The sequence below is a fragment of the Cavia porcellus genome, unplaced genomic scaffold, assembly GCF_034190915.1.
Source record: "Cavia porcellus strain 051 isolate PalLab524CR breed Dunkin Hartley unplaced genomic scaffold, mCavPor4.1 scaffold_17, whole genome shotgun sequence".
Lineage (NCBI taxonomy): Eukaryota > Metazoa > Chordata > Mammalia > Rodentia > Caviidae > Cavia > Cavia porcellus.
The window spans coordinates 62,199,136-62,483,924 of record NW_026947500.1 but is presented as its reverse complement, the minus strand read 5'-3'; the positions used below and the strand labels follow the sequence as shown (position 1 = coordinate 62,483,924).

The following is a 284,789-nucleotide window of genomic DNA, read 5'->3' as shown; positions in this document are numbered from 1 at the left end:
AAGAGAGGAAAGTGAGGTGAACTAAGGGATATAACCACAGGTATGTTTGAGTTTGTAGGTTGGAAAACCACATAACTGAGCTTTTGTTGGATCATTGACCGAAACCGTCTCCAATTTTACTGTATGAATGTTCAGTTTATATGCTTTAAATGAGTGATATGGACAAGTGTTTCATGGAAGATAATATGTAACCTATTAACTGGTGATTTTGTACTGTATATATATTAAGAAGATATAGAAAACTAAGAAGACATAGAAAACTGCTGTACAAGGAGTTCTATCATGGTTACTGTGTTGTCTCTTGTTATCATCAATAGAATTGGCCACATCATCAGATAAAGTATAACGGAATATATCAGTACTTAACAGTATTAATAGAAATACAACTTTGTAGATAGTGTAGAACCACAAAAATATGTAGTAATCAAATCAGAATGGGTATCATAGTGAATCATTGTCATTTTCAGTATAGTTGTCTAAACTCTCTGACTTGATACTATGAACCTAACAGTTTTGAGTAAAATCTGTCAAGAACAAGCAGCAATCAAACAAATCAGATTTAACTTAGTTCAGTCATCGTATAACAGTGTAAGTTATACAGGGATCCAGATTAAGTTAATAGGAAATTAAAGATGATTACTGTGCTATATCCTGATAATTTTTGGATAGCTGTCTGTGCCCTCAGATCTAGTGCTTGTATACAAACTGGGATGGAATAAGTTCTGTCTAAGCAGTGTGGTATGAGTAATGTGGGTTTTAATTCCTGATACACTATTAGCAATATCTTCTGCTGTCTTTTTAAAGAGTATTCCTCCCCTTTCACTCCATCAGGGTGTACTGAGTATTTTTTGGTCTCTCCAACACACTCGGTTTTATATTGGGGTCAACCTGCTACTTACCTAAATGTTACCAAACTTTCTCACTCCTAGACTTGATCTCTAGTTGTATTTCTGTACTTATTAAAGCCTGTCTTTCCAACCTATTCATAAATACTGGTCCAGTTGCCCCCATTACTCTCTGGTTCCCTAACTCATAGGGTTCTGTTTTCTCATATTTGATTTTGGTTCATATACCCTTCTTCAGGTTAATTATATTTCTTTTAAAGAGCATCTCAGTGGATCCTACCACTTGATCTACTTTGCCTGCAACTCTCTTTTTTCCCTTAATTTAGTGTATCCAGGCCATCCATATTAGAAATTGTATCCAACCTTCTCTGCCTTATTTCTGTTGTGCTCTTTTTCCATCATTAGTTGTTTGTGTTCTTTGTTTTGCTTTTGCTCCATTCATTGGTGCCTCTCTGCCACTGTTCCTGAAATTCTGGTGCTCTTGTCTCTCTTTAGAATGTCCTGTAGTATTCTCTGTAAGGCTGTATTGTGGTTGCAAATTCCCCCGGTTTCTCTTAATCTTGAAAGCATCTTGTTTCTCTGTTAATTTCCAAGAACATTTTTCCCTGGTACATCAATCTTGGCTGGAGGTTATTTTCCTTCAGGACTTGGAATACTTTACTCTCCTCGATTTGGTAGGTTGTGCCAAATAGTCTGCTGTAATTCTGATGGGCTTTCCATTGTAGGTAATCTGTCTTGTATGTTTTAAACAACTGTTCCTGCCATTAGATTTAACATAATTGAAAAAAACAAAAGAGAGTAAACCCCAGCCAAAGAAAACAATGCAAATGATATGAATTCCAGACTGGCACCACTTCCTGGTGAGGCCTTGTTCTTTCCCACAGAAGTCCTCAAATAGCACAGACTCAAAAGAGAGAGGGTTGGGTCTGGCTTTTCCCACTGCAGCAACAGCCTTTCAAGGTCTTGGTATCCAGGTGGGGATCACCCTCTTGTGAGGCCTGGTTGTCTTCTCTTGCTGTCTTTAAATTGCGCTGATTCATAGAGAGAGGCTTGAGTCTGGCTGCCCCACTCCAGTATCAGTCCACACATGGTGCTGGTTTCCAAAACATTGTTTTCAATGAACTAATAAAAACTAGTATTATAATTAACTTATATATATATATATATATATATATGATCTTTGAACTGGCTTATTTTCTTCTTTCATTCATCCCAGTTCTTCTTTCTTTTTGAAGCTGCTTCTTTACCTCTCACCATGTGTACTGTACAATTTTATCTTATTTATGCTTTTTGTTTCTTATATTAGGAAGATGATATAATATTTACACATCTGAATCTGATTTCTTTCACTTATGAGTATGGTCTGAGTTTCCATCCATATACCTATAAAAACCTCAAGTTTATCCCTCTTTGTAGCTTAGTATATTGTCCTATATCAAAATACCATATTTTTAAAACCATTTCTTGTTTGATGGGCATTCATGTTGTTTCCAACATTTAGACATTATATATTGTGCTGTTATAAACATGGATATATAGTTATCTCTGTGGTATGATGATTTAAATCTCATAGTAAAATACCCAGAAGTGGAATAGCTGACTTGAATGGGACCTCCAAACCTAGTTTTTGAGGAGTTTCCACACTGATTTCTGCAGTGGTTTTAACTCCAACCATCAGTAGAGAAGATCTCCCTCTTCCCAAAAGGCCCACCAGACATTGTTACTGATTATTTCTTGATGATACACATTCTTACTGGGTGAGATAGACCCTCTCAGTGTAGTATTAATTTGCATGTCTCAAAAGACCAATAATGTTGAACATTTTCTCATGTGTTTATGTGTGATTTGTATTTTTTCATCTGAGTAATGTGTGTTCTCAGATTCTCATCTTTGGATTGGGTCTTTGATTTTGGGGGACCTTGCTTTTTCAATAATTTATATGATCTAGATAGAAATCATTTGTCTGAGGGGCAGTTGTCTAAAGATTTTTAAACAATTTTTGGGTGTACCTTTTCCCTCTGTTGGTGATTTATCTTGGTCTGTAAATAATTTTAATAAGATGAGATCTCAGTTTTTCATTCTTTGAAGAATTTTGTGGTTTGTTTATAAACTCCCTGCTCACCTGTATGTCTCCAAGTTTCTTTCTGATCTTTGTTGTGAGTGTGACTTCTAGGCTCCAGCCTAGAACTCTGGTGATGACAGGAGTGACATCTACTTTAGAAGGATGTGGAAGCAGCAGGTTCAATCACTGCCCTCAACCTTTTCCCCAGGTCCCTGACGCATCTGCTTCCCTCACAGGTCACATCTATCAGGGCCACTATTCAAGCTTCCCCTTGGCCTGGAGCACTCTCCCCACACGTAGCCTCACATTTGACTCTTGTTCAAAAGTCACCACTCAAGATGACCCTGCTCCCATTTCTGTCCTGTGCTGTATATTTTGTAGTCCTATTCTGTTACTAAGTGAGTTTCTCTTCCTGCCTTTCCCCTTCCAAAAGCAGCACCCTTTCTGAATCCCTCATCCTGGTTTCCCAACTTTCCAGAAGTGTGCCTGAAATGTAATAGGTGCTTAAGTAGTGACTGTTTTGGGAAGAAACAAGGCACATGATGATCAGTGAAGGACATATGGGAGGACAGGTTTTCATGTAGGTTCTTCCTTTGTTGAGGAGGAGAGAAGGTGTTGTTCCAGGCAGACTCCAATCCCAGGGTAGCTCGCCTCTTCCTTAGGGCCCAGGTAGTCGTTGCAGAGCCCAGTGTCTCCTTGCATGCACAGTATTGATCATCTGGGAAGGAGTATGGTGAGGATTCATGAGTACTGTAGTTGGCACCATGTTCTTGAGGCAGGGAGTTGTTCAGTCTGGAGTCATGCTTTCTGTGTTTGAAGATTTACAGCCCACATTATATCCCCGGGTCCCAATATTCACATTGGGATAATGATAGTGCATACCTCATGGTGCTTTTGCTGCGCAGAAGTGGACTAATCCCTAGAGTCCCTAGAGCAGACCTATGCAGTAGACAGCATTTTAGATGACTTGGCCAGGCCTTATTATGAACTGAGGTATTTGGTTCCATCCCATGCCATTTCTACAGCAGTGACACAGAGGTCTCATTACCATCCTTGTATATATCATAAAAGAGATTTCTGTAATGTTTAGGCAATATCTCATTTTAGAACCTGCTCCAGGTGACTGAGATGCTTTTGGTTAGAGCAGTGGTTAGGCTGGGATGTGAGTAAGTCAGGTTCAGTGAATCAGACACCTATGACCTATGCTAGCATTGCCTGAAAAGTCATTTCATTGTTTTGATCCTCAGTTTCCCATTCCAATCTGGTCTGCCTGAAGTATGCATTGATGGGTACAGTGCAATATGTCTTCTCAAAGAATACCATGTGAAAGCTTCAGGATTGTTTTCTATGTTGTGTCTACTATCACACTCAGTTTGCAGCCCTATGAAACCATCCTACATAAAAGGATTAAAATGAAATCATTTGATAAGTTGCAGCTAGTAGCAGTTGAATTCCACCTCTTGGTAGGAACATTTTTAACAAGAGCCTGAAACTTAAGTCAGAGGAAATTCTTGCCTGTCATGGGTCATCAGATGCAATCATGGGCTAGGTAGAGAATATAGCTGGTGCTGGGAAGGAAGTGCCCAGCCTGGATCTGGTTTTCCAGTTGTTGCTGGTTTCTAGGAGGGTGATTTCAGAGAAAAGTTCTGTTTTCAAATATTCAGTTTACAATCTGTAGAACTGTGGAGATTAATGTCTATGTTTGAGGATGCTGTGAACCACAGCACAGAAGGCCTACTGTGATTTTGGCAACAAGTAATTGCTCAACAAAATTTCCTTTCTTTCCACTCCATTTTTTTTTGCAACCTCAGATATGCATGTCCAAAAGTCTTCTGTTTGAAAGGTGATTACATCTTTGGTCCTATATTCCTCAGAATATTCAACTTTGGATGAGTTTAGTGCAGTTAGTTTCAATTGGGTTGCTGGGGCCTTAACCCAAAAAGATGTGTCCTTGTCTCCAAATCTTTCTTTGTCAGTTTGCTTTTTGATTGCCATTTCTGAACATCTTTCTTCAGTCAGCTCCTTCCATGCTGCGTTTCTGCCTAGCCAGTGGACCTGTAAATGAATCCATGAGACAGAATAAATCTGTCTTAATTTAACTTGCAGGTCATCAGTGCTTTTCATAAGCAATGAAGTGACTTATAGAGATTTTGGAACCAGAGAACTGGAATCATTGGTGTCACTGTTCCTAAGTATATGGTTTCAAAGCAATTTGGAAGTACTTTGTGGGAGGAATTTGGAAAGGATTGAAATTGTCAGGTAAAGAAGTCCTAGAATGTGGAAATACAGTAAATGGAGATATAGGAGAGAAAGGTAAAAGCCCAGGTGATTACAAATTTATTTCATCAAATGAGTCAGTCATGGTGGGAGTTGGAGCTGTGAAGAGTTGATGGAAACACAAGGGAGCAGTTGCATTTCTGCAAGTTTGTTTCACATGGGGCAATGACAAATTATTATATTTTGTATTTTAGTTGTACTGAGGTTTTGATGAATATATTGGGAACATCTAAAGAGAGCAACAAAAGAATAAAACTGTTCAACTGTCCATTTTGTTTGTGTTTACAGTTTGCTCCCTCAACAGACTCTCCCTTTTATTTACTCCCAAGTATTCCTTCACTCTCTAGTCCCATTGATGTATCCCTGAACTCCGCTCATCTATTTTTTGTCTCTGATACACTTTTCTTCCCATCCATTCTTGTTGCTGTCCACCCAGCCATATTAACACTCTTTAAGTCTGTTCATTTATGGAACAGATTTTCTTGGATATGCACTCTCAAAAATCCAATAAAGGAGAAATAGTCTGTCCTTCTTTTAAGACAGATGGTAAATATTGATTTCAAGTAAGACCTCAACAGTGTTAAAGATCACCACATGGTGTCCAATTGAAGGTTTTAATCAGAACTAAATTTTCAACATTATTATTGAATTTCTTCTATTTAAACACTGAAAGAAAACCTGATGACTCAAAAGTCAAAAACTGGATTTCGGCACACAGCAAGCTTCTGATTTATTTAATGTTGATTTTTCAGAGAGATGCTTGTTAAGCCTTGAAGTACTCCAGGTTGAGCTCAAACTTACAATATTCAGCCTCACACTAGTACTCGGATCACATGTGTATATCAACTTGAACAGAAATAAAACTTCATATACGTGGATTAACATGAATGTATGTGTCACAATATATGGCAGATAAATCATTTCTTGTCACATTATCTAAGAATTCTTTAAAATACTTGGATATAAAATGAAAAGAATGCTTATTTTATAAAGTATCTATATATATAGTTCAAAATGTGCATTATACACATTTCTACCTCACCATCAACAATAATTATTTAGGACACAAAGAAATACAAGTGTGGAAGTTGAGAATATTCTACTGCATATCTGCAAGATTTTTCTCAAAGTAGATTACAAATTCAATACGTTAGCATCATAAAATCAACAGTGTTTATACTTGAATTAAGCAGTCACTTGTTGGATCTTAAAAGCTATGTAAGATAGGACACTTAAAAGTAATGCAACTAATTGAAAAAGAGAATAGAAAGAAGACAATTATGCACACAACTACTAAAATGTACTATAATCAGCACATAGAAGACAAGATATAGCTTGAAATAAAATATTTAGAATATAATTCAATTGAAACAGATGAGGACTATAGTTTCTACTAAGGATCTAAATCGCATATAATAGAATACATTGTCTGACTTCACACATGGTTCAGTTTTGACTTCAAGATCACAAGTTTTAATAGACAACAAACACGTTTAATGATAAGAAGGCTCCTTTCTCACAGAAAGTATATTATTCTTGATCCCGGTAAGAGAATTTCTCTCTGGCCTTAACAAAATAATGTAACACTTAGGGACAAAGATGCATCCCAGCAGACCTGCAGCAGAGGCCAAGATGGAAAAGACCTCCATGGCCACCATCACCTTCCCCTTGCTGCTGTGGTACACGGGGAGGAAGGTGACCCACACACTGCAGAACACCAGCATGCTGAACGTCAGGAACTTGGCCTCATTGAAGGTGTCAGGCAGGTTCCTGGCCAGAAAAGCCACAGTGAAGCTGACCAGGGCCAAGGAGCCCAAGTATCCCAGGACACAGTAGAAGGCAGTGAGGGAGCCCTTGTTACACACAATGATGATGTGGCCATGTTCAGAGTGCGCATCTGTGTCAATGTAGGGTGGATTTGTCCCCATCCAGACTGCATAGAGAGTGAGTTGGATCAGGGAACAGATGGGGATGATGAAATTTGGTGTCCCTGATACCAGCAACCACCTCATCCTCTTGTCTGGAGCAGTGATTTTAAATGCAAGCACCACAGTAATGGTTTTGGCCAAGACCGTGGAAACAGCCACAGTGAATGCAACTGCAAATATGGTCTGCTGGAGGATGCAGGTAGCTGTGTTGGGATGGCCAATGAAGAGCAAGGAACAGAGGAAACAAGAGAGGAGAGAGATGAGCAGGGTGTAGCTGAGAGTCCTGTTGTTGGCCTTGACAATGGCAGTGTCTTGGTGCTTCACAAAGAGCCCAAGGACAGCAGCTGTGAGGGCAGTGAGACTCAGGGCAGTGCCAGCAAGAGCTTTTCCCAAAGGATCTTCATAAGCCAGAAAGGTCACAATTTTATGCAAGCATTGGTTTCTTTGAGTGTTGGCATATTGATGACCTAGACACTTTACACACTGTTCCATATCTAGAGAAAATTAAAATTGTCACTTGTCTTGGTTTCGTATCTTTTTTACAGTCCCATCCCCAGGAACTCTGTGGACTTGAACTAAATGGTGGCTTTTTGATATTTTTCTTGTTTTGTCTTTTCTTTCTCTTAATGTGGGATTGAACTCAGAAACTGCCATGAGATATATTTCTAATCCTTTTAAATTTTAGTATTTTGAGAATCAAATTTCCCCAAGTCATTATGTTGTCAATTGTATGTTTTGACTGAAAATCCTTTAGCTTCAGCCTCTCAGAAACCTGGATGCCAAGCATGTATCACCACACCTCATGCTTCCGTTGTATTACAAGTACAAAATTAAAGGATGGTATATAGAGAATAATTCCCAAGTAATAATTGCCTATTTGTTGTTTACTATCCTTTTAAATGTGGCATAACCATAAAACCCTCTTTGTACAAGTAATAAAGGATCAACCTTTATTCCTTACTTCCTTTATTTGATCTAACTGAAATCGTTATAAATGCTTCCCCAGATATTCAATTAACAATCGCATGCTAAGAAGCCAAAATAATTTACTGTGTTACAGGGAAATACATATGAGGACATATATTAAATGTGACTTGTTCCATTGTTGACCCTTTTCATCTATGTGTTTGCTGCAATCACTTTTAAATTTTCGTTTTCAAAAGGGTGTTTCAATAGTTGGATTTGCGTATCTTGCAAAACCATTACAGCTTATTTACTACATATTTAGTGATTTTGAAGTGCTGAAAAATCATTTTTCAAGATTTTACATATGAATACTTTATGATCAAGGTGTAGAAACATGTTTCTTTTTGTAATAGCCTTGTGTTGAATAACTAGGAAATTCAGCATAAATTTATTCATTGACATAAATTTTACAGTTAATTAATATCACTAGAAAATCTTACTATCAGGTTTCTCTATTTCTAAAACTTATTTTTGTTAGTTTTCTTCACTACATTAATCATGATGTTGAACATCATCCCTGCCACATTATGACCCAGAAAGTTCTAATCTCATTCTTGCTAATGCACCACAAATTGTAAAGTGTACTACAGGATAACATAACACTAAATTTGAGCAATTGTTAGAGACTTTTCTCCTACTTCTTAATTGGTAGGTAATATTCTCCTTTATCTTTCTTTCTAATATCAGAAGGTGTACAAAGCTCTTCCAACCTCAGTTAACTGAAGACATTTTTCCAAGCTCTTTGATCAATGTCTGAGTAAAGGTTTTTGATGAAATGTACTTAATTGTCCATTTCTGTTATTTTAAAATTGTGGTTTGAAGATATACCATCCTGTTTACCATGAGGTAGTGTTAGAATAAACTGAAGTTTGGATAAATACTTTGTGAAAGCTGGCCATCAAAATGTAAATTGCTGTCAGATGTCCAGTGGCTCCAACTTTGGTGAGTGTTACTTTAAGAAGAATTTCTCCTTGGCCACTATAGTTACTTAAACAACTGCAGTCTAGAAGTTGGAAAAGGACTGTTTTGCTGAATTCAAAGGATTAGGTTTTTGATCTACAAATTGTTCAACAATGTTGTGCTGCTGACCTAAAAATATGTCTTATCTGTTGATCAAGTCAGGCCCATTGTTAGTATGTCTGCAGTTAGGATTAGTTTTTCTTATTACTTGATTTAAAGCATATCTCTTAAGCACTTACTGATGCTTTTTACTAAATAATAGTTCTATTTGGGACAAATACGGTGTGATTTATCAAAGTCAAAATACGGAATGTTTTACCTTCACATTGTACTCCAAATGAGGTGTTTGGTGAGCAGTAGCAGGTCACTCATGACAAGAACACTTTGGACACTTATTAAAGCATGTTCAGACATTTCCTCCAATTTTCATGTCCTTTATTCTCTGTCATATTTCTGATTCCTCTACTACTTGTATGTTCTTGAAGCATACCATTGGCCTTTACAAAATAGTGTACAGGACCAAAAAACCCCATCCTTGACACCTTTTGCAATGAGTCACAAATTAGGATATTGTAAAATCTCTAAACCATATTCCTGCTCTAGTAACCATCAACTGATCCACTGGCTGGACTCTTATCTCAGCATGCACTACAGTCTTCCTGTGTTCTTTGTCCTCAGTTCCCTATACCTTATAAAGTTGGACCAGAGGTATTTCTGATTGTTACTCTGTGGATAAAACAGCCATTCAAACACTTTTTCCTCGGTTTAGTTTGAAGTAGGCCGTCATGTAGGCTTTTTCTACAAATTATTTGTGATCCTAACTGTCATGAATGTATGCTTGTATTTTTAGATTACATAGGTGATGAGAGGAACATTCTGCTTCTTTAGCATTATATTCTCAAATCTGTGACTGTGTCTCTAGCATTTGCTATGCAGTGGGGTACTCCAAGCACCAAGAGTAGATGCTGTTTCTGTTAAACATGTGCAGAGTTGAGAGTTGATGCTGAAAATTGTCATGTAACCCTTCTAAAACTGTAATTTTAAAATATCCAAAACCAAATTGATCTGCCTAAGTTTTCTGAGAAAAATTAAAGTAAATCAATTTATCCAGATGTAGCAGTACATAAGTGTTATTCCAGAGAATTAATGAACTCAGACAGGGCTTTCAAATTTTTGAGGCAGCCTGAGGCAAATTAGTGATACTCTGTCACAATATCAAATAACAGTATTTGGGAATATGGAGCATTGATAGAGCACAGTTTGGCTTAATAACCAGTAATGGAAAAAAGATTAAAAAGTATGTAATAAAAAGAAAATGAATTAGAGTGAATTTCAAAAGGAAAAATTCATATTCCAACCAGGTAATAGCACTGAATAAAACAAATCATTTGATAAGCGAAGGAAGAATCAGTGTCCTCTGTGTCATTGGTGTCTTCTATGAGATTTTTTCCCATTACCTGAAGGGGCAGAGTGAGTGTAAAGTGGATTGAGTATGTGTCCACAGGACATGCTCTTACCTGTTTCATTGGTGATCTCACTGTTTGCACAAGGGATGCAATCAAAACAGCAGGCAGCCTTTCCCTCTTGAGGGCTTTTTCTAAATCCAGGACTGCAACTCTGACTGCATACTGAGAGGGGAATCTAAGGCAAGAATGTATAGTGGTAATTTCTTAGAATTTTACTTACTTCAGAATTTTGAGAAAAAATTTTGTTTTCATAGCTACATAAACAAAACTATTGAGTCCTCATGCCAAGTTTGTCTCATAGTATGAAACACATACTTACAAAAATAAAGTAAATGCATTCATTTCCCACCCACTAGAAAACACATAAACAATCATTTTTAAAATTTAAATTTAAACATTTTATTTTGTTATTCAATGTCCATAGATGATTATTACTTGATGACAATTGAAAGCACAAAACCTTTGAGAGATTTAGCTCACTTATGCTAAAGGAAGTGCATCATGATTAGGTACAACGTACCTCTGTAACTCCTGTGGACCACTCTATCATATCTTCAGATAAAGTCATTTTTTGACCATGTGGAGCATGGGGAGAAAATGTTCCCACTTTAACTTTCAGTCTAAGGCCTTCTGGAAAATTCCAATAATTGAGAATGTCATACTCTGAATCCAGTTTCCTTCTGTTATTCAAATTCACTTGATCTCCAGCAGAATTGGAAAATTGGGTGTTCTTCAAAAAGGGATTCAGCTAAAAACACACAACATCCTATGTTAACAGGGCTCCAAGATACAAACAAAAATATGAATGCAAGGAAGGTCCTAAGTGTCACTAATTTCATTTATATAAAACTGTTTATGCGCTGGTATCAATTAAATTGGAACAGGTGAATGTTGAAGGACTAAAATGTACCATAGTCAGGAAACACCAGTCAATTTCAGAAAAATAATCTTTTTGCATTCCAATTCAAATAAGATGTACAGACGGGTTGGGGAAAAACATTAACTGTGAAACTGAAGCTTCTAAATTTCACAACTTGCAGCCTGCATTCAATCTTAATAGCTGAAAGTGTGCCCAGAAAATTCCTTCCCATGGGGAAGCTTTGGCACCTTCCTGTGAGATGGGGAAGGCTTCATCCAGAGTCCCACATCACTATAGGGCACCCTGGAAAGTCCCTGGAGGCCTATTCAGGCCTGCAGGTCCAAATGACCCCCTACTGGCCAGAGGTACCGTGCATGAGCCAATGGTGTGTGCAGCAATTTCCATCAACAGAGAAGTTTTGACACATTGCTGCAAGATGGGTAAAACCCAACAGTATCCCACATGACCAGAGGATTCACTCAAAGTTCTGTCAAAACATAAATGTTCCAGTCCAGTGACCCCTGAGTGGCCTGAAGCCACCTATACACCATGTGATGAGCTGAAATTGTGTGCAGCAATTTCTATTCCATTGGGAGGCTTTATCTCATTGCTCTGAGAATGACAAGGCCTTACTGAGGATTCAACATAGGTGAAGGATGCACTAGAAGGTCCCTCCACCCCTGTTTGGCCCCTTTCAGCAACACTTGAGTGGCCCCCAGCCACCTGCGCTACACCTTGCTATTCAAGAGGGCATGCAGTGATTTCCATTACACAGCAAAGCTTTGGCACATCATTCTGAGGCTGGTAAGGCCACATCTGGTGACACCAAGCATCTGGGAGCCACCTGATTACATCTGTCTAAAGACTTCCACTCAACCATTGAAATTCGCTGCAATAGGGATAGATATTCTCAACCAAGAAAGAAACTGACAGCTTGCTATCAGCTTCCCTAAGGGAACATAGGAATATGATAAAATGAAAAAGAAAAATGCAATTTCAAACCTTCAGCCCACCCCAATCAAGGGTAGGATACATGAACACAGAAGAAAAAGTAAGACACATACCTGAAACTCCTGAAATGATACGAACTAAAATAAAGAAAAATTGTAAACTACAAAAGAACTCAGACATGAAATAATCTGCTGGTAAAAGAAGAAACGATAAATATAATGAAGGAAATGCTTAACCACACATCTAAGAAAGATAAAAAATAGAGGAACAATGGAAAATGATGGAAACCTTGAGTGAACAATATAAGAAACAAACAGATTGCATGAAACAGACTCAAAGAGGTGTGCAGGAAACTTGAATCAAGTTTGGGCAACCCACCTCAATGAAAATGAAGATAGACCCTAAAGACAAGACTGCAGCTAGTGAACAGGAAAGGAAAGATCTTTTAAAAGTAACAAGGCTTCTGGAAATTACAATTCAACAACCGCAGGGTGATTCAAAGAAAAATGACACAAGATTGATAGGTATAAATGAAAAAGAAGGTGACCAAAGAAATGATACTGAGGCTATTTACAGAAGTAATAGCTGAAAATTTCCCAAACAAGAAAAAGGAAACTGAGATACAGATAAGCAAAGCATACAGAACTCCAAATAGCCATAGGCAAAATAAAAATACACCCAGACTTACAATAATGAACATCTCAGTAATCCAACCTAAGAATAGAGTATTGAAAGCTTGTATAAGAAGTAGGTCACCTATGAAAAAAGCTTATCAGAATCACAGCAGACTTCTAAACACAAACAATGAAGTCAAGAAAAGCATGGACTGAAGTATTTCAGATCCTAAAAGAAAATGACTTCCAACCCAGATTGATGTACCCTGAAAAACTGTCCTTCAAAATGGATGGAAAAATAGGATACTTCCATGACAAAGAACATCTGAAGAACTTCATGCCCACCAAACCAGCCCTGCAAAGAATACTGAAAGACATTCTAGATAGACATTTGAAAAAAACCACTAAACAAGACAAACAATTAAATAGAGTGGAAAGGTAAAGAATCAACAGGAAAATGTGATAATGTCAAAAAATACCAATACATATTTATATATCAGTTATAATCATTAGTGCAAGTGGTCTCAATTCACCAATTAAAAGAAACAGACTGGCAGAATGGATCAAGAGACACATCCAATAAGATGCTGTTGACAAGAAACCCATCTAACGGGGCTGGAGACTTAGCTCAGTGGCATAAGTGCCTGCCTTGCAAGCAGGCAGTTGTGAGTTTTACCCCAGTACCGATAAAAACAAAAACAAAAACAAACAAACAAACAAAAAGAAACCCATGTAACCAAAAGAGAAAATCATAGAACGAAATTGAAACAATGGAAAACAATACTCCATGCAACAAGAACCCAAAAAATGCAGGGGTAGCTATTCTGTTTACAGACAATGTGAACTTCAAGCCAAGAATGATCAGGAGAGATAAAGAAGGTCACTACATACTAGTTACAGAAAATATTCAAGAGGAAGATATAACAATCTTAAATATCTACGTATCAAATTCCAGAACACCAAGTTATACAAAACATATTAACAGAAATGAAAAATCAAATAAGCAATAACACAATTATAATGGGAGACTTTAGTATGTAATTGACACAAAGAAAGAGATCAACTAGACAGAAAACCAGCAAGAAATAAGAGAACATAATCACAACATTGAACAAGTGGACTTGTTGGACATAAAGAGTGTTCCAACCAATAACACCAAAATATACATTTTTCTCAGCAGCACATGGGACACTTCTTAAAACTGACCATATACTAGTCCACAAAACAAGCTTAAGTCAATGCAAAAGAATAGAAATTATGCCATGTATGTTTGATTCATAGCACAATGAAACTAGAAATTAATGGGTAAAAAATGGCAAAATCCTCACAATCAGTGGAAATTAAATAAGCACTCCTGACAAATCAGTGGATCACAGAGGAAATTAAATAAGAAGTTAAACAATATTGACAAGCAAATGAAAATACAAATACAACTTATCAGAACCTGTGGGATGCAAGGAAAGCAGTCCTCAGGGGAAAATTTATTGCAGTGAATTCCCACATCGGGAAAACCGATCAAACATAAATAACCTGACACTACATCTGAAATATCTAGCAAAACAAGAGCAAATCAAGCCTAAAGTCAAAAGAAGGGAGGAAATTATAAAGATCACACAGAAATCAGTGCTCTGATTTTACAAACTAAGAAAACAATGCAAAAAATCAGTTAATGAAAAAGCTTGCTCTTTGAAAGAATAAGCAAACTTCTAAGGCCCTAGCCAATTTTATTTTAAAAAGGAAGGAAAAAACCCAAATTCATGCAATAAGCAATGAAAAGGGTGAAATCACTACTGATCCTGTGGAATCAAAGATCATCAGTACCTACTTTGAATATCTCTAATCTCATAGGCTTGATAACACTGAAGAAATGGACACATTCCTAGAAACACGAATTTCCAAAGCTTGATCAAGAAGATGTAAAACTGCTAAATAACTGAATTTCAACTAATGATACTGAAAATGTAATCAGAAACATGCCAACAAGAAAAGCTCACGTCCAGATGGAATCACTGAGGAATTCTACAAGTAATTCAAAGAAGACGTAATGCCAACACTCCTCAAACTCTTCAAAGAAATTGAAAAGGAAACAATTCTCCCTAACTCATTTCAGGAAGCGAGTATTAATTTAACACTAAAACCAGAGTAAGACCCACCGCAAAAGAGAACTACAGGCCAATCTCCCTAATGAACATACATGCAAAAATTACCAATAAAATATTGGGAAACAGAGTGCAGCAAATAAAGAAGAATATACACCAAGACCAAGTGGGATTCATTCCAGGAATGCAGGGATATTTCAGCATATGCATATCCATAAATATAATTCATCATATCCATAGTCAAAAATAAGAATCACACGATCATTTCTATAAATGCAGAAAATGATTTTGATAAAGTTAAATACTCATTAATGGTAGAAGCCTTACAGACAATTGGAATAGATGGTGTTTACCTCAATATGATAAAGGCCATCTATGGCAAACCAACAACCAGTATCATATTAAACAGCCAAAATCTGAAAGTCTTTACTCTAAAATCAGGACAAAGACAAGGATGTCCAGTATCAGCACTCTTATTCAAGAGTGCTGAAAACACTAGCTAGAGCTGTTAGAGAAGAGAGAGAAATAAATGGACTAAGGATAAGAATGGAAGTTAAATTGTAATTATTTGCAGATCACCCCCGCAGGTAATCCCTTCTACATAGAAGACCCACAAAGCTCCACTGAAAGACTCATAGGCCTATTCAATAAATTAAATATGTAGCTGGATAAAAGTCAATACTCAAAAATCAATAGCATTCCTATGCACAAGAAACTCACTGAGTGAGTGTAAGAAAAGCCACACCCTTCATAATAGCATCCAAACAATGAAATACTTAGACTCAATCTAGCAAAAGAAGTAAAAGATCTATTCAAGGAACATTATAATACCCTGAAAAAGAATCTGAAGAGGATCTCAGAAAATGGAAGGACTTTCCTTATTCTTGGATAGGAAGATTAAATATTGTATAAATAACCATTTTCCCAAACTTGTAATACAGATTTAATGCAATTCCAATGAAAATACCACTAGCATACCTCATGGATCTAGAGAAATCATTTCTAAAATTCATCTGGAACCAGAAAAATCCTAGAACAACAAAGGTAATTCTGAGAAACCAGGGCAAGGGAGGAAACATCACAATCCCTGACCTGAAGTTATACTATAAAGCTGGTAAAATAAAATCTGAATGGTACTGGAGTAAAAACAGACCTGAAGATCAGTGGAATAGAGTAGAAGATACAATCACAAATACAAACACATTGAGTCACCTTATTTTTGATAAAGGGGCCAAACACATTCACTGGAAGTTAGATAGTCTCTTTAATAACTAGAACCATGCCTATCACCTAAAGTGAAAATTGATCAAGGATCTAAATATTAAAAGAGAAAATATATGTAGAAATCTTGAAGACACAGCGGTAGGTAGAAAATTCATGAACAAATATCAAACCACACAGGAACTACTTTCTAGAACCTATAACTGGGATCACATCTTATAAAGATTTTGCATGTTGAAAGAAATCTCTAACAGAGTAAAAAGGAAACCCATGAATTAAAAAGAATCTTAAGTCAACTGCCCATCAAAGTACTTCTGTTTAAAACATTAAAAAGTTTTAAAAAAATCAGGCTCCCAAAATTCAATCCAAAATTGGGCATCTGAGATGAAGATACAGTTCTCAGATGAGTAAATACTAATGGCAAAAGATGAATAAATACTAATGGCAAATAAATACATGAAAAAATGTTCAGCATCATTGGTCATTACAGAATCGCAAATTAAAACCACACTGAGATTCCATCTCACTCCAGAAAGAACACCCAGGGTGAAGAAAACTACCAACAACAAATGCTGGAGAGGCTGTGGGGAAAAAGGAACTCTTTTGCACTGTTGGTGGGAGTGTAGACTGGTGCAACCATTGTGGAGGTCAGTTTGGAGGCTCCTCAAAATGCTGGGATTGGAAGTCCCCTTTGATCCAGGTATTCCACTTATGGCCACATTCTGAGAATAACTGAAAACAACATATTACAGTGACAGATGTGCACCCATGTTTATAGCAGCACAACTTGTAATAGCCAGATCTTCAAAACAACTTAAATGCTCATCAACTGAGGAATGAGTAAAAGACATGGGGTATTAGCTTGTTTGTGACCCTTGAGGCTTCTGGGTGCACTGGAAGAGGTAGGTTTGTCTGAGGCACCAGCATCTGCCTCCCCATTCCGACTGTGCGTGGAGAACTGTGGAGTTCTAAGCAAGCATTGAGGTGCCCTTTACCTTGAGCCCAGCTTGTTTGAGACCTTGAGCCTTCTCAGTGCACTGGAAGTGATAGGCAGGTTTGAGGCGCCTGCATCTGCCTCCCAATTCTGGTTGTGCTTGGAGAACTGTGGAGTTCTAAGCAACCAGGCGGGTGCTACTTTCCCCAGAGTCCAGGTTGTTTGGGAGTGTGAAGTTCTAAACAAGCAGGTGAGTTCCACTGGATGCAGAGGCCTGGCAGGCTAAGACAACTGGTTGCCAGAGTCCCATGAGCTGTGGGCATAGAAGTAGTTTTCCAACAGCCCCTGAGGAAGCTTTCAAATAACACTTGAAACAGAGAAATATAGGAAAAAGACAAAATGAAAGATCAAATTACAATCTCAAACTTCCAGCCCAACCCAGGAAACCTTAGGAGCAATGTATATAGAAGAAAATATATGGCATAAACCTCAAATCTCGGACATAATAGATACTGAAATAAATGAGCAACTCTGGGAAACTTTAAATGGATTCAAATTAGAAATAATTTCCCAGGTAAAAGAAGAAATGATAAAAGAAATGAAAGAAATGCTGGATATATCTAAAAAAACACAGTTAAAAAATTGGAGGAAGTAAACAAAAAGATAGGATCCCTAGATGAGCAATATAAGAAACAAACAGAATACATAAAGCAGATGCACAGAGATATACAGGAAATCAAAAATTCCACTGAAAGCTTTAAAAACTACCTCAATGAAAGTGAAGATAGAATTTCAGACCCCAAAGACAGGATTGCAGGTAGTGAACATGAAAGGAAAAGTCTTTTATAAATAACAAAGAAATCAGAAATCACAATTCAACAACTGCAAGATGATGCAAAGAAAAATAACATAAGATTGATAAGGATTAATGAAAAAGAAGGGGATGACATAAAGATATCAAGACGATATTTAGCGAAATAATAGCTGGAAATTTCCCAAGCATGAGATTGAAAGATGACATCAGGTTCAGTGAAGCATATAGAACTCCAAATAGTCATAACCAAGATAAAACTACACCCAGACATATAATATTCACCATCCCAGAAACCCAACACAAGAACAGATTATTAAAAGCTATCAGAGAGAAATGACAGATCACTTATAAAGGAAAACCTATCAGAATCACAGCAGACTTCTCAGCACAAACAATAAAGTCGGGAAGAATATGGAGTGAAGTATTCCAGATTCTAAAGGAAGATGATTTTCAACCTAGAATGATGTACCCTGAAACACTATCTTTCAAAATCGATGGAGACATAAGATACTTCCATGACAAAGAACAGCTGAAGAACTTCATGATCACCAAGTCAACCCTGCAAAAAATATTGAAAGGCAATTTAGATACATTTAGGAAAGCAGATAATTAAACAGAACAAAAAGATAAAGATGCAACAGCAGAAAGATAACATGCCAACAATAAAGCAGCACATAACAGTTATAACCATTAATGTAAATGGTCTCAATGCACCAATTAAAGGAAAAAGACTGGCAGAATGGATCAAGAAACAAAATCCAACCATATGCTGTCTACAAGAAATCCATCTAACCCAGAAGAATACTCACACACTGAAAATTAAAGGATTGAAAACAATACTTCATGCAACAGGAATCCCCCCAAAAAGCATCAGTAGCCGTTCTGTTTTCAGACAATGTGAACTTTAAACCAATAATTATCAGAGGAGACAAAGAAGGTCACTACATACTCATTAGGTGAAAACTTCAACAGGAAGGGATAACTCTCTGAAATATGTATGCACCAAGTTCCAGAGAATCCTGTTATATAAAACAAGTATTAACAGAAATGAAAAATCAAATTATCAGTAACACAATTGTAAGAGGAGAATTGAACACACTATTGACACCAAAGGTCAGATCAACCAGACAGAAAGTCAGCAAAGAAATAACAGAACTGAATCACACATGTGAACAAGTGGACTTAACAGAGATATACAGAACGTTCCATCCAACAACATCAGAATACACATTCTTCTCAGCAGTACATGGGTCATTCTCTAAAATGGATTATATATTAGCTCAGAGAACATATTTAAATAAATGCAAAAGAGTTGAAATTAAGCATTGCATGTTTTTGGACCATAGCGCTATGAAGTTAGAAATTAACGATAAAAGATACTGCAAAAATCCCAGAAACACAGGGAAACCCAATAACACACTCATGAATAACCGATGGGTCACAGGGGAAACTATAGAAGAAATTAAACAATTCCTACTAGAAAATGAAAATAGTGATACAACTTACCAGAATCTGTGGGATGCAATGAAAGCCGTCCTCAGAGCAATCTTTATTGCACTGACTACCCACACCAGAAAAACCAAACAAGTATAAATAAGTAATCTGATGCTACACCTCAAACAGCTAGAAAAAGAAGAGCAGGTCATGCACAAAGCCAAAAGAAGAGAGGAAATTATTAATATTGGAGCACAAATCAATGCAATAGAGACTAAGAAAAGAATCAAAAGAATCAATGAATCAAAGAGTTGGTTCTTTGAAAGAATAAATAAAATTTATAAGCCCCTAGCCAATCTTATTTTAAAAAGGGCAAGAAAAGCTCAATACATGCAATAAGAAAAGAAAAAGTTGTAACCGCTACAGACTTTATAGAAATACAGAAGATCATCAACAACTACTTTGAAAACCTGTACTCTCGAAGGTTTCATAACACAGAAGAAGTAGACAGATTCATAGAAACATATGAAGTATTGAAGCTAGGTCAAGATGATATAAATCTACTGAATAACCCAATTTCTATTAATGAAATTGATAATGTAAATAAGTCCTTACCTACAAAGGAGAGCCCACGCCCAGATGGATTCACTGCAGAATTCTATAAGAAATACAAAGAATACCTAATGACAACACTCTTCAAACTCTTGAATGAAGTTGAAAGTGAAGCAATCCTTCCTGAATCATTCCTGGAAGCAAACATTACTCTAGTAACAAAACCTAAGGAAGACCCAACTAAAAACGAGATCTATATATCAATCTCCAAATAAACACAGATGCAAAATTCCTCAACAAGTTTTGGTAAATAGGTGGCAGAAAATCATCAAGATTATACACCATGAACAAGTGGGATTCATCCCAGGCATGCCGGGATGATTCAACATACGTAAATCAATGAATGTAACCCACCATATCAAAAAGCCAAAAGTAAGAATCACATGATCATTTCTATAGATGCACAAAAAGCTTTTGATAAGGTTCAACATTCATTCATGATAAGAACTTTACAGAAAATTGGAATAGATGGTCTTTGCCTCAGTATAATAAAGGTAATTATGACAAACCAACAGCCAGTATCATACTAAATGGCCAAAAATTGAAGGTCTTTTCTTTAAAACCAGGCACAAGCCAAGGATTTCCTTTATCACCGCTCCAATTTAATGTAATACTGGAAATACTAGCCAGATTAATTAGACAAGAAAGAGAAATAAAAGGAGTAAAGTTAGGAAAAGAAGAAGTTAAATTATCCTTTTTGCAGATGAAGTGACACCCTACATAGATGACCCCCTAAACTCCATTGAAAGACTCTTTGATACAACAAATGAATTTATTAATGTAGCTGAATACAAATTCAATACTCAAAATCCATAGCATTCCTATACACTAACAACAAAATCACAGAGAGAGAAATAAGTGAAGCGACACCCATCACACTTGCAAACAAAAAAACCAAATATTTAGGAATAACTCTTACAAAACCAGTGAAAGACCTATACAAGGAAAATTATAATACACAGAAAAAAGAAATTGAAGATGATCTCAGAAAATGGAAAGACATTCCTTTCTCATGGATAGGCAGAATAAATAATGTGAAAATGGCCATTCTCCCAAAACTCTTACACAGATTCAATGCAATACCAATAAATATACCAGCAACATACCTCATAGATCTAGAGAAATCACTCCTAAAATTCATCTGGAGTGAGAAGAGACCTAAAATAGCAAAGACATTTCTAAGTAACAAAGGCAAGGCAGGATACATCACAATCCCTGACTTGAATTTATACTACAAAGCAACTGTAGTAAAGTCAACACAGTACTGGAATCAAAACAGAGCTGAAGATCAGTTAAATAGATTAGACGATACAACCACAACTACAAACACACTCAACCACCTTATCTTTGATAAAGGGGCCAAACAGGATCCGTGTAAAAATGACAGTCTCTTCAATAAATGTTGCTAGAAATACTGGCTTTCCATAAGCCAAAAATAAGAACTAGACCCATGCCCATCATCATGTACTAAAGTACAATCTAAATGGATCAAAGATCTGAATATTAAAACAGAAACACTAAATCTATTGGAAAACAAATTGGGCAGAAACCTTGAAGTCATAGTGGTAGATAGAGAATTCATGAACAAGACTCAAACCGCACGGGAAATGCTTCCCAGAATCAAATTGGGACCACCTCCTATTAAAAAGTTTCTGCATGTCAAAAGAAATCTCCAGCATAGTGAAAAGAAAACCCACAAAATGGGAAACAATTTTAGTAATCTCTCTCTCAGAATGAGGACTTCTAAAACATATAAAGATTTAAAAAATATTAGCCTTCCAAAATTCAAAGATCCAATCCAAAAATGGGCATGTGAGATGAATACACACTTCTCAGATGAAGAAATACAAATGGCAGATAAATACATGACAAAAAGTTCGTCATCATTTGTCATTAGAGAAATGCAAATTAGAACTGCACCGATATTCCATCTCACTCCTGAAAGAGTGACCAGCATCAAGGAAACTGCCAACAACATATGCTGCTGAAGCTGTGAGGAAGAAGGAAATCTCTTGCATTTTTGGTGGGAGTGTAGACTGTTTCAACCATTGTGGAGGTCAGTCTGAAGATTTCTCAAATGCTGGGATTGGAAGTTCCATTTTTCCAGCTATTCCACTTCTAGGCATATTCCCAGAAGTACTGAAAGCATCATACCACAGTGATATATGTACACCTATGTTTACAGCAGCACAATTTGTAATTGCCAGATCTTGGAAGGAACACAAGTATCCATCAACGGAGGAATGGATAAAAAAGTTGTGATATTTTTATATAATAGTGTAGTACTCAGGTGTAAAGAAGGATCACATTGAGATATTTATAAATAAATGGACGCATCTTGAGACCATACTTATAAGTGAAATAAATCAAACTCACATGTATGAATACTGAATAGTTTCCCTATTATAAGAAATGATTCAAATATATAAAATATGTAGTATTCATGATCCCCATTATGTGGCTTTGAAGCCTTATATGGTTTTCACTCATTAATGTGAATGGCTTTATTCTGGGCTATTTGATGTTATTTCCTGTAATGAAATTAAGAGGTATTTTGAAGAAAACAAGACATCATAATAGCTAGTGCTGATTTAATATCATCTTGTTTTGAAGTCCCACCGAATTGTTGCTCTTCTGTCTCAGTTTTCTCATGTTGTATCTTACTGGATTTTATTATATGAGATACTATAAAGAAACATTTTATAGACAATGAGATAATATAGAAATCATTGTTAATTTTCCGTTAGTTGGTTCTAATAACCCTGTACTACTTTCATCCATTTGAATGGTTTCACACTGTCTTGATATGTTTGATGCTATAGTATATGAAGTTATATTTAATTTCAAGGAAAGAGAAACCAGAGTAACTGCTATTAAGTCGGGTTATCTTGTGGTGAAGCACTAGGTTGCTGAAATTGTCATGCCTTGACCTGCATTGTTATGTTGTTATGTTTTCTTTTATGTCAGTCTTCCCCTTATTCATAAAAAATTTATTTATTTTTTCAGTTAAGGGAATAAAATCAAAAAATTAGCAGGATATATTATAGTAACTTTTTGATTTCCTATTAACTTGATTTGAAGCCGTGTATTACTCCCACTATTTTGTTTTGACTGATCAGACTGTGTTCCGTTCTGTTTGATAGTATCAATTTTGAGGTTATAGCCAACTAGTTTGAAGGCACTAAGATTCACTATGATGCCCATTCTGGTTTGACTATTACATTCTTTTGAATTCTGGTAATGTTTTCAATGTTCAGGTTTTATTGGTGTTGTTCTGTACTGTTTTGTTCAATTTTATCTTACCTAATGATATAGGCAATTCTTTTTAAGGAAACAAGGGGCATTATGGTAACCATTGTTGATAACCTTGTGTTCTGCTTTTACATCATGTGCTATGTCTATCCTTTGTTTTGACTGACTGCTTTGTTTTGTCATATTTGGTCTTATTCTCTTACAAAAAAGTAATAAGAACGATGGGAGCTATAAAACCCAAACTGTGCAAATTTTGTTGTAGAAAACAGAGGAAAGTGCTCTAAATGATACAACTGCAAGTGTGTTTAGGTGTGTTAAGATAGATGATCATATTACTGAGTTTTTGTTGGATCATTGAACACACTGTTTGCAGTCTCAGTGTTTGAATGTTCACTTTGTATGCTTTAATCCTGTAATGTAAACAACTATTTCTAAGTTGACAATATGAAATCTATTAACTAGTGATTTCTTACCATTTTATTTGGTAATTGTGTATTACCTGTTCACTCATAATGTTTTGTTTTTTTTTCCCTCGTAAATAAAAAAAGATGTAATGTTTTTGTAAAAGGTAGTTCTACTCAGCTATAAGGAATTACCACATTGAGATAATTATAGGTAAATCTATGCAACTTGAGACCATATCCAGAAGTGAAATAAATCAAACTCACATGTGAAAATACAGTATTTTCACCCTAGTGTAAGAAATGTAAGACTACCCAAGATAAAAAATGTCCTATAAATACAGTGAAAGGATAAGAATGTGCTCAAAGGGGAAATAATACCTCAGGAAAAAGGAGGAAAAAGAAAAATGAGAAAAAGTAAAAATATCTAAATTTATATGAACACAAAGGATAACTAGGATAATTGTGCTATAAAATCTGTAAGTTCAGGGGACAAAACAGTTAATATTCATAAGACTGGAATAATTTTGCATGTTTGTGTCTGGTGATCTGACGAACTCTTGAGGATCACTAGGTAAAACAGCCACCTTTTTTTTTTGTTCCTACCACCTTGTTTGAAGGCTTATATTGTCATTGTTTTGGGCTCTTTTGTATTATTTATTTGTCTTTTTTGTTTCTTGTTTATCTAGTAATCTCCTTGTTTTGTTTTTCTCTCTAATACAAAAATGATAGGTATACATGTATAGTGTTATACATGCCTATAACTTCTCCTAAATGTTTACACAAATGGATTATATTATGCATGATGGAATGAGCAGCTCTTTTGAAGAACGAAACATTATGGTGTGAATTGCTGATTCCGTATCATCATGCTGTGAAATTGAGTAATGCATTTATTCTTTGTTCAGAGTTCTAATAGTCAATTTTGTGTTGTTTAATTTAAATATCCATGAAGGTATGGATAGCAATTGTGAAGAGAACAAGAGACATTATGTCAGCCATTGTTGCTTTTCCTATTGTCTGGTTTTGAAAGCCTGTATGCCTTCATCACTTTGTTATGATCAGTTTTATACCATTTTGTTTTGTATGAATTCATTGTGTTTGAAGATACAGACAACTATTTAGAAGAAAACAAGTGACATTTTGGTAGCCACTGTAGATCTACTGTTGTCTTGCTTTGAAATCTGTGTCACTTCCATTGTTTTCTTCTGATACTCTTGGTTCTGTTTTGTTATGTTTAGTTTTACCCTCTTTAAAGTAAAATTTCTCACAACTTCCATTTTCTATCTGACTATACAGTGTCTGACCCATGGAGTATACCTACAAAATGAGTTCATCAATAGCTGAAGAGTTGGCAGAAATAAATAAAATTTAATTACATGCATTGTCAAGTTTAACCCAGTATAGTTTGGTAAGATTTTTTGTTTTCTTACAAGGTATTCAAGACCCTCCACTTGCTAGGCAGTTGCTTGTGGTCCTAAGGTGAATCCCTTACAATAACCCAATTTAGATATCAGTATCTACAGGTTTCTCAGGTGTCCTTAAGAAAATCAAAGAACATGTTTACATGAATGTGGCATTGACATCTTTTAGATCAAGCCAATTAGCTTGCCTTTTGTTCGTCCTCCTTGCCAGTGGTTCTTGATGGAGAGTAATTTCAAGTCAACTCAAAAATACTTCTTTAGCAATAAGTGTGATACACAATGCCTTGTATTTTCTAGAAATTGTACTAAGATTGTTGGGTGAAGCACATGGAATAAGTGGAGAGAAGCACCTTGATGACACTGTATGTCATTCAGAGAAGACACCTTACCTGCCATGGGGAAAAAGTTTTCATTTGTCTATTTCTCATTGATGGCCCTTGTTCTTCTGCAAAAAGCATTGCATGGAGGGCATGGGCAACAGCATACACACCATTGTATATATTGTAGCTTCTGTCATTCATGGCTGTGTCAAAATTGTTTGAAGGCAACCAAGCTAGAGAGGCATTAGGTGTACAGTTCTCCAATGCACAGTCAGACTCAGAGAAGGAGCAGTGGAAATTCTTGTACCAGTACATAAAGAGATAAGTGTCTTCTGGGTATTTGAAAGGAGTGGCTTCCTGGACATAATTTGTAAAACCAGAAATCTCTTGAAAGTGGTGTGAAAAAACAAGAACCCCATGGAAAGAGTCAAGTATGAAATTTCTTCCATCCAGGTCTGCTTGCCATTGTGAGTTTGTCACCCAGATTTTCCATGTCATTAAGTTTTGCACTATGTTGTAGCTCACATCATTTAGACTACCAGTGTCATAGTAAATAACCACCACATTCACTGATGATGTATCTGCAGTCAGGATATCATGTTTCTGCATGACTGAGAAATATGACACAGTGATACTTGACACAATTTTCACAAAGGCTACACAGACTCTGTTCCTGTCCATCTCAGTTCTCACATCTGAGAGAAACTGAAGACCCTTATGGCCCTCTGTGGTGAGCAGGCCCACCCAGGTCCAGTGGAAATGAAGTATCAAGGACACCATGGCAAAGGCCAAAAATGTGTCCTTTTGAGCGACCTGATGGAGCAAAGGATACTGGCCACTCTCAGACAGTGTAGGATCAAAGGAACCAGTGTAAACCTAAAATAAAGAGAAAATTGGGTAATATACTGGTGTTGATGCAAAGCAACAGTATTTCTAAAGGGTACTGAGTATGCTGCACTAGTTTTAGGAGAAAAACCTGCTCCTCCCTTTTTTCTAAACATTTACCAGAACAGATTTTTTTAAAAAAATGAGTAAATCATTCAGATATCCAAGAAACATACTTTTCCTTCTTTTTTTCCATGTTTAATCCAAAAAATGATAAGGAAAAGAAGTTGTGTATAACCGAGGAAATCTCTATTTATAAACTCTGGTGCATTGTACCATTTGAAAGACACTACATGCAGTCATTTTTAAACCTTTATGCTCCTGGTAGCTGAAATTCCCTGTATATGTTTCCATGATTTCCTGTCCCAGGAACCCTCACCTGGGGAAATTTGTAGAGTTTCAGTAGTGGTCCTATCTGAGCTGACGTATCCCATGGATTTTCTGTCAATACTGCTACACATTTATTTTCTTTCCTACATGTGTAATTAGGTATCTCATGCTGTCCTGTGACCAACAGGAAGGAATTCTCTAGTATCCTCCAATGACTGTAAATGAAATTGTGGAACTCATAGCCCAGAGAAACATTGGGTAAAATATGAGGATTCCTGTTGATCTCTTCTACAGCAAAGGTGAAAGCCAGGTAGTTCTGGTAGTTGCTAGGTGTAAGCCTGCAAGGAGAACACACAGGTCCTTAGAGAAAAGTTTACATCCGATTGTCTTCCAATTCAGTACAGTATGATTTCTGACCCAAATGCTTGTGTTCTAACCACACATTCATATATTTATAACCTAAGTGTGAACATGGTGATATTAGTAGATTGATCTTTTGGAAGGCAGTTGTTATTAAATGAATCATGAGGGTGAATTTCTCATAAAGGGTCTTAGTAGCCTTACAAAATTTCCAGAAGAGTTGCTTCATTAATGTTATATTTGCTATATAGTTAACATGATCATGCTTCATAAATTCAGAATAAAATTTGTATATTTGAGCTATGCAGGTCTTTTGAAAATGTTATATTTTAAAAATAACCTTATAGTTTTCAAGGAGAAAAATAATATATTTATGAGTAACATATGGTATCCAGGACTAACAAGCATCCATTTCTGCTTAAAAGCTTCATTTTAGGTAAAAATATTTCCTTAATATTATTATTTAAGTGTATCCAAAACAAAATTGCTATTCAGTCTTATGCATGTGAAGAAATACTATTCTGATTATATATTAATCTGCTTGATTTAATGTTTGGGTAACGTAATATGTAGAGGCATTTTACACTGCACCTATCAATATAGAGAATTGAATGTGATAACTAAAGATAAAATTAAAGATAAAACTAAAATACTTTTAAGTCAATTCTTAGATTTGCTTAAGGAACAAAAGTGAGTCAGCACTGGTATAGAAATTCATGCTCTTTCAAGAGTTCACCACACAAGCATCCACCCTTCTCATGCTGAGAGATTCTGTTAATACAGCTGTAAAATTGCTACTGACACAGTGCAATCTCCTTTCACTGTTGTGGAATAAATCTTCTAAGAAGCTGTATATCAAGAGTGTTTTCATTGAAAAAGTTTCCAAAACAGAATTTATTTGTTAGCATCATTATTTCTTATTATTACCCTGGACTTTCTAAGTCACAGAATTTATATTCAGCAAGTTAGTAGAGAAAAAAAGAACTGAAGACAAAAGCCAACATTTTTATGGAAATGATTATTCATGTAAAAATAGAACAATATTCTAGTACATGCTCCAACTATATCTAAGTAAATGAGAATGAAAAAGAATTACAATATAAAACTGGTAAGTGAAACTCCTTTGTGATAAAGAAACATAGTGTAGCAAAAGCTTTAACAAAACTTACAGTAATACTTCTTTAAAAGCCCTAAATATATGGTAAAGAGATAAGAGCACTAAAAATAATATTTCACAAATTTTAATATTAAAAATTTCTATGAATGTTGTCATTAATAAATATTTAAAGATGTGATAATCTTATATGAATGACACATATTATACCACTACTATAAAATATTCAAAATCTGAAAAGTAGTGAAACTTTCAGAACACAAAAGGAGCATGGTATTTAGAGAAAAAGCAAGTCAAGATAGAGCTGTATCAGTGGAACAGATCATAAAAATAATCTGTTTATGTAACTTGCTCTGTATCTATCTCATTATCATCTATCATTTTAAATCACAAGATTGGTTTATAATTTCTCTATTAAATTATGGTATTGATAGCAAAAATAAACTAATGTGAAAACAAATTAAGTGAATACAAACATTTATTGCTAAATCAATTTTTTTTGGTCTTTTTCGCTTTTATCAGTACCAGATATCGAACTCACGACTGCCTGCTTGCAAGGCAGGCGCTTATGCCGCTGAGCTAAATCCTCACGCCCTGTTAAATAAATTGTAAGTTCTAAGTAATTAAAATGTAGGAGTAATAATCTCAACACAAATGTACTTTCAAAATTATAATTGAGATGCATTGCAAATAGGAAAAAGAAAACTGGGAGGTTTTACTTCCTAGCCTACAAAGTCATATCAGTTTCTGTTTAAGCATGATTTATGTAAAACCATTTACAACAACAAAAGCTTCGTAAATAATTTTAAAAATACCTAATCAAGAGTATTTTCTTTTCCTTAATATGTAAAATTGAAACTGGGAGGTTTTTCTTCCTAGCCTACAAAGTCATATCAGTTTCTGTTTAAGCATGATTTATGTAAAACCATTTACAACAACAAAAGCTTCGTAAATAATTTTAAAAATATCTAATCAAGAGTATTTTCTTTTCCTTAATATGTAAAATTGATTCTATAAATTAGAAGACCTTTCCTAAGACAAAAAAATTGATGAAGGGTAAGTCATAGAATAAAATATTTAAGACAATGCATACAATATAATCAATCCAGATGTTAATTAAAAACAAGGCTGTGTATAAAAATGCTGCCATTTCTTTTACCTCAACTTAGGACAAGTGTCCAGTGTAAAGGTTATGGAAATATTGCTTCCTTGAGTGGCTGTGTTAAAGTGCTTTTTATGTTGTTGTAGGATGTGGTTTGATAACATGTGTACAACAATATAAAATAGATAATTTGGAATACAGCCATTTTACTCTTGAACATTCTCTAGATTTAATCAGGGAGGATTCCTCTACACATCATATATCTATTATCCTCCTTAAATGAAAAGAGGAACTAATTGGAAAAGTTGGAATATTCAAAAAAGTGTGAGAATTGACATAATAGGTTGAAAGTATATAAATTTTGCATGTATAAGAATTAGCGTGAATTTATATAATATTATATTATATAGGACAAAAAGTTGATGCAAATATCAACAGAGATAAAATGATGCTACCTTGAATTTATTTATGTGCAGAAAAGACAAGAATAGATTATTAAATATTGTGACTACTGCATTTGCAATATGATCCTGCAAAATATTAAAATTAGATTCTTAAATATATGGTTGGTATAAAATATGTATCGATTAAATATGAGCATTTTTATTTTTACAAAACTTCTTTTATTTTTGATTTTATCAAGAATCAAAATAATCTTCTAAGTCCCTAAACTCTCATTCCTGGTAGATACATCAGCCTGAGCATAATAACTTAGAATTTCACATGTGTTCTTTTTCACCACAGACAGAGATTACAGCATATGGGTACAACTTAAAAGGTGACTGATCATCTGAGTGTATGAGGTGATTGTAAAGAACAGTAGATGAGTGGGGACCTTTTCGTCTCCTCCCAGGAATAGAAACAGAACCTAGATGCTTGAACTACTCTTGAAATCTGACAATGCTTTGTATTTGATCAGTTCCTCACTGTCCTCAGATGATGTCTGATCCTACTGGGATTTTTATAGTTCAAATCCTCAGGCAGCTTTAGCTATGCTCCCTGATTTCCTGCCTGCATCCTCCCAGTTAGCACTAGACACACATTAGCCCATCCACCTTTCAGAATCCACTTTCCTAAATGAACCACATTTCATTGGATTCTCTACTGAAGGTTATGTCCTGATCAAATCAAACCTTTTTAATCTTTTCAGTAAGTGGCATGAGTAAGTAATCCTTTCATAGGGTTTAGTTGATTTTTAGCAGAGTTCTCTGAGTAAAAACATCCAAATATTCTGATCTGTTTCTAACAAGAAACATTCAGTAGCAAGAACCAAAATGAAGCCTTCTACATTAAGCATATCAGTAATAACACACATTTTAGAAAAAAATGGAAGAAAAACACACTTTCAAGGTGTAATGAAATTCCCAAAATCAAGCTGACAGAGAAACTTCAGCAGAGGAAATCTTTGGGCCCAGGAGTTTGCTGGTAGCATAGTCTGCACAGTAAGTCCCTGTCTTGAAAACTTTGTAAACATTTGGAAAGTGTCTAGGAATAAAAATACCAGCAAACCTCTGGATGTTATAAGCTGTATGAAATAGGTAGAGATCCTATTTGCAAAGGGAAAAGGCCCACTTCCCTTATTCTACTGTCTCTGCTCAGGTTGTTGTCTTAAAAAGACTACAGTCACAGCTGGCTAATGTAAGGACCTGATGTCACAGCTATCAAATGCCTCTATCACCAAGAAAAAAACAATAAAACAAAGATCAATAAAATGGTTACACAGAAGAGAAAGCACAGAAAAAGTTACATCACCAGGTTGTAGAAACTTCCAGCCCTGAAATTCCAATTCCAGTACTGAGTAGTCTCTTCATCTGGTCTTCAGGGTTCTGATTGGGAAGGTCAGGGCAGAGTGTCCTCTCTACAGATGAGATCCTAAAATCCTCCTACCAGTGAAGGCCATTAAAATCCAGTTGAGACAAAAGTGACAGTAGCTTAACTTTGCATGACCAGAAACAGTCTGTAGCCTCCAAGGCCTGCTCATGCAACTGGTGGAACAAACATCTGTATCTTCTGGACAGTAAGAAAGAAACTTCTTGGGTGTTAACCAGGCTAACAGTGAGTTTCTGTTCATATCAGGTTGTGCAGCAAATATCCTAATGTTTAGCTTTTATAACATGGTTGTGACACTCCAGGGATGATCTTTCTGTATTTAATCTTAATCCTTCATGAGGACAGCTGCCAGAGGAACACTATTCAATAAAAACCTTCTATAAGACTCAATCTATTACTGTTCCAATGGCATCTCTTTTTTTCTCACAAAAGCACAAGTCATTTGCTAGAATTTTCTGATCCTTGTAAAAGCTGTCATGTAATTATATGCTTGGTGTGAGACCTGAATAGTGCACAGATACACGCATCCAACTGAGGAAGAATCACATTGACGGAGAAAAGTATTGCAGATGATTTATGCCTTGTTCTGGAATTAGGAATGCTGCGGATCCCTAAAGTGGTTTTTTTTTTTTTTTTTTTTTTTTTTGTTACCAAGGTTCAAACTCATGACCTCACACTTTCCAGGCAGGCACTTATGCCACTGAGCTATATCCCCACCCCCTAAAGTGTATTTTAAATAATTACTGAATATTCAGAAGAAATAGTTTCTACAAGCAGAAGGGGGAGAAATATGAGAAGACAATTTGTGAAAGTGTAAGGGATTTTTTCCATAGTTAGAGAAACACCAGCAAACCCTTCATTGTATTAGGGAATGTTTGGCAAAAGCCACTTAGCATTGAGTTCAATCCAAGGATTTCAGCTGTGATGAATAACATCACCTAATGTCATGCAGTACCATCTATGTAGGAGGAAGGACATGGACCATGGAATATGGTGGAGAGTGGGGTCCCTTTCAGGATCCAAGAGTCAGAACAATTTGCTATGAACACAAGAAACAAAAAGAACATTTTCTTCCTCATTCCAAAACATGTTTAAACAGAACAAGAAAAATAAATAGTCAGGCCTGTTGGACACATGTGCATAGCAGAACCGGATAACACCATAGAGGATATTGATGCATCAATGTGAAGATCCTTACATATTATCTATTCTAGTGTCCAGAAGAAAACAAATAAACAAAGATGCTTACTGAATAAAATAGAATTCTCGGGTTGGCTTTATATGAAAGATACCAGTATAGTAAATATAGAAATAGAGAGACAAAAAACATCCAATCACCACATCTCCATCCTTGTGCACACTGGTACTCCTTCGTAGAAGGCAGGCTTCATTGTCAAAAAAACACACTAAGATAGGAAGCTGCAGGGCAAGGAAGAAAATCATCGAAGGCAACATCTTACACATATATTCAATGCTTTAGACTGAGGTAAGAGGAAACATTCAATGCAGGGCAGGTATGTAAATATATTATGTGTCTGTACTTCAGCATGACATTGTGTCTGACTCAGGTTGACACTCTGATGCCCCAATTCCTGTCACCAGTGACTGCTCCATGTCCCTGGAGAAGTGTGCCACCATTGTCCCTTGGGCTCCACACCTGAGGGTGGTGTCCTAGAGAAAAATACCAGCCAGAGAGAATCCTTGAGTGTCACTTTTTTCACCTGGAGCCACCATGATGTAATTCAGTTCCAGTGATAGCAACACCCCAGGGACCCCCTCCTCCTGGGCAGGTTTGTTCCTAAGTCTTAGTCATTAAGTCAGTCATGCAGGTACCATTAGAGATTTGCTATTTGTTTGCATTAGAATGCTTAATTTTACTGTTCTGGTATTGTGCTTTACAAAGTGGAAGATTAATGAGTATCATACGACAGGCCCCTGATTAAGATTTTCAGCCACAGAACTTTCTCTGCAGAACTGTGTCCTCTGTGTACCAGCCACACACTGAAACTCACAGCCACACCCGCTCTTCACTGCTTGTGGTACAAATAATTGTACTACAGTCAAGAATCCAAGTTAGTTACTGGAGACCACTGAAGAAAGTTTAATACATTTTTGAATTGTGTAATTTCTCATACTTCCTTACTGCTTAATTTTTTCAAGTATCTTCTTTCCATGATTCAGTATATTTTAGTATTCCAAATGTAGTCTTACAAACTTGGCTTCCACCAGTATTTAGACTTTTATGAGAACATGCGTCCATGTTTTAAATATCTTTTTCCCTCAACTTCAAGCAGTGGAGCAATACTGAAAATGTATTTACCATCAGTCAAAATTTTGAGGAGTAAGGAAGTATAGAGAGCATTTACAGCCATGACACTCAGTGGTACTTTCAGAACAAGTAGATTACTATGAGTAATAGTGTATTTGTCCAATCCATTTTTTATTTGTCAAAATTTAAGTAACCAGTGCAAGGAATGAGCCTCAGTGTAAACTTAGACTTCAGCTATTGTATATTTATCAGTATTGTATTATACACTTGTAAACCCAATCAGACAATCTGTTAAACATGCAAGGAGTTATTGAGTTTTCAAAAAATAATGTTAAAAATTTAAAGTGTATAAATTTTGAGAGAATAATTTCCAATTTGCCAAATGTTGATCTCATGTTCTTATTAGCTTTGAAAACTAGCTATTTAAAAATATAATTAGGTTCTAAGAGCAAAATCATCAGAATTTCAAAAACTTTTAAGACACGATTAAAATTAATAAGTATATAATAACTGCAACATTTGATACATTTGAGAAATTTAGAAGTTGACTAAGTGACTCAACAATTGTGGTTTCTGGATGCAGATTTTCTTCCTGACTTTGCTGTTTTCCACTGCCCTAAAATGTTGCCCATTTGCCATGTGACATTCTGCCTTGGAGTTAGCTGATTGTGGACTGAAACCTTGACAAACTGTGACATAAATAAAGCTTTATTCCTTTAACTTTGAGTATTGGATATTTTTTCTTTTTTATTTATTTAAAGAGAAAAAAAGAAAGGAAATATAAAAACAAAGCAGTAAAAGGGTACAAATAATACAGAGTTTCAAGAAAAAAAATACATTAAGAAGTCACTAGTTAATAGTTTACATATTGACATCTTAGAAACAGTTGTCCAAATTACAAAATTAAAGCATATAATGTATACATTCATACAGTGAGATTTCAGACAGTTCTGTTCAATGGCCCAACAAAAGCTCAGTAATATGGTTTTCCATCCTACACACTCAAACATACATGCATTTACATCCCTTAGACCACGTTCCTTTCCTCTTTTTTTTTTACAATAACAATTACAGTTTTTGGTTTTTTTTACTCCCACAGTTCTTATTACTTTTTTTTTTTGAAGAGAATAAAACCTTATGTGAACAAACAAAACAGAGTCGGTTAGAACAGAAGGATGGGCATAGAACATGATGCATAAATAGAATATCAGGTGATCAAAAATTGGTACCATTGTGCCTCTTGCTATTTTAAAAAGAGTTGCCTATATCATCAGGTATAATAGAATTGATCAAAACAGTACAGAACAAGACCAATAAAACCTACACTGGAGACCTTACAGGACTTCCAAAGAAGATAATGCTGAAACCATAATGGGTATCAGAGTAAATCTTATTACCTTCAAAGTGGATGCCTGTACCCTCCAACTTGATACTATCAAACAAAATGGAATATAGTAAAAACACACATAACAAGATGGGGGGAGCCATACTGGGGTTAAAATCACGTTAATAGTTAAACCGAAAGTTACTATAATATATCTCACTATTTTGCATTTAGTTTTCCTTTAATTGAATAAAAAAAGAAAATATAGATTAATTTAAAAAAGGGTGGAGATTGAGATAAAAGTGGGCATTGTAACAGAACAACACAGGTCAGAACTGAACAATTTAAGCATCATTGTGTTACACTCCAGATAATCTAACATAATAGTAGTCACCATATTACATCTTTCCTTGACTTATTTGAGTATAAGTTTGTATACTATAGCATCAAGCATATCAAGACAGTGTGAAGTCATTCAAGAGAATGAAAGAATTACATACAGGGTATTAGAACCAGTTAACAGAAAATGAACAATGCTTTATGATCTCTTTGCCTATAAAAATTTTTGTTTATACTATCGCATATAGTAAAGATAGTATAGTAAGATACAACACATTAAAACCAGTGGAAACAGATGTACAACAGCTTGATGGGACTTCAAAACAAGATGTTATTAAATCAGCACTAGCTTTTATGAACAATCCAGGTTAAAACCATTGCAATTAATGAGTGAAAACATTATTTGGCTTCAAACCTACATGGTTGGGAATCATGATTACCACATACTTTTATGTATTCTTATCATTCCTTACACTAGGGAAAATATTCAGTATTCATACATGTGAGTTTGATTTATTTCACTTATGAGTGTGGTCTCAAGCTGCATCCATTGATTTATAAATATCTCAATGTGATCATTCTTTACAGCTGAGTTGGTACTGCATTTTATAAAAATACCACAACTTTTTTTTATCCATTCCTCAGTTGATGGACATTAGGTTGTTTCCAAGATCTGGCTATTATAAATTATGCTGCTATGAACATGGATGCACATGTATCACTGTGGTATGATGCCTTCAGTTCTGGGAATATGCCTAGAAGTAGTATAGCTGGGTCTTATGGGGCTTCCAGTCCTAGTTTTCTGAAAAATCTCCAGACTGACCTCCACAATAATTGCACTAGTCTGCACTCCCACCAACAGTGTAGGAGAGTTCCTTTTCCCCAACAGCCTCTCCAGCATTTGTTGTTGTTGGTTTTCTTGATCTTGGCCATTCTTTGAGGAGTGAGATGAAATCTCAGTGTGGTTTTAATTTGCATTTCTCTAATGACCAGTGATGGTGAACATTTTTTCATGTATTTATTTGCCGTTTGTATTTCTTCATCTGTAAATTGTTTATTCATCTCAGATGCCCATTTTTGGATTGGGTCTTTGAATATTGGGGGTCTTATTTTTTTAATTCTTTATATGTTTTAGACAGAAGTCCTTTGTCTGAGGGGCAGTTCATTAACATTTTTTTCCCACTTTGTGGGTTTTGTTTTCACTATGCTGGAGATTTCTTTTGATGTGCAGAATCTTTGTAATAAGAGGTGATACCAATTATTGACTCTGGGAAGTATTTCCCATGGGTTTGAGTCCTGTTCATGAATTCTCTACCTTTTTTATTTCTTCAAGGTTTTTACCCAATTTGTCTTCCAATAGATTTAGTGTTTCTGTTTTAATATTTAGATATTTGATCCATTTAAATTTTGTTTTAATACATGTTGATAAGCATGGGTCTAGTTTTAGTTTTTGGCATATGGAGGGCCCGTTTTTCCAACAGCATTTATTGAAGACTGTCATTCTTCCAGTGAAGATGTTTGGTCCCTTTATCAAAGATGAGGTGGTCGAGTGTGTTTGTAGTTGTAGTTGTATCTTCTGGTCTATTCCCCTGATCTTTGGCTCTTTTTTGGTCCCAGTACCATATTGATTTTACTGCAGTTGCCTTGTAGTATAATGTCAAGTCAGAGATTGTGATACTTCCTGCCTTGCCTTTGCTGCTTAGAACTGTCCTTGCTATTCTAGGTCTCTTCTCACTCCAGATGAATTTTAGGAGTGATTTCCCGAGGTCTATGGGGTATGTTGATGGTATTTTTTAAATCGGGATTGCATTGAATCTGTATAACAGTTTTGGGAGAATGGCCATTTTCACAATATTTATTCTTCCTATCCATGAGCAATGGATGTCTTTCCATTTTCTGAGATCATCTTTGATTTCATTTTTCAGTGTATTATAATTTTTCCTGTATAGGTCTTTCACTTTTTTCACGACAGTATTTCCTAAATATTTCATTTTTTTGGTTGGTAGTGTGCAGGGTGTGGCTTCTCTTATTTCTCTGTCAGTGATTTTGTTGTTTGTGTATAGGAAAGCTAATGATTTTTAAGTATTGATTTTATATTCAGCTATAAAGCTGAATTTATTTATCATATCGAAGTGTCTTTTAATGGAGTTTTGGAGGTCTTCTCTATAAAGTATTATGTCATTTGCAGATAATGATAATTTAACTTCTTGTTTTCCTACCTTTACCCCTTTTGTTTTTCTCTTGTATAATTTCTCTGGCTAGTTTTTCCAGTACTATGTTAAATAGGAGCAGTAATAAGGGACATCCTATCTTGTGCCTGATTTTAAAGTAGCGGTCTTCAATTATTGGGCATTCAGTATGATACAGCCTGTTGTTTTGTCATTGACAGCCTTTATTATTTTGTGGTAAGATGATCTATTCCAGTATTCTGCATGGTTCTTATCATAAATGAATGTTGGAACTTATCAAAAGCTTTTTCTGTCCCAAACCTAGCCATCGGTGTGCAGAGTTGGGGCTGGGCGGATCTGGGGAGCTGCATCAGCCTCCCCGTGTGTCTGGAGGACTGTGGATATTTCAACAAGCAGGAGAGGATCGCAGGTTCCAGAGGCACCACAGCCTGTGGTGAGTGCTCAGAGCACTCTGCCCAAAGACCAGACTGTTCGGGTCCCTCCAGGCTTCCGGGTGCAGTGAAGTGGGAAGGTGGGTTTGAGGCGTCTACATCTGCCTCCACATCCCGGAGAGCTTTAATTCCTCATCAAAGCTTAGAGAGCTGCGAAGCTTCCAACGGGCAGGTGGGCGCACAGTGTCCCTGAGGCCCAGCTTATCTGGAACTGCAGAGTTCTGAACAGGCAGAGAGAGCCATTGGTTCTACAGGCCCAGTGGCTTGGGCTAATGTGGTGCCAGAGTCTCAGTAGCTGCAAACATAGAAGGGGATTTCCAACAGATCCTGAGGAAGCTTTCAACTAACACTTGAAACACAGAAATATGGGAAAATGACAAAACGAAAGACCAAATTACAACCTCAAACCTCCAGCCCATCTCAAGAAACCCTAGGAGCCATGTATATAGAAGAAAATATATGCCATTCACCTCACGTATTGGACACAATAGCTACTGAAATTAACAAGCAACTCCAGGATCTTTAAAGAAATTCAAACTCGAAATAATCTCCCAGGTAAAAGAAGAAATGATAAAAGAAATGAAAGAGATTCTAAATATATCTGAAGAAAGCACAGTTAAAAAATTGGAGGAACTAAACAAAAAGATAGAATCCCTAGACGAGCAATAAAAGAAACAATAGAATACATAATGCAGATGCACAGAGATATATAGGAAATAAAAAACTCCACTGAAAGTTGTAAAAACCGCCTTAATGAAAGTGAAGATAGAATTTCAGACCTTGAAGACAGGATTGCAGCTAGTGAACAGGAAAGGAAAGATCTTTTAAAAATAACAAGGAATCAGGAAACAACAATTCAACAGCTGCAAGACGATGTAAAGAAAAATAACTTAAGAATGATAGGGATTAATGAAAAAGAAGGAGACAACATAAAGGATGTCAAGAGAATACTTAGAGAAGTAATAGCTGAAAATTTCCCACGCATGAGATCAGAAACCAACATGAGGATCAGTGAAGCATATAAAACTCCAAATAGTCATAACCAAAATAAAACTACACCCAGACATATAATAATCACCATGCCAGAAATCCATCACAAGAATAGATTATTCAAAGCTTCCACAGAGAAAAGACAGATCTCTTATAAAGGAAAACCTATCAGAATCACAGCAGAGTTCTCAGCACAAACAATAAAGTCAAGAAGAGCATGGAGTGAAGTATTCCAGATCCTAAAGCAAAATGATTTCCAAACCAGAGTAATGTATCGTGCAAAACTATCATTCAAAATTGATGGTGAAATATGATACTTCCATGAGAAAGAACAGCTGAAGAACTTCATGAACACCAAACCAACCCTACAAAAAATATTGAAAGACAGTTTAGATACACAAAGGGAAAAAAAAAACACTAAGCAAAGAAGATAATTAAACAGAACCGAAAGATAAAGAGGTAACAGCAGAGAGACAACATGTCAACAATAAACCAGCATTTAACAGTAATAACCATTAATGTAAATGGTCTCAATGCACCAATCAAAAGAAACAGACTAGCAGAATGGATCAAGAAACATAATCCAACCATATGCTGTTTAGAGGAAACCCATCTAACCCAGAAGGATACACACAGACTGAAAGTCAAAGGATGGAAAATAATACTTCATGCAGCAGGAATCCAAAAAAAGGCAGGAGTAGCCATTCTGTTTGCAGACAACATGAGCTTTAAACCAACAATGACCATAAAAGACAAACAAGGTCACTACCTACTCATAAGGGGAAAACTCCTAGAGGAAGAGATAACTATCTTAAATATATGTGCACCAAACTCCAAAGCACCCAGTTACATAAAATAACTATTAACAGAAATGAAAATTCAAATTATCAGTAAAACAATTGTAACAGGAGACTTTAATAGGCCATTGACACCAAGGGACAGATCAACCAGACAGAAAATGAGCAAAGAAATAACAGAACCAAATCACACCTGCGGACAAATGGATTTGATAGACATATACAGAATGTTCCACACAATAACATCAGAATACACATTCTTCTCAGCAGTACATGGATCATTCTCTAAAATAGACCATATATTAGCTCACAGAACATATTTAAACAAATGCAAAAGAGTTGAAATCATCCCTTGCATGTTATCGGATCATATCGTTCTGATATTAGAAATTAATGATAAAAGATACTGCAAAAATCCCGCAAACACATGGAAACTGAATAACACTCTCTTGAGTAATCAGTGGATCACAGAAGAAATTAAAGAAGAAATTAAACAATTCCTAAAAGAAAATGAAAATGCAGATACAACTTATCAGAATTTGTGGGATGCAATGAAATCCCTCCTCAGAGGAAAATTTATTGCACTGAGTTCCCACATCAGGAAATGAGAACGAATACAAATGAATAACTTGACGCTACACCTAAAACAGCTAGAAAAAGAAGAGCAAGTCAAGCCCAAAGCCAAAAGAAGAGAGGAAATTATAAAAATCAGAGCAGAAATCAATGCAACAGAGACTAAGAATACAACCCAAAGAATCAACGAATCAAAGAGTTGGTTCTTTCAAAGAATAAATAAAATCGATAAGCCCCTAGCCAACCTTATTAAAAAAAGGGAAAAAAAAGCTCAAATTCATGCAATAAGAAATGAAAAAGGTGAAATCACCACAGACCCAATAGAAATACAGAAGATCATCAACACCTAATTCGAAATCCTCTACCCTCAAAAGTTTGATAACACAGAACAAGTAGACAGATTCTTAGAAACATATGAAGTACCAAAGCTAGATCAAGAGGATGTAAAACTCTTGAATAACCCAATCTCTGTTAATGAAATTGAAAATGTAATTAAGTCCTTACCCACCAAGAAGAGCCCAGGCCCAGACGGATTCACTGCAGAATTCTACAAGAAATACAAAAAAGACCTAATGCCGACACTCCTCAAACTATTCAATGAAACTGAAAGGGAAGCAAACCTTCCTAAGTCATTCCTGGAAGCAAATATTACTCTAGTACCAAAACCTGAGAAAGACCCAACTAACAAAGAGAACTGTAGACCGATCTCACTAATGAACACAGATGCAAAAATCCTCAATAAAATATTGGCAAATAGGATGCAGCAAATCATCAAGAAGATTATACACCATGACCAAGTGGGATTCATCAAAGGAATTCAAGGATGGTTCAACATACGTAAATCAATAAATGTAATCCACCATATCAATAAAGCCAAAAATAAGAATCACATGATCATTTCTATAGATGCAGAAAAAGCCTTCATAAGGTCCAACATTTATTCATGATAAGGACTTTACAGAAATTGGAATTGATGGTCTTTACCTCAATATAATAAAGGCCATTTATGACAAACCAACAGCCAGCATCATACTAAATGGCCAAAAATTGAAAGCCTTTACTTTAAAATAAGGCACAAGACAAGCATGTCCTTTATCACCACTCCTATTTAATATAGTACTGGAAGTACTAGCCAGGGAAATTAGGCAAGAGAGAGAAATAAAAGGGGTAAAGATAGGAAAAGAAGAAGTTAAATTATCATTGTTTGCAGATGACATGATACTCTACATAGAAGACCCCCTGAACTCCATTGAAGGACTCTTAGATGCAATAAATAAATTCAGTAATGTGGCTGGATACAAAATCAATACTCAGAAATCAATAGCATTCCTATACACGAACAAGAAAATCACAGAGAGGGAAATAAGGGAAACCACACTCTTCACATTAGCAAGCAAAAAAAATGAAATATTTATGAATTACTCTTACAAAAGAAGTGAAAGACTTATACAGTGAAAATTATAATACACTGAAAAAAGAAATTGAAGATGATCTCAGAAAATGGAAAGACATCCCTTGCTCACGGAATGGAAGAACAAACGTTGTGAAAATGGCCATTCTCCCAAATCTGTTATACAGATTCAAAGCAATCCCAATAAAAATACTGTCAACATACTTTATAGTTGTAGGGAAATCACTCCTAAATTTCATCTGGAACCAGAAGAGACTTAGAATAGCAAAGGCAATTCTAAGCAGCAAAGAGAAAGCAGGAGGCATCACAATGCCTGACTTGAAGTTATACTACAAGGCAACAATGGTAAAATCAACATGGTGTTGGAATCAAAACAGAACCGAAGATCAATGGAATAGATTAGAAGATACAACCACAATTACAAACACACTCAACCACCTTATCTTTGATAAAGGAGCCTAGCAGGTTCACTGGAAGAAAGACAGTCTTTTAATAAATGGTGCTTTAGAAACTGGCTCTCCATTTGCCAAAAACTAAAGCTAGACTCATGTCTATCACCATGTACTAAATTAAAATCTAAATGGGTCAAAGATCTGAATATTAATACAGAAACACTAAATGTTTTGGAAGACAAATTGGGTAGAAACCTTGAAGACATAGGAGTAGGTAAAGAATTCATGAACAGGACTCAAACCGCACAGGAAATACTTTCCAGAATCAATAACTTGGACCACTTCTTATTGAAAAGTTTCTGCATGTCAAAAGAAATGTCCCGCATAATGAAAAGAAAACCTAAAGACTGGGAAAAGATTTTAGTGAACTCTCTCTCAAACAAGGGACACTTGTCTAAAGCATATAAAGTATTAAAAAAATTCAGACCCCCAAAATTCAAAGATCCAATCCAAAAATGTGCATCAGAGATGAATACACACCTCTCACATGAAGAAATGCAAATGGAAAAAAATACATGAAAAAATATTCATCATCATTGGTCATTAGAGAAATGCAAATTAAAACCACACTGAGATAATATTTCACTCCTGAAAGTATGGCCAGGATCAAGAAAACCAACAACATCAAATGCTGGAGAGGCTGTGGGGAAAAAGGAACTCTCCTACATTCTTGGTGGGAGTGTAGACCAGTGCAGCCTTTGTGGAGGTCAGTTTGGAGATTTCTCAATAAGCTGGGATTGGAAGTCCCATTTATTCCAGCTATTCCACTCTAGGCATATTTCCGGAAGAACTGAAAGCATCATACCACAGTGATATATGTGCACCTATGTTTATAGCAGCACAATTTGTTATCGCCAGTTCTTGGAAACAACCCAAGTGTCCATCAACTGAGGAATGGATAAATAAGTTGTGGTATTTCTACACAATGGAGTATTATACATCTATAAAGAAGGATCACATTGAGATCAATTTATTTTATCAATAAACGGGCGCAGCTTGAGACGATACTCATAAGTGCAATAAATCAATTTCGCATGTGTGAATACCGAATAGTTTCCCTAATGTAAGTAATGATTCAAATATATTAAAATATGTGGTAATTATGATTCCCCATTTTGTGGCCTTGAAGTCTTATAAAGTTTTCACTTATTAATTGAAAAGGCTTTATTCTGGGCTCCTTGATATGGAAATATTTGAAGCTATAGTATATGAAGTTTTATTTAAATATTTCAAGGAAAAAGACAGACACTATGGTAACTCCTATTAAGTCGGGTTATTTGGTGGTGAAGCAGTAGGTTGCTGAAACAGTCATGCTTTGGCCTGTATTGTTATATTGTTATGTCCTGTTTTATCTCAATCTCTCCCTTAGTCATTAAAAAAGTTATTTTGTTATTTCTTATGTTTGTTTTAATTAAGGGGAAAAATTAAAATTTAGCAGGGTATATAATAATAACTTTTTTGATTTCCTATTAACTTGTTTGGAAGTCCTGTAATACTCCCACTATCTTGTTTTGACTGACTAGACAGTGTTCCATTCTGTATGATAGTATCAGGTTTGAGGGTATAGGCAACTACTTTGAAGGCAATAAGATTCACTAAGATGCCCATTCTGGTTTGACTATTGTCTCCTTTGGAAGTCCTGTAATGTTTACAATGCTTAAGTTTTATTGGTATTGTTCTCTACTATTTTGTTCAACATATAATAACTAAGGAGATAGACAATTCTTTTTAAGGAAGCAAGAGACATTGTTGATAACCATTGTTGATAACCTTGTACTCTGTTTTACATCATGTGCTATGTCTCTCCTTGGTTTTGACTGACAGCTTTGTTTTGCCATATTTGACTTTATTCTCTCCCCCCCAAAATGTTATAAGAACTAAGGAGTAATAAAACACAAAATGTGTAGATTTTGTTGTAAAAAAGCGAGGGAAAAAAGAGCTCTAAATGTACAACAGCAAATGTGCTTAGGGGTGTTAAATAGCTGACCATATTAGTGTTTTTGGTTGGATCATTGAACACAACTGTTTGCAGTCTCACTGTTTGAATGTCCATTTTGTATGCTTTGATACTGTGCTTTGAGCAACTATCTCTAAGATGATAATATGTAATCTATTATCTCGTTATTTCTTGCTGTTTTATTTTCATAGTTCTGTATTACTTGTACCCTTACACCACTTTGGTTTGTTTTGTGTTTTTCTCTTTTTCCTTTTAAATAAAATTAAAAAAACAAAACAAAAGCTTTTTCTGCATCTATGGAAATGATCACATAATTCTTACTTTTGATTTTATTGATGTGGTGGATTACATTTATCAATTTACATATGTTGAACCATCCCTACATGCCTGGTTTGAATCCCACTTGGTGATGGTTTATAATCTTCTTGATGATTTGATGCATCCTATTTGCCAATATTGCATTGAGAATTTTTGCATCTGTGTTCATTAAGGAGACTGGTTGGTAGTTCTATTTTTCAGTTCTGTCTTTCCAGGTTTTGGTACTAGAGTAATACTTGCTTCCAGGAATGACTTTAGGACGATTGCTTCCCTTTCAATTTCATTGAAGAGTTTGAGGAGTGTTGGCATTAGTGTATTCCTTGTAGAATTCTGCAGTGAGTCCATCTGGGCCAGGGGTCTTCTTTGTAGTTAAGCATTAAACTATATTTTCCATTTTATTAATAGAAATTGGGTTATTCAGCAGTTTTACATCTTCTTGACTTAGCTTTGGTACTTCATATGCTTCTAGGAATCTTTGTATTTCTTCATTGTTATCAAACCTTTGAGAGTAGAGGTTTTTGAAATACTTGTTGATGATCTTCTGTATTTGTATAGAGTGTATGGGTTTCACCTTTTTCATTACTTATTGCATTAAATTTATTTTTTCTTCCCTTTTTAAAATAAGACTGGCTATGAACATATCAATTTTATATATCCTTTCAAAGAACCAACTCTTTGATTCATTGTTTCTTTGGATTGTTTTCTTAGTCTGTATGGCATTGATTTCTGTTCTGATTTTTATAATTTCCTCTCTTCTTTTGGCTTTGGGCTTGACTTGCTCTTCTTTTTTTAGATATTTGTGGTTTAACAACAGTTTATTTATTTGTATTCCTTCTGTTTTCCTGATGTGGGATCTCAGTGCAATAAATTTTCCTCTGAGGGCAGCTTTCATTGCATCCCACAGTTTCTGCTAAGTTGTATTTGTGTTTTCATTTGTTTGTAGATATTGTTTAATTTCTTCTTTAATTTCCTCTATGACCCATTGATTACTCAAGAGTGTGTTATTCAGTTTCATTATGTTTGTTCGATTTTTGCAGTATCTTTTATCATTAATTTCTAATTTCATAGCGCTATGATTCAATAACATGCAAGGGGTAATTTCAACTCTTTTGCATTTATTTACATATGTTCTGTGAGTTAATATATGGTCTATTTAAGAGAATGACAAATGTACTGCTAAGAAGAATGTGTATTCTGTTGTTGTTGGTTGGAATAGTCTGTATATGTCTATCAAGTCCATTTGTTCACAGGTGTGATTCAGTTCTTTTATTTCTTTCCTGATTTTCTATCTGGTTGATCTGTCCATTGGTGTCAATGATGTGCTAAGACTTCCTGTTACATTTTTTTTATTGCTAATTTTGTTTTGCATTTCTGTTAATACTTGTTTTATACACCTGGGTGCTCTGGAATTTGGTGCATAAATATTTAAGACAGTTATCTCTTCCCCTTGATGTTTTCCCCTAACCGGTATGTAGGGACCTTCTTTATCTCTTCTGATCATTATTGGTTTGAAGTTCACATTTTCTGCAAACACAATAGCTACCTCCGCTTTTATTTTGGTTTCCTTGTGCATGAAGTATTGTTTTCCATCCTTTGACTTTCAGTTTGTATCCTTTTGGGTTAGATGGGTTTCTTGTAGACAGTATATGGTTGGATTTTGTTTATTGATCCATTCTGCCAGTCTGTTTCTTATAATTACTGCATTGAGACAATTTACATTAATGGTTATAACTGTTATATGTTGGTTTCTTGTTGACATGTTCTTTCTGCTGTTGCGTCTTTATCTTTCTGTTCCATTTAATTGTCTGCTTGGTTTAGTGGTTTTGGTCTCAGTGTATCTAAACTGTCTTGCAGTATTCTTTGCAGGGTTGGATGGTGATCATGAAAATACCATCAACATACCTCATATATCTAGAGAAATCAATCCAAAATTCTTCTGCAAGCAGAAGAGATCTAGAAGAATAAAAGCAATTCTAAACAGCAAAGTCAAGGCAGGAGGCATCGCAATCCCTGACTTGATGTTATACTACAAAGCAAGTCAACAAAATCAACATGATACTGGAATAAAAACAGAACCAAGATCAGTGTAATAGATTAGAAGATACAACCACAACTACAAACACACTCAACCACCTTATCTTTGATAAAGGGGAGGAACATGTTTACTGTAAGAAGGACAGTCTCTTTAATAAATGCTGCTAGAAAAACTGGTTCTCCATATACCAAAAATGAAAACTAGACCCATGACTATCACCATGTACTAAATTAAAATCTGAATGGATCAAAGATCTGAATATTGATACATAAACACTAAATCTACTGGAAGACAAATTGGGTAAATCCTTGAAGACATATGGGTAGGTACACAATTCATGAACAGGACTCAAATCCCACGGGAAATGCTTTCCAGAATCAATAACTGGGACCAACTCTTATTTAAAAGTTCCTACATTTTAAAAGAAATCTCCAGCAAAGTGAAAAGAAAACCCACAAACTGGTAAAAATATTAGTGAACTGAACTATCCCTTATTATAAAGTTCCTACACATTAAAAGAAATCTCCAGCAAAGTGAAAAGAAAACCCACAAACTGGTAAACAATAGTGGTTAACTAAACTGTCCCTCAGACAAAGGACTTCTGTCTAAAACATATTAAGAATTAAAAAAATGAGACTCGCCAAATTGAAAGATCCAATCCAAAAGTGGGCATCTGAGCTGAATATACAATTCTCAGATGAAGAAATACAAATCACAAATAAATACATGAAAAAATATTCATCATCATTACTCATTAGAGAAATGAAAATTAAAACCACACTGATATTCCATCTCACTCCTGAAAGAATGGCCAGGATCAAAAAATCCACCAACAAATGCTGGAGAGGCTGTAGGTAAAATGAACTCTTCCGCACTGTTTGTGGGAGTGTAGACTGGTCCAACATTGTGGAGGTCAGTCTGGAGATTTCTCAAAAAGCTGGGATTGGAAGTCCCATTTGTTCCAGCTATTCCACTTCTAGGCATATTCCTAGAAGAACTGAAAACGTCATGCCACAGTGATATATGTGTGCACCTATGTTTACAGCAGCACAATTTGTAATATCCAGCTCTTGGAAACAACCTAAGTGTCCATCAACTGAGGATTGGATGAAAACATGTGGCATTTTATACAATGGAGTACTACTCTGCTATAAAGAAAGATCACATTGAGATATTTATAATTAAATGGTCACTGCTTGAGAGCAGACTCAAATGAGAAATAAATCAAACTCACATGTATAAATACCCAATAGTTTCCCTCGTGTAAGAAATAATAAGAATATATACAATATGTGGTAATCATGCTTCCCCGTTATATTGTTTTGAAGCCTTATAATGTTTTCATTCATTATTGGAATGGTTTTATTCTGAGTTGTTTGATTTTATTACCTGTGATGGTATGAACATTTATTTTGAGGCAAACAAGACATCATAATAGCTAGTGCTGATTTAACATCATACTGTTGTGAAGTCCCATTAAGCTTTTGTTCTTCTGTCTCCATTGGTTTTATCATATTGCATCTTAATGGATTTTATTTTATGTGACAGTATAAACAAAAATTTTATAGCCAAGGAGATACTATAGAAACCATTGTTCATTTTCTTAATAGCCTGTAATACCTTCATTCTCTTGAATGGTTTTACACTGTCTTGATATGTTTGATGCTATACTATATGAAGTTATACTCAAATATTTCAAGAAAAAGTCACTATGGTAACTACTGTTAGGTTGAGTTATCATGTGGTAAAATGCTATGTTGCTTAGATTTTTCTTTTCTGACCTGTGTGGTTATGTCCTCTTTTATATCAGCCTCCTTCTTTTTAATTTTTTAATTAAAATAAAAAAGCTCCAGATTCCTTCACACATAGTAAAAATCAAACAGAATAGAAACAATAAAACAAAGCAATAAATGCAATAAAGGACTTTAAAACAAGCCAATTGTAAATCCAAAATGGCCACAACAGTATGTCTTGCTATCTTTTTTTATTAAAGAAAGACAAAACAAAATGGAAAATATATAGAAATAGTACATACTTTCAAAGTAAAACGTAAACAACAATGAATCACTTGTTGATATTTACATATTGTCCTCTTAAAAATAATGTTCAAGATGCAAAAGTGGAACCTATAAATGGGAATTGAAATAGGGAGATGGCAAATAGCTGTGTTCAACTGTCTAATCAAAGCTTGGTAATGTGCCCATCAATCCTATACATTTAAAAATGTATGTATTCATCCATATCTTCATTTATGTTGAGATTAACTAAACTAATGCAGGCTGAAATCATTCTGGACAAAGATTAATAGAATTGCTGGATTTCACAGCATAACATTCTGGAATCATCACTGGGTACAGGAGTGCCTTATTCCTTTAAAACATTTGTTCATTTCATCAGGTGTCATCAGATCAGTTCTCATAAACTGTTTATAGGTTTTACACAAGCATGAGTCTTAACATGTATTTCTATCTTTTCTATATTAGAGGGAGAAACAGAACAAAGCAGGACAGAACAAAACATATTCCTATAGCCACCTAAAACTAAGAAGACATATAAATTAAGAAGACATAGAAAACTAAGAAGTCATGAAAAGTGCTGTACAAGGAGTTGTACCATGGTTACTGTGTTGTCTCTTGCTATCATCAATAGAATTGGCCACATCATCAGATAAAGTATAACTGGATATATGAGTACTTAACAATACAACTTTGTAGATAGTGTAGAACTACAAAAATAGGTAGTAATAAAATCAGAATGGGTATTATAGTGAATCACAGTCATTTTCATTATAGTTGTCTAAACTCTCTGACTTGATACTATGAACCTAACAGTTTTGAGTAAAATCTGTCAATAACAAGCAGCAATCAAACAAAGCAGATTTAATTAAGATCAGTCATGGTATAACAGTGTAAGTTATACAGGGATCCAGATTAAGTTAATAGGAAATTAAAGATGATTACTGTGCTATATCCTGATAATTATTGGATAGCTGTCTGTGCCCTGAGATCTAGTGCTTGTATACAAACTGGGATGGAATAAGTTCTATCTAAGCAGTATGGTACAAGTAATGTGAGTTTTAATTCCTGATACACTATTAGCAATATCTTCTTCTGTCTTTTTAAAGACTATTCCTCCCCTTTTACTACCTAAGGGTGTACTGAGTATTTTTGGGTCTCCCCAACACTCTGGGTTTTATAATGGGGTCAACCTGCTATTTACCTAAGTGTTACCAAACTTTCTCACTCCTAGACTTGATCTCTAGTTGTGTTTCTTTACTTACTAAAGCCTGTCTTTCCAATCTATGCATAAATACTGGTCCATTTGCCCCTATTACTCTCTGGTTACCTAACTCATAGAGTTCTGTTTTCTCATATTTGATTTTGGTCCATATACCCTTCTTCAGGTTAATTACATTTCCTTTAAAGAGCATCTCAGTGGATCCTACCACTTGATCTACTTTGCCTGCAACTCTCTTTTTTCCCTTAATTTATTGTATCAAGTCCATCTATATGAGAAATTGTATCCAACCTTCTCTGCCTTATTTCTGTTGTGCTCTATTTCCATCATTAGTTGTTTGTCTTCTTTATTTTGCTTTTTGCTCCATTCATTGGTGCCCCTCTGCCACTGTTCCTGAAATCCTGGTGCTTTTGTCTCTCTTTAGAATGTCCTGTAATATTCTCTGTAAGGTTGTATTGTGGTTGAGAATTCCCCCAGTTCCTCTTTATCTTGGAAGCATCTTGTTTCTTTGTTAATTTCCAAGGACATTTTTGCCCAGTACATCAATCTTGGCTGGAGCTTATTTTCTTTCAGGACTTGGAAAATTTGCTCTCCTTGATTTGATGGTTTGTGCCAAATAGTCTGCTGTAATTCTGATGGGCTTTCCATTGTAGGTAATCTGTCTTGTTATCTTTTAAAAAACTGTTCCTGCCATTAGATTTAACATAATTGAAAAAAACAAAAGAGAGTAAACCCCAGCCAAAGAAAACAATGCAAATTATATGAATTCCAGACTAGCACCACTTCCTGGTGAGGCCTTGTTCTTTCCCACAGAAGTCCTCAAATGGCACTGACTCAGAAATAGAGATGGTTGGGTCTGGCTTTTTCCACTGCAACAACAGCCTTTCAAGGTCCTTGTTTCCAGGCGGGGATCACCCCCTTTTGAGGCCTGGTTTTCTTCTCTTGCGGTCTGTTAATGGCGCTGACTCATAGAGAGAGGCTTGAGGCTGGGTGCCCCACTCCAGTATCAGTCCACACATGGTGCTGGTTTCCAAAACATTCTTTTCAATGAACGAATAAAAACTCATATTATAATTAACTTTTAACGGGCTTCTTTTCTTCTTTCATTCATCCCAGTTCTTCTTTCTTTTTGAAGCTGCTTATTTACCTCTCACAATGTGTACGGTACATTTGTATCTTATTCATGCTTTTAGTTTCTTATATTAGGAAGATGATATAATATTTACACATCTGAATCTGATTTCTTTCACTTATGAGTATGATCTGAGTTTACATCCATATACCTATAAAAGCCTCAAGTTTGTCCTTCTTTATAGCTTAGTATATTGTACTGTATAAAAATACCATATTTTTTAAACCATTCTTGTTTGATGGGCATTCATGTTGTTTCCAACCTTTAGCCATTATATATTGTGCTGTTATAAACATGGATATACATTTATCTCTGTGCTATGATGTTTTTAAATCTCGTAGTAAAATACCCAGAAGTGGAATAGCTGAGTTGAATGGGCCCTCCAAACCTAGATTTTGAGGAGTTTCCACACTGATTTCTGCAGTGGTTTTAACTCCCAGCATAAGTAGAGATGTGTTCCTTCTTCCCCAAAGGCCCACCAGTGATTGTTACTGATTATTTCTTGATGATACACATTCTTACTGGGTGAGATAGACCCTCTCAGTGTAGTATTAATTTGCGTTTCTCAAAAGACCAATGTTGAGCATTTTCTCATGTGTTTATTTGTGATTTGTATTTTTTCATCTGAGTAATGTGTGTTCTCAGATTCTCATCTTTGGACTTGGTCTTTGATTTTGGGGGAACTTACTTTTTTCAATAATTTATATGTTCTAGAAAGAAATCATTTTTCTGAGGGGCAGTTGTCTGAACATTTTTAACCATTTTTGGGTTATTTTTCCCTCTTTTGGTGATTTATTTTGTGTGTAAATAATTTTAATAAGATGAGATCTCAGTTTTTGATTCTTTGAAGAATTTTGTGTTTTGTTTATAAACTCTCTGCTCATCCCTATGTCTCCAAAGTTTCTTTCTGATCTTTGTTGTGAGTGTGACTTCTTGGCTCCAGCCTAGAACTCTTGTGATGACAGGAGTGACATCTACAAAAGAAGGATTGGGAAGCAGCAGGTTCAATCACTGCCCTCAACCTTTTCCGCAGGTCCCTGACTCATCTGCTTCCCTCACAGGTCACATCTATCAGGGCCACTATTCAAGGTGCCCCTTGATCTGGAGTACTCTCCCCACAGTTGACTCCTGTTCAAAAGTCACCATTCAAGATGGCCCTGCTCCCATTTCTGTCCTGTGCTGTGTATTTTGTAGTCCTATTCTGTTACTAAGTGAGTTTCTCTTCCTGTCTTTCCCCTTCCAAAAGCAGCACCATGTCTGAATCCCTCATCCTGGTTTCCCAACACCCCAGAAGTGTGCCTGAAATGTAATAAGTGCTTAAGTAGTGACTGTTTTGGGAAGAGACAAGGCACATGATGATCAGTCAAGGAGGTATGGGAGGACAGGTTTTCATGTAGGTTCTTCCTTTGTTGAGGACTAGAGAAGGTGTTGCTCCAGGCAGACTCCAATCCCAGGGTAGGTCACCTCTTCCTTACGGCCCAGGTCATGGCAGCAGTGCCCAGTGTCTCCTTGCATGCACAGTATTGATCATCTGGGAAGGAGTATGGTGAGGATTCATGAGGACTGTAGTGGACACCATGTTCTTGAGGCAGGGAGTTGTTCAGTCTGGAGTCATGCTTTCTATGATTTACAGCCCACATTATATCCCCGGGTCCCAATATCCACATTGGAATATTGACAGTGCATACCTCATGGTGCTTTTGTTGAGCAGAAATGGACTAATCCCTAGAGTTCCTAGAGCAGACCTGTGCAGTAGACAGCATTTTAGATGACTTGGCTATGTCTTATTATGAACTGAGGTTTTGGGTTCCATCCCATGCCATTTCTGCAGCATGACACAGATGTCTCATTACCATCATTGTATATATCATAATAGAGATTTCTGTAATATTTAGGACATAGATCATTTTAGAGCCTGCTCCAGGTGGCTGAGAAGCTCTTGATTAGAGCAGTGGTTAGGTTGGGATGTGAGTAAGTCAGCTTCAGTGAATGGGACACCTATGATCTATGCTAGCATTGCCTGAAAAGTCATTTCAGTTTTTGATCCTCAGTTTCCCATTCCAATCTGGTCTGCCTGAAGTATACATGGATGGGTACAGTGCAATATGTCTTCTCACAGAATACAATGTGAAGGCTTCAGGATTCTTTTCTACGTTGTGTCTACTATCACACTCAGTTTGCAGCCCTATGAAACCATCCTACATAAAAGGATTAAAATTAAATCATTTGATAAGTTGCAGCTATAGCAGTTGAATTCCACCTCTTGATAGGAACAGTTTTAACAAGAGCCTGAAACTTAAGTCAGAGGAAATCCTTGCCTGTCATGGGTCATCAGATGCAATCAGGGGCCAGGAAGAGAGTATAGCTGGGGCTGGGAAGGAACTGCCCAACCTGGATCTGGTTTTCCAGTTGTTGCTGGTTTCTAGGAAGGTGATTTCAGTGAAAAGTTCTGTTTTCAAATGTTCAATTTACAATCTGTAGAACTGTGGAGAGTAATGTCTATGTTTGAGGCTACTGTGATCCACAGCACAGAAGGCCTACTGTGATTTTGGCAACAAGTAATTGCTCAACAATATTTCCTTTCTTTCCACTCCATTGTTTTTTGCAACCTCAGATAGGCATGTCCAAAAGTCTTCTGTTTGAAAGGTGATTACATCTTTGGGTCCTCTATTCCTCAGAATGTTCAACTTTGGATGAGTTTAGTGCAGTTAGTTTCAATTGGGTTGCTGTGGACTTAACCCAAAAAGCTGTGTCCTTGTCTCCAAATCTTTCTTTGTCAATTTGCTTTTTGAGTGCCATTTTTGAACATCTTTTTTCAATCAGATCCTTCCATGCTACCTTTCTGCCTCAGAGGCAGTGGACCTGTAAATGAATCCATGAGACAGAATAAATCTGTCTTCCTTTAACTTCCAGGTCATCAGTGCTTTTCATAAACAATGAAGTGACTTATAGAAATTTTGGAAGCAGAGAACTGGAATCATTGCTGTCACTGTTTGGAAGCAATTTGGAAGTACTTTGTGGGAGGAATTTGGAAAGGATTGAAATTGTCAGGTAAAGAAGCCCTAGAATGTGGAAATGCAGTAAATGGAGATATAAGAGAGAAAGACAAAAGCCCAGGTGATTACAAATTTATTTCATTAAATGAGTCAGTCATGGCAGGAGTTGGAGCTGTGAAGAGTTGATGGAAAGGGAGCAGTTGCATTTCTGCAAGTTTGTTTCACATGGAGCAATGACAAATTATTATATTTTGTATTTTAGTTGTACTGAGGTTTTGATGAATATATTGGGAACATCTAAAGAGAGCAACAAAAGAATAAAACTGTTCAACTGTCCATTTTGTTTGTGTTTACAGTTTGTTCCCTCAACAGACTCTCCCTTTTATTTACTCCTGAATATTCCTTCACTCTCTAGTCCCACTGATGTACCCCTGAATTCCGCTCATCTATTTTTTGTCTCTGATACACTTTTCTTCCCATCCATTCTTGTTGCTGTCCACCCAGCCATATTAACACTCTTTAAGTCTGTTCATTTATGGAACAGATTTTCTTGGATATGCATTCTCAAAAATCCAATAAAGGAGAAATACTCTGTCCTTCTTTTAAAACAGATGGTAAATATTGATTTCAAGTAAGACCTCAACAGTGTCAAAGATCACCACATGGTGTCCAATTGAAGGTTTTAATCAGAACTAAATTTTCAACATTATTATTGAATTTCTTCTATTTAAACACTGAAAAGAAAACCTGGTGACTCAAAAGCCAAAAACTGGATTTCGGCACACAGCAAGCTTCTGATTTATTTAATGTTGATTTTCTGACAGATGCTTGTTAAGCCTTGAAGTACTCCAGGTTGAGCTCAAACTTACAATATTCAGCCTCACACTAGTGCCAGGATCACATGTGTATACCATCTTGAACAGAAATAAAACTTCATATACGTGGATTAACATGAATATACATGTCACAATACATGGCAGATAAATCATTTCTTGTCACATTATCTAAGAATTCTTTAAAATACTTGGATATAAAATGAAAAGAATGTTTATTTTATAAACTATCTATATATATAATTCAAAATGTACATTATACACATTTCTACCTCGCCATCAACAATAATTATTTAGGATACAAAGAAATACAAGTGTGGAAGTTGAAAACATTCTACTGCATATCTGCAAGATTTTTCTCAAAGTAGTTTACAAATTCAATACATTAGCATTAACCAGTCACTTGTTGGATCTTAAAAGCTATGTAAGATAGGACACTTAAAAGTAATGCAACTCATTGAAAAAGAGAATTGAAAGAAGACAATTATGCACACAACTACTAAAATATACTATATTCAGCCCCTAGAAGACAAGATATAGCTTGAAATAAAATATTTACAATATAATTCAATTGAAACAGATGAGGACTATAGTTTCTACTAAGGATCCAAATCGCATATAATAGAATACATTGTCTGACTTCACACATGGTTCAGTTTTGACTTCAAGATCACAAGTTATAAGAGAAAACAAACATGTTTAATGATAAGAAGTCTCCTTTCTCACAGAAAGTATATTATTCTTGATCCCGGTAAGAGAATTTCTCTCTGGCCTTAACAAAATAATGTAACACTTAGGGACAAAGATGCATCCCAGCAGACCTGCAGCAGAGGCCAAGATGGAAAAGACCTCCATGGCCACCATCACCTTCCCCTTGCTGCTGTGGTACACGGGGAGGAAGGTGACCCACACACTGCAGAACACCAGCATGCTGAATGTCAGGAACTTGGCCTCATTGAAGGTGTCAGGCAGGTTCCTGGCCAGAAAAGCCACAGTGAAGCTGAGCAGAGCCAAGGAGCCCAGGTATCCCAGGACACAGTAGAAAGCAGTGAGGGAGCCTTTGTTGCACACAATGATGATGTGGCCATGTTCAGAGTGCGCATCTGTGTCAATGTAGGGTGGATTTGTGCTCATCCAGACTGCATAGAGCGTGAGTTGAATCAGGGAACAGATGGGGATGATGAAATTTGGTGTCCCTGATACCAGGAACCGCCTAATTCTCTTGGCTGGAGCAGTGATTTTAAATGCAAGCACCACGGTAATGGTTTTGGCCAAGACCGTGGAAACAGCCACAGTGAATGCAACTGCAAATATGGTCTGCTGGAGGATGCAAGTGGCTGTGTTGGGTTGGCCAATGAAAAGCAAAGAACAGAGGAAACAAGAGAGGAGAGAGATGAGCAGGATGTAGCTGAGAGTCCTGTTGTTGGCCTTGACAATGGCAGTGTCTTGGTGCTTCACAAAGAGCCCAAGGACAGCAGCTGTGAGGGCAGTGAGACTCAGGGCAGTGCCAGCCAGAGCTTTTCCCAAAGGATCTTCATAAGCCAGAAAGGTCACAATTTTATGCAAGCATTGGTTTCTCTGAGTGTTGGCATATTGATGACCTAGACACTTTACACACTGTTCCATATCTAGAGAAAATTAAAATTGTCACTTGTCTTGGTTTCGTATCTTTTTTACAGTCCCATCCCCAGGAACTCGGTGGACTTGAACTAAATGGTGGCTTTTTGATATTTTTCTTGTTTTGTCTTTTCTTTCTCTTTCTTTTTCACAATGTGGGACTGAACTCAGAAACTGCCATGAGGTATAATTCTAATCCTTTTAAATTTTAGTATTTTGAGAAACAAAATTGATCTAACTGAAATCGTTATTCCCCAGATATTCAATTAACAATCTCATATTAGGAAGCCAACATTATTTACTGTGTTTCAGGAAAATACATATGCGGAAATATATTAAATGTGACTTGTTACATTGTTGACCCTTTACATCTATGTGTTTGCTGCAATCACTTTTACATTTTTATTTTCAAAAGGGTGTTTCAATAGTTGGATTTGGGTATCTTGCCAAACCATTACAGCTTATGTACTACATATTTAGTGATTTTGAAGCACTGAAAAATCATTTTTCAAGATTTTACATATGAATACTTTATGATCAAGGTGTAGAAACATGTTTCTTTTTGTAATAGCCTTGTGTTGAATAACTAGGAAATTCAGCATAAATTTATTCATTGACATAAATTTTACAGTTAACTAATATCACTAGAAAATCTTACTATCATGTTTCTCTATTTCTAAAACTTATTTTTGTTAGTTTTCTTCACTACATTAATCATGATGTTGAGCATCATCCCTGGCAGATTACGACCCAGAATTTTGTAATCTCATTCTTGCTAATGCACCACAAATTGTAAAGTGTACTATAGAATAACATAACACAAATTTTGAGCAACAGTTAGAGACTTTTCTCTTATTTCATAATTGGTAGGTAACGTTTTTCTTGATGTTTCTTTCTAATATCAAACGATGTACAAAGCGCCTCAAACCTCATTAACTGACGGCATTTTTTCAAGCTCTTTGATCAATGTCCGAGTAAAGGTTTTTGATGAAATGTACTTAATTGTCCATTTCTGTTATTTTAAAATTGTGGTTTGAAGATATACCATCCTGTTTACCATGAGGTAGTGTTAGAATAAACTGAAGTTAGGATAAATACATTGTGAAAGGTGGCCATCAAAATGTAAATTGCTGTCAAAAGTCCAGTGTCTCCAACTTTGGAGAGTGTTACTTTAAGAAGAATTTCTCCTTGGCCACTATAGTTACTTAAACAACTGCAGTCTAGAAGTTGGAAAAGGACTGTTTTGCTGAATTCAAAGCATTAGGTTTTTGATCTACAAATTGTTCAACAATGTTGTGCTGCTGACCTAAAAAATATGTCTTATCTGTTGATCAAGTCAGGCCCACAGAGCCTGCACTTGTTAGTATGTCTGCAGTTAGGATTAGTTTTTCTTATTACTTGATTTAACAAAGCATATCTCTTAAGCATTTACTGATGCTTTTTACTAAATCATAGTTCTATTTGGGACAAATACGGTGTGATTTATCCAAGTCAAAATACGGAGTGTTTTATCTTTACATTGTACTCCAAAGGAGGTGTTTGGTGAGCAGTAGCAGGTCACTCATGACAAGAACACTTTGGACACTTATTAAAGCATGTTCAGACATTTCCTCCAATTTTCATGTCCTTTATTCTCTGTCATATTTCTCATTCCTATACTACTTGTATGTTCTTGAAGCGTACCATTGGCCTTTACAAAATAGTGTACAGAACTTAAAAAACCCCGTCCTTGACACCTTTTGCAATGAGTCACAAATTAGGATATTGTAAAATCTCTAAATCATATTCCTGCTCTAGTAACCATCAACTGATCCACTGTCTAGACTCTTAACTCAGCATGCACTACAGTCTTCCTGTGTTCTTTGTCCTCAGTTCCCTACACCTTGTAAAGGTGGACCAGAGGTATTTCTGATTGTTGCTATCTGGATAAAAACAGCCATTCAAACACTTTTTCCTCGGTTTAGTTTGAAGTAGGCAGTCATGTAGGCTTTTTCTACAAATTATTTGTGATCCTTACCATCATGAATGTATGCTTGTATTTGTAGATTACATAGGTGTTGAGAGGAACATTCTGCTTCTTTAGCATTATATTCTCTAATCTGTGACTGTGTTCTAGCCTTTGCTATGCAGTGGGGTGCTCCAAGCACCAAGAGTAGATGCTGTTTCTGTTAAACATGTGCACAGTTGAGAGTTGATGCTGAAAATTGTCATTTAACCCTTCTAAAACTGTAATTTTAAAATATTCAAAACCAAATTGATCTGCCTAAGTTTTCTGAGAAAAATTAAAGTATCAGTTTAGCCAGATATAGCAGTACATAAGTGTTATTCCAGAGAATTAGTGAACTCAGACAGGGCTTTCAAATTTTGGGGGCAGCCTGAGGCTAATTAGTGATACTCTGTCACAATATCAAATAACAGTATTTGGGAATATGGAGCATTGATAGAGCACAGTTTGGCTTAATAACCAGTAATGGAAAAAAGATTAAAAAGTATGTAATAAAAAGAAAATGAATTAGAGTGAATTTCAAAAGGAAAAATTCGTTTTCCAACCATGTAATAGCACTGAGTAAAACAAATCATTTGATAAGCGAAGGAAGAATCAGTGTCCTCTGTGTCATTGGTGTCCTCTATGAGATTTTTTCCCATTACCTGAAGGGGCAGAGTGAGTGAAAAGTGGATTGAGTATGTGTCCACAGGACACGCTCCTACCTGTTTCATTGGTGATCTCACTGTTTGCACAAGGGATGCAATCAAAACAGCAGGCAGCCTTTCCCTCTTGAGGGCTTTTTCTAAATCCAGGACTGCAACTCTGACTGCATACTGAGAGGGGAATCTAAGGCAAGAATGTATAGTGGTAATTTCTTAGAATTTTACTTACTTCAGAATTTTGAGAAAAAATTTTATTTTCATAGCTACATAAACAAAACTATTGAATCCCCATGCCAAGTTTGTCTCATACTATGAAACACATACTTACAAAAATAAAGTAAATGCATTCATTTCCCACCCACTAGAAAACATATAAACAATCTTTTTTAAAATTTAAAAATTTAAAATTTTATTTTAAGTTATTCAATGTCCATAGATGATTATTACTTGATGACAATTGGAAGCACAAAACCTTTGAGAGCTTTAGCTCACTTTTGCTTAAAGAAGTGCATCATGATTAGGTCCAACGTACCTCTGTAACTCCTGTGGACCACTCTATAATATCTTCAGATAAAGTCATTTTTTGACCATGTGGAGCATGGGAAGAAAATGTTCCCACTTTAACTTTAAGTCTAAGGCCTTCTGGAAAATTCCAAAAATTGAGAATGTCATACTCTGAATCCAGTTTCCTTCTGTTATTCAAATTCACTTGATCTCCAGCAGAATTGGAAAATTGGGTGTTCTTCAAAAAGGGGTTCAACTAAAAACACACAAAATCCTATGTTAACAGGGCTCCAAGATAGAAACAAAAATAGGAATGCAAGGAAGGTCCTAAGTGTCACTAATTTCATTTACTTAGAACTGTTTAAGCAATCATATCAATTAAATTGGAACAGGGGAATGTTGAAGGACTAAAATGTACCATAGTCAGGAAACACCAGTCAATTTCAGAAAAATAATTTTTTTGCATTCCAATTCAAATAAGATGTACAGACAGGTTGGGGAAAAACATTAACTGTGAAACTGAAGCTTCTAAATTTCACAACTTGCAGCCTGCATTCAATCTTAATACCTGAAAGTGTGCCCAGAAAATTTCCTCCCATGTGGAAGCTTTGGCACCTTGCTCTGAGATGGGGAAGGCTTCATTCAGAGTACCACATCACTAGAGGTCACTGTGGAAAGTCCCTGGAGGCCTATTCGGGCCTGCAGTCCCAAATGACCCCCGACTGACCAGAGGTACCGTGCATGAGCCAATGGCGTGTGCAGCAATTTCCATCAACAGAGAAGTTTTGACACATTGCTGCAAGATGGGTAAAACCATGACAGTATCCCACATGACCAGAGGATGCACTCAAAGTTCTCTCAAAACATAAGTGGTCCAGTTTAGTGATCCCTGAGTGGCCTGCTGCCACCTATACTCCATGTGATTAGCTGAAATTGTGTGCAGCAATTTCTATTCCATTGGGAGGCTTTATCTTGTTGTTCTGAGAATGGCAAGGCCTTACTGAGGATTCAACATCAGTGAAGGATGCACTAGAAGGTCCCTCCACGCCTGTTTGGCCCCTTTCAGCAACACTTGAGTGGCCCCCAGCCACCTGCGCTACACCTTGCTATTCAAGAGAGCATTCAGTGATTTCCATTACACAGCAAAGCTTTGGCACATCATTTTGAGGCTGGTAAGGCCACACATGGTGACACCAAGCATCCAGGAGCCACCTGATTCAGTCTGTCTAAAGACTTCCACTCAACCATTGAAATTCCCTGCAATAGGGATAGATATTCTCAACCAAGAAAGAAACTGACAGCTTGCTATCAGCTTCCCTAAGGGAACATAGGAATATGATAAAATGAAAAAGAAAAATGCAATTTCAAACCTTCAGCCCACCCCAATCAAGGGTAGGATGCATGAACACAGAAGAAAAAGTAAGACACATACCTGAAACTCCTGAAATGATACGAACTAAAATAAAGAAAAATTGTAAACTACAAAAGAACTCAGACCTGAAATAATCTGCTGGTAAAAGAAGAAACGATAAGTATAATGAAAGAAATGCTTAACCACACATCTAAGAAACATAAAAAATAGAGGAACAATGGAAAATGATGGAAACCTTGAATGAACAATATAAGAAACAAACAGATTGCATGAAACAGACTCAAAGAGGTGTGCAGGAAACTTGAATCAAGTTTGGGCAACCCACCTCAATGAAAATGAAGATAAACCCTAAAGACAAGACTGCAGCTAGTGAACAGGAAAGGAAAGATCTTTTAAAAGTAACAAGGCTTCTGGAAATTACAATTCAACAACCGCAGGGTGATTCAAAGAAAAATGACACAAGATTGATAGGTATAAATGAAAAAGAAGGTGACCAAAGAAATAATACTGAGGGTATTTACAGCAGTAATAGCTGAAAATTTCCCAAACAAGAAAAAGGAAACTGAGGTACAGATAAGCAAAGCATACAGAACTCCAAATAGCCATAGTCAAAATAAAAATACACCTAGACTTACAATAATGAACATCTCAGAAATCCAACCTAAGAATAGAGTATTGAAAGCTTGTATAATAAGTAGATCACCTATAAAAAAAGCTTATCAGAATCACAGCAGACTTCTAAACACAAACAATTAAGTCAAGAAAAGCATGGATTGAAGTATTTCAGATGCTAAAAGAAAATGACTTGCAACCCAGATTGATGTACCCTGAAAAACTGTCCTTCAAAATGGATGGAAAAATAGGATACTTCCATGACAAAGAACATCTGAAGAACTTCATGCCCACCAAACCAGCCCTGCGAAGAATACTGAAAGTTGTTCTAAATAGACATATGAAAAAAACCACTAAACAAGACAAACAATTAAATAGAGTGGAAAGGTAAAGAATCAACAGGAAAATGTGATAATGTCAAAAAATACCAATACATATTTATATATCAGTTATAACCATTAGTGCAAGTGGTCTCAATTCACCAATTAAAAGAAACAGACTGGCAGAATGGATCAAGAAACACATCTAATAACCTGCTGTTGACAAGAAACCCATCTAACGGGGCTGGAGACTTAGCTCAGTGGCATAAGTGCCTGCCTTGCAAGCAGGCAGTTGTTAGTTTTATCCCCAGTACTGATAAAAACGAAAAAGACAAAAAAAAAAAAAAAAAAAAAAAAGAAACCATGTAACCAAAAGAGAAAATCGTAGAATGAAATTAAAACAATGGAAAACAATACTCCATGCTACAGGAATCCAAAAAATTCAGGGGTAGCTATTCTGTTTACAGACAATGTGAACTTCAAACCAAGAATGATCAGGAGAGATAAAGAAGGTCACTACATACTAGTTACAGAAAATATTCAAGAGGAAGAGATAACAATCTTAAATATCTACGTATCAAATTCCAGAACACCAAGTTATACAAAACATATTAACAGAAATGAAAAATCAAATAAGCAATAACACAATTATAATGGGAGATTTTAGTATTCAATGGGCACAAAGAAAGTGATCAACTAGATAGAAAACCTGCAAGAAATAAGAGAACAGAATCACAACAGTGAACAAATGGACTTGTTGGACATAAAGAGTGTTCCAACCAGTAACACCAAAATATACATTTTTCTCAGCAGCACATGGGATACTTCGTAAAACTGACCATATACTAGTCCACAAAACATGCTTAAGTAAATGCAAAAGAATAGAAATTATGCCATGTATATTTGATTCATAGCACAATGAAGCTAGAAATTAATGACCAAAAAATGATAAAATCCTCACAAATAGTGGAAATTAAATAAACACTCCTGACAAATCAGTGGATCACAGAGGAAATTAAAGAAGAAGTTAAACAATATTGACAAGCAAAGGAAAATACAAATACAACTTATCAGAACCTGTGTAATGCAACGAAAGCAGTCCTCAGAGGAAAATTTATTGCAGTGAATTCCCACATGAGGAAAACTGAACAAACATAAATAACCTGACACTACATCTCAAATATCTAGCAAAAGAAGAGCAAATCAAACCTAAAGTCCAAAGAAGGGAGAAAATTATAAAGATCACACAGAAATCAATGCTCTGATTTTACAAACTAAGAAAACAATGCAAAAAATCAGTTAATGATAAAGCTTACTCTTTGAAAGTATAAGCAAAATTATAAGGCCCTAGCCAATTTTATTTTAAAAAGGAAGGAAAAAACCCAAATTCATGCAATAAGCAATGAAAAGAGTGAAATCACTACCGACCCTGTGGAATCAAAGATCATCAGTACCTACTTTGAATATCTCTAATCTCATAGCCTTAGTAATACTGAAGAAATGGACACTTTCCGAGAAACACGAATTACCAAAGCTTGATCAAGAAGATGTAAAACTGCTAAATAACTCAATTTCAACTAATGATACTGAAAATGTAATCAGAAACATGCCAACAAGAAAAGCTCACGTCCAGATGGAATCACTGAGGAATTCTACAAGTAATTCAAAGAAGACGTAATGCCAACACTCCTCAAACTCTTCAAAGAAATTGAAAAGGAAACAATTTTCCCTAACTCATTTCAGGAAGTAAGTATTAATTTAACACTAAAACCAGAGTAAGACCCACCGCAAAAGAGAACTACAGGCCAATCTCCCTAATGAACATACATGCAAAAATTACCAATATAATATTGGCAAACAGAGTGCAGCAAATCAAGAAAAGTATACAGCAAGACCAAGTGAGATTCATTCCAGTAATGTAGGGATGGTTCAACATATGCATATCAATAAATATAATTCATCATATCAATAGTCAAAAATAAGAATCACACGATCATTTCTATAAATGCAGAAAATTATTTTGATAAAGTTAAGTACTCATTAATGGTAGAAGCCTTACAGATAATTGGAATAGATGGTGTTTACCTCAATATGATAAAGGCCATCTATGGCAAACCAACAACCAGTATCAAATTAAACAGCCAAAATCTGAAAGTCTTTACTCTAAAATCAGGACAAAGACAAGGATGTCCAGTATCAGCACTCCTATTCAAGAGTGCTGGAAACACTAGCTAGAGCTATTAGAGAAGACAGAGAAATAAACGGACTAAGGATAAGAACGGAAGTTAAATTGTAATTATTTGCAGATCACCCCCGCAGGTAATCCCTTCTACATAGAAGACCCACAAAGCTCCACTGAAAGACTTATAGGCATATTCAATAAGTTAAATATGTAGCTGGATAAAAGTCAATACTCAAAAATCAATAGCATTCCTATACACAAGAAACTCACTGAGTGAGTGTAAGAAATGCCACTCACTTCATAAGAGCATCCAAACAATGAAATACTTAAGACTCAATCTAGCAAAAGAAGTAAAAGATCCACTCAAGGAACATTGTAATACCCTAAAAAAGAATCTAAAGAGGATCTCAGAAAATGGAAGGACTTTCCTTGTTCTGGGATAGGAAGATTAAATATTGTATAAATAACCATTTTCCCAAAATTGTAATACAGATTTAATGCAATTCCAATGAAAATACCACTAGCATACCTCATAGATCTAGAGAAATCATTTCTAAAATTCATCTGGAACCAGAAAAATCCTAGAACAACAAAGATAATTCTGAGAAACAAAGGCAAGGGAGGAAACGTCACAATCCCTGACCTGAAGTTATACTATAAAGCTGGTAAATTAAAATCTGAATGGTACAGCAGTCAAAACAGACCTGAAGATCAGTGGAATAGAGTAGAAGATACAATCACAAATACAAACACATTGAGTCACCTTATTTTTGATAAAGGGGCCAAACACATTCACTGGAAGTTAGATAGTCTCTTTAATAACTAGAAACATGCCTATCACCTAAAGTGAAAATTGATCAAGTATCTAAATATTAAAAGAGAAAATATATGTAGAAATCTTGAAGACATAGGGGTAGGTAGCAAATTCATGAAGAAATATCAAAACCCACAGGAAATACTTTCTAGAACCTATAACTGGGATCACATCTTATAAAGATTTTGCATGTTGAAAGAAATCTCTAACAGAGTAAAAAGGAAACCCATGAATTAGAATGTTAAGTCAACTGCCCATCAAAGTACTTCTGTTTAAAACATTAAAAAGTTTTTAAAAAATCAGGCTCCCAAATTCAATCCAAAATTGGGCATCTGAGATGAACATACAGTTCTCAGATGAGTAAATACTAATGGCAAATAGATGAATAAATACTAATGGCAAATAAATACATGAAAACATGTTCAGCATCATTGGTCATTACAGAAATGCAAATTAAAACCACACTGAGATTCCATCTCACTCCAGAAAGAACACCCAGGGTGAAGAAAACTACCAACAAATGCTGGAGAGGCTGTGGGAAAAAGGAACTCTTTTGCACTGTTGGTGGGAGTATAGACTGGTGCAACCACTGTGGAGGTCAGTTTGGAGGCTCCTCAAAATGCTGGGATTGGAAGTCCCCTTTGACCCAGGTATTCCACTTAGGGCCACATTCTGAGAATAACTGAAAACAACATATTACAGTGACAGATGTGTACCCATGTTTATAGCAGCACAACTTGTAATAGCCAGATCTTCAAAACAACTTAAATGCTCATCAACTGAGGAATGAGTAAAAAACATGGGGTATTCAGCTTGTTTGTGACCCTTGAGGCTTCTGGGTGCACTGGAAGAGGTAGGTTTGTCTGAGGCACCAGCATCTGCCTCCCCATTCCGGCTGTGCATGGAGAACTGTGGAGTTCTAAGCAAGCATTCGGGTGCCCTTTACCTCAAGCCCAGCTTGTTTGAGACCCTCAAGCCTTCTCAGTGCACTGGAAGTGATAGGCAGGTTTGAGGCGCCTGCATCTGCCTCCCCATTTTGGCTGTGTTTGGAGAACTGTGGATTTCTAAGCAACCAGGCGGGTGCTACTTTCCCCAGAGTCCAGGTTTTTTGTGAGTGTGAAGTTCTAAACAAGCAGGTGAGTTCCACTGGATGCAGAGGCTTGGCAGGCTAAGACAACTAGTTGCCAGAGTCCCGTGAGCTGTGGGCATAGAAGTAGTTTTCCAACAGCCCCTGAGGAAGCTTTCAAATAACACTTGAAACAGAAATATAGGAAAAAGACAAAATGAAAGATCCAATTACAATCTCAAACTTCCAGCCCAACCCAAGAAACCTTAGGAGCAATGTATATAGAAGAAAATATATGGCATAAACCTCAAATCTCGGACATAATAGCTACTGAAATAAATGAGCAACTCTGGGAAACTTTAAATGGATTCAAATTAGAAATAATTTCCCAGGTAAAAGAAGAAATGATAAAAGAAATGAAAGAAATGCTGGATATATCTAAAAAAAACACAGTTAAAATATCGGAGAAACTAAACAAAAAGATAGGATCCCTAGATGAGCAATATAAGAAACAAAGAGAATACACAAAGCAGATGCAAAGAGATATACAGGAAATCAAAATTCCACTGAAAGCTTTAAAAACAACCTCAATGAAAGTGAAGACAGAATTTCAGACCCTGAAGACAGGATTGCAGCTAGTGAACATGAAAGGAAAAATCTTTTATAAATAACAAAGAAATCAGAAATCACAATTCAACAACTGCAAGATGATGCAAAGAAAAACAATGTAAGATTGATAAGGATTAATGAAAAAGAAGGGGATGACTTAAAGCATATCAAGACGATATTTAGCGAAGTAATAGCTGGAAATTTACCAAGCATGAGATTGAAAGATGACATCAGGTTCAGTGAAGCATATAGAACTCCAAATAGTCATAACCAAGATAAAACTACACCCAGACATATAATATTCACCATCCCAGAAATTCAACACAAGAACAGATTATTAAAAGCTGTCAGTGAGTAAAGACAGATCACTTATAAAGGAAAACCTATCAGAATCACTGCAGACTTCTCAGCACAAACAATAAAGTCGAGAAGAATATGGAGTGAAGTATTCCAGATCCTAAAGGAAAATGATTTCCAACCTAGAATGATGTACCCTGAAAAACTATCTTTCAAAATTGATGGAGACATAAGATACTTCCATGACAAAGAACAGCTGAACAACTTGATGATCACCAAGTCAACCCTGCAAAAAATATAGAAAGGCAATTTAGATACATTTAGGAAAGCAGATAATTAAACAGAACAGAAAGATAAAGATGCAACAGCAGAAAGATAACATGCCAACAATAAACCAGCACATAACAGTTATAACCATTAATGTAAATGGTCTCAATGCACCAATTAAAGGAAAAAGACTGGCAGAATGGATCAAGAAACAAAATCCAACCATATGCTGTCTACAAGAAATCCATCTAACCCAGGATACTCACACACTGAAAATTAAAGGATTGAAAACAATACTTCATGCAACAGGAATCCCCCCAAAAAGCATCAGTAGCCATTCTGTTTTCAGACAATGTGAACTTTAAACCAATAATTATCAGGGGAGACAAAGAAGGTCACTACATACTCATTAGGTGAAAACTTCAACAGGAAGGGATAACTCTCTGAAATATGTATGCACCAAGTTCCAGAGAATCCTGTTATATAAAACAAGTATTAACAGAAATGAAAAATCAAATTATCAGTAATGAAATTGTAAGAGGAGAACTGAACACACCGTTGACACCAAAGGACAGATCAACCAGACAGAAAGACAGCAAAGAAATAAAAGGACTGAATCACACATGTGAACAAGTGGACTTAACAGAGATATACAGAATTTTCCATCCAACAACATCAGAATACACATTCTTCTCAGCAGTACATGGGTCATTCTCTAAAATAGATTATATGTTAGCTCACAGAACATATTTAAATAAATGCAAAATAGTTGAAATTAAGCCTTGCATGTTTTTGGACCATAGCTCTATGAAGTTAGAAATTAACGATAAAAGATACTGCAAAAATCCCAGAAACACAGGGAAACCGAATAACACACTCATGAATAACCGATGGATCACAGGGGAAACTATAGAAGAAATTAAACAATTCCTACTAGAAAATGAAAATAGTGATACAACTTACCAGAATCTGTGGGAATCAATGAAAGCCGTCCTCAGAGCAATCTTTATCGTACTGACTACCCACACCAGAAAAACAAAACAAGTATAAATAAGTAATCTGATGCTACACCTCAAGCAGCTAGAAAAAGAAGTGCAGGTCATGCACAAAGCCAAAAGAAGAGAGGAAATTATTAAAATCAGAGCACAAATCAATGCAATAGAGACTAAGAAAAGAATCAAAAGAATCAATGAATCAAAGAGTTGGTTCTTTGAAAGAATAAATAAAATTTATAAGCCCCTAGCCAATCTTATTTTAAAAAGGGCAAGAAAAGCTCAATACATGCAATAAGAAAAGAAAAAGGTGTAAGCGCTACAGACTTTATAGAAATACAGAAGATCATCAACAACTATTTTGAAAACCTGTACTCTCGAAGGTTTGATAACACAGAAGTAGACAGATTCATAGAAACATATGAAGTATTGAAGCTAGGTCAAGATGATATAAATCTACTGAATAACCCAATTTCTATTAATGAAATTGATAATGTATTTAAGTCCTTACCTACAAAGGAGAGCCCAGTCCCAGATGAATTCGCTGCAGAATTCTTCAAGAAATACAAAGAATACCTAATGACAACACTCTTCAAACTCTTCAGTGAAATTGCAAGTGAAGCAATCGTTTCTAAATCATTCCTGGAAGCAAATATTACTGTAGTACAAAAACCTAAGAAAGACCCAACTAAAAAAGAGATCTATATATCAATCTCCAAATAAACACAGATGCAAAATTCCTCAACAAGTTTTGGTAAATAGGTGGCATCAAATCATCAAGATTATACACCATGAACAAGTGGGATTCATCCCAGGCATGCCGGGATGGTTCAACATACGTAAATCAATGAATGTAACCCACCATATCAATAAAGCCAAAAGTAAGAATCACATGATCATTTCTATAGATGCACAAAAAGCTTTTGATAAGGTCCAACATTCATTCATGATAAGAACTTTACAGAAAATTGGAACAGATGGTCTTTACCTCAGTATAATAAAGGTAATTATGACAAACCAACAGCCAGTATCATACTAAATGGCCAAAAAATTGAAGGTCTTTTCTTTAAAACCAGGCACAAGCCAAGGATTTCCTTTATCACCGCTCCAATTTAATGTAATACTGGAAATACTAGCCAGATTAATTAGACAAGAGAGAGAAATAAAAGGAGTAAAGTTAGGAAAAGAAGAAGTTAAATTATCCTTTTTTGCAGATGAAGTGACACCCTACATAGATGACCCCCTAAACTCCATTGAAAGACTCTTTGATACAACAAATGAATTTATTAATGTAGCTGAATACAAATTCAATACTCAAAATCAATAGCATTCCTATACACTAACAAGAAAATCGCAGAGAGAGAAATGAGTGAAGCCACACCCATCACACTAGCAAACAAAAAAACCAAATATTTAGGAATAAGTCTTACAAAACCAGTGAAAGACCTATGCAAGGAAAATTATAATACACAGAAAAAAGAAATTGAAGATGATCTCAGAAAATGGAAAGACATTCCTTTCTCATGGATAGGCAGAATAAATAATGTGAAAATGGCCATTCTCCCAAAACTCTTACACAGATTCAATGCAATACCAATAAATATACCAGCAACATACCTCATAGATCTAGAGAAATCACTCCTAAAATTCATCTGGAGTGAGAAGAGACCTAAAATAGCAAAGACATTTCTAAGTAACAAAGGCAAGGCAGGATACATCACAATCCCTGACTTGAATTTATACTACAAAGCAACTGTAGTAAAGTCAACACAGTACTGGAATCAAAACAGAGCTGAAGATCAATTAAACAGATTAGACGATACAACCACAACTACAAACACACTCAACCACCTTATCTTTGATAAAGGGGCCAAACAGGATCCGTGTAAAAATGACAGTCTCTTCAATAAATGTTGCTAGAAATAGTGGCTTTCCATAAGCCAAAAACAAGAACTAGACCCATGCCTATCATCATGTAGTAAAGTAAAATCTAAATGGATCAAAGATCTGAATATTAAAACAGAAACACTAAATCTATTGGAAAACAAATTGGGCAGAAACCTTGAAGTCATAGTGGTAGATAGAGAATTCATGAACAAGACTCAAACCGCATGGGAAATGCTTCCCAGAATCAAATTGGGACCACCTCCTATTAAAAAGTTTCTGCATGTCAAAAGAAATCTCCAGCATAGTGAAAAGAAAACCCACAAAATGGGAAACAATTTTAGAAATCTCTCCCTCAGAAAGAGGACTTCTAAAACATATAAAGATTTTAAAAATATTAGACTCCCAAAATTCAAAGATCCAATCCAAAAATGGGCATGTGAGATGAATACACACTTCTCAGATGAAGAAATACAAATGGCAAATAAATACATGACAAAAAGTTCGTCATCATTTGTCATTAGAGAAATGCAAATTAGAACTGCACCGATATTCCATCTCACTCCTGAAAGAATGACCAGCATCAAGGAAACTGCCAACAACATATGCTGCTGAAGCTGTGAGGAGAAAGGAAGTCTCTTGCACTTTTGGTGGGATTGTAGACTGTTGCAACCATTGTGGAGGTCAGTCTGAAGATTTCTCAAATGCTGGGATTGGAAGTTCCATCTTTCCAGCTATTCCACTTCTAGGCATATTCCCAGAAGTACTGAAAGCATCATACCACAGTGATATATGTACACCTGTGTTTATAGCAGCACAATTTGTAATTGCCAGATCTTGGTAGGAACCCAAGTATCCATCAACGGAGGAATGGATAAAAAAGTTGTGATATTTTTATATAATAGTGTAGTACTCAGGTGTAAAGAAGGATCACACTGAGATATTTATAAATAAATGGACACACCTTGAGACCATACTTATAAGTGAAATAAATCAAACTCACATGTATGAATACAGAATAGTTTCCCTATTATAAGAAATGATTCAAATATATAAAATATGTAGTAATCATGATCCCCATTATGTGGCTTTGAAGACTTATATAGTTTTCACTCATTAATGTGAATGGCTTTATTCTGGGCTATTTGATATTATTTCCTGTAATGAAATTAAGAGGTATTTTGAAGAAAACAAGACATGATAATAGCTAGTGCTGATTTAATATCATCTTGTTTTGAAGTCCCATCGAATTGGTGCTCTTCTGTCTCAGTTTTATCATGTTGTATCTTACTGGATTTTATTATATGAGATAGTATAAAGAAACATTGTTATAGACAAAGAGATAATATAGAAATCATTGTTCTTTTTCCGTTAGCTGGTTCTAATAACCCTGTACTACTTTCATCCATTTGAATGGTTTCACACTGTCTTGATATGTTTGATGCTATAGTATATGAAGTTATATTTAATTTCAAGGAAAGAGACACCAGATTAACTACTATTAAGTCGGGTTATCTTGTGGTGAAGCACTAGGTTGCTGAAATTGTCATGCTTTGACCTGCATTGTTATGTTGTTATGTTCTCTTTTATGTCAATCTTCCCCTTATTCATAAAAAAAATTTATTTTTTATTTTTTTTAGTTAAGGGAATAAAATCAAAAAAAATTAGCAGGATATATTATACTAACTTTTTGATTTCCTATTAACTTTATTTGAAGCCCTGTATTACTTCCACTATTTGGTTTTGCCTGATCAGACTCTGTTCCGTTCTGTTTGATAGTATCAATTTTGAGGTTATAGCCAACTAGTTTGAAGGCACTAAGATTCACTATGTTGCCCATTCTGGTTTGACTATTATATTCTTTTGAATTCTTGTAATGTTTTCAATGTTCAGGTTTTATTGGTGTTGTTCTGTACTGTTTTGTTCAATTTTATCTTACCTAATGATATAGGCAATTCTTTTTAAGGAAGCAAGAGGCATTATGGTAACCATTGTTGATAACCTTGTGTTCTGCTTTTACATCATGTGCTATGTCTATCCTTTGTTTTGACTGACTGCTTTGTTTTGTCATATTTGGTTTTATTCTCGTACAAAAAATAATAAGAATGATGGGAGTAATGAAACCCAAACTGTGCAAGTTTTGTTGTAGAAAACAGAGGAAAATAAAGGGTTCCAAATGATACAACTGCAAGTGTGTTTAGGTGTGTTAAGATAGATGATCATATTACTGAGTTTTTGTTGGATCATTGAACACAACTGTTTGCAGTCTCAGTGTTTGAATGTCCACTTTGTATGCTTTAATCCTGTAATGTAAACAACTATTTCTAAGATGAAATCTATTAGCTAGTGATTTCTTACCATTTTATTTGGTAAATGTGTATTACCGGTAACCTCATAATGTTTTGTTTTTTTTCACTTGTAAATAAAAAAAAAGATGTAATGTTTTTGTAAAATGTAGTTCTACTCGGATATAAGGAATTACCACATTGAGATAATTATAGGTAAATCTATGCAACTTGAGACCATATCCAGAAGTGAAATAAATCAAACTCACATGTGAAAATACTGTATTTTCACCCTAGTGTAAGAAATGTAAGAGTACCTAAGATAAAAAATGTCCTATAAATACAGTGAAAGGATAAGAATGTGCTCAAAGGGGAAATAATACCTCAGGAAAAAGGAGGAAAAAGAAAAATGAGGAAAAGTAAAAATATCTAAATTTGTATGAATACAAAGGATAACTAGGGTGATTGTGCTATAAAATCTGTAAGTACGAGGGGGAAAACAGTTAATATTCATAAGACGAATAATTTTGCATGTTTGTGTCTGGTGATCTGAGGAAATCTTGAGGATCACTAGGTAAAACAGCCACCTATTTTTTGTTCCTACCACCTTGTTTGAAGGCTTATGTTGTCATTGTTTTGGACTCTTTTGTATTATTTATTTGTTTTGTTTCTTGTTTTTCTAGTAATCTGCTTTATTTTGTTTTTCTCTCTAATAGAAAAAGGATAGGTATACATGTATAGTGTTATATATGCCTAGAACTTCTCCTAAATAGTTTTCACAAATGGATTATATTATGCATGATGAAATGAGCAGCTCTTTTGAAGAAAGAAACATCATGGTGTCAAATGCTGATTCCGTATCATCATGCTGTGAAATTGAGTAATGCATTTATTCTTTGTTCAGAGTTGCATTAGTCTATTTTGTGTTGTTTAATTTAAACATACATGAAGGTATGGATAGCTATTGTGAAATGAACAAGAGACATTATGTCAGCCATTGTTGCTTTTCCTATTGTCTGGTTTTGAAAGCCTGTATGCCTTCATCACTTTGTTATGATCAGTTTTATACCATTTTGTTTTGTATGAATTCATTGTGTTTGAAGATACAGACAACTACTTAGAAGAAAACAAGTGACATTTTGGTAGCCACTGTAGATCTACTGTTGTCTTGCTTTGAAATCTGTGTCACTTCCATTGTTTTCTTCTGATACTCTTGGTTCTGTTTTGTTATGTTTAGTTTTACCCTCTTTAAAGTAAAATTTCTCACAACTTCCATTTTCTATCTGACTATACAGTGTCTGACCCATGGAGTATACCTACAAAATGAGTTCATCAATAGCTGAAGAATTGGCAGAATTCAATAAAATTTAATTACATGCATTGTCAAGTTTAACCCAGAATAGTTTTGGCAAGATTTTTTGTTTTCTTACAAGGTATTCAAGACCATGTACTTGCTAGACAGTTGCTTATGATCCTAAGGTGAATCCCTCACACCAACCCAATTTAGGTTTGTAAGTATCTACAAGTTTCCCAGGTGTCCTTAAGAAAATCAAAGAACATTTTTACATGAATGTGGCATTGACATCTTTTAGATCAAGCCAATTAGATTGCTTTTTGTTTGTCCTCCTTGACAGTGGTTCTTGATGGAGAGTCATTTCAAGTCAACTGAAAAATACTACCTTAGCAATAAGTGTGATACACAATGCCTTGTATTTTCTAGAAATTGTACTAAGATTGTTTGATGAAGCACATGGAATAAGTGGAGAGAAGCACCTTGATGACACTGTATGCCATTCAGAGAAGACACATTACCTGCCATGGGGAAAACATCTTCATTTGTCTATTCCTCATTGATGGCCCTTGTTCTTCTGCAAAAAGCATTGCATGGAGGGCATGGGCAACCGCATACACACCATTGTATATATTGTAGCTCCTGTCACTCATGGTTGTGTCAAAACGATTTGAAGGCAACCAAGCTAGAGAGGCATTAGGTATACAGTTCTCCAAAGCACAGTCAGACTCAGAGAAGGAGCAGTGGAAATTGTTGTACCAGTACATAAAGAGATAAGTGTCTTCTGGGTACTTGAAAGGAGTGGCTTCCTGGACATGATTTTTGAAACCTGAAATCTCTTGATAGTGGTGTGAAAAAACAAGAACCCCATGGAAAGAGTCAAGTATGAAATTTCTTCCATCCAGGTCTGCTTGCCATTGTGAGTTTGTCACCCAGATTTTCCATGTCATTAAGTTTTGCACTATGTTGTAGCTCACATCATTTAGACTATCAGTGTCATAGTAAATAACCACCACATTCACTGATGATGTATCTGCAGTCAGGATATCATGTTTCTGCATGGCTGAGAAATATGACACAGTGGAACTTGCCACAATTTTCACAAAGGCTACACAGATTCTGTTCCTGTCCATCTCAGTTCTCACATCTGAGAGAAACTGAAGACCCTTATGGCCTTCTGTGATGAGCAGGCCCACCCAGGTCCAGTGGAAATGAAGCATCAAGGACACCATGGCAAAGGCCAAAAATGTGTCCTTTAGAGCGACCTGATGGAGCGAAGGATACTGGCCACTCTCAGACAGTGTAGGATCAAACAAACCATAGTAAACCTAAAGGAAAGATAAAGTTGGGTAATACACTGGTGTTGATGTAAAGCAACAGTATTTCTAAAGGGTATTGAGTATGCTGCACTAGTTTTAGGAGAAAAACCTGCTCCTCCCTTTTTTCTAAATATTTACCAGAACAGATTTTTTTTAAAAAATGAGTAAATCATTCAGATATCCAAGAAACATACTTTTCCTTCTTTTTTGCATGTTTAATCCAAAAAATGATAAGGAAAAGAAGTTGTGTATAACCGAGGAAATCTCTATTTATAAACTCTGGTGCATTGTACCTTTTGAAAGACACTACATGCAGTCATTTTTAAACCTTTATGCTCCTGGTAGCTGAAATTCCCTGTATATGTTTCCATGATTTCCTGTCCCAGCAATCCTCACCTGGGGAAATTTGTAGAGTTTCAGTAGTGGTCCTATCTGAGATGATGTATCCCATGGATTTTCTGTCAATACTGCTGCACATTTATTTTCTTTCTTATATGTGTAATTAGGTATCTCATGCTGTCCTGTGACCAACAGGAAGGAATTCTCTAGTATCCTCCAATGACTGTAAATGAAATTGTGGAATTCATAGCCCAGAGAAACATTAGGTAAAATATGAGGATTCCTGTTGATCTCTTCTACAGCAAAAGTGAAAGCCAGGTAGTTCTGGTAGTTGCTAGGTGTAAGCCTGCAAGGAGAACACATAGGTCCTTAGAGAAAAGTTTCCATCCATGATTGTCTTCCAATTCAGTACAGTATGATTTCTGATCCAAATGCTTGTGTTCTAACCACACATTCATATATTTATAACCTAAGTGTGAACATGGTGATATTAGTAGATTGACCTTTTGGAAGGCAGTTGTTATTAAATGAATCATGGGGGTGAATTTCTCATAAAGGGGCTTAGTAGCCTTACAAAATTTCCAGAAGAGTTGCTTCATTAATGTTATATTTGCTATATAGTTAACATTATCATGATACATAAATTCAGAATAAAATTTGTATATTTGAACTATGCAGGTCTTTTGAAAATGCTATATTTTTAAAATAACCTTATAGTTTCCAAGGAGAAAAATAATATATTTATGAGTAACATATGGTGTCCAGGACTAACAAGCATCCATTTCTGCTTAAAGCTTCATTTTAGGTAAAAATATTTCCTTAATATTATTATTTAAGTGTATCCAAAACAAAATTGCTATTCAGTCTTATGCATGTGAAGAAATACTATTCTGATGATATATTAATCTGCTTGATTTAATGTTTGGGTAACATAATATGTAGAGGCATTTTACACTGCACCTATCAATATAGAGAATTGAATGTGATAACTAAAGATAAAATTAAAGATAAAACTCAAATTCTTTTAAGTCAATTCTTAGATTTGCTTAAAGAACAAAAGTGAGTCAGCATTGGCATAGAAATTCATACTCTTTCAAGAGTTCACCACACAATCATCCACCCTTCTCCTGCTGAGAGATTTCTGTTAATACGGCTGTAAAATTGCTACTGACACAGTGCAATCTCCTTTCATTGTTGTGGAATAAATCTTCTAAAAAGCAGTATATCAAAAGTGTTTTCATTGAAAAGTTTCCAAAACAGAATTTATTTGTTAGCATCATAATTTCTTATTATTACTCTGGAATTTCTAAGTCACAGAATTTATATTCAGCAAGTTAGTAGAGAAAAAAAGAACTGAAGAGAAAAGCCAACATTTTTATGGAAATGATTATTCATGTAAAAAATAGAACAATATTGGAGTACATCCTCCAACTATATCTAAGTAAATGAGAATGAAAAAGAATTGCAATATAAAACTGGTAAGTGAAACTCCTATGTGATAAAGATACATAGTGTAGCAAAAGCTTCAACAAAACTTACAGTGAGACTTCTTTAAAAGCCCTAAAGTTATGGTAAAGACATAAGAGCACTAAAAATAATACTTCACAAATTTTAATATTAAAAATTTCTATCAATGTTGTCATTAATAAATATTTAAAGATGTGATATCTTATATGAATGGCACATATCACACAACTATTATAAAATATTCAAAATCTGAAAAGTAGTGAAACTTTCAGAACACAAAAGGAGCATGGTATTTAGAGAAAAAGCAAGTCAAGATAGAGCTGCATCAATGGAACAGATCATAAAAATAATCTGTTTATGTAACTTGCTCTGTATCTCATTATCATCTATCATTTTTAAGCACAAGAATGGTTTATAATTTCTCTATTAAATTATGGTATTGATAGCAAAAATAAACTAATGTGGAAACAATTTAAGTGAATACAAACATTTATTGTTAAATAAATTTTTTTGGACTTTTTCGTTTTTATGGATACCAGGGATCGAACTCATGACTGCCTGCTTGCAAGGCAGGCGCTTATGCCGCTGAGCTAAATCCTCATGCCCTGTTAAATAAATTTTAAGTACTAAGTAATTAAAATGTAGAAGTAATAATCTCAACACAAATGTACTTTCAAAATTATAATTGAGATGCATTGCAAATAGGAAAAAGAAAACTGGGAGGTTTTTTTTCCTAGCCTACAAAGTCATATCAATTTCTGTTTAAGCATGATTTATGTAAAACCATTTACAGCAACAAAAGCCTAGTAAATAATTTTAAAAATACCTAATCAAGAGTATTTTCTTTTCCTTAATATGTAAAAATGATTCTATAAATTAGAAGACTTATCCTAACACAAAAAATTGATGAAGGGTAAGTCATAAAATAAAATACTTAAGACAATGCATACAATATAATCAATCCAGATGTTAATTAAAAATAAGCCTGTGTATAAAAATGCTGCCATTTCTTTTACCTCAACTTAGGACAAGTGTCCAGTGTAAAGGTTATGGAAATATTGCTTCCTTGAGTGGCTGTGTTAAAGTGCTTATTATGTTATTGTAGGATGTGGTTTGATAACATGTGTACAACAACATAAAATAGATAATTTGGAATACAGCCATTTTACTCTTGAACATTCTCTAGATTTAATCAGGGAGGATTCCTCTACACATCATATTTCTATTATCTTCCTTAAATGAAAAGAGGAACTAATTGGAAAATTTGGAATATTCAAAAAAGTGTGAGAATTGACATGGTAGGTTGAAAGTATATAAATTTTGCATGTATAAGAATTAGCGGGAATTTATATAATATTATGCTATATAGGCCAAAAAGTTGATGCAAATATCAACAGAGATAAAATGATGCTACCTTGAATATATTTATGTGCAGAAAAGCCAAGAATAGAATATTAAATATTGTGACTACTGCATTTGCAATATGATCCTGCAAAATATTAAAATTAGATTCTTAAGTAAATGGTTGGTATAAAATATGTAACTTGATTAAATATGAGCATTTTTATTTTTACAAAACTTCTTTTCTTTTTGATTTTATCAAGAATCAAAATAATCTTTTAAGTCCCTAAACTCTCATTCCTGGTAGATAAATCAGCCTGAACATAATAACTCAGAATTTCACATGTGTTCTTTTTCACCACAGACAGAGATTACAGCATATGGGTACAACTTAAAAGCTGACTGATTATCTGAACGTATGAGGTGATTGTAAAAAACAATATATGAGTGGGGACATTTTCGTCTCCTCCCAGGAATAGAAACAGAACCTAGATGCTTGAACTACTCTTGAAATCTGACAATGCTTGCTATTTCATCAGTTCCTCACTGTCCTCAGATGATGTCTGATCCTACTGGGATTTTTATAGTTCAAATCCTCAGGCAGCTTTAGCTACACTCCCTGATTTCCTGCCTGCATCCTCCCGGTTAGCACTAGACACACATTAGCCCATCCACCTTTCAGAATCCACTTTCCTAAATGAACCACATTTCATTGGATTCTCTACTGAAGGTTATGTCTTGATCAAATAAAACCTTTTTAATCTTTTCAGTAAGTGGCATGAGTAAGTAATCCTTTCATAGGGTTTAGTTGATTTTTAGCAGAGTTCTCTGAGTAAAAACATCCAAATATTCTGATCTGTTTATAACAAGAAACATTCAGTAGCAAGAACCAAAATCAAGCCTTCTATATTAAGCATATCAGTAATAACACACATTTTAGAAAAAGATGGAAGAAAAACACACTTTCAAGGTGTAATGAAATTCATAAAATCAAGCTGATTGAGAAACTTCAGCAGAGGAAATCTTTGAGCCCAGGAGTTTACTGGTAGCATAGTCTGCACAGTAAGTCCCTGTCTTGAAAACTTTGTAAACATTTGGAAAGTGTCTAGGAATAAAAATGTAAGCAAACCTCTTGATGTTATAAGCAGTATGAAATAGGTAGAGATTCTATTTGCAAAGGGAAAAGGCCCACTTCCCTTATTCTACTGTCTCTGCTCAGGTTGTTGCCTTAAAAGACTACAGTCACAGCTGGCTAATATAGGGACCTGAAGTCACAGCTATCAAATGCCTCTATCACCAAGAAAAAACAATAAATCAAAGATCAATAAAATGGTTACACAGAAGAGAAAGCACAGAAAAAGTTACATCACCAGGTTGTAGAAACTTCCAGCCCTGAAATTCCAATTCCAGTACTGAGTAGTCTCTTCATCTGGTCTTCAGGGTTCTAATTGGGAAGGTCAGGGCAGAGTGTCCTCTCTACAGATGAGATCCTAAAATCCTCCTACCAGTGAAGGCCATTAAAATCCAGTTGAGACAAAAGTGGCAGTAGCTTAACTTTCATGACCAGAAACAGAGTCTGTAGCCTCCAAGGCCTGCTCACGCAACTGGTGGAACAAACATCTGTATCTTCTGGACAGTAAGAAAGAAATTTCTTGGGAGCTAACCAGGTTAACAGTGAGTTTCTGTGCATATCAGGTTGTGCAGCAAATATCCTAATGTTTAGCTTTTATAACATGGTTTTGACACTCCAGGGATGATCTTTCTGTATTTAATTTTAATCCTTCATGAGGACAGCTGCCAGAGGAACACTATTCAATAAAAATCTTCTATAAGACTCAATGTATTACTGTGCCAATGGCATCACTTTTTTTTTTCTCACAAAAGCACAAGTCATTTGCTAGAATTTTCTGATCCTTGTAAAAGCTGTCATGTAATTATATGCTTGGCATGAGACCTGAATAGTGCACAGATACATGCATCCAACTGAGGAAAAATCACATTGGCAGAGAAAAGTATCACAGATGATTTATGCCTTGTTCTGGACTTAGGAAAGCTGTGGATCCCTAAAGTGGTTTTTTTTTTGTTGTTATTGTTACCAAGGTTCAAACTCATGACCTCACACTTTCCAGGCAGGCACTTATGCCACAGAGCTACATGCCCACCCCGTAAAGTGTATTTTAAATAATTACTGAATATTCAGAAGAAATAGTTTCTCCAAGCAGAAGGGGGAAACATATGAGAAGACAATTTGTGAAAGTGTAAAGGATTTTTTGCATGGTTAGATAAATATCCGCAAACCCTTCATTGTATTAGGGAATGTTTGGCAATAGCCACTTAGCATTCAGTTCAATCCAAGGATTTCAGCTGTGATGAATAACATCACCTAATGTCATGCAGTACCATCTATGTAGGAGGAAGGACATGGACCATAGAATATGGTGGAGAGTGGGGTCCCTTTCAGGATCCAAGAGTCAGAACAATTTGCTATGAACACAAGAAACAAAAAGAACATTTTCTTCCTCATTCCAAAACATGTTTAAAATGAACAAGAAAAATAAATAGTCAGGCCTGTTGGACACATGTGCATAGCAGAACAGGATAACACCATAGAGGATATTGATGCATCAATGTGAAGATCCTTACATATTATCTATTCTAGTGTCCGGAAGAAAACAAATAAACAGAGATGCTTACTGGATGAAATAGAATTCTCGAGTTGGCTTTATATGAAAGATACCAGTATAGTAAACATAGAAATAGAGAGACAAAAAACATCCAATCACCACATCTCCATCCTTGTGCACACTGGTGCTCCTTCGTAGAAGGCAGGCTTCATTGTCAAAAAAACACACTAAGATAGGAAGCTGCAGGGCAAGGAAGAAAATCATCGAAGGCAACATCTTACACATATGTGCAATGTTTAGACTGAGTTAAGAGGAAACATTCAATGAAGGGCAGGTATGTAAGTATATTATGTGTCTGTACTTCAGCATGACATTGTGTCTGACTCAGGTTGACACTCTGATGCCCCAATTCCTGTCACCAGTGACTGCTCCATGTCCCTGGAGAAGTGTGCCACCATTGTCCCTTGGGCTCCACACCTGAGGGTGGTGTCCTAGAGAAAAATACCAGCCAGAGAGAATCCTTGAGTGTCACTTTTTTCACCTGGAGCCACCTGATGTAATTCAGTTCCAGTGATAGCAACACCCCTGGGACCATCTCCTCCTGGGCAGGTTTTTTCCTAAGTCTTAGTCATTAAGTCAGTCAGGCAGGTACCATTAGAGATTTGCTATTTGTTTGCATTAGAATATTTAATGTTACTGTTCTGGTATTGTACTTTACAAAGTGGAAGATTAACGAGTATCATACGACAGGCCCATGATTAAGATTTTCAGCCACAGAACTTTCTCTGCAGAACTGTGTCATCTGTGTACCAGCTACACACTGTAACTGACATCCACACCCGCTCTTCACTGCTTGTGGTACAAATAATTGTACTACAGTCAAAATCCAAGTTAGTTACTGGAGACCACTGAAGAAAGTATAATACATTTTTGAATTGTGTAATTTCTCATACTTCCTTACTGCTTAATTTTTTCAAGTATCTTCTTTCTATGATTCAGTATATTGTGGTGTTCCAAATGTAGTCTTACAAACTTGGCTTCCACCAGTATTTAGACTTTTATGAGAACATGCGTCCATGTTTTAAATTTCTTTTTCCCTCAACTTCAAGCAGTGGAGCAATACTGAAAATGACTTCTGTATTTACCATTAGTCAAATTTTTGAGGAGTAAGGAAGTATAGAGAGCATTTATAGCCATGACACTCAGTGGAACTTTCAGAACAAGTAGATTACTATGAGTAATAGTGTATTTGTCCAATCCATTTTGTATTTGTCAAAATTTAAATAACCAGTGCATGGAATGAGCCTCAGTGTAAACTTAAGCTTCAGCTATTGTACATTTATCGGTATTGTATTGTACACTTGTAAACCCAATCAGACAATCTGTTAAACATGCAAGGAGTTATTGATTTTTCAAAAAATAAAGTTAAAAATTTAAAGTGTATAAATTTTGAGAGAATAGTTTCCAATTTGCCAAATGTTGATCTCATGTTCTTATTAGCTTTGAAAAGTAGCTATTTAAAAATATAATTAGGTTCTAAGAGCAAAATCATCAGAATTTCAAAAACTTTTAAGACACAATTAAAATTAATGAGTATATAATAACTGCAACAGTTGATACATTTGAGAAATTTAGAAGTTGACTAAGTTACTCAACAGTTGTGGTTTCTGGATGTAGAGGTTCTTGCTGGCTTTGCTGTTTTCCACTGCCCTAAAATGTTGCCCATTTGCAATGTGACATTCTGCCTTGGAGTTAGCTGATTGTGGACTGAAACCTTGACAAACTGTGAGATAAATAAATCTTTCTTGCTTTAACTTTGAGTGTTGGATATTTTTCTTTTTTTATTTATTTAAAGAGAAAAAAAGAAAGGAAATATAAAAACAAAGCAGTAAAAGGGTACAAATAATACAGAGTTTCAAGAACAAAATATATTAAGAAGTCACTAGTTAATAGTTTACATATTGACATCTTAGAAACAGTTGTCCAAATTACAAAATTAAAGCATATAAAGTATACATTCATACAGTGAGATTTCAGACAGTTCTGTTCAATGGCCCAACAAAAGCTCAGTAATATGGTTTTCCATCCTACACACTCAAACATACATGCATTTACATCCCTTAGACCACGTTCCTTTCCTCTTTTTTTTACAATAATAATTACAGTTTTTGTTTTTTTTTTACTCCCACAGTTCTTATTACTTTTTTTTGAAGAGAATAAAACCTTATGTGAACAAACAAAACAGAGTCCTTTAGAACAGAAGGATGGGCATAGAACATGATGCATAAATAGAATATCAGGTGATCAAAAATTGGTACCATAGTGCCTCTTGCTATTTTAAAAAGAGTTGCCTATATCATCAGGTATAATAGAATTGATCAAAACAGTACAGAACAAGACCAATAAAACCTACACTGGAGACCTTACAGGACTTCCAAAGAAGATAATGCTGAAACCATAATGGGTATCAGAGTAAATCTTATTACCTTCAAAGTGGATGCCTGTACCCTCCAACTTGATACTATCAAACAAGATGGAATATAGTAAAAACACACATAACAAGATGGGGGGAGCCATACTGGGGTTAAAATCATGTTAATAGTTAAACCGAAAGTTACTATAATATATCTCACTATTTTGCATTTAGTTTTCCTCTAACTGAAAAAAAAAGAAAATATAGATTAATTTAAAAAAGGGTGGAGATTGAGATAAAAGTGGACATTGTAACAGAACAACACAGGTCAGAACTGAACAATTTAAGCATCATTGCGTTACACCCCAGATAATCTAACATAATAGTAGTCACCATATTACATCTTTCCTTGAATTATTTGAGCATAACTTTGTATAATATAGCATCAAGCATATCAAGACAGTGTGAAATCATTCAAGAGAATGAAAGAATTACATACAGGGTATTAGAACCCGTTAAAAGAAAATGAACAATGCTTTATGATCTCTTTGCCTATTAAAATTTTGTTTATACTATCGCATATAGTAAAGTATAGTAAGATACAACACATTAAAACCAGTGGAAACAGATGTACAACAGCTTGATGGGACTTCAAAACAAGATGTTATTAAATCAGCACTAGCTTTTATGAACAATCCAGGTTAAAACCATTGCAATTAATGAGTGAAAACATCATTTGGCTTCAAACCTACATGGTTGGGAATCATGATTACCACATACTTTTATGTATTCTTATCATTCCTTACACTAGGGAAAATATTCAGTATTCATACATGTGAGTTTGATTTATTTCACTTATGAGTATGGTCTCAAGCTGCATCCATTGATTTATAAATATCTCAATGTGATCATTCTTTACAGCTGAGTTGGTACTGCATTTTATAAAAATACCACAACTTTTTTTTATCCATTCCTCAGTTGATGGACATTAGGTTGTTTCCAAGATCTGGCTATTATAAATTATGCTGCTATGAACATGGGTGCCCATATATCACTGTGGTATGATGCCTTCAGTTCTGGGAATATGCCTAGAAGTAGTATAGCTGGGTCATATGGGGCTTCCAGTCCTAGATTTCTGAAAAATCTCCAGACTGACCTCCACAATAATTGCACTAGTCTGCACTCCCACCAACAGTGTAGGAGAGTTCCTTTTCCCCAACAGCCTCTCCAGCATTTGTTGTTGTTGGTTTTCTTGATCTTGGCCATTCTTTGAGGAGTGAGATGAAATCTCAGTGTGGTTTTAATTTGCATTTCTCTAATGACCAGTGATGGTGAACATTTTTTCATGTATTTATTTGCCGTTTGTATTTCTTCATCTGTAAATTGTTTATTCATCTCAGATGCCCATTTTTGGATTGGGTCTTTGAATATTGGGGGTCTTATTTTTTTAATTCTTTATATGTTTTAGACAGAAGTCCTTTGTCTGAGGGGCAGTTCATTAACATTTTTTTCCCACTTTGTGGGTTTTGTTTTCACTATGCTGGAGATTTCTTTTGATGTGCAGAATCTTTGTAATAAGAGGTGATACCAATTATTGACTCTGGGAAGTATTTCCCATGGGTTTGAGTCCTGTTCATGAATTCTCTACCTTTTTTATTTCTTCAAGGTTTTTACCCAATTTGTCCTCCAATAGATTTAGTGTTTCTGTTTTAATATTTATATATTTGATCCATTTAAATTTTGTTTTAATACATGTTGATAAGCATGGGTCTAGTTTTAGTTTTTGGCATATGGAGGGCCCGTTTTTCCAACAGCATTTATTGAAGACTGTCATTCTTCCAGTGAAGATGTTTGGTCCCTTTATCAAAGATGAGGTGGTTGAGTGTGTTTGTAGTTGTAGTTGTATCTTCTGGTCTATCCCCCTGATCTTTGGCTCTTTTTTGGTCCCAGTACCATGTTGATTTTACTGCAGTTGCCTTGTAGTATAATGTCAAGTCAGAGATTGTGATACTTCCTGCCTTGCCTTTGCTGCTTAGAACTGTCCTTGCTATTCTAGGTCTCTTCTCACTCCAGATGAATTTTAGGAGTGATTTCCCGAGGTCTATGGGGTATGTTGATGGTATTTTTTAAATCGGGATTGCATTGAATCTGTATAACAGTTTTGGGAGAATGGCCATTTTCACAATATTTATTCTTCCTATCCATGAGCAATGGATGTCTTTCCATTTTCTGAGATCATCTTTGATTTCATTTTTCAGTGTATTATAATTTTTCCTGTATAGGTCTTTCACTTTTTTCATGAGAGTATTTCCTAAATATTTCATTTTTTTGGTTGGTAGTGTGCAGGGTGTGGCTTCTCTTATTTCTCTGTCAGTGATTTTGTTGTTTGTGTATAGGAAAGCTAATGATTTTTAAGTATTGATTTTATATTCAGCTATAAATCTGAATTTATTTATCATATATAAGAGTATTTTAATGGAGTTTTGGAGGTCCTCTCTATAAAGTATTATGTCATTTGCAAATAATGATAATTTAACTTCTTGTTTTCCTACCTTTACCCCTTTTGTTTCTCTCTTGTATAATTGCTCTGGCTAGTTTTTCCAGTACTATGTTAAATAGGAGCAGTAATAAGGGACATCCTTGTCTTGTGCCTGATTTTAAAGTAGCGGTCTTCAATTATTGGGCATTCAGTATGATACAGCCTGTTGTTTTGTCATTGACAGCCTTTATTATATTGTGGTAAGACGATCTATTCCAGTATTCTGCATGGTTCTTATCATAAATGAATGTTGGACCTTATCAAAAGCTTTTTCTGTCCCAAACCTAGCCATCGGTGTGCAGAGGAGGGGCTGGGCGGATCTGGGGAGCTGCATCAGCCTCCCCGTGTGTCTGGAGGACTGTGGATATTTCAGCAAGCAGGAGAGGATCGCAGGTTCCAGATGCACCACAGCCTGTGGTGAGTGCTCAGAGCACTCTGCCCAAAGCCCAGACTGTTCGGGTCCCTCCAGGCTTCTGGGTGCAGTGAAGTGGGAAGGTGGGTTTGAGGCGTCTACATCTGCCTCCACATCCCGGCTGCGATTGGAGAGCTGTGGAGCTTTCAACGGGTAGGTGGGCGCACAGTGTCCCTGAGGCCCAGCTTATCTGGAACTGCAGAGTTTTGAACAGGCAGAGGAGAGCCATTGTTTTTGCAGGCCCAGTGGCTTGGGGTAATGTGGTGCCAGAGTCTCAGTAGCTGCAAACACAGAAGGGGATTTCCAACATATCCTGAGGAAGCTTTCAACTAACACTTGAAACACAGAAATATAGGAAAATGACAAAACGAAAGACCAAGTTACAACCTCAAACTTCAAGCCCATCTCAAGAAACCCTAGGAGCAATGTATATAGAAGAAAATATATGCCATTCACCTCAAGTATTGGACACAATAGCTACTGAAATTAACAAGCAACTCCAGGAACTTTAAAGAAATTCAAACTTGAAATTATCTCCCAGGTAAAAGAAGAAATGATAAAAGAAATGAAAGAGATTCTAAATATATCTAAAGAAAGCACAGTTAAAAAATTGGAGGAACTAAACAAAAAGATAGAATCCCTAGACGAGCAATAAATGAAACAAACAGAATACATAATGCAGATGCACAGAGATATATAGGAAATAAAAAACTCCACTGAAAGTTGTAAAAACTGCCTTAATGAAAGTGAAGATAGAATTTCAGACCTTGAAGACAGGATTGCAGCTAGTGAACAGGAAAGGAAAGATCTTTTAAAAATAACAAGGAATCAGGAAACAACAATTCAACAGCTGCAAGATGATGTAAAGAAAAATAACATAAAATGATAGGGATTAATGAAAAGGAAGGAGACAACATAAAGGATGTCAAGAGAATACTTAGAGAAGTAGTAGCTTCTCTAAGTAAATTTCCCACGCATGAGATCAGAAACTGACATGAGGATCAGTGAATCATATAGAACTCCAAATAGTCATAACCAAAATAAAACTACACCCAGACATATAATAATCACCATGCCAGAAATCCATCACAAGAATAGATTATTAAAACTGTCAGAGAGAAAAGACAGATCATTTATAAAGAAAAACCTATCAGAATCACAGTAGAGTTCTCAGCACAAACAATAAAGTCAAGAATAGCATGGAGTGAAGTATTCCAGATCCTAAAGCAAAATGATTTCCAAACCAGAGTGATGTACCGTGCAAAACTACCATTCAAAATTGATGGTGAAATACGATACTTCCATGACAAAGAACAGCTGAAGAACTTCATGAACGCCAAACCAACCCTGCAAAAAATATTGAAAGACAGTTTAGATACACAAAGAAAAAAACCACTAAGCAAAGCAGATAATTAAACAGAACAGAAAGATAAAGATGCAACAGCAGAGAGATAACGTGTCAACAATAAACCAGCATTTAACAGTAATAACCATTAATGTAAATGGTCTCAATCCACCAATCAAAAGAAACAGACTAGCAGAATGGATCAAGAAACATAATCCAACCATATGCTGTTTAGAGGAAACCCATCTAACCCAGAAGGATACTCACAGACTGAAAGTCAAAGGATGGAAAATAATACTTCATGCAGCAGGAATCCAAAAAAAGGTAGGAGTAGCCATTCTGTTTGCAGACAACATGAACTTTAAACCAACAATGACCATAAAGGACAAACAAGGTCACTACATACTCATAAGGTGAAAACTCCTAGAGGAAGAGATAACTATCTTAAATATATGTGCACCAAACTCCAAAGCACCCAGTTATATAAAACAACTATTAAGAGAAATGAAAACTCAAACTATCAGTAAAACAGTTGTAACAGGAGACCTTAATAGGCCATTGACACCAAGGGACAGATCAACCAGACAGAAAATCAGCAAAGAAATAACAGAACTGAATCACACCTGCGGACAAATGGATTTGATAGACATATACACAATGTTCCACCCAACAACATCAGAATCCACATTCTTCTCAGCAGTACATGGATCATTCTCTAAAATAGACCATATATTAGCTCACTGAACATATTTAAACAAATGCAAAAGAGTTGAAATCATCCCTTGCATGTTACCGGATCATATCGTTCTGATATTAGAAATTATTGATAAAAGATACTGCAAAAATCCCTCAAACACATGGAAACTGAATAACACACTCTTGAGTAATCAGTGGGTCACAGAAGAATTTAAACAATACCTAAAAGAAAATGAAAATGCAGACATAACATACCAGAATTCGTGGGATTCAATGAAAGCCGTCCTCAGAAGAAAATTTATTGCACTGAGTTCCCACATCAGGAAATGAGAACGAATACAAATGAATAACTTGATGCTACACCTCAAACAGCTGGAAAAAGAAGAGCAAGTCAAGCCCAAAGCCAAAAGAAGAGAGGAAATTATAAAAATCAGAGCAGTAATCAATGCAATAGAGACTAATAATACAACCCAAAGAATCAATGAATCAAAGAGTTGGTTCTTTAAAAGAATAAATAAAATCGATAAGCCCCTAGCCAACCTTATTGAAAATAGGGAAGAAAAAGCTCAAATTCATGCAATAAGAAATGAAAAAGGTGAAATCACCACAGACCCAATAGAAATACAGAAGATCATCAACACCTATTTCGAAAACCTCTACTCTCAAAGTTTGATAACACAGAAGAAATAGACAGATTCTTTTTTTTTATTTAAGAGGAAAAAGAGAAAAACACAAAACAAAACAAAGCAGACAGATTCTTAGAAACATATGAAGTACCAAAGCTAGATCAAGAGGATGTAAAACTCTTGAATAACCCAATCTCTGTTAATGAAATTGAGAATTTCATTAAGTCCTTACCTACAAAGAAGAGCCAAGGCCCAAACGGATTCACTGCAGAATTCTACAAGAAATACAAAAAAGACCTATTGCTGACACTCCTCAAACTATTCAATGAAACTTAAAGGGAAGCAAACCTTCCTAAGTCATTCCTAGAAGCAAATATTACTCTAGTACCAAAACCTGAGAAAGACCCAACTAAAAAAGAGAACTGTAGACCGATCTCACTAATGAACACAGATGCAAAAATCCTCAATAAAATATTGGCAAATAGGATGCAGCACATCATCAAGAAGATTATACACCATGCCCAAGTGGGATTAATCAAAGGAATGCAAGGATGTTTTAATATACGTAAATCAATAAATGTAATCCACCATATCAATAAAGCCAAAAATAAGAATCACATGATTATTTCTATAGATGCACAAAAAGCCTTCAATAAGGTCTAACATTTATTCATGAAAAGGACTTTACAGAAAATTGGAAGAGATGGTCTTTACCTCAATATAATAAAGGCCATTTGTGACAAACCAACAGCCAGCATCATACTAAATGGCCAAAAATTGAAAGCCTTTACTTTAAAATAAGGCACAAGACAAGGATGTTCTTTATCAACACTCCTATTTAATATAGTACTGGAAGTACTAGCCAGTGCAATTAGGCAAGAGAGAGAAATAAAAGGGGAAAAGATAGGAAAAAGAAAAAGTTAAATTATCATTGTTTGCAGATGACATGATACTCTACATAGAAGACCCCCTAAACTCCATTGAAAGACTCTTAGATACAATAAATAAATTCAGTAATGTGGCTGGATACAAAATCAATACTCAGAAATCAATAGCATTCCTATACATGAACAACAAAATCACTAATGGAAATAAGGGAAACCACACTCTTCACATTGGCAAGCAAACAAATTGAAATATTTATGAATTACTCTTATGAAATAAGTGAAAGACTTATACAGTGAAAATTATAATACACTGAAAAAAGAAATTGAAGATGATCTCAGAAAATTGAAACACATCCCTTGCTCATGAATTGGAAGAACAAGCGTTGTGAAAATGGCCATTCTCCCAAAACTGTTATACAGATTCAATGCAATCCCAATAAAAATACTGTCAACATACCTTATAGTTGTAGGGAAATCACTCCTAAATTTCATCTGGAACCAGAAGAGACTTAGAATAGCAAAGGCAATTCTAAGCAGCAAAGAAAAAGCAGGAGGCATCACAATGCCTCACTTGAAGTTATACTACAAAGCAACAGTAGTAAAATCAACATGGTACTGGAATCAAAACAGAGCTGAAGATCAATAGAATAGACTAGAACATGCAACCACAACGACAAACACACTCAACCACCTTATCTTTGATAAAGGAGCCAAGCAGGTTCACTAGAAGAACGACAGTCTCTTTAATTAATGGTGCTGGAAAAACTGGCTCTCCATTTGCCAAAAAATAAAGCTGTACTAAATTAAATTCTAAATGGGTCAAGATCTGAATATTAAAACAGAAACACTAAATCTATTGGAAGACAAATTGGGTGGAAACCTTGAAGACATAGGAGTAGGTAGAGAATTCATGAACAGGACTCAAACTGCATGGGAAATACTACCCAGAATCAATAACTGGGACCACTTCTTATTAAAAAGTTTCTGCATGTCAAAAGAAATCTCCAACATAGTGAAAAAAACCACAAACTGGAAAAAGATTTCAGTGAACTCTCTCTCAGACAAGGGACTCTTGTCTAAAACATATAACGAATTTAAAAAACTCAGACCCACAAAATCCAAAGATCCAATCCAAAAATGCATCTGAGATGAATAAGCACTTCTCAGATGAAGAAATACAAATGGCAAATAAATACACGATAAAATGTTCATCATCATTGGTCACTAGAGAAATGCAAATTAAAACCACACTGAGATAACATCTTACTCCTGAAAGAATGCCCAGGATCAAGAAAACAAACAACAACAAATGCAGGAGAGGCTGTGGGGAAAAAGGAACTCTCCTACACTGTTGGTGGGAGTGTAGACAGGTAAAACCTTTGTGGAGGTCAGTCTGGAGATTTCTCAAAAAGCTGGGATTGGAAGTCCCATTTATTACAGCTATTCCACTTCTAAGCATATTCCAAGAAGAACTGAAAGCATCATACCACAGTGATTTATGTGCACCTATGTTTATAGTAGCACAATTTGTAATCGCCAGTTCTTGGAAACAACCCAAATGTCCATCAACTGAGGAATGGATAAAAAAGTTGTGGTATTTCTTTACAATGGAGTATTACTCAGCTATAAGGAAGGATCACATTGAGATATTTATCAATAAATGGTCGCAGCTTGAGACCATACTCATAAGTGAAATAAATCAATCTTGCATGTATGAATACTGAATAGTTTCCCTAATGTAAATAATTATTCAAATATATAAAAATATGTGGTATTCATGATTCCCCATTATGTGGCTTGAAGCCTTATAAAGGTTTCACTTATTAATTGGAAAGGCTTTATTCTGGGCTTCTTGATTTGGAAATATTTGAAACGATATTACATGAAGCTTTATTCAAATATTTCAAGGAAAAAGACAGACACTATGGTAACTACTATTGAGTCGGGTTATTTGGTGGTGAAGCACTAGGTTGCTGAAACAGTCATGCTTTGACCGGTATTGTTATATTGTTATGTCCTTTTTTATCTCAATCTCTCCCTTATTCATTAAAAAAGTTATTTAGTTATTTCTTATGTTTGTTTTAATTAAGGGGAAAAATTAAAATTTAGCAGGATATATAATAATAACTTTGTTTGATTTCCTATTAACTTGTTTTGAAGTCCTGAAATACTCCCACTATCTTGTTTTGACTGACTAGACAGTGTTCCATTCTGTATGATAGTATCAGGTTTGAGGGTATAGGCAACTTCCTGAAGGCAATAAGACTCACTAAGATGCCCATTCTGGTTTGACTATTGTCTCCTTTGGAAGTCCTGTAATGTTTACAATGCTTGAGTTTTATTGGTATTATTCTCTACTGTTTTGTTCAACTTTATAATAACTAATGAGATAGACAATTCTTTTTAAGGAAACAAGAGACATTGTTGATAACCATTGTTGATAACCTTGTACTCTTTTTACATCATGTGCTATGTCTCTCCTTGGATTTGACTGACAGCTTTGTTTTGCCATATTTGACTTTATTCTCTCCCCCCCAAAATGTAATAAGAACTAAGGAGTAATAAAACACAAAATGTGTAAATTGTGTTGTAAAAAAGAGAGGGAAAAAAGAGCTCTAATGATACAACAGCAAGCGTGTTTAGCGGTGTTAAATAGCTGACCATATTAGTGTTTTTGGTTGGATCATTGAACACAACTGTTTGCAGTCTCACTGTTTGAATGTCCACTTTGTATGCTTTGATACTGTGATTTGAGCAACTATCTCTAAGATGATAATGTGTAATCTATTATCTGGTCATTTCTTACTGTTTTATTTTCATAGTTCTGTATTACTTGTACCCTTACACCGCTTTGGTTTGTTTTGTGTTTTTCTCTTTTTCCTTTTAAATAAAATTAAAAAAACAAAACAAAAGCTTTTTCTGCATCTATGGAAATGATCACATAATTCTTACTTTTGGTTTTATTGATGTGGTCGATTACATTTATCAATTTACATATGTTGAACCATCCCTACATGCCTGGTTTGAATCCCACTTGGTGATGGTTTATAATCTTCTTGATGATTTGCTGCATCCTATTTGCCAATATTATATTGAGAATTTTTGCATCTGTGTTCATTAAGGAGACTGGTTTGTAGTTCTATTTTTCAGTTCTGTCCTTCCAGGTTTTGGTACTAGAGTAATACTTGCTTCCAGGAATGACTTTAAGATGATTGCTTCCCTTTCAATTTTATTGAAGAGTTTGAGGAGTGTTGGCATTAGTGTATTCCTTGTAGAATTCTGCAGTTAGTCCATCTGGGCCAGCGGTCTTCTTTGTAGTTAAGCATTTAACTGTATTTTCCATTTTATTAATAGAAATTGGGTTACTCAGCAGTTTTACATCTTCTTGACTTAGCTTTGGTACTTCATATGCTTCTAGGAATCTTTGTATTTCTTCATTGTTATCAAACCTTTGAGAGTAGAGGTTTTTGAAATACTTGTTGATGATCTTCTGTATTTGTATAGAGTGTAGGGGTTTCACCTTTTTCATTACTTATTGCATTAAATTTATTTTTTCTTCCCTTTTTAAAATAAGACTGGCTATGAGCATATCAATTTTATATATTCTTTCAAAGAACCAACTCTTTGATTCATTGTTTCTTTGGATTGTTTTCTTAGTCTGTATTGCATTGATTTCTGTTCTGATTTTTATAATTTCCTCTCTTCTTTTGGCTTTGGGCTTGACTTGCTCTTCTTTTATTAGATATTTGTGGTTTAACAATAGTTTATTTATTTGTATTCCTTCTGTTTTCCTGATGTGGGATCTCAGTGCAATAAATTTTCCTCAGAGGATAGCTTTCATTGCATCCCACAGTTTCTGCTAAGTTGTATTTGTGTTTTCATTTGTTTGTAGATATTGTTTAATTTCTTCTTTAATTTCCTCTGTGACCCATTGATTACTCAATAGTGTGTTATTCAGTTTCATTATGTTTGTTCGATTTTTGCAGTATCTTTTATCATTAATTTCTAATTTCATAGCGGTATGATTCAATAACATGCAAGGGGTAATTTCAACTCTTTCGCATTTATTTACATATATTCTGTGAGTTAATGTATGGTCTATTTACGAGAATGACAAATGTACTGCTAAGAAGAATGTGTATTCTGTTGTTGTTGGTTGGAATAGTCTGTATATGTCTATCAAGTCCATTTGTTCACAGGTGTGATTCAGTTCTTTTATTTCTTTCCTGATTTTCTATCTGGTTGATCTGTCCATTGGTGTCAATGATGTGCTAAGACTTCCTGTTATAATTTTTTTATTGCTAATTTTGTTTTGCGTTTCTGTTAATACTTGTTTTATACACCTGAGTGCTCTGGAATTTGGTGCATAAATATTTAAGACAGTTATCTCTTCCCCTTGATGTTTTCCCCTAACCGGTATGTAGGGACCTTCTTTATCTCTTCTGATCATTATTGGTTTGAAGTTCACATTGTCTGCAAACACAATAGCTACCTCTGCTTTTATTTTAGTTTCCTGGTGCATGAAGTATTGTTTTCCATCCTTTGACTTTCAGTGTGTAACCTTTTGGGTTAGATGGGTTTCTTGTAGACAGTATATGGTTGGATTTTGTTTATTGATCCATTCTGCCAGTCTGTTTCTTGTAATTGCTGCATTAAGACCATTTACATTAATGGTTATAACTGTTATATGTTGATTTCTTGTTGACATGTTCTTTCTGCTGTTGCATCTTTATCATTTTGTTCCATTTAATTGTCTGCTTGGTTTAGTGGTTTTGTTCTAAGTGTATCTAAACTGTCTTGCAGTATTCTTTGCAGGGTTGTATGGTGATCATGAAAATACCATCTACATACCTCATATATCTAGAGAAATCAATCGAAAATTCTTCTGCAAGCAGAAGAGATCTAGAAGAAAAAATGCGATTCTAAACAGCAAAGTCAAGGCAGGAGGCATCACAATCCCTGTCTTGATGTTATACTACAAAGCAAGTCAACAAAATCAACATGATACTGGAATAAAAACAGAACCAAGATCAGTGTAATATATTAGAAGATACAACCACAACTACAAACACACTCAAACACCTTATCTTTGATAAAGGGGAGGAACATGTTTACTGTAAGAAGGACAGTCTCTTTAATAAATGCTGCTAGAAAAACTGGTTCTCCATATAACAAAAATGAAAACTAGACCCATGACTATCACCATGTACTAAATTAAAATCTAAATGGATCAAAGATCTGAATATTGATACATAAACACTAAATATATTGGAAGACAAATTGGGTAAATTCTTGAAGACGTATTGGTAGGTACAGAATTCATGAACAGGACTCAAATCCCATGGGAAATGCTTTCCAGAATTAATAACTGGGACCAACTCTTATTAAAAAGTTCCTACATGTTAAAAGAAATCTCCAGCAAAGTGAAAAGAAAACCCACAAACTGGTAAACAATATTAGTGAACTGAACTGTCCCTCAGACAAAGGACTTCTATCTAAAACATATAAAGAATTAAAAAAATGAGACTTGCCAAATTGAAAGATCCAATCCAAACGTGGGCATCTGAGCTGAATTTACAATTCTCAGATGAAGAAATACAAATCACAAATAAATACATGAAAAAATATTCATCATCATTACTCATTAGAGAAATGAAAATTAAAACCACACTGATATTCCATCTCACTCTTGAAAGAATGGCCAGGATCAAGAAATCCACCAACAAGAAATGCTGGAGAGGCTGTGGGTAAAATGAACTCTCCCGCACTGTTGGTGGGAGTGTAGACTGGTGCAACATTGTGGAGGTCAGTCTGGAGATTTCTCAAAAAGCTGAGATTGGAAGTCCCATTTGTTCCAGCTATTCCACTTCTAGGCATATTCCTAGAAGAACTGAAAACGTCATGCCACAGTGATATATGTGTGCACCTATGTTTACAGCAGCACAATTTGTAATATCCAGCTCTTGGAAACAACCTAAGTGTCCATCAACTGAGGAATGGATGAAAACATGTGGCATTTTATGCAATGGAGTACTACTCTGCTATAAAGAAAGATCACATTGAGGTATTTATAAATAAATGGTCACAGCTTGAGAGCAGACTCAAATGAGAAATAAATCAAACTCACATGTATAAATTCCCAATAGTTTCCCTCGTGTAAGAAATAATAAGAATATATAAAATATGTGGTAATCATGCTTCCCCGTTATATTGCTTTGAAGCCTTATAATGTTTTCATTCATTATTGGAATGGTTTTATTCTGAGTTGTTTGATTTCATTACCTGTGATGGTATGAACATTTATTTTGAGGCAAACAAGACATCATAATAGCTAGTGCTGATTTAACATCATACTGTTGTGATGTCCCATTAAGCTTTTGTTCTTCTGTCTCCATTGGTTTTATCATATGGCATCTTAATGGATTTTATTTTATATGACAGTATAAACAAAAATTTTATAGCCAAGGAGATACTATAGAAACCATTGTTCATTTTCTTAATAGCCTGTAATACCTTCATTCTCTTGAATGGTTTTACACTGTCTTGATATGTTTGATGCCATACTATATGAAGTTATACTCAAATATTTCAAGAAAAAGTCACTATGGTAACTACTGTTAGGTTGTGTTATCATGTGGTAAAACGCTATGTTGCTTAGATTTTTCTTTTCTTACCTGTGTGGTTACGACCTCTTTTATATCAGCCTCCTTCTTTTTTAATTTTTAATTAAAATAAAAAAGCTCCAGATTCCTTCACACATAGTAAAAATCAAACAGAATAGAAACAATAAAACAAAGCAATAAATGCAATAAAGGACTTTAAAACAAGCCAATTGGAAATCCAAAATGGCCACAAGAGTATGTCTTGCTATCTTTTTTTATTAAAGAAAGACAAAACAGAATGGAAAATATATAGAAATAGTACATACTTTCAAAGTAAAACGTAAACAACAATGAATCACTTGTTGATATTTACATATTGTCCTCTTACAAATAATTGTTCAAGATACAAAAGTGGAACATATAAATGGGAATTGAAATAGGGAGATGGCGAATAGCTCTGTTTAACTGTCTAATCAAAGCTTGGTAATGTGCCTATCAATCCTATACACTTAAAAATGTATGTATTTATCCATATCTTCATTTACGTTGAGATTAACTAAACTAATGCAGGCTGAAATCATTCTGGACAAAGATTAATAAAATCGCTGGATTTCACAGCATAACATTCTGGAATCATCACTGGGTACTGGAGTGCCTTATTATTCCTTCAAAACGTTTGTTCATCATTTGCCATCAGATCAGTTCTCATAAACTGTTTATAGGTTTTACACAAGCATGAGTCTTAACGTGTATTTCTATCTTTTCTATATTAGAGGGAGAAACAGAACAAAGCAGGACAGAACAAAACATATTCCTATAGCCACCTAAAGCTAAGAAGACATAGAAAACTAAGAAGTCATGAAAAGTGCTGTACAAGGAATTGTACCATGGTTACTGTGTTGTCTCTTGCTATCATCAATAGAATGGCCACATCATCAGATAAAGTATAACTGAATATATGAGTACTTAACAGTATTAATAGAAATACAACTTTGTAGATAGTGCAGAGCTACAAAAATAGGTAGTAATCAAATCAGAATGGGTATTGTAGTGAATCACTGTCATTTTCAGTATAGTTGTCTAAACTCTCTGACTTGATACTATGAACCTAACAGTTTTGAGTAAAATCTGTCAATAACAAGCAGCAATCAAACAAAAGCAGATTTAATTAAGATCAGTCATGGTATAACAGTGTAAGTTATACAGGGATCCAGATTAAGTTAATAGGAAGTTAAAGATGATTACTGTGCTATATCCTGATAATTTTTGGATAGCTGTTTGTGCCCTCAGATCTAGTGCTTGTATACAAACTGGGATGGAATAAGTTCTATCTAAGCAATGTGGTACAAGTAATGTGGGTTTTCATTCCTGATACACTATTTGCAATATCTTCTGCTGTCTTTTTAAAGACTATTCCTCCCCTTTCACTACCTCAGGGTGTACTGAGTATTTTTGGGTCTCCCCAACACTCTGGGTTTTATAATGGGGTCAACCTGCTATTTACCTAAGTGTTACCAAACTTTCTCACTCCTAGACTTGATCTCTAGTTGTGTTTCTTTACTTATTAAAGCCTGTTTTTCCAATCTATGCATAAATACTGGTCCATTTGTCCCTATTACTCTCTGGTTACCTAACTCATAGTTCTGTTTTCTCATATTTGATTTTGGTCCATATACCCTTCTTCAGGTTAATTACATTTCCTTTAAAGAGCATCTCAGTGGATCCTACCACTTGATCTACTTTGCATGCGACTCTCTTTTTTCCTTAATTTATTGTATTAAGGCCATCTATATTAGAAATTTTATCCAACCTTGTCTGCCTTGTTTCTGTTGTGCTCTTTTTCTTTATTTTGCTTTTTGCTCCATTCATTGGTGCCTCTCTGCCACTGTTCCTGAAATCCTGGTGCTTTTCTCTCTCTTTAGAGTGTCCTGTAGTATTCTCCGTAAGGTTGTATTGTGGTTGAGAATTCCCCCAGTTCCTCTTTATCTTGGAAGCATCTTGTTTCTCTGTTAATTTCCAAGGACATTTTTGCCCGGTACATCAATCTTGGCCAGAGCTTATTTTCTTTCAGGACTTGGAAAACTTGCTCTCCTTGATTTGATGGTTTGTGCCAAATAGTCTGCCTTAATTCTGATGGGTTTTCCATTGTAGGTAAGCTGTCTTGCTATCTTTTAAAGAACTGTTCCTGCCAATAGATTTAACATAATTGAAAAAAAAAGAGAGTAAACCCCAGCCAAAGAAAATGCAAATGATATGAATTCCAGACTGGCACCACTTCCTGGTGAGGCCTTGTTCTTTCCAACAGAAGTCCTCAAATGGTACTGACTCAAAAGAGAGAGGGTTGGGTCTGGCTTTTTCCACTGCAGCAACAGCCTTTCAAGGTCCTGGTTTCCAGGCGGGGATCACCCCCTTATGAGGCCTAGTTGTCTTCTCTTGCAGTCTGTGAATGGCGCTGATTCATAGAGAGAGGCTTGAGTCTGGCTGCCCCACTCCAGTATCAGTCCACACATGGTGCTGGTTTCCAAAACATTCTTTTCAATGAACGAATAAAAACTCATATTATAATTAACTTTTAACTGGCTTCTTTTCTTCTTTCATTCATCCCAGTTCTTCTTTCTTTTTGAAGCTGCTTCTTTACCTCTCACCATGTGTACTGTACATTTGTATCGTATTCATGCTTTTAGTTTCTTATATTAGGAAGATGATATAATATATACACATCTGAATCTGATTTCTTTCACTTATGAGTATGGTCTGAGTTTACATCCATACACCTATAAAAGCCTCAAGTTTATCCTTCTTTATAGCTTAGTATATTGTCCTGTATAAAAATACCATATTTTTAAAACCATTTCTTGTTTGATTGGCATTCATGTTGTTTCCAACCTTTAGCCATTATCTATTGTGCTGTTATAAACATGGATATACATTTAGCTCTGTGGTATGATGTTTTTAAATCTTGTAGTAAAATACCCAGAAGTGGAATAGCTGGGTTGAATGGGCCCTCCAAACCTAAATTTTGAGGAGTTTCCACACTGATTTCTGCTGGGTTTTTAACTCCCACCACCAGTAGAAATGTGTTCCTTCTTCCCAAAAGGCCCACCAGCGATTGTTACTGATTATTTCTTGATGATACACATTCTTACTGGGTGAGATAGACCCTCTCAGTGTAGTATTAATTTGCATTTCTCAAAAGACCAATAATGTTGAACATTTTCTCATGTGTTTATTTCTGGTTTGTATTTTTTCATCTGAGTAATGTGTGTTCTCAGATTCTCATCTTTGGATTGGGTCTTTGATTTTGGAGGACCTTACTTTTTTCAATAATTTTTATGTTCTAGATAGAAATCATTTGTCTGAGGGGCAGTTGTCTAAACATTTTTAACAATTTTTGGGTTATTTTTTGCTCTGTTGGTGATTTATTTTGTGTGTAAATAATTTTAATAAGATGAGATCTCAGTTTTTGATTCTTTGAGGAATTTTGTGTTTTGTTTATAAACTCTCTGCTCATCCCTATGTCTCCAAAGTTTCTTTCAGATCTTTGTTGTGAGTGTGAGTTCTAGGCTCCAGCCTAGAACCCTGGTGATGACAGGAGTGACATCTACAAAAGAATGATGGGAAGCAGCAGGTTCAATCACTGCCCTCAACCTTTTACGCATGTCCCTGACTCATCTGCTTCCCTCACAGGTCACATCTATCAGGGCCACTATTCAAGCTGCCCCTTGATCTGGAGCACTCTCCCCACAGGCATCCTCACAGTTGACTCCTGTTCAAAAGTCACCATTCAAGATGGCCCTGCTCCCATTTCTGTCCTGTGCTGTGTATTTTGTAGTCCTATTCTGTTACTAAGTGAGTTTCCCTTCCTGTATTTCCCCTTCCAAAAGCAGCACCATGTCTGAATCCCTCATCCTGGTTTCCCAACACCCCAGAAGTGTGCCTGAAATGTAATAGGTGCTTAAGTAGTGACTGTTTTGCGAAGAGACAAGGCACATGATGATCAATGAAGGAGGTATGGGAGGACAGGTTTTCATGTAGGTTCTTCCTCTGTTGAGGAGGAGAGAAAGTGTTGCTCCAGGAAGACTCCAATCCCAGGGTAGGTCACCTCTTCCTTAGGGCCCAGGCCCTGGCAGAAGAGCCCAGTGTCTCCTTGCATGCGCAGTATTGATCATCTGGGAAGGAGTATGGTGAGGATTCATGAGGACTGTAGTGGACACCATGTTCTTGAGGCAGGGATTTGTTCAGTCTGGAGTCATGCTTTCTTTGTTTGAAGATTTAAGCCCACATTATATCTCCGGGTCCCAGTATCCACATTGGGATAATGATAGTGCATACCTCATGGTGGTTTTGCTGAGCAGAAGTGGACTAATCCCTAGAGTCCCTAGAGCAAACCTGTGCTAGACAGCATTTTAGATGACTTGGCTATGCCTTATTATGAACTGAGGTTTTGGGTTCCATCCCATGCCATTTTTGCAGCATGACAGAGATGTTTCATTACCATCATTGTATATATCATAAAAGAGATTTCTGTAAAATTTAGGCCATAGATCATTTTAGAGCCTGCTCCAGGAGCCTGAGATGCTTTTGGTTAGAGCAGTGGTTAGGTTGGGATGTAAGTCAGCTTCAGTGAATGGGACACCTATGATCTATGCTAGCATTGCCTGAAAAGTCATTTCAGTTTTTGATCCTCAGTTTCCCATTCCAATCTGGTCTGCCCAAAGTATGCATGGATGGGTACAGTGCAATATGTCTTCTCACAGAATACCATGTGAAGGCTTCAGGACTCTTTTCTACATTGTGTCTACTATCACACTCCATTTGCAGCCCTATGAAACCATCCTACATAAAAGGATTAAAATTAAATCATTTGATAAATTGCAACTAGTAGCAGTTGAATTCCACCTCTTGATAGGAACAGTTTTAACAAGAGCCTGAACCTTAAGTCAGAGGAATTCCTTGCCAGTCATGGGTCATCAGATGGAACCATGGGTCAGGAAGAGAGTATAGCTGGGGCTGGGAAGGAACTGTTCAGCCTGGATTTTGCATCCCAGTTGTTGTTGGTTTCTAGAGGGTGATTTCAGTGAAAAATTCTGTTTTCAAATATTCAGTTTGCAGTCTGTAAAACTGTGGAGAACAATGTGTATGTCTGAGGCTGCTGTGAACCACAGCACAGAAGGCCTACTGGGATTTTGGCAAAAAGTAAGTGCTCAACAATGTTTCCTTTCCTTCCACTCCATTTTTCTGCAACCTGAGATAGGCATGTCCAAAAATCTTCTGTTTGAATGGTGATTACATCTTTGGTCCTCTATTACTGAGAATACTCAACTTTGGATGAGTTTAGTGCAGTTAGTTTCAATTGGGTTGCTGGGGACTTAACCCAAAAAGCTGTGTCCTTGTCTCCAAATCTTTCTTTGTCAGTTTGCATTCTGATTGCCATTTTTGAAAACCTTTCTTCAACCAGCTCCTTCTATGCTGCCTTTCTGCCTCAGAGCCAGTGGACCTGTAAATCAATCCGTGAGACAGTATAAATTTGTCTTCCTTTAACTTGCAGAATCAGTGCTTTTCATCAGCAATGAGGTGACTTACATAGATTTTGGAACCAGAGAACTGGAATCATTGCTGTCATTGTTCCTAAGTATATGGTTTGAAAGCATTTCGGAAGTACTTTGTGGGAGGAATTTGGAAAGGATTGAAATTATCAGGTAAAGAAGCCCTAGAATCTAGAAATATTGAAAATGGAGATATAGGAGAGAAAGCTGAAAGCACAGGTGATTACAAATTTATTTCATCAAGTGAGTCAGTCATGTTAGGAGCTGGGGCTGTGAAGAGTTGAGGGAAACACAAGGGAGCAGTTGTATTTCTGCAAGTTTGTTTCACTTGGGGCAATGACACATTATTATGTTTTGTATTTTAGTTGTACTGAGGTTTTGATGGAATATATTGGGAACATTTAAAGAGAGCAACAAAAGAATAAAACTGTTTAGCTCTCCATTTTGTTTGTGTTTATAGTTTGCTTCCTTACCAAACTCTCCATTTTGTGTATTCATTTTTTAAACTTTTATTTAAAAGGAAAAAGAGAAAGAACAAAACAAAACAAAGTGGTGTAAGGGTACAAGTAATACAGAACTACGAAAAAAAAAAAACAGAAAGAAATCACCAGTTAATAGATTACACATTATCGTCTTAGAGACAGTTGCTCAACTCATAGTATCAAAGCATACAAAGTGGATATTCAAAGAGTGAGACTGCAAACAATTGTGTTCAATGATCCAACCAAAAACAATAATATGGTCAGCTATTTAACATCCCTAAACACACTTGCTGTTGTATCTTTTAGAGCACTTTTTTTCCTTCTCTTTTCTACAACACAATTTACACATTTTGTGTTTTATTACTCCTTAGTTCTTATTACATTTTGGGGGGGGGAGAGAATAAAGTCAAATATGGCAAAACAAAGCTGTCAGTCAAGACCAAGGAGAGACAAAGCACATGAGGTAAAAACAGAGTACAAGTTTATCAACAATGGTTACCATAATGTCTGTTGTTTCCTTAAAAGGAATTGTCTATCTCATTAGGTATTATAAAGTTGAACAAAATAGTAGAAAACAAGACCAATAAAACTTAAGCATTGTAAACATTTCAGGACTTCCAAAGGAGACAATAGTCAAACCAGAATGGGCATCTTAGTGAATCTTATTGCCTTCAAAGTAGTTGCCTATACCCTCAAACTAGATGCTATCATACAGAATGGAACAGAGTCCAGTCAGTCAAAACAAGATTGTGGGAGTATTACAGGACTTCAAAACAAGTTAATAGGAAATCAAAGATGTTACTATTATATATCCTGCTAATTTTTTAATTTTTCCCCTTAATCAAAAAAACCATAAAAAATAACTAAATTTTTTTAATGAATAAGGGAGAGATTGAGATAAAACAGGACATTACAATATAACAATACAGGTCAAAGCATGACTGTTTGAGCAACCTAGTGCTTCACCACCAAATAACCCGACTCAATAGTAGTTACCATAGTGTCTGTCTTTTTCCTTGAAATATTTGAATAAAGCTTCATGTAATATCGTCTCAAATATTTCCAAATCAAGAAGCCCAGAATAAGGCCTTTCCAATTAATAAGTGAAGCCTTTATAAGGCTTCAAGCCACATAATGGGGAATCATGATTACCACATATTTTTATATATTTGAACAATTATTTACATTAGGGAAACTATTCGGTATTCATACATGCAAGATTGATTTATTTCACTTATGAGTATGGTCTCAAGCTGCGACCATTTATTGATAAATATCTCAACGTGATCCTTCCTTATAGCTGAGTAATACTCCATTGTAAAGAAATACCACAACTTTTTTATCCATTCCTCAGTTGATGGACATTTGGGTTGTTTCCAAGAACTGGCGATTACAAATTGTGCTACTATAAACATAGGTGCACATAAATCACTGTGGTATGATGCTTTCAGTTCTTCTTGGAATATGCTTAGAAGTGGAATAGCTGTAATAAATGGGACTTCCAATCCCAGCTTTTTGAGAAATCTCCAGACTGACCTCCACAAAGGTTTTACCTGTCTACACTCCCACCAACAGTGTAGGAGAGTTCCTTTTTCCCCACAGCCTCTTCAGCATTTGTTGTTGTTGGTTTTCTTGATCCTGGGCATTCTTTCAGGAGTGAGATGTTATCTCAGTGTGGTTTTAATTTGCATTTCTCTAATGACCAATGATGATGAACATTTTATCGTGTATTTATTTGCCATTTGTATTTCTTCATCTGAGAAGTGCTTATTCGTCTCAGATGCATTTTTGGATTGGATGTTTGAATTTTGTGGGTCTGAGTTTTTAAAATTCTTTATATGTTTTAGACAAGAGTCCCTTGTCTGAGAGAGAGTTCACTAAAATCTTTTTCCAATTTGTGGTTTTTTTTTTCACTATGTTGGAGATTTCTTTTGACATGCAGAAACTTTTTAATAAGAAGTGGTCCCAGTTATTGATTCTGGGTAGTATTTCCCATGCAGTTTGAGTCCTGTTTATGAATTCTCTACCTACTCCTATGTCTTCCAGGTTTCTACCCAATTTGTCTTCCAATAGATTTAGTGTTTCTGTTTTAATATTCAGATCTTGACCCATTTAGAATTTAATTTAGTACAGCTTTATTTTTTGGCAAATGGAGAGCCAGTTTTTCCAGCACCATTAATTAAAGAGACTGTTGTTCTTCCAGTGAACCTACTTGGCTCCTTTATCAAAGATAAGTGGTTGAGTGTGTTAGTAGTTGTGGTTGTATCTTCTAATCTATTCCATTGAACTTCAGCTCTGTTTTGATTCCTGTACCATGTTGATTTTACTACTGTTGCTTTGTAGTATAACTTCAAGTGAGGCATTGTGATGCCTCCTGCTTTGCCTATGCTGCTTAGAATTTCCTTTGCTATTCTAGGTGTCTTCTGGTTCCAGATGAATTTTAAGAGTGATTTCTCTAGATCTATAATTGATCTATAGTTGATGGTATTTTTATTGGGATTGCATTGAATCTGTATAACAGTTTTGGGAGAATGGCCATTTTCACAATGTTTGTTCTTCCTATCCACGAGAAAGGGATATCTTTCCATTTTCTGAGATCATCTTCAATTTCTTTTTTCAGTGTATTATAATTTTCCCTGTATATGTCTTTTGTAAGAGTACTTCCTAAATATTTCATTTTTTTTGCTTGCTAATGTGAAGAGTGTGGTTACTCTTAATTCCCTCTCTGTGATTTTGTTGTTCGCGGGCACCCACCTACTTGTTGGAAGCTGAACAGTTCTCCAAGTGCAGCCGGGATGGGGAGGTGGGTGTAGATGCCTCAACCACTTATCCACTTCACTGCACCCGAAATCCTGGAGGGTCACGCACACTCTGGGCTTTGGGCAGAGTAAGCTGAGCACTTACCACAGGCCGCAGGGCCTCTGGAACCTGCGATGCTCCCCTGCTTGCTGAGATATCCTCAGTCCTCCAGACACACGGGGAGGCTGATGTAGGTGCCCCCTATTGCTTGATTTCTTGACAGTAGGTGGTAGTATGTGTCCCGACGGGAGACGCGGCAGCAGGGCTGGCCTCTGCTCAGCTGTATGCGCACCTTCCAGTCCCCAGTGGTGGTACTATGGGTCCTGGATGGGAGAGGCAGCAGCAGGACCGGCCTCCGCTCTGCTGGACGCTCACCTTCCAGTCCCCAGGCGTGGTAGTATGGGCCCCGTGTGGGAGAGGCGGCAGCTGGGCTGGCCACAGTTCAGCTGGATGCACCCGTTCTGGTCCCCAGCAGTGGTAGTATGGGCCCTGGGCCGTTGAGGCGGCAGCAGGGCCAGCCTCTGCTCCTCTGCTAGGCTGGTCCCGCCACTGGCCATTGTATTTACTCCCTAATATTCCTTCACTCTCTAGTCCCACTGATGTACCCATGAACTCCGCTCCTCTGATGTTTGTCTCTGATATGCTTTTCTTCCCATCCATTCTTGTTGCTGTCCACCCATCCATATAAACATTCTTTAAGTTTGTTCATTTATGGAACAGATTTTCTTGCATAGGCATTCTCAAAAATCCAATAAAGGAGAAATACTCTGTCCTTCTTTTAAAACAGATGGTAAATATTGATTTCAAGTAACAACTCAACAGTGTCAAAGATCACCACATGGTGTCCAATTGAAGGTTTTAATCAGAACTAAATTTTCAACATTATTATTGAATTTCCTCTATTTAAACACTGAAAGAAAACCTGGTGACTCAAAAGCCAAAAACTGGATGTGGGCAGAAGAGTAAGCTTCTGATTTATTTAATGTTGATTTTCAGACAGATGCTTGTTAAGCCTTGAAGTACTCCAGGTTGAGCTCAAACTTACAATATTCAGCCTCTCACTAGTGCTAGGATCACATGTGTATACCATCTTGAACAGAAATAAAACTTCATATATGTGGATTAACATGAATATACATGTCACAACATATGGTAGATAAATCGTTTCTTGTCACATTATCTAAGAATTCTTTAAAATACTTGGATATATAATGAAAAGAATGCTTATTTTATGAAGTATCTATCTATATATATAATTCAAAATGTACATTATACACGTCTACCTCGCCATCAACAATAATTACTTAGGATGCAAGGAAATGCAAATGTGGAAGTTGAAAACATTCTACTGCATATCTGCAAGATTTTTCTCAAAGTAGTTTACAAATTCAATATGTTAGCATGATAAAATCATCATGTTTATACTTGAATTAACCAGTCACTTGTTGGATCTTAAAAGCTATGTAAGATAGGACATGTAAAAGTAATGCAACCAATTGAAAAAGAGAATTGAAAGAAGACAAATATACACACAACTACTAAAATGTACTATAATCAGCACATAGAAGACAGGATATAGCTTGAAATAAAATATTTAGAATATAATTCAATTGAAACGGATGAGGACTATACTTTCTACTGAGGATCTAAATGCATATAATAGAATACATTGTCTGACTTCACACATGGTTCAGTTTTGACTTCAAGACCACAAGTTATAATAGAAAACAAACATGTTTAATGATAAGAAGGCTCCTTTCTCACAGAAAGTATATTATTCTTGATCCCTGTAAGAGAATTTCTCTCTGGCCTTAACAAAATAATGTAACACTTAGGGACAAAGATGCATCCCAGCAGACCTGCAGCAGAGGCCAAGATGGAGAAGACCTCCATGGCCACCATCACCTTCCCCTTGCTGCTGTGGTACACGGGGAGGAAGGTGACCCACACACTGCAGAACAGCAGCATGCTGAACGTCAGGAACTTGGCCTCATTGAAGGTGTCAGGCAGGTTCCTGGCCAGAAAAGCCACAGTGAAGCTGAGCAGAGCCAGGGAGCCCAGGTATCCCAGGACACAGTAGAAAGCAGTGAGGGAGCCTTTGTTGCACACAATGATGATGTGGCCATGCTCAGAGTGTGCATCTGTGTCAATGTAGGGTGTATTTGTCCCCATCCAGACTGCACAGAGAGTGAGTTGGATCAGGGAACAGATGGGGATGATGAAATTTGGTGTCCCTGATACCAGCAACCGCCTCATCCTCTTGCCTGGAGCAGTGATTTTAAATGCAAGCACCACGGTAATGGTTTTGGCCAAGACCGTGGAAACAGCCACAGTGAATGCAAGTGCAAATGTGGTCTGCTGGAGGGTGCAGGTGGCTGTGTTGGGTTGGCCAATGAAGAGCAAAGAACAGAGGAAACAAGAGAGGAGAGAGATGAGCAGGGTGTAGCTGAGAGTCCTGTTGTTGGCCTTGACAATGGCAGTGTTTTGATGCTTCACAAAGAGCCCAAGTACAGCAGCTGTGAGGGCAGTGAGACTCAGGGCAGTGCCAGCCAGAGCTTTTCCCAAAGGATCTTCATAAGCCAGAAAGGTCACAGTTTTATGCAAGCATTGGTTTCTCTGAGTGTTGGCATATTGATGACCTAGACACTTTACACACTGTTCCATATCTAGAGAAAATTAAAATTGTTACTTGTCTTCGTTTTGTATTTTTTTTTTACAGTCCCATCCCCAGGAACTCAGTGGACTTGAACTAAATGGTGGCTTTTTGATATTTTTCTTGTTTTGTATTTTCTTTCTCTTTCTTTTTATACAGTGTGGGATTGAGCTCAGAAACTTCCATGAGGTATATTTATAATCCTTTTAAGTTTTTGTATTTTGAGAAGAAAATTTACTTAAGTCATTATGTTGTCAGTTTTATGTTCTAATCCTTTAGCTTCAGCCTGTCAGAAACCTGGATACCAAGCAAGTATCACCACACCTCATGCTTCTGTTGTATTACAAGCACAATATTAAAGGATGGTATATAGAGAATAATTCCCAAGTAATCCTATTTGTTGTTTACTATTATTTATAATGTGGCATAACCATAAAACACTCTTTGTAAAAGTAAAAAAGGATCAACCTTTATTACTTACTGCCCTTATTTGATCTAACTGAAATTGTTATAAATGCTTCCCCAGATATTCAATTAACAATCTCATATTAGGAAGCCAATATTATTTACTGTGTTCCAGGAATATGCATACTTGGAAATATATTAAATGTGACTTGTTCCATTGTTGACCCTTTACATCTATGTGTTTGCTGCAATCACTTTTACATTTTATTTTCAAAAGGGTGTTTCTATAGTTTGATTTGGGCATCTTGCCAAACCATTACAGCTTATGTACTACATATTTAGTGATTTTGAATTGCTGAAAAATCATTTTTTAAGATTTTACATATGAATACTTTATGATCAAGCGTAGAAACAGGTTTTTTTTTTGTAATAGCCTTGTGTTGAATAACTAGGAATTTCAGTATAAATTTATGCATTGACATAAATGTTACAGTTAACTAATATCACTAGAAAATCTTATTATCATGTTTCTCTATTTCTAATACATATTTTTGTTAGTTTTCTTCACTGCATTAATCATGACGTTGAGCATCATGGCTGGCACATTATGACCCAGAAAGTTCTAATCTCATTCTTGCTAATGCACTACAAATTGTAAAGTGTACTATAGGTTAACATAACACTAATTTTGAGGAATTGTTAGAGCGTTTTCTCCTACTTCTTAATTGGTAGGTAATATCTCCTTTATCTTTCTTTCTAATATCAGAAGGTGTACAAAGCTCTTCAAACCTCAGTTAACTGAAAACATTTTTTCAAGCTTTTTGATCAATGTTTGAGCAAAAGTTTTTGATGAAATGAACTTAATTGTCTATTTCTGTTATTTTAAAATTGTGGTTTGAAGAATTACCATCCTGTTTACCATGAGTTAGTGTTAGAATAAACTGAAGTTTGGATAAATACTTTGTGAAAGCTGGCCATCAAATCTAAATTGCTGTCAGATTTCCATTGGCTCCAACTTTGGTGAGTGTTACTTCAAGAACAATTTCATCCTTGGCCACTATACTTACTTAAACAACTGCAGTCTAGAAGTTGGAAAAGGACTGTTTTGCTGAATTCAAAGGATTAGGTTTTTGATCTACAAATTGTTCAACAATGTTGTGCTGCTGACCTAAAAAATATGTGTGAACTGTTGATCAAGTCAGGCCCACAAAGCCTGCACTTGTTAGTATGTCTGCAGTTAGGATTAGTTTTTATTATTACTTGATTTAACAAAGCATATCTCTTAAGTATTTACTGATGCTTTTTACTAAATCATAGTTCTATCTGGTACAAATACAGTATGATTTATCCAAGGCAAAATATGGAGTGTTTTATCTTCACATTGTACTCCAAATGAGGTGTTTGGTGAGCAGTAGCAGGTCACTCATGACAAGAACACTTTGGACACTTATTAAAGCATGTTAAGAAATTTCATGTCCTTTATTCTCTGTCATTTTTCTCATTCCTCTACTACTTGTATGTTCTTGAAGCGTACCATTGGCCTTTACAAAATAGTGTACAGGACTAAAAAAACACCCGTCCTTGACACCGTTTTCAATGTCACAAATTAGGATATTGTAAAATCTCTAAACCATATTCCTGCTCTAGTAACCATGAACTGATCCACTGTCTGGACTCTTAACTCAGCATGCACTACAGTCTTCCTGTGTTCTTTGTCCTCAGTTCCCTATACCTTATGAAGTTGGACCAGAGGGATTTATGATTGGTACTCTCTGGATAAAACATTCAACAGCCATTCAAACACTTTTTCCTTGGCTTAGTTTGAAGTAGGCAATCATGTAGGCTTTATTCTACAAATTATTTGTGATCCTAACCGTCATAAATGTATGAATGTATTTGTAGATTACATAGGTGTTGAGAGGAACATTCTGCTATTTTAGTATTATATTCTCAAATCTGTGACTATATTTCTAGTCTTTGCTATGCAGTGGGGTACTGGAAGCACCAAGAGTAAATGCTGTTTCTGTTAAACATGTGCAGAGTTGAGAGTCCATGCTGAAAATTGTCATTTAACCCTTCTAAAACTGTAATTTTAAAATATCCAAAATCAAATTGATCTGCCTAAGTTTTCTGAGAAAAATTAAAGTATCAGTTTAACCAGATGTAGCAGTACATAAGTGTTATTCCAGAGAATTAGTGAACTCAGACAGGGCTTTCAAATTTTTGGGGCAGCCTGAGGCAAATTAGTGATACTCTGTCACGTAATATCAAATAACAGTATTTGGGAATATGGAGCATTGATAGAGCACAGTTTGGTTTAATAACCAGTAGTGGAAAAAAGATGAAAAAGTATGTAATAAAAAGAAAATGAATTAGAGTGAATTTCAAAAGGAAAAATTCGTTTTCCAACCAGGTAATAGCACTGAATAAAACAAATCATTTGATAAGCGAAGGAAGAATCAGTGTCCTCTGTGTCATTGGTGTCCTCTATGAGATTTTTTTCCCATTACCTGAAGGGGCAGAGTGAGTGAAAAGTGGATTGAGTATGTGTCCACAGGACACGCTCCTACCTGTTTCATTGGTGATCTCACTGTTTGCACAAGGGATGCAATCAAAACAGCAGGCAGCCTTTCCCTCTTGAGGGCTTTTTCTAAATCCAGGACTGCAACTCTGACTGCATACTGAGAGGGGAATCTAAGGCAAGAATGTATAGTGGTAATTTCTTAGAATTTTACTTACTTCAGAATTTCGAGAAAAAATTTTATTTTCATAGCTACATAAACAAAACTATTGAATCCCCATGCCAAGTTTGTCTCATACTATGAAACACATACTTACAAAAATAAAGTAAATGCATTCATTTCCCACCCACTAGAAAACATATGAACAATCATTTTTAAAATTTAAAATTTAAAAATTTTATTTTAAGTTATTCAATGTCCACAGATGATTATTACTTGATGACAATTGGAAGCACAAAACCTTTGAGAGATTTAGCTCACTTGTGCTTAAGGAAGTGCATCATGATTAGGTCCAACGTACCTCTGTAACTCCTGTGGACCACTCTATCATATCTTCAGATAAAGTCATTTTTTGACCATGTGGAGCATGGGAAGAAAATGTTCCCACTTTAACTTTAAGTCTAAGGCCTTCTGGAAAATTCCAAAAATTGAGAATGTCATACTCTGAATCCAGTTTCCTTCTGTCATTCAAATTCACTTGATCTCCAGCAGAATTGGAAAATTGGGTGTTCTTCAAAAAGGGGTTCAGCTAAAAACACACAACATCCTATGTTAACATGGCTCCAAGATACAAACAAAAATATGAGTGCAAGGAAGGTTCTAAGTGTCACTAATTTCCCTTTACTCAGAACCGTTTAAGCAATCGTATCAATTAAATTGGAACAGGTGAATGTTGAAGGACTAAAATGTACCATAGTCAGGAAACACCAGTCAATTTCAGAAAAATAATTTTTTTGCATTCCAATTCAAATAAGATGTACAGACGGGTTGGAGAAAAACATTAACTGTGAAACTGAAGCTTCTAAATTTCACAACTTGCAGCCTGCATTCAATCTTAATAGCTGAAAGTGTGCCCAGAAAATTCCTATTCATGGGGAAGCTTTGGCACCTTGCTTTGAGATGGGGAAGGCTTCATCCAGAGTACCACATCACTAGAGGTCACCGTGGAAAGTCCCTGGAGGCCTATTTGGGCCTGCAGTCCCAAATGACCCCCGACTGGCCAGAGGTACTATGCATGAGTCAATGATGTGTGCAGCAATTTCCATCAACAGAGAAGTTTTGACACATTGCTGCATGATGGGTAAAACCCTGACAGTATGCCACATGACCAGAGGATGCACTCAAAGTTCTCTCAAAACATAAGTGGTCCAGTCCAGTGACCCCTGAGTGGCCTGCAGCCACCTATACTCCATGTGATGAGCTGAAATTGTGTGCAGCAATTTCTATTTCATTGGGAGGCTTTATCTTGTTGCTCTGAGAATGGCAAGGCCTTACTGAGGATTCAACATCAGTGAAGGATGCACTAGAAAGTCCCTCCATGCCTGTTTGGCCACATTCAGCAACACTTGAGTTGCCCCCAGCCACCTGCGCTACACCTTGTTATTCAAGAGGGCATGCAGTGATTTCCATTACACAGCAAAGCTTTGGCACATCTTTCTGAGGCTGGTAAGGCCACACCTGGTGACACCAAGCATCCGGGAGCCACCTGATTCTGTCTAAAGACTTCCACTCAACCATTGAAATTCCCTGCAATAGGGATAGATATTCTCAACCAAGAAAGAAACTGACAGCTTGCTATCAGCTTCCCTAAGGTAACATAGGAATATGATAAAATGAAAAAGAAAATGCAATTTCAAACCTTCAGCCCACCCCAATCAAGGGTAGGATGCATGAACACAGAAGAAAAAGTAAGACGTATACCTGAAACTCCTGAAATGATATGAACTAAAATAAAGAAAAATTGTAAACTACAAAAGAACTCAGACCTGAAATAATCTGCTGGTAAAAGAAGAAACGATAAATATAATGAAAGAAATGCTTAACCACACATCTAAGAAATATAAAAAATAGAGGAACAATGGAAAATGATGGAAACCTTGAATGAACAATACAATAAACAAACAGATTGCATGAAACAGACTCAAAGAGGTGTGCAGGAAACTTGAATCAAGTTTGGCCAACCCGCATCAATGAAAATGAAGATAGACACTAAAGACAAGACTGCAGCTAGTGAACAGGAAAGGAAAGATCTTTTACAAGTAACAAGGAATCTGGAAATTTCAATTCAACAACCGCAGGGTGTTTCAAAGAAAAATGACACAATATTGATAGGTATAAATGAAAAAGAAGGTGACCAAAGAAATGATACTGAGGCTATTTACAGAAGTAATAGTTGAAAATTTCCCAAACAAGAAAAAGGAAACTGAGATACAGATAAGCAAAGCATACAGAACTCCAAATAGCCGTAGAAAAATAAAAATACACCCAGACTTACAATAATGAACATCTCAGAAATCCAACCTAAGAATAGAGTATTGAAAGCTTGTATAAGAAGTAGATCACATATGAAAAAAGCTTATCATAATCACAGCAGACTTCTAAACACAAACAATTTAGTCAAGAAAAGCATGGATTGAAGTATTTCAGATCCTAAAAGAAAATGACTTCCAACCCAGATTGATGTACCCTGCAAAATTGTCCTTTAAAATGGATGGAAAAATAGGATACTTCCATGACAAAGAACATCTGAAGAACTTCATACCCACCAAACCAGCCCTGCAAAGAATACTGAAAGACATTCTAGATAGACATATGAAAAAACCACTAAACAAGACAAACAATTAAATAGAGTGGAAAGGTAAAGAATCAACAGGAAAATGTGAAATGTCCAAAAATACCAATACATATTTATATATCAGTTATAACCATAGGTGCAAGTGGTCTCAATTCACCAATTAAAAGAAACAGACTGGCAGAATGGATCAAGAGACACATCTAATAACCTGCTGTTGACAAGAAACCCATCTAACGGGGCTGGAGACTTAGCTCAGTGGCATAAGTGCCTGCCTTGCAAGCAGGCAGTTGGGAATTTTATCCCCAGTACCGATAAAAATGAAAAAGACAAAAAAAAAAAAGAAACCATGTAATCAAAAGAGAAAATCATAGAACGAAATTGAAATGATGGAAAACAATACTCCATGCAACAGGAGCCCAAAAAAAGCAGGGGTAGCTATTCTGTTTACAGACAATGTGAACTTTAAACCAAGAATGATCAGGAGAGATAAAGAAGGTCACTACATACTAGTTACAGAAAATCTTCAAGAGGAAGAGATAACAATCTTAAATATCTATGTATCAAATTCCAGAACACCAAGTTATACAAAACATATTAACAGAAATGAAAAATCAAATAAGCAATAACACAATTATAATGGGAGATTTTAGTATTTAATGGGCACAAAGAAAGTGATCAACTAGATAGAAAACCAGCAAGAAATAAGAGAACAGAATCACAACAGTGAACAAATGGGCTTGTTGGACATAATGAGTGTTCCAACCAGTAACACCAAAATATACATTTTTCTCAGCAGCACATGGGATACTTCGTAAAACTGACCATATACTAGTCCACAAAACATGCTTAAGTCAATGCAAAAGAATAGAAATTATGCCATGTATATTTGATTCATAGCACAATGAAGCTAGAAATTAATGGCCAAAAAATGAGAAAATCCTCACAATCAGTGGAAATTAAATAAACACTCCTGACAAATCAGTGGATCACAGAGGAAATTAAAGAAGTTAAACAATATTGACAAGCAAATGAAAATACAAATACAAACTTATCAGAACCTGTGGGATGCAACGAAAGCAGTCCTCAGAGGAAAATTTATTGCAGTGAATTCCCACATGAGGAAAACTGAACAAACATAAATAACCTGACACTACATCTCAAATATCTAGCAAAAGAAGAAGAAATCAAGCCTAAAGTCAAAAGAAGGGAGGAAAATATAAAGATCATACAGAAATCAATGCTCTCATTTTACAAACTAAGAAAACAATGCAAAAAATCAGTTAATGAAAAAGCTTGCTCTTTGAAAGAATAAGCAAACTTCTAAGGCCCTAGGCAATTTTATTTTAAAAAGGAAGGAAAAAACCCAAATTCATGCAATAAGCAATGAAAAGGGTGAAATCACTACCGACCCTGTGGAATCAAAGATCATCAGTACCTACTTTGAGTATCTCTAATCTCATAGCCTTGGTAATACTGAAGAAATGGACACATTCTTAGAAACACGAATTACCAAACTTGATCAAGAAGATGTAAAACTGCTAAATAACTCCATTTCAACTAATGATACTGAAAATGTAATCAGAAACATGCCAACAAGAAAAGCTCAGGTCCAGATGGAATCACTGAGGAATTCTACAATAATTCAAAGAAGACATAATGCAAACACTCTTCAAACTCTTCAAAGAAATTGAAAAGGAAAAAATTATCCCTAACTCATTTCAGGAAGCAAGTATTAATCTAACACTAAAAACCGAGTAAGACCCACCGCATAAGAGAACTACAGGCCAATCTCCCTAATGATCATACATGCAAAAATTACCAATAAAATATTGGCAAACAAAGTGCAGCAAATCAAGAAAAGTATACACCCAGACCAAGTGGGATTCATTCCAGTAATGCAGGGATGGTTCAACATATGCATATCAATAAATATAATTCATCATATCAATAGTCAAAAATAAGAATCACAAGATCATTTCTATAAATGCAGAAAATGATTTTGATAAAGTTAAATACTCATTAATGGTAGAAGCCTTACAGACAATTGGAATAGATGGTGTTTACCTCAATATGATAAAGGCCATCTATGGCAAACCAACAACCAGTATCATATTAAACAGCCAAAATCTGAAAGTCTTTACTCTAAAATCAGGAAAAAGACAAGGATGTCCAGTATCAGCACTCCTATTCAAGAGTGCTGGAAACACTAGTTAGAGCTATTAGAGGAGAGAAATAAATGGACTAATGATAAGAACGTAAGTTAAATTGTAATTATTTGCAGATCACCCCCGCAGGTAATCCCTTCTACATAGAAGAGCCACAAAGCTCCAATGAAAGACTCATAGGCATATTCAATAAATTAAATATGTAGCTGGATAAAAGTCAATACTCAAAAATCAATAGCATTCCTATACACAAGAAACTCACTGAGTGAGTGTAAGAAAAGCCACACCCTTCATAATAACATCCAAACAATGAAATACTTAGACTCAATGTAGCAAAAGAAGTAAAAGATCTATTCAAGGAACATTATAATACCCTGAAAAAAATCTAAAGAGGATCTCAGGAAATGGAAGGACTTTCCTTGTTCTTGGATAGGAAGATTAAATATTGTATAAATAACCATTTTCCCAAAATTGTAATACAGATTTAATGCAATTCCAATGAAAATACCACTAGCATACCTCATAGATTTAGAGAAATCATTTCGAAAATTCATCTGGAACCAGAAAAATCCTAGAACGACAAAGGTAATTCTGAGAAACAAAGGCAAGGGAGGAAACGTCACAATCCCTGACCTGAAGTTATACTATAAAGCTGGTAAATTAAAATCTGAATGGTACTGGAGTAAAAACAGACCTGAAGATCAGTAGAATAGAGTAGAAGATACAATCACAACTACAAACACATTGAGTCACCTTATTTTTGATAAAGGGGCCAAACACATTCACTGGAAGTTAGAAAGTCTCTTTAATAACTAGAACCATGCCTATCACCTAAAGTGAAAATGGATCATGGATCTAAATATTAAAAGAGAAAATATAGGTAGAAATCTTGAAGACATAGGGGTAGGTAGCAAATTCATGAAGAAATATCAAACCACACAGGAAATACTTTCTAGAATCTATAACTGGGATCACATCTTATAAAGATTTTGCATGTTGAAAGAAATCTCTAACAGAGTAAAAAGGAAACCCATGAATTAAAAAGAATCTTAAGTCAACTGCCCATCAAAGTACTTCTGTTTAAAACATTAAAAAGTTTTTTAAAAATCAGGCTCCCAAAATTCAATCCAAAATTGAGCATCTGAGATGAAGATACAGTTCTCAGTTGAGTAAATACTAATGGCAAATAGATGAATAAATACTAATGGCAAATAAATACATGAAAAAATGTTCAGCATCATTGGTCATTACAGAAACGCAAATTAAAACCACACTGAGATTCCATCTCACTCCAGAAAGAACACCCAGGGTGGAGAAAACTACCAACAACAAATGCTGGAGAGGCTGTGGGGAAAAAGAAACTCTTTTGCACTGTTGGTGGGAGTATAGACTGGTGCAACCACTGTGGAGGTCAGTTTGGAGGCTCCTCAAAATGCTGGGATTGGAAGTCCCCTTTGACCCAGGTATTCCACTTATGGCCACATTCTGAGAATAACTGAAAACAACATATTACAGTGACAGATGTGCACCCATGTTTATAGCAGCACAACTTGAAATAGCCAGATCTTCAAAACAGCTTAAATGCTCATCAACTGAGGAATGAGTAAAAAACATGGGGTATTCAGCTTGTTTGTGACACTTGAGGCTTCTGGGTGCACTGGAAGAGGTAGGTTTGTCTGAGGCACCAGCATCTTCCTCCCCATTCCGGCTGTGCATGGAGAACTGTGGAGTTCTAAGCAAACATTCGGGTGCCCTTTACCTCTAGCCCAGCTTGTTTGAGACCCTCGAGCCTTCTTGGTGCACTGGAAGTGATAGGCAGGTTTGAGGCGCCTGCATATGCCTCCCCATTCTGGCTGTGCTTGGAGAACTGTGGATTTCTAAGCAACCAGGTGGGTGCTACTTTCCCCAGAGTCCAGGTTGTTTGGGACTGTGAAGTTCTAAGCAAGCAGTTGAGTTCCACTGGATCCAGAGGCCTGGCAGGCTAAGAGAAGTGGGTGCCAGAGTCCCTTGAGCTGTGGGCATAGAAGTAGATTTCCAACAGCCCCTGAGGAAGCTTTCAAATAACACTTGAAACAGAGAAATATAGGAAAAAGACAAAATGAAAGATCAAATTACAATTTCAAACTTCCAGCCCAACCCAAGAAACCTTAGGAGCAATATATATAGAAGAAAATATATGACATAAACCTCAAATCTTGGACATAATAGCTACTGAAATAAACAAGCAACTCTGGGAAACTTTAAATGGATTCAAATTAGAAATAATTTTCCAGGTAAAAGAAGAAATGATAAAAGAAATGAAAGAAATGCTGGATATATCTAAAAAAACACGGTTAAAAATTGGAGGAACTAAACAAAAAGATAGGATCCCTGGATGAGCAATATAAGAAACAAACAGAATACATAAAGCAGATGCACAGAGATATACAGGAAATCAAAAATTCCACTGAAAGCTGTAAAAAATTCCTCAATGAAAGTGAAGATAGAATTTCAGACCCCGAAGACAGGATTGCAGCTAGTGAACATGAAAGGAAAAATCTTTTATAAATAACAAAGAAATCAGAAATCACAATTCAACAACTGCAAGATGATGCAAAGAAAAACAATGTAAGATTGATAAGGATTAATGAAAAAGAAGGGGATGACATAAAGGATATCAAGACAATATTTAGCGAAATAATAGCTGGAAATTTCGCAAGCATGAGATTGGAAGATGACATCAGGCTCAGTGAAGCATATAGAACTCCAAATAGTCATAACCAAGATAAAACTACACCCAGACATATAATATTCACCATCCCAGAAACCCAACACAAGAATAGATTATTAAAAGCTGTCAGTGAGAAAAGACAGATTACTTCTAAAGGAAAACCTGTCAGAATCACAGCAGACTTCTCAGCACAAACAATAAAGTCGAGAAGAATATGGAGTGAAGTATTCCAGATCCTAAAGGAAAATGATTTCCAACCTAGAATGATGTACCCTGAAAAACTATCTTTCAAAATCGATGGAGACATAAGATACTTCCATGACAAAGAACAGCTGAAGAACTTCATGATCACCAAGTCAACCCTGCAAAAAATATAGAAAGGCAATTTAGATACATTTAGGAAAGCAGATAATTAAACAGAACAGAAAGATAAAGATGCAACAGCAGAAAGATAACATGCCAACAATAAAGCAGCACATAACGGTTATAACCATTAATGTAAATGGTCTCAATGCACCAATTAAAGGAAAAAGACTGGCAGAATGGATCAAGAAACAAAATCCAACCATATGCTGTCTACAAGAAATCCATCTAACCCAGAAGTATACTCACACACTGAAAATTAAAGGATTGAAAACAATACTTCATGCAACAGGAATCCCCCCCAAAAGCATCAGTAGCCATACTGTTTTCAGACAATGTGAACTTTAAACCAATAATTATCAGAGGAGACAAAGAAGGTCACTACATACTCATTAGGTGAAAACTTCAACTGGATGGGATAACTCTCTGAAATATGTATGCACCAAGTTCCAGAGAATCCTGTTATATAAAACAAGTATTAACAGAAATGAAAAATCAAATTATCAGTAACGCAATTGTAAGAGGAGAACTGAACGCACCATTGACACCAAAGGACAGATCAACCAGACAGAAAGACAGCAAAGAAATAATAGGACTGAATCACACATGTGAACAAATGGACTTAACAGAGATATACAGAATGTTCCATCCAACAACGTCAGAATACACATTCTTCTCAGCAGTGCATGGGTCATTCTCTAAAATAGATTATATATTAGCTCAAAGAACATATTTAAATAAATGCAAAAGAGTTGAAATTAAGCCTTGCATGTTTTTGGGCCATAGCACTATGAAGTTAGAAATTAATGATAAAAGATACTGCAAAAATCCCACAAACACAGGGAAACCGAATAACACACTCATGAATAATCAATGGGTCACAGGGGAAACTACAGAAGAAATTAAACAATTCCTACTAGAAAATGAAAATAGTGATACAACTTACCAGAATCTGTGGGATGCAATGAAATCCGTCCTCAGAGCAATCTTTATTACACTGACTACCCACACCAGAAAAACAAAACAAGTACAAATAAGTAATCTGATGCTACACCTCAAACAGCTAGAAAAAGAAGAGCAGGTCATGCACAAAGCCAAAATAATAGAGGAAATTATTAATATTCAGAGCACAAATCAATGCAATAGAGACTAAGAAAAGAATCAAAAGAATCAATGAATCAAAGAGTTGGTTCTTTGAAAGAATAAATAAAATTGATAAGCCCCTAGCCAATCTTATTTTATTTTTTTTCCTTTGGGAGAGGTTTTGTTTGTTTTTTTTTTATTTTATTTAAGAAGAAAAAGAGAAAAACACAAAACAAAACAAAGTGGTGTAAGGTTACACATAATATAGAACTACAAAAAAAACATAACAGTAAGAAATCACCTATTAATAGATTACATATTATCATCTTGGAAATAGTTGCTCACATCACAGTATCAAAGAATACAAAGTAGACATTCAAACAGAGAGACTGCAAACAGCTGTGTTCAATGATCCAAAAACATTAATATAGTCAGCTATTTAACACCCCTAAACACACTTGCTGTTATGGAACAGAGTCTAATCAGTCAAAAAGAGATCGTGGGAGTATTACAGGACTTTAAAACAAGTTAATAGGAAATCAAAAAGAGTTACTATTATATATCTTAATTTTTAAAATTTTTCCCTTAATTAAAATAAACATAAGAAATAACTAAATAATTTTTTAAAGAATAGTAGTTACCATAGTGTCTGTCTTTTTCCTTGAAATATTTGGGTAAAACTTCATATACTATAGCTTCAAATATTTCCATATCAAGAAGCCCAGAATAAAGCCTTTCTAATTAATAAGTGAAAATTTTATAAGGCTTCAAGGCCACATAATGGGGAATCACGATTACCACATATTTTTATATATTTGAATCATTACTTACATTAGGGAAACTATCAAGTTTGAGGTTATAGGCAACTACTTTGAAGGCAATAAGATTCACTAAGATGCCCATTCTGGTTTGACTATTGTCTCCTTTGGAAGTCCTGTAATGTTTACAATGCCTAAGTTTTATTGGTCTTGTTCTCTACTGTTTTGTCCAACTTTATAATATCTAATGAGATAGACAATTCTTCTTAAGGAAACAAGAGACAATCTTATTTTAAAAAGGGCAGGAAAAGCTCAATACATGCAATAAGAAAAGAAAAAGGTGTAAGCGCTACAGACTTTATAGAAATACAGAAGATCATCAACAACTATTTTGAAAACCTGTACTCTTGAAGGTTTGATAACACAGAAGAAGTAGACAGATTCTTAGAAACATATGAAGTATTGAAGCTAGGTCAAGATGATATAAATCTACTGAATAAACCAATTTCTATTAATGAAATTGATAATGTAATTAAGTTCTTACCTACAAAGGAGAGCCCAGTCCCAGATGGATTCGCTGCAGAATTCTACAAGAAATACAAAGAATACCTAATGACAACACTCTTCAAACTCTTCAGTGAAATTGCAAGTGAAGCAATCCTTCCTAAATCCTTCCTGGAAGCAAACATTACTCTAGTACCAAAACGTAAGAAAGACCCAACTAAAAAAGAGATCTATATATCAATCTCCAAAGAAACACAGATGCAAAATTCCTCAACAAGTTTTGGTAAATAGGTGGCAGCAAATCATCAAGATTATACACCATGAACAAGTGGGATTCATCCCAGGCATGCCGGGATGGCTCAACATACGTAAATCAATGAATGTAACCCACCATATCAATAAAGCCAAAAGTAAGAATCACATGATCATTTCTATAGATGCACAAAAAGCTTTTGATAAGGTCCAACATTCATTCATGATAAGAACTTTACAGAAAATTGGAATAGATGGTCTTTACCTCAGTATAATAAAGGTTATTATGACAAACCAACAGCCAGTATCATACTAAATGGCCAAAAAATTGAAGGTCTTTTCTTTAAAACCAGGCACAAGCCAAGCACTTCCTTTATCACTGCTCCAATTTAATGTAGTACTGGAAATAGTAGCCAGATTAATTAGACAAGAGAGAGAAATAAAAGGAGTAAAGTTAGGAAAAGAAGAAGTTAAATTATCCTTTTTTGCAGATGAAGTGACACCCTACATAGATGACCCCCTAAACTCCATTGAAAGACTCTTTGATACAACAAATGAATTTATTAATGTATCTGAATACAAATTCAATACTCAAAATCAATAGCATTCCTATACACTAACAACAAAATTGCATACAGAGAAATAAGTGAAGCCACACCCATCACACTAGCAAACAAAAAAACCAAATATTTAGGAATAAGTCTTACAAAACAAGTGAAAGACCTATACAAGGAAAATTATAATACACAGAAAAAAGAAATTGAAGATGATCTCAGAAAATGGAAAGACATTCCTTTCTCATGGATAGGGAGAATAAATATTGTGAAAATGGCCATTCTCCCAAAACTCTTACACAGATTCAATGCAATACCAATAAATATACCAGCAACATACCTCATAGATCTAGAGAAATCACTCCTAAAATTCATCTGGAGTGAGAAGAGACCTAAAATAGCCAAGACATTTCTAAGTAACAAAGGCAAGGCAGGATACATCACAATCCCTGACTTGAATTTATACTACAAAGCAACTGTAGTAAAGTCAACACAGTACTGGAATCAAAACAGAGCTGAAGATCAGTTAAATAGATTAGACGATACAACCACAACTACAAACACACTCAACCACCTTATCTTTGATAAAGGAGCCAAACAGGATCCCTGGAAAAATGACAGTCTCTTTAATAAATGCTGCTAGAAATACTGGCTTTCCATAAGCCAAAAACAAGAACTAGACCAATGCCTATCATCATGTACTAAAGTAAAATCTAAATGTATCAAAGATCTGAATATTAAAACAGAAACACTAAATCTATTGGAAAACAAATTGGGCAGAAACCTTGAAGTCATAGTGGTAGATAGAGAATTCATGAACAAGACTCAAACCGCACGGGAAATGCTTCCCAGAATCAAATTGGGACCACCTCCTATTAAAAAGTTTCTGCATGTCAAAAGAAATCTCCAGCATAGTGAAAAAAAAACCCACAAAATGGGAAACAATTTTAGTAATCTCTCCCTCAGAAAGAGGACTTCTAAAACATATAAAGATTTAAAAAATATTAGGCTCCCAAAATTCAAAGATCCAATCCAAAAATGGGCATGTGAGATGAATACACACTTCTCCGATGAAGAAATACAAATGGCAGATAAATACATGACAAAAAGTTCATCATCATTTGTCATTAGAGAAATGCAAATTAGAATTGCACCGATATTCCATCTCACTCCTGAAAGAGTGACCAGCATCCAGGAAACTGCCAACAACATATGCTCTTGAAGCTGTGAGGAAAAAGGAAGTCTCTTGCACTTTTGGTGGGATTGTAGTCTGTTGCAACCATTGTCGAGGTCAGTCTGAAGATTTCTCAAATGCTGGGATTGGAAGTTCCATCTTTCCAGCTATTCCACTTTTAGGCATATTCCCAGAAGAACTGAAAGCATCATACCACAGTGATATATGTACACCTATGTTTATAGCAGCACAATTTGTAATTGCCAGATCTTGGAAGGACCCTAAGTATCCAACAACGGAGGAATGGATAAAAAAGTTGTGATATTTTTATATAATAGTGTAGTACTCAGGTGTAAAGAAGGATCACACTGAGATATTTATAAATAAATGGACACATCTTGAGACCATACTTATAAGTGAAATAAATCAAACTCACATGTATGAATACAGAATAGTTTCCCTATTATAAGAAATGATTCAAATATATAAAATATGTGGTAATCATGATCCCTATTATGTGGCTTTGAAGCCTTATATAGTTTTCACTCATTAATGTGAATGGCTTTATTCTGGGCTATGTGATATTATTTCCTGTAATGAAATTAATAGGTATTTTGAAGAAAACAAGACATCATAATAGCTAGTGCTGATTTAATATCATCTTGTTTTGAGGTCCCACCGAATTGTTGCTCTTCTGTCTCAGTTTTATCATGTTGTATCTTACTGGATTTTATTATATGAGATAGTATAAAGAAACATTTTTATAGACAAAGAGATAATATAGAAATCATTGTTCATTTTCCATTATCTGGTTCTAATAACCCTGTACTACTTTCATCCATTTGAATGGTTTCACACTGTCTTGATATGTTTGATGCTATAGTATATGAAGTTATATTTAATTTCAAGGAAAGAGACACTAGAGTAACTACTGTTAAGTCGGGTTATCTTGTGGTGAAGCACTAGGTTGCTGAAATTGTCATGCTTTGACCTGCATTGTTATGTTGTTATGTTCTCTTTTATGTCAATCTTCCCCTTATTCATAAAAAAAATTTATTTATTTTTTTAGTTAAGGGAATAAAATCAAAAAATTAGCAGGATATATTATGGTAACTTTTTGATTTCCTATTAACTTGATTTGAAGCCCTGTATTACTCCCACTATTTGTTTTTGACTGATCAGACTCTGTTCCATTCTGTTTGATAGTATCAATTTTGAGGTTATAGACAACTATTTTGAAGACACTAAGATTCACTATGATGCCCATTCTGGTTTGACTATTATATTCTTTTGAATTCTTGTGATGTTTTCAATGTTCAGGTTTTATTGGTGTTGTTCTGTACTGTTTTGTTCAATTTTATCTTACCTAATGATATAGGCAATTCTTTTTAAGGAAGCAAGAGGCATTATGGCAAACACTGTTGATAACCTTGTGTTCTGCTTTTACATCAAGTGCTGTGTCTATCCTTTGTTTTGACTGACTGATTTGTTTTGTCATATTTGGTTTTATTCTCTTACAAAAAAGTAATAAGAACGATGGGAGCAATAAAACCCAAACTGTGTAAATTTTGCTGTAGAAAACAGAGGAAAATAAAGTGCTCTAAATGATACAACTGCAAGTGTGTTTAGGTGTGTTAAGATAGATGATCATATTACTGAGTTTTTGTTGGATCATTGAATACAACTGTTTGCAGTCTCAGTGTTTGAATGTCCACGTTGTATGCTTTAATCCTGTAATGTAAACAACTATTTCTAAGTTGACAATATGAAATCTATTAACTAGTGATTTCTTACCATTTTATTTGGTAATTGTGTATTACCTGTAACCTCATAAAGTTTTGGTTTTTTTCCCTTGTAAATAAAAAAAGGTGATATTTTTGTAAAATGTAGTTCTACTGAGCTATAAGGAATTGCCACATTGAGATAATTATAGGTAAATCAATGGAACTTGAGATCATATCCACAAGTGAAATAAATCAAACTCACATGTGAAAATACTGTATTTTCACCCTAGTGTAAGAAATGTAAGAGTACCTAAGATAAAAAATGTCCTATAAATACAGTGAAAGGATAAGAATGTGCTCAAAGGGGAAATAATACCTCAGGAAAAAGGAGGAAAAAGAAAAATGAGGAAAAGTAAAAATATCTAAATTCATATGAACACAAAGGATAACTAGGATGACTGTGCTATAAAATATGTAAGTTCTAGGGTCAAAGCAGTTAATATTCATAAGACTGAAATAATTTTGCATGTTCGTGTCTGGTGATCTGAGGAACTCTTGAGGATCACTAGGTAAAACAGCCACCTTTTTTCTGTTCCTACCACCTTGTTTGAAGGCTTATATTGTCATTGTTTTGGGCTCTTTTGTATTATTTATTTGTCGTTTTTGTTTCTTGTTTTTGTAGTAATCTGCTTTGTTTTGTTTTTCTCTCTAATACAAAAAGGATAGGTATACATGTATAGTGTTATACATGCCTATAACTTCTCCTAAAAAGTTTACAGAAATGGATCATATTATACATGATGAAATGAGCAGCTCTTTTGAAGAAAGAAACATTATGGTGTGAATTGCTGATTCCGTATCATCATGCTGTGAAATTGAGTAATGCATTTATTCTTTGTTCAGAGTTCTAATAGTCAATTTTGTGTTGTTTAATTTAAACATCCATGAAGGTATGCAAAAGAATTGTGAAGAGAACAAGAGACATTATATCAGCCATTGTTGCTTTTCCTATTGTCTGGTTTTGAAAGCCTGTATGCCTTCATCACTTTGTTATGATCAGTTTTATACCATTTTGTTTTGTATGAATTCATTGTGTTTGAAGATACAGACAACTACTTAGAAGAAAACAAGTGATATTTTGGTAGCCACTGTAGATCTACTTTTGTCTTGCTTTGAAATCTGTGTCACTTCCATTGTTTTCTTCTGATACTCTTGGTTCTGTTTTGTTATGTTAAGTTTTACCCTCTTTAAAGTAAAAATTCTCACAACTTCCATTATCTATCTGACTATACAGTGTCTGACCCATAGGGTATACCTAAAAAATGAGTTCATCAATAGCTGAAGAGTTGGCAGAAATAAATAAAATTTAATTACATGCATTGTCAAGTCTAACCAAGTATAGTTTTGGTAAGATTTTTTGTTTTCTTATAAGGTATTCAAGACCCTGCATTTAGTAGACAGTTGCTTATGGTCCTAAGGTGAATCCCTCACACCAACCCAATTTAGATTTGTAAGTATCTACATGTTTCCCAGGTGTCCTTAAGAAAATCAAAGAACATTTTTACATGAATGTGGCATTGACATATTTTAGATCAAGCCAATTAGCTTGCCTTTTGTTCGTCCTCCTTGCCAGTGGTTCTTGATGGAGTGTAATTTCAAGTCAACTCAAAAATACTTCTTTAGCAATAAGTGTGATACACAATGCCTTGTATTTTCTAGAAATTGTACTAAGATTCTTGGGGGAAGCACATGGAATAAGTGGAGAGAAGCACCTTGATGACACTGTATGCCATTCAGAGAAGACACCTTACCTGCCACGGGGAAAACATCTTCATTTGTCTATTTCTCATTGATGGCCCTTGTTCTTCCACAAAAAGCATTGCATGGAGGGCATGGGCAACAGCATACACACCATTGTATATATTGTAGCTCCTGTCACTCATGGTTGTGTCAAAACGATTTGAAGGCAACCAAGCTAGAGAGGCATTAGGTATACAGTTCTCCAATGCACAATCAGACTCAGAGAAGGAGCAGTGGAAATTCTTGTACCAGTACATAAAGAGATAAGTGTCATCTGGGTATTTGAAAGGAGTGGCTTCCTGGACATAATTTTTGAAACCTGAAATCTCTTCATAGTGGTGTGAAAAAACAAGGACCCCATGGAAAGAGTCAAGTATGAAATTTCTTCCATCCAGGTCTGCTTGCCATTGTGAGTTTGTCACCCAGATTTTCCATGTCATTAAGTTTTGCACTATGTTGTAGCTCACATCATTTAGACTATCAGTGTCATAGTAAATAACCACCACATTCACTGATGATGTATCTGCAGTCAGGATATCATGTTTCTGCATGACTGAGAAATATGACACAGTGATACTTGCCACAATTTTCACAAAGGCTACACAGACTCTGTTCCTGTCCATCTCAGTTCTCACATCTGAGAGAAACTGAAAACCCTTATGGCCTTCTGTGGTGAGCAGGCCCACCCAGTTCCAGCGGAAATGAAGCATCAAGGACACCATGGCAAAGGCCAAAAATGTGTCCTTTTGAGCGACCTGATGGAGCGAAGGATACTGGCCACTCTCAGAGAGTGTAGGATCAAAGGAACCAGTGTAAACCTAAAATAAAGTGAAAATTGGGTAATATCCTGGTGTTGATGCAAAGCAATGGTATTTCTAAAGTGTACTGTGTATGCTGTACTAGTTTTAGGAGAAAAACCTGCTCCTCCCTTTTTTCTAAACATTTACCAGAAGAGATTTTTTTAAAAAATGAGTAAATCATTCAGATATCCAAGAAACATACTTTTCCATCTTTTTTGCATGTTTAATCCAAAAAATGATAAGGAAAAGAAGTTGTGTATAACTGAGGAAATCTCTATTTATTGACTCTGGTGCATTGTACCATTTGAAAGACAATAATGCAGTCATTTTTAAACCTTTATGCTCCTGGTAGCTGAAATTCCCTGCATATGTTTCCATGATTTCCTGTCCCAGCAACCCTCACCTGGGGAAATTTGTAGAGTTTCAGTAGTGGTCCTATCTGAGCTGACGTATCCCATGGATTTTCTGTCAATACTGCTGCACATTTACTTTCTTTCTTACACGTGTAATTAGGTATCTCATGCTGTCCTGTGACCAACAGGAAGGAATTCTCTAGTATCCTCCAATGACTGTAAATGAAATTGTGGAACTCATAGCCCAGAGAAACGTTGGGTAAAATGTGAGGATTCCTGTTGATCTCTTCTACAGCAAAAGTGAAAGCCAGGTAATTCTGGTAGTTGCTAGGTGTAAGCCTGCAAGGAGAACACAGAGGTCCTTAGAGAAAAGTTTCCATCCATGATTGTCTTTCAATTCAGTACTGTATGATTTCTAACCCGAATGCTTGTGTTCTAACCACACATTCATATATTTATAACCTAAGTGTGAACATGGTGATATTAGTAGATTGACCTTTTGGAAGGCAGTTGTTATTAAATGAATCATGAGGGTGAATTTCTCATAAAGGGGCTTAGTAGCCTTACAAAATTTCCAGAAGAGTTGCTTCATTAATGTTATATTTGCTATATAGTTAACATGATCATGCTACATAAATTCAGAATAAAATTTGTATATTTGAACTATGCAGGTCTTTTGAAAATGCTATATATTTAAAATAACCTTTTAGTTTCCAAGGAGAAAAATAATATATTTATGAGTAACATATGGTATCCAGGACTAACAAGCATCCATTTCTGCTTAAAAGCTTCATTTATGTAAAAATATTTCCTTAATATTATTATTTATGTGTATCCAAAACAAAATTGCTATTCAGTCTTATGCATGTTAAGAAATACTATTCTTATTATATATTAATCTGCTTGATTTAATGTTTGGGTAACATAATATGTAGAGGCATTTTACACTGCACCTATCAATATAGTGAATTGAATGTGATAACTAAAGATAAAATTAAAGATAAAACTCAAATTTTTTTTTTATTTAAGAGGAAAAAGAGAAAAACTCAAAACAAACCAAAGCGGTGTAAGGGTACACGTAATACAGAACTACAAAAAAACAAAACAAACAAACAAAAAAAACATAACAGTAAGAAATCACCTGTTAGTAGATTACATATTATCATCTTGAAAATAGTTCCTCAAACCACAGTATCAAAGAATACAATGTGGACATTCAAACAGGGAGACTGCAAACAGCTGTGTTCAATGATCCAAAAACGTTGATATAGTCAGCTATTTAACACCCCTAAACACACTTGCTGTTATATCCGTTAGAGCTCTTTTTCTTTTTTTTTCCCTCTCCTTTTTACAACAAAATTTACACATTTTGGATTTTATTACTCCTTAGTGCTTAATTCTTTTAAGTCAATTCTTAGATTTGCTTAAAGAACAAAAGTGAGTCAGCACTGGCATAGAAATTCATGCTCTTTCAAGAGTTCACCACACAATCATCCACCCTTCTCCTGCTGAGAGATTTCTGTTAATACAGCTGTAAAATTGCTACTGACACAGTGCAATCTCCTGTCATTGTTGTGGAATAAATCTTCTAAAAAGCTGTATATCAAGAGCGTTTTCATTGAAAATGTTTCCAAAACAATACTTATTTTTTAGCACCATAATTTCTTATTATTACTCTGTAATTTCTAAGTCACAGAATTTATATTCAGCAAGTTAGTAGAGAAAACAAGAACTGAAGAGAAAAGCCAACATTTTTATGGAAATGATTATTCATGTAAAAAATAGAACAATATTCTAGTACATCCTCCTACTATATCTGAGTAAATGAGAATGAAAAAGAATTACAATATAAAATTTGTAAGTGAAACTCCTTTGTGATAAAGATACATAGTGTAACAAAAGCTTTAACAATACTTACAGTAAGACTTCTTTAAAAGCCCTAAAGATATGGTAAAGAGATAAGAGCACTAAAAATAATATTTCACAAATTTTAATACTAAAAATTTCTATCAATGTCATTAATAAATATTTAAAGAAGTGATAATCTTATATGAATGGCACATATTACACAACTACTATAAAATATTCAAAATCTGAAAAATAGTGAAACTTTCAGAACACAAAAGGAGCACGGTATTTAGAGAAAAAGCAAGTCAAGATAGAGCTGCATCAATGGAACAGATCATAAAAATAATCTGTTTATGTAACTTGCTCTGTATGTATCTCATTATTATCTATCATTTTAAATCACAAGATTGGTTTATAATTTCTCTATTAAATTATGGTATTGATAGCAAAAATAAACCAATGTGAAAACAAATTAAGTGAATACAAACACTTATTGTTAAATCAATTTTTTTTGGTCTTTTTTGTTTTTATCGGTACCAGATATCGAACTCACGACAGCCTGCTTGCAAGGCAGGCGCTTATGCCGCTGAGCTAAATCCTCACACCCTGTTAAATAAATTTTAAGTACTAAGTAATTAAAATGTAGAAGTAATAATCTCAACACAAATGTACTTTCAAAATTATAATTGAGATGCATTGCAAATAGGAAAAAGAAAACTGGGAGGTTTTTTTCCTAGCCTACAAAGTCATATCAATTTCTGTTTAAGCATGATTTATGTAAAACCATTTACAACAACAAAAGCCTAGTAAATAATTTTTAAAAATACCTAATCAAGAGTATTTTCTTTTCCTTAATATGTAGAAATGATTCTATAAATTAGAAGACCTTTCCTAAGACAAAAAATTGATGAAGGGTAAGTCATAAAATAAAATACTTAAGACAATGCATACAATATAATCAATCCAGATGTTAATTAAAAATAAGCCTGTGTATAAAAATGCTGCCATTTCTTTTACCTCAACTTAGGACAAGTGTCCAGTGTAAAGGTTATGGAAATATTGCTTCCTTGAGTGGCTGTTTTAAAGTGCTTATTATGTTGTTGTAGGATGTGGTTTGATAACATGTGTACAACAATATAAAATAGATAATTAGGAATACAGCCATTTTACTCTTGAACATTCTCTAGATTTAATCAGGGAGGATTCCTCTACACATCATATATCTATTATCCTCCTTAAATGAAAAGAGGAACTAATTGGAAATGTTGGAATATTCAAAAAAGTGTGAGAATTGACATGGTAGGTTGAAAGTATATAAATTTTGCATGTATAAGAATTAGCGTGAATTTATATAATATTATGTTATATAGGACAAAAAGTTGATGCAAATATCAACAGAGGTAAAATGATGCTACCTTGAATATATTTATGTGCAGAAAACCCAAGAATAGAGTATTAAATATTGTGACTGCTGCATTTGCAATATGATCCTGCAAAATATTAAAATTAGATTCTTAAATATATGGTTGGTATAAAATATGTATCTTGATTAAATATGAGCAGTTTTATTTTTACAAAACTTCTTTTCTTTTTGATTTTATCAAGAATCAAAATAATCTTTTAAGTTCTAAACTCTCATTCCTGGTAGATATATCAGCCTGAGCATAATAACTCAGAATTTCACATGTGTTCTTTTTCACCACAGACAGAGATTATAGCATATGGGTACAACTTAAAAGCTGACTAATTATCTGAGCGTATGAGGTGATTGTAAAGAACAATAGATCAGTGGGGACTTTTTTGTTCATCTCCTCCCAAGAATAGAAACAGAACCTAGCTGCTTGAACTACTCTTGAAATCTGACAATGCTTGCTATTTGATCAGTTCCTCACTGTACTCAGATGATGTCTGATTCTACTGGGATTTTTATAGTTCAAATCCTCAGGCAGCTTTAGGTACGCTCCCTGTTTCCTGCCTGCATTCTCCTGGTTAGCACTAGACACACATTAGCCCATCCACCTTTTAGAATCCACTTTCCTAAATGAACCACATTTCATTGGATTCTCTACTGAAGGTTATGTCCTGATCAAATAAAACCTTTTTAATCTTTTCAGTAAGTGGCATGAGTAAGTAATCCTTTCATAGGGTTTATTCGAATTTTAGCAGAGTTCTCTGAGTAAAAACATCCAAATATTCTGATCTGTTTCTAACAAGAAACATTCAGTAGCAAGAATCAAAATCAAGCCTTCTATATTAAGCATATCAGTAATAACACACATTTTAGAAAAAGATGGAAGAAAAACACACTTTCAAGGTGTAATGAAATTCCTAAAATCAAGCTGATAGAGAAACTTCAGCAGAGGAAATCTTTGAGCCCAGGAGTTTGCTGGTATCATAGTCTGCACAGTAAGTCCCTGTCTTGAAAACTTTGTAAACATTTGGAAAGTGTCTAGGAATAAAAATACCAGCAGAACTCTGGATGTTATAAGCAGTATGAAATAGGTAGAGATCCTATTTGCAAAGGGAAAAGGCCCACTTCCCTTATTCTGCTGTCTCTGCTCAGGTTGTTGCCTTAAAAGATTACAGTCACAGCTGGCTAATATAGTGACCTGAAGTTACAGCTATCAAATGCCTCTATCACCAAGAAAAAAACAATACAACAAAGATCAATAAAATGGTTACACAGAAGAGAAAGCACAGAAAAAGTTACATCACCAGGTTGTAGAAACTTCCAGCCCTGAAATTCCAATTCCAGTACTGAGTAGTCTCTTCATCTGGTCTTCAGGGTTCTGATTGGGAAGGTCAGGGCAGAGTGTCCTCTCTACAGATGAGATCCTAAAATCCTCCTACCAGTGAAGGCCATTAAAATCCAGTTGAGACAAAAGTGGCAGTAGCTTAACTTTCATGACCAGAAACAGAGTCTGTAGCCTCCAAGGCCTGCTCATGCAACTGGTGGAACAAACATCTGTATCTTCTGGACAGTAAGAAAGAAACTTCTTGGGAGCTAACCAGGCTAACAGGGAGTTTCTGTGCATATCTGGTTGTGCAGCAAATATCACATTGGCAGAGAAAAGTATTGCAGATGATTTATGCCTCCTTCTGGATTTAGGAATGCTGCGGATCCCTAAAGTGGTTTTTTTGTTTTTTTTTTTTTTTTTTTGTTACCAAGGTTCAAACTCATGACCTCACATTTTCCAGGCAGGCACTTATGCCACAGAGCTATATCCCCAACCCTAAAGTGTATTTTAAATAATTACTGAATATTCAGAAGAAATAGTTTCTCCAAGCAGAAGGGGGAGAAATATGAGAAGACAATTTGTGAAAGTGTAAGGGTTTTTTTGCATAGTTAGAGAAACATCAGCAAACCCTTCATTGTATTAGGGAATGTTTGGCAAAAGCCGCTTAGCATTCAGTTCAATCCAAGGATTTCAGCTGTGATGAAGAACATCACCTAATGTCATGCAGTACCATCTATGTAGGAGGAAGGACATGGACCATAGAATATGGTGGAGAGTGGGGTCCCTTTCAGGATCCAAGAGTCAGAACAATTTGCTATGAACACAAGAAACAAAAAGAACATTTTCTTCCTCATTCCAAAATATGTTTAAAAAGAACAAGAAAAATAAATAGTCAGGCCTGTTGGACACATGTGCATAGCAGAACAGGATAACACCATAGAGGATATTGTTGCATCAATGTGAAGATCCTTACATATTATCTATTCTAGTGTCCAGAAGAAAACAAATAAACAAAGATGCTTACTGAATGAAATAGAATTCTCGAGTTGGCTTTATATGAAAGATACCAGTATAGTAAATATAGAAATAGAGAGACAAAAAACATCCAATCACCACATCTCCATCCTTGTGCACACTGGTGCTCCTTCGTAGAAGGCAGGCTTCATTGTCAAAAAAACACACTAAGATAGGAAGTTGCAGGGCTAGGAAGAAAATCATCGAAGGCAACATCTTACACATATATTCAATGCTTTAGACTGAGGTAAGAGGAAAAATTCAATGCAGGGCAGGTATGTAAATATATTATGTGTCTGTACTTCAGCATGACATTGTGTCTGACTCAGGTTGACACTCTGATGCCCCAATTCCTGTCACCAGTGACTGCTCCATGTCCCTGGAGAAGTTTGCCACCATTGGCCCTTGGGCTCCACACCTGAGGGTGGTGTCCTAGAGAAAAATACCAGCCAGAAGGCATCCTTGAGTGTCACTTTTTTCACCTGGAGCCATCATTATGTAATTCAGTTCCAGTGATAGCAACACCCCTGGGGCCCCCTCCTCCTGGGCAGGTTTGTTCCTAAGTCTTAGTCATTAAGTCAGTCAGGCAGGTACCATTAGAGATTTGCTATTTGTTTGCATTAGAATATTTAATGTTACTGTTCTGGTATTGTGCTTTACAAAGTGGAAGATTAACGAGTATCATACGACAGGCCCCTGATTAAGATTTTCAGCCAAAGAACTTTCTCTGCAGAACTGTGTTGTCTGTGTACCAGCTACACAATGTAACTGACAGCCACACCCACTCTTCACTGCTTGTGGTACAAATAATTGTACTACAGTCAAGAATCCCAAGTTAGTTACTGGAGACCACTGAAGAAAGTATAATACATTTTTGAATTGTGTAATTTCTCATACTTCCTTACTGCTTAATTTTTTCAAGTATCTTCTTTCCATGATTCAGTATTCTGTAGTATTCCAAATGTAGTCTTACAAACTTGGCTTCCACCAGTATTTAGGCTTTTATGAGAACATGCGTCCATGTTTTAAATTTCTTTTTCCCTCATCTTCAAGCAGCGGGGCAAAACTGAAAATGACTTCTGTATTTACCATCAGTCAAATTTTGAGGAGTAGGGAAGTATAGAGAGCATTTACAGCCATGACACTCAGTGGAACTTTCAGAACAAGTAGATTACTATGAGTAATAGTGTATTTGTCCAATCCATTTTGTATTTGTCAAAATTTAAGTAACCAGTGCAAGGAATGAGCCTCAGTGTAAACTTAGACTTCAGCTATTGTATATTTATCAGTATTGTATTATACACTTGTAAACCCAATCAGACAATCTGTTAAACATGCAAGGAGTTATTGATTTTTCAAAAAATAAGGTTCAAAATTTAGAGTGTATAAATTTTGAGAGAATAGTTTCCAATTTGTAAAATGTTGATCTCATGTTCTTATTAGCTTTGAAAAGTAGCTATTTAAAAATATAATTAGGTTCTAAGTACAAAATCATCAGAATTTCAAAAACTTTTAAGACATGATTAAAATTAATAAGTATATAATAACTACAACATTTGATACATTTGAGAAATTTAGAAGTTGACTAAGTGACTCAACAATTGTGGTTTCTGGATGCAGATTTTCTTCCTGACTTTGCTGTTTTCCACTGCCCTAAAATGTTGCCCATTTGCCATGTGACATTCTGCCTTGGAGTTAGCTGATTGTGGACTGAAACCTTGACAAACTGTGAGATAAATAAAGCTTTCTTCCTTTAACTTTGAGTGTTGGATATTTTTTCTTTTTTCATTTATTTAAAGAGAAAAAAAAGAAAGGAAATATAAAAACAAAGCAGTAAAAGGGTACAAATAATACAGAGTTTCAAGAAAAAAAATACATTAAGAAGTCACTAGTTAATAGTTTACATATTGACATCTTAAGAAACAGTTGTCCAAATTACAAAATTAAAGCATATAATGTATACATTCATACAGTGAGATTTCAGACAGTTCTGTTCAATGGTCCAACAAAAGCTCAGTAATATGGTTTTCCTTCCCACACACTCAAACATACATTCAGTTACATCCCTTAGACCACGTTCCTTTCCTCTTTTTTTTTTCACAATAACAATTGCACTTTTTGTTTTTTTTTTAATCCCATAGTTCTTATTACTTGTTTTTTTGAAGAGAATAAAACCTTACGTGACCAAACAAAACAGAGTCAGTTAGAACAGAAGGATGGGCATAGAACATGATGCATAAATAGAATATCAGGTGATCAAAAATTGGTACCATTGTGCCTCTTGCTATTTTAAAAAGAGTTGCCTATATCATCAGGTATAATAGAATTGATCAAAACAGTACAGAGCAAGACCAATAAAACCTACACTGGAGACCTTACAGGACTTCCAAAGAAAATAATGCTGAAACCATAATGGGTATCATAGTAGATCTTATTACCTTCAAAGTGGATGCCTGTACCCTCCAACTTGATACTATCAAACAAAATGGAATATAGTAAAAACACACATAACAAGATGTGGGGAGCCATACTGGGGTTAAAATCACGTTAATAGTTAAACCAAAAGTTACTATAATATATCCCACTATTTTTCATTTAGCTTTCCCGTAATTGAAAAAAAAAGGAGAATATAGATTAATTTAAAAAATGGTGGAGATTGAGATAAAAGAGGACATTGTAACAGAACAACACAGTTCAGAACTGAACAATTTAAGCATCATTGTGTTACACCCCAGATAATCTAGCATAATAGTAGTCACCTTATTGCCTCTTTCCTTGACTTATTTGAGTATAACTTGGTATGCTATAGCATCAAGCATATCAAGACTGTGAAGTCATTCAAGAGAATGAAAGAATTACATACAGCATATTAGAACCAGTTAACAGAAAACGAACAATGCTTTCTATATTATATCTTTGCCTACAAAAATTTTTGTTTATACTATCGCATATAGTAAAGTATAGTAAGACACAACACGTTAAAACCAGTGGAAACAGATATACAACAGCTTGATGGGACTTCAAAACAAGATGTTATTAAATCAGCACTAGCTTTTATGAGGTGTTGTTTTATTCAGAATAGGTATTTGTACTATCACTGATACTAAAATCGAACAATCCCGCTTAAAACCATTGCAATTAATGAGAGAAAACATTATTTGGCTTCAAACCTACATGGTTGGGAATCATGATTACCACATACTTTTATGTATTCTTATCATTCCTTACACTAGAGAAAATATTCGGTATTCATACATGTGAGTTTGATTTATTTCACTTCTGAGTGTGGTCTCAAGCTGTGTCCAGTTATTTATAAATATCTCAATGTGATCATTCTTTACAGCTGAGTAGTACTGCATTATATAAAATTATCACAACTTTTTTTTTATCCATTCCTCAGTTGATGGACATTAGGTTGTTTCCGAGATCTGGCTATTACAAATTGTGCTGCTATAAACATGGGTACACATATATCACTGTGGTATGATGCTTTCAGTTCTTCTGGGAATATGCCTAGAAGTAATATAGCTGGGTCATATGGGCCTTTCCAGTCCTAGTTTTCTGAGAAATCTCCAGACTGACCTCCACAATAATTGCACTAGTCTACACTCCCACCAACAGTGTAGGAGAGTTCCTTTTTTCCCACAGCCTCTCCAGCATTTGTTGTTGTTGGTTTTCTTGATCTTGGCCATTCTTTGAGGAGTGAGATGAAATCTCAGTGTGGTTTTAATTTGCATTTCTCTAATGACCAGTGATGGTGAACATTTTTTCATGTATTTATTTGCCGTTTGTATTTCTTCATCTGAGAATTGTTTATTCATCTCAGATGCCCATTTTTGGACTGGGTATTTGAATTTTGGGGGTCTGATTTTTTTAAATTCTTTATATGTTTTAGACAGAAATCCTTTGTCTGAGGGGCAGTTCACTAACATTTTTTCCCACTTTGTGGGTTTTGTTTTCACTATGATGGAGATTTCTTTTGACATGCAGAATCTTTTGTAATAAGAGGGGATCCCAATTATTGACTCTGGGAAGTATTTCCCATGGGTTTGAGTCCTGTTCATGAATTCTCTGCCTATTCCTATTTCTTCAAGGTTTTTACCCAATTTGTCCTCCAATAGATTTAGTGTTTCTGTTTTAATATTTAGATCCTTGATCCATTTAAATTTTGTTTTAATACATGTTGATAAGCATGGGTCTAGTTTTAGTTTTTGGCATATGGAGAGCCCGTTTTTCCAACAGCATTTATTGAAGACTGTCATTCTTCCAGTGAAGATGTTTGGTACCTTTATCAAAGATAAGGTGGTCGAGTGTGTTTGTAGTTGTAGTTATATCTTCTAGTCTATTCCACTGATCTTCGGCTGTGTTTTGGTCCCAGTACCATGTTGATTTTACTACAGTTGCCTTGTAGTATAATGTCAAGTCAGGGATTGTGATACTTCCTGGCTTGCCTGTGCTGCTTAGAACTCTCCTTGCTATTCTAGGTCTCTTCTCACTGCAGATGAATTTTAGAAGTGATTTCTCGAGTTCTATGGGGTATGCTGATGGTATTTTTTATTGGGATTGCATTGAATCTGTATAACAGTTTTGGGAGAATGGCCATTTTTACAATATTTATTCTTCCTATCCAAGAGTAATGGATGTCTTTCCATTTTCTGAGATCATATTTGCTTTCATTTTTCAGTGTATTATAATTTTCCCGGTATAGGTCTTTCACATTTTTCATGACAGTATTTCCTAAATATTTCATTTTTTTTTGGTTGGTAGTGTGCAGGTTGTGGCTTCTCTTATTTCTCTGTCGGTGATTTTGTTGTTTGTGTGTAGGAAAGCTAATGATTTTTAAGTATTGATTTTGTATTCAGCTATATAGCTGAATTTATGTATCATATCTAAGAGTCTTTAAATGGAATTTTAGGGGTCTTCTCTATAAAGTATTATGTCATTTGCAAATAATGATAATTTAACTTCCTGTTTTCCTACCTTTACCCCTTTTGTTTCTCTCTTTTTTTTCTTTTTTTTTTATTTAAGAGGAAAAAGAGAAAAACACAAAACAAAACAAAGCAGTGTAAGGTTACACATAATACAGAACTACAAAAAAAAAAACATAACAGTAAGAAATCACCTGTTACTAGATTACATAATATCATCTTGGAAATAGTTGCTCAAATCACAGTATCATTCTCTCTTGTATAATTTCTCTTGCTAGTTTTTCCAGTACTATATTAAATAGGAGCAAAATAAGGGACATTCTTGTCTTGTGCCTGATTTTAAAGTAGAGGTCTTCAATTATTTGGCTCTTAGTATGATACAGCCGGTTGTTTTGTCATCGACAGACTTTATTATATTGTGGTAAGACGATCTATTCCAGTATTCTGCATGGTTCTTATCATAAATGAATGTTGGACCTTATCAAAAGTTTTCTCTGTCCCGAACCTAGACATCATTGTGCAGAGGAGGGGCTGGGTGGATCTGGGGCACTGCATCAGCCTCCCCATATGTCTGGAGGACTGTGGATATCTCAGCAAGCAGGGGAGGATCACAGGTTCCAGAGGCACCACGGCCTGTGGTGAGTGTTCAGCACACTCTGCCCAAAGCCCAGACTGTTCGGGTCCCTCCAGGCTTCCGGGTGCAGTGAAGTGGAAAGGTGAGTTTGAGGCATCTACATCCACCTCCACATCCCAGCTGCGATTGGAGAGCTGTGGAGCCCCAACGGGCTGATGGGTGCACAGTGTCCCTGAGGCCCAGCTTATCTGGAACTGCAGAGTTCTGAACAGGCAGAGGAGGGCAATTGGTTCTGCAGGCCCAGTGGCTTGGGGTAATGGGATGCCCGACCCTCAGGAGCTGCAAACATAGAAGGGGATTTCCAACAGATCCTGAGGAAGCTTTCAAATAACACTTGAAACACAGAAATATAGGAAAATGACAATATAAAAGACCAAATTACAACCTCAAACCTCCATCCCATCTCAAGAAACCCTAGGAGCAATGTATATAAAAGAAAATATATGCCATTCACCTCAAATATCAGACACAATAGCTACTGAATTTAACAAGCAACTCCAGGAAGCTTTAAAGAAATTCAAACTTGAAATAATCTCCCAGGTAAAAGAAGAAATGATAAAAGAAATGAAACAGGTTCTGAATATATCTAAAGAAAACACAGATAAAAAATTGGAGGAACTAAACAAAAAGATAGAATCCCTAGATGAGCAATATAAGAAACAAACAGAATACATAATGCAGATGCACAGAGATATACAGGAAATAAAAAACTCCACTGAAAGTGGTAAAAACCACCTTAATGAAAGTGAAGATAGAATTTCAGACCTTGAAGACAGGATTTCAGCTAGGGAAAAGGAAAGGAAAGATCTTTTAAAAATAACAAGGAATCAGGAAACAGCAATTCAACAGCTGCAAGACGATGTAAAGAAAAATCACATAAGAATGATAGAGATTAGTGAAAAAGATGGAGACAACATAAAGGATGTCAAGAGGATATTTAGAGAAGTAATAGCTGAAAATTTCCCAAGCATGAGATCAGAAACCGACATGAGAATCAGTGAAGAATATCGAAATCCAAATAGTCATAACCAAAATGAAACTACACCCAGACATATAATAATCACCATCCCAGAAATCCAACACAAGAATAGATTATTAAAAGCTGTCAGAGAGAAAAGAAAGATCATTTATAAGGATAAACCTATCAGAGTTACAGCAGACTTCTCAGCACAAAACAATATAGTCAAGAAGTGCATGGAGTGAAGTATTCCAGATCCTAAAGCAAAATGATTTCCAACCTAGACTGATATATCTTGCAAAACTATCATTCAAAATTGATGGTGAAATATGATACTTCCATGACAAAGAACAGCCGAAGCATTCATGAACACCAAACCAACCCTGCAAAAAATATTGAAAGTCAGTTTAGATACACAAAGGAAAAAACCACTAAGCAAAGCAGATAATTAAATAGGACAGAAAGATAAAGATGCAACAGCAGACAGATAACATGCCAACAATAAACCAGCATTTAACAGTAATAACCATTAATGTAAATGGTCTCAATGCACCAATCAAAAGAAACAGACTAGCAGAATGGATCAAGAAACAAAATCCAACCATATTCATTTTACAAGAAACCCATTAACCCAGAAGGATACTCACAGACTGAAAGTCAAAGGATGGAAAACAATACTTCATGCAGCAGGAATCCAACAAAAGGCAGGAGTAGACATTCTGTTTGCAGACAATGTGAACTTTAAACCAACAATGACCATAAAGGGCAAAGAATGTCACTACATACTCGTAAGGGGAAAACTCCAAGAGGAAGAGATTACTATCTTAAATATATATGCACCAAACTCCAGAGCACCCAGTTATATAAAACAACTATTAACAGAAATGAAAACTCAAATTATCAGTAACACAATTGTAACAGGAGAGCTTAATATGCCATTGACACCAAGGGACAAATCAACCAGACAGAAAATCAGCAAAGAAATAACAGAACTGAATCACACCTGCGAACAAATGGATTTGATAGACATATACAGAATGTTCCACCCAACAAGATCAGAATACACATTCTTCTCAGCAGTACATGTATCATTCTCTATAACAGAACATATATTAGCTCACAGAACATATTTAAACAAATGCAAAGCAGTTAAAATCATCCCTTGCATGTTATCGAATCATAGCATTCTGAAATTAGAAATTAATGATAAAAGATACTGCAAAAAATCCTCAAACACATTGAAACTGAACAACACACTCTTGAGTATTCAGTGGTCACAGAAGAAATTAAAGAAGAAATTAAACAATACCTAAAAGAAAATGAAAATGCAGATACAACTTACTGGAATTTGTGGGATGCAATGAAAGCCGTCCTGAGAGGAAAATTTATTGCACTGAGTTCCCACATCAGGAAAACAGAACGAATACAAATAAATAACTTGATGCTACACCTCAAACAGCTAGAAAAAGAAGAGCAAGTCAAGCCCAAAGCCAAAAGAAGAGAGGAAATTATAAAAATCAGAGCAGAAATTAATGCAATAGACACTAAGAAAACAATCCAAAGAATCAACGAATCAAAGAGTTGGTTCTTTAAAAGAATAAACAAAATCGATAAGCCCCTCGGCAACCTTATTAAAAAAGGGAAGAAAAAGCTCAAATTCATGCAATAAGCAATGAAAAAGGTGAAATCACGACAGACCCAACAGAAATACAAAAGATCATCAACACCTATTTTGAGAACCTCTACTATCAAAAGTTTGATAACACAGAAGAAATAGACAGATTCTTACAAACATATGAAGTACCAAAGCTAGATCAAGAGGATGTAAAACAGTTGAATAACCCAATCTATGTTAATGAAATTGAAAATGTAATTAAGTCCTTACCTACAAAGAAGAGCTATGGCCCAGACGGAGTGACTGCACAATTCTACAAGAAATACAAAGAAGACGTAATGCCGACACTCCTCAGACTATTCAATGAAATTGAAAGGGAAGCAATCCTTCCTAAGTCATTCCTGGAAGCGAATTTTACACTAGAACCAAAACCTGAGAAAGACGGAACTAAAAAAGAGAACTATAGACCGATCTCCCTAATGAACACAGATGCAAAAATCCTCAGTAAAATATTGGCAAATAGGATGCAGCAAATCATCAAGAAGATTATACACAATGACCAAGTGGGATTCATTCCAGGAATGCAAAGATGGTTCAACATACGTAAATCAATAAATGTGGTCCACCATATCAATAAAGCCAAAGTAAGAATCACATGATCATTTCTATAGATGCAGAAAAAGCCTTCAATAAGTTCCAACATTCATTCATGATAAGAACTTTACAGAAAATTGGAATAGATGAACTTTACTTCAATATAATAAAGGCCATTTATGACAAACCAACAGCCAGCATCATACTAAATGGCCAAAAATTGAAAGCCTTTACTTTAAAATCAGGCACAAGACAAGGATGTCCTTTATCACCTCTCCTATTTAATATAGTACTGGAAGTACTAGCCAGACCAATTAGGCAAGAGAGAGAAATATAAGGGGTAAAGATAGGAAAAGAAGAACTTAAATTATCATTGTCTGCAGATGACATGATACTCTACATAGAAGACCCCCTAAACTCCATTGAAAGACTCTTAGATGCAATAAATAAATTCAGTAATGTGGCTGGATACAAAATCAATACTCAGAAATCAATAGCATTCCTATACATGAACAAGAAAATCACAGAAAGCGAAATAAGGGAAACCACACTCTTCACATTAGCAAACAAAAAAATGAAATGTTTAGGAATTACTCTTACAAAAGAAGTGAAAGACCTATACAGGGAAAATTATAATACACTAAAAAAGAAATTGAAGATGATCTCAGAAAATGGAAAGATATCCCTTTCTCGTGGATAGGAAGAACAAACATTTTGAAAATGGCCATTCTCCCAAAACTGTTATACAGATTCAATGCAATCCCAATAAAAATACCATCAACATACCTTATAGATCTAGAGAAATCTCTCCTAAATTTCATCTGGAACCAGAAGAGACCTAGAATCGCAAAGGCAATTCTAAGTAGCAAAGACAAAGCAGGAGGCATCACAATGCCTGACTTGAAGTTATACTACAAAGCAACAGTAGTAAAATCAACATGCTATTGGAATCAAAACAGAGCTGAAGATCAGTGGAATAGATTAGAAGATACAACCACCACTACAAACACACTCAACCACCTTATCTTTGATAAAGGAGCCAAGCAGGTTCATTGGAAGAATGACAGTCTCTTTTAATAAATGGTGCTGGAAAAACTGGCTCTCCATTTGCTGAAAACTAAAGCTACACCCATGTCTATCACCATGTACTAAATTAAAATCTAAATGGGTCCAAGATCTGAATATAAAAACAGAAACACTAAATCTATTGGAAGACAAATTGGGTAGAAACCTTGGAGACATAGGATTAGGTAAAGAATTCATGAACAGGACTCAAATCGCACAGGAAATACTTCCCAGAATCAATAACTGAGACCACTTCTTATTAAAAAGTTTCTGCATGTCAAAAGAAATCTCCAGCATAGTGAAATGAAAACCTACAAACTGGGAAAAGATTTTAGTGAACTCTCTCTCAGACAAGGGACTCTTGTCTAAAACATATAAAGAATTAAAAAAAACTCAGACCTCCAAAATTCAAAGATCCAATCCAAAAATGGGCATCTTAGATGAATACTCATTCTCAGATGAAGAAATGCAAATGGCAAATAAATACATGAAAAAATGTTCATGATCATTGGTCATTAGAGAAATGCAAATTAAAACCACACTGAGATACCCTATCACTCCTGAAAAAATGGCCAGGATCAAGAAAACCAACAACAACAAATGCAGGAGAGGCTGTGGGGAAAAAGGAACTCTCCTGCACTTTTGGTGGGAGTGCAGACTGGTATAGCCTTTGTGGAGGTCTGTCTGGAGATTTCTCAAAAAGTTGGGATTGGAAATCCCATTTATCCCAGCTATTCCACTTCTAGGCATATTCCCAGAAGAACTGAAAGCATCATACCACAGTGATATATGTGCACCTATGTTTATAGCAGCACAATTTGTAATCACCAGATCTTGGAAACAACCCAAGTGTCCATCAACTGAAGAATGGATAAAAAAGTTGTGGTATTTCTATGCAATGGAGTATTATTCAGCTATAAAGAAGGATCACATTGAGATATTTATCAATAAATGGGCACAGCTTGAGACCATACTCATAAGTGAAATAAATCAGTCTCGCATGTGTGAATACTGAATTGTTTCCCTAATGTAAGTCATGGTTCAAATATATAAAAATATGTGGTAATCATGATTCCCCATTATGTGGCCTTGAAGCCTTATAAAGTTTTCACTTATTAATTGGAAAGACTTTATTCTGGGCTTCTTGATATGGAAATATTTGAAGCTATAGTATATTAAGTTTTATCCAAATATTTCAAGGAAAAAGACAGAAACTACTGTAGCTACTATTGAGTCGCGTTATTTGGTGGTGAAGCACTAGGTTGCTCAAACAGTCATGCTTTGACCTGTATTGTTATATTGTAATGTCCTGTTTTATCTCAATCTCTCCCTTACTCTTTAAAAAAATTATTTAGTTATTTCTTATGTTTGTTTTAATTAAGGGGAAAAACTAAAAACATTAGTAGGATATATAATGGTAATTGTTTTTCATTTCCTATTAACTTGTTTTGAAGTCCTGTAATACTCCCACGATCTTGTTTTGCCTGATTAGACTCTGTTTCATTCTGTATGATAGTATCAAGTTTGAGAGTATAAGCAACTACTTTGAAGGCAATAAGATTCACTAAGATGCCCATTCTGGTTTGACTATTTTCTCCTCTGGATGTCCTGCAATGTTTACAATGCCTAAGTTTTATTGGTCTTGTTCTCTACTGTTTTGTTCAACTTTATAGTATCTAATGAGATAGACAATTCTTTTTAAGGAAACAAGAGACATCGTTGATAACCATTGTTGATAACCTTGTACTCTGTTTTACATCATGTGCTATGTTTATCCTTGGTTTTGACTGACAGCTTTGTTTTTCCATATTGACTTTATTCTCTCCCCCCCCCAAAAAATAATAAGAACTAAGGAGTAACAAAATCCAAAATGTGTAAATTTTGCTGTAAAAAAGAGAGGGGAAAAAAAAGAGCTCTAAGGGATATAATAGCAAGTGTGTTTAGGCGTGTTAAACAGCTGACTATATTAATGTTTTTGGATCATTGAACACAGCTGTTTGCAGTCTCTCTGTTTGAATGTCCACTTTGTATTCTTTGATACTGTGATTTGAGCAACTATTTCTAAGATGATAATATGTAATCTATTAACAGGTGATTTCTTACTGTTTTTTTTTTTTTTTGAGTTCTGTATTACATGTACCCTTACACCGCGTTGTTTTGTTTTGTGTTTTTCTTTTTTTCCTTATAAATAAAATTTTAATAAATGGAAGTCCCATTTATGACAGCTATTTCACTTCTAGGCATATTCCCAGAAGAACTGAAAGCATCATACCACAGTGATATATGTGCACCTATGTTTATAGCAGCACAATTTGTAATCACGAGATCTTGGAAACAACCCAAGTGTCCATCAACTGAGGAATGGATAAAAAAGTTGTGGTATTTCTATACAATGGAGTACTACTCAGCTATAAAGAAGGATCACATTGAGATCAATTTATTTTATCAATAAATGGGCGCAGCTTGAGACCATACTCATAAGTGAAAGAAATCAGTCTTGCATGTGTGAATACTGAATAGATTCCCTAATGTAAGTAATGATTCAAATATATAAAAATATGTGGTAATCATGTTTCCCCATTATGTGGCCTTGAAGCCTTATAAAGGTTTCACTTATTAATTGGAAAGTCTTTATTCTGGGCTTCTTGATATGGAAATATTTGAAGCTATAGTATATGAAGTTTTATTCAAATATTTCAAGGAAAAAGACAGACACTATGGTAACAACTATTGAGTCACGTTATTTGGTGGTGAAGCACTAGGTTGCTCAAACAGTCATGCTTTGACCTGTACTGTTATATTTTTATGTCCTGTTTTATCTCAATCTCTCTCTTATTCATTAAAAATTATTTAGTTATTTTTTATGTTTTTTTGATTAAGGAAAAAATTAAAAAATTAGCAGGATATATAATAGTAACATTTTTTATTTCCTATTAACTTGTTTTGAAGTCCTGTAATACTCCCACGATCTTGTTTTGACTGACTAGACTCTGTTCCATTCTGTATGATAGTATCAAGTTTGAGGGTATAGGCAACTACTTTGAAGGCAATAAGATTCACTGAGATGCCCATTCTGGTTTGACTATTGTCTCCTTTGGAAGTCATGTAATGTTTACAATGCTTAAGGTTTATTGGTCCTGTTTTCTACTGTTTTGTTCAACTTTATAATAACTAATGAGATAGATTATTCTTTTAAGGAAACAACAGACATTGTTGATAACCATTGTTGATAACCTTGTACTCTGTTTTACATCATGTGCTATGTCTATCCTTCGTTTTGACTGACAGCTTTGTTTTGCCATATTTGACTTTATTCTCTCCCCCCCCAACAAATGTAATAAGAACAAAGGGGTAATAAAACACAAAATGTGTGAATTATGTTGTAAAAAAGAGAGGGAAAATAAAAGAGCTCTAAAGGGTACAACAACAAGTGTGCTTAGGGGTGCTAAGTAGCTGACCATATTAGTGTTTTTGGTTGGATCATTGAACACAACTGTTTGCAGTCTCCCTGTTTGAATGTCCACTTTGTATTCTTTGATACTGTGATTTGAGCAACTATCTCTAAGATGATAATATGTAATCTATTAACTGGTGATTTCTTACTCTTTTTTTTTGTAGTTCTGTATTACTTGTACCCTTACACCGCTTTGGTTTGTTTTGTGTTTTTCTCTTTTTCCTTTTAAATAAAATTAAAAAAAAAACAAAACAAAAGCTTTTTCTGCATCTATGGAAACGATCACGTAATTCTTACTTTTGGTTTTATTGATGTGGTGGATTACATTTATCAATTTACATATGTTGAACCATCCGTACATGCCTGGGTTGAATCCCACTTGGTGATGGTGTATAATCTTCTTGATGATTTGCTGCATTCTATTTCCCAATATTATATTGAAAATTTTTGCCTCTGTGTTCATTAAGGAGACTGGTTTGTAGTTCTATTTTTCAGTTGGGTCCTTCTCAGGTTTTGGTACTAGAGTAATACTTGCTTCCAGGAATGACTTTAGGATGATTGCTTCCCTTTCAATTTTATTGAAGAGTTTGAGGAGTGTTGGCATTAGTGTATTCCTTGTAGAATTCTGCAGTGAATCCATCTGGGCCAGGGGTCTTCTTTGTAGTTAAGCGTATAACTATATTTTCCATTTTATTAATAGAAATTGGGTTATTCAGCAGCTTTACATCTTCTTGACTTAGCTTTGGTACTTCATATGCTTCTAGGAATCTTTGTATTTCTTCCGTGTTATCAAACCTTTGAGAGTAGAGGTTTTTGAAATAGTTGTTGATGATCTTCTGTATTTCCATAGAGTGTAGGGGTTTCACCTTTTGCATTTCTTATTGCATTAAATTTATTTTTTTCTTCCCGTTTTAAAATAAGACTGGCTATGAGCATATCAATTTTATATATTCTTTCAAAGAACCAATTCTTTGATTCATTGTTTCTTTGGATTGTTTTCTTAGTCTGTATTGCATTGATTTCTGTTCTGATTTTTATAATTTCCTCTCTTCTTTTGGCTTTGGGCTTGACTTGCTCTTTTTTTAGATATTTGTGATTTAGCAACAGTTTATTTATTTGTATTCCTTCTGTTTTCCTGATGTGGGATCTCAGTGCAATAAATTTTCCTCTGAGCATAGCTTTCATTGCGTCCCACAGTTTCTTGTAAGTTGTATTTGTGTTTTCATTTGTTTTTAGGTATTGATTAATTTCTTCTTTAATTTCCTCTGTGACCCATTGATTAATCAATAGTGTGTTATTCAGTTTCATTATGTTTGTTTGATTTTTGCGGTATCTTTTATCATTAATTTCTAATTTCATAGCGGTATGATTCAATAACACGCAAGGGGTAATTTCAACTCTTTTGCATTTATTTGCATATGTTCTGTGAGTTAATATATGGTCTATTTAAGAGACTGACAAACGTACTGCTAAGAAGAATGTGTATTCTGTTGTTGTTGGTTGGAATAGTCTGTATATGTCTATCAAGTCCATTTGTTCACAGGTGTGATTCAGTTCTTTTATTTCTTTCCTGATTTTCTATCTGGTTAATCTGTCCATTGGTGTCAATGATGTGCTAAGACTTCCTGTTATAATTTTTTTATTGCTAATTTTGTTTTGCATTTCTGTTAATACTTGTTTTATACAACTGGGTGCTCTGGAATTTGGTGCATAAATATTTAAGACAGTTATCTCTTCCCCTTGATGTTTTCCCGTAACCGGTATGTAGGGACCTTCTTTATCTCTTCTGATCATTATTGGTTTGAAGTTCACATTGTCTGCAAACACAATAGCTACCTCTGCTTTTATTTTGGTTTCCTGGTGCATGAAGTATTGTTTTCCATCCTTTGACTTTCAGTGTGTAACCTTTTGGGTTAGATGGGTTTCTTGTAGACAGTATATGGTTGGATTTTGTGTATTGATCCATTCTGCCAGTCTGTTTCTTGTAATTGCTGCATTGAGACAATTTACATTAGTGGTTATAACTGTTATATGTTGGTTTCTTGTTGACATGTTCTTCCTGCTGTTTCATCTTTATCTTTCTGTTCCATTTAATTGTCTGCTTTGTTTAGTGGTTTTGTTCTAAGTTTATCTAAACTGTCTTGCAGTATTCTTTCCAGGGCTGGATGGTGATCATGAAAATACCATCTACATACCTCATATATCTAGAGAAATCAATCCAAAATTCATCTGCAAGCAGAAGAAATCTAGAAGAAAAAAAGCGATTCTAAACAGCAAAGTCAAGGCAGGAGGCATCACAATCCCTGACTTGACGTTATACTACAAAGCAAGTCAACAAAATCAACATGATACTGGAATAAAAACAGAACCAAGATCAGTGTAATAGATTAGAAGATACAACCACAACTACAAACACACTCAAACACCTTATCTTTGATAAAGGGGAGGAACATGTTTACTGTAAGAAGGACAGTCTCTTTAATAAATGCTGCTAGAAAAACTGGTTCTCCATATACCAAAAATGAAAACTAGACCCATGACTATCACCATGTACTAAACTAAAATCTAAATGGATCAAAGATCTGAATATTGATACATAAACACTAAATCTATTCGAAGACAAATTGGTTAAATCCTTGAAGACATATGTGTAGGTACAGAATTCATGAACAGGACTCAAATCCCACGGGAAATGCTTTCCAGAATCAATAACTGGGACCACCTCTTATTAAAAAGTTCCTACATGTTAAAAGAAATCTCCAGCAAAGTGAAAGGAAAACCCACAAACTGGCAAAAAGTATTAGTGAACTGAACTGTCCCTTATTTAAAAGTTCCTACATGTTAAAAGAAATCTCCAGCAAAGTGAAAAGAAAACCCACAAACTGGTAAACAATATTAGTGAACTGAACTGTCCCTCAGACAAAGGACTTCTGTCTAAAACATATAAAGAATTAAAAAAATCAGACTCGCCAAATTGAAAGATCCAATCCAAACGTGGGCATCTGAGCTGAATATACAATTCTCAGATGAAGAAATACAAATCACAAATAAATACATGAAAAAATATTTATCATCATTACTCATTAGAGAAATGAAAATTAAAACCACCCTGATATTCCATCTCACTCTTGAAAGAATGGCCAGGATCAAGAAATCCACCAACAAGAAATGCTGGAGAGGCTGTGGGTAAAATGAACTCTCCCGCACTGTTGGTGGGAGTGTAGACTGGTCCAACATTGTGGAGGTCAGTCTGGAGATTTCTCAAAAAGCTGAGATTGGAAGTCCCATTTGTTCCAGCTATTCCACTAGAAGAACTGACAACGTCATGCCACAGTGATATATGTGTGCACCTATGTTTACAGCAGCACAATTTGTAATATCCAGCTCTTGGAAACAACCTAAGTGTCCATCAACTGAGGAATAGATGAAAACATGTGGCATTTTATACAATAGAGTACTACTCTGCTATAAAGAAAGATCACATTAAGATATTTATCAATAAATGGTCACAGCTTGAGAGCAGACTCAAATGAGAAATAAATCAAACTCACATGTATAAATTCCCAATAGTTTCCCTCGTGTAAGAAATAATAAGAATATATAAAATATGTGGTAATCATGCTTCCCTGTTATATTGCTTTGAAGCCTTATAATGTTTTCATTCATTATTGGAATGGTTTTATTCTGAGTTGTTTGATTTTATTACCTGTGATGGTATGAACATTTATTTTGAGGCAAACAAAACATCATAATAGCTAGTGCTGACTTAATATCATACTGTTGTGAAGTCCCATTAAGCTTTTGTTCTTCTGTCTCCATTGGTTTTATCATATTGCATCTTAATGGATTTTATTTTATGTGACAGTATAAACAAAAATTTTATAGCCAAGGAGATAATATAGAAACCATTGTTCATTTTCTGAATAGCCTGTAATACCTTCATTCTCTTGAATGGTTTTACACTGTGTTGATATGTTTGATGCTATACTATATGAAGTTATACTCAAATATTTCAAGAAAAAGTCACTATGGTAACTACTGTTAGGTTGAGTTATCATGTGGTAAAACGCTATGTTGCTTAGATTTTTCTTTTCTGACCTGTGTGGTTATTCTGGTGATTTTTTCTCTCTTTAGAATGTCCTGTAGTATTCTCTGTAAGGTTGGATAGGTGGTTGCGAATTCCCCCAGTTTCTCTTTATCTTGGAAGCATCTTGTTTCTCTGTTAACTTCCAAGGACATTTTTGCCCGGTACATCAATCTTGGCTGGAGCTTATTTTCTTTCAGGACTTGGAAAACTTTACTCTCCTTGATTTGATGGTTTGTGCCAAATACTCTGCTGTGCCAAAAGTCCTCTTTTATATCAGCCTCCTTCTTTTTTAATTTTTTAATTAAAATAAAAAAGCTCCAGATTCCTTCACACATAGTAAAAATCAAACAGAATAGAAACAATAAAACAAAGCAATAAATGCAACAAAGGACTTTAAAACAAGCCAATTGGAAATCCAAAATGGCCACAAGAGTATGTCTTGCTATCTTTTTTATTAAAGAAAGACAAAACAAAGTGGAAAATATATAGAAATAGTACATACTTTCAAAGTAAAAAGTAAACAACAATGAATCACTTGTTGATATTTACATATTGTCCCCTTACAAATAATTGTTCAAGATACAAAAGTGGAACATATAAATGGGAATTGAAATAGGGAGATGGCAAATAGCTCTGTTCAACTGTCTAATCAAAGCTTGGTAATGTGCCTATCAATCCTATACACTTAAAATGTATGTATTTATCCATATCTTCATTTATGTTGAGATTAACTAAACTAATGCAGGCCGAAATCGTTCTGTACAAAGATTAATAGAATTGCTGGATTTCACAGCATAACATTCTGGAATCATCACTGGGTACTGGAGTGCCTTATTATTCCTTCAAAACATTTGTTCATTTCATCAGGTGTCATCAGATCAGTTCTCATAAACTGTTTATAGGTTTTACACAAGCATGAGTCTTAACATGTATTTCTATCTTTTCTATATTAGAGGGAGAAACAGAACAAAGCAGGACAGAACAAAACATATTCCTATAGCTACCTAAAACTAAGAAGACATATAATTTAAGAAGACATAGAAAACTAAGAAGTCATGAAAAGTGCTGTACAAGGAGTTGTACCATGGTTACTGTGTTGTCTCTTGTTATCATCAATAGAATTGGCCACATCATCAGATAAAGTATAACTGAATGTATGAGTACTTAACAGTATTAATAGAAATACAACTTTGTAGATAGTGTAGAACTACAAAAATAGGTAGTAATCAAATCAGAATGGGTATTGTAGTGAATCACTGTCATTTTCAGTATAGTTGTCTAAACTCTCTGACTTGATACTATGAACCTAACAGTTTTGAGCAAAATCTGTCACTAACAAGCAGCAATCAAACAAATCAGATTTAACTAAGATCAGTCAGGGTATAACAGTGTGAGTTATACAGGGATCCAGATTAAGTAAATAGGAAATTTAAGATGATTACTGTGCTATATCCTGATAATTTTTGGATAGCTGTTTGTGCCCTCAGATCTAGTGCTTGTATACAAACTGGGATGAAATAAGTTCTATCTAAGCAGTGCAGTACGAGTAATGTGGGCTTCAATTCCTGATACACTATTAGCAATATCTTCTGCTGTCTTTTTAAAGACTGTTCCTCCCCTTTCACTACCTCAGAGTGTACTGAGTATTTTGGGGTCTCCCCAACACTCTGGGTTTTATAATGGGATCAACCTGCTATTTACCTAAGTGTTACCAAACTTTCTCACTCCTAGACTTGATCTCTAGTTGTGTTTCTTTACTTACTAAAGCCTGTCTTTCCAATCTATGACAAATACTGGTCCAGTTGCCCCTATTGCTCTCTGGTTACCTAACTCATAGAGTTCTGTTTTCTCATATTTGATTTTGGTCCATATACCCTTCTTCAGGTTAATTACATTTCCTTTAAAGAGCATCTCCGTGGATCCTACCACTTGATCTACTTTGCCTGCGACTCTCTTGTTTTTCCTTAATTTGTTGTATCAAGGCCATCTATATTAGAAATTGTATCCAACCTTGTCTGCCTCATTTCTGTTGTGCTCTTTTTCCATCATTAGTTGTTTTTCTTCTTTATTTTGCTTTTTGCTCCATTCATTGGTGCCTCTCTGCCACTGTTCCTGAAATCCTGGTGCTTTTCTCTCTCTTTAGAATGTCCTGTAGTATTCTCTGTAAGGTTGGATAGGTGGTTGTGAATTCCCCCAGTTCCTCTTTATCTTGGAAGCATCTTGTTTCTCTGTTAATTTCCAAGGACATTTTTGCCTGGTACATCAATCTTGGCTGGAGCTTATTTTCTTTCAGGACTTGGAAAACTTTACTCTCCTTGATTTGATGGTTTGTGCCAAATAGTCTGCTGTAATTCTGATGGGCTTTCCATTTTAGGTAATCTGTTAAAAAACTGTTCCTGCCATTAGATTTAACATAATTGAAAAAAACAAAAGAGAGTAAACCCCAGCCAAAGAAAACAATGCAAATGTTATGAATTCCAGACTGGCACCACTTCCTGGTGAGGCCTTGTTCTTTCCCACAGAAGTCCTCAAATGGCACTGACTCAAAAGAGAGAGGGTTGGGTCTGGCTTTTCCCACTGCAGCAACAGCCTTTCAAGGTCCTGGTTTCCAGGCGGGGATCACCCCCTTGTGAGGCCTGGTTGTCTTCTCTTGCGGTCTGTGAATGGGGCTGATTCACAGAGAGAGGTTTGAGTCTGGTTGCCCCACTCCAGTATCAGTCCACACATGGTGCTGTTTTCCAAAACATTCTTTTCAATGAACGAATAAAAACTCATATTATAATTAACTTTTAACTGGCTTCTTTTCTTCTTTCCTTCATCCCAGTTCTTCTTTCTTTTTGAAGCTGCTTCTTTACCTCTCACAATGTTTACTGTACATTTGTATCTTATTCATGCTTTTAGTTTCTTATATTAGGAAGATGATATAATATATACACATCTGAATCTGATTTCTTTCACTTATGAGTATGATCTGAGTTTACATCCATATACCTATAAAAGCCTCAAGTTTATCCTTCTTTATAGCCTAATATATTGTACTGTATAAAAATACCATATTTTTTAAACCATTTCTTGTTTGATTGGCATTCATGTTGTTTCCAACCTTTAGCCATTATCTATTGTGCTGTTATAAACATGGGTATTCATTTATCTCTGTGGTATGATGTTTTTAAATCTCATAATAACATACCCAGAAGTGGAATAGCTGAGTTGAATGGGCCCTCCAAACCTAGATTTTGAGGAGTTTCCACACTGATTTCTGCAGTGTTTTTAACTCCCACCATCAGTAGAGAATATCTCCTTCTTCCCAAAAGGCCCACCAGACATTGTTACTGATTATTTCTTGATGATACACATTCTTACTGGGTGAGATAGACCCTCTCAGTGTAGTATTAATTTGCATTTCTCAAAAGACCAATAATGTTGAACATTTTCTCATGTGTTTATTTCTGATTTGTATTTTTTCATCTGATTAATGTGTGTTCTCAGATTCTCATCTTTGGATTGGGTCTTTGATTTTGGGGGACCTTACTTTTTTGAATAATTTATATGTTCTAGATAGAAATCATTTGTCTGAGGGGGCAGTTGTCTAAACATTTTTAACAATTTTTGGGTTATTTTTTGCTCTGTTGGTGATTTATTTTGTTGTGTAAATAATTTTAATAAGATGAGATCTCAGTTTTTGATTCTTTGAAGAATTTTGTTTTGCTTACAAACTCTCTGCTCACCCCTATGTGTCCAAAGTTTCTTTCTGATCTTTATTGTGAGTGTGACTTCTTGGCTCCAGCCTAGAACTCTGGTGATGACAGGAGTGACATCTACAAGAGAAGGATGGGGAAGCAGCAGGTTCAATCACTACCCTCAACCTTTTCCCCAGGTCCCTGACGCATCTGCTTCCCTCACAGGTCACATCTATCAGGGCCACTATTCAAGCTTCCCCTTGATCTGGAGCACTCTCCCCATAGGCAGCCTCACAGTTGACTCCTGTTCAAAAGTCACCACTCAAGATGACCCTGCTCCCATTTCTGTCCTGTGCTGTGTATTTTGTAGTCCTATTCTGTTACTAGGTGAGTTTCTCTTCCTGTCTTTCCCCTTCCAAAAGCAGCACCATGTCTGAATCCCTCATCCTGGTTTCCCAACACCCCAGAAGTGTGCCTGAAATGCAATAGGTGCTTACGTAGTGACTGTTTTGCGAAGAGACAAGGCACATGATGATCAATGAAGGAGGTATGGGAGGACAGGTTTTCATGTAGGTTCTTCCTCTGTTGAGGAGGAGAGAAGGTGTTACTCCAGGCAGACTCCAATCCCAGGGTAGGTCACTTCTTCCTTAGGGCCCAGGCCCTGGCAGCAGAGCCCATTGTCTCCTTGCATGCACAGTATTGATCATCTGGGAAGGAGTATGGTGAGGATTCATGAGGACTGTAGTGGACACCATGTTCTTGAGGCAGGGATTTGTTCAGTCTGGAGTCATGCTTTCTGTGTTTGAAGATTTACAGCCCACATTATATCTCTGGGTCCCAGTATCCACATTGGGATAATGATAGTGCATACCTCATGGTGCTTTTGCTGAGCAGAAATGGACTAATCTCTAGAGTCCCTAGAGCAGACCTGGGCAATGGACAGCATTTTAGAACTTGGCTATGTCTTATTATGAACTGAGGTTTTGGGTTCCATCCCATGTCATTTCTGTAGCAATGACAGAGATGTCTCATTACCATCCTTGTATATATCATAAAAGAATTTTCTGTAATGTTTCGGCCATAGCTCATTTTAGAGCCTGCTCCAGGTGACTGAGATGCTTTTGCTTAGTGCAGTGGTTAGGTTGGGATGTCAGGAAGTCAACTGCAGTGAATGGGACACCTGTGACCTCTGCTGGCTCTGCCTGAAAAGTCATCTCATCCTCAGTTTCCCTTTCCAATCTGGTCTATGTGGAGTATGCATTGATGAGTACAGTGCAATATATCTTCTCACAGTATACCATGTGAAGGCTTCAGGATTCTTTTCTCCGTTGTGTCTACTATCTCACTCCATTTGCAGCCCTATGAAACCATCCTACATAAAAGGATGAAAATGAAATCATTTGATAAATTGCAACTAGTAGCAGTTGAATTCCACCTCTTGATAGGAACAGTTTTAACAAGAGCCTGAACCTTAAGTCAGAGGAATTCCTTGCCAGTCATGGGTCATCAGATGGAACCATGGATCAGGAAGAGAGTATATCTGGGGCTGGGAAGGAACTGTTCAGCCTGGATTTTGCATCCCAGTTGTTGTTGGTTTCTAGGAGGGTGATTTCAGTGAAAAATTCTGTTTTCAAATATTCAGTTTGCAGTCTGTAAAACTGTGGAGAACAATGTGTATGTTTGAGGCTACTGTGAACCACAGCACAGAAGGCCTACTGGGATTTTGGCAACAAGTAAGTGCTCAACAATGTTTCCTTTCCTTCCACTCCATTTTTCTGCAACCTCAGATAGGCATGTCCAAAAATCTTCTGTTTGAAAGGTGATTACATCTTTGTTCCTCTATTCCTGAGAATATTCAACTTTGGATGAGTTTAGTGCAGTTAGTTTCAATTGGGTTTCTGGGTACTTAACCCAAAAAGCTGTGTCCTTGTCTCTAAATCTTTCTTTGTCAGTTTGCTTTCTGATTGCCATTTTTGAAAATCTTTCTTCAATCAGCTCCTTCTATGCTGCCTTTCTGCCTCAGAGCCAGTGGACCTGTAAATGAATCTGTGAGACAGTATAAATTTGTCTTCCTTTAACCTGCAGGTCATCAGTGCTTTTCATCAGCAATGAGGTGACTTACAGCGATTTTGGAACCAGAGAACTGGAATCATTGCTGTCACTGTTCCTAAGTATATGGTTTGAAAGCATTTCGGAAGTACTTTGTGGGAGGAATTTGGAAAGGATTGAAATTATCAGGTAAAGAAGCCCTAGAATCTAGAAATATTGAAAATGGAGATACAGGAGAGAAAGCTGAAAGCCCAAGTGATTACAAATTTATTTCATCAAGTGAGTCAGTCATGCCAGGAGCTGGGGCTGTGAAGAGTTGAGGGAAACACAAGGGAGCAGTTGTATTTCTGCAAGTTTGTTTCACATGGCCAATGACAAATTATTATGTTTTGTATTTTAATTGTACTGAGGTTTTGATGGAATATATTGGGAACATTTAAAGAGAGCAACAAAAGAATAAAACTGTTTAGCTCTTAATTTTGTTTGTGTTTATAGTTTGCTTCCTTACCAAACTGTCCATTTTATGTATTTATTTCTTTTTAACTTTTATTTAAAAGGAAAAAGAGAAAAAACAAAACAAAACAAAGTGGTGTAAGGGTACAAGTAATACAGAACTACAAAAAAAAAACAGATACACATAGATTACACATTATCATCTTAGAGATAGTTGCTCAAGTCACAGTATCAAAGCATACAAAGTGGATATTCAAACAGTGATACTGTAAACAGTTGTGTTCAATGATCCAACCAAAAACATTAATATGGTTAGCTATTTAACACCCCTAAACACACTTGCTGCTGTATCTTTTAGAGCACTTTTTTTCCTTCTGTTTTTACAACAAAATTTACACATTTTGGGTTTTATTACTCCATAGTTCTTATTACTTTTTGGGGGGAGGGGAGAGAATAAAGTCAAATATGGCAAAACAAAGCTGTCAGTCAAAACCAAGGAGAGACATAGCACATGAGGTAAAAACAGAATACAAGGTTTTAAACAATGGTTACCATAATGTCTCTTGTTTCCTTAAAAGGAATTGTCTATCTCATTAGGTATTATAAAGTTGAACAAAATAGTAGAAAACAAGACCACTAAAACTTAAGCATTGTAAACATTACAGGACTTCCAAAGGAGACAATAGTCAAATCAGAATGGGCATCTTAATGAATCTTATTGCCTTCAAAGTAGTTGCTTATACCCCCAAACTTGATACTATCATACAGAATGGAACAGAGTCTAATCAGTCAAAACAAGATCGTGGGAGTATTACAGGACTTTAAAACAAGTTAATAGGAAATCAAAAACAGTTACTATTATATATCCTGCTAATTTTTTTAGTTTTTCCCCTTAATTAAAACAAACATAAGAAATAACTATTTGGATAAAACTTCATATACTATAGCTTCAAATATTTCCATAATAAGGAGCCCAGAATAAAGCCTTTCCAATTAATAAGTGAAACCTTTATAAGGCTTCAAGGCCACATAATGGGGAATCATGATTACCACATATTTTTATATATTTGAACAATTATTTACATTAGGGAAACTATTCGGTATTCACACATGCAAGATTGATTTATTTCACTTATGAGTATGGTCTCAAGCTGTGCCCATTTATTGATAAATATCTCAACATGATCCTTCCTTATAGCTGAGTAATACTCCATTGTATAGAAATACCACCACTTTTTTATCCATTCCTCAGTTGATGGACATTTGTGTTTCCAAGAACTGGCGATTACAAATTGCGCTGCTATAAACATAGGTGCCCATATATCAATGTGGTATGATGCTTTCAGTTCTTCTGGGAATATGCCTAGAAGTGGAATACTTGGAATAAATGGGACTTCCAATCCCAACTTTTTGAGAAATCTCCAGACAGACCTCCACAAAGGTTGTACCAGTCTACACTCCCACCAACAGTGCAGGAGAGCTCATTTTCCCCACAGCCTCTCCAGCATTTGTTGTTGTTGGTTTTCTTGATCCTGGCCATTTTTTCCAGAGTGATATGGTATCTCAGTGTGGTTTTAATTTGCATTTCTCTAATGACCAATGATGATGAACATTTTTTCATGTATTTATTTGCCATTTGTATTTCTTCATCTGAGAAATGTGTATTCATCTCAGATGCATTTTTGGATTAGATCTTTGAATTTTGGGGGTCTGAGTTTTTTAAATTCTTTATATGTTTTAGACAAGAGGCCCTTGTCTGAGAGAGAGTTCACTAAAATCTTTTTCCAGTTTGTGGGTTTTCTTTTTACTATGCTCGATATTTCTTTTGGCATGCAAAAACTTTTTAATTAGAAGTGGTCCCAGCTATTGATTCTGGGTAGTGTTTCCCGTGCGGTTTGAGTCCTGTTCATGAATTCTCTACCTACTCCTATGTCTTCAAGGTTTCTACCCAATTTGTCTTCCAATAGATTTAGTGTTTCTGTTTTAATATTCAGACTTGTGACCCATTTAGATTTATAATTTAGTACAGCTTTAGTTTTTGGAAAATAGAGAGCCAGTTTTTCCAGCACCATTAATTAAAGAGACTGTTGTTCTTCCAGTGAACCTGCTTGGCTCCATTATCAAAGCTAAAGTGGTTGAGTGTGTTTGTAGTTGTGATTGTATCTTCTAATCTATTCCATTGATCTTCGGCTCTGTTTTGATTCCAGTACCATGTTGATTGTACTACTGTTGCTTTGTAGTATAACTTCAGGTGAGGCATTGTGATGCCTCCTGCTTTGCCTTTGCTGCTTAGAATTGCCTTTGCTATTCTAGGTCTCTTCTGGTTCCAGATGAAATTTAGGAGTGATTTCTTTAGATCTATAAGTTATGTTGATGGTATTTTTATTGAGATTGCATTGAATCTGTATAACAGTTTTGGGAGAATGGCCATTTACACAATGTTTGTTCTTCCTATCCATGAGAAAGGGATGTTTTTCCATTTTCTGAGATCATCTTCAATTTCTTTTTTAGTGTATTATAATTTTCCTTGTATAGGTCTTACACTTCTTTTGTAAGATTAATTCCTAAACATTTCATATTTTTGCTTGCTAATGTGAAGAGTGTGGTTTCCCTTATTTCGCTTTCTGTGATTTTCTTGTTCGTGTATAGGAATGCTATTGATTTCTGAGTATTGATTTTGTATCCAGCCACATTACTGAATTTATTTATTGTATCTAAGAGTCTTTCAATTTAGTTTAGGGGGTCTTCTATGTAGAGTATCATTTCATCTGCAAATAATGTTAATTTAACTTCTTCTTTTCCTATCTTTACCCCTTTTATTTGTCTCTCTTGCCTAGTTGGTCTGGCTAGTACTTCCAGTACTATATTAAATAGGAGAGGTGATAAAGGACATCCTTGTCTTGTGCCAGATTTTAAAGTAAAGTCTTTCAATCTTTGGCCATTTAGTATGACGCTATTGGTATGTCATAAATGCCCTTTATTATATTGAAGTAAAGTCCATCTATTCCAATTATCTATAAAGTTCTTATCATGAATTAATGTTGGACCGTATCGAAGGCTATTTCTGCATCTATAGAAATGATCATGTGATTCTTACTTTTAGCTTTATTGATATGGTGGATTACATTTATTGATTTACATATGTTGAACCATCCTTGCATTCCTGGGATGAATCCCACTTGGTCATGATGTATAATCTTCTTGATGATTTGCTGCATCCTATTTGCCAATATCTTGTTGTGGATTTTTGCAATATCTTTTTGTGGATTGTGTTTATTAGGCAGATTGGTCTATAGTTCTCCTTTTTAGTTGGGTCTTTCTCAGGTTTTGGTACTAGAGTAATATTTGCTTCCAGGAATGACTTAGGAAGGTTTTCTTCCCTTTCAATTTCATTGAATAGTTTGAGGAGTGTCCGCATTAGGTCTTCTTTATATTTCTTGTAAAATTGTGCAGTGAATCAATCTGGGCCTGGGCTCTTCTTTGTAGGCAAGGACTTAATTACATTTTCAATTTCATTAACAGAGATTGGGTTATTCAACAGTTTTACATCCTCTTGATCTAGCTTTGGTACTACATATGCTTCTAAGAATCTGTCTATTTCTTCTGTGTTATCAAGCTTTTGAGAGTAGAGGTTTTCAAAATAGGTGTTGATGATCTTCTGTATTTCTATTGGGTCTGTAGTGATTTCACCTTTTTCATTTCTTATTGCATGAATTTGAGCTTTTTCTTCCCTTTTTAAAATAAGGTTGGCTAGGGGCTCATCAATTTTATTTATTCTTTCAAGGAACCAACTCTTTGATTCATTGATTCTTTGGATTGTTTTCTTAGTCTCTATTGCATTGATTTCTGCTCTGATTTTTATAATTTCCTCCCTTCTTTTGGCTTTCGGCTTGACTTTGTCTTCTTTTTCTAGCTGTTTGATGTGTTGCATCAAGTTATTCATTTGTATTTGTTCTGTTTTCCTGATGTGGGAAGTCAGTGAAATAAAATTTTCCTCTCAGGACGGCTTTCGTTGCATCCCACAAATTCCGGTAAGTTGTTTTGCATTTTCATTTTCTTTTAGGTATTGTTTAATTTCTTCTTTAATTTCTTCTGTGACCCACTGATTACTCAAGAGTGTGTTATTCAGTTTCTATGTGTTTGTGGGATTTTTGCAGTATCTTTTATCATTAATTTCTAATTTCAGAGTGCTATGATCCGATAACATGCAAGGGATGATTTCAACACTTTTGCATTTGTTTAAATATGTTCTGTGATCTAATATATGGTCTATTTTAGAGAATGATCCATGTACTGCTGAGAAGAATGTGTATTCTGATATTGTTGGGTGGGACATTCTGTATATGTCTATCAAATCCATTTGTTCGCAGGTGTGATTCGGTTCTGTTATTTCTTTGCTGATTTTCTGTCTGGTTGATCTGTCCCTTGGTGTCAATGGCGTATTAAGGTCTCCTATTACAATTGTGTTACTGATAATTTGAGTTTTCATTTCTGTTAATAGTTGTTTTATGTAACTGGGTGCTCTGCAGTTTGGTGCCTATATATTTAAGATAGTAATCTCTTCCTCTTGGAGTTTTCCCCTAACGAGTATGTAGTGATCTTCTTTGTCCTTTATGGTCATTGTTGGTTTAAGGTTCATGTTGTCTGCAAACAGAATGGCTACTCCTGCCTTTTTTTGGATTCCTGCTGCATGAAATATTGTTTTCCATCCTTTGACTTTCAGTCTGTGAGTATCCTTCTGGGTTAGATGGGTTTCCTCTAAACAGCATATGGTTGGATTTTGTTTCTTGATCCATTCTGCTAGTCTGTTTCTTTTGATTGGTGCATTGAGACCATTTACATTAATGGTTATTAATGTTAAATGCTGGTTTATTGTTGACATGTTATCTGTCTGCTGTTGCATCTTTATCTTTCTGTTCTATTTAATTATCTGCTTTGCTTAGTGGTTTTTTTCCTTTGTGTATCAAAACTGTCTTTCAATATTTTTTGCAGGGTTGGTTTGGTGTTCATGAAGTTCTTCAGCTGTTCTTTGTCATGGAAGTATCGTATTTCACCATCAATTTTCAATGATAGTTTTGCAGGATACATCAGTCTAGGTTGGAAATCATTTTGCTTTAGGATCTGGAATACTTCACTCCATGCTCCTCTTGACTTTATTGTTTGTGATGAGAAGTCTTCTGTGATTCTGATAGGTATTCCTTTATAAGTGATCTGTCTTTTCTCTCTGACAGCTTTTAATAATCTATTCTTGTGTTGGATTTCTGGGATGGTGATTATTATATGTATGGGTGTATTTTTATTTTGGTTATGACTATTTGGAGTTCTATATGCTTCACTGATCCTCATGTCAGTTTCTTATCTCATGCTTGGGAAATTTTCAGCTATTACTTCTCTAAATATCCTCGTGACATCCTTTATGTTGTTTCCTTCTTTTTCATTAATCCCTATGATTCTTATGTTATATTTCTTTACATCGTCTTGCAGCTGTTGAATTGTTGTTTCCTGATTCCTTGTTTTTTTTTTAAAGATCTTTCCTTTCCTGTTCACTAGCTGCAATCCTGTCTTCAAGGTCTGAAATTCTATCTTCACTTTCATTAAGGCGGTTTTTACAACTTTCAGTGGAGTTTTTTATTTCCTGTATATTTCTGTGCATCTGCATTATGTATTCTGTTTGTTTCTTATATTGCTCCTCTAGGGATTCTTTTTGTTTAGTTCCTCCAATTTTTATCTGTGTTTCCTTTAAATATATTCAGAATCTGTTTCATTTCTTTTATCATTTCTTCTTTTACCTGGGAGATTATTTCAAGTCTGAATTCCTTTAAAGCTTCCTGGATTTGCTTGTTAATTTCAGTAGCTATTATGTCCAGTATTTGAGGTGAATGGCATATATTTTCTTCTATATACTTCGCTCCTATGTTTTCTTGAGATGGGCTGGAGGTTTGAGGTTGTAATTTGGTCTTTCGTTTTGTCATTTTCCTATATTTCTGTGTTTGAAGTGTTATTTGTAAGCTTCCTCAACATCTGTTGGTAGTCCCCTTCTATGTTCACAGCTCCAGAGAGTCTGGCACCCCGTTGCCCCAAGCCACTGGGCCTGTACAACCAATGGCTCTCATCTACCTGTTTAGAACTCTGTAGTTCCAGATAAGCTGGGCTTCAGGGATACTGTGTGCCCCCCTGCTTGTTGGAAGCTCCACAGTTCTCCAAGAGCAGCCGAGATGGGGAAGTGGATGTAGATGCCTCACACCCACTTATTCACTTCTCTGCACCCGGAAGCCTGGAGGGTCCCAAACAGTCTGGGCTTCGGGCAGAGTGAGCTGAGCACTTACCACAAGCTGTGGGGCTTGTGGAACCTGTGATGCTCCCCTGCTTGCTGAGGTGTCCTCAGTCCTCTAGACACAGGGGGAGGTGGATGTAGGTGCCCCAAATCCACCCAGCCCCTCTTCTGCACACTGATGGTGAGATGCAGGAGTCCCAAATAGGCTGGGCTCTGGGGAAAGCATGCGCCCACCTACTTGTTGGAAGCTCCACAGTTCTCCAAGTGCAGCCAGGATGGGGAGGCGGATGTAGTTGCCTCAAACCACTCATCCACTTCACTGCACCCGGAAGCCTGGAGGGTCACGCACACTCTGGACTTTGGGCAGAGTGAGCTGAGCACTTACCACAGGCTGCAGGGCCTCTGGAACGTGTGATGCTCCCCTGCTTGCTGAGATATCCTCAGTCCTCCAGACACACAGGGAGGCAGATGTAGGTGCCCCCTATTGCCTGATTTCTTGACAGTAGGTCGTAGTATGTGTCCCGGGTGGGAGAGGCAGCAGCCGGGCCGGCCTCCACTCAGCTGTATGCGCACGTTCCAGTCCCCAGTGGTGGTAGTATGGGCCCCGGATGGTTGAGGCGGCAGCAGGCCGAGCCTCCGTTCCTCCGCTCGGCTGGACGCGCTCACGCCATTTTATTTACTCCCTAATATTCCTTCACTCTGTAGTCCCACTGATGTACCCATAAACTCTGCTCCTCTGTTGTTTGTCTCTGATACACTTTTCTTCCCATCCATTCTTGTTGCTGTCCACCCAGCCATATAAACACTCTTTAAGTCTGTTCTTTTATGGAACAGATTTTCTTGCATATGCATTCTCAAAAATCCAATAAAGGAGAAATACTCTGTCCTTCTTTTAAAACAGATGGTAAATATTGATTTCAAGTAAGACCTCAGCTGTGTCAAAGATCACCACATGGTGGCCAATTGAAGGTTTTAATGAGAACTAAATTTTCAAAATTATTATTGAATTTCTTCTATTTAAACACTGAAAGAAAACCTGGTGACTCAAAAGCCAAAAACTGGATTTTGGCACACAGCAAGCTTCTGATTTATTTAATGTTGATTTTCAGACAGATGCTTGTTAAGCCTTGAAGTACTCCAGGTTGAGCTCAGGCTTACAATATTCAGCCTCACACTAGTGCTAGGATCACATGTGTATACAAACTTGAACAGAAATAAAACTTCATATACATGGATTCACATGAATATATGTGTCAAAATATATGGCAGAGAAATAATTTCTTGTCACATTATCTATGAATTCTTTAAAATACTTGGATATAAAATGAAAAGAAAGCTTATTTTATAAACTATGTATATATATATATATAATTCAAAATGTACATTATACACATGTCTACCTCGCCATCAACAATAATTATTTAGGATACAAAGAAATGCAAATGTGGAAGTTGAAAACACTCTACTGCATATCTGCCAGATTTTTCTCAAAGTAGTTTACAAATTCAATACATTAGCATCATAAAATCAACAGTGTTTATACTTGAATTAACCAGTCACTTGTTGGATCTTAAAAAGCTATGTAAGATAGGACACTAAAAAGTAATGCAACTAACTGAAAAAGAAAATTGAAAGTAGACAAATATGCACACAACCACTAAAATGTACTATAATCAGCATATAGAAGACAGGATATAGCTTGAAATAAAATATTTAGAATATAATTCAATTGAAACAGATGAGGACTATACTTTCTACTAAGGATTTAAATCACATATAATAGAATACATTGTCTGACTTCACACATGGTTCAGTTTTGACTTCAAGATCACAAGTTATAATAGAAAACAAACATGTTTAATGATAAGAAGGCTCCTTTCTCACAGAAAGTATATTATTCTTGATCCCGGTAAGAGAATTTCTCTCTGGCCTTAACAAAATAATGTAACACTTAGGGACAAAGATGCATCCCAGCAGACCTGCAGCAGAGGCCAAGATGGAGAAGACCTCCATGGCCACCATCACCTTCCCCTTGCTGCTGTGGTACACGGGGAGGAAGGTGACCCACACACTGCAGAACACCAGCATGCTGAATGTCAGGAACTTGGCCTCATTGAAGGTGTCAGGCAGGTTCCTGGCCAGAAAAGCCACAGTGAAGCTGAGCAGAGCCAGGGAGCCCAAGTATCCCAGGACACAGTAGAAGGCAGTGAGGGAGCCCTTGTTGCACACAATGATGATGTGGCCATGTTCAGAGTGTGCATCTGTGTCAATGTAGGGTGGATTTGTCCCCATCCAGACTGCATAGAGAGTGAGTTGAATCAGGGAACAGATGGGGATGATGAAATTTGGTGTCCCTGATACCAGCAACCGCCTCATCCTCTTGCCTGGAGCAGTGATTTTAAATGCAAGCACCACAGTAATGGTTTTGGCCAAGACCGTGGAAACAGCCACAGTGAATGCAACTGCAAATATGGTCTGCTGGAGGATGCAGGTAGCTGTGTTGGGTTGGCCAATGAAGAGCAAGGAACAGAGGAAACAAGAGAGGAGAGAGATGAGCAGGGTGTAGCTGAGAGTCCTGTTGTTGGCCTTGACAATGGCAGTGTGTTGGTGCTTCACAAAGAGCCCAAGGACAGCAGTTGTGAGGGCAGTGAGGCTCAGGGCAGTGCCAGCCAGAGCTTTTCCCAAAGGATCTTCATAAGCCAGAAAGGTCACAGTTTTATGCAAGCACTGGTTTCTCTGAGTGTTGGCATATTGATGACCTAGACACTTTACACACTGTTCCATATCTAGAGAAAATTAAAATTGTCACTTGTCTTGGTTTCATATCTTTTTTACAGTCCCATCCCCAGGAACTCTGTGGACTTGAACTAAATGGTGGCTGTGTGATATTATTGTTGTTTTGTCTTTTGTTTCTCTTTCTTTTTTACAATCTGGGATTGAACTCAGAAACTCCATGAGGTATATTTCTAATCCTTTTAAATTTTAGTATTTTGAGAAGAAAATTTCCTTGTTATTATGTATGTTCTGACTGAAAATCCTTTCGTTCAGCCTGTCAGAAACCTGGATACCAAGCATGTATCACCACATCTCATGCTTCTGTTGTATTACAAGCACAAAATTAAAGGATGGTATATAGAGAATAATTCCCAAGTAATCCTATTTGTTGTTTACTATCCTTTTAAATGTGGCATAAGCATAAAACACTCTTTGTACAAGTAATTATGGATCAACCTTTATTACTTCCCTTATTTGATCTAATTCAAATCTTTATAAATGCTTCCCCAGATATTCAATTAACAATTGCATGCTAGGAAGCCAAAATAATTTACTGTGTTACAGGGATATACATATGAAGAAATATATTAAATGTGACTTGTTCCATTGTTGACTCTTTTCATCTATGTGTTTGCTGCAATCACTTTTAAATTTTTGTTTTCAAAAGGGTGTTTCAATAGTTTGATTTGGGTATCTTGCAAAACCACTACAGCTGATTTACTACATATTTAGTGACTTTGAAGTGCTGAAAAATCATTTTTCAAGATTTTACATATGAATACTTTATGATCAATGTGTAGAAACATGTTTCTTTTTGTAATAGCCTTGTGTTGAATAACTAGGAAATTCAGCATAAATTTATTCATTGACATAAATTTTACAGTTAACTAGTATTACTAGAAAATCTTACTATCAAGTTTCTTTATTTCTAAAACTTAATTTTGTTAGTTTTCTTCACTACATTAATCATGATGTTGAGCATCATGCCTGGCAGATTATGACCCAGAATTTTGTAATCTCATTCTTGCTAATGCACCACAAATTGTAAAGTGTACTATAGAATAACATAACACAAATTTTGAGCAACAGTTAGAGACTTTTCTCTTACTACTTAATTGGTAGGTAACATTTTTCTTGATGTTTCTTTCTAATATCAGAAGATGTACAAAGTGCTTCAAACCTCAGTTAACTGAAGACATTTTCCCAAGGTCTTTGATCAATATTTGAGCAAAGGTTTTTGATGAAATGTACTTAATTGCCCATTTCTGTTATTTTAAAATTGTGGTTTGAAGATATACCATCCCGTTTACCATGAGTTAGTGTTAGAATAAAATGAAGTTTGGAAAAATACTTTGTGAAAGCTGGCCATCAAAATGTAAATTGCTGTCAGATATCCAGTGGCTCCAACTTTGGAGAGTGTTACTTTAAGAAGAATTTCATCCTTGGCCACTATACTTACTTAATACAACTACAGTCTAGGAGATGGAAAAGGACTGTTTTGCTGAATTCAAAGGATTAGGTTTTTGATCTACAAATTGTTCAACAATGTTGTGCTGCTGACCTAAAAAATATGTCTTATCTCTTGATCACGTCAGGCCCACAAAGCCTGCACTTGTTAGTATGTCTGCAGTTAGGATTAGTTTTTCTTATTACTTGATTTAACAAAGCATATCTCTTAAGAATTTACTGATGATTTTTACTAAATCATAGTTCTCTTTGGGACAAATATGGTGTAATTTATCCAAGTCAAAATACGGAGTGTTTTAACTTCACATTGTACTCCAAATGAGGTGTTTGTTGAGCAGTAGCAGGTTACTCATGACAAGAACACTTTGGACACTTATTAAAGCATGCTCAGACATTTCCTCCAATTTTCATGTCCTTTATTCTCTGTCATATTTCTCATTCCTCTACTACTTTATGTTTTTGAAGCGTATCATTGGCCTTTACAAAATAGTGTACAGGACTAAAAAAACCCCGTCCGTGACACCTTTTGCAATGAGTCACAAATTAGGATATTGTAAAATCTCTAAACCATCATCCTGCTCTAGGTAACCATCAACCGATCCACTGGCTGGACTCTTAACTCAGCATGCACTACAGTCTTCCTGTGTTCTTTGTCCTCAGTTCCCTATACCTTATAAAGTTGGACCAGCTGTATTTCTGATTGTTACTCTCTGGATAAAAACAGCCATTCAAACACTTTTTCCTCAGTTTAGTTTGAAGTAGGCAATCATGTAGGCTTTTTCTACAAATTATTTGTGATCCTAACTGTCATGAATGTATGCTTGTATTTGTAGATTACATAGGTGTTGAGAGGAACATTCTGCTTCTTTAGCATTATATTCTCAAATCTGTGACTGTGTCTCTAGCATTTGCTATGCAGTGGGGTACTCCAAGCACCAAGAGTAGATGCTGTTTCTGTTAAACATGTGCACAGTTGAGAGTCCATGCTGAAAACTGTCATTTAACCCTTCTAAAACTGTAATTTTAAAATATCCAAAACCAAATTTATCTGCCTAAGTGTTCTGAGAAAAATTAAAGTTATCAATTTAGCCACATGTAGCAGTATATAAGTATTATTCCAGAGAATTAGTGAACTCAGACAGGGCTTTCAAATTTTGGGGGCAGCCTGAGGCAAATTAGTGATACTGTCACATAATATCAAATAACAGGCTCTGCTGATAGGGACCATTGATAGAGTACAGTTTGGTTTAATAACCAGTAATGGAAAAAAGATTAAAAAGCATGTAATAAAAAGAAAGTGAATTAGAGTGAATTTCAAAAGAAAATTTGTTTTCCAACCAGGTAATAGCACTGAATAAACAAATAATTTGATAAGTGAAGGAAGAATTAGTGTCCTCTGTATCATTCGTGTCCTCTATGAGATTTTTTCCCATTACCTGAAGAGGCAGAGTGAGTGAAAAGTGGATTGAGTATGTGTCCACAGGACAGGCTCCTACCTGTTTCATTGGTGATCTCACTGTCTGCACAAGGGATGCAATCAAAACAGCAGGCAGCCTTTCCCTCTTGAGGGCTTTTTCTAAATCCAGGACTGCAACTCTGACTGCATACTGAGAGGGGACTCTAAGGCAAGAATGTATAGTGGTAATTTCTTAGAATTTTATTTACTTCAGAATTTCAAGAAAAAATTTTATTTTCGTTACATAAACAAAACTATTGAATCCCCATGCCAAGTTCGTCTCATACTATGAAACACATACTTACAAAAATAAAGTAAATGCATTCATTTCCCACTCACTAGAAAACATATAAATAATCTTTTTTGAAATTTAAAATTTAATTATTCAATGTGCACAGATGATTATTGCTTGATGACAATTGGAAGCACAAACCCTTTGAGAGATTTAGCTCACTAGTGCTTAAGGAAGTGCATCATGATTAGGTAAACATACCTCTGTAACTCCTGTGGACCACTCTATCATATCTTCAGATAAAGTCATTTTTTGACCATGTAGAGCATGGGAAGAAAATGTTCCCACTTTAACTTTAAGTCTAAGGCCTTCTGGAAAATTCCAAAAATTGAGAATGTCATACTCTGAATCCAGTTTCCTTCTGTCATTCAAATTCACTTGATCTCCAGCAGAATTGGAAAATTGGGTGTTCTTCAAAAAGGGATTCAGCTAAAAACACACAACATCCTATGTTAACAGGGCTCCAATATACAAACAAAAATAGGAATGCAAGGAAGGTCCTAAGTGTCACTAATTTCATTTACATAAAACTGTTTAAGCGATGGTATCAATTAAATTGGAACAGGTGAATGTTGAAGGACTAAAATGTACCATAGTCAGGAAACACCAGTCAATTTCAGAAAAATAATTTTTTGCAATCCAATTCAATTAAGATGTACAGATGAGTTGGGGAAAAACATTAACTGTGCAGCCTGCGTTCAATCTTAATAGCTGAAAGTGTGCCCAGAAAATTCATTCCCATGGGGAAGCTTTGGTAACTTGCTCAGAGATGTGGAAGGCTTCATCCCGAGTCCCACATCACTAGAGGACACCCCGGAAAGTCCCTGGAGGCCTACTTGGGCCTCCAGGCCCAAATGACCCCCGACTGGCCAGAGGTACCATGCATGAGCCAATGGTGTGTGCAGCAATTTCCATCAACAGAGAAGTTTTGAAACATTGCTGCAAGATGGGCAAAACCCTGACAGTATCGCACATGACCAGAGGATGCACTCAAAGTTCTCTCAAAGCATAAGTGTTCCAGTTCAGTGACCCCTGAGTGGCCTGCAGCCACCTATACTCCATGTGATGAGCTGAAAATCTGTGCAGCAATTTCTATTCCATTGGGAGGCTTTATCTTGTTGCTCTGAGAATGGCAAGGCCTTACTGAGGATTCCACATCAGTGAAGGATGCACTGGAAGGTTCCTTCACTCCTGTTTGGCCCCATTCAGCAACACTTGAGTGGCCCCCAGCCACCTGTGCTACACTTGCTATTCAAGAGGGCATGCAGTGAATTCCATTACACAGCAAAGCTTTGGCACATCATTCTGAGGCTGGTAAGGCCACACCTGGTGACACCAAGCATCCAGGAGCCACCTGATTAAGTCTGTCTAAAGACTTCCATGCAACCATTGAAATTCCCTGCAATAGGGATAGATATTCTCAACCAAGAAAGAAACTGACAGCTTGCTATCAGCTTCCCTAAGGGAACATAGGAATATGATAAAATGAAAAAGAAAAATGCAATTTCAAACCTTCAGCCCACCCCAATCAAGCCTAGGATACATGAACACAGAAGAAAAAGTAAGTCACATACCTGAAACTCCTGAAATGACAGAAAAATTGGAAAGTACAAAAGAACTCAGATCTGAAATAATCTGCTGGTAAAAGAAGAAATGATAAGTATAATGAAAGAAATGTTTAACCACACATCTAAGAAAGATAAAAAATACAAGAACAATGCAAAAAGATAGAAACCTTGAATGAACAATATAAGAAACAAACAGATTACATGAAGCAGACTCAAAGAGTTGTGGAGGAAATCTTGAATCAAGTTTGGCCAACCCGCCTCAATGAAAATGAAGACAGACCCTAAAGACAAGACTGCAGCTCGTGAACAGGAAAGGAAAGATCTTTTAAAAATAACAAGGAATCTGGAAATTACAATTCAACACCTGCAAGATGATTCAAAGAAAAATGACACAAGATTGATAGGTATAAATGAAAAGGAAAGTGACCAAAGAAATGATACTGAGGCTATTTACAGAAGTAATGGCTGAAATTTTCCAAAACAAGAAAAAGGAAACTGAGACACAGATAAGCAAAGCTTATAGAACTCCAAATAGCCATAGGCAAAATAAAAATACACCCAGACTTACAATAATGAACATTCCAGAAATCCAACATAAGTATAGAGTACTGAAAGCTTGTATAAGAAGCAGATCACCTATAAAGAAAAGCCTATCAGAATCACAGCAGACTTCTAAACACAAACAGTGAAGTCAAGAAAAGCCTGGATTGAAGTATTTCAGATCCTAAAAGAAAATGACTTCCAACCCAGATTGATGTACCCTGAAAAACTGTCCTTCAAAATGGATGGAAAAATAAGATACTTCCATGACAAAGAACATCTGAAGAACTTCATGCCCACCAAACCAGCCGTGCAAAGAATACTGAAAGGCATTCTAGATAGACATATGAAAAAACCACTAAGCAAGGCAGGGCAAACAATTCAATAGAGGTGAAAGGTAAAGAATCAACAGGAAAAAGGTAATATGTCAAAAAATACCAATACATATTTATATATCAGTTATAACCATTAGTGCAAATGGTCTCAATTCAATTAAAAGAAACAGACTGGCAGAATGGATCAAGCGATACATCCAATAACATGCTGTTGACAAGAAACCCATCTAACGGGGCTGGAGACTTAGCTCAGTGGCGTAAGTGCCTGCCTTGCAAGCAGGCAGTTGTGAGTTTGATCCCCGGTACTGATAAAAAGGAAATAGTCAAAAAAAAAAAAAAAAAAAGAAAAAGAAAAAGAAACCCATGTAACCAAAAGGGAAAATCATAGAATGAAATTGAAATGATGGAAAACAATACTCCATGTAATAGGAGCCCAAAAAAAGCAGGGGTAGCTATTCTGTTTACAGACAATGTGAACTTCAAACCAAGAATGATCAGGAGAGATAAAGAAGGTCACTACATACTAGTTACAGAAAATCTTCAAGAGGAAGAGATAACAATCTCAAATATCTATGTATCAAATTCCAGAACACCAAGTTATACAAAACATATTAACAGAAATGAAAAATCAAATAAGCAATAACAAAATTATAATGGCAGACTTTAGTGCAAATGACACAAAGAAAGAGATCAACTAGACAGAAAACCAGCAAGAAATAAGAGAACAGAATCACAACAGTGAACAAATGGACTTGTTGGACATATCCAGAGTGTTCCAACCAATAACACCAAAATATACATTTTTCTCAGCAGCACATGGGACACTTCTTAAAACTGACCATATACTAGTCCACAAAACATGCTTAAGTAAATGCCAAAGAATAGAAATTATACCATGCATGTCTGACTCATAGCACAATGAAACTAGAAATTAATGGGCAAAAAATGGCAAGATCCTCACAATCAGTGGAAATTAAATAAACACTCCTGACAAATCAGTGGATCACAGAGGAAATTAAAGAAGTTAAACAATATTGACATTCAAGTGAAAATACAAATACAAATTACCAGAACCTGTGGGATGCAATGAAAGCAGTCCTCAGAGGAAAATTTATTGCAGTGAATTCCCACATCGGGAAAACTGATCAAACATAAATAACCTGACACTACATCTGAAATATCTAGCAAAAGAAGAGCAATTCAAGCCTAAAGTCAAAAGAAGGGAGGAAATTATAAAGATCACACAGAAATCAATGCTCTGATTTTACAAACTAAGAAAACAATGCAAAAAATCTGTTAATGAAAAAGCTTACTCTTTGCAAGTTTAAGCAAAATTATAAGGCCCTAGCCAATTTTATTTTAAAAAGGAAGGAAAAAACCCAAATTCATGCAATGAGCAATGAAAAGGGAGAAATCACTACTGATCCTGTGGAAACAAAGATCATCAGTACCTACTTTGAAAATCTCTAATCTCATAGGCTTGATAACACTGAAGAAAGGGACACATTCCTAGAAACATGAATTACCAAAGCTTGATCAAGAAGACATAAAACTGCTAAATAACTCAATTTCAACTAATGATACTGAAAATGTAATCAGAAACATGCCAACAAGAAAAGCTCAGGTCCAGATGGAATCACTGAGGAAAACTACCAGTAATTCAAAGAAGACGTAATGCCAACACTCCTCAAACTCTTCAAAGAAATTGAAAAGTAAACAATTCTCCCTAACTGATTTTAGGAACTAAATATTAATCTAACACTAAAACCAGAGTAAGACCCACCCCAAAAGAGAACTACAGGCCAATCTCCCTAATGAACATACATGCAAAAATTACCAATAAAATATTGGCAAACAGAGTGCACCAAATCAAGAAAAGTATACAACAAGACCAAGTGGGATTCATTCCAGGAATGCAGGGATAGTTCAGCATATCCATATCAATAAATATAATTCATCATATCAATAGTCAAAAATAAGAATCACACGATCATTTCTATAAATGCAGAAAATGATTTTGATAAAGTTAAATACTCATTAATGGTAGAAACCTTACAGACAATTGGAATAGATGGTGTTTACCTCAATATGATAAAGGCCATCTATGGCAAACCAACAACCAGTATCATATTAAACAGCCAAAATCTGAAAGTCTTTACTCTAAAATCAGGACAAAGACAAGGATATGCAGTATCACCACTCCTATTCAAGAGTGCTGGAAACACTAGCTAGAGCTATGAGATAAGAGAGAGAAATAAATGGACCAAGGATAAGAACTGAAGTTAAATTATAATTATTTGCAGATCACCCCCGTAGATAACCCCTTCTACATAGAAGACCCACAAAGCTCCACTGAAAGACTCATAGGCATATTCAATAAATTAAATAATGTAGTTGGATATAAGTCAATACTCATAAATCAATAGCATTCCTATACACAAGAAACTCACTGAGTGAGTGTAAGAAAAGCCACACCCTTCATAATAGCATTCAAACAATGAAATACTTAGACTCAATCTAGCAAAAGAATTAAAAGATCTATTCAAGGAACATTATAATACCCTGAAAAAGAATCTGAAGAGGATCTCAGAAAATGGAAGGACATTCATTGTTGTTGGATAGGAAGATTAAATATTGTATAACCATTTTCCCAAAATTGTAATACAGATTTAATGCAATTCCAATGAAAATACCACTAGCATACCTCATAGATCTAGAGAAATCATTTCTAAAATTCATCTGGAACCAGAAAAATCCTAGAACAACAAAGGTAATTCTGGGAAACAAAGGCAAGGCAGGAAACATCACAATCCCTGACCTGAAGTTATACTACAAAGCTTCTATAATAAAATCTGCATGGTAGTGGAATAAAAACAGACCTGAAGATCAGTGGAATAGAGTAGAAGATAGAACCACAACTACAAACACATTGAGTCACTTTATTTTTGATAAAGGGGCCAAACCCATTCACTGGAAGAAAGATAGTCTCTTTAATAACTAGACCCATGCCTATCACCATGTACTAAAGTCAAAATGGATCAAGGATCTAAATATTAAAAGAGAAAATATAGGTAGAAATCTTGAAGACATAGGGGTAGGTAGAAAATTCAAGAACAAATATCAAACCACACAGGAAATACTTTCTAGAACCTATAACTGGAATCACATAAAGATTTTGCATGTTGAAAGCAATTTCTAACAGAGTAAAAAGGAAACTCATGAATTAAAATGAATCTTAGTCAACTGCCCATCAGACAAAGTACTTCTGTTGAAAACATAGAAAAAGTTTTTAAAAAATCAGGCTCCCAAAATTCAATCCAAAATTGAACATCTGCAATGAACATACAGTTCTCAGATGAATAAACACTAATGGCAAATAGATGAATAAACAAGCCACTCTGGGAAGCTTTAAAGGGATTCAAATTAGAAATAATCTCCCATGTAAAAGAAGAAATGATAAAAGAAATGAAAAGGATGCTGAACATATCTAAAAAAACACAGTTAAAAAATTGGTGGAACTAAACCAAAAGACAGAATCCCTAGATGAGCAATATAAGAAACAAACAGAATACATAAAGCAGATCCACAGAGATATACAGGAAAACAAAAATTCCACGGAAAGCTGTAAAAACCACATCAATGATAGTGAAGATAGGATTTCAGACCCTGAAGACAGGATTGCAGCTAGTAAACAGGACAAGAAAAAACTTTTATAAATAAGAAAGAATTAGGAAATCACAATTCAACAACTGCAAGATGATGCAAAGAAAAACAACATAAGATTGATAAGGATTAATGAAAAAGAAGGGACGACATAAAGGATGTCAAGAGGATATTTACAGAAGTAATAGCTGAAAATTCCCAAGCATGAGATCGGAAGCTGACATCAGGTTCAGTGAAGCATATAGAACTCCAAACAGTCATAACCAATATAAAACTACACCCAGATATATAATATTCACCATCCCAGAAACCCAACCCAAAAATAAATTATTAAAAGCTATCAGAGAGAAACGACAGATCACTTATAAAGGAAAACCTATCAGAATCACAGCAGACTTCTCAGCACAAACAATAAAGTTGGGAAGAATATGGAGTGAAGTATTCCAGATTCTAAAGGAAGATGATTTTCAACCTAGAATGATGTACCCTGAAACACTATCTTTCAAAATTGATGGAGACAAAAGATACTTCCATGACAAAGAACAGCTGAACAACTTCATGATCACCAAGTCAACACTGCAAAAAATATTGAAAGACAATTTAGATACATTTAGGAAAGCAGATAATTAAACAGAACAGAAAGATAAAGATGCAACAGCAGAAAGATAACATGCCAACAATAAAGCAGCACATAACAGTTATAACCATTAATGTAAATGGTCTCAATGCACCAATTAAAGAAAAAAGAGTGGCAGAATGGATCAAGAAACAAAATCCAACCATATGCTGTCTCTAAGAAATCCATCTAACCCAGAATGATACTCACAGACTGAAAATTAAAGGATTGAAGACAATACTTCATGCAACAGGAACCCCCCCCCCAAAAAAAGCATGAGTAGCCATTCTGTTTTCAGACAATGTGAACTTTAAACCAATAATTATCAGAGGAGACAAAGAAGGTCACTACATACTCATTAGGGGAAAACTTCAACAGGAAGGGATAACTATCTGAAATATGTATGCACCAAATTCCAGAGCATCCTGTTATGTAAAGCAAGTATTGAGAAATAAAAAATCAAATTATCAGCAATGCAATTGTAACAGGAGAGCTTAACACACCATTGACACGAAAGGACAGATCAACCAGACAGAAAATCAGCGAAGAAATAACAGAACTGAATCACACATGTGAACAAGTGGACTTGATAGAGATATACAAAGTGTTCCATACAACAACATCAGAATACACATTCGTCTCAGCAGTACATGGGTCATTCTGTAAAATAGATTTTATATTAGCTCACAGAGCATATTTAAATAAATGCAAAAGTGTTGTAATTAAGCCTTGCATGTTATCGGACCATAGACTATGAAGTTAGAAATTAATGACAAAATATACTGCAAAAATCCCAGAAACACATGGAAACCAAATAACACACTCATGAATAATCAATAGGTCACAGGGAAAATTAAAGAACACATTAAAGATTTCCTACTAGAAAATTCAAATTGTGATACAACTTACCCGAATCTGGGATGCAATGAAAGCCGTCATCAGAGCAATATTTATTGCACTGACTACCCACACCAGGAAAACAAAACAAATACAATTAAATAACCTGATGCTACACCTCAAACAGCTATAAAAAGAAGAGCAAGTCATGCACAAAGCCAAAAGAAGAGAGGAAATTATTAATATGAAAGCACAAATCAATGCAATAGAGACTAAGAAAAGAATCCAAAGAATCAATGAATCAAAGAGTTGGTTCTTTGAAAGAATAAATAAAATTGATAATACCCTGACCAATCTTATTTTAAAAAGGGAAGAAAAAGCTCAAATATATGCAATAAGAAATCAAAAAGGCGAAATCACTACAGACTCTATAGAAATACAGAAGATCATCAACAACTATTTTGAAAACCTGTACTTTTGAAGGTTTGAAAACACAGAAGAAATAGACAGATTCATAGAAACATATGAAATATTGAAGCTAGGTCAAGATGATATATACCTGCTGAATAACCCAATTTCTATTAATGAAATTGAAAATGTAATTAAGTCTTTACCTTCAAAGAAGAGCCCACCCCCAGATGGATTCACTGCAGAATTCTACAAGAAATACAAAGAAGACCTAATGCCAACACTCTTCAAACTCTTGAACGAAGTTGAAAGTGAAGCAATCCTTCCTGAATCATTCTGGGAAGCAAATATTACTCTAGTACAAAAACCTGAGAAAGACCCAACTAAAAAAGAGCACTATATATCAATCTCCCAAATGAACCCAGATGCAAAATTCCTCAATAAAATATTGGTAAATAGGTGGCAGCAAATCATCAAGAAGATCATACACCATGAACAAGTGTTATTCATCCCAAGCATGCAGAGATGTTTCAACATACGTAAATCAATAAATGTAACCCACCATATCAATAAAGCTAACAGTAAGAATCACATGATCATTTCTATAGATGCACAAAAAGCTTTTGATAAGTTCCGACATGCATTCATGATAAGAACTTTACAGAAAATTGGAATAGATGGTGTTTACCTCAGTATAATAAAGGTCATTATGACAAACCAACAGCCATTATCATAATAAATGGCCAAAAATTGAAGGTCTTTTTTTTTAAATCAGGCACAAGACAAGGATTTCCTTTTCACTGCTCCTATTTAATGTAGTACTGGAAATATAAGCCAGAATAATTAGAGAAGAGAGAAAAATAAAAGGGGTAAAGTTAGGAAAAGAAGTTAAATTATCATTTTTTGCAGATGAAGTGATACCCTACATAGATGACCCCCTAAACTCCATTGAAAGACTCTTAAGTACAACAAATGAATTCATTACTGTAGCTGAATACAAAATCAATACTCAAAATCAATAGCATTCCTATTCACTAACAACAAAATCACAGAGAGTGAAATAAGTGAAGCCACACCCATCACACTAGCAAACAAAAACCCCAAATATTTAGGAATTACCCTTACAAAACAAGTGAAAGACCTACACAGGGAAACTTATAATACACAGAAAAAAGAAATTGAAGATGATCTCAGAAAATGGAAAGACATTCTTTTCTCATGAATAGGGAGAATAAATATTGTGAAAATGGCCATTCTCCCAAAACTCATACAGATTCAATGCAATACCAATAAATGTACCAGCAACATACCTTATAGATCTAGAGAAATCACTCCTAAAATTCATCTGGAGTGAGAAGAGACCTAAAATAGCAAAGACATTTTTAAGCAACAAAGGCAAGGCAGGAGGCATCACAATCCCTGACTTGAACTTACACTACAAAGCAACAGTAGTAAAATCAACACGTTGCTGAAATCAAAACAGAGCTGAAGATCAATGGAATAGATTAGATGATACAACCACAACTACAAACACACTCAACCACCTTATCTTTGATAAAGGGGCCAAACAGGATCCGTGTAAAAATGACAGTCTCTTTAATAAATGCTGCTAGAAATACTGGCTGTTCCATAACCCAAAAACTAGAACTAGACCCATGCCTATCATCATGTACTAAAGTAAAATCTAAATGTATCAAAGATCTGAATATTAAAGCAGAAACACTAAATATATTGGAAAACAAATTGGGCAGAAAGTTTGAAGACCTAGGGTTAGATAGAGAATTCATGAACAGGACTCAAACCGCATGGAAAATACTTCCCAGAATCAATAACTGGGACCACCTCCTATTAAAAAGTTTCTGCATGTCAAAAGAAATCTCCAGCATAGTGAAAAGAAAACCCACAAAATGGGAAACCAGTTTAGTCAACTGTCCCTCAGACAGAAGACTTCTAAAATATATAAAGATTTTTAAAAAATCAGACTCCCAAAATTCAAGGATTCAATCCAAAAATGTGTATCTGAGATGAATACACACTTCGCAGATGAAGAAACACAAATGGCAAATAAATACATTACAAAAAGTTCATCATCATTAGTTATTAGAGAAATGAAAATTAAGACTGCACCGAGATTCCATCTCACTCCTGAAAGAGTGGCCAGCATCAAGGAAACTGCCAACAACATATGCTGCTGAAGCTGTGAGGAAAAAGGAAGTGTCTTGCACTTTTGGTGGGAGTGTAGACTGTTGCAACCATTGTGGAGGTCAGTCTGAAAATTTCTCAAATGCTGGGATGGGAAGTTCCATTTTTCCAGCTATTCCACTTCTAGGCATATTCCCAGAAAAACTGAAAGCAACATACCACAGTGATATATGTACATCTATGTTTACAGCAGCACAATTTGTAATCGCCAGATCTTGGAATCAACCCAAGTATCCATCAACTGAGGAATAGATAAAAAGTTGTGATATTTTTATATAATAGAGTAGTACTCAGCTGTAAAGAAGGATCACATTGAGATATTTATATATAAATGGACGCATCTTGAAACCATACTTATAAGTGAAATAAATCAAACTCACATGTATGAATACCAAATAGTTTCCTTATTATCAGAAATGATTCAAATATATAAAATATGTGGTAATCATGATTCCCCATTATGTGGCTTTGAAGCCTTATATAGTTTTCACTCATTAATATGAATGGCTTTATTCTGGGCTGTTTGATATTATTTCCTGTAATGAAATTAACAGGTATTTGGAAGAAAATAAGACATCATAATAGGTAGTGCTGATTTAATATCATTTTGTTTTGAAGTCCCACCAAATTGTTGCTCTTCTGTCTCGGTTTTTTCATGCTGTATCTTACTGAATTTTATTATGTGATAGTATAAAAAACATTTTTATAGACAAAGAGATAATATAGAAATCTGTTGGGAGCCGCAGCCCCGAGCCCGGTCACCTCACTTGGCGGACGTGAGGCCTGTAGTAAAGAGTAAAGCCTGAGGTAGATTACCCCTCCCATCGAGCACGTTAGTTTCCTGCTTACCGCGTAAGCAACCCGCTCAACAATATAGTCTGCCTGGCAACTGATGATGTTAGCCAATCAGCTTGCCTTGCTTACTTTAACATGATTGGACACTGTATCCGTATATATACTGGTGCCACCCCTGGGGGGGAAGAAGAAGCCCGGAAGTAGAAGCCCAGAAGGAGCCGCGGGGAGCGGACCAAAGGAGGCTTCGGCTGGGAGCGATCCCAGGGCAGGCTGTACGGAGAAGGAAAATAAAAGAAAAGGTTGTCCACTGCCAGACTTTGTCGTGTGTCCTTCCTGCCGGCCAGGAGCGACATCGACAGAAATCATTGTTCATTTTCTGTTAGCTGGTTCTAATAACCCTGTAATTCTTTCATCCATTTGAATGTTTTCACACTGTCTTGATATGTTTGATGCTATAGAATATGAAGTTATATTTAATTTCAAGGAAAGAACACTAGAGTAACTACTATTAAGTAGGGTTATCTTGTGGTGAAGCACTAGGTTGCTGAAATTGTCATGGTTTGACCTGCATTGTTATGTTGTTATGTCCTCTTTTATGTCAATCTCATCCTTATTAATAAAAAAAGTTATTTATATTTTAATTAAGGGAATAAAACTAAAAATTACCAGTATATATTATGGTAACTTTTTTGATTTCCTATTAACTTGATTTGAAGCCGTGTATTACTCCACTATTTTGTTTTGACTGATCAGACTGTGTTCCGTTCTGTTTGATAGTATCGATTTTGAGGTTATAGCCAACTAGTTTGAAGGCACTAAGATTCACTATGATGCCCATTCTGGTTTGACTATTATCTTCATTTGAATTCTTATAATGTTTCCAATGTTTAGGTTTTATTGGTGTTGTTCTGTACTGTTTTGTTCAATTTTATCTTACCTAATGATATAGGCAATTCTTTTTAAGGAAGCAAGAGGCATTATGGTAAACACTGCTGATAACCTTATATTCTGTTTTTACATCATGTGCTATGTCTATCCTTTGTTTTGACTGACTGCTTTGTTTTGTCATATTTGGTTTTATTCTCTTACAAAAAAGTAATAAGAATGTTGGGAGTAATAAAACCCAAACTGTGTAAATTTTGTTGTAGAAAACAGAGGAAAATGAAGTGCTCTAAATGATACAACTGCAAGTGTGTTTAGGTGTGTTAAGATAGATGATCATATTACTGAGTTTTTGTTGGATCATTGAACACAACTGTTTGCAGTCTCAGTGTTTGAATGTCCACTTTGTATGCTTTAATCCTGTAATGTAAACAACTATTTCTAAGATGACAATATGAAATCTATTAACTAGTGATTTCTTACCATTTTATTTGGTAAATCTGTATTACTGGTAACCCCATAATGTTTTGTTTTTTATTCACTTGTAAATAGAAAAATTTGGTATTTTTGTAAAATGTAGTACTGCTCAGCTATAAGGAATTACTGCATTGAGATAATTATAGGTAAATCTATGCAACTTGAGATCATATCCACAAGTGAAATAAATCAAACTCACATGTGAAAATACTGTATTTTCACCCAAGTGTAAGAAATGTAAGAGTACCTAAGATAAAAAATGTCCTATAAATACAGTGAAAGGATAAGAATGTGCTCAAATGGGAAATAATATCTCAAGAAAAAGGAGGAAAAAGAAAAATGAGGAAAAGTAAAAATATCTAAATTTGTACAAACACAAAGGATAACTAGAGTGACTGTGCTATAAAATCTGTAAGTTCCTGGGATAAAACAGTTAATATTCAGAAAACTGGAATAATTTTGCATGTTTGTGTCTGGTGATCTGACGAACTCTTGAGGATCACTAGGTAAAAGAGCCACCTTTTTTCTGTTCCTACCACCTTGTTTGAAGGCTTATATTGTCATTGTTTTGGGCTCTTTTGTATTATTTATTTGTCTTTTTTCTTTCTTGTTTTTCTAGTAATCTGCTTTGTTTTATTTTTCTCTCTAATACAAAAAGGATAGGTATATATGTATAGTGTTATACATGCCTAGAACTTATAAATAGTTTTCACAAATGTATTATATTATGCATGATGAAATGAGCAGCTCTTTTAAGAAAGAAACATTATGGTGTCAATTGCTGATTCCGTATCATCATGCTGTGAAATTGAGTAATGCATTTATTCTTTGTTCAGAGTTCTAATAGTCAATTTTGTGTTGTTTAATTTAAATATCCATGAAGGTATGGATAGCAATTGTGAAGAGAACAAGAGACATTATGTCAGCCATTGTTGCTTTTCCTATTGTCTGGTTTTGAAAGCCTGTATGCCTTCATCACTTTGTTATGATCAGTTTTATACCATTTTGTTTTGTATGAATTCATTGTGTTTGAAGATACAGACAACTATTTAGAAGAAAACAAGTGACATTTTGGTAGCCACTATAGATCTACTGTTGTCTTGCTTTGAAATCTGTGTCACTTCAATTGTTTTCTTCTGATACTCTTGGTTATGTTTTGTTAAGTTTCGTTTTACCCTCTTTAAAGTAAAATTTCTCACAACTTCCATTGTCTATCTGACGATACAGTGTCTGACCCTTAGAGTATACCTAAAAAATGAGTTCATGAATAGCTGAAGACCTGGCAGAATTCAATAAAATTTAATTACATGCCTTGTCAAGTTTAACCCAATATAGTTTTGGTAAGATTTTTTGTTTTCTTAGCAGGTATTCAAGACCCTGCACTTGCTAGGCAGTTGCTTATGCTCCTAAGTTGAATCCCTCACACCAACCCAGTTTAGATTTGTCAGTATCTACAGGTTTCCCAGATGTCCTTAAGAAAATCAAAGAAGATGTTTACATGAATGTGGCATTGACATCTTTTAGATCAAGCCAATTAGCTTGCCTTTTGCTCATCCTCATTGCCAGTGGTTCTTGATGGAGAGTAATTTCAAGTCAACTCAAAAAACTTCCTTAGGAATAAGTGTGATACACAATGCCCTGTATTTTCTAGAAATGGTCCTAAGATTGTTGGGTGAAGCACATGGAATAAGTGGAGAGAAGCACCTTGATGACACTGCATGCCATTCAGAGAAGACACATTACCTGCCATGGGGAAAACATCTTCATTTGTCTATTTCTCATTGATGGCCCTTGTTCTTCCGCAAAAAGCATTGCATGGAGGGCATGGGCAACAGCATACACACCATTGTATATATTGTAGCTCCTGTCATTCATGGCTGTGTCAAAATGATTTGGAGGCAACCAAGCTAGAGAGGCATTAGGTGTACAGTTCTCCAATGCACAGTCAGACTCAGAGAAGGAGCAGTGGAAATTCTTGTACCAGTACATAAAGAGGTAAGTGTCATCTGGGTATTTGAAAGGAGTGGCTTCCTGGACATAATTTTTGAAACCTGAAATCTCTTCATAGTGGTGTGAAAAAACAAGAACCCCATGGAATGAGTCAAGTATGAAATTTTTTCCATCTAGGACAGCTTGCCATTGTGAGTTTGTCATCCAGACTTTCCATGTCACTAAGTTTTGTACTATGTTGTAGCTCACATCATTTAGACTATCAGTGTCATAGTAAATAACCACCACATTGACTGATGAAGTTTCTGCAGTCAGGATATCATATTTCTGCATGGCTGAGAAATATGACACAGTGATACTTGACACAATTTTCACAAAGGCTACACAGACTCTGTTCCTGTCCATCTCAGTTCTCACATCTGAGAGAAACTGAAGACCCTTATGGCCTTCTGTGGTGAGCAGGCCCACCCAGGTCCAGTGGAAATGAAGCATCAAGGACACCATGGCAAAGGCCAAAAATGAGTCCTTTTGAGCAACCTGATGGAGCAAAGGATACTGGCCACTCTCAGACAGTGTAGGATCAAAGGAACCAATGTAAACCTAAAATAAAGGGAAAATTGGGTAATATAATGGTGTTGATGTAAAGCAACAGTATTTCTAAAGTGTACTGTGTATGCTGTACTAGTTTTAGAAGAAAAACATGTTCCTCCCTTTTTTCTAAATATTTACCACAGCACATTTTTTTAAAAAAATGAATAAATCACTCAGATATCTAAGAAACATACTTTTCCTTCTTTCTTGCATGTTTAATCCAAAAATGATAAGGAAAAGAAGTTTCCTTCTTTTCCTTCATGTGTGTAACCTATGAAGTCTCTATGTATAGACTCTGGTGCATTGTACCATTTGAACGACACTAAATGCAGTCATTTTTAAACGTTTATGCTCCTGGTAGCTCAAATTCCTTGTATATGTTTCCAGGATTTCCTGTCCCAGCAACCCTCACCTGGGGAAATTTGTAGAGTTTCAGTAGTGGTCCTATCTGAGCTGACGTAGCCCATGGATTTTCTGTCAATACTGCTGCACATTTATTTTCTTTCTTACATGTGTAATTAGGTATCTCATGCTGTCCTGTGACCAACAGGAAGGGATTCTCTAGTATCCTCCAATGACTGTAAATGAAATTGTGGAACTCATAGCCCAGAGAAACGTTGGGTAAAATATGAGGATTCCTGTTGATCTCTTCTACAGCAAAGGTGAAAGCCAGGTAGTTCTGATAGTTGCTAGGTGTAAGCCTTGAAGGAGAACACACAGTTCCTTAGAGAAAAGTTTCCATCCATGATTGTCTTCCAATTCAGCACAATATCATTTATGACCCAAATGCTTGTTTTTTAACCACACATTAATATATTTATAACTTAAGTGTGAACATGGTGATATTAGTAGATTGACCTTTTGGAAGGCAGTTGTAATTAAATGAATCATGGGGGTGAATTTCTCATAAAGGGGCTTAGTAGCCTTACAAAATTTCCAGAAGAGTTGCTTCATTAATGTCATATTTGTTATATAGTTAACATGATAATGCTACATAAATTCAGAATAAAATTTGTATACTTGTACTATGCAGGTCTTTTGAAAATGTTATATTTAAAAAATAACCTTATAGTTTCCAAGGAGAAAAATAATATATTTATGAGTAACATATGGTATGCAGGACTAACAAGCATCCATTTCTGCTTAGAAGCTTCATTTTAGGTAAAAATATTTCCTTAAGATTATTATTTAAGTGTATCCAAAACAAAATTGCTATTCAGGCTTATGCATGTGAAGAAATACTAGTCTGATTATACATTAATCTGCTTGATTCAATGTTTGGGTAACATAATATGTAGAGGCATTTTATACTACACCTATCAATATAGAGAATTGAATGTGATAACTAAAGATAAAATTAAAGATAAAACTCAAATTCTTTTAAGTCAAATCTTAGATTTGCTTAAAGAATAAAAGTGAGTCAGCACTGGCATAGAAATTACTGCTCTTTTAGGAGTTCGTCACACAATCATCCACCCTTCTCCTGCTGAGAGATTTCTGTTAATACAGCTGTAAAATTGCTACTGACACAGTGCAATCTCCTTTCATTGTTGTGGTAAATCTTCTAAAAAGCAGTATATCAAGAGTGTTTTCATTGAAAAAGTTCCCAAAACAGAATTTATTTGTTAGCATCATAATCTCTTATTATTACTCTGGAATTTCTAAGTCACAGAATTTATATTCAGCAAGTTAGCAGAGAAAAAAAGAACTGAAGAGAAAAGCCAACATTTTTATATAAATGATTATTCACATAAAAAATAGAAAAATATTCTAGTTCATGCTCCAAACATATCTACGTAAATGAGAGTGAAAAAGAATTACAATATAAAACTGGTAAGTGAAACTCCTTTGTGATAAACATACATAGTGTAGCAACAGCTTTAACAAAACTTACAGTAATACTTCTTTAAAAGCCCTGAAGTTATGATAAAGAGATAAGAGCACTGAAAATAATACTTCACAAATTTTAATATTAAAAATTTCTATCAAAGTTGTCACTAATAAATATTTAAAGATGTGATAATCTTATATGAATGGCACATATTACACAACTACTATAAAATATTCAAAACCTGAAAAGTAGTGAAACTGTTTCAGAACACAAAAGGAGCATGGTATTTAGAGAAAAAGCAAGTCAAGATAGAGCTGCATCAATGGAACAGATCATAAAAATAATGTTTTTATAACTTGCTCTGTATCTATCTCATTATCATGTATCATTTTAATCACAAGATTTGTTGATAAGTTCTCTATTAAATTATCATATTGATAGCAAAAATAAACTAATGTGGAAACAAATTAAGTGAATACACACATTAATTGTTAAATAAATTTTAAGTACCAAGTAAATACAATGTAGAAGTAATAATCTCAACCCAAATGTACTTTCAAAATTATAATTGAGATGCATTGCAAATAGGAAAAAGAAAGCTGGGAGGGGTTTTTTTCCAGCCTACAAGGTCATATCAATTTCTGTTTAAACATGATTTATGTAAAACCATTTACAACAACAAAAGCCTACTAAATAATTTTTAAAATACTCTATTCAAGAGTATTTTCTTTTCCTTAATATGTAAAAATTATCTATAAATTAGACCTTTCCTAAGACAAAAAATTGATAAAGTGTAAGTCATAAAGTAAAATACTTAAGACAATGCATACAATATAATCAATCCAGATTTTAATAAAGAATAAGCCTGTGTATAAAAATGCTGCCATTTCTTTTACCTCAACTTAGCACAAGTGTCCAGTGTAAAGGTTATGGATATATTGCTTCCCTTAGTGGCTGTTTTAAAGTGCTTATTATTTTGTTGTAAGATGTGGTTTGATAATATGTGTACAACAATATAAAATAGATAATTCTGAATACAGCCATTTTACTCTTCAACATTCTCTAGATTTAATCAGGGAGGATTCCTCTACATACCATATATCTATTATCCTCCTTAAATGAAAAGAGGAACTAATTGGAAAAGTTGGAATATTCAAAAAAGTGTGAGAATTGACATGATAGGTTGAAAGTAAATGAATTTTGCATCTATAAGAATTAGCCTGAATTTATATAATATTATGTTATATAGGACAAAAAGTTGATGCAAATATCAACAGAGATAGAATGATTCTACCTTGAATGTATTTATGTGCAGAAAATCCAAGAATAGAGTATTAAATATTGTGACTACTGTATTTGCAATATGATCCTGCAAAATATTAAAATTAGATTCTTAAATATATGGTTGGTATAAAATATGTAACTTGATTAAATATGAGCATTTTTATTTTTACAAAAGTTCTTTTCTTTCTGATTTTATCAAGAATCAAAATAATCTTCTATGTCCCTAAATTCTCATTCCCAGTATATATATCAGCCTGAGCATAATAACTCAGAATTTCACATGTGTTCTTTTTCACCACAGACAGAGATTACAGCATATGGGTACAACTTAAAAGCTGACTGATTATTTGAACATATGAGGTGATTGTAAAGGACAATAGATGAGTGGGGACATTTTCATCTCCTCCCAGGAATAGAAACAGAACCTAGATGCTTAAACTACTCTTGAAATCTGACAATGCTTGGTATTTGATCAGTTCCTCACTGTCCTCAGATGATGTCTGATCCTACTGGGATTTTTATAGTTAGAATCTTCAGGCAGCTTTAGCTACACTCCCTGATTTCCTACCTGCATCCTCCTGTTTATCACTAGACACACATTAGCCCATCCACCTTTCAGAATCCACTTTCCTAAATGAACCACATTTCATTGGGTTCTCTACTGAAGGTTACGTCCTGATCAAATATACCCTTCCTAATCTTTTCAGTAAATGACATGAGTAATGAATCTTTTCCTAGGGCTTAGTTGATTTTTAGCAGAGTCCTCTGAGTAAAAAATCCAAATATTCTGATCTGTTTCTAACAAGAAACATTCAGTAGGAAGATGTTGGGAGCCGCAGCCCCGAGCCCGGTCGCCTTACTTGGCGGACGTGAGGCCTGTAGGAAAGAGCAAAGCCTGAGCTAGATTACCCCTCCCATCGAGTGTGCTAAGATCTCCTGCTTGGTAAACAACCCGCCCTGTAAGATCTCCTGCTTCACAACCCGCCCTGTAAGATAGTCTGCCTAGCAACAACTGAACCCTATAAAAGTGAGTGCCTCTCCCGCCAAGAAAAGAAGAAGAAGCAGAAGAAGAAGAAGAAGCAAAAGAAGCAGAAGAAGCACGCAAGGAGCCGCGGAGAGCGGACCGGTAGAGGCTTCGGGACAGACTGTAGGAAGAAGCACGCAAGGAGCCGCGGAGAGCGGACCGGTAGAGGCTTCGGGACAGACTGTAGGGAGAAGCACGCAAGGAGCCACGGGGAGCGGACCAACAGAGGCTTCGGCCGGGAGGATTCCCGGGGCAGGCTGTACGGAGAAGGAAAATAAAAGAAAAGGTTGTCCACTGCCAGACTTTGTTGTGTGTCCTTCCTGCCGGCCGGGAGTGACACCGACAGGAAGATTCAAAATCAAGCCTTGTATATTAAGCATATCAGTAATAACACACATTTTAGAAAAAGATGGAACCAAAACACACTTTCAGGTGTAATGAAATTCCTATAATGCAAGCTGATAGAGCAGCTTCAGCAGAGGAAATCTTGGAGCCCAGGAGTTTGCTGGTAGCATAGACTGCACAGCAAGTCCCTGTCTTGAAAACTCTGTAAACATTTGGAAAGTGTCTAGGAATAAAAACACAAGCAAACCTATGAAATAGGTAGAGATCCCATTGGCAAAGGGAAAAGCCCACTTGCCTTATTCTGCTGTCTCTGCTCAGGTTGTTGTCTTAAATAGACTACAGTCACAGCTAGCTAATGTAGGGATTTGAAGTCACAGCTAACAAAGTCCTCTATCACCAAGATAAAAACAGTAAAACAAAGATCAATAAATTGTTAGTTAACACATACATGATTACACAGAAGAGAAAGCACAGAAAAAGTTACATCACCAGGTTGTAGAAACTTTCAGCCCTGAAATTCCAATTCCAGCCTGAGTAGTCTCTTCCTCTGGTTTTTACGGTTCTAATTGGAAGGTCAGGGCAGAGTGTCCTCTCTACAGATGTTAAAATCCTCCTACCAGTGAATGCCATTAAAATCCAGTTGAGACAAAAGTGGCAGTAGTTTAAGTTTGCATGAGCAGAAGCAGAGTCTGTAGCCTTCAAGACCTGGCCCCAAATCTGGTGGAACAAACATCTGCATCTTCTGGACAGTTAAGGAAGAAACTTCTTTGCAGCTGACCATGCTATCAGGGAGTTTCTGTTCATATCAGTTTGTGCACCAAACATCCTAATGTTTAGCATTTATAATATTTTTCTGACACTCCAGGGTAGATCTTTCTGTATTTAATTTTAAACCTTCATGTGCACAGCTTCCAGAGGGACACTATGGAATCACAACACCGTGTGAGAGTCAATCTATCACTGTTCCAATGGCATCTCTTTTTTTCTCACAAAAGCACAAGTCATTTGCTAGAAATCTCTGACCCTTGTTAAAGCTGTCATTTAATTATATGCTTGGCATGAGACCTGAATACTGCACAGATACACACATCCAACTGAGGAAGAATCATACTGGTGGGGAAAAGTCTCACAGATGATTTATGCCTTGTTCTGGACCCAGGTGTCCTGCGGAACCTAAAGTGTATTTTTTTTTTTGGTACCAAGGATCAAATTCACCACCTCAAACTTTCCAGGGAGGCACTTACACCTGTAAAGTGTATTTTAAATAGTTTCTGAATATTCAGAAGAAATAGTTTCTCCAACAGAAGGGATAGAAATATAAGAAGACAATTTGTAAAGGTGTAAGGAATTTTTTGCACAGTTAAAGAAACATCAGCAAACCCTTCACTGTATTAGGGAATATTTGGCAAAAGCCTCTTAGCATTCAATTCAATCCAAGGATTTCAGCTGTGATGAAGAACATCACCTAATGTCATGCAGTACCATCTATGTAGGAGGAAGGACATGGACCATGGAATATGGTGGAGAGTGGGGTCCCTTTCAGGATCCAAGAGTCAGAACAATTTGCTATGACACAAGAAACAAAAAGAACATTTTCTTCCTCATTCCAAAATAAGTTTAAAAAGAACAAGAAAAATAAATAGTCAGGCCTGTTGGACACATGTGCATAGCAGAACAGGATAACACCATAGAGGATATTGATGCATCAATGTGAAGATCCTTACATATTATCTATTCTAGTGTCCGGAAGAAAACAAATAAACAAAGATGCTTACTGAATGAAATAGAATTCTCGAGTTGGCTTTATATGAAATATACCAGTATAGTAAATATAGAAATAGAGAGACAAAAAACATCCAATCACCACATCTCCATCCTTGTGTACACTGGTGCTCCTTCCTAGAAGGCAGGCTTCATTGTCAAAAAAACACACTAAGATAGGAAGCTGCAGGGCAAGGAAGAAAATCATCGAAGGCAGCATCTTATACATATATGCAATGCTTTAGACTGAGTTAAGAGGAATCCTTCAGTGCGTGGAAGGTATGTAAATATATTATGTGTCTGTACTTTAGCATGACATTGTCTCTGACTCAGGTTGACACTCTGATGCCCCAATTCCTGTTACCACTGTCATTTCATGTCCCTGGAGAAGTTTGCCACCATTGTCCCTTGGGCTCCACACCTGAGGGTGGTGTCCTAGAGAAAAAATACCAGCCAGAAAGCATCCTTAAGTGTCACTTTTTTCACCTGGAGCCACCATGATGTAATTCAGTTCCAGTGATAGCAACACCCCTGGGATCCCCTCCTCCTGGGCAGGTTTGTTCTTAAATCTTATTAATTAAGTCAGTCATGTAGGTGCCATTATAGATTTGCTATTTGTTTCCATTACAATATTTAATGTTAGTGTTCTTGTCTTGTGCCTTCTGAGGTGGAAGATTAACAAGTATCATATGACAGGCTCATGATTAAGATTTTCAGCCACAGAACATTCTCTGCAGAACTGAGTTGTCTGTGTACCAGCCACATACTGAAACTCATAGCCACAGCAGCTCTTCACTGCTTGTGGTACAAATAATTGTACTACAGCCAAGAATTCCAAGTTAGTTATTGAAGATCACTGCAGAAGTATAACACATTTCTGAATTGTGTAAGTTCTCATACTTCCTTACTGCTTAATTTTTTCAAGTATTTTCTTTCCCTGATTCAGTATATTGTAGTATTCCAAATGTAGTCTTACAAACTTGGCTTCCACCAGTATTTAGGCTTTTATGAGAACATGAGTCCATGTGGTAAATTTCTTTTTCCCTCATCTTCAAGCAGCAGAGAAAAACTGAAAATGACTTCTGTATTTACCATCAGTCAAATTTGTGAGGAGTAGGGAAGTACAGAGAGCATTTACAGCCATGACACTCAGTGGAACTTTCAGAACAAGTAGATTACTATGAGTAATAGTGTCTTTGTCCAATGCATTTTTTATTTGTCAAAATTTGGAGAATTCTGGAAGAACATGGTGGATAGATAGCAGCAGCTATGGCAGCTCTCTGAGATATCCCACTTAAAATCCAGGGATGGTGTGGTACGAGGAGTCCTAAGCAAGGGGAGATACACCCTGCTGACCCAGGAATGAACTAAGCTAAGAGAAACCAACTGGAAATCCAATCCTGGTGCTATAACAAGAACAGATAAAATCTCAGCATGGGAAGCTAGAACCCGCACCAGTTAAAGCCGTGATTTGAATTTCCTGCTGCTGCTACTGCGTCCAAATATGCAGGGCAGGGAGAGGAATGTGCAAAAGCTCTGAGAGTGGGAATCTGTGAATGGAGTTGAGAGCAGGACTAGCAGGGAGCCCTACATTGACTTGCGGTGAGTGAGCAGAACGGACCCTTTCGTATAGTAGGTGGCTCCAGCAAAGGACATACTGGGACTTGGCAGACTTGCTGGAACAGGGCGCTGCAGTGACATTAGTCACATATTTCCCTCTCAAGTGGGATTGGTGGGGAGTACCTGGCCTGTGTGACACCCCTGACTAAGACCCAGTAGGCTAGCCCAAACCAGGTCCCAGTCCCTGGAGGTGCACCCTAGAAGTGAAGCCTTCAGTAGGTTGACCTGGAGGGGCAGGCCCCCAGTGGCTGCCCAGGTCTGTGTCTCCTTAGTACACTGCAGTGGGCGGGAACACCTAGCTGGCACAATTCAAACAAACTCTAACCGAAAAAGAGAAAAAAATAGGGCCTTCTACATTTGCTTGTATGGAAGGAACAAAAAGTATGGGAAGAGCAAGCAACAAGAAAGGGTCCTCAGTCCCCAATCCTGAGAACACTGATGCAGGAAAGGGAAATGCAAAAGAAGACAGAAAACATGCAATATCAGACATGGCACCAATAGACATAAAGTGATATCTTCCAGAGCCTCATAGATGAGTTTAAAAATGAAGTATTTAATGAAATAAAGCAAGATATAAGTGGAATAGTTAGAGAAATACTAAGCACTGCCCAAGAAAAAAACAGATGGTGGAATGGAAGAACAGAAAAAAAAGGGAGAATTTTTTGATGGAGAAAATACAGAAAACATAGAATACGTGAAGCAGGTTCAAAGAGATTACCAGGAAACTAAGAACTCTATCAAAAGCTGCATAACAGCTTGAAAGAAACTAAGAATAGATTATCTGAATTGGAGGGCAGATTTGTAATATGGGAGCATGAAATGAAAAACTTCCTAAAAATAACAAGAAAATGAACAGCAATAATACAAAGGCTAGAAGATGATAAGAGGATCTATAACTTATGAATAAAGAACATAAAAGAAGAAGTAGGGACACAAACAAATGGACTACAAAAGCTACTCACAGAAATAATCCAAGAGAATTTCCCTAATTTAGAAAAAGGTTAAGATACTCAGGTGTATGAGGCATACAGGACCCCAGCCACCTACAACCCAAACAGAGCTACACCCAGGCATATAATAATCAAAATTCCAGAAATCCAATATAAGAACAGAATACTAAAAGCCATCAGAGACAAGAAATGGATCACTTACAAGGGAACACCCATCAGAATTACAGCAGACTTCTCGGCACAAACCATCAAATCACAAAGAGCATGGGGGGATATAATTCAAGCTTTGAAAGATAACAACCTCAAGCCAAGATTGATATATCCTGCACAACTGTCCCTAGAAATTGATGGAAAAACAAGGTGCTTCCAGGATAAAGAGGAACTAGGGGAATTTGTAACCATCAATTCAACTCTACAGAGAATACTGCAGGATATTCTAAAAAGGGAAAATACCAAGACTTCAGAAACAGTGGCAGAGAAGCCACAATGAATGGAGCAGAAAGCGAAATGAAGAAGACAAACTGACAACAAATGACAGAAAAAGAGCTCAACAGAAATGAGGCAGAGAAGATTGGATGGTAGGAACAGCTATTTTGGAGAAAACAAGAAATCATAATAGCTAGTACTGATTTAGTATCATCTTGGTTTGAAGTCCCATCAAGCTTTTATTCTTCTGTCTCCATTGATCTTAACAGGTTTTATCTTACTGTATTTTATTATATGTCATAATATAAGCAAAAACTTTCATAGACAAGGAGATTATAGAGAAACTATTGTTCATTTTCTGATAGTTGGTTCTAAATACCTGGTAATACTGTCATTCCCTTGAATGGTTTTACATTGTCTTGATATGTTTGGTGATACAGTATATGAAGTTATTCTCAAAGATTTCAAGGAAAGAGACACTATGGTAACTACTTTTATGTCAGCATATCTTGTGGTGAAACACTATTTTGCTTAAATGGTTATGCTTTGACCTGCAGTGTTTTGTTGTTATGCCCTCTTTTATCTCAGTCTCCTTTTTTAATTATTTACTTTTTTATTTTTATCTTTTTAACTAAGGGAAACATAAAAAAGCAGGATACATTATAGTAACCCATTTTGATTTCCTATTAACTTGATTTGAAATCCTGTTTAGCCCTCACCATCTTGATTTGACTGATTTTCCTCTATTCTGCTTTGCTTGATAGTACCAAGTTAAAAAGTATACCCAACAACTGTAAAGACAATAAAATTCATTATGATGCCCATTCTGGTTGACTATTATCTTCTTTTAAAGTCCTGTAATGTCTCCCGTGTTATGGTTTTATTGGTTTTATTCTTTACTGTTTTGTTCAATTTTATTATAACTGATGATATAGGCAATTCTTTTTAAGATAGCAAGAGGCATTATGGTAACCATTGTTGATCACCTTGTATTTAGTTTTTACATTATCTATTATGTCCATCCTTTTGATTTGGCTGACATTTGGTTTTACTCACTTCAAAAAAAGTAATAAGAACTGTGGGAGTAGTAAAACCCAAAATGTGTAATAGTCATTGTACAAAAGAAAAGAAAAGAGTGCTCTAAAGAATATAACTGCATGTATATTTAAGTGTATAAGATATATAACCATATTACTGAGTTTTGTTGGATCACTGAACAAAACTGTTTCCAGTCCCACTGTTTGAAAGCCCAGTTTATATGCTTTAACTTTGTAACTTGAGCAACTATTTCTACTAAAACAATATGTAATGTATTAACTAGTGATTTCGTATTGTTTATTTTTTCTGAAATTCTGTATAACTTGTACCCTTTTTCTGTTTTTTTTTTCTTTTTCTCCTTAAATTAAAAAAAATTAAATAACCAGTGCAAGGAATGAGCCTCAGTGTAAACTTAGACTTCAGTTATTGTATATATATCAAGATTGGATTATACACTTGTAAACCCAATCAAACAATCTGTTAAACATGCAAGGAATTATTGATTTTTTAAAAAATAAAGTTAAAAATTTAAAGTATATAAATTTTGAGAGAATAGTTTCCAATTTGCAAAATGTTGATTTCATGTTCTCATTAACTTTGAAAATAGCTATTTAAAATATAATTAGGTTCTAATGGCCAAATCATCCGAATTTCAAAAACTTTTAAGACATGATTAAAATTAAAAGACATATAATAACTGCAATAGTTTATACACTTGAGAAATTTAGAAGTTAACTAAGTGACTCAACAATTCTAGTTTCTAGGTGTACGTTCTTGTTGACTTTGCTGTTTTCCACTGCCCTAAAATGTTGCCTGTTTACCATGTGATATCTTGCCTTGGAGTTAGCTGATTGTGGACTGAAGCCTTGACAAACTGTGAGGTAAATAAACCTTTCTTCTTTTAACTTTAAGTGTTGGATATTTTGTAATGGGAGAAAAGTAAGTACACAATAACTACATAACAGTATAATATATTGGATCTAATTTGTTTAAAATTTTTATAAAGGTAATTTTAAATGAGAGACTGTCTGTCCATTAACAGGGATATTGCAAGTTTCACCCAATAGAAATGCAAACATATTTGAAAACACACTTGAGTCCTTCACGTAAATGCATGACTTGCCTAACTCAAGCTTTTGGTCAGACTATTATCTGGATTGAGTTGTGTTTCATGCACAATATTGAAATCTGAAGATTGATACTTGTGAGTGTGATCAAATAAAAAAGAGTGTTTTTAGAAATTAAGAAAAGTTCTTTAGAGAGATCCTGATCCAATTTATCTGTATTTATAACAGGAAAACAGAACATAAAACTTTGACCCAGAATAATTTTTTTATTTTAAAAAAGATTAAGATAAAAGAGGATACAACAAAACAGACCAGAACAGAACAATTTAAGCAACATAGTTTTTCACCACAAGACAACCCATAATTAACAGTAGCTACCATAGTGTCTTTTTCCTTGAAATAGTTGAGTATACCTTCATACACTATAGTATCAAGCATAACAAAACAGTATAAATCCATTCAACGGAATGAAAGTATTATAGGGTATTCAGAATGAACTAACAAAAATAAATAATTCTTACCATATTATCTCCTTGTCCATAAATTATGTTGTTTATACTATCACATATAATAAAATCCAGTAGGATACAACATGATAGAACCAATGGAGACAGAAGAACAAAATTGTGGTAGGACTTAAAAAAATGATATTAAATCAGCGCTAGCTATTGTCTTGTTTTCTTCAAAATACCTGTTCATATAATCACAGACAATAAAATCAAACAACCTAGAATAAAACCATTCCAGCTAAGGAATGAAAACATTATAACGCTCAAAACAATATAATGGTGAATCATGATATCCACATACTTCTATGTGTTCTTACCATAACTTACACTAGGGAGACTATACGATATTTACACATGTAAGTTTGATTTATTTTACTTATGAGTATGGTCTCAAGCTGTGTCCATTTATTTATAAATACCTCAGTGTGATCCTTCTTTATAGCTAAGTAGTACCCCCTTGTATAAATTGTATAAATATAACAACTTTTCTATCCATTCCTCAGTTGATGGACATTTAGGTTATTTGCAAGATCTGGCTGTTACAAATTGTGCTGCTATAACTGTGGGTGCATGTACATCATTGTGGTATAATATTTTCATTTCTTCTGGGCATATGCCTATGCATGGAAAAGCTGGAACAAATGGGCCTTCCAATCCCATCTTTTTGAGAAATCTCCAGACTGACTTCCACAATGGTTGCACCAGTCTACACTCCCAACAGTGCAGGAGAGTTCCTTTTCCCCCGCAGCCTCTCCAGCATTTGTGGTTGATAGTTTTCTTGATTCTGGCCATTCTTTTGGGAGTGAGATGGAATCTTAGGGTGGTTTTGTTTTGCATTTCTCTAATGAGTAATGATGATGAACATTTTGTCATGTATTTATTTGCCATTTGTATTTCTTCATCTGAGAAGTGTGTGTTCATCTCAGTTGCCCATTTTTGGATGGGATCTTTGAATTTTGGGGGTCTGATTTTTTAACTTTTTATGTTTTAGATAGAACTCCATTGTCTGAGGGAGAATTCACTAAGATTTTTCCCAGTTTGTGGGTTTTCTTTTCACTATGCCGGAGATTTGTTTGACATGCAGAAATGGTTTAATAAGAGGTGATCACAGTTATTGATTCTGGGAAGTATTTCCCATGTGGTTTGATTCCTGTTCATGAATTCTCTACCTACCCCTATGTCTTCAAGACTTTACCCAATTTGTCTTCCTATAGATTTAATGTTTCTGTTTTAATATTCAGAGCTTTGATCCATTTAGATTTTAATTTAGTACATTGTGATAGGCATGGTTTTAGTTTTCAGTATATTGAGAGCCACTTTTTCTGGCACCATTTGTTAAAGAGACTGTCATTCTTCCAATGAACATGTTTGGCCCCTTTATCAAAGAAAGGTGGTTGAGTGTGTTCGTAGTTGTGGTTGTATCTTCTTATATATTCCATTGGTCTTCAGCTCTGTTTTGATTCCAGTACCATATTGATTTTACTACAGTTGTTTTGTAGTATTAAAGTCAGGGATTCTGATGCCTCCTGCCTTGCCTTTATTGCTTAGAACTGTCTTTGCTATTTTAGGTTTCTTCTCACTCCAGATGAATTTTAGGAGTGATTTCTCAAGATCTATGAGGTATGTTGATGGTATTTTTATTGGGATTGTATTGAATCTGTATAACAGTTTTGGGAGAATGACCATTTTCACAATATTTATCCTTCCTATCCATAAGCAAGGAATATCTTTACATTTTCTGAGATAATCTTCGATTCCATTTTTCACTGCACATATATCACTGTGGTATCATCCTTTCAGTTCTTCTGGGAATATGCCTAGTTGTGAAATAACTGGAACAAATAGGACTTCCAATTCCAGCTTTTTGAGAAATCTCCAGACTGACTTCCACAATGGTTGCACCAGTCTACACTCCTCCCAACAGTGCAGGAGAGTTCGTTTTTCCATGCACCCTTTCCAGCATTTGTGTTTGGTAGTTTTCTTGATTCTGGCCATTATTTCAGGAATGAGATGGAATCTCAGTGTGGTTTTAATTTGTATTTCTCTAATGATTAATGATGATGAACATTTTTTCATGTATTAATTTGTTATTTGTATTTCTTCATCTGAGAATTGTGTATTCACTTCAGATGCTCTTTTTTGGATTGGATCTTTGAATTTCGGGGGTCTGATCTTTGTAATTCTTTATATATTTTAGACAGAAGTACTTTTTCTGAAGGAGAGTTCACTAAAAATTTTTCCCAGTTTGTGAATCTTCTTTTTACTATGCTGGAGATTGCTTTTGATATGCAGAAACTTTTTAATAAGAGGTGGTCCCATTTATTGATTCTGGTAAATATTTCCCATGCAGTTTGAGTCCTGTTCATGAATTCTTTACCTACTCATATGTCTTCAAGGTTTCTACCCATTTTGTCTTCCAATAGATTTAGTTTTTCTGTTTTAATATTCAGAACTTTTATGCATTTAGATTTTAATTTAGTACATGGTGATAGGCATGGGTCTATTTTTACTTTTTGGCATATGGAGAGCCAGTTTTTCCAATATCTTTTATTAAAGAGACTGCCATTCGTCCAGTGCAACTGTTTGGCTCCTTCCTCAAAGATAAGGTAACTGAGTGAGTTTTTAGCTGTGGTTGTATATTCTAAACTATTCCTTTGATCTTTGGCTCTGTTTTGATTCCAGTACCATGTTGATTTTACTACTGTTGCTTTGTAGTATAACTTTAAGTCACGGATTGTGATGCCTCCTGCCTTGCCTTTATTGCTTAGAACTGTCTTTGCTATTATAGGTTCTTCTCAATCTAGATGAATTTGAGGAGTGACTTTTCTAGATCTATGAAGTATGTTGATGGTATTTTTATTGGGATTGCATTTAATCTGTATAAGAGTTTTGGAGAATGTCCATTTGCACAATATTTATTCTTCCTATCCATGAGCAAGGGATGTCTTTCCATTTTCTGTGATCATGCTCAATTTTTCTTTTCAGTGTATTATAATTATCCCTGTATAATCGTTCACTTCTTTCATAAGAGTAATTCCTAAATATTTCATTTTTTTGGTTGGTAGTGTGAAGGGTGTGGCTTCTCTTATTTCTCTCTCTGTGATATTGTTGTTAGTGTATAGGAATGCTATTGATTTTTGAGTATTGATTTTGTATCCAGCCACATTACTGAATTTATCATATCTAAGTGTCTTTCAGTTGAGTTTAAGGGTTTTTCTATGTAGATTATCATGTCATCTGTAAACAATGATAATTTAACTTCTTCGTTTCCTATCTTTATCCTCTTTATTTCCCTCTTTTGTCTACTTGTTCTGGCTAGTATTTACAGTACTATATTCAATAAGAGTGATAAAGGACATCCTTGTGTTGTGCCTGATTTCAAAATAGAGGCCTTCATATTTTGCCCATTCATTATGATACTGGCTGTTGGTTTATCAAAGATGGCCTTTATTATATTGAGGTAAATATCACCTATTCCAATTTTCTGTAAAGTTCTTATCATGAATAAATGTTGCACCTTATCAAAAGCCTTTTCTGCATCTATAGAAATGATTATGTGATTCTTCATTTTTGCTTTATTGATATGGTGGATTACATTTTTGATTTACATATGTTGAACCATCCCTCGATGCCTGGGATGAATCCCACTTTGTGATGGTGTATAATCTTCTTGAAGATTTGCTGCATCCCAGTTGCCAATATTTTGATGAGGATTTTTGTATCTGTGTTCATTATGGAGATTGGTCTATGGTTCTCTTTTTTGGTTGGGTCTTTTTCAAGTTTAGTACTAGAGTAATATTTGCTTCCAGGAATGATTCAGGAAGGATTATTTCCCTTTCAGTTTCAATGAAGAATGTGAGGAGTGTTGACATTATGTTTTATTGTATTTATTTTAGACTTCTGCAGTGAATCCATCTGGGCCTGGGATTTTCTTTGTAGGTAAGGACTTAATTACATTTTCAATTTCATTAATAGAAATTGGGTTATTCAGCAGTTTCACACTCTCTTGATGTAGCTTTTGTACTTCATGTGCTTCTTGGAATCTGTCTATTTTTTTCTGTGTTATCAAACCTTTAGAATAGAGGTTTTCGAAATGGGTGTTGATGATCTTCTGTATTTCTGTAGAGTCTGAAGTGATTTCACCTCTTTAATTTCTTATTGCATTAATTTCACCTTTTTCCCTCCTTTTAAAAATAAGGTTGGCTAGGGCCTTATCAATTTAATGTATTCTTTCAAAGATCTAATTCTTTGATTAATTGACTTTGTGGATTGTTTTCTTTGTCTCTATTGCATTGATTTCTGCTCTGATTTTTATAATTTCCTCCCTTCTTTTGGCTTTGGGCTTGACTTTCTCTTCTTTATCTAGCTGTTTGAGGTGTAGAATCAGGTTCTTAATTTGTATTCATTCTGCTTTCCTGATGTGGGAGCTCCATGTAGTAAATTTTCCTCTGAGGGCAGCCTTCATTGCATCCCACAGATTCCAGTGAGTTTTATGTGTATTTCATTTTCTTGTACGTATTGTTTAATTTCTTCTTTAATTTGCTCATAACCAACTGATTACTCAAGAGTGTGTTATTCAGTTTCCATGTGTTTGTGTGATTTTTGCAGTATCTTTTATCACTAATTTCTAATTTCAAAGAACTATGATATGATAACATGCAACTTTTTGCATTTATTTCAATATATTCTGTGAGCTAATACATGGTCTATTTTAGAGAATTAGCCATGTACTGCTGAGAAGAATGTGTATTCTGATGGTGTTGGATGGAGCACTCTGTATACATCTATCAAGTCCGTTTGTTCACATTTGGGATTCAGTTCTGTTATTTCTTTGCAGATTTTCTGTCTGGTTGATCTGTCCTTTGGGGTCAATCATGTGTTAAGGTCTCCTGTTACAGCTGTGTTACTGATGATTTGATTTTTCATTTCTGTTAATACTTGGTTTATATAACTGTGTGCTCTGGAATTTGGTGCAATATATTTAAGATAGTTTTCTTTTCCTTTTGCAGTTTTAACTTTTTATCGGTACCAGGGATCAAATTCACGACCACCTGGGTGCAAGGCAGGTGCTTAGGCCGCTGAGCTAAATCCCCAGCCCCTGCTTTTGCAGTTTTCTCCTAACAAGTATTTAGTGACCTTCCTTGTCTCTTTTGATCATTATTGGTTTAAATTTCACATTGTCTGAAAACAGAATGGCTACTCCTGCTTTTTTTTTGCAATCCTGTTGTGTGAAGCATGGTTTTCCACCCTTTGATTTTCAGTCTGTGAGTATTCTTTTTAGTTAAATGTTTTTCTTGTAGACAGCATATGGTTGGATTTTGTTTCTTAATCCATTCTGCCTGTTTCTTTTAATTGGTACATTGAGGCCATTTACATTAATGGTTTGATAACACAGAAGAAATAGATTCCTAGAAACATTTGAAATACCAAAGCTAGATCAAGTGGATGTAAAACCGCTGAATAACCCAATCTCTATCAATGAAATTGAAAATGTAATAAGTCTTAACCTACAAAAAGAGCACAGGCCCAGATGGATTCACTGCAGAATTCTATAAGAAATACAAAGAAGACCTAATGCTGACACTCCTCAAACTATTCAATGAAATTGAAAGGGAAGTAATCCTTCGTAAATTATTCCTGGAAGCAAATATTACTCTAGTTCCAAAACCTGAGAAAGACCCAACTAAAAAAGAGAAATATAGACCAATCTCCCTAATGAACACAGATACAAAAATCCTCATCAAAATATTGGCAACTGGGATGCAGCAAATCTTCAAGAAGATTATACACCATCACAAAGTGGGATTCATCCCAGGCATTGAGGGATGGTTCAACATATGTAAATCAAAAATGTAATCCACCATATCAATAAAGCAAAAATGAAGAATCACATGATCATTTCTATAGATGCAGAAAAAGCTTTTGATAAGGTTCAATATTCATTCATCATAAGAAATTTACAGAAAATTGGAATAGATGGTCTTTACATCAGTACAACAAAGGCCATCTATGACAAACCAACAGCCAGTATCATACTAAATGGCCAAAAATTGAAGGACAAGACAAGGATGTCCTTTATCACCACTCCTATTTAATATAGTACTGGAAACACTAGCCAGAGCAATTAGACAAGAGAGACAAATAAAAGTGGTATACTTAGGAAAAGGGGTTAAACTATTATTGTTTGCAGATGCCATGATACTGTACATAGGAGACCCCCTAAACTCCTTTGAAAGACTCTTATATATAATATATAAATTCAGTAATGTAGCTGGATACAAAATCAATACTCAAAAATCAATAGCATTCGTATACAATAACAACAAAATCACAGAGAGAGAAAAAAGAGAAGCTACAGTCTTTACACTAGCAACAAAAAATGAAATATTTAGGAATAACTCTTATGAAAGAAGTGAAAAATCTTTACAGGGAAAATTATAGTACACTGAAAAAAGAAATTGAAGATGATCTCAGAAAATGGAAAGACATCCCTGCTCATGGATAGAAAGAATTAACCTCATGAAAATGGTCATTTTCCCAAAACTGTCATACAGATTCAATGCAATCCCCCCAAAATACCATCAACATACCTCATAGATCTAGGGAAATCACTCCTCAAATTCATCTGGAGTGAGAATAGACCTGTAATAGCAAAGACAGTTCTAAGCCACAAAGGCAAGGTAGGAGGCATCACAATCCCTGACTTGAAGTTATACTACAAAGCAACTGTAGTAAAATCAACATGGTACTGGAATCAAAATAGAGCCAAACATCAATGGAATAGATTAGAAGATACAACCACAACTACAAACACACTCAACTACCTTATCTTTGATAAAGGAACCAAGCAGGTTCACTGGAAGAACCACAGTCTCTTTAATAAATGGTGTTGGAAAAACTCCTCTCCATTTGCCGAAAACTAAAACTAGACCCATGCCTATCACCATGTACTAAATTAAAATCTAAATGGATCAAAGATCTGAATATTAAAATGGAAACACTAAATCTATTGGAAGAAAAATTGAGTAGAAACCTTGACGACATAGGGGTAGGTAGAGAATTCATGAACAGCACTCAAACTGCATGAGAAATATTTCCCAGAATCAATAACTGGGACCACTTCTTATTAAAAAGTTTCTGCATGTCAAAAAAAAATCTCCAGCATAGTGAAAAGGAAACCCACAAACTCGAAAATGATCTTAGTGAACTGCCCCTCAGACAAAGGACTTTTGTCTAAAACATATAAAGAATTAAAAACTCAGACCCCCAAAATTCAAAGATCCAATCCAAAAATGGGCATCTGAGATGAATACACACTTCTTAGATGAAGAAATACAAATGGCATATAAATACATGAAAAAATGTTCATCATCATTAGACATTAGAGAAATGCAAATTAAAACCACACTGAGTTTTCATCTTGCCCTTGAAAGAATGGCCAGGATCAAGAAAATCAAAACAACAAATTCTGGAGAGGCTTTGGGGAAAAAGGAACTCTCCTGCAATGTTGGTGGGAGTGTAGACTGGTACAACCTTTGTGGAGTTCAGTCTGGAGATTTCTCAAAAAGCTGGGATTGGAAGTCCCATTTATTTCAGCTATTTCACTTCTAGGCATATTCTCAGAAGAACTGAAAGTATTATACCACAGTGATATATGTGCAGCTATGTTTATAGCAGCACAATATGTAATCGCCAGTCTTGGAAACAACCCAAGTGTCTATCAATTGAGGAATGGTTAAAAAAAGTTGTGGTATTTTATACAATGGAGTACTATTCAGCTATAAAGAATGATCACATTGAGATATTTATAAATAAATGGGCCCAGCTTGAGACCATACTCATAAGTGAAATAAATCAAACTCACATGTGTGAATACCGAATAGTTTCCCTAGTGTAAGAAATGATTCAAATATATAAAAGTATGTAGTAACCATGATTCCCCATTATGTGGCCTTGAAGCCTTATAAAGTTTTCACTCATTAATTGGAATCACTTTATTCTTGGCTGCTTGATATTATTGCCTGTGATCAAATGAACAGCTATTTGAAGAAAACAAGACATCATAATAGCTAGTGCTGATTTAATACCATCTTGTTTTGAAGCCCCACCAAACTATTGCTCTACTGTCTCCATTGCTTTTTTCTTGTTGTGTCTTACTGGATTTTATTATATGTGACAGTATAAACAAAAATTTTTATAGGCAAAGAAATAATATAGAAACCATGTTTATTTTCTGTTAGCTGGTTCTAAATACTCTGTAATACTTTCATCCACTAGAATGGTTTCATTCTGTCTTGATATGTTTGGTCGTATAGTATATGAAGTTACATTCAAGTATTTCAAGGAAATAGACGCCATGGTAACTACTATTAAGTTGGGTTATTTGGTAATGAAGCCTTAGGTTGCTGCAATTGTTATGCTTTGACCTGTATTGTTACATTGTTATGTCCTCTTTTATCTCAATCTCCCCTTATTCATTAAAAAATTTATTTATTTATTTATTATTTTTTTAATAAGGGTAAAAACCAAAAATAATTAGCAGGATATATTATAGTAACTTTTTTGATTTCTTATTAACTTGAGTTGAAGTCCTGTATTACTCCCACTATCTTGTTTTGATTCATTAAACTCTGTTCTGTTCTGTTTGATAGTATCAACTTTGAGGGTATAGGCAACTGCTTTGAAGGCAATAAGATTCACTATAATGCCCATTCTAGTTTGACTATTATCTTGTTTTGAAGTCCTGTAATGTTAACAGTGTTTAGATTTCATTGGTCTTGTTCTATACTGTTTTGTTCAACTTTATTATACCTAATGATATAGGCAATTCTTTTTTTAAAATTTTATTTAAGGAGAAAAAAATAGAAAAATGGTACAAGTTATACAGAATTTCAGAAAAAATAAACAGTAGGAAATCACTAGTTAATAGGTTACATATTGTCATCTTAGAAATAGTTGTTCAACTTACAAAATTAAAGCATATAAAGTAGACATTCAAACAGTGAGAGTGCAAACAGTTCTGTAATGTGATCCAACAATGCTCAGTAATATGGTTATCTTATACACTTAAATATACATGCAGTTATATCCTTTAGAGTGCTTGCTTTTCCTCTCTTTTGTACAATGACAATTACACATTTTGAGTTCTATTACTCCCACATTTCTTATTAATTTTTTTGAAGAGAATAAAATCAAATGTGACATAACAAAACAGAGTCAGTCAAATCAAAAGGATGGACATAGTACATAATGTAAAAACAGAATACAAGGTGATCAACAATGCTTCCATAATGCCTCTTGCTATCTTAATAAGAATTCCCTATATCATCACTTATAATAAAATTGAGCAAAACAGTAAAGAACAAAACTAATAAAACCAAAAACATTGGAGACATTGCAGGACTTCAAAAGAAGATAATAGTCAAACCAGAATGGGCATCATAATGAATATTATTGTCTTCACTGTTGTTGCCTAATCTCTAAAACTTGGTACTATCAAGCAAAACAGAATAGAGGAAAATCAGTGAAAGTAAGATGGTGAGAGCAATACAGGGTTTCAAATCAAGTTAATAGGAAATTAAAGTGTGTTACTATAATATATCCTGCTATTTTTAATTTTTTCCTTAATTAAAAAGATAAAAAAGTAAATAATAAAAATATATTGAGATAAAAGAGGACATAACAACAAAACAGCACAGGTCGAAACATAACGATTTAAGCAAAACAGTGTTTCACCACCAGATATCTCAACATAAAAGTAGTTACCATAATGTCTCTTTCCTTGAAATCTTTGAGTACAACTTCGTATACTGTAGCATCAAACATATCAAGACAATGTAAAACCTGTCAATAGAATGACAGTATTGCAAGGTATTTAGAACCACCTAACAAAATGAACAATGGTTTATGTATAATCTCCTTGTCTGTAAAAGTTTTTGTTTATATTATCACATATAATAAAATCCAATAAGATACAACATGTTAAAATGGATGGAGACCGAAGAACAAAAGCTTGATGGGACTTCAAAACAAGATGATATTGAATCAGCACTAGCTATTATGATGTCTTGTTTTCTCCAAAACAGCTGTTCCTACCATCCAACATTCTCTGCCTCATTTCTGTTGAGCTCTTTTCTGTCATCAGTTGTCAGTTTCTTCATTTTGCTTTCTGCTCCACTCATTGTGACCTCTCAGCCACTGTTTCTGGAATCTTGGTATTTTTCTTTTTTTAGAATGTCCTGCAGTATTCTCTGTAGAGTTGAATTGATGATTGCAAATTCCCCTAGTTCCTCTTTATCCTGGAAGCACTTTGTTTTTCCATCAATATGTAGGGACAATTGTGCAGGATATATCAATCTTGGCAGGAGGTTGTTATCTTTCAAAGCTTGAATTATTTCCCCCCACGCTCTTTGTGATTTGATGGTTTGTGTTGAGAAGTCTTTTGTAATTTTGATGGATGTTCCCTTATGAGTGATCTGTTTCTTGTCTCTTATGGCTTTTAATATTCTGTTCTTATATTGGATTTCTGGAATTTTGATTATTATATGCCTGGGTGTAGCTCTGTTTGGGTTGTAGGTGGCTGGGGTCCTATATGCCTCATACATCTGAGTATCTTTACCTTTTGGTAAATTAGGGAAATTCTACTGGATTATTTCAGTGAATAGCCTTTGTAGTTCAATTGTTTGTGTCCCTACTTCTTCTTTTATGTTCTTAATTCTTAAATTATAGATCCTCTTATCATAGTCAAGCCTTTTCAGAGATTTTTGATGTATGACTTTTAAAGTCCTCTATTTCAATGTCATCTGTACTTGCTCCTGATGTACTAGATGTTTGAGATTGCATTTTGCCTTTTTTGTTTTGTCATTTTCACCTTTTGGGTAAATTATTGGTCTTTCAATCCCAACAGTCTCAACTGTCTGTAGTATGAGTTTTAAAGTCCTACTGTGTGGTTGAAGTTTGTCCAATTTCTGGATACCACAATGAAGAGGAGAGCCAGTCACCTGAATTTCTCCTGTAGTGCCTGTTGGGTGAGTCCTATTTTTTCTGGGCAAACTTGCCTTGAAGTATTGATATAGGTCAACTCTTAGTTCCTGCTGTTGCTATAGCTTCAGGTTGTTCCAGGTCACCAGATCTCCCTGTATAGAGTATTTGTGTCAGCTGTGGCCATAATGTGTCACTGGGGGTCTCATAAGCTCTTTTAAATTTTTCAAAGTTGGTGGAGGCTTTATTGGCACACTCCTCAACCTGTCGGTCCTATGTGTGGAGGAGGGAATTACCCATGCTCTTGCCAGGTTTGCCAAGGTCTTACAGTTGGTGGGAGTTTCACTTCCTCTCCTATTTACCTACTGCAGACCTGTATTTTAGGGGAAAACTCACCAAACTGGCTGGAGCCTGTGAGGTTTTGTTTGGTTGAGGGATTCCTGAGCCTCTCATTCAGCCAACATGGTAATCCACTGTCAAGCCAATATTCTAGGGGAAGGGGTTGGATCCAGTTACCAACCACTACTAGATCCAGGATGTAGGTGGGTTTCTCAATGCATAGGCCTGTGGTAGCAGTTTTGGGTGTCCCAAGCCTACTGGGCAGAGGAGCAGGTCTGCAGCAGCAGTTTTGGTGGCTCAGTCTTGCTGGGAGAATCCAGGCATGCCAGGCCAAGGGGCAGGCCTGAGGCAGTAGTCCAAGGTGACCCAGGCATGCTTTGCCAAGGGGCAGGCCTGCAGTAGTCTGATGTGTCTCCATCATCTCAGTAGCATCCCAGGTGTTCTGGGCTGAAGAGCAGGCCTGAAGCTGCAGTTTGAGGTGACCCAGTCATGCTGGGCCAATGATTTGTTCTTTTGTGAGAAAAAGGGATGCCATAGAAAGAGTGTTTTATAAAATATTGGATCGAGAGTGGAAGCTGCCTATTTTTGGGAGCAGAAGTGGCAATATATGGGATTAGAGCTTTTGTATTCTGCAAATGGAGTCTTTGCCTATCCTATATGCCTTAGAATATCTAGACGTTTCTTATACTTCTATTCCTAGACAATTACCACATGGTTACAGAGTTACTGCCATTAATAAACTCCTGGGCTCCAAGATTCCCTCTGCTTCAGCCTCTTGAGTGGCTGGCATTAGAGGCATTTGTCACTACATCCTTCAGGTATTCTTTGCTTCCATCATTTTCCAACATGTATTAGATATTATTATCAATGTGTGCAGTTTACAAACTTTGCTTATCATAGCTGATGCTAAGAATTTTTTCTCTGATTGTGACAGACCAGAAGGTTTTTTTAGTGGTTGACACACACAGGTGGACGCTCTGAATGTCCAAGCTTATGAAAGAATTAATTACTCATAGTACTTATTGAAATCATAAGGGTTTTATTTGATCAGGGCATAACTCTCAGTATACAAACTACTACACTGTGATTTATTTTTGAAAAACAGAATCTAAATGATGGTGGGATAGTTGAAGATTAGAGTAAAAACAAGCATAGATTTAAAAAAAGAGGACCATGAATGGGATATTAAGGAAGGACCACATACAGAAATCTGGTTTTACACACCTGACAGGATTCTAACTAAAGCTTGGCCAGCAATTCACACATCAGCTGAGTGTACTGGGCAATGCAAAACTGATCAGACATGGAAAGTTAAAGGACTTTAAGAATAATCCAATGATGATGGATGCAGGTTCCATTTCATGCTGTTCAAACAGATGAGAGGCCACCTACTCTTCTTTTTACCTCTGCTGTCACCTCAAATGTCCAGGGAATCTGGCTGCTTTTGCAGTTGGTCTTGTTTATACATTTAGGTGCTGAGATCCCTCTCTGGTAAAAAGAACACATTTGCACTTCCAAAAGCTTTTCATGCCCTAGAAGGCTCATGTATCCACTAGGAACAAGATTTTAGGCCCTCATTAGACTTTTCATTACTTTTAGAATCAGAAATATAAAGATTTTTGGAAATAAAAGTATTTACAGATAAACTATATAGATATATTCAACAATATTGCCAGAAGTGATTTTGTTATTCTAAAAGACTAAACTGCTTTTGTTTGGATCTGATACCAGGTTTTTCATTTGTTTCTTACATGAACAATCTTTTTCTCCATGGGATAGCAATGACTGACTTCCTTTCAATTCCTTTTGCTCTATCAGTTTTCTGAATATTTATTCTTGGGCTTAGAGTCTCCTTAAAGCCCTTAGTCACCTTAATGCCAATGCAGAAGTACTGTATTAGCCACTTTTTTAAATTTAGAGAGAAAAGCAAAACAAAACAAAACAGTAAAAGGATACAAATAATACAGAATTTCAAGAGAAAAAATATACAGTAAGAAATCACTAGTTAATAGATTACATGTTGTCATCTCAGAAACAGTTGTCCAGATTATAAAATTAAAGCATACAGAGTGGACATTAATACAGTGAGATTGCAGCCTGTTCTGTATAATGATCCAACAAATACTCAGTAATATGGTTTTCTATCTTACACACTTAAATATACATGCAGTTATATCCTTTAGATCACCTTCTTTCCTCTCTTTTTTATGATTACAATTACACATTTTGGGTACCATTACTCCCACAGTTCTTATAACTTTTTCTTTGAAGAGGAAAACAAAAAACAAAAATCAAAACTAAACAAAGCAAAACAAAACAGAAAAAAATACCCCCAATGTGACAAAGCAAAACAGAGTCAGAACAGGAGGATGGACTTAGTATATAATGCAAAAAGTGATTACCAGGTGATCAACAATGGTTACCATTATTCCTCTTGCTATCTTAAAAAGACTTGCCTGTATCATCTGGTATAACAGAATTGAACAAAACAGTACAGAATAAGACCAATAAAACCCACATTGGAGACCTGACAGGACTTCCAAAGAAGATAATAATCAAACCATAATGGGTGTCATAGAATATCTTGTTGCCTTCAAAGTGGTTGCCTGAACCCTCAAATTTGATACTGTTAAACAAAACAGAATATAATAAAATCAGTCAGAACAAGATGTGGAGAACAATACAGGGGTTCAAATCAGGTTAATAGGAAAACAAAAAATCTACTATAATATATCCCGCTATTTTAAATTTAGTTTTCCCTTAAATTAAAATGTAATAAGAAACAAATCAATTTTTAAAAAAAGAAAAAAGGGGGCGCATTGAGATAAAAGAGAACATATCAATAGAACAACACAGGTCAGAATAGAACAATTGAAGCATCATTGTGTTTTACCACCAGTTAGCCTGACATTAATAGTAGTTACCATAGTGTCTCTTTCCTTGAAATATTTGAGTATAACTTCGTATACTATAGCATCAAACTTATCAAGACAGTGTAAAACCATTCAAGAGAATGAAAGTATTGCAGGGTATTTAGAACCAGCTAACAGAAACTGAACAACAGTTTCTATTTTGTCTCTTTGCCTATAAAATATTTTGCTTATACTATTCACATACATTAAAATATAACAAGATGTAACACGCTAAAACCAATGGAAACATTAAACTTAATGGTGCTTCAAAGCAGGATGATATTAAATCAGCACTAGCTATTACTCTGTCTTATTTTCTTCAAAATAGCTATTCATACTATCACAGTCAATAAAATCAAACAGCCCAGATTAAAACCATTCCAAGTAATGAGTGAAAACATTATATGGCTTCAAACCAGTATGATTGGGAATCATGATTACCACATATTTTTATGTGTTCTTATCATTTCTTATGCTGGGGAAATGATTCGGTATTTATACATGTGAGTTTGATTTATTTCACTTATGAATATGGTCTCAAGCTGCATCCATTTATTTATAAATGTCTCAATGTGATCATTATTTATAACTGGGTAGTACTCAATTGTATAAGAATACCACAACTTTTTATCCATTCCTCAGTTGATGGACACTTAGATTGTTTCCAAGATCTGGCTATTACAAATTGTGCTGCTATAAACATGGGTGCACATATATCACTGTGGTATGATGCCTTCAGTTCTTCTGGGAATATGCCCAGAAGTAGAATAGCTGGGTCAAATGGGACTTCCAGTCCCAACTTTCTGAGAAATCTCCAGACTGACCTCCACAATGGTTGCACTAGTCTACACTCCCACCAACAGCGCAGGAGAGTTTTCTAATTTTCCACACAGCCTTTTTTCTTTTTCCACACAAAGAAAAGCCTAGTTTTCTTTTTCCACACAGCCTTTCCAGCATTTGTTGTTGTTGGTTTTCTTGATCTTGGACATTCTTTCAGGAGTGAGATGAAATCTCAGTGTGGCTTTAATTTGCATTTCTCTAATGACTAATGATGATGAACATTTTTTCATGTATTTATTTGCCATTTGTATTTCTTCATCTGAGAATTGTATATTCATTTCAGATGCCCATTTTTGTATTGATTTGTTTCTTATTACATTTTAATTTAAGGGAAAACTAAATCTAAAATAGCGGGATATATTATAGTAGCTTTTTGTTTTCCTATTAACCTGATTTGAACCCCTGTATTGTTCTCCACATCTTGTTCTGACTGATTTTATTATATTCTGTTTTGTTTAACAGGGTCTTTGAATATTGGGGGTCTGATTTGTCTTAATTCTTTATATGTTTTAGAGAGAACTCCTTTGTCTGAGGGACAGTTCACTGAGATTTTATCCAAGTGTGTGGGTTTTCTTTTCACTATGTTAGAGATTTCTTTGGACATACAGAAACTTTTTAGTAAGAGGTGATCCCAGTTATTGACTATGGGAAATATTTCCCATGCTGTTTGAGTCTTGTTCCTGAATTTTCTACCTACACCTATGGCTTCAAGATTTTTACCCAATTTGTCTTCCAATACATTTAATGTTTCTGTTTTAATATTCAGATCTTTGATCCATTTACATTTTAGTTCAGTACATGGTGATAGGAGTGGGTCTAGTTTTAGTTTTCAGCTTATGGATAGCAGGATTTTCTAGCACCATTTATTAAAGAGACTGCTGTTCTTCCAGTGAACATGTTTGGCCCCTTTATCAAAGATAAGGTGGTTGAGTGTGTTTGTAATTGTGGTTGTATCTTCTAATCTATTCCATTGTTCTTCAACTCTTTGATTCCAGTACAATGTTGATTTTACTACAGTTGCTTTGTAGTATAACTTCAAGCCAGGGATGGTGAAGCCTCCTGCCTTGCCTTTGCTGATTAGAACTGTCTTTGCTATTCTAGGTCTCTTCTCGCTCCAGATGAATTTTAGGAGAGATTTCTCGAGATCTATGAGGTATGTTGATGGTATTTTTTATCAGGATTGAATTGAATTTGTATAAGAGTTTTGGGAGAATGGCCATTTTTACAATATTTATTCCTCCTGTCCATGAGGAAGGGATGTCTTCCCATTCTTTGAGATCATCTTCAATTTCATTTTTCAGTATATTATAATTTTCCCTGCATAGGTCTTTTACTTCTTTTTTTAAAAATTTTATTTAAAAGGAAAAAGAGAAAAAACAAAACAAAACAAAGTGGTGTAAGAGTACAAGTAATACAGAACTACAAAAAAACAGTAAGAAATCACCAGTTAATAGATCACATATTATCATCTTAGAGATAGTTGCTCAAGTCACAGTATCAAAGCATAAAAAGTGAACATTCAAACAGTGAGACTGCAAACAGTTGTGTTCAGTGATCCAACCAAAAACATTAATATGGTTAGCTATTTAACACCCCTAACCACACTTGCTGTTGTATCTTTTAGAGCACTCTTTTTCCTTCTCTTTTTTACAACAAAATTTACGCATTTTGGGTTTTATTACTCCTTAGTTCTTATTACTTTTTTTGGGAGAGAATAAAGTCAAATATGGCAAAACAAAGCCGTCAGTCAAAACCAAGGATAGATATAGCAAATGATGTAAAAACAGAGTACAAGGTTATCAACAATGGTTACCATAATGTCTCTTGTTTCCTTAAAAAGAATTATCTATCTCATTAGGTATTATAAAGTTGAACAAAACAGTAGAGAATAAGACCAATAAAACTTAAGCATTGTAAACATTACAGCACTTCCAAAGGACACAATAGTCAAACCAGAATGGGCATCTTAGTGAATCTTATTGCCTTCGAAGTAGTTGCCTATACCCTCAGACTTGATACTGTCATACAGAATGGAACAGAGTCTAATCAGTCAAAACAAGATAGTGGGAGTATTACAGGACTTCAAAACAAGTTAATAGGAAATCAAAAACAGTTACTATTATATATCCTGCTAATTTTAAAATTTTTCCCCTTAATTAAAAAAAACCCTAAAAAATAACTAAATAAATTTTAATGAATAAGGGAGAGGTTGAGATAAAACAGGACATAACAATATAACAATACAGGTCAAAGCATGACTGTTTCAGCAACCTAGTGCTTCACCACCAAATAACCTGACTTAATAGTAGTTACCATAGTGTCTGTCAAGTCTTTCACTTCTTTGATGAGAATAATTCCTGCATATTTCATTTTTTTGGTTGAAGGATGTGAAGTGTTTGGCTTCTGTTATTTCTCTCTCTGTGATTTTGTTGTTAGTGTATAGGAATGCTATTGATTTTTGAGTATTGATTTTGTATCTAGCCACATTGCTGAATTCATTTATTATATCTAGGAGTCTTTCAAAGAAGTTTTGGGGATCTTCTATGTAGAGTATCATATCATCTGCAAATAATGATGATTTAACTTCTTCTTTTCCTATCTTTATACCTTTTATTTCTCTCTCTTGTCTAATTGCTCTGGCTGGTATTTCCAGTACTATATTAAATAGGAGCAGTGATAAGGGACATCTTTGTCTTGTGCCTGGTTTTAAAGTAAAGACCTTCAATTTTTGGCCATTTAGTATGATACTGGCTGTTGGTTTGTCACAAATGGCCTTTATTATGTTGAAGTAAATTCCAACTTTCTGCAAGATTCTTATCATAAATGAATGTGGTACCTTATCAAAAGCTTTTTCTGCATCTACAGAAATGATAATGTGATTATTACATTTGGCTCTATTATAGCATGGATTACATTTAGTGATTTACATATGTTGATCCATCCCTACATACCTGGGATGAATCTCACTTGGTCATGGTGTATAATCTTCATGATTTGCTGCATCCCATTTGCCAATATTTTATTGAGGATTTTTGCATCTGTGTTCATTAGGGAGATTGGTCTGTAGTTCTCTTTTTCAGTTGGGTCTTCTCAGGTTTTGGTACTAGAGTAATGTGGGGGATGAGGTGTCACTTTGTAGGCCCCAACCCCCTCTAACCTGCAATTTACAATAGCCCCCCGGTATGCGAGACCGAGGTAGGACAGGAATGCCTGTTCTCAGTGAGATCTCTCACCCTCTGGAAACCATACTGTGAGCTGGCTTTGTTTTGCAGAAGTCTTGAGGAAGTGGCTGGCCACCCTTTGTGACACTAACAGCAGACAAATTAACAACATTCTTGAGCTAATGAATTTCTTCCTGGGCTAGAGAAGTTAGGAGAACTGGTTGTGATTATTTGCTTCACTTAGATAGTTTAGAATAAACATTGTAGTCTGTCACATTGTAGCTTGTCACAAAGAATGCCTTTTCACTACTTAATTATCTGGGCTCTGTGAACTGATCCGGTTTACTATATATGAATCTTAAAATAAAGATTGTGCGTGCAGTACAGTGCAACGCGGTGCAGGCAGTAAAGGTGCCGTGTCTCTCCTGTCTTCCTTTCCGAGTGCTGCACCCCCCGTGTCCCGATCAGGCGTGTTTGCATGTTTGCCTTTTCCGGAGTTCAGAGTACCCTAGTTACTCACGACAAGTGGCGCCCGAATTCAGGGACTCCGAAGGTTGCTTAGGAAGGTAAGTATAATTTTATTACGGGGATATGGGACAATCTGCTTCCTCTCCTTTCTTAAAAATTCTTAAACATTTATTATCTATATATGGCATATCGCTCAGGTCAGCTGACTTGGATATGTGTATTGATACAATTAAAGAATACAATCCTTGGTTTCCAGATGAAGGAACTTTGGATGTAGAAGTATGGAGGAAGGCAAGGGTTAGTATAGAAAGGGCTATGCAACAGGAGGAGAAGATTCCTTTACGTTTTTGGGCTATTTGGTCGGTTGTGTACTCTTTATTAAAAGCTATGGAAGATGAACATATTGTAGAAAATCTTCAACTAGAAATTAAACCAGTTATTCAGGAATTGCCCCTCACAGAGGAGGAGCAGAATGTAGTTCAAAATGACGCTATCGCTTTAAGTAGTGAAAAGGCGTCCAAACCGAAAGCAAAATCCACTGCAGCTGACTCAGCTTTAGCTGCCACAGCAACATCAAATTATGACAATCGCCCAATTTTACAGGCTATACAGCATTTAACACAAGAGGTAAAACAGCTCTCCGTTAAGCAGAACCCGCCTATAGCTCCCTCTGCACCTCCTCCATCTAACCCTAATTGGAGTAAAGCCAAACTAGCTTTGGCTGATCTACCAAAATTAGGGGATTCTGACGAGGAAACGTCTGCCTTTGCTTTCCCTGTAATCAGGCCGCAGCCAGTAGATGGAGCGGCAGTTCCCCCTAGATGGGAAGCATTTAATATAGATGATTTAGCAAAATTAAAAAAAGCTGTAACCCTTTATGGCCCTCAGGCTCATTACACTAGAGAATTAATAATGTTGGTAGCAGATCAGTATGGTAATCTTGCTCCTTATGATTGGAAAGCCTTGGCCAAAATTCTTTTAAAAGAGCCAGAATATTTACAGTGGCACATGTGGTTTATGGAAGGTTGTGCGGAAAAGGCAAGGCAAAATGCTGATGATCGAGATCCTAATATTAGACTCATTTCTTATCCCATGCTCTCTGGTACAGGTTTCTTTGATACTGTTGAGCATCAGGCAGGGGCTCCAAGAGAGATTCATGCTCAATTAAAAAATATTGCCTTAGAAGCTTGGGATAAAATACGGCCTAAAGGATCAGAATATGGATCTTGGGCTAAAGTTCTGCAAGGAACCAATGAACCGTATGTTGAGTTCATTGCAAGACTTCAAAATGTTATAGAAAGAACAGTAGTGGGACAAGACTTACAACAACATCTCTTAAAAATTTTAGCTTTTGAACATGCTAATGATGAATGCAAAAGGGTTTTAATTCCAATAAAAGATACTGGAACGATTGACAGTTTTATAAAACAATGTAAAGATTTAAATTCAGAATCTAGGAAAATGCAACTGTTTGCTGAAACCATGGCAACCACGTGGACTAATTTGCAATCTAAAAAGGAACAGTCTTTAAAATGTTTTAATTGTGGTCAGACAGGGCATGTAAAGAGGGCCTGTCCAAAACTTTTAGGCAATGATCAAAGAAAGAGATCTAGAGCTCCTGGCTTATGTCCAAAGTGCAGGAAGGAAAATCATTGGGCTCGTGAATGCAGGAGTAAACAAGTTAATTCAGCTGAACAGAAGGGAAACGGGAGAGCGGGCCTTACCCCGGGCCCCGGACAAATCAATGGGGTAAACCCACCGTATTCTCCCTACAGCCAGCCACCCAACACAGCGCCACAGTGGATATACCAGCCTTAAAAGATGTAAAATTAAGAGGAGGACAATCTCCCATGAGAATTCCTACAGGAATTTTTGGTCCCTTGCCTGCAGGAACTTTTGGCTTGCTCACGGGTCGATCTAGTTTAAATCAGAAAGGCATTACTGTTCATTTAGGAATTATTGATGCAGATTATACTGGAGAAATTCAAATTTTGATGTCCTCACTTACAGATTATAAATTATTAAAGGGAGAATGTATAGCTCAACTCATTTTACTGCCTTATATCCCAATAGGATCCTCTGTTGTTCAGCAGACAGGAGGGTTAGGCAGCACTAACCCTATTAATGTAATGTGGACAGCTAAATTATCTCAACAACAACCTCTTATTAATATTTTTATTGAGCATAAGAAAATTCAGGCTCTTATAGATACAGGCTCGGATATTACTATTGTTAAATCTACTGATTGGCCTTCTCATATTACTTATACTATTATTCCATGTAATATAAAAGGAGTAAGTAAAACTCCAATAAATACAATTGGACAAGCCACAATGCATATATGTATAAAAAATGAAGAGGGTCAAGTTGCTGTTATTAAACCTTATATCTTAGAGGTGCCAGTTTCTATTTTAGGAAGAGATATATTAGAACAATGGGGAGCTCATATACATTTTTAATATTTTACATGTTTCTACAGCTTAGGGAAATGAATCCTTTAAAGCTTAATTGGAAAAATGATGACCCAATTTGGATAGATCAGTGGCCTCTGACTACTCAAAAGTTACAGGCAGCGCAGAAATTGATTGATCAACAACTTTCTCTACATCACATAGAACCATCCACATCTCCTTGGAATTCTCCAATATTTGTGATAAAAAAGAAATCAGGCAAGTGGAGACTTTTAACAGACTTACGTGCTGTAAATTCATCCTTATTTCAAATGGGGGCCCTTCAGCCCGGCATTCCTTTACCCTCAGCGCTCCCCGCTGGTTGATTTGTATATGTTATAGATTTACAAGATTGTTTTTTTAACATACCACTACATCCAGAAGATAGAAAACGGTTTGCTTTTTCAATTCCTCAAACAAATTATCAAAGACCTTATCAAAGATATCAGTGGAGAACTTTACCCCAAGGAATGAAAAATTCCCCAACTATATGTCAAATTTATGTTGATGCAGCATTAAAACCAGTGCATGCACGATGGCCTCAGGTTTATACGGCTCATTTCATGGATGATATTTTATTCTCATATAGTGATAGAAATGTTTTAAAAGATATTTTGAAAACTTTACCTCAATATTTTTCTCCGTTTGGACTTGTAATAGCACAGGATAAAATTCAAAAGGAAGAAGTTAGTCATTATTTGGGATATATTCTTACTAGACAAAAGGTGATTCCACAGAAAATGTCTATTAGGAGAGATAAGTTATCCACTTTAAATGATTTTCAAAAATTATTAGGGGATATTAATTGGCTTCATCCCACACTAGGTATTCCTACTCATGCATTACAGCATTTGTTTGCTACTTTACAGGGCTCTTCAGATCCATCCAGCCCTCGTTCATTAACAGCAAAAGCAGAACAAGAATTACAGTTTGTAGAACAACAAATTAAGGATGCATTTTTAATTAGGATTGATCCTAAATTGCCTTTAACTTTATATATTATTAATACTTTTCAATATCCCTCTGCAGCTTTAGGTCAGAATGCTATGCCAGTGAAATGGGTATTCACTAAAACTAAGCAATCTAAAAATGTCACACCGTATATCGATATGGTTGCAGCTTTAATTATGAATGGTAGAGCTCGTTCTATAACTTTGATAGGAGAAGATATAAACAATATAGTTATCCCTTTAACTAAGGAACAATGGGAATATTTGTTGTCAATTACTAAAACCTTACAAATTGCTTTAGCAGATTTCATGGGAACTTTTTCGTATCATTTTCCTAAAAGTAAATTATGGGATTTTTTTAGACGTCAACAATTTGTGGTTAATACTTTATTAGCTGTACAGCCAATTCCACAAGCTTTGACTATATTTACAGATGGATCTAAAAATAAAGCTGCATATTGGACTCAAAAATCTTATTGGGTACGTCAGACAAATTTTAATTCTGTGCAACAAAATAAACTTTTTGCTATATTGCAAGTGTTTTTAGATTTTCCTGACCAACCTATTAATATTATAGCTGATTCAGCCTATTCTGTTGGAGTAGTGACAAATATCTATTCAGCTGTGTTATATTCTAATAAGCCTGCCTTATTGTCTTTATTTCAAAATTTACAAATACATGTTCAAAAAAGAAATCATTCTTATTTTATTACTCATTTACGTTCTCATTCTCAGTTACCTGGACCATTAGTATCAGGTAACAATACAGTGGATTCCTTAGTTATGTTCACTACACCTGTTGAAGAACATCAATTTAATCATGCGAATGCAGGACATTTACATCTTAAATATAAGATACCTTTTACAAAAGCTAAACAGATTGTAAAAGCCTGCCCTATTTGTAGACCATTACATTTAAGAATTATTCCCGCAGGTGTCAACCCTCGAGGAACTCAACCTAATGAGTTATGGCAAATGGATATTACACATGTACCTTCTTTTGGTCGGCTTTCTTATGTACATGTAGTTATTGATACCTATTCTTCATTTCTATGGGCTACTGCTCAACAGGGAGAATCCACTAAAAGTGTTATTGTACATTTATTGGAGACTTTTACAGTTATGGGAATTCCTTCTAAAATCAAAACAGATAATGGACCTCCTTATACTAGCAGAACATTTAAACAATTTTGTGATCTCCATAATATTATTCATATTACAGGGATTGAATATAACCCCCAGGGTCAAGCTATTGTTAAAAGAGCACATGGCACTCTTAAGTTGCAAATTAAAAAATTAAAAAGGAGGAGTCAGGAGGATATTCAGATACCAATACTGTTTAAATTGCAAAACAGTCCAAAAACATTACTGCATCAAGCATTGTTTATTTTAAATTTTCTCAATTTACCACAAGGTGAAATATTAACAAGAGCTGAAAGACATTTCGAACAGCAACAACAGCCATATGTAATTAATGAACCTATTTGGACTAAAACAGCCCCAGAGGCTGAATGGGAGAAGGGCACACTGCTCTATAAGGGGAAAGGTTTTGGTTATATCTCCACAGAACATGGAATTCAGCAGTGGGTCCCTGGATGATGGATCAGGATCCGCACCTCCAGACCCTGTTCGCCAGTCCCGGAGACAACTGCCCCAGGAACCGTGTCTTCAGAAGCGAGCGCGAAACCAGCTAGAGGCTGAGGATGCTGAGCTTGTTCCTGTCGCAGCCATGGCCAGATTACAGCTAAGAAATTCCCGCCGTTCACAGCGACCAAATTTAAATCCCCTCCCTACATGGGGACAAATAAAGAAATTGACCATAGAAGGGCAACGGCTTGTCCTTCAAGCAGGGAAGCCTTTAAACCCTGAAAACTTGTTTTTAGCTTTATGTGCATTGCTCACCGTTGCATCGGGGACTGAGGTACCCCCACATTCTTATTGAGCCTATATTCCAAATCCCCCTTTATTAGAACCTGTAAAATGGGGAACTAGTGATATTTTACTTTATACTACACCTAGAGAAATTTTGTCAGCACCGTGGGTTGATTTAACCCCCCACAATCAAGATGATGGGACATTATTCAATTTTACTTATTATGGTAATCAAAGGCCTATTTGCATTGGAGAACTGCCTTGCATCCCTCTGGGATGGCAGTATTGGATTCAACATGGAATAAAAGCAGGCAGCAAAAGGACAAGGCTTCAAGCCTTGGCTGCTCAAACCTTTAATGTTACCTGGAGAAATTTAACAGCAGCTGATACAGATACATTTCCTGTATGCCCTGATTTCACTTATAAAAATATTTCTTATTATCCCATAATTTGGCAACAGTGTATGGGAAAGTTTGCTAAAAATATAGATGGATATATTATTTGGGGACCATTTGGAAAATTCGTTAATGGATGTGCTGAATGGAATGAGACAAGATGTAATCTCTCTGTTGTGTATACTCTTCCAGATCCAAAGAAAATAACTGACGGAGCTTCTATCCTCCCTCAGAAGACGCCTCTTTTGTGGTGGGGAGATGGTGGAATCGCTAACCCTGCTGTTGCAGCCAAAGAATACCCTCATCACCTCCAAAATCATATTTGAAAAATTCCAGCCGCTATGCAACCTGTAACCTTGTACAATGTTTCCTATTCAGGGACTAGTCGATCTGTATCTACTACTTATAATTTTACTAGGTTTAAAATGTATAATATTACTGTTTGTGCACCTCTGCCTTATGTCTTTTTAGTGGGAACTTTTAATTTTACACATTTTTCTTGTACTTGTTTAAATTGTCAATTGTTTACCTGTTTAAATAGCACATTGAATTTCACTAAGCCTTATACAGTTATGCTGTTACAACAAAAAACTCATATTTGGTTGCCTGTAAATTTAACTCAACCATGGTCTCAAGACCCAGTAATTTCTGTTACTACTGAATTTTTTCAACATCTGTTAAAACGTACAAAAAGATTTATTGGAATAGTGGTTGCTGTACTGTTAAGTCTGATAACTGTAGCCTCCCTAGCAGCAGTCTCAGGAATAGCTTTACAAACCTCTTTGCAAGAAAAACATGTTGTAGAATTATGGCATGAGAATTCTCATGAACTTTGGTTAACTCAGTGGCAAATAAATGCCAAACTACAGCAGCAAATAGACCTCCTTAAACAAACAGTTGAATGGATAGGTAGAAAAATATTGGCTCTTCAGCATCAAGTGTTTTTAAAATGTGATTGGAATTCAATTACTTTCTGTATAACCCAACGACCTTATAATCAAACAGAACATGAATGGGAAGTGATTAAAATGTATCTAAATGGAAACACCTCTGCCCAGGAGAAAATAGAATCTTTGCATAATCAAATTGACAAGGATTTTGCAAAGCAAAATGATGATGAATCCCTGGCACAATTCGCGCAATTGCTTGCTCAATCTTTGAAAGGATTAGATTCCAAAGGAATCTGGCAGAGCATAACCCACACTTTAAGTGGCATGGGACTTAGTTTAATTATAGTTCTCACTGCCATAGTTCTTGTGTATTTTTACTGCATAAGACGAAATACTATTAATAACCTGATCTTATGGAAATTGTTGTTAAAAAATAAAAAGGAAGGAAGTGTGGGGGATGAGGTGTCACTTTGTAGGCCCCAACCCCCTCTAACCTGCAATTTACAATAGCCCCCCGGTATGCGAGACCGAGGTAGGACAGGAATGCCTGTTCTCAGTGAGATCTCTCACCCTCTGGAAACCATACTGTGAGCTGGCTTTGTTTTGCAGAAGTCTTGAGGAAGTGGCTGGCCACCCTTTGTGACACTAACAGCAGACAAATTAACAACATTCTTGAGCTAATGAATTTCTTCCTGGGCTAGAGAAGTTAGGAGAACTGGTTGTGATTATTTGCTTCACTTAGATAGTTTAGAATAAACATTGTAGTCTGTCACATTGTAGCTTGTCACAAAGAATGCCTTTTCACTACTTAATTATCTGGGCTCTGTGAACTGATCCGGTTTACTATATATGAATCTTAAAATAAAGATTGTGCGTGCAGTACAGTGCAACGCGGTGCAGGCAGTAAAGGTGCCGTGTCTCTCCTGTCTTCCTTTCCGAGTGCTGCACCCCCCGTGTCCCGATCAGGCGTGTTTGCATGTTTGCCTTTCCCGGAGTTCAGAGTACCCTAGTTACTCACGACAGAGTAATATTTGCTTCCAGGAATGATTTAGGAAGGATTGCTTCCCTTTCAATTTCATTGAAGAGTTTGAGGAGTGTCTGCATTAGGTCTTGTTTGTATTTCTTGTAGAGTTCTGCATTGAATCCATCTGGGCCTGGTCTCTTCTTTGTAGATTAGGACTTAATTACATTTGCAATTTCATTAATAGAGATTGGGTTATTCAGCAGTTTTGCATCTTCTTGACCTAGCTTTGGTACTTCATATGCTTCTAGGAATCTGTCTATTTCTTCTGTGTTATCAAACCATTGAGAGTAGAGGTTTTTGAATATGTGTTGAAGATTTTCTGTGTTTCTGTAGGATCTGTAGTGATTTCACCTTATTGCAGGAATTCGAGTTTTTCTTCCCTTTTTAAAATAAAGTTGGCTAGGGGCTTATTGATTTTATTCATTCTTTCAAAGAATCACTCTTTGATTCATTGATTTTTTGGATTGTTTTCTTAGTCTCAGTTGCATTGATTGGTGCTCTGATTTTTATAATTTCCTCTCTTCTTTTGGCTTTAGGCTTCACTTTCTCTTCTTTTCTAGATGTTTGAGGTGTAACATCAATTTATTTATTTGTATTCATTCTTTTTTGCTGATGTGGGAACTCAGTGCAATAAGTTTTCCTCTGAGGACAGTTTTCATTGCATCCCACAGATTCTGGTAAGTTGTATTTGTGCTTTCATTTGTTTGTAGGTATTGTTTAATTTCTTCTTTAATTTTCTCTGTGACTCACTGATTACTCAAGAGTGTGTAATTCAGTTTGCACGTGTTTGTGGGATTTTTACATTATCTTTTATTATTAATTTCTAATTACATATTGATAAGATCTGATATCATGCAATGTAGTATTTCAACTCCTTTGCATTTATTTAAATATGTTCTGCGAGTTAATATATGGTCTATTTTAGAGAGATGACTCATGTACTGCTGAGAAGAATGTGTATTCTGTTGTTGTTGGGAAGAATACTCTGTATATGTCCATTAATTGCATTTTTTCACAGGTATGATTCAGTTCTCTTATTTCTTTGCTGATTTTCTGTCTGGGTGATCTGTCCATTGGTGTCAATGGTGTGTTAAAATCTCCTGTTATAATTGTATTACTGCTAATTTGGTTTTTCATTTCTGATATTACTTGTTTTATATAACTGGGTGCTCTGGAATTTGTTGCATATATATTTAAGATAGTTGTCTCTTCTTGTTGAAGTTTTCCCCTGAGCAGTATGTAGTGACCTTCTTTATCTCCTCTGATCATTATTGGTTTGAAGTTCACATTGTCTGCAAATAGAATAGCTACCCTCCTTTTTTTGGGTTGCTGTTGCATTCCATCCTTTGACTTTCAGTCTGTTTGTATCCTTTTGGGTTAGATGGGTTTCTTGTAGACAGCATATGGTTGGATTTTGTTTCTTGATCCATTCTGCCAGTCTGTTTCTTTTAATTGGTGCATTGAGACCATTTACATTAATGGTTATAACTGTTATATATTGGTTTATTTTTGACATGTTATATTTCTGCTGCTGCATCTTTATTTTTCTGTTCTGTTTAATTGTGTGCTTTGTTTAGTGGTTTTTTTCCTAAGTGTATCTAAACTGTCTTTCAGTATTCTTTGCAGAATTGCCTTGGTGATCATGAAGTTTCTCAGCTGGTCTTTGTCATGAAGTGTCTTATTTGTCCATCCATTTTGAAGGACAGCTTTTCAGGGCACATCAGTCTAGGTTGGAAATCATTTTCCTTTAGGATCTGAAATACTTCACTGCGTGCTTTTCTTGGCTTTATTGGTTGTGCTGAGAAGTCTGCTGTGATTCTGAGATTTTCCTTTATAGGTGATCTCTTTTTTTTTTTCCTCTGACAGCTTTTAATATTCTATTCTCTTGTTCGATTTCTGGGATGGTGATTATTATATGTCGGTTGTAGTTTTATTTTGGCTATGGCTATTTGGAGTTCTATATTCTTCATTGATCCTGATATCATTTTCCACTTTCATGTTTGTGAAATTTTCAGCTATTATTTCTCTAAATATTCTCTTGACATCCTTTATATTGTGTCCTTTTTCATTTATCCTTATCAATCTTATGTTGTTTTTCTTTGCATCATCTTGCAGGTGTTGAGTTGTTATTTCTTGATTCCTTGTTATTTTAAAAATAGCTTTCCTTTCCTCTTCACTGGCTGCAATCTTGTCTTCGTGGACTGAAATTCTATCTTCAAATTCATTGAGGCAGTTTTTACAACTTTCAGTGGAGTTTTTGCTTTCCTGTATATCTCTTTGCACCTGTTTTATATATTGTTTGTTTCTTATATTGTTCATCCAGGGATTCTATCTTTTTGTTTAGTTCCTCCAATTTTTTAACTGTGTCTTCTTTAGATATGTTCAGCATCTTCTTCATTTCTTTTTTCATTTCTTCTTTTACCAGAGAGACTATTTCTAATTTGGATTCCTTTAAAGCTTCCCGGAATTGCTTCTTTATTTTGGTTACTATTGTTTCAGGTATTTCAGGTATATGGCATGTATTTTCTTCTATGTACATGGCTCCTAGGCTTTCTTGGGTTTGGCTGGATATTTGAGATTTCATTTTTGTCTTTCATTTTGTCATTTTAGTATATTTCCATGCTTCAAGTGTTGTTCCAGAGTTTCCCCTGGGTGTGTTGGAAATTGTCTCTTATGTCCTGTGCTCCTGGGACTCCTCTGGTAGCGTAGCTCCCTCCTTGGGCAGCAGAGCCCCTGGATTAAAAGACAGTTGCCAGGTAGGTCTCAGGTAGACCTAAAGGCTCCTCATGTTGCACAGTTTCCCCCTCTGGTAGCAAAGCTCCCCTGAGGGAAAGAAGGCCACCTAGTGTGGTCCAGGGAATCGCAAATCTTGCTAAGCCCAATCTAGTGTGGCTGAAAGCCTAGCAGACTCCCAACCCCCTAAAGCCAGGATCTCATACTCTTCCAGGGATTTGATGTTGTGTAGTCATCCAGCTCCTTGGATAGCAAAGCTCCCATAGGCTGATAGAGGGTCCCCCTATGGCCTAGGTAGGCCTCAAAACTCCTCAGCAGGGCTGCTCCCTCCTTCAGGCAGTGGCAGTAGTGCTGGTACTCTCCTGGTCAAAAGAAGGTCACAGGCAAGGCCGGAGCAGGTTGCGGGGCCTCAGCCCACCTCCCTCCTTCTGGAGGGCAGCTGTGGTGCACTCCTCAGGCAGGAGAGGTGGTGGATGGGGATGGAACGGGATTCCTCTGCTAGGCTGTGCTCTCTGCTTCTGGAGGGCAGCTATGGTGTGCCCTTCCCACTTTTTTTACTGAAAAGGCCCTTGAGGTACAGTTTCTTTAAAAAGTTTCATTTCAAAGTTTTTAAAACTGTCACACTTCATCAACTGCACTTTTACAGTGTTCTGTACAAAAAGTCTTTTAGTGGGGAATGAATGGAGTAATTCTCCTCTCTGAATCCTCTGAAAGGTGGGTAAGCTTCTACTCCTGACCTTCACCTGTCTTTCTTGTGACTCGCTGCTATATTCTTTAAGCAAAACCCAAGTTTTGCCTTGAGTTTCACTTTTATCTTTAAATTTTAATCACATGCTTGTTATATGTGTTTATCATAGCAATGTTACAACCTGATTCACATATTATCAAATAGTTAAACAGATTGATGTATCCATAATCCATGGTGCCACATCTGGTCAGTAAATGTGGAGAGACATTTTATTTGAATTTCAATGAATTAATAATGTTAAATAAATATTTCTTCTAAATGAATGCATTCACCAAGAAATGAATTCTTTTTAGCATTAAAAAGTATATGTACATCAATAAACTGTTTTTGCTCCTTGAAAAATCAGAATATTTAGAACATATCACATTTCTAATGACCTACTTAGATCAATTCTATACTCAAATTTTAAAATTTATAACAAGCTCATGTGAACTTTATAAAACAGTACCTTAGTGTTTTGTATTCAGGTTTTATAAATAAAAATCCTTGCACAGCAAATTTTCGTTCCTTCAGTACTGTGCATCGAACCCTTGGTCCTCATGCTGAGCCTGTTCTGGCATCATTTATACTCTGTTGAGGCAAGTGATTGGTAATACATGAAGCTTCACAGGCTGGGCCTCAGCTTGAGTTCTCAGTGTGCCATAAAATGGGATTACAGGTACATGATTAATGCCTGGCTTATAGTTCTGTGTTTTAGAAGTGACTACTTTGTCCAAAAATTCAGGCTCATTATATAGTAGAAATTTTATTCAAGCTATTCGAAACTCCATTGGAAAGGATGTACAATGTTATGTTTACTTTTGTTGTGGTCACTTCAAGTTATTTTACTTTAATTATAAATATTAAAATATATTTTTTAAGAAAATTCATGCGATGAAATTTAAATAGTCTGCAAAAATTTTTACATGGTTTAATGACTTTACTTATTGCTGTTATTGTTTTTTTGAAAATTATTTCTTTATGATTATTATACTTTTCTGAATAATACCTATTTTATTGATCTTAAAGTAGAAAGAAATCCACTGAATACTATTCTTTGTACTGATTGTTTTAGTTCCTAATCCCAAATTACTTTCTGCTATATTTTAAAATTACCACTTCTGACCTTTTTGATTTGAAAGCTTACTTTATGTGCCCATCGTATTCCATTTTATTGACGTTTCAAGAAACGCAATGCTTACACAATTCCATCAGAGTAGGCTTTTTCTTCCTATTTTCCCTTTCTGTCCAGATGTCTGGAGATCCTCTCTACTATTGGATGCTTAGTGGTCCTACTTTCTGTGTGACATAACAGTAATTCATCCCAATGACTATTGATTTTTGTATTGCCTCACTGGTTATGTGTTCATGTGCATGTGTGTGTGTGTTGTGTGTGTGTGTGTGTGTGTGTGTGTGTGTGTGTGTGTGTGCTATTTAGCAGAGTATTTTATATTTCTTACACATTCAATAAGCTACTGAGTCAGAAAGTCCATTTATAATCAAAATCTCTCTTGTGGATATTTATTTGGTTCCTTATTCCTAAAAGTGTCTAGTTGTTGCAAATAAAATCTAATTTATATTTATTGGTTTGCTCTTTATTGAAGGTATCATTTTAGTTTTATAAATTATAAATTTATAAATTATTTGTATGATCCCTTCATGTAAAATTAATTCAGGCTAACATTATACACAATTTCTATATAGATATTTAAGAAAAGTTTTTATTGTTATTACTATCACAGTAGAGATTAATCTAATAGTGTCAACAAAATCTCTGTTTAAAAAGTGATAACCAGCTTACTGGTACCAGTATAGCTCTTGATGTTCCCAGGGGGAAGGACAGCAAGAAGATGGGAAAATAAAGAGAGGACATGGAAGCTGAGGTCAGGAGCAGCCCTCTTTCCTAATGGGAAAAAGGGAACTGCCCAAGCAGTGTAGCATGTCTATTTATACACACAAAAGAAAGATGTCAGTTTCAACCCCTGTGCCCAGAAACTTTTTTGCCTGCCTTGCCTGATCTCATTGCCTTTTCAGAACTGAAACAGCTTATTTATGTGTATTGCTTAGGGCTCTCCCTGTTCTCAGGGCTGGCATTGAATTAGTCACACACATGTGATCAGTCTCCGGCTTCAGCGAATCCCTACATCTCTCTCTTTTCTGTTTTGTAGTTGCAAGCTATGGGTAGTGAGTTGAAGTTGGAGGACAACTGTTTTCAGGATTCTGTGGATGACCTTTTCATTTTTGAATGATTTTCTTTTTTTCTCAGTGTACACATTTAAGCCAGATTTTTCATCCCTAGGGTTTTAAGTCATTTCATTCTGCACTTTGCCTCTGTGCAGTCCATTACTCCATAACAGTCAGTTAGCAGTGTGGCTGGATATTTTTAGAAACCATTAGTGATTTGAGTTTCTTTTATAGCTACATATTATTATAGCACTCTGTTACACATTTTGTGGTTATACTTTTCTGTTGGATGCTCAAGATTAAGTTAAAGTGAGACTGATATTAATCACAATTAATCTGTTGTTATCTATGAAGGTCAATTGACTCTCCTCAGGAATTTCCTTGGAACCATACATAACAACTTTTAGAGCACCAGTCAGTGTTATCTGGATAAGTCACAGCCATTGCTTGACTAAGTTGCTTTCTATGAAAGGTTGTGAGATTTTTCTTTTGGTGACTCTCCTTAAACACACAACCTGTTGTTGTTCACTTTCCTCCATGGTCCCAAAATCTCCCTTGTCAGAATACCAGGGACTCACCAAGTTATAGGAATATTGCAGCAGACATTCTATTATATCCTTGGTCTTCACTGGCCTTAAGGAGCTGGAGTCAAAATATTGGCTGTATTCTTAGCCTACCTATCACTCTAGATCTTAGTTCTCCAACTTTCAGATGTTGAGACTCCAGAAGGATTGATAACAGTACAGTGTAGTAGAGCAGTAAGATTAACATTAACTTATCTAAATATCAAGCACCTTAGAACATAAAATGGAACCATTGGTTTCTACTAACCATGGATGTTTTAACATTTGAATACCTACAGAATGTTAACAGTTCCATGTTTTACACAGGACCTTAGAAATTGAAACCATATATATTAGGGCATAACAATCATGATGACATTTTTTAGCACGCCTGAACTTACATTTTGATATAAAATACCCCCTTTAATCAATGATCTGTAATATATCACAAACTTTTAGTTAATTTCTTAAATTTCCTATCATCTTGTTTTGAAATCTTATATTGTTATTATTTGGGGTTTGTTGTTGTTTTTGTTAGTTTGTGTCTTTTGATTATGGTTTTGTTATCTGTGATTTCTCTCTCTGCCTTTTTAAATAGTGTATCAAAGCTAGCTATACTAAGATTATAGCTTGCCACTTTACTCCCTCATTCCACTGTCTGCTCCATTCATTGAGGCCTCTCTGCCACTGTTGCTGGAATCCTGGTATTCCTTCCTCTTTCTCTGTGGAATGTCTTTCAGCACTCTCTGTAGGTTGGGTTGGTGGTCATGAACTCCCACAGTTCCTCCTTGTCTTGGGAAGTTTTCCTTTAATGTATCTGTGAATATTCTTTGTATTTCATTTTTGGTTGATCCTGCTTCCTCACTCACATGCTTTATTCTTAAGTTATGTAAGCTTTTGTCATTTTCTAGCCTTTGAATCATTTCTTTCTGGTTTCTCATTATTTCAAGAGGTCTTTTCTTTCATGATCATACATCATAAATCTCTCTTCAAGATTCAAAAGGCTCTCTTTTTTACAACAAAATTTACACATTTGGATTTTATTACTCCTTAGTTCTTATTACTTTTTTGGGGGGAGAGAATAAAGTCAAATATGGAAAACAAACCTGTCAGTCAAAACCAAGGATAGACATAGCACATGATGTAGAACAGAGTACAAAGTTATCAACAATGGTTATCAACGTTGTCTCTTGTTTCCTTAAAAAGAATAGTCTATCACATTAGATATTATAAAGTTGGACAAAACAGTAGAGAACAAGACCAATAAAACTTAGGCATTGTAAACATTACAGGACTTCCAAAGGAGACAACAGTCAAACCAGAATGGGCACCTTAGTGAATCTTATTGCCTTCAAAGGGATAAAGATAGGAAAAGAAGAAGTTAAATTATCATTGTTTGCAGATGACATGATACTCTACATAGAAGACCCCCTAAACTCCATTGAAAGACTCTTAGATATAATAAATAAATTCAGTAATATACCTGGATACAAAACCAATACTCAGAAGTCGATAGCATTCTTATACACTAACAACAAAATCACAGAGAGGGAAATAAGAGAAACCACAGTCTTCACACTAGCAAGCAAAAAAAATGAAATATTTAGGTATTACTCTTATGAAAGAAGTGAAAGACCTATGCAGGGAATATTACAATACATTGAAAAAAGAAATTGAAGAGGATCTCAGAAAATGGAAAGACATCCTTTGCTCATGGATAGGAAGAACAAAGATTTGAAAATGGCCATTCTCCCAAAACTGTGGTACAGATTCAATGCAATCCCAATAAAAATACCATCAACATACCTTATAAATCTAGAGAAATCACTCCTAAAATTCATCTGGAACCAGAAGAGACCTAGAAATACAAAGGCAATTCTCAGCAGCAAACGCAATGCAGGAAGTATCACAATCCCTGACTTGAAGTTATACTACAAAACAACATTAGTAAAATCAGCATGGTACTGGAATCAAAACAGAGATGAAGATCAGTGGAATAGATTACAAGATACAACCACAACTACAAACACACTCAACCACCTTATCATTGATAAAGGATCCAAGCAAGTTCACTGGAACAATGACAGTCTCTTTAATAAATGGTGCTGGAAAAACTGGCTCTCCATTTGCTGAAAACTAAAGCTGGACCCATGCCTATCACCATGTACTAAATTAAAATCTAAATGAGTCAAAGGTCTGAATATTAAAACAGAATATTAAATCTATTGGAAGACAAATTGGGCAGAAACCTTAAAGACATAGGGGTAGGTAGAGAATTCATGAACAGGACTTAAATTGCATGGGAAATACTTCCCAGAACCAATAACTGGGACCACTTCTTATTAAAAAGTTTCTGCATGTGAAAAGAAATATCCAGCATAGTGGAAAGAAAACCCACAAACTGGGAAAAGATTTTAGTGAACTCCCTCTCAGACAAGGGACTCTTGTCTAAAACATATAAAGAATTAAAAAACGCAGACCCCAAAATTCAAAGATCCAATCCAAAAATGGGCATTTGAGATGAATACACACTTCTCAGATGGAGAAATGCAAATGACAAATAAATACATGAAAAAATGTTCATCATCATCATTGGTCATTAGATAAATGCAAATTAAAACCACACTGAGATTCAATCTCACTCCTGAAAGAATGGCCAGAATCAAGGAAACCAACAACAACAAATGCTGGAGAGGCTGTGGGGAAAAAGGAACTCTCCTACACTGTTTGTGGGAGTCTATACTGGTACAACCTTTGTGGAGGTCAGTCTGGAGATTTCTCAAAAAGCTGGGATGGAAGTCCCATTTGTCAGAAGAACTGAAAGCATCATACCACAGTGATATATGTGCACCTATCTTTATAGCAGCACAATTTGTAATCACCAGGTATTGGAAACAACCTGACTTTCCATCAACTGAGGAATGGATAAAAAAGTTGTCATTATTTCTATACAATGGAGTATTGCTTAGCTATAAAGAAGGATCACATTGAGATATTTATCAATAAATATCTCAGCTTGAGATGCAGTTGAGACCATACTCATAAGTGAAATAAATCAATCTTGCATGTGTGAATCCCGAATAGTTTCCCTAATGGAAGTAATGATTCAAATATAAAAGTATGTGGTAATCATGATTCCCCATTATGTGGCCTTGAAGCCTTATAAAGTTTTCACTTACTAATTGGGATGGCCTTATTTTGGGTTTCTTGATATGGAAATATTTGAAGCTAGAGTATATGAAGTTATATTACAATATTTCAAGGAAAAAGACAGACAGTATGGTAACTACTACTAAGTCAGGTTGTTTGGTGGTGAAGCACTAGATTGCTGAAACAGTCATGCTTTGACCTGTATTATTATATTGTTATGTCCTCTTTTATCTCAATATCCCCCCTATTCATTAAAAAATTATTTAGTTATTTTTTATGGTTTTTTTAACTAAGGGGAAAATTAAAAATATTAACAGGAGATATTATAGTACCTTTTTTGATTTCCTCTTAACTTGATTTGAAGTCCTGTAATACTCCCACTATCTTGTTTTGACTGCTTAGACTCTGTTCCATTCTGCATGATAGTATCAAGTTTGAGGGTATAGGCAATTACTTTGAAGGCAATAAGATTCACTAAACTGCCCATTCTGGTTTGACTATTATCTCCTTTGGAAGTCCTGTAATGTTTACAATGTTTAAGTTTTATTGGTCTTATTCTCTACTGTTTTGTTCAACTTTATAATACCTAATGAGATAGACAATTCTTTTTAAGGAAGCAAGAGGCATTATGGTAACCATTTTTTTTATTTAAGAGGAAAAAGAGAAAAACACAAAACAAAACAAAGTGGTGTAAGGGTACACGTAATACAGAACTACAAAAAAAAATAACAGTAAGAAATCACCTGTTAATAGATTACATATTACCATCTTGAAAATAGTTGCTCAAATCACAGTATCAAAGAATACAAAGTGGACATTCAAACAGAGAGACTGCAAACAGCTGTGTTCAATGATCCAAAAACATTGATATAGTCAGCTATTTAACACCCCTAAACACACTTGCTGTTATATCCGTTAGAGCTCTTTTTTCCCCCTCTCTTTTTTTACAACAAAATTTACACATTTTGGATTTTATTACTCCTTAGTTCTTATTACTTTTTTGGGGGGAGAGAATACAGTCAAATATGGCAAAACAAAGCTGTCAGTCAAAACCAAGGATAGACATAGCACATGGTGTAGAACAGAGTACAAGGTTATCAACAATGGTTATCAACGTTGTCTCTTGTTTCCTTAAAAAGAATTGTCTATCTCATTAGATATTATACAGTTGGGCAAAACAGTAGAGAACAAGACCAATAAAACTTAGGCATTGTAAACATTACAGGACTTCCAAAGGAGACAATAGTCAAACCAGAATGGGCATCTTAGTGAATCTTATTGCCTTCAAAGTAGTTGCCTATATCCTCAAACTTGATACTATCATACAGAATGGAACAGAGTCTAATCAGTCAAAACAAGATAGTGGGAGTATTACCGGACTTCAAAACAAGTTAATAGGAAATCAAAAAGAGTTACTATTATATATCCTAATTTTTTAAATTTTTCCCCTTAATTAAGACAAACATAAGAAATAACTAAATAATTTTTTTAAAGAATAAGGGGGAGATTGAGATAAAACAGGACATAACAATATAACAATAGAGGTCAAAGCATGACTGTTTCAGCAACCTAGTACTTCACCACCATATATCCCGACTTAATAGTAGTTACCATAGTGTCTGTCTTTTTCCTTGAAATATTTGGATAAAACTTCATATACTCTAGCTTCAAATATTTCCATATCAAGAAGCCCAGAATAAAGCCTTTCTAATTAATGAGTGAAAACTTTATAAGGCTTCAAGGCCACATAATGGGGAATCATGATTACCACATATTTTTATATATTTGAATCCTTACTTACATTAGGGAAACTATTCAGTATTCACACATGCGAGATTGATTTATTTCACTTATGAGTATGGTCTCAAGCTGTGCCCATTTACTGATAAATATCTCAATGTGATCCTTCTTTATAGCTGAATAATACTCCATTGTATAGAAATACCACAACTTTTTTATCCATTGTTGATAAACTTGTACTTTGTTTTTACATCACGTACTATGTCTATCCTTGGTTTTGACTGATGGCTTTGTTTTGCCATATTTGACTTTATTCTCTCCCCCCAAAAGTAATAATAACTAAGGAGTAATAAAACCCAAAAAGTGTAAATTTTGTTGTAAAAAAGAGAGGGGAAAAAGTGCTCTAAAGGATACAACTGCAAGTGTGTTTAGGGGTGTTAAATAGCTGACCATATTAATGTTTTTGGTTGGATCATTGAACACAACTGTTTGCAGTCTCACTGTTTGAATGTCCACTTTGTATCCTTTAATACTGTGACTTGAGCAACTATCTCTAAGATGATAATGTGTAATCTATTAACTGGTGATTTCTTACTGGTTTTTTTTTTTCTAGTTCTGTATTACTTGTACCCTTACACTGCTTTGTTTTGTTTTGTTTTGTCTCTTTTTCCTTTTAAATAAGATTTAAAAAAGACTGGGATTTCCTATTCTGACTATACTACAGCAAATTCCTGGGGTCACAAATTTCATCTGCTTAAGCTTGTCAAACAGCTGGACATTTGTCTTTACACCCTTAGTTTATGTTGTGCTTCCATTATTTTCTGAAATGCTCATTACTGATGTGCTCTATACTAATGTTTCATTTTGCTACCTGTTAGTGAGTGTTTCTTGTTAATGACATATAAGAACTATTTTTGAGTGTTTGACTCAAAAACTCTGCTGGAAATCTAAACTTTATGTAAGGATTAATTACCGATGTCACTTATTGAAAATTATAAGAAGGATTTTTATTTGATCAAGACAGAACCCTAGTATAGAATCCACTGAAATGTGGGTTGATTGGTGAAGTGAATTCTGAGTTTTGGATGCTAATGTGTGTTTGTGGCTAATCAAATGAACAAAGTCACTGGGTAGAATATTACTGATGGTAATGAGAGAGTTTGGTTAAACCTGCCTGAGAGGATTAACTTGTCTAATTTTAATATTTTAAAGGATCACATAGTTCAGATATGCAAATGCAGTGGCCATAATACTTTACTGTAGCTTTAATGATACTAAGCAGCTCTTCTGCACATAAATATAAATACAGTCAAAATAGCATTATTCTGTCTCTGTTTTTTCATAAATGTACTTTCCTTAATATTTTATATATTATATATACATTATATATATATTTATATATTATATATATATATAATATTTTATATATTCATGTTGCTTATTATGCATGCATAATTTACATACCTTTAAACTATCATAACTCAATTCTCAACTATTTTGGGTTGTTTCAAAGTTTCTAACTAATATTTCCTGTCATTTAAAGATGGCAATAGACCTGTAATATTTAGAGAAATTCTATCTGATGAAAGCTAAAGGTTAAAGATAAAAATGGCTGTGTTCAAAGTTATCTATTTTAAAAATTATCTTATGCATATTATCAAACTGCATGCATAGAAAGTAATTTTCATTTTCAAATAGTTACTCAGGGAAATAATATTTCCCTAATCATTTCATTGAACAATTGGCCTAACTTGAAGTTAATCAAATGGCCTCATGCTGATATACAAACATATCATTTATTAATATTTAGATTGATTATTTTGTGTACATTATCATAAGAATATTTTATTAGATGACTGCATTCATCAATATTTTATCTAAGAATGGTCTCTAATTTCTGTGAAAAAACTGATTTTTTTTTAACTTTTTAAACTTTTTATCGGTACCAGGGATCGAACTCATGACTGCCTGCTTGCAAGGCAGGTGCTTGTACTGCTGAGCTAAATCTCTAGCTCCCAAAAAACTGTTTTATATATTAAGGAAAAGAAAATGTTGTTCACGAAGTATTTAAAAAATGATGTACTAGACTTTTGCTTATTTTACATATTTTTACATAAATCATGACTAAACAGAAATGGATATGAGCTTCTAGGCAGGGAAAAAAGACCCATCATTTACCTTTTTCCAATCTGCAATATATCTCAATGTATAATGTTGACAATGTATTTGTGTTATTATTTTTATATTTTAAAATTCTTCAGGATCTCAGGTATTTATTTTGTGGTAAATATATATGTTTGCTGAATTTCAGTTTTTGCAACAGTTTACATTCCAGTATGAATAGCATAATTTAATGTTTATTGGATCTCTATACAAATCTTGAAATAAAAAGAATAGATATAAATCAGACAGATAGATGGAAAAATAAAAGTCTTATGTGCCTCAGAGGTGGTTCCTAGTGGCACCAGTTCATGGAGTGCAGACTTCCAGTGCCCTTAGTGCTCCTGAAAGACTGTGGGGTGCGGGATCAGACTCCATTGATGCCTTCATTAGTTAAATGTGATGTTAGGATGTGGCTTCTAGTTACCAGAAGGTTACTAGGGGTGTGACATGGAAGTGTTCATTCTTATATCTGGCTACTCCATTCTTACTCTGGTTTCTGACTACCAAGACATGAGAAGCTTCTTGTTTGTTTCTGTGCTGTGTTTAGTACCTTATAAATTCTAGGCTGTTTTAGTGGTGTTTTTATGGCTTAACCTACAAAGAGGGAAAGCAGTGTGATGTGGACAGATGAGGAAAGGTAAGGATGATCTTGTCAATCCAGTCAATTTGCATGTTAGGCTGTACTTTGTGGATGTCACAGAGTTGTGACTATTTTGTATCTGCTTATTGGGCCCCAATGAGAGGGTTGGTTCAGCCCCAGCAGATCCTGCCAGTTCTCTCTGTGTCAGAAGTGGCTGACTAATGTCACTGTGACACAGGGCTCTGCCCAAATCCCATCTGTCCTCTACCAGACCTCTCTGTGCCAGGAGTGACTATCTAATGTTACCACAGAACTGGGTCTGCCCAATTTCAAGATGTCCTCCACCAGGTCTCTCTACACCAGGGGCAACTGTCTGATGACACCGAGCCATGGGCTCTGCACAACTTCAAGATGTCCTCCACCAGACTCTCCAGGTTACTGATGATGCAGTGGTGGTGGGCTCTGCCCAGTTCCAAGATGTCCTCCAGCCAGCCCCAGCAGCCATGGGAACCAGTCCCTAGTACTCACCAGTACTCAATGCAGGGCTTCCTCTTGAGTCTACTGCACACTGTGCCACTTGCCTTCACTGCATTCCCGACACAGTGCAGAACGGTCAGAAAACTGCATGTTGTCTGGCCTTGGAGCTCTGGAGCTTCTCACAATCTCCTCTGGTGCAGCCAGGTGGCCCTGGCTGCTTCACAGGGTTTTGGGTCTCAATTTCCAGCAGTCGCCAAAAGCCAATACAGCTTTTCCTCTTGGATCCACTGGTCAGTGTGCCACATTCAAGGTGCGGGATTTGCAGACTCCTGTTATAAGTAGCCGCAGTCTCAGCACGATTTTAAATCCTCCAGCCACTCTGTCACGGTTAATGTGAATCATTGTCCATCCATCTGCCCCTCTCCATGTTGTCATATGCTAGCCTTTAATATGATTTCTCTGCAGAGACTCTCTGCCCAATCCCCTAGCAAGCTGGCATTTTTGAAACAGCAATTATTTCTAAGTCATTTCTGGAAGCAAATATTCTCTAGTACCAAAACCTGAGAAAGACCACCTAAAAGAGAGAACTACAGGCCAATATCCCTAATGAATATAGGTGCAAAAATTCTCAAAAAAATTTTGTCAATCAGCATGCAGCAAATCATCAAGAAGATTATACACCATGACCAAGTGGGATTCATCCCAGTCATGCAGGAATGGTTCAATATGAAGAAAGCACTAAAGGTAATCCACCACACAATACAGCCAAAAGTAAGAATCACATGATCATTTCTATAGATGCAGAAAAAGCTTTGATAATGTCCAACAGTCATTCATGATAAGAAACTTACAGAGGATTAAAAAAGATAATCTTTACCTCAATATGAAAAAGACCATCTAAGAAAAACCAACAGCCAGTATCATAATAAATGGCCAAAACTTAAGGCCTTTACCTTAAAATCAGGCACAAGACAAGGATGTCCCTTATCACTGCTCCTATTCAACATAGTACCAGAAATACTAGCCAGAGCAATTAGACAAGAGAGAGAGAAATAAAAGGGGTAATTATAGGAACAAAGGAAGTTAAATTATCATTATTTGTAGATGACATGATATTCTACATAGAAGACCCCAAAACACCATTGAAAGACTCCTAGATATAATAAATAAATTCAGCAATGTAGCTGGATACAAAATCAGTCCTCAAAAATCAATAGCATTCCTGGCCCAGGCGCGCCTAGCCATCTGCATGCAGAGGAGGAGCTGGGCAGATCCGGAGTGCCTGCAGAAGCCCCTTCCTTTGTCTGAAAGACTGAATATTTCTGCAAGCAGGGAGGGATCGCAGGTTCCTGAGGCACGTCAGCCTGTGGTGAGTGCCCAGCACAGTCTGCCCAAATCTCAGACTGTTCCGGACGCCCCAGGCTTCTGGGTGCAGTGAAGTGGAGCAGTGGGTTAGAGGCCACTACAGCCGCCTCCCCATCCCTCCCGGCTACACTTGGAAGTCTGCTGAGCTCCTGACTGATGGGCAGGCCTACACTAACCCCTAAGCCCAGCCGTGCCTAGCCATCTGCGTGCAGAGGAGGAGCTGGGCGGATCTGGAGTGCCTGCAGAAGTCCCTTCCTTTGTCTGGAGGACTGTGGATATCTCTGCAAGCAGGGAGGGATCACAGGCTCCTGAGGCACTGGGGCCTGTGGTGAGCACCCTAACCCGGCAGCGATTGAAGAGCTGTGGATCTTCCAAGGGGCAGGTGGGCACAGTGTCCCTGAGGCACAGCTTGTCTGGAACTGCGGAGTTCTGAGCAGGCAGAGGAGGGCCACTGGTTCTGTAGGCCCAATGACTTGGGGTAACGCAGTGTCAGAGTCTCAGTAGCTCCAAACCTCCAGCCCATCTCAAGAAACCCTAGGAGCAATGTATATAGAAGAAAATATATCCCATCCACCTCATATATCGGACACAATAGCTACTGAAATTGACAAGCAACTCCAGGAAGCTTTAAAGAAATTCAAACTCGAAATAATCTCCCAGATAAAAGAAGAAATGATAAAAGAAATGAAAGAGATTCTGAATATATCTAAAGAAAACACAGATAAAAAATTGGAGGAACTAAACAAAAAGATAGAATCCCTAGACGAGCAATATAAGAAACAAACAGAATACATAATGCAGATGCACAGAGATATACAGGAAATAAAAAACTCCACTGAAAGTTGTAAAAACCACCTTAATGAAAGTGAGGATAGAATTTCAGACCTTGAAGACATGATTGCAGCTAGTGAACAGGAAAGGAAAGATCTTTTGAAAATAACAAGGAATCAGAAAACAACAATTCAACAACTGCAAGATGATGCAAAGAAGAATAACATAAGAATGATAGGGATTAATGAAAGAGAGGGAGACAACATAAAGGATGTCAAGAGGATATTTAGAGAAGTAATAGCTGAAAATTTCCCAAGCATGAGATCAGAAACTGACATCAGGATCAGTGAAGCATATAGAACTCCAAACACTCATAACCAAAATAAAACTACACCCAGACATATAATAGTCACCATCCCAGAAATCCAACACAAGAATAGATTATTAAAAGCTGTCAGAGAGAAAAGACAAATCACTTATAAAGGAAAACCTATCAGAATCACAGCAGACTTCTCAGCACAAACGATAAAGTCAAGAAGACCATGGAGTGAAATATTCCAGATCCTAAAGCAAAATGATTTCCAACCAAGACTGATATATCCTGCAAAACTATCATTCAAAATAGATGGTGCAATACGATACTTCCATGACAAAGAAGAGCTGAAGAACTTCATGAACACCAAACTGACCCTGCAAAAAATATTGAAAGACAGTTTAGATACACAAAGGAAAAAACCACTAAGCAAAGCAAATAATTAAACAGAACAGAAAGATAAAGATGCAACAGCAGAGAGATAACATTCCTACAATTAACCAGCATTTAACAGTAATAACCATTAATGTAAATGGTCTCAATGGACGAATCAAAAGAAACAGACTAGCAGAATGGATCAAGAAACAAAATCCAGCCATATGCTGTTTACAGGAAACCCATCTAACCCAGAATGATACTCACAGACTGAAAGTCAAAGGATGGAAAACAATTCATCATGCAGCAGGAATCCAAAAAAGGCAGGAGTAGCCATTCTGTTTGCAGACAATGTGAACTTTAAACCAACAATGACCATAAAGGACAAAGAAGGTCACTACATACTCGTAAGGGGAAAACTCCAAGAGGAAGAGATAACTATCTTAAATATATATGCACCAAACTCCAGAGCACCCAGTTATATAAAACATTTATTAACAGAAATGAAAACTCAAATTATCAGTAACACAATTGTAACAGGAGACCTTAATACACCACTGACACCAAGGGACAGATCAACCAGACAGAAAATGAGCAAAGAAATAACAGAACTGAATCACACCTGTGAACAAATGGTTTTGATAGACATATACACAATGTTCCACCCAACAACATCAGAATACACATTCTTCTCAGCAGTACATGGATCATTTTCTAAAATAGACCATATATTAGCTCACAGAACATATTTAAACAAGTGCAAAAGAGCTGAAATCATCCCTTGCATGTTATCGGATCATAGCGCTCTGAAATTAGAAATTAATGATAAAAGATACTGCAAAAATCCCACAAAAACATGGAAACTGAATAACACACTCTTGAGTAATCAGTGGGTCACAGAAGAAATTAAAGAAGAAATCAAACAATACCTAAAAGAAAATGAAAATACAGATACAACTTACCGGAACCTGTGGGATGCAATGAAAGCCGTCCTGAGAGGAAAATTTATTGCACTGAGTTCCCATATCAGGAAAACAGAACGAATACAAATAAATAACTTGATGCTACACCTCAAACAGCTAGAAAAAAAGAGCAAGTCAAGCCCAGAGCCAAAAGAAGAGAGGAAATTATAAAAATCAGAGCAGAAATCAATGCAATAGAGACTAAGAAAACAATCCAAAGAATCAACAAATCAAAGAGTTGGTTCTTTGAAAGAATAAATAAAATCGATAAGCCCCTAGCCAACCTTATTTTAAAAAAGGGAAGAAAAAGCTCAAGTTCATGCAATAAGAAATGAAAAAGGAGAAATCACTACAGACCCAATAGAAATACAGAAGATCATCAACACCTATTTCGAAAACCTCTACTCTCAAAAGTTTGATAACACAGAAGAAATAGACAGATTCTTAGAAGCATAGGAAGTGCCAAAGCTAGATCAAGAAGATGTAAAACTGTTGAATAACCCAATCTCTGTTACTGAAATTGAAAATGTAATTAAGTCCTTACCCACCAAGAAGAGCCCAGGCCCAGATGGATTCACTGCAGAATTCTACAAGAAATACAAAGAAGACCTAATGCCGACACTCCTCAAACTATTCAATGAAATTGAAAGGGAAGCAATCCTTCCTAAGTCATTCCTGGAAGCAAATATTACTCTAGTACCAAAACCTGAGAAAGACCCAACTAAAAAAGAGAACAATAGACCGATCTCCCTAATGAACACAGATGCAAAAATCCTCAATAAAATATTGGCAAATAGGATCCAGCAAATCATCAAGAAGATTATACACCATGACCAAGTGGGATTCATCCCAGGAATGCAAGGATGGTTCAACATACGCAAATCAATAAATGTAATCCACCATATCAATAAAGCCAAAAATAAGAATCACATGATCATTTCTATAGATGCAGAAAAAGCCTTCGATAAGGTCCAACATTTATTCATGATAAAAACTCTACAGAAAATTGGAATAGATGGTCTTTACCTCAATATAATAAAGGCCATTTATGACAAACCAACAGCCAGCATCATACTAAATGGCCAAAAATTGAAAGCCTTTACTTTAAAATCAGCTACAAGACAAGGATGTCCTTTATCACCACTCCTATTTAATATAGTACTGGAAGTACTAGCCAGAGCAATTAGGCAAGAAAGAGAAATAAAAGGGGTAAAGATAGGAAAAGAAGAAGTTAAGTTGTCATTATTTGCAGACGACATGATACTCTACATAGAAGACCCCCTAAGCTCCATTGAAAGACTCTTAGATACAATAAATAAATTCAGTAATGTGGCTGGATGCAAAATCAATACTCAGAAATCAATAGCATTCCTATACTCAAACAACAAAATCACAGAGAGGGAAATAAGAGAAACTGGACTATTCACATTAGCAAGCTAAAAAATGAAATATTTAGGAATTACTCTTACGAAAGAAGTGAAAGACTTATACAGTGAAAACTATAATACACTGAAAAAGGAAATTGAAGATGATCTCAGAAAATGGAAAGACATCCCTGGCTCATGGATAGGAAGAACAAACATTGTGAAGATGGCCATTCTCCCAAAACTCTTATACAGATTCAATGCAATCCCAATAGAAATACCATCAACATAACTTATAGATCTAAAGAAATCACTCCTAAATTTCATCTGGAACCAGAAGAGACCTAGAATCGCAAAGGCAATTCTAAACAGCAAAGGCAAAGCAGGAGGCATCACAATCCCTGACTTGAAGTTATACTACAAAGCAACAGTAGTAAAATCAACATGGTATTGGAATCAAAACAGAGGCGAAGATCAATGGAATAGATTAGAAGATACAACCACAACTAAAAACACACTCAACCACCTTATCTTTGATAAAGGAGCCAAGCAGGTTCACTGGAACAATGACAGTCTCTTTAATAAATGGTGCTGGAAAAACTGGCTCTCCATTTGCCGAAAACTAAAGCTAGACCCATGTCTATCACCATGTACTAAATTAAAATCTAAATGGGTCAAAGATCTGAATATTAAAACAGAAACACTAAATCTATTGGAAGAGAAATTGGGTAGAAACCTTGGAGACATAGGAGTAGGTAGAGAATTCATGAACAGGACTCAAACCGCACGGGAAATACTTCCCAGAATCAATAACTGGGACCACTTCTTATTAAAAAGTTTCTGCATGTCAAAAGAAATCTCCAGCATAGTGAAAAGAAAACCCACAAACTGGGAAAAGATTTTAGTGAACTCTCTCTCAGACAAGGGACTCTTGTCTAAAACATATAAAGAATTAAAAAAACTCAGACCTCCAAAATTCAAAGATCCAATCCAAAAATGGGCATCTGAGATGAATACACAATTCTCAGATGAAGAAATGCAAATGGCAAATAAATACATGAAAAAATGCTCATCATCATTGGTCATTAGAGAAATGCAAATTAATACCACACTGAGATACCATCTCACTCCTGAAAGAATGGCCAGAATCAAGAAAACCAACAACAACAAATGCTGGAGAGGCTGTGGGGAAAAAGGAACTCTCCTGCACTGTTGGTGGGAGTGTAGACTGGTACAGCCTTTGTGGAGGTCTGTCTGGAGGTTTCTCAAAAAGTTGGGATTGGAAGTCCCATTTATCCCAGCTATTCCACTTCTAGGCATATTCCCAGAAGAACTGAAAGCATCATACCACAGTGATATATGTGCACCTATGCTTATAGCAGCACAAATTGTAATCGCCAGTTCTTGGAAACAACCCAAGTGTCCATCAACTGAGGAATGGATAAAAAAGTTGTGGTATTTCTATACAATGGAGTATTATTCAGCTATAAAGAAGGATCACATTGAGATATTTATCAATAAATGGGCGCAGCTTGAGACCATACTCATAAGTGAAATAAATCAATCTAGCATGTATGAATACCGAATAGTTTCCCTAATGTAAGTAATGATTCAAATATATGAAAATATGTGGCAATCATGATTCCCCATTATGTGGCCTTGAAGCCTTATAAAATTTTCACTTATTAATTAGAAAGGCTTTATTCTGGGCTTCTTGATATGGAAATATTTGAAACTATAGCATATGAAGTTTTATCCAAATATTTCAAGGAAAAAGACAGACACTATGGTAACTATTATTCTTTTAAAAAATTATTTAGTTATTACTTATGTTTATTCTAATTAAGGGAAAAATTTTTAAAATTAGGATATATAATAGTAACTCTTTTCGATTTCCTATTAACTTGTTTTGAAATCCTGTAATACTCCCACGATCTTGTTTTGACTGATTAGACTCTGTTCCATTCTGTGTGATAGTATCAAGTCTGAGGGTATAGGCAACTACTTTGAAGGCAATAAGATTCACTAAGATGCCCATTCTGGTTTAACTATTGTCTCCTTTGGAAGTCCTGTAATGTTTACAATGTCTAAGTTTTATTGGTCTTGTTCTCTACTGTTTTGTCCAACTTTATAGTATCTAATGAGATAGACAAAGCTTTTTAAGGAAACAAGAGACAACGTTGATAACCATTGTTAATAACCGTGTACTCTGTTCTACATCATGTGCTATGTCTATCCTTGGTTTTGACTGACAGCTTTGTTCTGCCATATTTGACTATATTCTCCCCCCCCAAAAAGTAATAAGAACTAAGGAGTAATAAAATCCAAAATGTGTAAATTTTGTTGTAAACAGAGAGGAAGGGAAAAAAAAAGAGCTCTAACGGATATAACAGCAAGTGTGTATAGGGGTGTTGAATAGCTGACTATATTAATGTTTTTGGATCATTGAACACAGCTGTTTGCAGTCTCTCTGTTTGAATGTCTACTTTGTATTCTTTGATACTGTGATTTGAGCAACTATTTCCAAGACGATAATATGTAATCTATTAACAGGTGATTTCTTACTGTTATGTTTTTTTTGTAGTTCTGTATTATATGTAACCTTACACTGCTTTGTTTTGTTTTGTGTTTTTCTCTTTTTCCTCTTAAATAAAAAAAAATCAATAGCATTCCTATACACTAACAACAAAATCATAGACAGAGATATAAGAGAAGCTACACCCTTCACACTAGCAACAAAAAAATGAAATACCTAGCAGTTGATCTCACGAAAGAAGTGAAAGAACTATTACAGAGGAAATTATAATACACTGAAAAAAGAAATTGAAGAGGATCTCAGAAAATGGAAAGACATCCCTTGCTCACGGATAGGAAGAATAATATTGTGAAAATGTCTCCCAAAAATGTCATACAGATTCAATGCAATCCCAGTAAAAATATCATCAATATACCCCATAGATCTAGAAAAATAACTCCTAAAATTCACCTGGAGCCAGAAGAGAGCTAGAATAACAAAGACAATTCTAAGCAGCAAAGGCAAGGCAGGAGGCATCACAATCCCTGACTTGAAGTTATACTACAAGGCAACTGTAGTAAAATCAACATTGCACTGGAGTCAAAGAGTTGAAGATCAATGGAATATATTAGAAGATATAACCACAACTACAAATACACTCAACAACTTTGTCTTCGATAAAGGGGCCAAACATGTTCTTTGGAAGAACAGAAGTCTCTTTAATAAATGATGCTTGAAAATCCTGTTGTCCATAAGCTGAAAACTAAAACTAGACCCCTACCTATCACCATGTATTGAATTGAAATGTAAATGGATCAAAGATCTGAATATCAAAGCAGAAACACTAAATCTATTGCAAGGCAAATTGGGTAAAAATCTTGAAAACATAGGGGTAGGTAGAGGATTCATAAACAGGAATCAAACTGCATGGGAAATACTTCTGAGAGTCAATAATTGGGATCATCTCTTATTAAAAAGTTTCTGCATGTCAAAAGAAATCTTTAGCATAGTGAAAAGAAAGCCCCAAAACTGGGAAATATCTTAGCAAACTGTCTCTCAGACAAAGGACTTCTGTCTAAAATATATAGAGTTCAAAAAAATCAGACCCCCAAAATTCAAAGATCCAGTCCAAAAATGGGCATTGAGATGAATATACAGCTCTCTTATGAAGAAATGTGAATGGCAAATAAATACAAAAAAAGTTCATCATCATTAGTCATTAGAGAAATGCAAATTAAAACCACACTGAGATTCCATCTCACTCCAGAAAGCATGGACAACATCATGAAAACTACCAACCACAAATGCTGCAGAGGCTTTGGGGAAAAAGGAACTCTCCTTCACTGCTCGTAGGAGTGTAGACTGGTGCAACCATTGTGGAGGCCAGTCTGGAGATTTCTCAAAAAGCTGGAATTGGAAGTCCCATTTGTTCCATCTTTCCACTTCTAGGCATATTTCTAGAAGGACTGAAAACATACCACAGTGATGTACATACACCCATGTTTATAGCATCTCAATTTGTAATAGCCAGATCTTGGAAATAACCTGAGTGTACATCAATGGAGGAATGGACAAAAAGATGTGATATTTTTATACAATAGAGTACTACTCAGATATAAAAAATGAGCACATTGAGATATTTATAAATATATGGACACAGCTTGAGACCATACTAATATGCAAAAAAAATCAAACTCACATGTATAAAACCATATAGTCTCCCTACTGTAAATATGGTAAGATTATATATAAGTATATGGTAATCATGATTCCCCATTATACTGCTTTGAAGCTTTATAATGTTTTCATTCATTAGTCAGAATGGTTTTATTCTGGATTGTTTCATTTTATTGTCTGTGATGATATCAACAGGTATTTTGAAGAAAACAAGATATCATAATAGCTAGTGAAGATTTAATATAATCTTGTTTTGAAGTTGTATTATACTTTTCTCTGTCTCAATTGGTTCTATCATGTTGTATCATCCTACTGGATTTTATTATATGTGATAGTATAAACAACATATTTTGTGAACAAGAAGACAATATAGTAACCACTGTTCATTTTCTGTTAGTTGGTTCTGAATAGCCTGAAGTACTTTCACTCTCTTTAATGGTTTTATACTATTTTGTTATGCTTGATGGTATAGTGTATGAAGGTATAGTAAACTATTTCAAGGAAAGAGACACTATGGTAGCTACTGTTAATTATGGGTTGTCTTGTGGTGAACACTATGTTGCTTAAATTGTTTTGTTCTGATCTGTTTTGTTATGTCCTCTTTTATCTTAATCTTTTTAAAATAAAAATTTATTATAAGCCAAATTTTTATGTGCGGTTTTAATGTTGGAAAGACAGATAAATTGGATCAGGATCTGTCAAAGAACTTTTCTTAATTTCTAGAAACACTCTGTTTTAATTAGATCACACTCACAAGTATCAAACTTCAGATTTCAATATTGCACATGGAACACAACTCAATCCAGATAACAATCTGACCCAAAGTAGAGAAGAAGGCTTGAGTTGGGCAAGTCATGTATTTATGTGAAGGACTCAAGTGTATTTTCAAATATGTTTATGTTTTTATTGCATGAAACTTGTAATATCCATGTTAGTGGACATAATGTCTTTCATTTAATATTATATTTATAAAATTTTTAAACAAATTAGATCTGATATATTATCCTGTCATGTAGTTATTGTGTATTTACACTTCTCCCATTACAAAATATCCTATACACAAAGTTAAAGGAAGAAAGCTTTATTTTTCTCACAGTTTGTCAAGGTCTCAGTGCACAATTTGCTAACTCCAAGGAGGACATCACATGGTGAACGGGCAACATCTTAGAGCATTGGAAAACAGCAAAGTCAGCAAGAGCCTCTACACCTCAGAAAATAGAATTTTTGAATCACTTAGTTAAACTTCTAAACTTCTCAACTGTATCAACTATTACAGTTATTACATACTTATTAAGTTTAATCATGTCTTAAAAGTTTTTGAAATTTTGATGGTTTTGCACTTAGAACCTAATTATATTTTAAATAGCTACTTTTCAAAGCTAATGAGAACATGAGATAAACATTTTGCAAACTGGAAAATATTCTCTCAAAATTTATATGCTTTAAACTTTTAACTTTATTTTTTGAAAAATCAATAATTCCTTGCATGTTTAACAGATTGTCTGATTGGGTTTACAAGTATATAATCCAATATTGATAAATATACAATAGCTGAAGTCTAAGTTTACACTGAGGCTCATTCCTTGCACTGGTTATTTAAATTTTGACAAATACAAAATGCATTGGACGAATACACTATTACTCATAGCAATCTACTTGTTCTGACAGTTCCACTGAGTGTCATGGCTGTAAATGCTCTCTATACTTTCCTACTCCTCAAAAATTTGACTGATGGTAAATACAGAAGTCATTTTCAGTTTTGCTCCACTGCTTGAAGATGAGGGAAAAAGAAATTTACCACATGGACTCATGTTCTCATAAAAGCCTAAATACTGGTGGAAGCCAAGTTTGTAAGACTACATTTGGAATACTACAATATACTGAATCATGGAATGAAGATACTTGAAAAACTAAGCAGTAAGGAAGTATGAGAAATTACACAATTCAGAAATGTGTTATACTTCTGCAGTGATCTTCAATAACTAACTTGGAATTCTTGGCTGTAGTACAATTATTTGTACCACAAGCAGTGAAGAGCGGGTGTGGCTGTGAGTTTCAGTGTGTGGCTGGTACACAGACAACATAGTTCTGCAGGGAAAGTTCTATGGCTGAAAATCTTAATCATGGGCCTATCATATGATAGTTGTTAATCTTCCACTTTGCAAAGCACAATACCAGAACACTAACATTAGATATTCTAATGCAAACAAATAGCAAATCTCTAATGGTACCTACATGACTGAATTAATGACTAAGCCTTAGGAACAAACCTGCCCAGGAGGAGGGGGTCCCAGGGGTGTTGCTATCACTGGAACTGAATTAAATCATGGTGGCTCCAGGTAAAAAAAAAGTGGCACTCAAGGGTGCTTTCTGGCTGATATTTTTCTCTAGGACACCTCAGATGTGGATCCCAAGGGACAATGGTGGCAAACTTCTCCAAGGACATGGAGCAGTCACTAGTGACAGGAATTGGGGCATCAGAGTGTCAACCTGAGTCAGAAACAATGTCATGCTGAAATATAGACACATAATATATTTATATACCTGCCCTGCATTGAATGTTTCTTCTTAACTCAGTCTAAAGCATTGTACATATGTGTAAGATGTTGCCTTCGATGATTTTCTTCCTTGTCCTGCAGCTTCCTACAGTGTGTTTTAGTTTAGTGTGTTTTAGTGACAATGAAGCCTGCCTTCTACAAAGGAGTACCAGTGTGCACAAGGATGGAGATGTGGTGATTGGTGTTGGGCGCAGGCGCTCAACATACCATACCCCACCCGGGACTAAGGACCACGCCAGCTTCTGCAATGCGCTACCTCCCTCTCTAAACTAGCCACCCCATGCGCACCTCATGCTCACTCCGTATTCGCCCCCTGCTGACTCTGTGGCAACCCCTGATTGGCCACAGCTGGATATATTAGCCAGAGCCTGCGTCCCATTCCCACCCTGCTTCCTCGTGGCAGCCTGTGATTGGTCACGGCCAAATATATAAACCAGAGCCCGCGTAAATAAAGCGGCAGTTCCTGTTACCACCTGAAGCGTCTCCTGTCTCATTGGGGGGCTGCGCCGGTCAGATTGGATGTTTTTTGTCTCTCTATTTCTATATTTACTATACTGGTATCTTTCATATAAAGCCAACTCGAGAATTCTATTTCATTCAGTAAGCATCTTTGTTTATTTGTTTTCTTCTGGACACTAGAATAGATAATATGTAAGGATCTTCACATTGATGCATCAATATCCTTTACGGTGTTATCCTGTTCTGCAATGCACATGTGTCCAACAGGCCTATTTATTTTTCTTGTTCTTTTTAAACATATTTTTGAATGTGGAAGAAAATGTTCTTTTTGTATTTTGTGTTCATAGCATATTGTTCTGACTCTTGGGTCCTGAAAGGGAACCCACTCTCCACCATATTCCATGGTCCATGTCCTTCCTCCTACATAGATGGTACTGCATGACATTAGGTGATGTTCTTCATCACAGCTGAAATCCTTGGATTGAATTGAATGCTAAGAGGCTTTTGCCAAATATTCCCTAATACAATGAAGGGTTTGCTGATGTTTCTCTAACTATGCAAAGAATTTCTTACACTTTTACAAATTGTCTTCTTATATTTCTACCCCTTCTGCTCGGAAAAGCTATTTCTTGTGAATATTCAGTAACAATTTAAAATACACGTTGGCGGGTGGGAATATAGCTAAGTGGCATAAGTGACTTCCTGGCAAGTGTGAGACTGTTAGTTTGATCCTTGGTACCAAAAAAAAAAAATACACTTTAGGGTTCCGTAGGACTCCTGGGTCCAGAATAAGGAGTAAATCATCGTGAGACTTTTCCCCACCAATGTGATTCTTCCTCAGTTGGATGCGAGTATCTGTGCACTATTCAGGTCTCATGCCAAGCATATAATTAAATGATAATTTTACAAGGGTCAGAGAATTCTGGCAAATGGCTTGAGCATTTGTGAGAAAAAAGGAGATTCCACTGGAATGGTGATACACTGAGTCTTATAGAAGATTTTGATTTCATAGTATTCCTCTGGCAGCTGTCTACATGAAGGATTAAAATTAAATACAAGAAAATTTTCCCTAGAATTTCATAACCACGTTGTAAAATCTAACCACTAGGATGTTTGATGCACAGCCTGATATGAACAGAAACCCACTGTTAGCCTGGGCAGCCCCCAAGAAGTTTCTTTCTTACCTGTGCAGAAGATGCAGATGTTTGTTCCACCCAGTGAGTGGCCAGATCTTGGAGGCTACAGACTCTGTTTCTGATCATGCAAAGTTAAGCTACTGCCACATTTGTCTCAACTGGACTTTGATGGCCTTCACTGGTAGGAGGATGTTAGGATCTCATCTGTAGAGAGGATGCTCTGCCCTGACCTTCTCAATTAGAACCCTGAAAACCAGATGAAGAGACTATTCATCACTGGAACAGGAATTTCAGGGCTGGAAATTTCTACAACCTGGTGATATAACTTTTTCTGTGCTTTCTCTTCTGTGTAATCATGTATGTGTTAACTAACAATTTATTGATCTTTGTTTTATTGTTTTTATCTTGGTGATAGAGGCATTTGATAGCTGTGACTTCAGGTCCTTACATTAGCCAGCTGTGACTGTAGTCTTTTTAAGACAACACTTGAGCAGAGACAGCAGAATAAGGGAAATGGGCCTTTTCCCTTTGCAAATGGGATCTCTACCTATTTCATACTGCTTATAACATCCAGAGGTTTGCTTATATTTTTATCCCTAGACACTTTCCAAATGTTTACAGAGTTTTCAAGACAGGGACTTACTGTGCAAACTATGCTACCAGCAAACTCCTAGGCTCAAAAATTTCCTCTGCTGAAACTTCTCTATCAGATTGTATTACAGGAATTTCATTACACCATGACAGTGTGTTTTTCTTCCATCTTTTTCTAAAATGTGTGTTATTACTGATATGCTTCATATAGAAGACCTGATTCTGGTTCTTGATACTGAATGTTTCTTGGTAGAAACATATCAGAATATTTGGATATTTTTACTCAGAGAACTCTGCTAAAAATCAACAAAACTCTATGAAAGGATTAATTACTCATGTCACTGACTGAAAATATTAAGAAGGGCTTTATTTGATCAGGACATAACCTTCAGTAGAGAATCCAATGAAATATGGTTCATTTAGGAAAGTGGATTCTGAAAGGTGGATGGGCTAATGTGTGTGCTAACCGGGAGGATGGAAGCAGGAAATCAGGGAGTGTAGCTAAAGCAGCCTGAGGATTCTAACTATAAAAATCCCAGTAGGATCAGACATCATCTGAGTACAGTGAGGAACTGATCAAATACCAAGAATTATCAGATTTCAAGAGTAGTTCTAGCATATAGGTTCTGTTTCTATTCCTGGGAGGAGAAGATAAGGTCCCACTCGTCTATTCTTCTTTACAGTCCCCACATATGCTCAGAGAAACAGGAAGCTTTTAAGTTGTACCCATATGCTGTAATCTCGGTCTGTGGTGAAAAAGAACACATGTGGTATTCTGAGCTTTTATGCTCAGGCTAATATATCTATCAGGAATTAGAGTTTAGGGACTTAGAAGAGAATTTTAATTCTTGACAAAATCAGAAAGAAAAGAACTTTTGAAAAATAAAAATGCTCACATATAAGCAATTTACATATTTTATACCAACCATATATTTAAGAATCTAATTTTAATATTTTGCAGGATCATATTGCAAATGCAGTAGTCATAATGTTTAATACTGTATTCTTAGCTTTTCTGCACATAAATACATCGAATGTAGCATCCTTCTGCCTCTGTTTTGCATAGCCTTTTTGTCCTTATATAACATAATATTATATATATTCATGCTAATTCTTATACACACAAAATTTATACACTTTCAGCCTATTATGTCAATTCTCACTCTTTTTTGAATATTCCAACATTTTCAATTAGTTCCTCTCTTCATTTAAGGAGTATAATAGATATATGAGTGTAGAGGAATCCTCCCTGATTATATCTAGAGAATATTGAAGAGTAAAATGGCTGTATTCCAAATTATCTATTTTATATTGTTGTACACATATTATGAAACCACATCCTACAACAAAATAATAAGCACTTTCAAATAGCCACTCAGGGAAGCAATATTTCCATAACCTTTACCCTGGACAACTGGTCTAAGTTGAGGTAAAAGAAATGGCAGCATTTTTGTACACAGGCATATTCTTTATTAACATTTGGATTGATTATATTGTATGCATTGTCTTGAGCATTTTATTTTATGACTTACCATTCATCAAATTTTGTCTTAGGGAAGGTCTTCTAATTTATAAAATAATGTTTTATGTATTAAGGAAAGCAAAATATTCTTGATTAGGTATTTTTAAATTTATTTACTAGGCTTTTGTTGTAAATATTTTTACATAAATATGCTTAAGTGGAAATTGATATGAGCTTGTAGGCTAGAAAAAATACTGCTCATTAACTTTTTTCTTTTTCCTATTTGCAATGCATCTCAGTTATAATTTTGAAAGTACATTTGTGTTAAGATTACTACATTTACATTTTAATTATTTAGTACTTAAAATTTATTTTACAATAAATGTGTGTATTCACAATTTGTTTTCACGTTAATTTTTGCTGTCAATACCATAATTTAATACTGAAGTTCTAAAAAATCTTGTGATAAAAATGATAGATGATAATGAGATAGATATAGAGCAAGTTGTATAGACAGATTATTTTTATGATCTGTTCCTTTGATGCAGCAGTATCTTTACTGCTTTTTCTCTATATACCATGCTCCTTTTGTGTTCTGTTCATTACTTTACAGTTTCATTAGTTTTCAGATTTTGAATGTTTTATAGTGGCTGTGTAATATGTGTCATCGATATTAAATTATCACTTCTTTAAATATTTATTAGTGGCATCATTGATAGAAATTATTAATATTAAAATTTGTAAAGTATTATTTTTAGTGCTCTTATCTTTTTAGCACAACTTCAGGGCTTTTAAAGATGTCTTATTGTAAGTTTTGTTAAGGCTGTTACTATACTATTTATGTTTTTTCTCAAAGAAGTTTCATTTACCAGTTTTATATTGTAATCCTTTTTTACTTTCATTGACTTAGATTTGTTTGGAGCATGCACTAGATCTTTTTCTATTTTTTAAATGAATAATCTTTTTCCTAATGATATAGTAATGCTGGCTTTTCTCTTAGGTTCTTTTTTTCTCTACTAACATGCTGAATATAAATTCTGTGACTTAGAAATTCCAGAGCAATAATAAGAGATTTTGATTCTAAGAAAGAAATACTGCTTTGGAAACTTTTTCAGTGAAAACACTCTTGATATACAGCTTTTTAAGAATATTTATTCTACAACAATTAAAGGAGATTGCACTTTGCCAGTAGTAATTTTGCAGCTGTATTAATAGAAATCTCTCAGCAGGAGAAGGGTAGATAATTGTGTGATGAACTCCTGAAAGAGCATGAATTTCAATGCCAGTGCTGACTCACTTTTATTCTTTAAGCAAATCTAAGATTTGACTTAAAAGAATTTTAGTTTTATCTTTAATTTTATCTTTAGTTATCACATTCAGTTCTCTATATTGATAGGTGCAGTGTAAAATGCCTCTACATATTATGTTACCTAAACATTAAATCAAGCAGAATAATGTATAATCAGACTAGGATTTCTTCACATGCATAAGAGTGAATAGCAATTTTGTTTTGGATACACTTAAATAATAATATTAAGGAAAAAATTTTAAACCTAAAATGAAGCATTTAAGCAGAAATGGATGCTTGTTAGTCCTGAATCCCATATGTTACTCATAAATATATTATTTTTCTCCTTGAAAACTATAAGATAATTTTTAAAATATAATATTTTCAAAAAACCTACATAGTTCACGTATACAAATTTTATTCTGAATTTATGTAGCATGATCATGTTAAATGTATAACAAATGTAACATTAATGAAGCAATTCTTCTGGGAATTTTGTAAAGCTACTAAGCTCCTTTATGTGAAATTCGCCCTCATGATTCATCTAATTACAACTGTCTTCCAAAAGGTCAATCTTCTAGTATCACCATGTTCACATTTAGGTCAAATTATATGAATGTGTGGTTAGAACACACGCATTTAGGTCATAAATGATATTGTGCTGATTTGGAAGATAATCATTGTTGGAGTCTTTTCCTTAAGAATCTCTGTGTTCTCCTGGCAGGATTGCACCTAGCAACTACCAGAACTACCTGGCTTTCACGTTTGCTGTAGAAGAGATAAACAGGAATCCTCATCTTTTACCCAACATTTCTCTGGGCTATGAGTTCCACAATTTCATTTACACTCATTGGAGAATGCTAGAGAATTCTTTCATGTTGGTGACAGGACAGCATGAGATACCTAATTTCACGTGTGAGAAAGAAAATAAATGTGCAGCAGTATTGACAGAAATTCCATGGGATAACTCAGCTCAGATAGAACCACTACTAAAACTCTACAAATTTCCACAGGTGAGGGATGCCAGGACAGGAAATAATGGAAATATGCATGATATTTCAGCGACCAAGAGCATAAAATTTTAAAAGTGACTGCAATTAGTTTCTTTCAAATGGCACAATGTACCAGAGTCTATACATAGAGACTTCCTGGGTTACACACAACTTCTTTTCCTTATCATTTTTTGGATCAAAGATGCAAGAAAGAAGGAAAAGTGTGTTAGATATCTGAATGATTTATTCATTTAAAAAAAACTGCTGTGGCCAATGTTTAGAAAGACGGGAAGAACATGTTTTTCTTCTAAAACTTATACAGCATACTCAGTACACTTTAGGAATACTGTTGCTTTCCATCAACACCAGTATATTACCCAATTTTCTCTTTATTTTAGGTTTACTTTGGTTCCTTTGATCCTACACTGTTTGAGAGTGGTCAGTATCCTTTGCTCCATCAGGTTGCTCAAAAGGACACATCTTTGGCCCTTGCCATGGTGTCCTTGATGCTTTGTTTCCACTGGACCTGGGTGGGCCTGCTCACCACAGAAGGCCATAAGGGTCTTCAGTTTCTCTCAGATGTGAGAACTGAGATGGACAGGAACAGAGTCTGTGTAGCCTTTGTGAAAATTGTGTCAAGTGTCACTGTGTCATATTTCTCAGCCATGTAGAAACATGATATCCTGACTGCAGATACATCATCAGTCAATGTGGTGGTTATTTACTATGACACTGATAGTCTAAATGATGTGAGCTACAACATAGTGCAAAACTTAATGACATGGAAAGTCTGGATGACAAACTCACAATGGCAAGCTGTCCTAGATGGAAGAAATTTCATACTTGGCTCATTCCATGGGGTTCTTGTTTTTTCACACCACTATGAAGAAATTTCAGATTTCAAAAATTATGTCCACGAAGCCATTTCTTTCAAATACCCATATGACACTTATCTCTTTATGTACTGGTACAAGAATTTCCACTGCTCCTTCTCTGAATCTGACTTGTATTGGAGAAGTGTACACCTAATGCCTCTCTAGCTTGGTTGCCTCCAAATCATTTTGACACAGCCATGAGTGACAGGAGCTACAATATATACAATGGTGTGTATGCTGTTGCCCATGCCCTCCATGCAATGCTTTTTGCGGAAGAACAAGGGCCACCAGTGAGAAATAGACAAATTATGATGTTTTCCCCATGGCAGGTAATATGTCCTCCTTTGAATGGCATGCAGTGTCATTGAGGTGCTTCTCTCCACTTATTCCATGTGCTTCACCCTACAATCTTAGGACCATTTCTAGAAAATACAAGGCATTGTGTATCACACTTATTGCTAAGGAAGTAATTCTTGAGTTGACTTGAAATTACTCTCCATCAAGAGCCACTGGCAAGGAGCAAGAAACAAAAGGCAAGCTAATTGGCTTGATCTAAAAGATGTCAATGCCACATTCATGTAAACATATTCTGTGATTTTCTTAAGGACATCTGGGAAACCTGTATATACTTACAAATCTAAATTGGGTTGGTATGAGGGATTTACCTTAGGCACATAAGCAACTGTCTAGCAAGTCATGACTTGAATACCTACTAAAAAAACAAAAAATCTTACCAAAACCATATTGGGTTAAACCTGCCAATGCATGTAGTTAAATTTTATTTAATTCTTCCAATTCTTCAGTTATTGATGAACTCATTTTCTAGGTATACTCTATGGGTCAGACCTGTATAGTCAGATAGACAATGGATGTTGTGAGAATTTTTTACTTTCACCATGGTAAAAATAAACATAATAAAAGAGAACCAAGAATATCAGAACAAAACAATGGAAGTTTCACAGATTTCAAAGCAAGACAACAGAGATCTACAGTGGCTACCAAAATGTCTCTTGTTTTCTTCTAAATAGTTGTCTGTATCTTCAAGCACAATGAATTTGTACAAACAAAATGGTATAAAACTGATCATAACAGATTAATGAAGGCATTATAAGCATTCAAAGCCAGATAACAGGAAAATCATCAGTGGCTCCTATAATGTCTCTTGTTCTCTTCACAATAGCTGTCCATACCTTCATGTACGTTGAAATTAAACAACACAAAACAGACTAATACCACTCTGAACAAAGAATAAAATCATTACTGGATTTCACAGCATGATGACACGGAATCAACAATGGATACCATAATGTCTCTTTCTTCAAAGCAGCTGCTCATTTCATCATGCATAATATAATCCATTTTTGTAAACTGTTTAGGAGAAGTTCTAGGCATGTATAAGCCTATACATGTATACCTATCCTTTCTGTATTAGAGAGAAAAACAAAACAAAACATATTACTAGAAAAACAAGAAAAAAAATGACAAATAAATAATACAAAGAGCCCCAAGCAATGACAAAATAGTCCTTCAAACAAGGTGGTAGGAACAGTAACAAGGTTGCTCTTTTACCTAATGATCCTCAAGAGTTCCTCAGACCACCAGACACAAACATGCAAAATTGTTCCAATCTTATGAATATTAACTGTTTTGTCCCAAGAACTTACAGAATTTGTAGCACAATCATCCTAGTTATTGTAAGTATGTTCATACAAATTTAGACATTTTTCTTTTCCCTCATTTTTATTTTTCCTCTTTTTTCCTGAGATATTATTTTCCCTTTGAGCAGATTCTTACCCTTTCACTGTATTTATAGAAGATTTTTTTATCTGATGTACTCTTACCATTTCTTACACTAGGGAGACAATACAGTGTTTTCACATGTGAGTTTGATTTATTTCACTTGTGGATATGATCTCAAGTTTCATCCATTTACTTATAATTATCTCAATGTGGTAATTCTTTGTAGCTGAGCAGTACTACATTTTATAAAAATACCACTTCTTTTTTACTCATTCCTTAATTGATGGGCATTTAAGTTGTTTTCAAAATCTGGCTAAAACAAGTTGTGCTGCTGTAAACACGAGTGCACATATATCACTGTCGTATACATTCAGTTCTTCTGGGAATATGGCTTGAAGTGGAATACCAGGGTCAAATGGGACTTCCATTCCTCGCTTTTAGAGGAATCTCCAGACTGACCTTCACAGTGGTTGCGCCAGTCTCCACTCCCACCAACAAAGAGTTCCTTTTTCTCCACAGCCTGTCCAGCATTTGTTGTTGGTAGTTTTCTTGATCCTAGCTGTTCTTTTTGGAGTGAGATGGAATCTCAGTGTGGTTTTAATTTGCATTTCTGTAATGACCAATGATGCTGAACATTTTTTCATGTATTTATTTGCCATTAGTATTTATTCATCTATTTGTCAGTAGTATGTATTAATCTGAGAACTGTATATTCATTTCAGATGCCCAATTTTGGATTATATTTGGAGGTCTGATTTTTAAAAAAACCATTTATATGCTCTAGATAGAAGTACATTGTCTGATGGACAGCTGCCTAAGATTCTTTTTAATTCATGGATTTCCTTTTTACTCTGTTGGAGATTTCTTTCAACATGCAAAAACTTTTCAGTATGATGTGATCCCAGTTATAGATTCTGGGAAGTGTTTCCTGTGTGGTTTGATTTTTGTTCATGAATTTTCTGTCTACCCCTATGTCTTCAAGATTTCTACCTATGTTTTCTCTTTTAATATTTAGATCTTCGGTGCATTTTGACTTTAAGACATGGTGATAGGCATGGTCTTGTTATTAAAGAGACTATCTTCTAGTGAACATGTTTGGCCCCTTTATCAAAAATAAGGTGGCTGAAGGTGTTTGTAGTTGTAGTTATATCTTCTAATGTATTGCATTGATCTTCAGGTCTGTTTTTACTCCAGTACCATGCTGATTTTATTATAGTAGTTTTATAGCATAACTTCAGGTCAGGGATTGTGATGTTTCCTGCCTTGGCTTTGTTTCCCAAAATTGCCTTTGCTGTTCTAAGATTTTTCTGGTTCAAAATGAATTTTAGAAATAGTTTCTCTAGATCTATGAGGCAAGCTAGTGGTATTTTCATTGTAATTGCATTAAATCTGTTTTACAATTTTCAGAAAATGGTTATTTATACAATATTTAGTCTTCTTCTCCATTAATAAGAGATGTCCTTCCATTTTCTGAGATCCTCTTCAGTTTCTTTTTAAGGGCATTAGAATGCTACTTGAATACATCTTTTGCTTCTTTTGTTAGATTCAGCCTAAGTATTTCATTGTTTGGGTGCTATTATGAAGGATGTGGCTTTTCTTATTCTCACTTAGTGAGTTGCTTGTGTATAGGAATACTATTGATTTTTGAGTGCTGACTTTTATCCAAATACATTGCTTAATTTATTGAATATACCTAGGAGTCTTTCAATGGAATTTTGTGAGTCTTCTATGTAGAAGGGGTTACCTATTCGGGTCATGTGCAAATAATTATAATTTAATTCTTCTGTTCTTATCCTTACTCCATTTCTCTCTCTTATCTAATAGCTCTGCCTAGTGTTTTCAGCACTTTATTGGGTAGGAGTGGTAATACTTTACAGCTTTGTCTGTGTTCTGATTTTTAGAGTAAAGGCTTTCAGTTATTGGCTGTTTAATATGATGCTGGTTTTTGGTTTGTCAAAGATGGCCTTTATCCTATTGAGGTAAAGACCATCTATTCCAATTTTCTGTAAGGCTCTTACCATGAATGAGTATTTAACTTTATCAAAATCATTTTCTGCCTTTATAGAAATGATCATGTGATTCTTATTTTTGGCCCTATTGATATGCTGAATTATATTTATCAATATGCATAAGTTGAACAATCCCTGCATTCCTGGAATGAATCCCACTTGATCTTAGTGTATGATCTTGATTTGCTGCATTCTATTTGCCAATGTTTTATTGGTAAATTTTGCATATATTTTCATGAGGGAGATTGGCCTGTAGTTCTCTTTTTTGGGTGGGTCTTTCTCTGATTTCAGTGTTAGAATAATACTTACTTCCTGTAATGAGTTAGGGAGAATTGTTTCCTTTCAATTTCTTTGAAGAGTTTGAGGAGTGTCGGCATTAAATCTTCTTTGAATTACTTGTAGAATTCCTCAGTGATTCCATCTGGACCTGGGCTTTTCTTTGTTGGCATGTTTTTAATTACATTTTCAATTTCATTTGTTGAAATTGAGTTATTTAACAGTTTTATATCTTCTTGGTCCAACTTTGGTAATTCGTGTTTCTAGAAATGTGTCCATTTCTTCAGTGTTATCAAGTCTATGAGAGTAGAGATTTTCAAAATAGGTATTGATGATCTTTGTTTCCACAGGGTCGGTAGTGATTTCACCCTTTTCATTGTTAATTGTATGAATTTTGGGTTTTTCCCTCTTTTTTAAAGTAAGGTTGGCTAGGGGCTTATCAATTTTATTTATTCTTTCAAAGAGCAAGCTTTTTTATTAACTCACTCTTTGCATTGTTTTCTTAGTCTCTAAGAACAGAGCATTGATTTCTGTGCTGATCTTTATAATTTCTTTCCTTCTTTTGACTTTAGGCTTGATTTGCTGTCTTTTTCTAGATGTTTGAGGTGTAGTGTCAGGTTATTTGTGTTTGTTCTGTTTTCCTGATATGGGAATTCACTGCAATAAATTTTCCTCCAAGGACTATTTTCATTGCATCGCACAGGTTCTGGTAGGTTGCATTTGTATTTTCATTTGCTTGTTTATATTGTTTAATTTCTTCTTTAATTTCCTCTGTGATCTGCTGATTGATCAGGAGTCTTTATTCAATTTCCACTGTTTGTGAGGGTTTTGCTGTTTTTTTGCCATTAATTTCTAGTTTCATTGTGCTATGATCCAATAACATGCATGGGATAATTTCAATTCTTTTGCATTTACTTAAACATGTTCTGTCGGCTAGTATATGGTCTGTTTTAGGATATGTCCCATGTGCTGCTGAGAAAAACGTATATTCTGGTGGTGTTGCATGGAATACTCTGTATATGTCTACCAAGTCCATTTCTTCACTGTTGTGATTCAGTTCTCTTATTTCTTTGCTGATTTTCTGACTAGTTGATCTGTTTCTTTGTCTCAAGTGGATAGTAAAGTCTGCCAGTATAATTGTGTTATTGCTTATTTAATTTTCATTTCTGTTAATATGTTTTGTATATCTTGGTGCTCTGGAATTTGGTACATAGATATTTAAGATTGTTATCTCTTCTTCTTGAATTTTTCCTGTAACTAGTATGTAGTGACCTTCTTTATCTCTTTGGATCATTCTTGATTTGAAGTTCACATTGTCTGTAAACAGAATAGCTATCCCTGCTTTTTTTTGTTCCTGTTGCATGAAGGATTGTTTTCCATTCTTTGATTTTCAGTCTGTGAGTTTCCTTTTGGTTTAGATGAGTTAAGGTTGACACCACATGGTTGGATGTTGTTTCTCGATCCATTCTGCCATTCTGTTTATTTAATTGGTAAATTGAGATCATTTACATTAATGGTTATAACTGATATACAATTACACAGGTTTATTTTTGACATGTTACTTTTTTCCTGTTGATTCTTTACCTTTCCACTCTGTGTAATTGTTTGGCTTGCTTAGTGGTTTTTTTATATGTCTATCTAGAATATCTTTCAGTATTCTTTGCAGGCTTGGTTTTGTGGTCACGAACTTCTTCAGCTGTTCTTTTTCACAGAAGTATCCTATTTTTCCATCCATTTTGAAGGACTATTTTTCAGGATACATCAATCTTGGTTGGAAGTAATTTTCTTTTAGGATCTGAAATACTTCACTCCATGCTCTTCTTGACTTCATTTTTATGCTGAGAAGTCTGCTGTGATTCTGACAGGCTTTTCTTTATAGGTGATCTGTTTCTTCTAACAGCATTTAATATTTTATTCTTATGTTGGATTTCTGGGATGGTGATTATTATATGTCAGGGTGTATTTTTGTTTTGGTTATGGCCATTTGGAGTTCTATGTGCTTTGCCTGTATCTCACTTTCCATTCTGTTGTTTGAGAAATTTTCAGCTATTACTTCTGTAAATAGCCTCGATATCATTTGTTTTGTCACCTTCTTTTTAATTTATACCTATCAATCTTATGTCATTATGCTTTGCATCATCTTGCATTTGCTGAATTGTTATTTCCTGATTCCTTGTTATTTTAAAAGATCTTTCTTTTCCTGTTCACTAGCTACAGTCTTGTCTTTCGGGTCTGTCTTCACTTTCACTGAGGCAGTTTTGCCAGCCTTCATTTAATCTTTCCTGTATACCTCTTTGAGTCTGTTTCATGCATTCTGTTTGTTTCTTATATTGTTCATTCAAGGTTTCCATCTTTTTGCATTGTTCCTCTACTTTTTTAGCCATGTCTTTTTTAGATGTGTTGTTAAGCATTTCTTTCATTACATTTATCATTTCTTCTTTTACCAGGAGGTTATTTCTGATCTGAGTTCTTTTGTAGCTTTCAGATTTTCTTTCCTTCAATTCCTATCATTTCAGGAGTTTCAGGTATCTGACTTACTTTTTCTTCTATGTTCATATCTCCTAGGCTTGTTTGGGATGGACTGAAGGTTTGAAATTGCATTTTTCTCTTTCATTTTTTCATTTTCCTATGTTCCGTTAGGGAAGCTGATGACAAGGTCTCAGTTGTTTCTTGGGTTGAGAATATCTATCCCTACTGCAGAGAGATTCCCTAGTTGAGTGGAAGTCTTTAGACAGACTTAACCAACTGGGTCACAGCTGGTTGGTGTCACCAGGTGTGGCCTTACCAGTCTCAGAGTGATGTGCCAAAGCTTTTCTGTGTAATGGACATCACTGCATGCCCTGTTGACTAGCAAAGTGGAGTGCAGGTGGCTGGGGGTCAGTCAGTTGTTGCTAAATTGGGCCCAAATAGGCCTGGAGTGACCTTCCAGTGCATCCTTCAGTGATATGGAATGCTCGATTAGGCCTTGCCAGTCTCAGAGCAACAAGCTAAAGCTTCCCCATGAATTGGAAATTGCTGCACACACTTTCAGCTCATGACATGAATTATAGGTGGCTGAAGGCCACTCAGGGTTCACTGGATTGGGCCAGTTATGTCTTGAGAGAACTCTGAGTGCATCCTCTGGTCATGTGGGACACTGGGCAGGGTTTTACTAATGTTGGAGCAAAGTGTGAAAGATTCTCTGTTGGATGGAAATTGCTGCACACATCTTTAGTTCATGCAGGATGCTGCTGGCCAGTCGGGGGTCATTCGGGCCTCCAGGCACAAATAGGCCTGCAGGGACCTTCCAGTGCATCCTCTGGTGATATGGGACTCTTGGTGGAGCCTTACCCATCACAGACCAAGGTGCCAAAGCTTTCCCATGGGATGGAATTTTCTGGGCACACTTTCAGCTCATGAGGCGGAGCGCAGGCTGGAAGTTGTGAAATTTAGAAACTTCAGTTTCACAGTTGATGTTTTTTCCTAACCCAACTGTACATCTTATTTAAATTGGAATGCAAAAAATTATTTTTCTGAAATTGGTGTTTCCTGACTATGGTTATATTTTAGTCCTTCAGCATTCACCTGTTCCAATTTAATTGATACCATTGTTTAAACTGTTTTATGTAAATGAAATTAGTGACACTTAGGACCTTCCTTGCATTCCTATTTTTGTTTGTATCTTGGAGCCCTGTTAACATAGGATGTTGTGTGTTTTTTAGCTGAATCCCTTTTTGAGGAACACCCAGTTTTCCAATTCTGCTGGAGATCAAGTGAATTTGAATGACAGACGGATACTTGATTCAGAGTATGACATTCTCAATTTTTGGAATTTTCCAGAAGGCCTTAGACTTAAAGTGGGAACATTTTCTTCCCATGCTCCACATGGTCAAAAAATGACTTTATCTGAGGATATGATAGAGTGGTCCACAGGAGTTCCAGAGGTATGTTGTGCCTAATCATGATGCGCTTCCTTAAGCACAAGTGAGCTAAATCTCTCAAAGCTTTTGTGCATCCAATTGTCATCAAGCAATTATCATCTGTGGATATTGAATAACTAAATTTTGAGTTTTAAAAATAATTTTTGATATGACTTCTAGTGGGTGGGAAAGGAGTGCATTTACTTTATTTTTGCAAGTATATGTTTCATAGTATGAGACAAACTTGGCATGGGGATTCAATAGTTTTGTTTACGTATCTATGAAAATAAATTTTTTCTTGAAATTCGGAAGTAAGTAAAATTCTAAGAAATTATCACTACATATTCTTTCCTTAGATTCCCCTCTCAGTATGCAGTCAGAGTTGCAGTCCTGGATTTAGAAAAAGCCCTCAAGAGGGAAAGGCTGCCTGCTGTTTTGATTGCATCCCTTGTGCAGACAATGAGATCACCAATGAAACAGGTAGGAGCATGTCCTGTGGACACATACTCAATCCACTTTTCACTCACTCTACTCCTTCAGGAAATGGGAAAAAAATCTCATAGAGGACACTGATGACACAGAGGACACTGGTTCTTCTTTTGCTTATCAAATTATTGGTTTTATTCACTACTATTACCTGGTTGGAAAACACATTTTCCCTTTTGAAAATTATTCTAATTCATTTTCTTTTTATTATATTCTTATTAATCTTTTTTCCATTGCTGGTTATTAAACCAAAATATACTCTATCAATGGTCCATATCCCCAGATATTCTTATTTGATATTATGTGACAGAGTATCACCAATTTTCCTGAGGCTGCCTCCAAAATTTGAAAGTCCTGTCTCAGGTCACTAATTCTCGGGACTAACACTCATGTACAGCTACATCTGGCTAAATTGATTTACTGTAATTTTTGTCATAGAATTAGATTTTGGATATTTTACAATTACAATTTTAGAAGGGTTAAGTCACAATTTTCCACATCAACTCTCAACTCTCAAATGCACATGTTTAACAGAAAAGCATCTACTCTTGGTGCTTTGAATACAGGCAAAGTACCTCACTGCATAGCAAATGCTAGAGATACAGTTACAGATTTGAGGATATAATACTAAAGGAGTAGAATGTTCCTCTCAACAGCTTTGTAATCTATAAGTATAAGCATACATTCATGACAATAGAATCACAAATAATTTGAAGAATAAAACCTACATTACTGCCTACTTCAAAAATAAACCAAGTAAAAAGTGTTTGAATGGGTATTTTTAATCCACAGAGTAACAATCATAAATTCCTCTGGTCCAACTTTATAAGGTATAGGGAACTGAGGATAAGGAACACAGCAGGACTATAGTGCATGCTGAGTTAAGAGTCAGACAATGGATCAATTGGTGGTTACCTAGAGCAGGACTTCTAGGTGGTTACTCAGAGTCCAGACAGTGAATCAGTTGGTGGATATATAGAGCATGGTTAGGAGGTTTTACAGTATCCTAAATTGTGACTCACTGAAAAGGGTGTCAAGGACAGGTGTTTTTTTAGTCCGGTACATTATTTTGTAAATGACAATGGTAGACTTGAAGAACATACCAGTAGTAGAAGAATGAGGAAAATGACAGAGAATAAAGGACATGAAAAGTGGAGGAAATGTCTGAACATGCTTTAGTAAATGTCCAAAGTGTTCTTATCATGAGTGACCTGCTCTTGATCACCAAACACCGCATTTGGAGAACAATGAGGGGAGAGACTACATTTTGGCTTGGAAAAAACACACTGTGTGTGTCAAATAGAAGTATGATTTAGTAAAAAGCATCAATAAATACTTAAGAGATATGCTTTGTTAAATCAAGTAATAAGAAAAACTAATTTTAACTGCAGAAATACTAACAAAAGGAGGCTTTGTGGGCCTGCCTTGATCAACAATTAAGACATATTTTTTAGGTCAGCAGCACAAGACTGTTGAACAATTTGTAGACCAAAAACATGCTCCTTTGTATTAATCAAAACTGTCCTTTTCCAACTTCTAGACTGTAGTTGTATTAAGTAAGTATAGTGGCCAAGGATGAAATTCTTCTTAAAGCGACACTCTCCAAAGTTGGAGCCACTGGACTTTTGACAGCCATATAGATTTTGATGGCCAGTTTTCACAAAGTATTTTTCCCAAACTTCAGTTTATTCTAACACTTCAAACCACAATTTTAAAATAACAGAAATGGACAATTAAGCTCATTTCATCAAAAATCTTCACTCAAACACTGATCAAAAGCTTGAAAAAAATGTCTTCAATTAACTGAGGTTTGAAGCGCTTTGTACATCCTTTGATGTGAGAAAGAAACATCAAGAAGAACATTATCTACCAATTAAGAAGTAGGAGAAAAGTCTCCAACTGTTGCTCAAAAGTTGTGTTATGTTATCCTATAGCACACTTTACAATTTGTGGTCCATTAGCAAGTGTGAGATAAGAACTTTCTGTGTCATAAGCTGCCAGCCATGATGCTCTACATGATGGTTAGTGCAGTGAAGAAAACTAACAAAAATATGTGTTAGAAATAGAGAACCATGGATAATAAGATTTTCTATTGATACTAGTTAACTGTAAAATTTATGTCAATGAATACAATTATGCTGAATTTCCTAGTTATTGAACACAAGACTATTACAAAAAATAAACCTGTTTCCACAAATTTATCATAAAGTTTTCATATGTAAAATCTTGAAAAATGATTTTTCAGCACTTTAAAATCACTGAATACGTAGTATATAAGCTGTAATGGTTTTGAAAGATGCCCAAATCAAACTATTGCAACACCCTTTTGAAAATAAAAATTTAAAAACTGATTGCAGAAAACAAATAGATGGAAAGACTCAACAATGGAACTAGTCTCGTTTAGTATATTTCCTCATATGTATTTACCTGGGACACAGTAAATTATGTTAGCTTCCTAATATGAGATTGTTAATTGAATATCTGGGGAAGCATTTATAAAGATTTGATTTAGATCAAATAAGTGAAGTAAGTAATAAAGGTAGATCACTTATTACTTGCACGAAGAGTGTTTTATGGTTATGCCACATTTAAAAGAATAGTAAAAACAAATAGTATTACTTAGGAGTTATTCTCTATATTGCATCCTTTAATTTTGGGCTTAAAATACAAGGAAAGCATGAGGCGTTGTGATACATGCTTGGTATCCAGATTTCTGACAGGCTGAGGCTAAAGGATTTTAGTCAGAACATACAATTAACAACATAATGACTTAAGGAGGTTTTCTTCTCAAAATACTAAAATTTAAAAGGATTAGAAATATACCTAATGGCAGTTTCTGACTTCGATCCCACATTGTGAAAAAGAAAATGCAAGAAAAGACAAAACAAGAAAAATATCAAAAAGCCACCATTTAGTTCAAGTCCACAGAGTTCCTGGGGATGGGAGTGTAAAAAACATAATAAACCAAGACAAGTGACAATTTTAATTTTCTCTAGACATGAAACAGTGTGTAAAGTGTCTAGGTCATCAATATGCCGACACTCAGAGAAACAAATGCTTGCATAAAACTGTGACCTTTCTGGCTTATGAAGATCCTTTGGGAAAAGCTCTGGCTGGCATTGCCCTGAGTCTCACTGCCTTCACAGCTGCTGTCCTTGGGCTCTTTGTGAAGCACCAAGACACTGCCATTGTCAAGGCCAACAACAGGACTCTCAGCTACATCCTGCTCATCTCTCTCCTCTCTTGTTTCCTCTGTTCCTTGCTCTTCATTGGCCAACCCAACCCAACCATCTGCATCTTCCAGCAGACCACATTTGCAGTTGCATTCACTGTGGCTGTTTCCACGGTCTTGGCCAAAACCATTATCGTGGTGCTTGCCTTTAAAATCACTGCTCCAGGCAAGAAGATGAGGCGGTTACTGGTATCAGCAACACCAAATTCTATCATCCCCATCTGTGCCCTGATCCAACTCACTCTCTGTGGCATCTGGATGGGGACAAATCCACCCTACATTGACACAGATGCGCACTCTGAACACGGCCACATCATCATTGTGTGCAACAAGGGCTCCCTCACTGCCTTCTACTGTGTCCTGGGATACTTGGGCTCCCTGGCTCTGCTCAGCTTCACTGTGGCTTTTCTGGCCAGGAACCTGCCTGACACCTTCAATGAGGCCAAGTTTCTGACATTCAGCATGCTGCTGTTCTGCAGTGTGTGGGTCACCTTCCTCCCTGTGTACCACAGCAGCAAGGGGAAGGTGATGGTGGCCATGGAGGTCTTCTCCATCTTGGCCTCTGCTGCAGGTCTGCTGGGCTGCATCTTTGTCCCTAAGTGTTACATTATTTTGTTAAGACCAGAGAGAAATTCTCTTACTGGGATCACGAATAATATACTTTCTGTGAGAAAGGAGACTTCTTATCATTAAACATCTTTGCTTTTATTATAATCTGTGGTCTTCAAGTGAAAACTGAACCATGTGTGAAGTCAGACACTATATTCTATTATATGGGACTTAGATCCTTAATAGAAACTGTAGTCTTCATCTCTTTCAATTGAATTTTATTCCAAATATTTTATTTTAATGTATATCGTTTCTTCTACGTGCTGATTATAGTGTATTTTAGTAGTTGTATGCATGTTCGTCTTCTTTCACTTCCCTGTTTCAATTAGTTGCATTACTTTTAAGTGTTCTGTCTTACATAACTTTTAAGATCCTACAATTGACTGGTTAATCCAAGTATAAACATTCTTGATTTATGATGTCAATGCATTGAATTTGTAAACTACTTTAAGGAAAATTTGCAGATATGCAGTAGAATTTTTACCCTGCCACATTTGCATTTCCTTGTATCCCCATTAATTATTCTTGACTGCAAGTGGTATACATGTGTATAATGTACATTTTGCATTATATATATAAATAGTTTATAAAATAAGCTTTCTTTTCATTTTCTATCCAAGTATTTTAAGGAATTCTTAGATAAGGTTACAGGAAATGATTTATCTGCCATATATAGTGACACATATATTCATGTTAATCCACTTTTATGAAATTTTATTTCTGTTCAGCTTGGTATACACATGTGATCCCAGCATTATGGAATAGTGAGGCTGAAGATTGTAAGTTTGAGCTCAACCTGGAGTACTTCGAGGCTTAATAAGCATCTGTCTGAAAAATCAACATTAAATAAATCAGAAGCTTGCTGTGTGACCACGTCCAGTTTTTGCCTTTTGAGTCACCATTTTTTCTTTCCATGTTTAAATAGAAGAATTTCAATAATAATGTTGAAAATTTATTTCTGATTAAAATCTTCAATTGAACACCATGTGCAGATCTTTGACACTGTTGAGAGCTTACTCGAAATCAATATTTTCCATCTGTTTTAAAAGAAGGGGACAGTAATTCTCCTTTATTGGATTTTTGAGAATGCATATGAAAAAAAACTGTTGCATAAATGAGCAGACTTAAATAGTGTTTGTATGGATGAGTGGACAGAAACTAGGATGGGTGGGAAGAAAATAGTATCAGAGGCAAAAAATGTATAAGCAGAGTTCATGGGTACATCAGTGGGACAAAAAGTGAAGGAATATTAGGGAGTAAATAAAATGGAGAGTTTGGTAAGAGAGCAAACTGTAAACACAAACAAAATGGACAGTTGAGCAGTTTTAGTCTTTTGTTGCTCTCTTTAGTTGTTCCCAATATATTCCATCAAAACTTCAGTACAACTAAAATACAAAATTTAATAATTTGTCATTGTCCCACGTGAAACAAACTTGCAGAAATGCAACTGCTCTTTGTGTTTCCCTCACCTCTTCACAGCCCCAACTCCTAGCATGACTGATTAATTTGATGAAATAAATTTGTAATCACCTGGGCTTTTAGCTTTCTCTCCTATATCTCCATTGTCTGTATTTCCACACTCTAGGCTTCTTTGCCTGACAATTTCAATCCTTTCCAAATTCCTCCCACAAAGTAGTTCCAAAATGCATTGAAACCATATACTTAGGTACAGTGACAGCAATGATTCCAGTTGTCTGGTTCCAAAATCTCTGTAAGTCACTTCATTGCTGAGGAAAAGCACTGATGACTTGCAAGTTAAAGGAAGACAGATTTATTCTGTCTCATGGATTCATTTACAGGTCCACTGGCTCTGAGGCAGAAAGGCAGCATGGACAGAGCTGATTGAAGAAATATGTTCAAAAATGGCAATCAGGAAGCAAAGTGACAAAGAAAGATTTGGGGGACAAGGACACTTTGGGTGTCCTTTTTGGGTTAAGTCCCCAGCAACCCAATTGAAACTAACTGCACTAAACTCATCCAAAGTTGAATCGTGATGAATACAGAACCCTGAGATGTAATCAATTTTTAAACAGAAGATTTGGGATGCCTATTAGAGGTTGCAGGAAAAATGGAGTGGAAAGAAAGGAAAATTTGTTGAGCACTTACTTGTTGTCAGAATCACAGTAACCCTGCTGTGCTGTGGTTCACAGCAGCCTCAAACATAGACATTACTCTCCACAAATTGAATATTTAAAAAGGGAAGTTATTTACTGAAATCACCCTCTTAGAAACCAGCCACAACTGGGATTCAATATTCAGGCTGGGCAGCTTCTTCTCCAGGCCCAGTTATACTCTATTCCTGGCCCATGATTGGATCTGATGGCCCATGACTGGCAAGGAATTCCTCTATTTTTAAAATTTTATTTAAAGAAAGACTAAACAAAACAGAAAATAAGTAGGAAACAATACATACATTCAGAGAAAAAAAAACAGTAAGAAACCACTAGTTGATGTTTACATATTGTTATTTTACAAATAGTTGTTCAAGTTACAAAAATGGAAAATGTAAAGTGGGAATTTTAACAGCAAGACTGCAAACAGTTCTGTTCAATATTCCAACAAAAATTAGTAATATAGTTATCAATCCTATACACTTAAACATACATGCAGTTATCCATATCTTCACTTATGTTTAGATTAAACAAACTAAAGCTGGCTAAAGTCATTCTTAACAAAGAATAATAGTATTGCTGGATTTCACATTATGACACTCAAGGATCAGCACTGGGTATTTTAGTGTCTCTTTTTCTTCAAAGTATCTGTTCATTTCATCATGTGTCATAAGGTCAGCTCTCATAAACTGTTTATGGATTTTACACTTGCATCAATCTTAACATGTATTTTTATCTTTTCTATATTAGAGGGAGAAACAAAACAAAGCAAGACAAAACAAAACATATTCCTATAAACACATGAAATGAAAAAAATATACAAGACCATTGTACAAAGTGTTCTACCATGGTTCCTGTGTTGTCTCTTGTTATCTTTAATAGAATTGGCTATATCATCAGACATAGTATTAAAAAAATATCAGTGCATAACAGTATTAATAAAAACACAACTTTTTATATAGTATAAAACTTCAAAACGGGCAGTCATCAAACCAGAATGTGTATCGTAGAGTCTTGTCATCTTCACTATAGTTGCCCATACTCTCAGACCTGATACTATCAATCATATCAGTTTTGAATAAAATCCTCTCTGCCTCATTTCTGTTATGCTCTTTTTTTTGCCATCAGTTGTCCTCTTAAATTCTTCATTCTGCTTTCTGCTCCATTCATTGAAGCCTCTCTGCCACTGTTCCTGGAATCCTAGTACTTTTCTCTTTCTCTAGAATGATCTGCAGTATTGTCTGTAATGCTGAATTGGTCGTAGTGAATTTTCCAAGTTCCTCTTTGTCTTGGAAGCACCTTGTTTCTCCATTAATATTTAGAGACAGTTTAGCATTGTATGTCAATCTGAGCTGGAGGTTATTTTCTTTCAGGGCTTGGAATATTTTGGGCAGGAATATTTTGCTCCAGGCTCTTTTGGACATGATGGTTTGTGACGAGAAATATGCCGTTATTCTGATGGGCCTTCTTTTATAGGTTATCTGTTTCTCATCTCTAACAGCTTTTAATATTCTGTTCTTATATTGAATTTCTGGGATCTCGATTATTATATGCCTGAGGGTAGTTCTGTTTTGGTGGTAGGTGGCTGGAATTCTGTATGCCTCATATATCAGAATATCATTTCCTTTTCCTATGTTTGAGATGTTTTCCTTAATTATTTCTGTGAATAACCTTTGTAGTTCCTTTGTTTGTACTCCTGCTTCTTCATTCACATTTTTTATTCTCAAGTTATAGATCCTTTTGTCATCTTCTAGCCTTTGTATTGTTACTGCTTGTTTCCTTGTTATTTTTAAAAGTTTTCCCTTTCATAATCCCACATTGCAAAACTGTCCTCCAGTTTGGATAATCTATCCTTAGTTTCTTGCAAGCAGATTAGCCATGTTTCCATAGAATTTTTAGTTTCCTGCTAATCTCTTTGAATCTGCTTCATGGATTCAATGTTTTTTTTTAAATTCTTCATTAAATGGTTCTCTCCTTTGTTTGAGTTGCTCCTTTCTTCCATGTGTGTCTGCTTGAGGGTTGCTTAGTATCTCTTTATTAATCTTCTTATATCTTGCTTTACTGTGCTAAATATTTCACTTTTGAACTTGTCTGTGAGGGTCTCAATATATCTCTTTATGTTCACTGGCACTGGGTCTGATATTGCATGTTTGCTGTTCTCATTCTTCTTTGTGTTTACCTGTCCTAGGTCAGTGTTCTCAGGGTTGGGACCTGGGGACTTTTTGTTGTTGCTTTCTTTTCCCATCCTTTTTTTTTTACCTGGAGGCCCCAGTTTCTTTCTTTGTTGGTTACAATTCTTCTGAAGCATGCTGGCTAGATGACCCTTCCCACTGCCATGTGCTAGTGAGTTGCAGACAGGGACAGTATATACTGGTACCTCCCTTCCAGGTCAGTCAAGCTGCTGTGACCTGCACTGAAGGTCAGCCAGCTCTGAACTCAATAGACCAAACCACTGATGAGCTGAGATCCCTTAGGACTCACTGACCTTTCTAGACTCCAGCTCTGAACTCTACTGCATTGCAAATCAAGCCCTCCATATGTGAGTCTTAGGGGGACTCTTTATATTGAAACCGAAACACTAACCAAGACATCTCTGTATGGCTAAGTGTTAGAGATGATGGAAACCAAAAACCAGAAGACCCAAAACCCTACACAGTCAAAAATAAAGGAACTTCTCAAACACCACATCATTTGCACCCTACTCAAATGCCCTGTGTCTTCCCAAGACTATGTACATGTAACTCCAGCCATAAAGCTCCTAGGAAGGCAATGCCCAGAGCATCAGTGGGCAAACCATAAAGATTTCCAAGGAAAGTGACACCAGATCCCCAGAAAATCAGTCTTTCCACAGTCATAAAATAAGGATTGGTAAAAACATCAACAAACAGGCACTGAACCAGCTCAGCTGGGCTTGGACAGGCCTGCACCAACTTTCTGGTTTCCTGCCATGCTCAGACAGCTCTGGTGAATTGGGCCTGGCTGTTTGTGCCCTGAACTGGTCATCCTAGGGCGAGTGTCCCTGCACTGTCCCAAGCCCTTGGAAGGAAGTTTAAGATTGTTGCTCCTTCCAGCAAGGGAACTTTGCGGCTTCCTGCCACACTGGACGAGCACAGCAGGGCTTGGCCATGCCTGGTCCACCCAAATTGACCCTCTCTCAATCTGAGGAACTGGGCAGCCAGAGTGCAAGAAGCAGAGAGCATAGAAGAGGATTTCCAACAGGCCCAGGGGAAGTTTGGAACATCACTTGAAACACGGAAATACAGGGAAATAACAAGATGAAAGACCAAAATGCAATCTCAAATATCCAGCTCAACCAAAGAAATCTTAGGAGCGATATATACAGAAGAAAATATATGCCATACACCTCAAATATCAGACATAATAGCAACTGAAATAAAGAAGCAACTCCAGGAAGCTTTAAAGAAATTTGGAACTAGAAATAATCTCCCAGGAAAAAGAAGAAATGATAAAAGAAATGAAGGAGATGTTGAACGTATCAAAAGAAGACACAGTTAAAAAATTGTAGACACTAAACAAAAAGATAGAATCCATGGATGAGCAATATAAGAAACAAACAGAATACATAAAGCAGATACATAGGAAATCAAAAATTCCATTGAAAGCTGTAAAAACCACCTCAATGAAAGTAATGATAGAATTTCAGACCTCAAAGACAAGATTGCTGCTAGTGAACAGAAAAGGAAAGATCTTTTAAAAATAACAAGGAATCAGGAAATGCCAATAAAACAACTGCAAGATGATGCAAATAAAAACCACATAAGATTGATAGGGATTAAAGAAAAAGAAGGGGACAACACAAATGATATCAAAAGGGTATTTAGAGATGTAAAAGCTGAAAATATCCCAAACATGAGATCAGAAACCGACATAAGGATCAGTGAAGCATATAGAACTCCAAATAGTCATAACCAAAATAAAACTACATCCAGACATATAATAATCACCATCCCAGAAATACAACATAAAATAGAATATTAAAAACTGTCATAGAGAGAAGACAGATCACTTATAAAGGAAAAACCTATCAGAATCACAGCAGATTTCTCAGCACAAACAATAAAGTCAAGAAGAGCATGGAGTGAAGTATTTCAGATACTAAGGGAAAATGATTTCTAATCTAGATTGATGTAACCTGAAAAGCTGTCCTTCAAAATCGATGGAGAAATAAGATACTTCCATGACAAAGAACAGCTGAATAATTTCATGAGCACGAAGCCAACCCTGAAAAGAATACTGAAAGACTTTCTAGATACACACAGGAAAAAACAGCTGAGTAAGGTAGACAACAAAATAGACTGGAAAGATAAAGATGCAACAGCAGAAAGACAACATGTCAACAATAAACCAACATATAACAGTTACAACCATTAATGTAAATGGTCTCAGTGCACCAATTCAAAGAAACAGACTGGCAGAATGGAGCAAGAAACAAAATCCAACCATATACTGTCTAGAAGAAACCAATCTAACCCAAAAGAATACCCACAGACTGAAACTCAAAGGATGGAAAACAATAACTCAAGCAACAGGAACCTAAACAAGGTGGGAACAGCCATTTTGTTTGCAGACAATGTGAACTTTAAGCCAACAATGATCAGAAGAGATAAAGAAGGTCACTACATACTGGTTAGGGGAAACCTTCAAGAGGAAGAGATAACTATCTTAAATATATATGCACCAAATTACCGAGCACACAGTTACATAAAACAAGTATTAACAGAAGAGAAAAACCAAATTATCAGTAACACAATTATAACAGGAGACCTTAACACACCATTGACACCGAGGGATAGATCAACCAGACTGAAAATTAGCAAAGGAATAACAGAACTGAATCACACCTGTGAACAAATGGTCTTGATAAACGTATACAGTGTGTTGCATCCAGCAACGTCAGAATACACATTTGTCTCAGGGGTACATGGGTCATTCTCTAAACTGGATCATATATTAGCTCACAGAATGTATTTAAATAAATGCAAATATGTTGATTATCCCTTGCATGTGATTGGATCATAACCCTATGAAATTAGAAATTATTAATAAAAGATACTTCAAAAATCCCACAGATGGAAACTGAATAACAAACTCTTGAGTAATCAGTGGGTTAGAGGGGAAATTATAGAAGAAATTAAACAATACCTACAAGCAAACAAAAATACAAATACATCTTACCAGAATAAGTGGGATGCAATGAAAGCTGTCGTCAGAGGAAAATATATTGCACTGAGTTTCCACATCACGAAAACAGAATACATACAAACAAATAACCTGAAGTTACAACTCAAACATCTAGAAAAAGAAGAGGAAGTTCAAACCCAAAGCCAAAAGAAGAGAAGAAATTATAAAAATCAGAGCAGAAATAAATGCAATAGAGACTAAAAAAATCCAAAGAATCAATTAATCAAAGAGTTGGTTCTTTGAAAGAATAAATAAAATCGATTAAGCCTCTAGACAACCTTATTAAAAGAAGGGAAGAAAAAGCTCAAATTCATACAATAAGGAATGAAAAAGACGAAATCACTACAGACCCTATAGAAATAGAGAAGATCATCAACATCTATTTCAAAAACTTCTACACTTAAAGGTTTGATAACACAGAAGAGATAGACAGATTCCTAGAAACATATGAAGTACTAAGCTAGGTCAAGAAGATGTAAAGCTGCTGAATAACCCAATTTCTATTAATGAAATTGAAAATGTAATTAAGACCGTACCTACAAAGGAGATCCCAGGCCCAGACAGATTCACTGCAGAATTCTACAAGAAGTAAGAAGAAGACTTACTGCTAACACACCTCAAACTCTTCAATATTCTATTAATTTGATTTGAAGCCCTGCATTGCTCTCACCATCTTGTTTTGACTGATGTTCCACTATTCTGCTTTGCTTGATAGTACCAGGTTCGAAAGTTTAGGCAACAGCTGTGAAGATAGTGGGATTCATTATGACACCCATACTGGTTGGCTATTATCTACATTTGAAGACCTGTAATGTCTCCAATGTTTTGGTTTTGTTGGTTTTGTTCTTTACTGTTTTGTTCAATTTTATTATAACTACTGATATAGGCAATTCTATTAGAAATAGCGGGAGGTATTATGGTAACCATTGTTGATCACCTAGTATTATGCTTTTACATTATCTATTATGTCCACCCTTTTGATTTGACTGACTGTTCTGTTATGTCACATTTGGTTCTACTCTCTTCCAAAAAAGTAATAAGAACTGTGGGAGCAACAAAACCCAAAATGTGTAATTGTCATTGTACAAAAGAGAGGAAAAGAAAGTGCTCTAAACGATATAACTGCATGCATATTTAAGTGTATAAGATAGATAATGATATTACTGAGTTTTGTAAAATCATTGAACAGAACTGTTTGCAGTCTCACTGTTTGAATGTACACTTTATATGCTTTAATCTTATAACTTGAACAAATATTTCTAAGATGACAATATGTAATCCATTAACTAGTGATTTCCTACTGTTTATTTTTTTCTGAAATTCTGTACAAATTGTACCCTTTTTCTGCTTTTTTCCCTTTTTCTCCTTAAATAAAAAAAAAAGAAACTGAAAGGTAAGAAATCCTTCCTAAGTCATTCCTGTAAGCAAATATTATTCTAGTACCGAAACCTGAGAAAGACCCAACTAAAAAAGAGAACTACAGACCAATCTCCCTAATCAACACAGAGGCAAAAATCCTCAATAAAATATTGGCAAATAGCATGCAGCAAATCATCAAGCAGATTAAACACCATGACCAAGTGGGATTCCTCCCAGGCATGCAGCTATGTTTAAACATATGTAAATCAGTAAATGTAATCCACCATATCAATAAAGCCAAAAGTCAGAATCACATGATTATTTTTATAGATGCAGAAAAGGCTTTTGATAAGGTCCAACATTCATTCATGCTAAGAACTTTAAATAAAATTGGAATAGATGGCAGAAACTTTTTAATAAGATGTGTTCCCAGCTATTGATTCTGCGGTTTGATTCCTGTCAATGAATTATCTACCTACCCTTATGTCTTCAAGATTTTTGCCTAATTTGCCTTCCAACAGATTTAGTGTTTCTGTTTTGATATTCAGATCTTTGATCCATTTAGATTTTAGTTTAGTATATGGTAATAGGCATGGGTCCAGTTTTAGTTTTCGGTATGTGGAGAGTCAGGTTTTCCAGCACCATTTATTAAAGAGACTGTCATTTTTCCAGTGAATACAGTTGGGCCCATTAATCAAAGATCAGGTGGTTGAGTGTGTTGGTAGTTGTGGTTGTATCTTCTAATCTATTCCACTGATCTTTGGCTCTGTTTTTATTCCAGTACCATGTCGATTTTATTACACTTGCTTTGTACTACAACTTCAAGTCAGGGATTGTGATGCCTCCTGCCTTGCCTTTGTGGCTTAGAATTGCTTTTGCTATTCTAGGTCTCTTCTGGTTCCAGGTGAATTTTTTAGGATTGATTTCTGTAGATCTATGAGTTATGTTGATGGTTTCTCATTGGGATTGCATTGAATTTGTATAACAGCTTTGGGAGAATGGCCATTTTATGATATTTATTCTTCCTATCCATGAGCAAGGGGTGTGTTTATATTTTCTGAGATCCTCTTCAGTTTCTTTTTTAGGGCGTTATAATTTTCCTTGTGTAGATATTTTGCTACTTTTATGAGATTAATTCCTAAGTATTTGATTTTTTTGGATGATAGGGTGAAGGGTGTGGCTTCTTTTATTTTTTTTCTTAATGACTTTGTTGGTAGTGTATAGAAATGCTATTGATTTTTGAGTATTGATTTTGTATCCAGCTACATTGCTGACTTTATTTATTATATCTAAGAGTCTTTCAATGGAGTTTTTGGGATCTTCTATGTAGAGAATCATGTCATCTGCAAATAATGATAATTTAACTTCCTCTTTTTCTGTGATTAACCCTTTTATTTTTCTCTCTTGTCTTTTTGCTTTGGCTAGTATTTCCAGTACTATGTTAAACAGGAGCAGTGATAAGGGATATCCTTGTCTTGTGATTGATTTTAAGGTAAAGGCCTTCATTTTTGACCATTTAATATGATGCTGACTGTAGGCTTCTCACTGATGCTCTTTACTATATTGAGGTAAAGACCATCTATTCCAATTTTCTGTAAGGTTCTTATCACGAATGAGTGTTGGACCTCATGAAAAGCTTTTTCTGCATTTATAAAAATGATCATGTGATTCTAACTTTTGGCTTTATTGATATGGTGGATTACATTTATTGATTTATGTATGTTGAACCATCCCTACATGCCTGGATGAATCCCACTTGGTCATGGTGTATAATCTTTTTGATAATTTGCTGCATCCTGTTTGCCAATATTTTATTGAGGATTTTTGCATCTGTGTTGATTAGGGAGATTGGTCTGTAGTTCTCTTTTTTAGTTGGGTTTTGATCAGGTTTCGGTACTAAGTAATATTTGCTTCCAGGAATGCCTTAGGAAGAAATGCTTTCCTTTTAATTTCATTGAAGGGTTTGAGGAGTGTTGGCAGTAAGTCTTCTTTTTATTTCTTGTAGAATTCTGCAGTGAATCGTGTGGGCCTGGGCTCTTTTTAGGTAAGGACTTAATTACATTTTTTATTTTATTAATAGAATTTGGGTTATTCAGCAGTTTTACATCTTCTTGACCTAGCTTTGGTACTTCATATTTTTCTAGGAATCTGTCCATTTCTTCTGTGTTATTGAACATATGAGAGTAGGGTTTTTTGAAATAGATTTTGATGATCTATATTTTCAGAGTCTGTAGTGATTTTGCCTTTTTCATTCCTTATTGCATGAATATGTCTGTTTCTTTCCTCTTTTTAATAAGATTGGCTAGGGGCTTATTGATTACATTCATTCTTTTTAAAGAACCAAATCTTTGATTCATGGATATTTTGATTGTTTTCTTAGTCTCTATTGTATTAATTTCTGCTCTGATTTTTATAATTTCCTCCCTTATTTTGGCTTTGGCTTTGACTTGCTCTTCTGTTTCTAGATGTTTGAGGTGTAGCAACAGGTTGTGTATTTGCATGTGTTCTGTTTTCCTGATGTGGGAACTCAGTGCATTAATTTTCCACTGCTTTCATTGCATCCTGCAGATTCCAGTAAGTTTTATTTGTATTTTTGTTTGCTTGCAGGTATTTTTTAACTTGTTCTTCAAATTCCTCTGTCATTCACTAATTGCTCAAGAGTTTTACTTAATTTCCATGTGTTTGTAGGATTTTTGAAGTTTCTTTCATCATTAATTTCTAGTTTCATGGCACTGTTACTGATAGCATGCATAGGATAATTTCAGTTCTTTCGCATTGATTTAAACATATTCTGTGAACTAGTATATGCTCTATTTTAGAGAATGTCCCATATGCTGCTGGGAAGAATGTATATTCTGATGTTGGATGGAACCCTCTGTATATGTCTACCATGTCCATTTGTTCACAGGTGTGATTCAGTTCTGTTATTTCTTTGCTGATTTTCTGTTTGGTTGATCCCCTTGGTGTCAATGGTGTGTTATGGTCTCCTGTTATAATTGTGTTATTGCTAATTTTATTTTTCATTTCTATTAATATTTTCTTTGTATAGCTGGATGCTCTGGAATTTGGTGAATATATATTTCAGATAGTTATCTCTTCCTCTTTAAGTTTTCCCCTAACTAGTATGTAGTGATCTTCTTTATCTCTTAGGATCATTCTTGGTTTGAAGTTCACATTATTTGCAAACAACATAGATTGTTTTGGTTCCTGTTGAATGAAGTATTGTTTTCCATCCTTTGACTTTAAGTCTGTGAGTTTCCTTTTGGGTTTGATGTGTTTCTTGAAGTCAGCACATGATTGGATGCTTTTTGCTGATCCATTCTGGCAGTCTGTTTCTTTTAATTGATGAATGGAGACCAGTTACATTGATGGTTATTACTGTTTTATATTGGCTTATTGTTGACATATTATCTTTCTTCTGTTGCATCTTAACTTTTCAATCTGTTTTGTTGTCTACCTTACTTAGTTGTTTTTTCCTGTGTGTATCTCGAATGTCTTTCAGTATTTTTTTCAGGGTTGGCTTCGTGCTCATGAAATTCTTCAGCTGTTCTTTGTCATGGAGGTATCTTATTTCTCCATTGATTTTGACAGACAGTTTTTCAGGGTACATCTGTCTAGGTTAAAAATCATTTTCCTTTAGGATCTGAAATACTTCACTCCATTCTCTTCTTGACTTTATTGTTTGTGCTGAGAAATCTGCTGTGATTCTGATAGGTTTTCCTTTATAAGTGATCTGTCTTCTCTCTCTGACAGTTTTTATATTCTATACTTAAGTTGGATTTCTGGGATGGTGATTATTATATGTCTGGGTGTAGTTTTATTTTGGTTATGGGTATTTGGAGCTCTATATGCTTCACTAATACTAATGTCCATTTCCATTCTCATGTTTGGGAAATTTTCAGTTATGACTTCTGTGTATACCCTTTTGATATCATTTGTGTTGTTTCCTTATTTTTTCATTTATCCTTATTAATCTTATGTTGTTTTTCTTTGCATCACCTTGAAGCTGTTTAATTGTTATTTTCTGATTCCTTGTTTTTTAAAAAGATCTTTCCTTTCCTGTTCACTAGCTGCAATCTTCTCTTTGAGGTCTGAAATTCTATCTTCACTTTCATTGAGTTGGTGTTGACAAATTTTGATGGAAATTTTTTTTAAATCGGTACCAGGGATCATACTCTTGAGTGCCTGCTTGCAAGACAGGTGCTTATACCATGGAGCTAACTCCCCAGCCCCTGGAAATTTTGGTTTCCTGTATATCTCTTTGCATCTGTTTCATGTATTCTGTTTGTTTCTTAAATTGTTCATCCAGGGATTCTATCTTTTTGTTTTGTGCCTCTAATTTTTTAACTGTGTCTTCTTGAGATGTGTTCTGGATCTTTTTCATTGCTTTTATCATTTCTTCTTTTACTTGGGAGATCATTTCTAGTTTGAATTCCTTTAAAGCTTCCTGAAGTTGCTTTTTTCAGTTGCTATTATTACAGGTATTTCAGGTATATGGCCTACATTTTCTTTTATGTACGTACCTCCTAGGCTTTCTTGGGATGGTCTGTTGGTTTGAGATTGCATTTTGGTCTTTCATTTTGTCATTTTCCTATATTTCTGTGTTTCAAGTGTTTTTCTTAAGCTTCCCCCTGATGTGTTGGAAATTGCCTCCTATTCCCTAGGCTCCTGGGACTGCATGTAGGTTGCTGAGCATAGTCCAGTCAGGCCCTCAGGCCTTCCCATGCTACCTTCAGTGTTCCAGATAGCTGGCCAGGCACATAGCCCTTGCAGATGATGGGCTAAAGCTCTCCCCAGACGAAGACCAATGCCCTGGAACTCACTTCACCTGCTCTCAACTCCCATAGTTGAAAAAGTTCACTGGAGGTAATCTACTCAGGCTTTAAAACCTCCCAAGACTAGTCTAGTGTGGGCTGGGCTCTGGGCTGGCCCTTGAGCTCTGGGAGCAATGATCTTAATACAATGTCCCAGATTTGGGATGGCACACAGACTCACCCCAGCCACCAGCAGAATTTCCCAGTTACTGGTTCCAGAGAAGGTCCCTGGGTGTATTCTTGGCAGGCCTGAAACCTGCCAAGCAAGTGCAGCCTACTGTGGCAGGCCTCTGGGTGTGCACTTGAGCTCTGAGAATGATGATCTTAACACAGTCTCCAGGCTCTGACTGGGGAGCAGACTCACCCCAGCTGCCAGCTGAGTTTCCAGGTTCCCAGTTCCAGAGCAGGTCACTGGGCTTGTCCTGGGCAAGCCTGAAACCTGACAGGGGAGTGTAGCCTAGTGGGGTGGGCCCTTGAGCTCTGGGAGTGATGAACTTAACACAGTTTCCTGGGCTCTGGATGGGTAGCAGACTTAACCCTGTTGCCAGCTGAGTTTTCTGGTTCCTGGTTCCAGAAAAAGGTCAGAAAGATATTTTAGAAACACAAAACAATGGCCATAAATCCAAGAGCACCAATGGAAAGACGATACCAGGCAGGATGTAATGGTTAATTGAGTCAACTTGATAGACTTAGAGGCTTAATTAAGTTGGCTTAGCAATTCTATACCTCAGGGTGTTGAGGACACTCCCTCAGCTTGTTGCCTGGAAGGGAGAGTGAAGGACAGGCTTGCTTCTGTACAGAGGAGTTCCAGTCTCCAACTTCATCTTGACAGTAATGCCCTAGCTGATAGTGTACTCTCTTTGGCTCTTGCCTCAGATTCTTCAGCCTTTTCAAAGACTTTTTGCTTTCCATAATAGATTCTTCAGCCTTCTGTCTCAGACTCATTGGTTTCCTGATTTAGAGTTGCATGGAACACTGTAGTGAACTCCAGAGCTTGAACTGAAAGTGTCAGTCCCAGTGTAGACACCTTGTCAGTTGTTCCTCATCCAACCACTTGGCTGAATATCGTAAGCCAGTCTTGTACTTCCTTATACATTTGTACAACTTTCATTATGTTGGTAGCTCAATGACTGATACACATAGGATGCAATTAAACTGTGGGGAAAGACAGGGTACCAACAACAGTAAAGCATGAGAAGGATCGGCAAACACATGAGTTATAACCATCAATGTGAATGGTCCCAATTCATCAAGAAAGAGAAAAAGACAGGAAGAATGAACTAAAAAGAAAGATTCAACAAGAATCTTGTTGCATGTAATAATGCATATAAGAAATGCTTCTATCTCAAAGAGAAATTCATAGCTTAAAAGCCAAATGATGGAAAGCAATACTCAATTCTACAGCAACCCAGAAAAAAATAAGGGTACCTCTTCTAAACTGCATACAATGTGAACTTTAACAAAAACTGATCATAAGAAACAAACAAGGTAACTACATACAAGTTAAGAAAAAACTCCAGGAAGAGAAGATTAAAAACTGCAAATACATATGCACAAAATATTAGTCCACCAACTATGGAAAACAAATATTAATGGACTAGAGAAGACAAATAAGCACCAACACAATTGTAATGGGAAATCTTAATACCCCATTGTCACAAACAGACAGCTCAATTGGACAGAAAAAAAAATCAAGAAAGAAATATCAGAACTAACCCAAACCTGTGAATAAATGGACATAAAAAGTATACAGAGTGTATACCATTAGAATATATATTTTTCTTGGGTCCACATGTGACAGTCTCTAAAACAGACCATATACTAGCCCATAGGACTTGTTTAAGGCAAGGAAACTGAAATCTTCCAATGTATATTATTTATCCATAGTGCTATGAAATTGAAATCAACAACAAAATAAATGACAAAAATGTATAACCGGAATTTAAACAACACTCTCTAGAACTAAGAGAGCTCACAGAGTAATTAATAAATTAATTGGGATTCCAACAAAAATGGTGGTTAGATAACAGCTGGCTACAGAGGCTCCCTGAGATAGTCAACTTAGAATTCAACATAATACATAATTTAACATAATACGGGGATCCCTGAACAGAGGAAGATGAATTCTCTCATCCCAAGAAGAAACTAAAGTAACAAAACCCAGTCAAATATATAGTCCTGGTGCTATTATTGGAACAGCTAAATGTTCAACACTCCCACTCCTGAAGGCGACTTGCCAAGCCATCCAAGGTCCCACCGCTTTAACTCACTGGAGGGGCAGTCACACTGAAGAAGGTCAGCCAGCCAAATGGAGAGCTGAGCTGATAGGGAGCCTGCATTGACTTGTGGTAAGTGATAGTAGTGGAGTTATTCCACAGAAAGAGGGGCTCTGGCGCATAACATTCTGGGACCAGGCAGGACTGGCCAGTCCAAGGGGCAGTAGTGACTTCAGTCAGTTGTTCCCTTCCAAAATGAGATTGGTGAGGTGAGCTAGGTCTGGGTCACGTGACCTGGCTGAGACCCAATAAGTTATCCAAAATCAGTTCCCTACAGTGGCAGTGAACGTTAATGCAGTGAAGACTTCAGAAGTTTGACTGACCTGGAGGGGAGGTGGTGCACAGTAATACAGTGCAGGCCTCAGCAGCTGGACTGATCCAGAGGGGAGGGGCCAGCATATTCTTCCCCTGATTGCAACTCACTAGCGTACTGCAGTGGGAAGGGTCAGCTAGCCAGTATGCTTCAGAAGAATTGTAACCAAGAAAGAAAGAAACAAGCCTCCTGAAAGAAATAAAAAAGATGGGAAGAAGAAGCAACAACAAAAAGTTCCCAGGTCCCAACCCTTAGAACATTGACCCAGGACAGGTAAATACAAAGGAGAATAAAAACAGGAAACATGCAATATCAGACATGGTACCAGTGGACATAAAGAGATACGTTTGAGACCTTATAGATGAGTTCAAAAGGAAAATATTTAGCCAAGTAAAGCAAGATGTAAGAACATTAATAAAAGAGATGCTAAGCACCCGTCACACAGACACAGACGGAAGAATGGAGGAACTCAAACAAAGGAGGGAACCATTTGATGAAGAATATAAAGAAAATATAGAATACATGAAGCAGATTCAAAGAGATTACCAGGAAATTAAAAACTCTATGGAAAAATGGAAAATCTGCTTGAAAGAAACTAAGGATAGATTATCCAAACTGGGGGACAGTTTTTAAATGTGGGATTATGAAAGGAAAAATTTTTAAAAAATAATATGGAAACAAGCAGTAATAATACAAAGGCTAGAAGATGACAAGAGAATCTATAACTTGAGAATAAAGAATGTGAATGAAGAAGCAGGGATACAAACAAAGGATCTACAAAGGCTATTCACAGAAATAATTAAGGAAAACTTCCCAAACATAGGAAAAGAAAATGATATTCAGATGTATGAGGCCTACAGAACTCCAGCCACCTACAACCAAAACAGAGCTACACCCAGGCATATAATAATCTAGATCCCAGAAATTCAATATAAGAACAGAATACTAAAAGCTGTTAGAGACAAGAAACAGATAATCTATAAAGGAAGGTGCATCAGAATAACAGCAGACTTCTCAACACAAACCATCAAGTCAAGAAGACTTGGAGTGAAATATCCCAAACCCTGAAAGACAATAATCTCCAGCCCAGATTGATATACTCTGCTAAACCATCTCTAGAAATTAACGAAAGAACAAGATGCTTCCAAGACAAAGAGGAACTTGGGAAATTTGCAACCACCAATCCAACTCTACAGAGAATACTGCAGGACATTTTAGAGAGACAGAGAAAAGTACTAGGATTCCAGGAACTATCGTAGGGAGGCCTCAATGAATGGAGCAGAAAACAGAATGAAGAAGATAAGCAGATGACTAATGGAAAAATAGTGCATAACAGAAATGAGGCAGAGAAGCTTGGTTATAGTCTTTAGTATAGATGGCCTTGATACACTAAATTTAAAAAAAAGAACCACATGTGGAGTAGATCAGGAGTTAGGGTCTACCAAGATGCGATTTATAGGAAATATAACTAACATGAAAAGGAGTACATGGACTGAGAATCAAACATGAGAAAACCATCCTGTATTTGACAGAGAACCAGAGAGTAATAGGGGCAAGTAGACGAATATTTGTGGATAGGTTGTAAAGACAGGCTTTAATAGGTAAAGGAATACAATTAGAGATCAAGCCCAGGAGAGAGAAGGTTCAGAACCACTTAGGTAAATAGCAGGTTGGCCCTGCCACCCAATTTCAAACCAAGGGTCTTGGTGAGACCCAAAAATGCACAGTATACCCTGGGGAAGTGAAGTGGAGGGAGAGTCTTAAACAAGATGGTAGAAGATATTGTTAATAGTGTATCAGTATTTAAAACCCACATTACTTGCACTACTCTGCTTAGATAGATTTTATTTTATCCCAGTTTGTCTACTTGCATCAGATTTGAGGACACAGACAGCTATCCCCAAGAT

The 284,789-nt window shown here is 35.7% G+C and overlaps 4 protein-coding genes and 1 pseudogene across 4 annotated transcripts; 1 reads left to right on the top strand and 4 right to left on the bottom strand.

Moving 5' to 3' along the window:
- Positions 1-6,677: 6,677 nt before the first annotated feature.
- Positions 6,678-32,698, bottom strand: LOC100719125 (vomeronasal type-2 receptor 116-like). Its single transcript, XM_063229115.1, has 6 exons — positions 32,625-32,698; positions 26,704-26,992; positions 25,509-26,315; positions 11,025-11,252; positions 10,556-10,679; positions 6,678-7,606 (listed from the first exon to the last, which is right to left on the bottom strand). Exons 1-6 carry the CDS (start codon positions 32,696-32,698, stop codon positions 6,678-6,680), a joined length of 2,451 nt encoding a protein of 816 aa, XP_063085185.1.
- A 21,847-nt stretch (positions 32,699-54,545) lies between these two features.
- Positions 54,546-105,201, bottom strand: LOC100719407 (vomeronasal type-2 receptor 116-like; the record flags this gene model as incomplete). Its single annotated transcript, XM_063229114.1, has 7 exons — positions 104,834-105,201; positions 74,820-75,108; positions 73,626-74,432; positions 59,142-59,369; positions 58,670-58,793; positions 55,105-55,971; positions 54,546-54,556 (listed from the first exon to the last, which is right to left on the bottom strand). Coding segments are annotated over exons 1-7 (2,694 nt in total), but the record flags the coding sequence as incomplete, so codon positions are not given.
- Positions 105,202-106,278: 1,077 nt separating this feature from the next.
- On the bottom strand, positions 106,279-132,959 carry LOC100719681 (vomeronasal type-2 receptor 116-like). The gene is made up of 6 exons (XM_063229113.1): positions 132,766-132,959; positions 127,206-127,494; positions 126,014-126,820; positions 110,642-110,869; positions 110,170-110,293; positions 106,279-107,207 (listed from the first exon to the last, which is right to left on the bottom strand). Exons 1-6 carry the CDS (start codon positions 132,957-132,959, stop codon positions 106,279-106,281), a joined length of 2,571 nt encoding a protein of 856 aa, XP_063085183.1.
- A 99-nt stretch (positions 132,960-133,058) lies between these two features.
- Positions 133,059-188,665, bottom strand: LOC100719959 (vomeronasal type-2 receptor 116-like). The gene is made up of 8 exons (XM_013151005.2): positions 188,502-188,665; positions 183,813-184,101; positions 182,603-183,409; positions 168,738-168,965; positions 168,285-168,408; positions 164,441-165,332; positions 162,177-162,195; positions 133,059-133,187 (listed from the first exon to the last, which is right to left on the bottom strand). The coding sequence occupies exons 1-8, from the start codon at positions 188,663-188,665 to the stop codon at positions 133,059-133,061; spliced, it is 2,652 nt and encodes an 883-aa protein (XP_013006459.2).
- Positions 188,666-218,925: 30,260 nt separating this feature from the next.
- LOC100720233 (vomeronasal type-2 receptor 116-like) lies at positions 218,926-266,891 on the top strand (annotated as a pseudogene).
- The last annotated feature ends 17,898 nt before the right edge of the window (positions 266,892-284,789 follow it).

What these genes read in the sequence shown, in the direction of transcription:
- LOC100719959 (XM_013151005.2), bottom strand. Translation starts at nt 188,665, where the DNA reads ATGGTCAGCTGCAAAGAAGTTTCTTCCTTAACTGTCCAGAAGATGCAG. An exon ending in AGATGTTTTCCCCATGGCAG is followed by an intron (nt 168,966 to 182,602) that starts GTAATGTGTCTT and finishes GTGTGTTTTTAG; the next exon opens with CTGAATCCCTTTTTGAAGAA. An exon ending in TGAGATCACCAATGAAACAG is followed by an intron (nt 165,333 to 168,284) that starts GTAGGAGCCTGT and finishes AATTTTCTCTAG; the next exon opens with ATATGGAACAGTGTGTAAAG.
- LOC100719125 (XM_063229115.1), bottom strand. Translation starts at nt 32,698, where the DNA reads ATGGTGGCACACTTCTCCAGGGACATGGAGCAGTCACTGGTGACAGGA. An exon ending in GGTCCACAGGAGTTACAGAG is followed by an intron (nt 10,680 to 11,024) that starts GTACGTTGTACC and finishes TTCTTGCCTTAG; the next exon opens with ATTCCCCTCTCAGTATGCAG. An exon ending in TGAGATCACCAATGAAACAG is followed by an intron (nt 7,607 to 10,555) that starts GTAAGAGCATGT and finishes AATTTTCTCTAG; the next exon opens with ATATGGAACAGTGTGTAAAG.
- LOC100719681 (XM_063229113.1), bottom strand. Translation starts at nt 132,959, where the DNA reads ATGATTTTCTTCCTAGCCCTGCAACTTCCTATCTTAGTGTGTTTTTTT. An exon ending in AGATGTTTTCCCCGTGGCAG is followed by an intron (nt 110,870 to 126,013) that starts GTAAGGTGTCTT and finishes GTGTGTTTTTAG; the next exon opens with CTGAACCCCTTTTTGAAGAA. An exon ending in GGTCCACAGGAGTTACAGAG is followed by an intron (nt 110,294 to 110,641) that starts GTACGTTGGACC and finishes TTCTTGCCTTAG; the next exon opens with ATTCCCCTCTCAGTATGCAG.